At 32.9% G+C, this 203,102-nt stretch overlaps 2 protein-coding genes and 1 long non-coding RNA gene across 3 annotated transcripts; all 3 read left to right on the top strand.

Moving 5' to 3' along the window:
* The first annotated feature begins 21 nt into the window (after positions 1-21).
* On the top strand, positions 22-2,084 carry LOC139484636 (uncharacterized). Its single transcript, XR_011655127.1, has 2 exons — positions 22-170; positions 670-2,084. It is a non-coding gene; the product is annotated as an uncharacterized lncRNA (long non-coding RNA).
* A 3,073-nt stretch (positions 2,085-5,157) lies between these two features.
* LOC139513459 (golgin subfamily A member 6-like protein 22) lies at positions 5,158-16,791 on the top strand. The gene is made up of 7 exons (XM_071301973.1): positions 5,158-5,175; positions 6,687-6,758; positions 7,262-7,408; positions 8,428-8,538; positions 9,876-9,959; positions 13,861-14,932; positions 15,661-16,791. The coding sequence occupies exons 1-7, from the start codon at positions 5,160-5,162 to the stop codon at positions 15,701-15,703; spliced, it is 1,545 nt and encodes a 514-aa protein (XP_071158074.1). The 5' UTR covers positions 5,158-5,159; the 3' UTR covers positions 15,704-16,791.
* A 55,105-nt stretch (positions 16,792-71,896) lies between these two features.
* Positions 71,897-197,560, top strand: LOC139521033 (putative inhibitor of apoptosis). Its single transcript, XM_071314252.1, has 8 exons — positions 71,897-72,278; positions 72,926-73,092; positions 100,190-100,316; positions 101,258-101,421; positions 103,965-104,016; positions 154,755-154,828; positions 155,889-156,021; positions 197,391-197,560. Exons 1-8 carry the CDS (start codon positions 71,897-71,899, stop codon positions 197,558-197,560), a joined length of 1,269 nt encoding a protein of 422 aa, XP_071170353.1.
* Positions 197,561-203,102: the final 5,542 nt, after the last annotated feature.

Below are 203,102 nucleotides of genomic sequence, written 5' to 3'. Positions count from 1 at the left end.
TATCTTTGCTGTTTTGACATGTTTGATATTATTGCACTAAGAAAATTCCCCCTTTTTTTTCTTCAAACCTTTAGATTTTGAGTGTTGCAGATGCTGTTCAGTTTGCAGAGGTATTTGAAATGGAAAAAAAGAGATATATGAACATACATTGACTGCTTTGAACTTAAGGTGTAAGTACATTGTATATATATGATATAATTATTAGATGATCAGCTTATCAGTGAATGTAAAAACATTTATTAGAGTTCAATATTTCAGTTAAAGTCACATTTTTTTTTAAATTTGTGTATAAAGCAAGGCAAATGTAAAAGATAGTTTGTTGATAGTCATGATAGTACATTACTCATCTTACAATATCATACTTCTAGAAAATCACAATTTTATTGGACTGTTTTCCCCTGTTGAATATACAATTGATATTAAAATTAATCATCAGTAACACAAGAAAATTGTATCTTTAGAGGCAGATTTAGGGGGCAGTGGGCTGAACCTCCCCCCTTTTTTGTGCGAAAAATTTGGTTGATTACATAGGGAATCACTGAAGCATGACTAGAGTGGGCTCCCTCTGATGACTATTTATGTATATGCTTATGATCTTTATATAATAACATACTGTTACACATTTTGTTTTATTCTTGATTTATACTATCCTATTCTTCTCTTTTGTAGGTAAAAATGAGTTACATGTGCCAAAAAATATGTTGAAAATTTGAAAACTGTTAACAAGAGCATCAACAAATAGAAAAAAGAATAATACCAGTCTAGACTTTTGTGGCTGCATGCAATTATTTCTAAAATACCAGGAAAAAAGATGTAGCTGCACAGCAGACACCCCAGATCATAAAATTGCATGTAAAAAAGGAAAGCATTCCTTTTCATAGAATCAAAGAATATTTTTAAACAAGTCAAGGTGTTATTAGACATGTTATTATATATATACTATATATTAGTATTTACAAATATAAGAAGTATGTGTGACTATGTCATGTGACATGTATGCTGAGAATATTTTTAATGTCACAAAGTTATGAAATGGATAAATGAAATATTGTCAACCATTTAAATAAAACAGACAAGCTCACATAAAAATCAACAGCCTATGTGAAAGTTCAACTTCAAGTTTAATAAAATTGTTTAGATTTAACATACCATATATCCAAAAGTACAGAATTGCCTTTGTCAGAAATTTTTTATGTTTAATAGAATGATAGTTGTAGCTTTTATTTTCTTGGAACTGTTTCAATATAAAATAGGGAGATGTGGTATGATTGCCAATGAGAAAAATTTCCACCAGAGACCAAAGTAAATGTTAGAAAATTCAAGTCACAGTTATGTTTGACATTGTGTAGCAATATATGAAAGACACAAAGATTACAGAGTGTACAATAATTCAAACAAGATAACCAACTATCAATGATTCCTCTTAAACCAGCCAACTCACTGAAACTAAACATAAAAGCCAATTAAAGTCATATTCACAATAGGTACTATTTTGGGTCAACAGGGAATTCAAAATACCATCAAAGGCAATGAAAGTCAACATGAAAACTCAATAGCTATAGTAATTAATTTTCATCTACACTGCTACTTTTGCATGGGTACAAATCAAGTACTGTAAAATACAGATACATGTACCTAAATATTACAATAATTTAAAGTAACACAATAGTACTGAAAATTAAAAGTAGAACTACAGATTTTTTGTACAAGAATAGTCCCTATGCAAAAGTAGCTGTGTAGGTTTAATACACATGGTTTCAGTTTTAAAGAATATATGAAATGGAATCAAATCTTACAGGAATATTCAGGCTGCCCAACACTTGAAAATTTGTTTTCTGCTTTGCAACATTGCAAAGATTTAACCTGATGATAAAAATTTGGAAATTGAGCTACAAAATGCATATCATACATAAAGTATTATTTGTGACTTCATATTTGAAATAGTTCATCAAAATGATAGCAATAATTAACGGAACTAAATTACTGCTACCTTATTGAATTTGTTATCCTTGATTTTGTGTATTTGTATGCAATATGCTATGCCCCAGCAGAGACATATATTCCATTAAAAAGTAGTTAGCTGGTTTGTATTCTGTAATTATTGGAACACAAAAATATAAAAGAATGAGTCGACAGGAAATAAAGCAAAGTGGGGAATACAGTTTAACAAACTATGTTGATAGTGCTCCTATTAAACATGCATCTGCCTGCTGAGATAACACAATTGAAATCCATGCCAAGAAAACCAACAAATAATTCGACTGCCTATTTCCTCAAATAAAAAAAATAGACACAATGAACCAGTGAAATCATTAGCAGATCCAGGAGTTTTCCTGGGCCCGGAATTCCTTTTCAAAATGACTGGACCCTCGCCTGGAATATATCACAGGTTGTGGTCAAAAGATAATGCTATCTTGTTTATTAAATATTTTAAACATGCAAGAATAGATGGTACAGTCTGTGTTTTAGTTAGATGTATTTCTATTTGTATCCATCTGATGATTTGAGTCTTTTCAAACTGATTTTAATGGTTTGTTCTTATATTGGAATATTCTACCATAGCCAAGGTTAGGGGAAGGTAGGCGCCTATGTTTCATATTTGTTTTTCGTTCATTATTTTGTACATTTTAGTGGCGGATCCAGGATTTTTCATAAGTGGGGGCCCACTGACTGACCTAAGAGGGAACCACTCCAGTCACGCTTCAGTGATTCCCTTTATAAGCAACCCATAGGTGGATCCAGGGGGGGGGCGGGGCCCCCTTTCGTGGGAAAAATTTGGTTGATTATATAGGGAATCATTAAAGCATAACTGGAGCGGGCCCCCTCTTAGGTCAGTCAGCGCCCCCCCCCCCCCCCCCCCCACCCCCCCCCCCCCTTAGGAAAAGTTCTGGATCCGCCACTGCAACCAGGAATTTTTTTTTCCCAAAAAGGGGGGGGGGGCACTTAAATCCGCCTCTGCATATGTACAACGTTAGTTTTCTCCTTTTAATAGTTAGATTTGTCCTTTTTGGGGCCTTTTATTGTTGATAATATTGTTATTGCTCTGTTCATTGGTGAAGGCCATCAGACGTTGCATGACCTATATATACATTCGCCAATCCTCGGTAGAATCTGCTACTCTCTCAGAGGGTACGGAATCGGCCGAGTTGAGACGAATGGACCTATATATAGTTGTTAATTTCTTTTTCATATTGGTATCTTGTGGAGAGTTGTCTCATTGACAACCATTCCACTTGACTTTGTGTTTGTCAAGCCTACCTTTTGTATCAAAAGCGAGAAAGCGATCCTACATTTCGTCGTCGGCGGTGCTATGTCCACAAATGTTCACTCTTTGGTTAAAGTTTGTGGAATTTTAATAACTTTCTGAAACTGTTTTCGATTTCTACCAAACTTTGAAGGAAGCTTGTTTATGATGTAAAGAAAGTAACCATCCAGAATTAAATTTTGAAAAAAAGGGTAATCCGTATTTTACTTATAATTAAATGGACTTAGTTTTTCTGCCAGTTATCATTTCATTCACTCTGGATTTTTATGCCCTACCTACTATAGTAGAGGGGCATTATGTTTTCTGATATATGCGTCCGTCCATCCGTCCGTCTGTTCCGCTTCAGGTTAAAGTTTTTGGTCAAGGTAGTTTTTTTTATGAAGTTGAAGTCCTATCAATTTGAAACTTAGTATACATGTCCCATATAATATGATCTTTCTAATTTTAATGCCAAATTATAGTTTTTACCCCAAATTTCACAGTCCATTGGACATAGAAAATGATAGTGCGGATGGGGCATCCGTGTACTGGGGACACATTCTTGTTTTTTTAATTTTTTAATAACACTCAACTTACTATCCTGGATTTGTACATAACTAGGATAGAATCTAGATTATGGCCAAATGCTAGTATCTAGAAGGATATTTTATGATAATTTATTTCCTGTTTTTCCGTATATTAATTACTTTTAAATGGACTTTTTTTCACATGACATACAGTGTGCATTAAAAGTTTTTTTTCTTAGATTCATCAAGGATTTGTATAGTAACTATACAAATCCTTGGATTCATATTCCTATATGGATTTTGACCACACATAGACAGAATCAAAATATATTATACAGTATATATAAAAGGCTGCGATTTTTTTAAAATCTTTTTTCCTTATATTTTGTAGAGCCTACTACATTTGAAAATACCTGTACCAAGTCAGGAATATGTTTTGTTAATTGATTTTGCCATATGGACTTTCCGAATTGATTTTCTTCTAAGTTCAGTATTTTTGTGATTTTACTTTCTACTACATTTTGTGCTTACACTCTTTTACAACAAAAGTAGGCGAGACACTGGGTTCCGCGTAACCCTTACGATTTTTCTATAAACTCTTTAATAAAAGATCATAATATATTTTAATGATAAGATGAAAAGAAAATGATTTCACATTTCACATTGACAAAATACAGAGTTGTCCAAAAAAGTATAGAAAAATCAGAAAACTGGAATAAAATATACGTCTAGTTGTCTATGGCACTGTCATACGCACATTACTAACAAGCCGCTTTTGTTATAAATAGCTAAATTTGCATTCATATTTTAGAACAAGAAAAGTCTATAAAAGATGAAAATGACACAAATTAAATAATCATCACTGACTCAAGAGTAACAAAGTTAAGAACCATCGAACACTTCAAATAATACAACGGCCTGGCCATGTGCACGCGTAAAGGTGCATTGCAGGTAGAATGCAAATTACCTGTCACTAGATTCGAATCGTTATTGAGAATCGTTTATAATCTTCAAAAACGTGTGCACAACAGAACAAATAAATTGAAGGTTGCCATTTTATAATCATATATATATATATATATATATATCATGAGTCGGACAAGCGCATGGATGTAATTAATACGCGTTAGTTTGTTATCAAACTGTGTATTGACCTTTTAATTTTAGAATAATAGAGTTCAAATATATCAATATTCATGTTGTAAGTTATTGTCATTTTGACGTAAACGTTTTTAAACCAATGGCACGATACGATTTATTTTTCGATTATCTCTGATATTTACTCATTTCATATGGTAAAGTCCCAACAGGTTCGAATAAGATCTTCCCAGCATATTAGCATTGGTTTCCCTCCCCCTTACTTATATTCCCCTGGTTTAGCTCTCAAAATGGATACCCCTTTTGGTAAACATACATTTTCTTTAATATCTCTGCAAATATAGAATGAACAGTCTTAAAAACACCTTGGATGCTTTGTTTAATACATGGATGAAATGATGCAAACATACTCAGTTTTGCCAGTTAATGATTTTCAGTCAAAAATATCGTCCAAAGATTTCCCGGAGTTTTTCCACATTGTTTACAAAATGTATTTCGCTATGTTTAAATTTGCCGTATGCATTTGTAATGTTATGATGTACACTCAATCTAATCTAAAATGAATCTTTAAACAAAACGACACAGCTAAAAAAAATACTTAGTGGGAACTTGGTAGCAAAACAAAGTTGAACACAGAAATACTTTCTTGTTGGAAAGCTATAGATGAAGTTTACAACAGCATGATACATTCTAATGCAACAACGTTTGTAATGTTCATTTTGATTGGATAACGTCACTTATTTACATGGCATCAATTGACAATTGATGCTATGTGACGTACGCACAAGCGCAGACGGCATATGACATATTTTGAATACAGGTTTTAACGTTGTTTTCTGTCAGTTTCATTAGAATGGAGATAACAATATTGTATTTTAAGCTCCGATAGCATCAATTTGGGATTTGATGGTCGCAAATACCCGTTTACTGTCTCCGCTAACGCGTCGCCAGTAAACTTAGTTTGCGACCATCAAATCCCCAATTGATGCCATTGGAGCTTAAAATACAATAGTTATATCCTAATTGTACATGTTTGCTCATATAATACATGTTAACATTATGTTTGTTAAATAACACTTGCTTGGTTATATGTTATGAAAAGGTAGCAAACTTTGATTTAACAATATGATTCTAGTAAACGTGCTTTAACGGAATCAATCTGATTTTATTGTAATTACAGAAAATATATCCTTAGGGGCCTAGATATGTAATGTCACCTTCAGAGTCCCTCAGAGTTTAAACATTTCTTTAAGAATCAAACTGATATTTGATCTTATACATGTTATCATGGTTATATGAAAGAAGAAACATAATAATTAAAATCCAGAAATGAGAAAAAATTACAAGAGAAGGAAAACGTTTGTACATAAACATGTTAAATAAGTTTGCATACTAATGAGAGAGCTGTATGATTGATATTTTAATAGATTTATATGGGTCATCAACATTTTGCTAATCTCTTGAAAATGATTATGACACGGCTTTTCATACTATTAAATTTAGAACACAAATACATACATGTGCAAGAGTCAAGAGGTTTACATCACTGTTTATACATAAAATAACATGCAAATTTTGAGGGCAAACACTCATCAGATATGCTGGTATGTTTTTAAAGGCATGTTGCTTGATATTCAATGGACATATGATGGAAGTAAATGAAGTTCTAGGTACATGCATATGTAAACAGTATGTTAAACAGGTCCAAACAATTTCAGAACTTGACGAAATGCCTTTTTACTCTTAAGCCATGTGTCACACATTTTAATTTTTCTGGTTTATTACTTTTGATATGCTTTATATTCTCTTTTTTGTAGTTGCACAAGTTACAGAAGACTTAAACACAAGAAAAATATTACAGACAAGGGAGACAATTATGACTTTCACAGGTAGTTATGAAATTTTTATTATACATGTATATTTTTCTTCGAATAAAACTTATAAGTCTCAAAATTTCGGATGTTTCATTCATTCTCAATATTTTAAAATCAAAAGGTTGTTAACTAAAATGACATAATGTTTTTAACCAATGACAATGTTTTACAGTGAATTACCCATACACCAGCATTCACTTTTGAAATTCCTCAACAAAGAGTGGTTATTTTAACTGAATCACCATGTGGAGTTTACAAACTTATATGACAGTTGTTTTCCATTTGTTAGAAGTGTTTGGGCTTTTGATTTTGTCATTATATTAAGGACTTTTGTGTAGAATTTCCCCTACAGTTAATTTTTTTAATTCTTTTTTTTTTTATATAAAACAATCTGTGTAATGTATATTTGCCAAATCAAAATGTTTATGAACAATGTACAATATATAATCAATAGGATTTTTCAATGAATCAATGCTGCAAGATATTTTGTGAATTTAAATTTCATTTCATTAAAACAGGCAGGCCACCTAAGGATGCAAGTCATATAGAAGAAGTGAAGCATATGATTGAAACCTTTCCTCATCCAAACTTGGATGGTGTAGTTCACCAACGGGATACAGGTGGAACAGTTCCTGTAGATAGTGATATTTGGGGAAAACTTTCAGGTATTACAGTATTATAATTGGTAAAACATTGCAATTAGGACTGAGGGAGGGGATTAACAGATATAGGGGGAGGGGGTATTTATCGTGAAACAAAAACACAACATAAAAGAAAAAAGAGTCTACAAAAATAAACAGTGTTAAATTAATAAAATTAAATGTACAATGTTCTCGGAAATAATGGCATGCATTTATTATTGTGATTTTTGAAGAACGGACAAAAATGTACAATGAATGTGAGATTAATTATTGCGATTTCAGAAAAGCTGCATTTAGCAATATTACAAATATAAAACAATTCAAATGAGAAAACTAACGTTATAATTTATGTACCAAAAAATGAAAGAAAAGCAAGTATATAATACAGCAACAAACGACAACTACTGAATTACAGGCTTCTGACTTGGGACAGGCACATACATACAGAATGTGGGGGAGTTAAACATGAAGGCTATATCCCAACCCTCCACCTTACCTGGAACAGTGCTGTCCCAGCAAAACAGAAAAAAAGAACTATAAATATAAGTTGAAAAAGGCTTAACTCATCGGATGGATACAAATAGAAATACATCTAACAAAAACAAATGTGGCCAGGTACTTGTCTTGTTCTGATCAGTAGTAATGAGGTAACACATGCATGAGTATCGAAAATTGGATCAAAATCGTTTCTTATTATTCTTTGAAACATTAGCGCAAAAATTTACATCAGTAAATAATTACAATAGATCTTCATGCATACAAAATTAAAACTGCATTTTTTAAAGATTATATGTTGATTTTGAAATTTAAAAATATATTTTACATGTTAATTTTGCATGTTGATAAATACACATTTATATTTGAAATATCTTTAAAAAAAATGGTACACAATAATAAAAAAAAGTTTCTGCGCACTTAAAGAACTGATTTTACTGGTATCCATATAATGAAAAATACAGAGTAGATTTTAATGGCATCCAATTAAAAATTTGTTGATTGTTAATGAAAATTTTTCTCCATATTGAATCTGTTTTTTTTTTCAGATTGGGGATTGCTCACACAGGAACAACAAAATGAAAATAAAGAGTTTTTATTAACAAGATTTAGTGTAGAAGATTTACAGTTAGCTTGGGACCAGTATTTTGTACAGAAGGGTAAATAAAATGAAACTTCAAATATGTAATAAACTGCAAGGTTTCTAAGGAGATAAATCCAATTTCCAACCATTTACTTAGTACATTTTGACCATTTTTATGACAGAGGTTGACTAACACTTTATTAGTATACCATCCTTATTTTGGACAGTAAAATTTACTGTAAATTAAAGTTGATTCACTAAAAAATCACTTTGGAGATGGTTTCATTAGATGAAAACGAAAAACCAAGTAATTTGAATTGATTTCCCTGACCCTATCACATTTTTTTTACCTGCCTTGCTTTCTGTGAAAGCATTACTAAACTAAACTTAACTATGGACGGAAATGATTTTATAATTGGTCTGTAGTTCGAAAACTTTGAGTTGGAGAGAGTTAGCAATTATAATCACCAGTAATTATAGAGTGACTTAAAACTGGAGTGCCCATGGTCCATTATATCTATTTTGAAATCTTACTAACAGAAGAAATTCATAAGTAAATGTTTGCAAACAATTCATCCCAGTATTACAAAATCACTTTGTTGTCCAAATTTTTACAAAACAGCCTTACTTCTGTATTTACCTGTTAGGTATCTATTTGATCAGATTGAAACTATCACCAGTTTGAGAACCAGTTTTAAGTTCACATTAATTTGTGACCTTAATAGTAAAGTATGTAAAATTGAGAATGGAAATGGGGAATGTGCCAAAGAGACAACAACCCGACCATAGAAAAAAACAACAGCAGAAGGTCACCAACAGGTCTTCAATGTAGCGAGAAATTCCCTCATCCGGAGGCGTCCTTCAACTGGCCCCTAAACAAATATATACTAGTTAAGTGATAATGAACGCCATACTAATTTCCAAATTGTACACAAGAAACTAAAATTAAAATAATACAAGACTAACAAAGGCCAGAGACTCCTGACTTGGGACAGGCGCAAAAATGCGGCGGGGTTAAACATGTTTGTGAGATATCAACCCTCCCCCTATACCTCTAGCCAATGTAGAAAAGTAGACGCATAACAATATGTGTCTGTTTGGTTTGTTGTTTACCTCATTTCACGTCAATAGAGGGAGAAGGGAGGATGGTTCATGTATATCCCCATGTAGGAATTCCCCCTGTCCATTGGCCCGTCTGTTCATTTACCATGTAATCACAATTCCTTCAAAACAGCTAAACTTACAGTTCTTCTTCTGAGGTTTGGAGAGACAAAGAATTTTTTTTTATCTGAAAGTCAATATTGCTTCACAGGAGAATTAAGAGATGAAAAATAAGGAATCAAGGATGCCTATATTTATTTATAAAATAACCTCTTTTTAAATTTTGATTTTGATTTTATTTTCTATTTCAAGGAAGACTACCAAACTGTTCACAGTATAGGATTTTCATAAACAACTGGAGAGGTAATAAAACTAAAAGAAGGACTCAGTCACTAGGTATAGTAAATGTTTGGATTTTTCAACCAAACTCTGCTAGTACATTGAAATCAAACATTTCATAGTCATGAAATATCTTCTTGTTTTAAAAATAGAAACTTTGTTGTTAAGAATCCTTAAATATATGTTAAATGATATAATTGGTTGAAATTTCAAATAATTTTACTATGCTGTACATGTATTCTTATATTTCAAATGCTTTGATTTCATTGTAATGTACAGAGTTTTATATATCTTTCAAGCTTAAAATATTGAAACCAGATACAAGTAGCTTCATCAGTTTGTGTGAAAAAATTACAACACAAATATCTCATAATACCTAGTAAGATTTTCTTTGGAGAAGGTATTCTTTTGAGCTTTGGACAGAATATTTGAGTTGCTAGTTCATATGCATAGGTCAAAACTTCCTAGTCATAGGTTTGTTCAATTGGTGGTTTTAGGTTCCGTATATATTATGTCAATGGAAAATCTGTATTTTATAAGATTCTTCACAAAGGGTAGAACCTTTCAAAAGATAATGGCTGTAAACAAATTACTGTGTTTGGCGTGAGCCAAGGCTCTGTGTTGAAGACCATTCTTTGACGTAAAATGGTTTACCTTTAAAAATTGTGACTTGGATGGAAGGTTGTCTCATTGACACTCATACCACATCTTCTTATACATGTATCTAATCAAATCAAATTGTTAAATCTAATTTGCATGGAGTTTTTCTAAGTTCTTCAACAGGTCGAGAACTCTAGATTTTCTGACGTCAGAATATATTTGCATAGTAATTTCCAAAACACAAGGCCAATATGGCCTTGAAAAACTGACCAATCGACTCAATGAACTACAATGCATTGTGGGCTACTACGAGTAAACTACTACTTAAGACACGTGGAATTAGTGGGAAAACAGTCAATTAATATATTGTCTGGGACTCTCATTACCAAAGTTTTTATTCTGCAAATATATTTAATGTAAAATATATAACGTAATCTTCAATTTGCATGCTCAGATTAAAAAAATATTGTTTATTGGCTTCACGATTCGACTTTCTTTTTCGCTTTGCAAAAGTAGTTGAACCGGTTTTGTGCATTGTTATGAATTGAACCTGCATTAATTTCACGACATGACATAGTGAAATATCCAATGAAGTGACCACTGTCCAGTAAGAAAATCATTTGAGCTCTTTTAAACCTGTATAATGGCATTGCAAAATCATTTCTGCCTAGAAAAACACGAAACTTTAATTGAAACACTTCTTTCTGTACTGAATATGTATTTTTTTTTATCAGGACCTGAACTAATAGTAAGAACATCATAATATTCAGTATGCTAAAAAGAAGTGTTATGAAAGCGGCAGGGGCGGGTCCAGCCATTTTAAATAGGGGGGTCCTAACCCTGGACAAAAGGGGAGGGGGTTCCAACTACATCTCCCCCATTCAAATGCACTGATCGTCCAAAAAAGGAGGTCCATCCCCCGGAACCCCCGCCCCCCTGGATCCGCCACTGAGCGGGTACGGTATATAGCTCAATACATTTTTTATAGTTTCATCCATCGATAATATCCGTTTGTTTCTATTTTTATCACAAAATATACCTCAGAGGGTTTTTTTATCGTTCGGCTGCTGTCCTGTTGACATATGTAAAATATCTCCAATATTAAAAGTCTCTGGATCATAGTGGGTGCCATATTACCTATTATTTTTTTTCTAAAACGTATTTTGTATATAGAAATAAGAAGATGAGGAATGAATGCCAAATTAGACATCTTTCCAACAAAGACATACTTTAGTAAAGTAAGCAGTCATAGGTCCAATGCTGAAAAGTAAGCTATTAATGACCCAAAAATGACTTGTGTAAAACAATCCAAACAAAAAAAAAACAAAAAAAAACCCGGCCCAATTAAATATATAAAATGACAAGAAATCTATCCCATAAAAAAAATATATTGTATAGGAGCCTGACAGTGTATTTCAGTGGTTGTCGTTTGTTTATGTGTTACATATTTGTTTTTCGTTGTTTTTTTGTTTTTTTTATATAATTAAGGAGGCTCGAGGGTATAAAAATTTCAGAAAAAATTAAACATTTGTTTTTCACTACAAATTTTATTTATTACCTTTTGTAGTTGTTACTTTATAATATGGTACAAAAATCATTCAAAACAATCAATTCGTGTTGGCCCCAGATGACATTTAAAATGTATACATCATTGAAAAAGTTTCAAATTATCTCCCTTTGGTGGAAAAATGCCTTTTTTGGCTTTAAAATTGAAATATCTTTTTTAACTCATCGGTGACATATATTTTTTAATATAATTTCCATATAAGCTGTACTTAAACTAAATTATTGTAAAATTTGAGCGATTTCTGTAATAAATTTCTTTTTTTATTTCGATATTACCTATATTTCTCCTATTACTTCAACCACCTTTACAAAAATGTATGCTTCTTTCGAAGGCAGATTGTGAGAGAAAATGAACGGTGACCCCACTTTTTTATTTAATTTTTCTATTAACTATAAGATAAAGTTCATTTATAGAAAAATATAGAGAAATCCTATATAAATGATTTAGACCCGCGAACCTCCTTAAGGCCGTTAGTTTTCTCGTTTGAATTGTTTTACATTGTCTGCCTATGCGGTATGGGCTTTGCTCATTCTTGAAGGCCGTACGGTGATCTATAAATGTTAATTTCTGTGTCATTTTGGTCTCTTGTGGACAGCTGTCTCATTGGCAATCATACCACATCTTCTTTTTTATTATAGATCCAACGCTGCAATTTTCACAAAACATATCAAATTTTCCACCTTGTCGCACATACATATGGATAAAATCATTACAGCTTATTTCCTAATGCATGTGGAGCAAAACTTTGGTTAGCTTGCTTGCTTTGTTTGTATATTGTACAAAATATAAAATATACAAGTTAAACTATGCCTATATATATATTGTTTAAAGATGTCAATCTTATTTTCAAAGCTTGTATAAACAACTATACAAACAAAGCAAGCAAGCAAACCAAAGTTTTACTTTGCAGGTTTAAGAAATCAGCTGTAATGATTTTATTCAGTTTGGCAAATGTCCGAGACCGTTAAAAAACGAACAAACTGAAACTACAGTTGCTGACTTCACTACCTTAAAAAAAAGGGAATAGTTTGGAAGTCCCATATACTGAAATGTGACCAACAAAAATACTTATAGATTTTGTTAACACTGCCATGTATGTAAATATTTCTTCGCCTTTTTTACGAACACAAAATTCAAGGATTTGCCTTTAATTATCTATACGAACATTGCTGTACTCTTGAATATCAGCACCGGCTGTTATCGACGGCTTACTTTATACCAGTAAGTTTGTCTCATGGGTAATTGTGTTTTTTCGTTGTTGTTTCGTTGCTTCTGGTGGACAAATACATGAAATCTCTGTGCCATCATCAAACATGTTAATGGCTATATATCAGGTAATTCAAACCCTTTTTCTTCGCATAGAAACAACTCTTCGTTAATCTGAGCATGGAAGTAATACTTTATATCACGAACTATAAATGAGGATACACAAAATAAAAAACTAAGCGAAATTGTGAATCCCGCATTGCACGAAAAAATGTGTTGTATTTCAGTAAATAACACGTGTTGTTAGTTGATTGTAAACACGTAGTAGTCCATCATGCATTGTGACTCATTTAGTGGATTGGTCAAAAACCTAGGTAAAAATAAATTGCGTCACATGTAAATAAACAATTACATGTGCGAGAACATAAGTATGCTAATTTATGCATTTCCATATATGGTAGTGGTCCCGACCTGTTCAATTTAATGAATAAACTGGTGTTATTAAAAATAGAGTTATCCCCCATTTTTAGATTAATGAAAATTTTCTTAAAGTTTGAAATCATACTTTTAAATTCTATTTTGCAGCTGAAATGATGAGAGCTTTAGAGAAGAAAGATGATGAAATTTATCATGAAAGAGATGAGCAGCAATTATTACATTCTCAACTGGAACTGGTCAATCATATTTACAACGGTCAGCTGAGGCGAGTTCAGGATCTAGAACAAGATAATAATTTCTTGAGAGATAATATTCACCAGCTAGAAAACGAAGTAGAACAAAAGTCAGAAGATATTAATCGTATAAGGGACATTACTGAAGTACAAGGTAGACATGTGTACCAGTTAAGAAGGACAATAACACAGAAAGATAGACAGATATGTGATCAGTGTAGTCAGTTAAGGGATCTAGGGGATACAAAGGGAGAGTATGGGTCGGTTATTAAGAGACAGAAGTTAATGATTAAAGAAAAGAAAGAGGAAGTGAAGGCACAGAGTGCTACAATTAATGAACAGAGTGCTACAATTAATGAACAGAGTGCTACAATTAATGAAATAAATGTGAAAAATGAAGAACAGAGTGCTACAATTAATGAAATAAATGTGAAAAATGAAGAACAGAGTGCTACAATTAATGAACAGAGTGCTACAATTAATGAAATAAATGTGAAAAATGAAGAACAGAGTGCTACAATTAATGAAATAAATGTGAAAAATGAAGAACAGAGTGCTACAATTAATGAAATAAATGTGAAAAATGAAGAACAGAGTGCTACAATTAATGAACAGAGTGCTATAATTAATGAACAGAGTGCTACAATTAATGAACTCATTGAGCAAAATCATGAAAAATCTAAATATATTAATGAACTTTCTGAACAAAATGGCAGCCAAACAAAAGAAATAGACAATCTGAAAAGTAAAATAGAAATGGAAGTTCATGTTGCTCAGACCAAAGAACAGATAATTGCAGAACAGAATGCAAAACTTGAAGAACAGAATGCAAAACTTGAAGAACAGAAGTCAATAATTGAGGAACAGAAGGAAAGTTTAATGAAGTATAAGAAGGATGATGAAGATTTAAGAAGACAGATGGTAGAACAAGACAGAATTAACCAGGATCTGTATGATCAGTTGAAGGATGTTAAAATGTTGTGCAAGTAAGTACATTGCTGTGCCTTCTTATGCATTATTTACAACATTATTTATAGATAGAATGTTAACATATCAAGTGTAGTCATTGTTCAAAATCCACTCATAATATAGAACACAAATTAAATCTCTAAGTCTAAATTAAAGTCATAAGTATACATGAAAATAGTCTGGAGTGATACTTGTTAAAGTAAATATTATTTACTAATACTTGTAACTTATTTTGGAGGTAGAGTTATCTCCCCTAGTCATCTATGTTGTTCCACTCATATAAGTAGGAAAGTCATATTTTCATTTTTATTTTTCTCTCATGACTACACATTCATTAATATTGCTCTTAGAGAGTGTTTAATTTTCTGTATTTCATTTTCTTTTTTATATTATAACTATTCTTAAAAGTACAACTTTATAGACAACTAAAATTTCATTTTCAAATTAAACCAAAATTCATGCATATGTTCACTGTTTGACAAATGTAATATACCATCAAAGGCATTACCCGATATTGCTTACAAGCCGATTATTGTGTCTTAGCCTTTCTTTACTGTACTTTAATATCATTGATCTTAAAAGATATTTAATAACAACAAAAAAACACATCACAAATTGTCAAATTAATTTCTAGAAATTATTATATAAAGATTCTAACATCAGTACTAGTGACTAAAGGAACCATATTTGATATTAGTGTGTGCTTGTTGCAAAATGTACAGTTATGAATGATTTCTATTTTCAGTAAACTGATGATGAAGATACAAGCCAAATCACAGAATCAGTAAAAGTTGTTAGATTCAGCAAATTCTTGGTGCAGCTAATTTATTATTGACAGTGTAAATTTTTACTTTGTACAAATGTTTATATGTATATATTGTGAATGAATGAAATGGCTATTTTAATAGACTTTTGAATAACAGACTAGTGTCATATAGACTCAGGAAATTTGATTCATACCAGATTTGTTTATTTTGTTCACTTGTTAGAAAATTTAATGACACAGTAGACTTTAAACTACATTGTATATTGATTTTATGTGCATTTTGACTAATACAGAGTCCTGCATTTAATGACGTTATTACCCACATATTCTGACTATTGCATTTAAAAATGTGTGAGATATATAGTTGATACATGTATATGTTTTGTATCAAAACTAAGCTCTCAGTTGCATTGTGTTTAACGCAGAGCTACATGTACCTAATGCAAAAATCAAACAACAATTATAAACTTGTTGTTCAGGGTCATTCATTTTAATTGAAAAGCAATATTGCACTTGACTTGATTTCATAAAGTTCACACAATCATAAAGGGCATCCATATTTTCAAATATTCATACATGTATATATGTGTTTGCTTTGTATATAAACAGTTTCATGTAGATGCTATTCTGTATACTGATTATTTGACATAAGGCTGAATCCCAAATAGTTTTTTGTTAAAATTTGTAAAGTAATATATTCAAATTTCAGTTATTTAAAAAAAAGAATTCAGTTTGATCTGTAGGCCAGTTCATACTTGTATGATAAGAAATGCAGTGTAGATCTCCCTGAATTGACAGAGTTTAAGATTACAGCTTTATTGAAGAGTTATTATTGTTATTACTGTAATCCTTAAGCTTTGTCCATTCCAGTGAATATATTAACAGCATTTGAATATTTATGCAAAAAAATCTTCTGTAATGGGAGATAACTCAAAAGTATATTTTGGTTTGTGTAGAACAGACTTGCTGTGCAACAATGTTAGACCTAGGATTATCTGTTCTGTTGTAAAGTAACTGGATTAAGTTTTATTGAAGTATTGAAAATGTTAATGGTTTGTTGTAGATAATTTGTATACAAGAATTTTAAATATTATTTCACATTGATGAGGTTTTATACAGAAATTGCATGTTAGTCATTGTTATTTTTGTATCAATTTATAACAGCTTATACATGTTATAATTTAGTAGTGCTATATCGCTGCATGTTGTTGTAATCATATGTTTTGTTCTAGCACTGTATAGTGCTAGTTAGTTTGTTATATTAAGTTTATCAACATGGTTTAAATATGTTTTTGTATGTCTCTTGATGTGCTGTTTCAGTTTGTATTATTTTATAGATAATTTTATTATTATTATTATGATCCCAGTGAAAAAGTTTAGTTTTAAATTCAAAAACTGAGTAAAAGTTAAACCACAATATTAAAAATGTAAAATTCACATAAAGGTGTATACACATAGATTTTTTTTGAAGAGGGAGTTTTCATAAAACATTTGGTTAAAATAATTTGAAAACAAAATCATGAAGTAAGCTTAAAATATAGTCAAACTCACTGCCACATTTGAGGTACTGTAAGTTCAGAAATTGTTGCTAGATGTTTATTGATGCGAATAATGCAACTACTGAAGTATCACAATAATAAGAAATCGCATTCTGATATCAAATACATATATCTGTATGTAGCTTTTCCAAAATAGCAATAACTAAACACACATTTTCATTGATTTATAAAAACTTGCAATAATAATCTGAATTTACAGTATCCTGTATTACAACCATACAATCAGACATTTACACAACTTTTGTCTCAATACCAGTTGATGTGTTCAATTTAAATAAGCAGCAGATTTGTTTGTTTTTCTTAAATATGAAAGACCATTTACCAACAAATTGTATAATTTTATATCCATATATTATTTGTAAATAAGAACAAATATGCAGTGTATTATTTTACATCGTTTTTTATATTTCTATAAAACATCCATGCAATATGCTGCTAGAGATTTAGAACCATCTTTCATTATTTTTTAGCCTGTCAGTATGACTTCAACAGTTACAACTGTAAAGAATTATTTTGGCAGTTTTTGCTCCACAAAAAAAACTTCAAATAGTTGTGCAAAGGTTACAGATAAAATGACTTACACACAATAAATAAAACCAATTGTAAGCATATCAAAGGTGGCCTTAATGCTACTAAAATACTTGATGTATAAAACTAACCCTCACAAAATACTAAGTCAAAATTCTATTGTGTTTTCAAATCTATCAACTTTCATAATAGTTTCTACCTTCAACCTTAATTTCTATTACTTTTCTTTTATCTGTCATGTCTTTCTAAATGTTTTATAATGTATGAATACTATTTTATTCACATGAAATTATTAAAGGTATAATTTTAGAAATATTTTTAAACTGAGAAATTTTTTAGATAGATGAATTTATGCAGTTTTATCTGCACAAAAGTATTTTATGTAAAAATCTATTTATAGAATTATTTATTTATTATGTGCAGTGTCCAATTTCAACTTCTTTCTTGTCTTTTATGTTTGAAGTTTTACAAAAAAAATGTATAACATTTAAAGTATGGATTACTTTGTTTTCTATATTGAATATTCATGTATACATGTATCTGCAGTTTACTTGTTTTACTTTACTTCAGAATGCATTTATTAGTTAATGTGTCTTGCTAGTTTTCTTATTAATTTCTTATATTTTATTCATACTGTAGCTGTGATTTTAGTTTATGTCGGTTCAATTTTTGTGAGTGGAGGAATTTGTTTTTTAGAACCCTAAATGAAATAAATAAAAATTCTGTAAAATTTGGTTTTTTTGTGAAGGAAAAATTATCACCACGGTGGGGACACCACCCTCCATTTTGAATTTTTTCTCCGCAAACAATAATTTCTAGAACAGTGCTAAGCTAGCAGTTGTCAAATTTGCATGAGGTAGTGTTCAGAGAAATAATGTAATTGTCTTAAGCTGCCAGCTGGATACAGAAAACTTACATTTTATTTCATTAACTTCAGTAAAATATTCAGAAATATATATAACCTAAGTTTTCAAAAGTTTCCATAGACATGAACTTGTACAGACGAGTATATTGGTATCACGTTGGCGTCGTTGTCCTCGAGGTCCGAATACATTTGGTTTTCGCACCCTAACTTTTGTAAAAGTAAATAGAAATCTATGAAATATAAACACAAGGTTTATGACCATAAAAAGAAGATTGGGATTGATTTTGGGTGTTTTGGTCCCAACAGTTTAGGAATTGGGGGCCAAAAAGGGCCCAAATAAGCATTTTTCTTGGTTTTTCACACAATAACTTTAGTATAAGTGAACAGAAATCTATGAAATTTTAACATAAGGTCTATGACCACAAAAGGAAGGTTGGAATTGATTTTGGGAGTTTTAAGTCCCAACAGTTTAGGAATTTGGGGGCCAAAAACAGGTCCCAAATAAGCATTTTTCTTGGTTTTTGCACAATAACTTTAGTATAAGTTAAAAGAAATCTTTGAAATTTAACACAAGGTTTATGACCACAAATTAAGGTTTGGATTGAATTTTGGAGTTTTGGTCCCAATGAATTAGGGGCCAAAAGGGTCCAAAATTAAACTTTGTTTGATTTCCTCAAAAAATGAATTATTGGGGTTCTTTGATATGCAAAATCTAACCATGTATTCAGATTCTTAATTTTTGGTCCTGTTTTCAAATTGGTCTACATTAAGGTCCAAAGGGTCCAAAATTAAACTTGATTTTAACAAAAATTGAATTCTTGGGGTTCTTTGATATGCTGAATCTAAACATGTACTTAGATTTTTGATTCAAGTTGGTCCAAATCGGGGTCCAAATTTATTATATTAAGTATTGTGCAATAGCAAGAAAATTTCAATTGCACAGTATTGTGCAATAGCAAGAAATCTTCAATTGCACAGTATTGTGCAATAGCAAGAAATTTTCAATTGCACAGTATTGCGCAATAGCAAGAAATCTTCAATTGCACAGTATTGTGCAATAGCAAGAAATCTTCAATTGCACAGTATTGCACAATAGCAAGAAATATCTAATTGCACAATATTGCGCAATAGCAAGAAATTTTCAATTGCACAGTATTGTCCCGTTTCAAATTGGTCTACATTAAGGTCAAAAGGGTCAAAAATTAAACTTTATTTGATTTCAACAAAAATTGAATATATATATGGGGTTCTTCAATATGCTGAATCTAACCATGTATTGAGATTTTTAATATTTGGGCCCTGTTATCAAATTGGTCCACATTGAGGTCTAAAGGGTCTAAAATTGAACATTATTTGATTTCATCAAAAATTGAATTCTTGGGGTTCTATGATATGTTGAATCTAACCATGTATTTAGATTTTGGATATTGGACCATAATAGGTAAATGTCCAATTTAAAAATTTTAAGTTTTTAAGTTTAAGTTCTTAGACCACATTCATTCTGTGTCAGAAACCTATGTTGTGTCAACTATTTAATCACAATCCAAATTCAGAGCTGTATCAAGCTTAAATGTTGTGTCCATACTTGCCCCAACTGTTCAGGGTGGAGCATCTGGTTTTTTGTATGAAGAATTGACAACTTTGTCAGTAGAAAAAAACTAACAGTACAATATAACATTCACACTCAAAATCAACCATAAAAAATATTGGTACTTGTAACAACTAAAACCTATGAGACACACAGCAACATAAAATTTCTGCTTAACTGCATTTTATTGTCCTTGATGATATGTTTTGAGAATTTGCAAACCATCTATGGTCATATATGTGTATCACAAGAGCTACCTTTCCATACTTATATAAAATATTGAAGTATTGTACAAAAATTTATTGAGCAAATTTTTTTTGGTATTGCATTTTTGAAGGGACAAATCCATACAGTGTTATTATATTGGTCAATTTGGATAGTTCTGATTTCTTTATGATATATGATCCATGTAATTTGTGGTGATTTTAATCTTGTATAAATTCTTAGTATAGGCTACTGGCGGTGTTTTGCAACTACAAACATACTAATACATTGTAGCTTTGAAATGTCGAACCGAACGAAAGCACACCAAATTGCCTTGAATAATTACAAATGAAGAAGTTAAAGGGAAAAATTATGAGAACACATGGACAGTGAATAAAGGAAGAAGAGATATCAACATATTATTTATCAATTAAGGGAATATCAGGAGTAAAAAAGAAAAGATGATACCTATATTGTGTATTCTGAAATTTCTTATACTATTTTTCTTTATTCAGTAAAAATAATATGCTTACTCTATAAGATTATTGTGTTCAGTCCTACAAATGCAAATTTCCCATTATCATTATTTTTACACGAAGTACATCTCATTTATTTCAACCTCCAGGAGATTGGAATTGTGCCTTAAATAGAAATAACCTTCAACTAGAAGGCACTTTGAAAATGTTATAAATGGGAATATGATTTCTGAAAGTATAGAAAACAAAATTAGAAGATTTTAAGCTAAAAATTACATATTTTCCAAACAAAGGGTATTAGGGGGCCGGACTTTATGTGATGCTCTATACAAAGGGTTTACAATAAGGGAAAACATAATAAGAATGAAACAAAAATAAGAGCGACATCAAAACTATATTTCACAAAGATAAGAAATAGACGTAGAGAAAAACACCTGTTGTTGGAAAAAAAGTGTTGGCAATATGTTAAATCATAGAAAAAAGACTCCTGTGGAATATATTAGCACCACTTAGTTCAAAGCATCGTCTGAGATAAACCATCTAGAGATAACAATAGAAGGTGTAAGAAAGCTACTAAGTAATTTCAACCCGAAAAAGGCAAATGGACCAGATAACATTCAAAACAGAGTCCTAAAGGAATGTGCTACAAGTATCTCGCCTTACATAACGACAATATTTAAGAAAACATATGATGAAGGGTCTTTCCCAAACGATTGGATTATAGCTATCATCACAGCACTTTTTAAAAAGAGAGACAAATGCTTGCCAGTAAATTATAGACCTGTTTCATTGACGTCAGTAACATGCAATTCATGGAGCACTTATTTTCAAACACATTATGCAGCATCTTGAAAAATATGAAATACTAGTCGATTACCAACAAGGCTTCAGACAGAGAAGATCATGCGAATCTCAATCAGTATCAACAATTGAAGATATAGCAAAACATATATATCTAGAAAGAAAAAAAAGAGCAAGTTGATATGCTAATATAAGATTTCAGTAAAGCATTTGGTGTAGTGCTTCACATACGGCTTCTGTGGAAATTAGAGTAATATGGAATAAATTGCAAAATAATAGAGTGAGTAAAGACCAGACTCATACAACGACAACAGTGTGTAGCAGATGAAGGTGAAACATCTACAATAACCTTTGTAAAATCGGGAGTACCCCAAGGTACAGTTAAGGCCTATTGATGTTTCTTTTATATAGCAATGGTATTGGGGGTGTTGTGTCTTTCGGCAGATGATAGCCTTTAATACCTGGCAATAGATTAATTACACTGCATGATAACTGAAAAAATTACAAAAAAATTTGGATAAATTGGTAGACTTGACATCTAAATGGCAGATGAAATTTAATGGGTCAAAATGTAATGTTCTAAGAATAACCTACAATAAAAATCGTATAAGACACAACTAGTACATGCATGGCAATATTTTAGAAAATGTAGACCAATTTGAAAACCCATATTTAGGAGTTCAGTTAACCGACAACCTGAAATGGGATACACACAACAACATCACGGGAAAAGCAAATAGATCATTAGGCTTTCTGAGGAGAAACATCCACCATTTCCCAGAAGAAGTTAAGAAAAGAGCATATCAATCCCTTGTTAGACCAAACGTTGAATAGGCAAGCAATGTCTGAGATCCATATCAGGAAAACTTCATCAGACAGGTATAAATAGTGCAAAGAAGATCAGAACGTTTCAGAAAACATCAATACAGCAGAGAACCTGGGTTAGTTACTAGCATAAAAAATGAGCTAAAATCATCATCATCATTAGAGACCAGACGGGAAATAAAAATGCTTTGCTTATTCCACAAAGCTTAAAATAAAAATTAGCCATAAATATTCCAGATTATGTAGAATAAAACAAGACAACACAACAATATCACCAAAGTAATTTTAGGAACCTTCAAATTTCAACCAACACCTACAACAAATACATGTAACATTTTTACGCGTACCATCAAAGACTGGAATACCTTACCAATAAGACTGTTAAATATAGAAGATGCAGAGGTATACAATAACAGCCCCACATCTTCTCTAGCAGAGTAGTCACGCAACAAACACTAAATTTTAATTCCACATATAAATAATATGTGTTAAGGAGAACCATATTGAATGAATCATGAATACACAAAAGTCACTATTTATTCATTTTGATTAATATCTGATTAAGACCAAACATGGAAAAAAAAACTTAATTATTTCTTTATAACAATTTGGATTTCTAGGATAATAGAATCACAATAAGCACCGAATAGATGAAATTACATTAATATATTTGGTCATATTAGGTTTATGATATGACCATAATATGACTTCAAGTTAAGTGGACATAAAAATTAATCCACGCTAAGGACGTTGGGTGTGCTAATCTTCTATGGCCATAATATTACTTTTTAGTGGACATCAGAATTAATCCACGCTCAGGACGTTGGATGTGCCGATCTTCTATGACCATAATATGACTTTTGATTGGACATCAACATTAATCCACGCTCAGGACGTTGGCTGTGCCAATCTTATATATGGTCATAATGCGACTTTTCAATTAACTCTCTATGAATATATTATTAGTTTTGAAAGGAGATTGGAATAACTTTATCCGTTCATGACGTTAGATGTGTCAGTCTTCTTTTACAATTATATGGCTTTTAAGTGGACATCGGAATAAACTCACGCTATGAACGCTTGATGTGCCACATCATTACTTTTCAATTGACTTTAAAAAAAAAAACGCTCACGGGACGTTGGATATGCATACCTGTTATGACCATTATATGACTTTTTAATTACATAACAATAAATCTAGGCTCAATACGTGGAATTCGCCTATCTTCTACCATAATCTTTATTCTCATAAACCATAAGGTACAACGGTACAGAGATATACATACATATAGCAATGAAAACAAACTTATTTATAATAACAACTTATACACAAACATACATACACACAGGCATACACTAACTATCGTTAAATACACGCATACACATATATCAGTATGTACAGAATATACAAAATGGGGGTTATGTTATTGCCTAGAGAACAAATGATTTATTTATTTGGCGTATAAATCTACATAGTTTTTCTAATTTAAACTTGTTAGTACAACTCATTATTTCTTTGAATTTCAAAATATTTGGCCTTTGCCACAAATTTTTATCAATTAGTTTTTTTCTGTTATTTTCAAATAATTTACATTCCAGAATATAATGATATTCGTCACCAATACAGTTATTATTACATTTCAAACATTTTCTATTTTCCCTTTCTATACCATTCCACCGTCCTGTTTCTATAGGAAGTCTATGATTTGTGGTTCTAAACCTGCACAACGTATAGATATCTTTATCTTCCAATATATTTAAAAAACATTCAAACTGAAATGTCTCCTTAAATAATCTATAATTTATAGATTTTGGTGAATTTAACATAAGTGAATGCCATTCCTGTCTAAATTGATCATGTAGGCGCATCTTTATCGAAGGGATAAGCCAATCTGAGCTAGGAAAAAGCTGAGTTGTCCAAATATAGGAAAAGCCAGTATCATCAAACACGTTTCTTAAAAACTTTAACCATGGCGATTCAAAATGATTGTCGACCGACAATTTGTATAATAATTGATAAGATAAATAAGACAGTTTTGAATCCTTTCCAGATAAAAGTCGTGTCCAAAATGCAATCATTTTTAGTTTGATATCTAGTTGAACAGGAAAAATGCCAAGTTCACCATAAATCATATAGTTTGGGGTGGATGATTTTAACTTAAGTAACAATTTACAAAATCGTAATTGTACCCTTTCAATACATTGAATATTTTTACAAAATCCCCATACTTCTGAGCCATACAAAAGAATGGGCTTTACCATTTTATTAAAAAGTTCTAGTTGACATTCAATTGCTAAATTATGAATGCGACCTCTTTTTAAAACCTCATACATTGCTTTTGTTGCCTTCTCTGCTTGCTTTTTTATTGCCTTACTAAAATTGCCGGTCCTGCTAAATAGTATACCAAGATAGTTAAATTCATGAACTATATCTATATCTGCCCCATTTAAGGAAAAATTTAAATCTGCACAAGGCCTTCCCCTGGAAAATACCATGACTTTGGTTTTGTTAACATTTACCTTCAGTTTCCATATATTACAGTACTCTCCAAATTTGTTTAATATTTTTTGTAAGTCTTCTTTTGATTCAGACATTAGGGCCGTATCGTCTGCATATAGCAGAACAAAAAGTTTCAGGTAAATGTTTAACTTATCTTCTAGTAAATCTGAAATCACGTTAAGACCCTGAAGATTTTCCGTTTCTAAAAAATCTTGCAAATCGTTCAAAAATAAGGCAAACAAAAAAGGCGACAAATTCTCACCTTGCCGTACACCAATATCACATGAGAAATAGTCTGATTTCTGTTTATTATATGTAATACAGGATTTAATATCTTTATACATATTTAAAATAACATTATATATTTTCCCTTTAATACCATTTAAAAGAAGTTTATACCAGAGAGCCTCTCTCCAAACCGTGTCAAACGCCTTTTCAAAATCGACGAATGCACAAAACAGCTTTTTATTTCTATATTTCAAAATTTCAAAAAATGAGTATAGAGCAAACAAACTATCAGTTGTCGAGTATGATTTTCGAAATCCAAATTGATTTTCATTTAGCAAGAGTGTTTCTTCAGAGAAAAGACATAATCTTTCATTAAGTATAGCTGTAAATAATTTACCAAGGCAACTCAAAATTGTTATCGGACGGAAGTTTTTTGGATCAAACTGGTTGCCTTTACCTTTATATATAGGTTTTATATTTCCAATTAGCCAAATATCGGGCAAAACGCCGGAGTCAAATATGAGATTAAATAGCTTCTCATAGATCGGAAGAAATAAATCTGTAGTAGATTTCATGTATTCATTTACTACATAATCTTCACCGCAGGCTTTGTTATTCTTCAGATTTTTAATGCATTTAGCTATTTCTTCTCTAGAAATGTAGGCATTAATTTGATCGTTTAAATTATCAATATCAACATTATCAAATATATCTGTATTAGACATTTCTCGATTAGGGGGTTCTTCAACCGTTTGGTTCAGCTTTTAAAAAAAATCGAATAAGTCCTCGAGCGGAAGATTTGGTTGCTTTTTCTGTTTACCCCTATTCAAAAGATTCCAATACTCTTTCGGGTCGGAAGTTTTCATATATTTAAGTTTACTACGCATTTGCTTTCTATACTTTTTACTATTCGCATCGAGTGTATTTTTATATCGTTTCTCTGCTTCTGAAACCTCTCGTTTAAGTGTATCTGTTTTTCTAAACTTAAGCTTTCTTTTAAGTTTACGATAGTTTTGTCTTTCGAATCTACATTCTTCGTTAAACCAAGGTTTATCTCCCTTAGGCTTCTTATTTGTAGATTTTCGTTTTTGGGTATCTTTTCGGGAACCAAAAGTATTCTTTGCACTTTCAATAAAAAGATTGCTCAATTTGCTAACAAAAGAATTAACTTTATCCTTATCTAAATTGTCACTCAAAGTTTCTTCCAAATCAGTATACAAAACTTGAAGTTTTTCTTTATCTATATTATCAACATATGAAGTTTTTTTTGACACGTCCCACTTTTTAACTCTACAGCTGACTGAACTATCGCATGTATTGTCAATTTGGTCATTGACAACGGTAAATTCATTCATGTGTAAAGTAGTGGTAATTGGAGAGTGAACATCTGAGTATAAACGTGAAAAATCTTTAACTTTAAAGTTTGATACAAATTTAAGAAAAAAATATGTACAAATACAGTAATCAATAACGCTGGTATTTTTACATGTTAATTTACCAGATTCATGTTTATCATCACCAATACGACCATTAACAATAAACAGGTCGTTACCTTTACATAATTCTAATAATTTCTGACCAGAACGGTTTTTTACAGTATCCATACTCTTTCTTTTTCTGTCAATATTAAGAGTCTCTAAGCAATTTAAATTATCTTGCATAAATTCAGAAAAATCTTGCTCGTGTTCATGTGTTTCGATCTCAAAATAATCTGGTTCATCTGCAGTTCTGCCATTAAAATCGCCCAATAAACAAATATACTTAAAATTTTGAGAAAAGCTACGTATTTCATTTTCAACTTGATCGAAAGTATCTGGCTGGTGATATACGGAATTTTCTGGCGGGATGTATACTATACCAAAGACAACATCCTCATCTATTTTTGAAAAAACCGAAGAGAGTTTGAACCAGAATGTATACTTTGAATCTGTTTCTAATAGTTCTAAATAATTATTAAGTTTTTCTTTATATGCTAGAATAATACCACCAGATTTTTTCCCATATTTTTGTCTGTTTTTCATATGAAAAATAAAACCAGGAAGATTTATTGTATCTAAATCATCAGTCTTCGTTTCTTGCAGACAAATTATATCATGATCATATAAAAGTTCACAAAATTCAGGGTACTGAAGACGCTTATTTATACCACAACAGTTCAGACTTAAAATATCTAATTTACATTTGTTTTCAATAATACAGTTTGTGTCACTATTTTCTATAACAGGATTATTCAATACAATTTTTTCACTCGGTTTGGCTTTTGAAACATGTAAATTATTTGTATTTATAGAGTCAACTGTACATGAATTTACTTTTACATTACATTCATTTTCATCAACCAATAGAGATTTACTGTTAATGTTTGCAATATCACCAATACATTTATCTATGTTACAACAATTAGATAACAGACTTGAGTTAGAGTCTCGTGAGTTATGTTGTTCTCCAAGGCATCCCTAGTATCCCCTGGGAGTGGACGAGCTTACGCGTTGGCATTTTGGTGGTTGTCTAGAGCCACCATTGGTCGGTGTTGTCCAAACATCATCAAGCGGTTGTTCAGTATCGTTCATCATTTGGCTTTCGTCGGCTTCACTGTACGGATATATAGTTGATTGTCTATATAAAGGCGATCTCGGACAAGCACTACCTTTTTCCCTTGACGTTTAGCTTCCTTTTGGTTAGGATACAATAGTTTTCTGTTGTCCTCAATCTCTTTGGGGAATTGCTGTCGAATGCCATACTGAGAGTTTCGTAGTTTATATGCATTTTTTAAAACATACTGCAAGTCACTGAAGTACAGAAATATAGCTACTATTGGGCGCTTTCCTCTTGGATAATTGCTAAACCTGTGAACATTACCAAACTCAATCTGATAGTCAATACCGATTTCTCTGTGAAGAAAAGTTCTTAAGAGCGCTTCCGTGTTCTCTTCACGTACTTCACACAGACCAGAAAAAATTAGATTGTTTTTCATGGATCGGCATTTCAGGTCGAGAACTGATTTTTTTAGGTTTTGCACTTCTTCCGAACAAACACACGGATTGCTTTCTCCATTAGTTACCTTTTCTAAGTTTTCAGAAACTTTCTTTAGATCTGCTTTGTTTTTGTTACATGCAATCTTGACTACTTCATATTGGTCCTGGACTTTCGCAACTGTAGATTTATTTGTGTCACAAAGTGATTTAAGGTTATCAAACAAGTTTCCAACACCCTGTAAGTTATTTTCAACCTCGCTAATTTTCTTGATGCAATCATTTACATCTTTTTCAACTGTTACCACTCGGCTTGTTACTGAGGTAATAATATTCTTAAGCTCATCGAATTTTCCTACACTTTTTTCCACCCCTTGTAGTCTAGTATCGATGCTTGAAACAAGTTTCAGAATCATATTTAAGATGAGATTTACACTCGTACTTTCATCTGCCTCGTCGACTATTTTTCTGCTTTGCTGAAGTAACTTTCTGGTTTCGCTTAGTGACATATTTGTGTATATTTGTCAGATCGTTAATAAGTTCAATTGAATAGCAATAGTGATCCAAGTTTATAGTTAAAAGTTCAAAGGTCAACTTTGCCACAGGCTATAATGTCTTCACTAAGTATTAAACGTATTCGGACTTAGTGAGTTGTGGTCAATGGTATTATGTATGTCTATTTTAGGTGCTGTATATAGAATATATATTCAGTTTAGTGCAAAATTTAGATAAAATTCAGACTGACGAACCTATTAAATTTTCCGGCTGGATCCTATTTCCTTAATAGTTTCCCACTTTATGGTTACTTTCCATGTTCTGTAACTATGCTGTATTCTATAATTTGTCTTTTTCTCGGGACCGCAAAAAAGACGTCCATACTGTCCAGGGGTGGATAACTCTCCTCTAAGACCATACTATTACTTTCAAATTTTATGACTTTATTACTTTTCAAAGCACGGTGGGTATGGTTGTCCTGCGAGAGAACGTTCTGTGCTGGTGATTCGGTCCTGACGGGTGCTGGTGATCAATGAAAAAATGTAAACAAAGACGAAAATGATGATTTTTGACGTTTTCACTCATAAAAAATGGAAGAAAACAGTTGAGATTTTTCAATTTTGTTTCTTATGGGTTAATATGTAAACCATTAAAAACTTGACCCTCTAAACTGTTTCAGTAAGCGTAACACAAAAATGCTCATTTTCAGAAAATCTAGAACTGAAAAAATCAAACAAAAATGCTCATAGAGTCCGCTTTCTATACCGCAATCCACACGACAAAACTATTTTGTGAAAAAACATTGCAATTTATTAAAATTTAGCATTTTCTCAATTTCGTCATGTCCTGATACTGTGCTGGTGGGTCCTGTCATTGTGCTGGTGGGTCCTGATACGGTGCTGGTGATTTTGGATAAGAAGTTGGTCATATTTGAAACAAATGTTACAAAATCAATAAAATTGGGCAGATAATTGTTGTCAATAGGATCTATGACTCCTATTTTAGCTCTTGTGCATCCATTTGGCTGTTTAATATGTTTTCAAATGATCGTTACTTGTATTACATAATTACATACAAGGGCAACATCTCTCGTCCAATATCAGATAACAATATATAGTATCTAAAATAAGAATAGTTTTATTAAGATATTTAATGCCCCTTACATTGATGCTTCAACAATGATCAAAGCCCATGCCGCATAGACATGTTTGTTAGCGCTCCGCATACCCCTCCCCACTGCCACCCAACCAACTCTCCTCATTTCCTCCTTCATTGTTACAGTGGTGTACCAACAAAAAAAATTATCACATCTATACTATTAAACGAGAAGACCTCATTTTTGGTGTCGCTTCTCTTCTTTCCACAATAAATTAATCAACACGCCTCTGTGTCCTATATGTACAGTGCATAGTCGCATTTGTCATCCATTCATGTGATTATTCAGATTGAGTTATTTTAGGAGAAAAACGAGAAAAAAGGCATCCGGGTATTGTCCCGTCATTGTACAAAATTTTGAGTCAGATTAGACTTCCGGTTTGCGTTTTTCTGTATACTTTGAACATACATATACTACGAATAAAGTGTATTTTCAGAATTTTATCTGCTATCATTTTCAAGTTTACTATCCACGGCAGTCACAGATTTTATTAAATAGAGAGGGTCTGTATACTATATCAATGATCGCCATGGATCGATTAGTAAACTTAGAATTGAAAGTAAATACGCTTTATGTATATAGTAATGAATGCTCATAATATACAGATAAGCGCTAAAATTATTCATGTGAACTTTTGATACTTTTTCAGAAATTCTCCAGTCATTAAATCTTTTACAAAATTCATTGATTACAAAAAAAAAGAAGATGTGGTATGATTGCCATGTTGAGACAACTCTCCACAAGAGACCAAAATGACAAAGAAATTAACAATTATAGGTTACCGTACGGCCTTCAACAAAGAGCAAAGCCCATACCGCATACTCAGCTTCAAAAGGCCCCGAAATGACAATGTAAAACAATGCAAACGAGAAAACTAGCGGCCTTATGTATGTACAAAAAATGAACGAAAAACAAATATGTAACACATAAACAAACGACAACCACTGAATTACAGACTCCTTACTTAAATAAATGTTCATAACATACTAAATGTATGTTCATATTGAAATTGATAGAAAACCAAAAATTGGGAACTTTGGAAATAAAGGTGGAGGGTAAAAAAAAACATTTTCCTGTCCCCAATAACCTATGACTTATGATACTTTTGCTGAAATTCTCCAGTCATTCTGTATTTAACAAAATTCTTCCAACAACACTTTACATACTGATACTTTAAACTACGCTCTGAATGCCCGCGATTTCGCGGGTGTGTTCTAGTAAAATAATAACACAAAGACACACATTATTGAACAACGAATGCTCGCAGGTACTGAAAGCTAGTTCAAAGCCGCATTTTCAACTAATAGATAAAACATGTTCTCATATATATACAAAAATTCCAATCGTGTCGATTAAAAAAGTCTCAAAACTTAAGTTCACATTTTAATGTTTGATGAAGCAGAACGTTAAAAGTGTGCAGTGAATCTTGTGCTCACAACAGTTATTGTCATAATTATGTTTACATAAGACTCATAAAGGAATTAAGTAGGTACCAATAAATATTTTACAGTTCAATTTAATGATCATGAATGGAAGGAAATGGTACGGAAGTTTACATAGGACAAAAAGAAATTGATAGTTTGTTTTGGCGAAAGACTTAAACGCTTCTTTGCATTATATAGTACAGCTCTTCTATAAAAGCATGCAAAAAAAAACTTTGATTGACTTGCTTGCTATGTTTGCTTGGATGTTTTTAAACAATAGGTAGGCGGAGTTTCAATACATACTGGGATTTGATTGGACAAATACAAACTGACAGGAATTGAAGTTAATGTTTATTGTCCAAACAAATTCTAGTATATAGCTATAGTAAACAGACTACTTACCTGTCGTTTACAAACATCCAAACAATCATAGCAAGCAATTTGATCAATGGTTTGCTTTGCATATATTTATAGAAGAGCTGTAAATTTAAAAAAAAAAATTCTTGTTGTCCTAGATGGTTAAATCCTCAACAAAATCTCAATAACTTTGTTGGAACGAATAAAGGTTTTAAATCAAATTTTCGTGGACTTTTTAGCTTCCACCCTGACGAGACATGTTAGCTCTTCGTATGCTGTTGCACCTGACGCACGGAAACTTTCACATTTCCATCTTCTTTTCTGAAATATTTTTCCCAGCTCATACTTGACAGGATTGTTATCCTTGTGAAAGGTGTAAACAATGAATTGAACACAAGTTAAAAATTCCACAATACTATATAATTCATTTTATATGTCAATTTGTTTGAAAAAAGTCGAAAAGAAGAGAGTTTTTTTAATGTCATGATTATCTGTCGCTTTCTAGATCTATGCTTAGCATTTATTTCAGATGACATGGACTCCTCACCCTGGTGACCCTGCTGCCTTTCATAACTTTATCCGTATACATATATTTATAGATAAACAAAAGGCTGCAACTGGTATTTTTGTATTTAAAATGATTCGTTGTAACGAGAATATTTGTGGTGAATGGAAACTGTGAGGGTCAAAATCTTAAATTGCTTATAAATGTTGCTGGACCCAGTTTCGTTATCTGATCTGAATTTTCTGAAATGTGCAAGGTAGATAGACATTGGCCTTTTGATTTTTTTTACTCGGTAAGTTTTGCCCTAATTGCTTGAACTTTTGCAATATTAAAGCCGATTTCAATGAGTGTTTAGACAAAGGGAATATCTTTGGTTGTCTTGCTTGCTGAACAGAAAAGTCATTGTTAGGTTATGTAAACTACCCTACTTTAAGAGTAGACTAGTCCGACAAATGACACATCTTTCTGTCAGTAGGACCAGGCTACTTCGAAAGGAGGGTAGTATACCTTACCTAACAATGATTTCACGGTTTAACTAACAAGCAAGCTAACCAAAGATATTACCTTTGTCTACATACTCAATGGAATCGGCTGTAACTAAAAACTCGAATACATTTTAACATACAGTGGTCATGTTTGTTGATGAATATTGTTTTTCCTAGATTCACTCTTGAAAAATCATTTGGTAACATTTGGTCAAGTAATTTCAGAAAAGATCTTTTTGTAATTGCGGACGCCAAGACAATACATGAACCTCACACGACCCCTCGACACAGGTGAGCTTATATATGATCTTATAGCGATTCGGGTTGATAACCAGTTGAAATTAAGCCAGTTTTTTTGTGTGTGTAGATTTGTATTGTTTTGAACTGTTATGACCTTTTAAAGTTAAATGTAGGTGTTTAATCTAAGAATTTCTTTTTCAAACTTATATACTTGTTTTATTCTCAATTGGTAGTATGAAGCTACGAGATATTTTAATTTTTGAAATTGAAGGCACTGTGACAGTTAACAAAGCAAACGGTAGTTTCAAATACTTGTAAATAGATCTTTAAAGATAATGTACCCTTGTGTTGATCCCATGCTAAACATAACAAAAATCTCTGTACAAAGGTTATCTCGTCTTCATTCTCTGACATATTCTTGTCTGCCCTTTCATAAAATAGTGATTTTTTTTAGTGGCCTATCGAACTTTCGAAAAGAAAAAAAATACCTGATAACCATTCAGACAAAAAAATTATGTTGAAAAAATCTTACAGATACAGCAAGTGATTCTTAATAGCTATAAGATACATTTTTCTTTTAAAATACAACTTTTAAATTTTACGAGAAACTATTCCAAGCTTAAAACTTTCACTGTAACCTCGCTCTAACTAATCCCCCCCCCCCCCCCAAAAAAAAAAAACCAAACCAAACAAACAAAACCGCAATACTATTGTCATTCTTATAGTCAGCACTAAATTGTTCACACACAAATGTGTTTCAAACGCTCAGAAATTCCATTGTTCTATATTTTTGCTCTCCATTTTGATGCAAAACCTTTTACATTTTTATTTTATGGGTTATTGTTGAAGGTCGTACGATGACGTATGGTTGTTAACACATACTTCCTTTGGTTTCTTATGGAAATTTGTCCATTGACAACAAACATACCACATCATCTACTTTATATATAACCAAAGATTTTAACATGTATATAAGAATGAGTGTTTAATTGGCAGGCCATGGTGCATTATATAATTTAGTTTATACTGAAACTTAAAATTTTCAAAAAAGATGTTTGAATAAAAAAATAATTGCTGGTGAAGTGCGGGACATGGAAATTAGACTTTTTCAGATATTGTCTCATATAAGTATTGTATAAATTACAACGTATTTTGGTGATCTTGCAAAATGATCGTAATCCCGAAAATCGTAAAAATATTTTCTTATCTTAAAAGGCGGCAAGAAGGGTTCCATTAACAGGCCAATAGATAAGATTACAGTTAATTTAAAAAAAAGAAGAAAAAAAAATAGGGATATTTTTTCTCTCATAATAACAGTAAACAGATTCACAACAATGTCAATTTCAAGAAAGCAGACAACAGTTAATTAGTCAATAACAGTACAGCATCAATGATCTTGAATATATGCCACTTTTAACGAAAATATAAAGGCACAGAACCAGGACATAGGAGCACAGAACCAGGACCGTTTTTCTTATCACCAGCACAGCGTCAGGACAATTCCGTTTAACGAACTTTCACGACTTTTGCAATATAATATTGTTGTAATATACTTTGCATGGTACTTATGACACATCAGAGAACAATTAAGCAACAAAACAGTCGTTTTATTGCCGTTCTGATACAATGTAAACAAACCCACCAGCACAGAATCAGGACCCACCAGCACCTGACAGGACCAAATCACCAGCACAGAACGTTCTCTCGCAGGACAACCATACCCACCGTGCAAAGGTCATCAGAATAAATCATAGGACCGAACGTTGGATGTGCCTTAATTCCTTCTATGACCATAGTATGACTATTAATTGACATAAGAAATAAATCCACGCCCACAACGTTGGGTGTGTATAAGCTAAACCTTCTATTATTATTTATATATGACCTTTTGATGAAATCAGAAAAAAATCCACGCTCAGGACGTTTGATTTACATACCTTCTATGAGCATATGACTTTTCAATCGATAACAAAATAAATCCACGCGAATGGACATTGGATGTGTATATCATATGACCATGTAATGACTTACCAGTGGATAGTAGAATCTTAGAAGAAATGTTAAAGAGAGAGTTAGTTAAAAAAAAAAACCGTCTTTTTCGATTACATTTTGGTTGCTGTCTTATGAAAACTTTATTTAGGGCCGAGACTACTACAGCACAGTATATAATGTTATATTCATTTCCGTGAGTTTTCAGTAGAGCGAGAGTTATTTAAAAACGTTATTGTAACGGACCACATCAATCAGGCAATAAATCAAGTATGCGGTTTAATCTACATATTAATAAGTATCTTTATTCATCAAAACTTTCACAGTATTTATCAACAGATGAAGTATTTACTGAAAAAGCAAAATGTACTGAAACGTCGCCATGCGACGTCATCAAAACGTCATCTTTTTAAAATGAGCAAATACAATATGTAACAAGTATCCATTTAAAACAAAAAATAATGAAGAGTAAGCATGGACTAATATCCAATTGTTCAAAATATTTGAAGAAATTAAACAAAAGCTCTGTTATTAGACTTTTGACGATGTGAATTTAAGCATGGATGCAATTTGGGTGCTCCTCATTTCAGAATAATTGATGGTTTGGAGGTCAGTTTAGACCAATTTTTCTATCATTCCATATGGAATAAAAATCAAATTGGTGTACCTTTATAATAAAGAAGGATACGGCTCCAAAATAAACACAGTATGGACATTTTTGTCTTTATCATAAAAAAACGTAGATGAAAAAACTGTCAAAATAGGTGCAATTTGGGTACCGTCACGTTAAAGGTATAATACTAATCAATCAATATGATTCCCTTTCTTTCACGCTTCATAACATGCATAAGTAACTTGTTAAATGAAAAGGTTAATTAGAACAAATATAAATTTATAAATACTTTTTCAATTCTTGATATTTCTTCTTTAAATAAATATTGTTCTTAAAAATGTACAATAATTATCTCTTACCGATTATGATCTCTCTATAAAATAATGATGTGTCTCCGAATATCAAATAACTTGCAATGCATAAAAACTAGACAACGTTACGTACGTCAAAAGCAAAACGTCATAAAACTTTAAAAAGGGGAAATATTACAATGTTCATGAGCACAACGTTACATATGCGCAAATACTCAAAAATAGTATCTACAAGTATTATAAATAAAATAAATAAATTCAGTAATGATAAATAGAAGAAACCCAACAATTTGGAATTACATTTCAAATCTAACAGTTATTAAACTTCATGTTATTTCAAACATGTTAAAATCTTTGGTTATATGCAATGAACTTGAACGGCTTATCTACAGCGAGATAACTATATCACTTAATATAAAATACAGACACAGTTATCTCTCCTTAACGTCCTCTCCGTGGACTAACGTACTCAGCATTGACGTCCTCAGCGATGATTAGCTGTTGGCCCCTTATCTATCAGACTATGAATGGTCCTTTTAGTGCTTGTGACGTGACGGGAACTTTCATTCTGTCGTTGTTTCCATGTATTTTTCGGGCACGCTCCTTGGCCAATATACAATTGTCTTTCGTTTGTTTCCATTCTGTTGTCTACAGGCGGGATGAATTCGATACCGTCAATAAACAGTTTGTCTTTTTTGAAACTAGCTTTACTCCTAGTGTTGTTAATTATATAATTAGTCATTTCGAGTTTTATTATATAAGGACCTTTTATTTAAATTTAAAAACTACTTTAAGTTATAGATATTTCATATCTTTTGGACAGTTTTGTGGTGTTTCGTAAATTATACCATAGCTTTTGTTGAAACCCCCGGCATTAACCTCACGAGACGAAGTCGAGTGAGGTTGCCGAGGGGTTTCAACAAAAACTATGGTATAATTTACGAAACACCACAAAACTTTCCAAAAAATATGAAATATCTGTTTTAACCTATTGTATCTTTCGCTGTAAAAAAAATGTGTATTTCATATATTTTTGTTTGTTTACATCGAAATCATTTAAATAAGAATCTGTAAAATAACCCTTTTCGGACCTTACACTTAAGGCTCCGCCTACTTTTTAAAACAAGCGCGGGCTTCAGAAGCAGCGGGTATTCAGTTTGAAAATATTTTTTGACCGCGATGGATGCATCTTTACAGTGGTAGCGAAAAAACTGTTAAAGATGTTCTGGATAAGGACACCAGAACTTTCTAGTACAGATTTCTGATATTTTGGAAGATCGCTGCAATCCCAAACTTACGTACAATTGAACTGCAAAGGGTAGGTTTTTTTAATTTTATTATTTGTTTTAAAAATGTTCTAAATGTTTTATTTTTTTAAATTAATGATTTTGAGGAAATTAACTTCACAAGAATCTGTCTGAGAGTTTGTATGAATTATGCCATTTTTAACATTAAACCAGAAGTCAATGAGGGAGGGTGGAGAAGTCCTGATCCCGCATTCCCGAGCTTTAAAACACGAAATCCCGAAATGCCAGGCTTAAAAACACGAAATCCCGAGGTTCCGAAATTCGAAAAAAAAGAATTCCTGGACCCCGAAAGGGTCAATTCCGAAATCCCGGGTTTAAAAACACCCGATCCCGGAGTGCCGATAATAGTCCAGCTGATTCGTGCATATTTTCAAAAGAATTGTGGGTTTGATGATAAAAGCATGAAACTTTGCACAAGGGTAAACATGTATATTGTGGTCAATTTAGGCTATGGACCCACTCTGAAAAATTCAAAATGGCGGAAATTTTCAAGATGGCGGACAGATGCTATAAATTTCACAAATTTACCAAAAAAAAGCAAAGAGGTTTGAAACTAAATCTTTTTAGAGTAAATACAACATAAGGAATCATTTAAGATAAGTTCTATTACGATTTCGAACTACTCAATAATTTTCAAAATGGTGGACATTTTAAAAATGGCCGCCAAAACAAGTGAAATGCACAAAACCAAAACTACTAAAAACTTCAAACATTTTTCTCTATCAAATTGTATTTCAAAAACATTTCTACACGAAAGTAATTACACTTCTTCAGTTGTCAAATTATATCACAAATTGATTGGTCATCTAGTCTCTGTCACATTCCCCACCACATTTACAAAGTGCTGTGCATAACAGCATGGCCTTCACGCATTTGCATCGTCCTCGACATCCATTTTCAATTTTACAGCCACACTTTATCAGCTCATTACAACAGGCTGAAGCTTGTTGCAAGGATGTCCAATAGGGTATCCACATCTGGGTTTTGTCTTTCTGCCACCCCCATTCACTCGGTGAACCTACTTGGGGAGAAGGTTCTAGACATTTCCCCCAACAAAGGCTTGCCATGTAAACAGCTCGTTTTGTATGTTCTAGTAAAGCAGATTCTGATGGAGGAATGTTATCTATTGCCCTTCCTTTCCTAGTGAATAGATCTTTCCGTGCGTCGTCACCTTCGTACATTGGCTTGTTTTATCATACATCAGTATAACATATCGCTCTATCTGAAGCATGAAATTGGAAATAACATTAGGTGATGCTGTTCTACTTAATGTTTCAAACACAGGTGTAATCTCTTCAAAAGAGCTCCATGTATCCCATGCAGTTTTCTTTCCTTTGTAAGCAAACGACGATACTTGATCACAACCTGTAAAGGAGTGAAAGAACAAAAGTCCCCGTGAACTTGAAGGTCCAAGACTTTTGGCGATGTCATGAACAGCTAAATATCTGAAATTTTTGCCAACTCCAAAAGCAATCCAAAACTCATTCACCTCAATTTCATGGACAATAGAAATTGCAATAACTACGACATCTGTATCAACAGTCCTCAATATAACCCGTTTTAATCCTTCTTCTACAGCATCATACACATGGAGCATCATCCGTGTATCTGCTTCTTCGTTTGTGCACGGTGATAATTTACTTATATCTTTTGGTAGGCTGCATAGAACATCAGTTCCTTTCGTAGTAATCACCCGTTTCTGTTCATCATACCCTCTTGCTGAAGCTACTAATTGTTCAGCTAAATATATGAACAGCTCCGTTTTATTGTCATTAACCCTAAGAAATGCCTCCCAGTTTCCTGGTACTCTTGAATCTGGCAGGACACGTCTTCTCACACCTTTGCCTCTTTTACATCTTGTTGAGGCTTTCAAACTATTCGAGATGTACTCATCCCAAACTACATCAAGTCGACTTACAAAACGCAACTGATCATGTATGTAAGGCATGAAAATGTCGTTGAAATAGTCTTCAAATGTCTTACTTCCCCGGGGTTTCAACATATTAATGATGGCTGCGCCATCTATGACCAAAACGTCTGCATTTGGTGCCTCCTCGTGCAGCTCTGTCAATCTTTCCAATGGAACTAACAGGTCAGATTTTGATCCCAGACGCATTTCTCCAAACTGTGAAAGAGCTGGAGGATATGATTGGTTTTCATGCCGAAAGAATTCCTCTAAGTCACCATTTCTTACTTGGCATGAAACATATAATTGTGAAAACAAAGAACAGTTTTGCTTCATAGATGTTATCTGCTATTTGTCTTTTGTTTCGGTCTTCGGTTGTTGTCGACTGAACAGCAATAGCTTGTTTTGTTTTATTGGAACATAAAGCGACTTTGATTTATTTTCGAGTCTTTCAGTTACAAACTGATGGTATTGTTCTTTTCCAAGATTTTCTACATTTCTTATAGTCTCACAGACACGTGGATCAACAATGTCTGGTGTATCTAGAATCAACAAATCTGTACTTTGCTCCTGAAAAGGATTTCCCATTTCCTCAAAAACGGCACACAAAGCTTTAACTTGATTTGAAAAAGCTGTTTGTTTACTCTTTGTTTGTTCATGATGTCGAACATCAGGTCCCTTACTCTGATCTCTTTTGATCCATTCTTGTGACGTTTGGAATTCGTTGATTACTCTGGCCATTTCCGGTCCAGACACCATCCAACGCTGAAGTTGTGCCATATTTTCAGTCAAGCCTATCGCTCCACCTTCTCCTCTGACAAGTTTATTGTTTTGTTCGTGTGCTTGATCTATAGCAATTGACGAAAATTTACTATGCGATTTATGCAACACAAACTTCCCATTTCCAAATTCTGTTGCAACACTTGGGGCTGTATTGTTCAATGTCATCATATCCCGTACATGTACTGGAAGCCACCTTGCATAGTTTGGATGGTCTAAAGCAAAGAACCCTGGAATAATCTGTGTCATAGAATCTTTGTATAATTTGAAGTTACCTTCTCTTAATGATCTTACAAACAGCAGAATGTACAATTCAAACCTCAATGTTAACGACCAGAAGTGAAAAAGTGGACTTTCAATTTCTCTCAGCTCACGCCATTCCTCAAAAGTAACATCAGTATCTTCAGGGCTGGGTTCTTCCATACACACCCTGTATGCTCGTTGCATAGAATATACAGTGCACTTGCAGTTACTTCATGGGCGTGTCGTGTTCTGGAGACATGAGACGCTCTCAAAAACGAATCTGCTGTTCCTGATGATGCTATATTCGCTTGACTCAAGGCACTTGTCCAACCACTATTGTCTAACCAATCGCCTATGGTTCTCAGCGCTGCTATTTCTATGTGAAGACCTCCAAACAGGACTACAATTTGTTCTTCCGAAAATCTGTTTGGCCAATTCCACTGAACCGATTTCGCAAGTGCATAGAGAGGCTGATCACAGGTGATCACTGGTATCTGTCCAGGATTTAAAAATTGAACACATTGTTTTGCTATATTCATGGAATGTCTAATCATTGCGATAGATTTAGCTTCTTCCTGAAGCATGGGTAACAGTGAACTGATCTAAAGGTGCATTGATATCTGCTGTGGTTTCACTAGCGTGGAAAGCTGCCCAGGAATATTCCATGTCTTCAATGTCATCTGCTTCAATTTTGGTATTCACATGATTAAGCCACCTGTAACATTAGGTTTTACTTTATATTGAGTTAGTAATAAATGGTAAAGTGTTTTAATATATATGTGCATACAGACAGACGAACAAGCAATTAACATAGCAAATGTGCAAATAATGAGTGTTAATATCATATGAGAGGCGAGCAGTTGAAGCATGGCTATAAATGTACAAAGCGTATGGTAAGTATATGTGTATAGTTTTCTATAAAGATAAGTATTATTGACATAGGAATATAGTTTTCTAAAGGTAAGAATTAGTTTTATATATGTATATAGTGCTAGAATTAAAAAGGTGAGTATTGGTATAGTTTAGGCAACAATTCTACAAGTTGTGCTAATGTATACTGTAATGGAAAGAGCAGAATATTCATCATTTGTTCAAACATCAAACATTTTAAACACAACAGACAACAGCTAACCTACCAAACTCAATCAAATAAAAGCTACAATAATAGTTGTTTGTTGCAACTTTTCAAAGCTGGTATCAGATTGCGGTTCTCAACCAGACTTTTGTCTTTCAGCATACGTCTGAAAATAAGAACATACCTGTACTCTAAATTTATTGCACTTGCTATCTCTGTACCATCGCTAATCATCGGACCATGAACCGTTGGTATTTCTGCAGGTTCTTTTGGAAGAACAACAGGAGGGACGATGGTATAAGCTTTTGGTAACGGTTTCAGGTTTTCCTTCTTTGATACTGTAGAATCAATTGGTATGGTTAATCTCTCGACACCCACATTGCCTGGAACTGGATGCTGAAAAAGTGATATGGCAGTTCCATGCAACGATCCTTGAGCAGTTGTCGAACTCGGGTTATGGTCGATATTATCAACGGCTGCAGTTGTGAACACACCACACCGAAGTTTTGCTGGACACACCACATTTTAAATATTGAAAGCCTCACAGATGGAGTTGCCAAGAGCAGTAGATAAATTCATAATTCTGTCATAGGATAATGATAAACCTAAAGAGTACATTTTATCAATTAACCCTCGTTTCCTCGTTTCAGCATGTAGCAGAAGGCCTAAATATATTGGGAGAGGTGGCTCTCGTTCGGTTGAATGGAAGACTGTGGATGAATCCTTTCGTCTGCGTATGGAGGAATTAAACTGAAGCAGCTGTGAAATAGTTAGTGTAGTCTGTGCTTCAATAGAATTGCTTGACTGCATTTTAATATTTGGTCCTCCAAGAATCATTCCGACTAATGTTTTCAATGATTGTGGAACAGAGTTTTGTTGACAGCCTGTCTCAAACGTTCCATTAAATATATATTGCATTGCCATCATGTCCTTTCGCACTATCTGTGCAGCCTTAGACAGTAAAATTGCCTCATCATCATAATTTGTTCTTGTTGCCTGTTTTATTGCAGCACCAACATCATCGTTATATAATAATAGCACGTCTCTTCCTTGTTTATGGGCCTGCAAGTCTGGGATTGCTGCAAGAATTCGGTTTTTTAGATCTGTTGAATGCACCCTTGCAGATGTTTCTAACCCAAACTGTTCCATTCGAGAGGTATACATCCGCGTTAAGTCTGCTAATTTGAATATTGGAATCACATTCGAGTCTATGCGTGTACACTACCAGCTCCGCAAGAACGATCCCGTGGATACGATTGTCTGAACTTTCATCACTAATCTTTAGTGGTCTTGCTCTATTATATAAATGTGTCAGGCACTTAACATGATAAATGGCTTCTTGGGAAATCATGTCACCTGCGCTTAGTTTTGCCAAAAGTACTGTATCTTGCAGGTCGAGTGCACATTTACGTACATGTTTGTCTATTTCAAACGTAGATGCTTTGTGTAGATCTACTGAAGACTCACCACAGAAGAAACAATCTTCAGTCATTGTCATTGTTGCAGAGCCAACACTTTGTCGTGTTATTTTACTTTTAGTCCCAACCTGCTCACCACTCTCTCCTTTTCTCTTCTGCTTTTCGTGCCTGTCAATCGTTAACTCTGAAAACTTATTTCTACATGTTTTGTGCCATTTTGCATTGTGCAGCTGCAAGTTTAAGGCCAAACCGTTTTCGTCAATGAAATGTTCTAATCTAATCGGAATCGGGAACCATTCAATTAGCTGACATCGTTCCAAACTGTTTCAAGTGTTTTGTATCCTGTTCCGACATCTAGGTCAGATCGCTTGCTATTAGCGGGACACTGTAAATTTTCTTTAGTCTGTTCTTGGCAAAAAATACATTCTTTCCAATCAAAGTCGGCAGATATAGAAGATGTTGATGGTAATTCAGGATCTACAATTTTGCACTGTTTTGACATTGCTAAAACTACTAGTTTATATCTCAAAATATACAGCTACAAGACTACCAATACCTAAAATGACAGAATAAATCTTATTTTTTCATAATGCAATCATGTTTTCATACTTTTAAACTCTTTTGCACCCCCAAAAAAATCATATGGTAACCTAGTATTAGTCAAATTTGTTAATTTTGATATATGACGGTGGCCATCTTGAAAAAAGCCGCCATTTTGAAATTTCAAGGTGGGTCCATAGCTAATATTGTTTAGAATACCCATCTCTACTACCATGCCAAATTTGATGCTTTTATCATCAAACCCACAATTATTTCACCAATCAGCCGGACTATAAAGGTCATATCCACCCTTGCTTTGGCGTACATTAATTAAATGGGATTTCAAAATATTCTCGATTAAATTCATTGACATGCGACGATATAATTAAAAAAAAAAAAGAAATCGCTTCAGTATATCTAATATATATATAACTCGTCTAAACATCAACCCAACAATGTTAGATATATATTCCTGTTTAGAGTAAACAGACGCTGTCTAATTTTAACGGTCAAACATAGAGTATAGCCTCATGAAAAGTCTAAATGTCAGCAGTGTTTAATAAACCGGGTGTGGATCAAACACTTTTAAAGTGGGTGTGGGGTAAAGCATGCCATCATTTGAAAATATTGTTAAATAGATTATCCGTTTACCATATTTAATGTTCTTTAGGAGGCGCGTGCTTCCTCCCCCCCCCCCCATCCCCCCAAAAAATCACCTAAAAACTAAACCGCCTTGCCAAACAAACGGTTAGATGTGATTCATGTAAATGTAGCTGTACAGTTGAGCCTATAGAAAGTTAACCATTTAATTTCCGAAAATCAACATATTTTTTAACCTTTTTTTGTTAGTTCTAGGAGCGAATCTTGGTTCATTTAAAATATAGGACAACAGAGTTGGTGTATGTGGGTTCGATTCCCACCCTAAGCAATCATTTATTTCAGCTGGTGCAAAGCGGGCAGTTTAGCTTAGTGGCCCCACACTAACTTTGTTGCTTCTATCAAAAAATTCAAGCGGCCGCGTCCAGGTCCTGACATTTTTTTCTTTTGAATTCCTTATACAACAAAACCATGGTATAATTGTGAAAATTATACCATGGATAGCTATGGTATAATTTTCGGTTATTGGGATTTATACTCGAGTTGCACTCCCATAGGTTACATTGTACAGCTATAGGTTAAATTGTAGAAATCATGATTCGAAAGTAGCTCTCGCCTTTTGCGGCGAACACTAATCAAACAATTGCATATGGCTTCACTTGCCTAATATTATATGTTGTAAAAGTTCATTTTCTGTTTTGAGTAGACGTAATAGGACTTAGACAAGATCTATGAAGACAAATTGAACGGTCATGTGTGGTTTGGCAATTTTACATGTCCACTGATTTTTAGATTTTGTTCGAAAATGTTTTGAAAAGGCACGATGCTACCGGACATAGAAAATTTTGTCCTTTTTTCGTGGAAAAGTAAACTGTAACAGTATATTATAGAACAAAAAACTGGCTCTCTTTCCTGTAAATAAAAATAAAAGCTGACATGGGTTAAATTAAAGCTAGAAATCCCAATCTCCCGGCTTCAAATCATTAAAAAAACAACAATTTAAATGACCTTTGCTGAATATTGAAGAGCTAAACTTGCACTGAGCCGTATTCTGACCCTAAGTAGAACATGAAGAGATGTGAAGTAAATGTGCATGCATGCATGGGGCAAAATTGCCCGCAATACATATAAAAAATTATCAATGAAAATGGCTTTTACATAAATGTATTCCTGTTCTTCATCTTGAGAGTAGCTGGAGGGTCTTCAACGAAGAAACGAACCATTCATACCCTAAACACAACAGCAACACACTTGACTATGTGGATTAAAATTTGTTGCCTCATCCTACATGAGGTCCTACATATGTCTTTTGATGTTGTCCCTGAACACTAAAGTCCTTACACTGAATCTATATATTTTTCTCCGAGCCCACAATATTGTCCAAAAAGATAAATGAAAAAAATGTGTTTTTGATTAAGAAAGGGTCAGAAAGAAAGAATCAATATGCACGATTTTGTGTCGTTTTTCCAGATTATGTTGGGGGGGGGCTTGATCCCTAGACCTCTCGACAAAAATATATGATGCTACACTTGTAATAGAGGCTAGTTTACGGCCCTGTCTTATCATCTTAGATCAACCTTTGTAATTAAACATAAAAGCGAAGATCAAACACCGTTATTGTTCAGATTGATATGTACAGACTTTCAATCTCCCATACCGACAAGATTGAGGAGGAAAGAACGACAACATTACTGTGTGTGTATGGGAGATTGACAGACGTTTGCATCCGTCTTCGATTTAAATACTATTGATCTAGATGTGGTAAGATATATATTACTGCTGTGCATGTATACTTTAAACGACCGGGCTAGGAAGTTTCTTAGCAGTTTTAAAAGTAGTAGCATCGCTTGTTAATGTGATGTTATAGCCAGAAAAAAAAACCTCCTTTGGATAAAGCTAAAACTCAGTTTCATAGATAAGAGTCCTCCTGAAAATTAAGTGTGGTAAATTTACACTTGGAGTAAAAGAAAAGTGCTAGTAATATTGCCTCTAGATCTGAATTAGGAAGACCCCCTTGATTATTTCATTGCCACCGTACGCAATCATTTTGTATGAAGACAGACTTTTGAGTGAAAACTCATCTGATTTACTCAAAGAGTGTTACTCTCTTTCAAAGTCACTTCATAATCAAGGAATATACTCATTGTACTCATATGGTCAGACAAGAATATTAGCAAACCCAAAGCTGAACTAAAAACAAAACCAGATACTGTAAGAATTTCAGTAAAAATACTATTAAAATGAATTTCAACAATTGAAAGATATAAAGAAATATATGACAATAAGATAGCATCTCTCGACTAAAGTAGCAAACTTCTTTTATTTAAGCATAGAAAAACTGATTATTAAGGAATTTTTTTATTTGAAATACCCTTATATTGATACAAGAAAACGTGTAGGCAAATTTAGAATTAGTGACCCTTCCCTGGCTATTGTAACTGTGGAAGATGTAAAAATATTTCACGCCCTCAAAGATTTTGTAATAATTGCAAATTTAGATCTGGATGATGAATCCCATTTCTGTTTTTGTTTTGTAAAATAAATGATGATTTAAGACATGTCCTCTTTCACGATTAAATTTAAAAACTCAATACAAAGATTTTTCTGATAATAAAATGAAATATATCCAAAATTCAACAACTAGTCAGCAAGTGAAATCTTTAGGCTCCTTTATTAAACCGTCTATATGGAACTGAGGACAAGGCGCACTTGAGGTCATTTGTTGTGTAATGTGTCTGGTTTGCAAACTTTTGTATCTGGGCGTCACTAGTAAGACTTGTTTGGACGAAACGCACTTCTGGCGTATTAAATTTTAGACTTTGTGCCTTTTGTTAGATATTATTCGTGTGTTTCTTTGTCAAATATGTTCTCCTATTTATTTGTATTGTATTCCTGTAATGTTATGTTGTCATTTTCATGATATATTTAGCATGACCATTAAAGCGGGAGGTTTGGCATGCCATTAAACTGTTGACTCTGTTGATATAGATAGACTAAAAACCTGTAATAATTTAAAAGAATTAAAAAATATTAAAAGCTATATTAAACCCCAAATAAACTCATATTACAACAACCTGTTGATGGATAAGTTGAAATCTATTGATGATAAAAGTAAATTAAATTTTTATAAAGGACTTGAGCCAAATCTATTGATCAAACCTTACCTCTCTAACCCAAACTTTGAATTTAGAAAATTAATTACAAAACTTAGAATCAGTGACCATTCATTATTAATTGAAAAAGGAAAGCATTTTAAAATTCCTCGCGAAGAGAGACTTTGCAAAAAATGCAAAGTACTAGATGATGAGAAACATTTCTTAATAAATTGTTCTCATAATTCAAATATTAGATTAACATATTTTAATTGCATTAACAGAGAAAGTAATTCATTTGCTAATCTCACTGACAATGACAAAGTTAAATATATACTTAACCCATCAACACCAACACAAGTGAATAAACTAGGATCCTTTATAAAAAAGTCAATGGAACTGAGGACAGGGGACCCTTTAATATTTACCTGAATTTGTGTATATATATTGAGTTACTTAGTTATTGTCTTTATTTGTTTTTGTTGTTGTTATATGTGTTACATTTTAACGTTGTGTTTCTTTCGTGTCGTTTGCTTACTCTTATATTTGAGTGTGAATTTTCATTATTATAAGACGTGTAACGGTACTTTTCTATCTCAAATTCATGTATTTATTTTTTATGTTATATTGATTATTCTCATCGGATTTTGCCTAATGCTTAGTTCGTTTAGATCTTTGAGTGTTACATTTTAACGTTGTGTCGTCATTCTCCTCTTGTAAGTAAGTAAGTAAGTAAGTAAGTAAGTAAGTAAGTAAGTAAGTAAGTAAGTAAGTAAGTAAGTAAGTAAGTAAGTAAGTAAGTAAGTAAGTAAGTAAGTAAGTAAGTAAGTAAGTAAGTAAGTAAGTAAGTAAGTAAGTAAGTAAGTAAGTAAGTAAGTAAGTAAGTAAGTAAGTAAGTAAGTAAGTAAGTAAGTAAGTAAGTAAGTAAGTAAGTAAGTAAGTAAGTAAGTAAGTAAGTAAGTAAGTAAGTAAGTAAGTAAGTAAGTAAGTAAGTAAGTAAGTAAGTAAGTAAGTAAGTAAGTAAGTAAGTAAGTAAGTAAGTAAGTAAGTAAGTAAGTAAGTAAGTAAGTAAGTAAGTAAGTAAGTAAGTAAGTAAGTAAGTCAGTCAGTAAGTAAGTAAGTAAGTCAGTCAGTAAGTCAGTAAGTAAGTAAGTAAGTAAGTCAGTAAGTCAGTAAGTAAGTAAGTCAGTAAGTCAGTAAGTAAGTCAGTCAGTAAGTCAGTAAGTAAGTCAGTAAGTCAGTCAGTAAGTAAGTCAGTAAGTCAGTCAGTAAGTCAGTCAGTAAGTCAGTAAGTAAGTAAGTCAGTCAGTAAGTAAGTCAGTAAGTCAGTCAGTCAGTAAGTCAGTCAGTCAGTCAGTCAGTCAGTAAGTCAGTAAGTAAGTCAGTCAGTCAGTCAGTCAGTCAGTCAGTCAGTCAGTCAGTCAGTCAGTCAGTCAGTCAGTCAGTCAGTCAGTCAGTCAGTCAGTCAGTCAGTCAGTCAGTCAGTCAGTCAGTCAGTCAGTCAGTCAGTCAGTCAGTCAGTCAGTCAGTCAGTCAGTCAGTCAGTCAGTCAGTCAGTCAGTCAGTCAGTCAGTCAGTCAGTCAGTCAGTCAGTCAGTCAGTCAGTCAGTCAGTCAGTCAGTCAGTCAGTCAGTCAGTCAGTCAGTCAGTCAGTCAGTCAGTCAGTCAGTCAGTCAGTCAGTCAGTCAGTCAGTCAGTCAGTCAGTCAGTCAGTCAGTCAGTCAGTCAGTCAGTCAGTCAGTGCATCCACCAGATATTTAGCAGTTTTTCGTGGAAATAAAATTTAAAAAGGAAATGGGGAATGTGTCAAAGCGACGCGACAACAACCCGACCATAGAGCAGACACGTACAACAGCCGAGTTGATTAAGATATGATAAAGTTTTTGGTCATTGGTCATTTGCAAGTAGTTGACATCTGATATAATGTCTTTGAAATATTCATTTCTAAATTCGGTGTAAAGCGAACAGTCAAGAGCAAAATGTGATTCGTCTTCAATGCTGTTTTCGAAACAAAAATTACAAATGCGTTCCTCCCCGTTTTTCACCAATGTACATTCCAGTCTCTATTCTTAGCGGTAGAATTCCACACCGTAATTGTGCTACGCACGATCGTTGCGATTTGCTGAGATTCAACTTAACGTATGATTCTTGTTCAACAATTGTTTTCAGTTTAGCGTTCGTTCTAAGCTTGGGAACGTTAATAATGTCCCTTTTCCACATAAATAGGTAGAAGTCCAATAACGACATATCGATGATTTCCTTACGTTCAAAATGGCTGACTAAATCTAGTTTAATAAGGATGTCTTTAAAATCAAAGCACCAATTGTTTCGGCATCGCTCATAATTAAATTCGAAAGCAAGTTTTGTAATCCGCTGATCGTCGAACGATATAAGTCTATTTCAAAGACGGGCCATGTTAATGTAATGTCGGTAGTGACAAGGTAGCCATCCGACATAGCCATAAATCGCCAACAAGGGTACAAAGCGATGTACTCCTAAGAAATAACGTATCGCTCTATTTTGAATATTCTCCAAAGCTTGGAACTTACGGCATCCCAAAATTCCTGAGCCATAGTCTAATATAGGCACTACACAGGCATAAAACAGTTTTTCGTATGTTTTAACTCCAAACTCTTTAAACTGATGAATACTTGATATTATTTTCCCCAATGCTCGTCCTGATCCCTTTGATAATGTTTCAGTGTGCGTTGAGAAGTGTCCATTATAAATAAACACGACTCCTAAATACTTGCACTCATTAACAGTTTCAAGTTTATTTCGCCCAACGCTGAATTCAAATTGTAGGTTTAGCTCTAGATTTTCTAAAATGGACGCATTTCGCTTTACTTGTGTTTATCTCCATCGTTTGCACCAGTCCTGAAGTTTGTCTAACATTTGTTGCAAGTCCTTTTCATTTTTTGCCAAAAGTGCAATATCGTCAGCATAAAGCAATATAGAGATATTGCTGTCTTTTAATCCAATTCCAAGATTCATATCGTTTAACTCCATCACCAGGTCATTCACAAATATCGAAAACAATGTCGGCGATAAATTGTCCCCTTGTTTTACACCCGTTTCGCAACAGAACCAGTCGGTAAGTTTATCGTTTAATCTCACACATGATTCAGAACTCTGGTAAAAGTTTTAATAGAGTTATACACTTTAATGTTATATCGTAGTAGTTTGTACAACACCATCTCCCTGTCAAGGAAATCACATTTGTTCAAGTCGATAAAAGCAACGAATAAGTTCTCATTATTTCGGATTGCACTATTAAGGGTGAAAATATATGGTCTTCACATGAACGATTCCGTCTAAATCCGTTTTGTTCTTCCGCTAACAAATCATTTTCTTCTAAATAATTCGTGACTCTTCTATTAATAAGTGCACTGTAAAATATACTAATACAGGGCAACAAGCTTATCCCTCTGCAGTTCAATCTGCCAGAATTGGACAAATAATAGATTTCCTCCATATAGATGGAATAATACTTGTGTCGAATATGAACTGAAACAGATGTTGTAGAGTTTCTATAATCAAAGGGAATTTCAAGATAATGTTAGGAATTTGGTCATATCCACATGCGGAACGGTTTCGTGAGTGCATTACAATCTCTGTTATTTCCTCTATAGTTATGTTGTTATTTATCTGATCATTTTGTGAGTATGATGGGTCTTCCATGTTTTGTTCAAGTAACTGTTTGTGTATTATAGCCTGATCATAATGCTCTTTGTTGAATTCGTCACTATTGTTAAATGTCACTGAAACAATTCGCTTACTCAGTTCAAAAAGTAATTTATTGTTTCGGGAAAGGAAGTACGGCACCTATGGTCAATCCTGTCTGATTAACATAATTGGCATTTCTGTAACATTAGTACAGATTCTGAAGAAACTCACGCTTAAAGAGAAACACTGAGGATATTCCACATGTGAAATCTTTGGAAATGTAAAGCACACAGGAAGCTTTTCCTAATAAAACAATTGAAGATAAGGACACATTGATAGATAGATATTTTTGCATTTTCTTGTGATCAGAATTTGAAATAAACAATAAATATTTTATTGGTTTATTTGAAATAACCAGTGTTCGACGCTTGATACCTAGTGAAGAAAAACAATAATCTCTATTGTTTTTTTTTTATTTATAATGTAGTTTGGAATTTATATTTTCGATTAAATTGGTTTGTATTGAAGTACGTGTTACTCTTAACATGATTACAGAAGTAACAGAGCCAATGAAAATCAGTTTAGGTAATCACAACACGCCTCCTAACATTTCGTTCTGTTGATATTGCATTGATAATAGTCTTTCAGATACTAGTCTCTGTGATCACAGATATGGCTAGACATTATAAGAAATATGTTAAAAGAAATAAACATAAACGAAGGCTGAAAAACAAAGCTGCAATGCAGCAAAGTAAGCTAGAATTTATGTTATCACAAGGTAGAAAACAGGTTGTTAATCTTCCGCACTGTATTTCTATATGGTACAAAAACAACACACGCATATAAAGGATACGTCTGATCTTATATATAAGTTGGAAAGAATTAAACCTAATGCAGATTGCTGGCTGTGTAGTTTTGATGCAGTATCAATGTACACTAATTGCCCGATTGATGAATTATTATCGGCAGTTAGAATTTCGTATGATCAGTTTGATAAATCAGATTACAAAATCAAATGCCCACCGACGGATGTTTTAATCTATCCCCTCAGATCAATCTTAGAGAACAACATTTTTGATTTTAATGGACAGCTATATAAGCAAACAATAGGAGCCGCAATAGGAGCCGTGCCTAGCCCGGAAATCTGTGATAAATACTCATAAATACAATTATGAAAGAAATTCTTTCTAAGTATGAACATAAAAAAAAAAATTCTATGGAAGGTATCGTGATGATATTATATTAATATATCACGGCGATTCGAAGGAAATAAAGGATTTGCTAGAGTTAGCAAATAATCATCATCCGTTCCTGAAATTCACACTAGAATTCTCATCTAAAGAAATAATATTTCTTGATGTTAATATTTTCAAAGGAACTAGATTTTCTAATGAAAATATTTTGGATGTGAAAACATACTTTAAACCGACAAATGCCTTCCTTTATCTAGATCGTAAAAACTGTCACAGTAGACCATGTGTTTGCAGGGTTTATCAAGGGCGAAGAAATCAGATACATTAGAACAACAAATAATGATGTTGATTTACAATATATTTTGTTACAGTTCAGATTGAACTTAATAAAGAGAGGATATAAGGAGATTGAAATCGAAAAGTACATAACTGAGGCATTATCATGTAATAGATCTGATTTAATCAGAAAAAAGGCCAACGAAATTTAATCCATGCATTCATAAATTAAAACAATGCATTAGTAAACATTGGGATCTACTAAAACAGGATGCAGTTTGCAACGACATATTTTCAAGCAAACCAATAATAGCTTATAAAAAGCATAAAAATATTGCAGATCTATTGACAACGACAAAATTAAAATAAATTGATATAGGTAAATCCCTGATGATGGCGGCCTAAAATGCTTAAAGCCTTTCATAAATCTTATACATTTATCATTAGCATATAATGCAAAAACCGCCAAAACACTATATTAGTGTCGGATTGATGTAAAGCAATTGCAAGTCTAGTAATACTAGCATCATGTGATAAATATTTTGTAATATAATTACAATAAAGTACTTATAGTATGTATACGGAGTCTTCCGAATAAGATTGTTTGCTATCGAAATTCGGATTGATGTTGGAATACGTGGATATTAGGTGTCACTTTTATTCAAAGTTTCCTCTATAGTTATGTTGTTATTTATCTGATCATTTTGTGAGTATAATGGGTCTTCCATGTTTTGTTCAAGTAACTGTTTGTGTATGATAGCCTGATAGCTCTTTGTTGAATTCGTCACTATTGCTTCCATTGTAGAGATTCTGAAAATCTAAATGCCATTTTTTAAGGACATCCATTTCCGTTCTAATTGGATATCCGTTTTCGTTGATTATTTCCATCGGTATTGTGGTATCTTTTGTCGGACTTAGTTTTTTTTTATTTTCTCCCAGAACTCACTTGGAATCTTTTGGTTGACATTGTTTCTATATCCACAGCTATTACGCGTCTGTATTCGCGTTCTGTTTTTCTCAAAGTTTTGTCGAATTTATCTCTTGCTTGTATATATTCTTGTCGAATAGCCGTTTTTCTGTGTCGATTCCATGTACACGCAAGAAAATTCTTTTCATGCATGCGCATAACATTCCATAAGTCTTTAAGAGTGTCATTCCAGTAGTGTTTCGTATGCTTATAGCGTCTGTTGGATTTATTAGAATTTGTTTTAGGAATTTTGTCATCCATCTCTGCGATAATTAGGTTGCATAAATTGTCATATATTTTGCCAACGTTTTCTTGAGTTTCTCTACTATGCTCAATTTGACCGATAAGATTCAGTGAAGTTTTTTTGTCGCATTAAATCAATTGACATAAAGTCTAACGGAATCCTGTCTAGTCTGTGTTTGGAGCGAGTATTTGATTGATTTGATGTTTCAGTATTGTTGACAAGATTACAATGCATTAAATACGCAGGTGATTACTGAATGGTCCGGAAGCTATGATTTATGGCCAATTAACCCTTGTAAGTTGTTATTGTCAACAATGTCTTGAGTTGTAAGCATTTTGAAATTTCGGAAGTCATTGAAAGAATCTTGTTGTACACATATGTAGTCTACAACGGCTTTTCCTTTGCGTGATATCGAAGTGAAATTGTCGTTCAATGCAAATCGTCCATTCAAAATACAGGAACTTTGCTTCATTTAAAAAGTCAAGGAATTCATGTCCATGCTGGTTGATACTTTTATCCAAAATATCATAATCTCGTTTCGGTACATTTCCTGTTAAGAATAATGTTTCTGATAAAGAACCAACTCTCGAGTAGTAAGATATTATCACAGTCAGAGTATGTGTAAATTTTTGTTAACAGGTGAGCAAAAAAACTTAGTGCATCTCTTCCTCGAGATGAGTTTTCGGGAGATAGATAACAAACAAAAATTATAAATACGGTTTCAGAAGAGAGGTTTGTACATTTAATTCCAAAAGCTCCATCAAATGACTTGTCTATTTCCGAAACCTTGAAGTATTTGAAAATCCAGTTCTTAATCAAATTCCAACTCCACCAGAAGCTTTAGGTGCGTTTCGATGAATGTTCGTTCTGTTGTGACCTAACCATGTGTATCCTGATACAGATATTTCGTCCTGTCCTGCTAAATAAGTTTCACTTATACAAATCAAATCGCATTTAGTAGAATTTAAAATGTTTGTTCTTAATTCACAGTTTTGTAGTGTCCATCCAGTTATATTTAAGTGACCAACTTTGATTTACTCGATGGGCCGGGTTTCCTCCTATGCGTGTACTCCTGGTAGATTATCGTTCGGTTCGTCTACTTGTTGTTAATTATTCCGTGATTTTATACGACCTGAAGCGTCAACTCGCAAAGCGCGGTCGCCTGGGATATTTCGTAAAACGGCTCTTGCGTTAAGGATATTCGCTACTCTATTAAAAAATAACAAGCTTTTTAAAAGACTATTATGAATTGATAGTATATTAATAAAGAAACTCAAAAAGTAGAAAAAAATGGAGGGTCCGTGTGCTCATTTTCGAGATATAAGCCATTGAAAATTTGGCGGGAAATAATTCTCTCTAGACTTTTCATATATTTAACATTGGCACCTTGTTTGTTTTGAAAAACCATGAAAAAATAACAAGAATTTTATAAAATTTTGAAATATGGCTTTTTAAACTTTATGTAATAAAATTATGAAAAGAAAAGTAGGGGTTAGTGGGCAAATTTTTTTAATGACAATACATGGATAAAACCAGAAGATTCCGAAAATCTGGCAAAAAATCAAAAAATGGAGGAGCAAACATTCTTAACCTCTATCAATCGCTCGATTCTTGATTTGCTGCTTTTAATTTAGACATTTTTATACGTGTCTGTTTGTTTTAATTTCATTTTATTTCTCAGCACCTTTACTTTTTCGTCTTAATTCCTGAAACTTATCTTGATAATAGCTGGTCTATCACTAAACCTCGACGGAAGGCGAGCTGCTACTGTAACCTTTACATTATTTGAAACGTCTTCACCTAAGGCACGTATCAAATTATTGGCTTTCTCTACTATATTTTCATCATCTGGAAACGGCAAACCGCTTGCTGTAATTGTGATTTCGGGATTGTCTAAAGGGTTTTGTGTTTGGTAAAGCGAGTGGGATAATTAATAAAGGTACACTGTTTTTTGATGATGTGTCTTGCTCGAGGCTATCTAGTCGAGTTTGTATAGACTAAACTGTGGTTAATAACTGATATGTTCTATTGATTTCACGATTTATATCCATCAATGTCCGTCAATGTCCGTCTCTCAATGCTCTGACTTTGTTATCAACATTTGCCATTTAATCCGTTCTTAATTAATCTAATTTTGATTCGAACATACGTTTCATACTGTCTTGGCTTGTTTTTAATTCCTTTATAGAGTTTATAATAGAATCAAGTTTATTTGATACATCAGGATCTGGATTTTTTTTAGTACTTTTAGATGCCATGTCTTTCTTTTTTTATCAGCCTTTTTATCAGTGTCTTGCTTAGAATCAACGAAAACAGAACTATCTAGCTCGTCTGAATATATAGCACAGAGTTTGTTTGGTTTAAAATTTCACTCACCGATTACGATCGTCTGTTTTGAAGTGTTTAGCTTTGTTTACAGAATCTTTAGAGGGGTTATCTTAGGATTCACTGCCACTGCGGCTTTCCTTTTTACGCATGGATTTTGTCGTTAAGACATTATTCATCACAATTCTTTGAAATTTCTTTATATCAAGTTTGTTAAATCCACAAGAAACTCATATTTCGAGGAAAGTTGAGAGCGAAAAAATATACGTCCATGTTTTACAAATCACGTGACTTATATTTAATGCGTTTCCCTCGGTTTTGGTAGGTGACCCGAATTTGGTTTTTTCTATCGATTTATGAGTTTTGAACATCGGTATACTGTTGTTTCTATTTAATGTTTAGTTTTGTTTTTTTATGGAAATATAATTGTCATAATTAAATTGTTGTTGTTACATGCATGCAATTGCCTTTGACCATCTTATATGGGTGTAAAGTGTACTAATAAAGATTTATGTAATCAATCACTCTATTTGTATCATCTTTATATAATATTATTAATATTGCACAATTTAAATTTGAGATTTGTTTAATGCTTAAATATAATATTTTTTTTTATTACAAATATAAACAAGAAAATTTGTTTCATATATCACCGTAGTTCAATTCAGAAATGAGGCGGTCTATTTTGTCTACATTATGTTGAAAGAACACCGGGATGTTGACATCAGCGTGACTTTTTACCCCGATATATACCCAAATATACCCCAATATACCCTAACATACCCCAATATATCTCAAAAAGCAGTTTAAACATAATTTGGTTGAATAACAATGGTACACTAGACATTTAAATGTTATATTAACCACACTTACACTTTATTTTATGAATATATTTAATTTTAAATCACTTACCGTAACTTGTTCTGTTCATGTCAGCCGCTTACGATCATAAAATGACTTTTTATCTCAATATACCCAAATATACAAATTAACAGTTTAAATACAATTTCTATTATAAGGAATGCTATTACATGCAGATTTATTAAAATTAAACACAACTGGCTACATGTTTGTGCATTTAGAGGCTTTGAAAACAGTTCTTTATTCATGTATTGACGAAGGTTACACTAAAAACCAGAACGAACGAACCGAAATATAAACCGGTAAATTGTTGCAATTTCTTTTTTCTATATACTGGATGGATTTAATTTAGATTGTTTTACGTTAGCAGTTCTCATTGATTTCGAAAATGGTTACAACAGTGTTTGGAGAGAAGGTCTACTGGTAAAATTGCACCAATATGGAATTAAAGAAAAAATATTGAAATGGATACAGACATTTCTAGATGAAATGTTCTCCAGATGTATGGTTAATAAACACGAAGGACAATGGTGTAGAACTGAAACTGGTCTCCCTCAATGGTCAGTTATTTCACCGATTCTTTTTGATATCATTGTAATTAACATTTTTGAAAAAGTGAAGACTGGAAAATGCAAATTTGCTGATGACAGTACATTTTGATATACTGGTAATGATTTAGAGGAAATTAGATTAAAAACCAAAGATGAATTAAATACAATCATGAATTGGAGCAAAACATGGAGAATAAATATCAAGAAATAAAAAGCATCTAGGAATAAAACACCTTGTGTCAGAAAACCAAACCGTTAAATACAATCCTAATCCCAAATTATTAGGTGTTACACTGGATGAAAAACTTACCTTCAGTGAACATATCAACTTCAGAGAAAAGAAAGCTGAAAAATCACTTGGTATTTTCAGAGAAATAAAAGGAATTGGTTAATAAAAAAAAATAAAAATTTGTTATTCAAGTCTAAAATAATATTATAGGTTCAATTTTTCTCTACGCAAGCTGTATTTGGCGAACAGGAAAAGAAGAATACTTAAAAAAAAATTACCATCCAAAGAAAGGGTTTATCTATTTGTCTTAGAGTTTCTTCAACATCCAGTTTGAAAGTATTACAAGTTATGGCAAGAGTATTGCCATTAGATCTTAGAAGAGAAGAAATGACAATTAAAGATATTGCAAGAATCAATTCATATTCAACCAAAATCCCTATCAGAAACAAAATAGAGGAATGAAGAAACAAAGAAACAGTGGACAAGCTCATATCACCTTTTGGCTTAATGTTACAACAAGCAAAAAACACGAAAGAGGAAACTGTTACAGTATTGATGGCATAGAGCCAGAATACCAATTTCATAGTCTACAAGCATCAAAACTCCACCGGAATATTGGCGTACTCTTGGTTCCTAAAAAAAAGGGACAAAAGAACAAGATATCACAGGAAAGAAAAATAATATTAACACAGTATCGTCTTAAACAGTTGTTGCAGTTACATATGGTTCTTATCAATCCACTTCAGGACCTTGTGGAGCAGTTGCAATTGAAATATTCAACAACACAGAAACAGAACTAAAACAACCAGTTTCAAAAAGGGGTTCGATTCTTTTAGTAGAACTTGTAGAAATAAAACAAGTTTTAGATTATGTTAGCAGAGTTGCAAATAAAACCATAGTAGAAGAGGTATTATTATTTTTAAAATAGGAAAAAAAAAATTAAAATTGAAAAAATATTTCAAAATGTGTGTAAAATATTTCGGATTTTATCTACATATATGAAAAACATTTCAAAGTTTATACCGAAAATAGAAATGTTATTCAATCAATCTTAAAGTTGTAGAAGTGATATATTTTAAGGTCCATTCTGGTCTTTAGTGTTATCATCAGTATTCAAGTTAACTATAGTTGTAAAAGCTTCTTAATACACATAATTTTGCATAGGTTTGGTTTTTGAAATAAATATGGGTAAAAAGATCATTCCAGAACATGATTTTTGCGCTGAAACGTTTTATTTGAGGATAATGGGATAAAAAAAAAACTCATTTTGTGATCGTAAGCGGTTGACAAGAACGGAACAAGTTTAAATGAAAAAGTGATTTAAAATTTAATATATATATAATATAGTATTTTCAGTGTTATAATATATAATATTAAATATATTTGTAAAATAAAGTATTTTTAGTGTTAAAATAACTTGGATTTTACTAAAATGACACTGTTATTCAATTATATTATGTTGAAACTGTTTTGAGGTATATTGAGGTATGTTGGGGTATATTGGGATAAAAAGTCTCACCCTGTCTACAGTGTCAATATTTACTATCAATCAATGACTGTGAAACAAGAAAGGTAAAAGGTAAAACGAGAAATAATTATGGTTAAATGCAAACCTCTTCCTTATTGAATTAAGAAAACAAAAAACGGAACACTTTTGATTTTCATCTTGGTTTTAGAGAAATCAAAAACAAAAAACGAAAACAACTTTCGTTTTTCGTTTTGGTTTCAGAGAAATTTGAGACTTCCGTGTTAAAGTAGTGTTAGGAGAAATAAAAAAAAAACGAATACGAAAAACACTTTTGTATTTCATTTTGTTTTTTTGAGAAATAAGTTAATAGAAATCTATGAAATTTAAATTCAAGGTTAACGACCAAAAATAGGAAGGTTGGGATTGATTTTGGGTGTTATGGACCCAACAGTTCAGGAATTTAGGGACCAAAAAAGGCTCAAATAAGCATGTTTCTAGTTGTCAGACAATAACTTGTGGAATGGTGTATGGATCTCTCTGAAATTATACCACAAGTTTACATATTACAAAAGAATGGTACAAATTGTCTTTGGGGGTCATGGCCCAAACCGTTTAGGACTAAGGGGCAAAAAAGGGGAAAACAAGGGTTTCCTGAACGATTTATATTTGAAAAAGAGAAAATCTTTTTTTTCTCTTTTTTCCACTTTACTTGAATGAAATGTGTATAGATTTGATATTGGCAAGCTTGTATATTTGGGGCACAAGCCCCAAAATGATAAAATAACATATTTTTGAAAAGCAGCATTCAATGACGAAGCAAGCTATCGCCATCATTTTCAGTTTGGGGCACAGTCCCCAAAATAAAATTACAACATATGATTGTGTCGGTATTATATGATTATGTAGCTGATTCAAACGAGATATAGTTTTGTAAGCGTACAATGAAAATCTTGTAGAATTGGGGCACATGTCCCAAAATATTTTTTAAAGAAAAGATTAAAGTTTATCATACTTTCCGATAAGTGCAAGAACAAAGAAAATATCAGTTTGCTTGAATAACAAGACAAAAGCAACTATCGTAAAATATATGTTTTCTATTATCTGTAATTAGTTCAGTCACAATGCCGTTTTGTCATACATCAAACAGTTGTTTTTTCTCGTTTGTATCGATTCACAATTTTTTTTTATGTCTTGACCTTATAACGCTGACTATGCGGTATGGATTTTGCTCATTATTGAAATCTGTATATTTATCTAACATGTAAATGATTAAATCCGATTCATATGAACTATGTAAGATACTAGTAGTTGTCTTATTAGCAATCATACTTTATATCCTTATGCACTTTCTTTCACACATTGTTCTAATCAGTTAATCAGTCTAAACATAGCATGCATGACTATGATGCATGTAACATTAGGCCAAAATGTGTCAGTTACTGCTTTGTAATGGCTTTAAGTAACATTTGGCAAATAACACAGCTTGCCTGAAATTATTCAATATTTTTTTCGGATACTTGTTACCTTCAAGTTGTGGTTAAAACTTGCCAGCAGGTACAAGTACATATCTGTATAAAAGTGTTTCATAATATATTTTAATGGTATTCCAAACAATATTGTATGCTGCACTTCTTTTTACATAAAGGCCTCTGTGGTCCCATATTCGGCTCGAGTTCAGGAGGTTGTTGTTTCGTTGTCTGGCAGAGTCAAACCACAAGACTTGAAAATGAGTGACATCAAAAGTAATCTGGGTAAACTTTTTTTTCTATGTTTATTAAATTTAAGGGGTAGGTTTTCACTATAAAATTATATTTATGAATATCAAACGAGCAGTTTGAGCCCTCCCTAAACATACCGAATAACGATTCTCATAACGAACAGGTCGTTTACTTCACATTCATAGGTTAATTGTAAATGAAATAATTATCTTTACTTCATGTAACTGTCCTGGTAAATGGTTCCTATTAGATAAACACCAAGTTAACAGGATTTTTTTCATAATTCAGCACATTTATTTATTAGAGCTCAGGAGGAATGTATGATGAGTGACATATACACATAATAAGTTAACACCTAAATGGTAAATGCATGTACAACCATCATTTTACAAGTTAGCAAATTTGACAAATGACTAGTTTTATTTCATTTATATTTCCAACATACCGTTGTAAATTCTTTACAAATTTAAAAACAAAAAAGATTTAATTTTAATTGTAAATTTTCTTAAAAGAGTTCTATGAAAATGTGACTCTCTTTTAATGGTTAGGCATGCCATTAATTTTACTCGGGATTTTGTCATTCTAGAACTGTCAGATGTAATTAAGACAAGTAACGATGCCTTGGTTTGTAGGGTAATAAAATCAGTTATGCCTATTTGTTTTGTCAAGAGAAAAAATAATTAAACTTTTTGATAAAGGTCAGTTGGTCAAGATACTGGCAGATTGTGTATCAGCTATGATAATCATACTGTAAGGAAGTGATTTTCCTTAAAGTCTTGAATAAGAATTTCCCAGCCTAACACAAAAGTAACAATTTATGTTATATCAGTGAAGTAATGTAATATAATATCCCAATAGCCGACAGTACACTGGAATTTGGTTAATAGGTTTAAGGTCATTCACTCCCATCTCAGTAGAATTAACTGAGCATTTCAACGATCGAGTGTTTATACAACAATGACATCTGGAGTTTTACAAAATGCTTAACTGTCCAGAAATGAAAAGCAGAAATAACTCTTTATTTATACTATGTATTAAAACAATTAGAAACTAATCTTATCAAACATACATGACTTTTTGTATTTAAATATGCTGGATACTTTTCTTGGCTATAACACATTTTTCTCCCCCTTTTATTTGTTTGAACTTATTACAGTGTTTTTAATTTTTTTTATTTTATGTCAGATCAGTTATATATATTTATTCCATTTGAGCAAATTATTTACGTAATCAATGAATTAGAATAAGAGATGATATGATTACTAAATTAATTAACTAACTATGGCTTGGTCAATAATTATAACATAATAACGACAAAGATAATTGTTAGTCCAGTTCCTTTTTTAAGTCCTTGTAATAGGGACAAACATTCAAAATTTGTGAATTAATTTTAAATGATAGATCTTTGCCGTAGTGGGGTTTCGAAAAGTTGTCCGTGTTATTAAATATACTTTTGTCAGAGGGAAATCTAAGATCAATACACCCCTTGGACATTGTCCCGTTCCGACATTTAAAGCCTTTCTTCAATTTGGCATCCGTTTTGCTGTGCGGGACTGTGTATAAATACGCAGTCACGTCCGGTCGGAATGATGACTTCAATAACTATTGCAGCAACTCTGTTCAGCAATGTTCAGGGGTCTGTAAGTGGCAGGTCCCTTTGAAATATCTTATTTCCTGTGAGATATTCCGATCTTTATACCCGGACGAACCCCATTAGAGGACAAAACTATTCATATATTCATTCTTAATTTGTTTCACCTGAACATGCCTGAAAAATTTGCAACTGGATGTAAAGCAAACAACAATTGATCAAGCAATCATCTTGATTATTTTAATCAAAGCTGGATTAATATCAGAATGCACTCCAGTATAATAAAGGTATCTTGTATACATGTATATGATTTAATAAATAAACTGCACGTACTATATAATAAAAAAAGTAAAATATTTACCTGCAATTTTCCAAGGCTACCATCTTTTTAAAATATCTTAAGATTTTTTTATCCATTTTTCTCTATCTGAATCTTTAAATGTTGATTTTCTTCAATAAATACATGCTATGTATCCGTGTCATTCAAGTACATGATAACAGATTTTGATATGTGTAGGTCAACACAATGATTTATTTAAAATGTACTACTTGTGTTTGTCAGAGTAGTAACCTCGAGGTAGTAACTTTCTCTGCTGAATTAAACGCCCACACATTTAGTTTTTCGTTGATGCCACTTTCAACGTACAGCATGATAAATGCTGAAATTGTCTTCTGTTTAAAACTTCGTGTTGCAAAGAAGGTCACCACTTGAATACATTTAAAGGAAGATGAGAAAGAAGAAAATACAAAGACAATGAATAAAGAGGTATGGATACATTCAGTGTTTATCCAAACCGATGTACGTGTGCTGTTGCATGAAATATTTGCCACTGGACATTAATCAATCAACTAACAATGATTGATTTTTACTGTCAAGTTTTCACATTAAGCTTTAATTTTATAAACTTTGAGGGGAGTGTACACCTTTAGTCATTTATAACCTGAACTGATAATGTGCCCTTGTTTCATACATGTCAATTGTAATTTGGTCAGTTGAATGTGATAATATCTGAAAATAATTGTTTAAGAATATAGCTCAAAATTACAATTACCGAAAGTATAATTTCCAAGAATGATTGAACAGTTACTTGCTAAATCTGATTTTTACATGGTTGTGAAAATCAGAACACTTTTTTTTCCAAAAGGCGTTTTTTTTTAAACGAAATTTTAACCAACTTATTTCATGATAGATATTTGAATACTATATTAGAAGTCTATAAGGAAATGGTGCATTATCCTTAGACAACAATCAGAATCATTCTTTTTTCTAAATGCATGATATTGTAAACTTGTTTAACGTTTTTACTACTTAAGTATAGTATTTTGGAATTTATTTTATATTCCTTTGGGTTTCTTATTCTAAGACAAATTAAAATATCAGTTTTCAGTTTCGATGTAGGAACTATTCACGATGATCCGTGTAACAATTGATTATTAGAACATGTAGTAAGCAACTCTGAACAATATAAACAATATAAACACTACAGTCTGTGACATTGGTGTATTGCTAAAACATGGATCATAAATTCTGGTTTATCTGTTTTATCAAGTTAATACTCTGACCTCCCATAAAGTAATATAACCTGACATGACCGTAATATTGTCGAAATTTCTAGCTCAAACTATTCCTTACAAACAGGTTTAACTTGTTACGCTATCAATTTCAAATTATTTCGAAGGTTATTTACATAGTCAGACTTATCATAAAAGAATCAATAAAAAGTTAGCATTTGTGTTCAACGATACACGCATATCTGGTATACACATTTTTTAATACGACCGCAAAATATTTTTTTTGTGGTCCGTATATTGGTATCACGTCGTCGTCGTCAGGGTCGTTGTCGTCGTCCGAAGACATTTGGACTGGGTTGCACAAACGTCTATTAAAGTTAATAGTCTATTAAAAGTACACTTAAATTTAATAGTCTATTACTTGCGTTGCACAAAATTTAATTAACGTTAATAGTCTATTAACTCACTATTAAATTTAATTGAACGAAGGAGCGCTATTAAGTTCTTAATTGTACATTTAAAATGGATGCCATGCAAGTGCTTGGATTACTTGTACCTCAAAATCAGCCGAAAAATACCGTGACAGGCTTCTCAACTCGATGACTTGACGGACTGAGAGCCTTGCACAGCCGCTGATATCCCACATTGTATGATTTCGTCACAAAAAGAATTGTTTTTGTTATTATTAAAATAATAATAGAAAGAAAAGATAAAAATGGATAAGTTTTTGAAGCATAAATGAAGATATAATTGTATTTTTAATGATTAACCATTTTCATTATGAATCTATTAGGGAAACAATGGTTTTATTTTCAATTATACGACAAGTGTCATTAAACTGAAGAAAAAAAACTTTTGCCCACATCCTTCGAAGTATGCTTTGTTCAAACTGAAATATATTTCTTAGTATAAAATGCATTCTCCAAAATTAACAATTTTTAGAAGGCATGCATGGACGAAAGCATTGGACATTTGAAAACCTTTTATAACAGGGGTGAAGAATGCAATCTCCGTTGACGTTTTGATAAAGAGTGCTTTCTTTCACGTCCGCATTTCTATTAAGTATGGCATGCCGAGTTAACATTTTAATGATTACTACAGATTTGAGAAATGAATAACAGAACAGTGCACAATAACGTACAATATACATTGTTATTCGTAGGAGATAAGAGAAACTACGTGATAATTTTGGTCCTTTTTTTATTATTTAAGATGGCATGGTGTATAGTGTCCATAAACAAACTAAACTAATGTTCTTCTCAAAATAATTCTGCAATGCGCGTATACACCGGACTGCATCGAACAATAACAATATTGGGTCAATGGAAGGCGTCCCAGAAAAAAAAATAAAATAGCCTTGCCAGACGTCATAATTATTTGGACTAGGTCAATATTATAATATTGTCAATGATTTAACCAGTCTTTGCTATGTAATGACAAATATGGCAGTTTTAAATTACAGCCCTAGTTTTTCTTCGTAAAATTCTACATCCAGCAGATCGATATTGGTGTCATATTGAAAATCAATACACATTTTCCCTGAAATATGATGTATATATAAACGAAGAATGTGTAAATGTAATCTAGCTCCATTGACGTGTTGATAAAGAGTGATTTCTTTCACGTCCGCATTTCTATCAAGTATGGCATGCCAAGTTAACATTTTAATGATTACTACAGATAAGAAACACCAATAACAGAACAGTGCACAATACCATACATTGTTATTCGTAGGACATAAAGAGATACTACGTGATAATTTTGATATATTACACAGTGAATTAATTTAGTTTTTTATGCCCCACCTACGATAGTAGAGGGGCATTATGTTTTCTGGTCTGTGGCTCCGTTCGTCCGTCTGTCTGTGGTTCCGTTCGTCCGTCCAGGTTAAAGTTTTTGGTCAAGGTAGTTTTTGATGAAGCTGAAGTCCAATCAACTTGAAACTTAGTACACTTGTTGCTTATGAGATGATCTTTCTAATTTTTAAGCCAAATTAGACTTTTGACCCCAATTTCACGGTCCACTGAACATAGAAAATGAAAGTGGGAGTTTCAGGTTAAATTTTTTGGTCAAGGTAGTTTTTGATGAAGCTGAAGTCCAATCAACTTGAAACTTAGTACACTTGTTGCTTATGATATGATCTTTCTAATTTTAATGCCAAATTAGATAATTATCCAATTTCACGGTCCATGGAACATGGAAAAGGATAGTGTGAGTGGGGCATCCGTGTACTTTGGACACATTCTTGTTTTAAATAAAGATGGCATAGTGTAAATTGTCCATAATATTTATAACCAATAATACATATCTAACATTTTTTTTTGCAACTGAAAACTGTAATATAGATGAAACGAAACTATCCGACACTTTTGTATATCACAAAAAAAAAAATTCTGATCCCCAATTTGATGGAAAAAAATATTTCTGGTCAAGCAGATGAAAAAAAATATTTTGAATGCAGATTCCCCCATACCTTATATAGGGTTAAACAACACATGCAAACATGCGACACGAAAATTACTCTAGCAACCAACACCACCTCTTTTGACACTCACAACGAAAGGTGCATTAGTTTTCACTATTCCGATTTACGAGCATTTTTTGCTGTTGTAAACTTATCATAACAGATTCCTCACAGAGAACGCGGCAAACTTTACAAAGTTCTATTTGGTTTACCACTGTCTTTATAGTTCAACGTACCGCGTATTAACTTTAAATAATTCACTCTTCAATTAAGTAGTGTATAAACATTGTTGTATATATAGACTAACTAAACTAATGTTCATTTCAAAATAATTCTGTACACTAAACTAAGCATCTCGCATACAATCGTCTAAGCAGTAAAGCCTAACTGGAGCCTTAACTTTCTAATTTCTCTGCTTTGGGAGAGATACATTGTTGTGTATCGTCATGTTAGTTATTCGATAAAGCTTCTCAAAGCTTATTTAGTTTGACAAAATGTTCGCTACACCGCGTCTCATTCTTTCTTTATTTTTAGGGGTGAATATACCCGACTACTTTCACTAATACATATCTACCAACTGACCGTGATAATTGCCTGAGCCTGCTACAAGGAAAATTCGCGGCGGTTCCTATTCAATACTAGTATGTACTTTCATTGTATAGTGGCAGTTCAAGTGTCATTGACCTTTTTTCATGCCGGATGGCAACTATTACAGGGCCTATCTATTTTTTTTAATGTCAAGTGATTGTTCTCGGCCTGAACATACATGTCAGTAACATTTGCCACTGGACATCACGCAAAATTGTAAGTACTTTATGATATGCTACTTGTATTATTATTTTTAGGACTATCAGGAGGAATAGGTTTAACTGATGGGATTATTCTCTTGAAATCAAAATTATTTATTTAAAAAAGTTGTTGAATTATTCCATGTCAGACTATTTTGGGTATCGGACTATCATGGGGTGTCGGACTAATGGGGCGTTGGACTGGACTAATGGGACATCTGAATAACGGGGCTGCCCCTATTTATGATACTTAATTTCTCCCCTCGTGTATTTTTCCGATAATTTTTAATTCCTTTCAATGACAACACAAGTAATTTCTTGTATCTTGTTTGAAATAAATTAGCGGCTAAATTTCTCTCATGGGAGATTAATAATTTCTGATTTTACCACGATTGTGCCAAATACTATAGTAATTTATTCGAGTTAAAAAACGAAGTGAAAAATCGACTTAGATTGAGTCAGTCTCTCGAAATGGAAGATATAAATATAGCAGGCTGCAGTTGTCAATTTTCTTTTGTAGACGTCGACAATAAACTTTATATTTAAATTAGTAACATAATGGAATGTAAGACTAATACTTTTTTATTCCCATATTCCCCTTGTTTTTCGATACTTTCTATCTTTTTCAATACAGCATATGCAATTTCTTGTATTTTAGAATTGGACATGTTTTGGTGTCAATTGAAAGTAGACCCAGGGTTGCGTTCAATATATTAGCGGCTACGTAGATGTATGACTATTAAACGTGTAGCTAGCCTATAATTATAGAAGCTACGTAGATATTGATAGAAGCTAGGCTAGCTACACGTTCAATAGTCATAAATCTACGTAGCACTACATAGCATTATTTAGCTGCTTCGATGTTGAACACAACCCCGTTGAAAAATGATGAAATCGCTGAATGATCGTGTTGACTTTATGAAAAATTGATGAAAATCGCTGAAATCGTGTTGACGTCATGAAAAATTGATGAAAATCGTGAAAATCATGATGACGTCGTGAAAATGGTGAAAATCGAGAAAACCGTAATGACGTTGTGAAAAAATGATAAAAAAAAATCATAGAATTAAATTAAAGCTTAATTGACTATTGAAATGTTAATAGTCACTTAATTGCCTATTAGTTAATAGTATCCTTAAAAGTGATTCGTGCAACGTTATTAAATCACTCTATTAACTAATTGTCAATTAGATATTTAATAGTCTATTAGAAGTTAATAGTCTATTAACTTAATAGACGTTTGTGCAACCCAGTCTTGGTTTTCACACTATAACTTTAGTATGAATAAATAGATATCTATGAAATTTCAACACAAGGTTTATGACCATAAAAGGAAGGTTGGGATTGATTTTGGGAGTTTTGTCCCAACAGTTTAGGAATTAGGGGCCAAAAAGGGTCCAAAATTATACTTTGTTTGATTTCATTAAAAATTTAATTATTGGGGTTCTTTGATATGCCTAGTCTAACAGTGTATTTAGATTCTCGATTTTTGGTCCCGTTTTTAAATTGGTCTACATTAAGGTCCAAAGGGTCCAAATCTAAACTTTATTTGATTTCATCATATTAATAAATTGAATTCTTCGGGTTCTTTGATATGCTGAATCTAACCATGTATTTAGATTTTGGATATTGGACCATAATAGGTAATGTCCAATTTATAAAATTTTTGAGTTTTTAAGTCTAAGTTCTCAGACCACATTTATTCTGTGTCAGAAACCTATGTTGTGTCAACTTTTTAATCACAATCCAAATGCAGAGCTGTAACAGTATCAAGCTTGAATGGTATGTCCATACTTGTGCAACTGTTCAGGGTTCGACCTCTGCGGTCGTATAAACTGCGCCCTACTGAGCATCTGGTTGAAATGTTAATTACAGAATTAAATTTAATTAGAATCTATCAAGATACAGAGTTAATTTTTTATAACGTTCAATTTCGGTATTAAGAATTTCTTTCATTCAAAATTCGTTATAAAACAAAGTTTTGAAAGAATTTCAAAGTATTGAGTCAATTGTTATTATTCGAAAATATGGTTATATTAAATCAACAATCACTAGAAAAAACGAACTTAAGTCTGTAAGAACTAATTCCAACTCGTCATTTGTACTCCCGTTTACGGATGTATTATGGTAAATCTTTGTCTGTCCGTCTGTCAAGAACACATCCGAAATGCTTTTAACAATTTTCATGAAACTTTGGTGAACTGTTTTAAATATCTAATGACGTAAGCTCCCTACCATTTGCTATATATTTTAGATTTCAAGTTTCCGAGTTATCGGATTTTATTGATGAATGAAAAGGGGATTTTGTAGTATAAACTTTTCAGACTAATCATACTCAAAAATACTTTGCTCAATTTTCCTGAAAATGAGACAACTACTAGTATCTAACATATAGTCCATATGAATCAGATTTAATCATTTACACGTTAGGTAAATGTACAGCCTTCAATAATGAGCAAAATCCATACTGCATAGTCAGCTTTACAAGGCCAAGACATAAAAAAAATGTGAATCAATACAATCGAAAAAAAAACACTGTTTGATGTATGACAAAACGGCATTGTGACTGAAGGAAGAATGTTGTAACTAATTAAAGACAATAGAAAACATATATTTAACGATAGTTGCCTTTGTCTTGTTATTCAAGCAAACTGATATTTGCTTTGTTCTTGCACTTATCGGAAGTATGATAAACTTTAATCTTTTCTTTAAAAAAAAATTTTAGGGCATGTGCCCCAATTCAACAAGATTTTCATTGTACGCTTAAAAAGCTATATCTCGTTTGAATCAGCTACATAATCATATAATACCGACAAAATTATATGTTGTTATTTCATTTTGGGGACTGTGCCCCAAACTGAAAATGATGGAGATAGCTTGATTCGTCATTGGATGTTTATGTTATTTTATCATTTGGGGCTTGTGCCCCAAAATATACAAGCTTGCCAGTATCAAATCTATACACATTTCATTCAAGTAAAGTGGAAAAAAGAGAATGAAATAGATTTTCTCTTTTTCAAATAGAAATCGTTCCTGGTAAATGTCAATAATGGACAATTACTTAAGTACAAAACATAATTTTAAAGCAGTTTAACTAAGGGAAGTAATTCAAACACAACATTTTGAGTTACCTCCCTTATGATAATCTAAATTCAGAACTTTAAAGATTCATCCCTTATTTTTATTAACTCTGTATTTACATTGTATCACAGATCAAATTTCTTCGTTCATTGTCTATTAATTTGTGTTACTACGTGTTTTGATTGCCATTTTGGTATTTTATAGTGTGTATTTCTATGTTTTGATATTTTACTACAGTTTCAGAAAATGAAGAAGGTTTGGTACCATTAAAATGTGTTATCCTGCTGTAATTGTTTGCACCTGTCCTAAGTCAGGAATAGGATGTTAAGTTGTTGTCGTCTGTTTATGCAGTTCATAAGTGTTTCTCGTTTCTTGTTTTTTATATTGATTATACCGTGGGTTTCCCTGTTTAAATGGTTTTACACTAGTAATTTTTAGGGCCCTTAATAGCTAGCTTGCTGTCAGATGTTTAATTACAATCCAAATTCAGAACTTTAAAAATTCATCCCTTATTTTTATTAACTCTGTATTTACATTGTATGACTATCACAGATAAAATTTCTTCGTTCATTGTCTATTAATTTGTGTTACTTCGTGTTTTGCTTGAGTTAAGTCATTTCAATTGCTATTTTATAGTGTGTATTTCTATGTTTTGATATTTTACTACAGTTTCAGAAAACAAAACAAGGTTTGGTACAATTAAAATGTGTTATCCTGCTGTAATTGTTTGCACCTGTCCTAAGTCAGGAATATGATGTTTAGTTGTTGTCGTCTGTTTATGCGGTTCATAAGTGTTTCTCGTTTCTCATTTTTTATATTGATTATACCGTTGGTTTTCCCGTTTGAATGGTTATACACTAGTAATCTTTAGGGCCCTTAATAGCTTGCTGCTCGGTGTGAGCCTAGGCTCTGTGTTGAAAACCGTATCTAGACCTATAATGGTTTACTTTAATAAATTTTGACTTAGATGGAGAGTTGTCTCATTGGCACTCATAACACGTCTTCTTATATCTGTATAAAGTGTGAATATTGTGTCCATTTTTGCCCTAACTGTTCAGTGTTGGACTTCTGCCGTCATATCCAGCTGTGCTTGACAAAGCAATTTATTGTTTTATGTTTTTGATATTTCAAAATGAAAAAACGTATGGACGCAAATATAAACGGACCTAACAGATATAATTTTAAAAGAAGTCAATTTTGAAAGCACAAATTTAGAAAAATAATTCTGAAATTTTGATAACTATTTACACCACTGGGTCGATGCCACTGCTGGTGGACGTTTCGTCCCCGAGGGTATCACCAGCCCAGTAGTCAACATTTCGGTGTTGACATGAATATCAATAATGTGGTCAGATTACCTTAGCCGAATTTGGCACCACTTTTTGGAATTTTGGATCCTCATTGCTCTTCAACTTTGTCCTTGTTTGGCTTTATAAATATTTTGACATGAGCGTCACTGATGAGTCTTATGTAGACAAAACGCGCGTCTGGCTTACTAAATTATAATCCTGGTACCTTTGATAACTAATTAGATTAAGATTTTGTTATAATTTCAGATCAGTTATTGAATAGTGAAGAAATAACAGACTTAAAGAATTCAACTCAAGAGATCTCAAAATCTTTGAGCAGTGAGGATACACAGATAATCCAATATATGTATCTCAGACGCTCTGACGATAATAATTAGAATCTTGAATCTGAGCAGATCAATTCAAGGGGGTTACAAGAAAATAAACATTCAAGAATTTGTGAGGGATATCAAAGCAAAGAGTGTGATAAAACTTGGACTGCTCATAATTCAAAAAATTTGGAGAAGGCAATTACGTTTAAATGAATTGCATAATTGTACTTTAGAAAAGTGATCATTAAGACGTCTTCACAAATATATATCATCATCCTTTGTATAACTTACTATATTTCCTAAGCAACTTTACTAATTGCTTCTTCTTTTGTCTTATATTTGAATTAATACTTTTGTAATATATTTAGAATATGGTTGAAGGTACATTGAAACTTTGCAATAGTCTTTTTGAGAATGAATCGTCGCGTCAATTATCTTTTTCCACTCATAATTGGCCGAAAACTGCAAATGACTGGCCGATTTTATTGTCTCGAGCAGGATTCTATTATCAGGGTAAAGATCTTGATGTAACATGTTTTTGTTGTGGGTTAACAACATCGGTAAAAGATTGGACAAGGAATATGCATCCACAACAAATGCACCTTAAACTTAGTCCAGACTGTCAGTTCACACAGTTTTTACTCAAACCTAAAGATGGATCGCAAACCAGTCAGGATATTAGTTTTGCAACAAACAGAACAGAGTCATCTATATTAAGTGACTCACGACCTCCAGGATCTATGTCTTCAGAATGCCTTTTGATAATTGGAAGAACACCATTTGTCCCTGCTTCAATGCAATCATATTTTGCAAGTTATAACGCCATAGCAAGACCAGAAAATGTCAACTATAAACACCCAGAAATGGAAACAGTAACAGATAGAATAGACACATTTGTAACATGGCCACACAAAGATATCCAGGAACCAACAAATGTAGCAACAGCAGGGTTCTATTATACGTGTGAGTGCCTTTTACTGACTTTTACCAGTAGCTGAAAAATACAAATATAAATTTGGTTCTCATTAATAGAAAAAAAATCTCTTAATCTACACAAAATCAATGAAATTAGCAGGTTATTTTTACATATTTATTTAGCACAGTGCTGCACTATTTAAAAATGTTTAATGTAATTCAACAGTTATTGTAATCAAACTAATATTTAAAGTGATTTATTTTCATGACTGTCTCAATAGACAGATAACAATGCAAGAAGCATAAATCATCATACATATGTCTTACCTAGATCATCTTTTATAATTAGATCAACAAAGCTAAAAAAAGAAAAAAACACAAAAAAAGAACACAAAAATCAATTGATGCTGAGAGTTAATATCATGGTTATCTTGACATTCTAGAAGGAAATAAACTTGAGAGAGAAAAAACTGTATGAACAAAGTTCTTGTAAAATATAAGTTTGTTTCTAGAAAATGAAAAATGCAAAATTAAAATGATTATCACTCATGGTTAACTGATTATTCTGTGCAAGATCATGTATTGACCACCAATATTTACAAAATACTCACAAATAAAGGTGTTAAATTATTTTTCTATTTCTACATGAACCAGTTCTCATAACTGGCAATAATTGTTCTTTTCATTTTTTTCAGTGAATCATGACCTTGTTCGATGTTTTTGCTGCAATTTGGGTTTGTCTGAATGGGATGAATGTGATAATCCTTGGACTGAGCATGCCAGACATAGTCCAGCCTGCTGGTACCTGAAAAGGGTCAAAGGTCAACAGTTTATTGATGATATTCAGAAGGAATGGAGAAAGGTAATTTTGATTCAATCAATGATATCTATTGCCTAACTTTAACATGTACAAATGTATTTGCAAGTATATGACTTAGAAGATTTTTATATCCCAGGTAATGTGATGTGTTTTATTCGTCTATTCGTCATTTGTCCGTCAGTCCTGTTCTTATGATTGCACTTCTGTAGATGTAGATGTGCATCTCAACAAGAATAAGGATTCAATTTTTATGTCTGCAAAAAATATTTTGGGATCGTATAATGGTATGATGTCATCGCCTGCATCGTCCTCCGAAGACACATTTGGTTTCCGGACAATAACTTAAGGCTCTTAAACAGTCATAATTAAATTGATGTTATTACATGTAACTTTAATTGCCTTTGACCCTCTTATGGTTGCAATGTGTGCTAATAAAGATGTGTGTAATCAATCTATCTTTTCTATCATCTTTATATCAATCATATAATATTTATAGATTATCGTTGATCATCTCAACGATGGGACAATGATAATATTTATCGGTATTTTATTTATGACGACGTTGTCAATTTCCTGTCAATTTCATTAGCAACGCCATGTGTTATTTTCGCGACGTCAAACAGTGACTTATCAAGAGAAGATGCAGTTTTCTGCTGATTTTTATCATTCAAACTGATTTCACTTGAAAAAGAGTCATGGACCACTCTTTTTATACAACCGCAAAATTTGTTTATGACTCATGATGAACATATTCAAATCAGGGTTCGACCTCTACGGTCGTATAAAGCTGCACCCTGCAGAGCACCTGGTTAAAATTTTCATTACTTTGATAATTAAAAAAATATTTTCCTCTGTAAATAAAGGGCCAAGTTTATTATAGATAGAGAAAATTGTAAGTAGCAGGAATGTTCAGTAAAGTAAGATCTACAAACACATCACCATCACCAAAACACAATTTTGTCATGAATCCATATGTGTCCTTTGTTTAATATGCACATATACCAAGGTGAGCGACACAGGCTTTTAAGAGCCTCTAGTCTTTTTGTTTATACCATGACACGTTATAGAACAAGCAGGGGCTTATCTATAATGAAACCATGTGCAAGCAACTACCGCCTTTACATACTCCAATAGTAGTTTATATGTATTTAACTTTCTAGAAAAGATATTTTGAAAATATTTACTTTGCCATGGTATATTAAACCAAATTGGGTCAGTCTTTTGCTAGACTTAATGTTCTGATAGGCATAGCTAAAAAGCAAGGAAAGTTTTCATAATTTAATCAACAATATCAATTTAGATGAATGATGATAACAAGTAGTCAGTAAATAATGCCAAATAATAATAATCGAATTAAAGTACAAAGAATCAAATCTGAATATCAAAACCAAAGTAAAACTATTCCTCTTTACAATGTAAAATATAAAATATATGCCAAAACTACTTATTCTTAAAATGAACTTAATTTCAAAATCTAAATGTAAAGTCCCTCAATAAAAGATTCTCAAAAGTATTTTCAAATGTTAAATATGAGTCAGAGATAAATTGCATCTCATAGGTCATAGGTTCAGTATAATGTCATGAGTAGAAAGAGGTTACACTTCAGAAACACTGACTGCTATTCCAAAATTTCACAACGCTGTCTCGACATGTCAATAATACTCTTTTTAGGAAAAATAGACTTATCAACAAAGCCTAATCCTGCAATAATTTGATAACATTGATAATATACTTGCAGAATAATGAATTTTATAAAATTGGCAAGCATTATATATATTCATAAACTTAAAACATTTCCAAACTCTAAAATAATGCACATGTAGTTACTAATTCATTTATTAGACTGTATTGTGTTGCATTTGGAAATTGACATATTTAATTCACGAAAATATTTTGTGGTAAAAGGAAGGTAATATGAGTTGCTTTCCCTTATTTACCAAAGTTGAAAAAACATAAATTATAAAAAAAAAATGTTCTGTATTTTTTAAACAAGTTCTAGTAATACAATACAATGCATACTTATCTCAATTCAAAAGAATAATTTTACAAATGCTTCACTTTCCTGTCCTAAAATTTGTATATTTAAATAAAGATATAGACCGAGATTGTGTTCTGATATTTTAAAATTCAAAGATCTAATTCTCCATAATAGTTATATGTAACCTATAACAGAAGACTATTCTGAATTTGATTAACCAACATACTCACAATCTTACTAGGTTCAAGAAAGAAATCTTCCCCTGTGTTAAAATTAATTATAGTTGGGGGAGGTGTTCTCGAAACACATGTGTATGGCCATTAAAAATTAAAAAAAATTTGCAAGACTTAATTTTTGAAATTTAAAGTCTTTTTTTTTTTTTTTTTTTCCATTTTCTTCTTGAACAAACATAATAAGATATAAAATCGAACAATGTTTTTCAGAAAAAAAAGAATGATGAGTGTAAAATGATTGTATGTTAAATATTTGTTCACAAACAAAAATTCTAGGCTCCTGAAGCAAATTACTACTCCTGTAAATAGCGATGATCTAAGTACTTAAACACCATATAAATAAAGCTTTGGCTGTACCACTAAACCCACAAGGGCGCAAGTTCCATACCAGGAAAGTCGCCTCCCAAAACATCAATATAATCATGATAATATATAGTAATAACACTGAACCAACTTTTCGCTGGTTTCTAATCGAATGTGTACTGACTTATATTTTAGTCGGTGCCAAGAGTATTTATTCATCAACTGTAATTAGCTTGAAACTAGCTATTAGAACTCAGTGTCATTTTGGTTTAGTATATACTCTGTGCTGGCCTTTTTGAGTTGAACCCTTTCCAACTGAGTTTTACAATTTGCACTTACGTTGTTTGCTATTTCAAAACTGTTCCTCTTTATGGGAGGGCTAAGTGCATGCAAACATTGTTAACCTTTCACACTATGATTATGATTATCAAAAGTAAGTGGCCCTTTAATACATGATGGTTATTGTTTGCTGTCTGTCATATTTATTTTTCCATTCATTGTCTTGACAGTTTTATATTTTAACGATAGTTGTTAACATCCACACCCTCATCATTGTTATCTCTTGTGGACATTTTTGCCATTGTCAATCATACAACATCTTCTTATGTTTTTAGAGTGGGGAGATTTTACAATAAATCATGGTTTCAAACATACTACCAAGAGATCTCTGATAAGGTTTAGTGGACCTTAAAAGCTAAACATTTATAGTTTGCTTATTCTTTAGTTTTCTATATTGTGTCATGTGTTCTATTGTTTGTCTGTTTGTCTTCTTTCATTTTTAGCCAGGCGTTGTCAGTTTGTTTTTGATTTATGAGTTTGACTGTCCCTCTAATATCATTCGTCCCTTTTTAGCTCACCTGGCCCAAAGGGCCAAGTGAGCTTTTCCCATCACTTTGCGTCCGGCGTCCGTCGTCGTCGTCGTCCGTCGTCGTCCGTCGTCGTTAACTTTTACAAAAATCTTCTCCTCTGAAACTACTGGGCCAAATTGAACCAAACTTGGCCACAATCATCATTGGGGTATCTAGTTTAAAAAATGTGTGGCGTGACCCGGTCAACCAACCAAGATGGCCGCCACGGCTAAAAATAGAACATAGGGGTAAAATGCAGTTTTTGGCTTATAACTCAAAAACCAAAGCATTTAGAGGAAATCTGACATGGACTAAATATGTTTATCAGGTCAAGATCTATCTGCCCTGAAATTTTCAGATGAATCGGTCAACCCGTTGTTGGGTTGCTGCCCCTGAATTGGTCATTTTGAGGAAATTTTGCTGTTTTTGGTTATTATCTTGAATATTATTATAGATAGAGATAAACTGTAGACAGCAATAATGTTCGGCAAAGTTAGATTTACAAATAAGTCAACATGACCGAAATGGTCAGTTGACCCCTTTAGGAGTTATTGCCCTTTATAGTCAATTTTTAACCATTTTTCATAAATATAAGTAATCTTTTACAAAAATCTTCTCCTCTGAAACCAATGGGCCAAATTAATTCAAACTTGGCCACAATCATCTTTGGGGTATCTAGTTTAAAAAATGTGTGGCGTGACCCAGTCAACCAACCAAGATGGCTGCCACGGCTAAAAATAGAACATAGGGGTAAAATGCAGTTTTTGGCTTATAACTCAAAAACCAAAGCATTTAGAGGAAATCTGATGGAGGTAAAAATGTTTATCAGGTCAAGATCTATCTGCCCTGGAATTTTCAGATGAATCGGTCAACCTGTTGTTGGGTTGCTGCCCCTGAATTGGTAATTTTGAGGAAATTTTTGCCGTTTTTGGTTATTATCTTGAATATTATTATAGATAGAGATAAACTGTAGACAGGAATAATGTTCAGCAAAGATAGATTTACAAATAAGTCAACATGACCGAAATGGTCAGTTGACCCCCTTAAGGAGTTATTGCCCTTTATAGTCAATTTTTAACCATTTTTCGTAAATCTAAGTAATCTTTTACAAAAATCTTCTCCTCTGAAACTAATGGGCCAAATTAATCCAAAGTTGGCCACAATCATCTTTGGGGTATCTAGTTTAAAAAATGTGTGGCGTGACCCGGTCAACCAACCAAGATGGCCGCCACGGCTAAAAATAGAACATAGGGGTAAAATGCAGTTTTTGGCTGATAACTCAAAAACCAAAACATTTAGAGGAAATCTGACATGAAGTAAAAATGTTTATCAGGTCAAGATCTATCTGCCCTGAAATTTTCAGATGAATCGGTCAACCTGTTGTTGGGTTGCTGCCCCTGAATTGGTAATTTTGAGGAAATTTTGCTGTTTTTGGTTATTATCTTGAATATTATTATAGATAGAGATAAACTGTAAACAGCAATAATGTTCATCAAAGTAAGATTTACAAATAAGTCAACATGACCGAAATGGTCAGTTGACCCCTTTAGGAGTTATTGCCCTTTATAGTCAATTTTTAACCATTTTTCGTAAATCTTAGTTATCTTTTACAAAAATCTTCTCCTCTGAAACTACTGGGCCAAATTAATTCAAACTTGGCCACAATCATCTTTGAGGTACCTTGTTTGAAAAATGTGTCCGATGACCTGGCCATCCAACCAAGATGGCCACCACGGCTAAAAATAGAACAGGGGTAAAATTTAGTTTTTTGCTTATAACTCTGAAACCCAAATCATTTAGAGGAAATCTGACAAGGAGTTAAATTGTTAATCAAGTCAATATATATCTGCCCTGAAATATTCAAATGAATTGGACATCCGGTTGTTGGGTTGCTGCCCTCCAATTGGTAATTTTTAAAGAAATTTTGCTGTTTTTGGTTATTATCTTGAATACTATTATAGATAGCAATAAACTGTAAACAGCGATAATGTTCATCAGAGTAAGATCTACAAATAAGTCCACATGACCTTAATGGTCAATTGACCCCTTAAGGAGTTATTGCCCTTTATAGTCAATTTTTAACAATTTTCATTAATTTGGTAAATTTATGTAAATTTTTACCAAATATTTTTCTCTGTTACTAATGGGCAAAGTTCATTATAGATATAATTGTAAGAAGCAAGAATGTTCAGTAAAGTAAGAACTTCAAACACATCACCATCACCAAAATACAATTTTGTCATGAATCCATTTGTGTCCTTTGTTTAATATGCACATAGACCAAGGTGAGCGACACAGGCTCTTTAGAGCCTCTAGTTTATATTCTTTAGGCATAAGGTGTATTTTATTTAAATATTTGTTTAGTTTCGTTCTTATGAGTAATTATGTAGTATAATTATGAATAATGAGAGATTTGAGGTTTTTAAAGTCAATTAGAAAGCAACCTAAACAACTAACAAAAAAATCAGATTAGACAGGACTACTTTGGCCATAAGTCGCCCACTTTTTTACAGTTGTTAAGCTAAAGCTGATTTCCTTTTATTAAATTAATTCAATGAGATTTCTTAAAGAAGGAACTTGGTAATGCTTTTCTTTATATACAAATATATCTTTGACCATAATATTTCATACAGCAGACAACCAAAGTTTGTTCTCTGTCATTATCCTTTGATTAATGTTTCAGACCACCACATAAAGGTTTACAGGGTACACACAAAAGGTGCTGTTACTATTAACCCTTCCTCCAGAAAGTGATCCCATCAATTCATTCAACAGCGGGCTTATCTCATTTTCATCATCCAAAATTGGACAACTTTTGTACATTTACTATTTAAATTCAAGCTCTTGAGTAAAAATTGTAATCATACTGACAAAGCTTTCCTTGAAATTGCCTTAAACAATATCTACATTTCATGCTAATTCATTGCACTAGTGCATGTTCCAAAATAATAAAAAGCTGACATATCTGAAATTAAACCTGGATATTGATAGAGCTTGCTAAGTAATATTGGTCTGTGTTTAACTGTGACTTTATGCAATTCAAATGTTGAAAAAGTAGCTAATGAAAAAATTCACAAAAAAAGGACTACAATCAATGACGATGCAATGACACTAGAAAAAAATAACTCTTCCAGCAATTAACATGACAAAATCAAAGGTAGTTTGTTTATTATACCTACATATTTAACTACTATAAATAAATACATAACAGTTACTTAAGAAAACAATTTCAAACTTCCACAAAATGCACTTCTTAAAAACTGAGTTTTATTGTGTGTTTATTTATTATACATTGTCTAGAGAAACTATTGGAGGGTTGAGTTCTCACACTACATGTTTTTTTTCTCCTAGCCACATTATTGCACTTATCCTAAGTCAGGAACCTCTAGCCTTAGTTTGTCTTGCGTTTATGGTTTTTGTTGTTGATAATTTTGGTTCATGTGTATATATTGGAGTTTCAAGGGTGGTTTCCATATTGCTGAATTAGTGTACACAATAATTAAGGGGGTCAGCTGAAGCCCATCTTCGTGTGCTTGATTTACTTGTTATGTTGAAGACCGATTATAGGGGCCTTGCTATGTTGAAGACCGATTATAGGGGCCTCATATCTTGATTTGCATCTAGAAATTGACAATGAGGGTCGGTTGTATACAAAACTTTACGACAAAAGAGATGATTTCAGCTTTCCAATTGTGAACATTCCATTTCTAAGTAGCAACATTTCAGCAGCACCTGCATACAGGATACATGTCTCCCAATTGATACGATATTCCCGTGCTTGCATTTCCTATCATGATTTTCTTGATAGAGGGTTGTTGCTCACAAGGAAGCTATTAAACCAAGAGTTCCAAATGGTGAAGTTGAAATCATCCCTTCGTAAATTTTACGGACGCCATCACGAGTTGGTTGACCGTTCTGGAATAACCGTTTCACAAATGATATCGGATATGTTCCTTAAGTCGTTTCTACATCCCCTTCCATTTCATGAATGTGACCTACCGAATTAGACTATTTACCGGATTTGTTATCACATAAGCAACACGATGGGTGCCACATGTGGAGCAAGATCTGTTTACCCTTCCGGAGCACCTGAGATCACCCCTAGTTTTTGATGGAGTTTTGTTGTTTATTCTTTAGTTTTCTATGTTGTGTCATGTGTTCTTTAGTTTTCTATGTTGTGTCATGTGTACTATTGTTTGTCTGTTTGTCTTTTTCATTTTTAGCCATGGCGTTGTCAGTTTATTTTCGATTTATGAGTTTGACTGTCCCTTTGGTATCTTTCGTCCCTCTTTTGAAGACCGATTATAGGGGCCTTGTTTTCTTTTTGACACATTTCCTGTTTCAATTCTCAATTTTACGTTTTTAAATAATCAAGCTGGAAGTAACCAAGCTTTTGAAATTTTCATTTGTTATGCCCCTTACTTTAGGGTATTGTGTTTTTCTGTCTGTGGGTCCCTTCATTTGTTCGTCCGTCGGTCCTGCTTCTATTAAAGATTTTGGTCATTGTAGTGTTTGATGAAGTTGAAGTCCAATTAATATGAAACTTACAGGTGCACATGCTCCCTGTGATATGATATTTTTAATTTTAATGCCAAATTACAGCTATGACCTCAATTTAATGGTCGGTGGGGCATCCATGTACTGGGGACACATTCTTATTTTGTAATTAGTTCGTAAAACAAAATATTTCACTCAACAAATTGGTTATTATTGATATAAATAACAAGAGGATTACATATGCATATAAACATAATACAATAAAGCAGGGATGGGGTAATTAAGTCTCCCAAACAAAGTTTGGAGACTTATTGTTTTTGGTCAGTTCTTATTATTTTGATTATTCTTCCGCTTCTTCCTCTTCTTCCGCCACTTTAAAAATGAACTTGTCCGCAGCGGTTCTCCTAAACGGCTTGTCAGATTTACTTAGGATTTTACAATATGTTAGACTAACATGTCTAGGTGAGCCATCAATGTTTCGTTTGTGCATTGGGGTCTATTAAGGGGTATTTTGGGGGGTAGAAAGGAGGGAGGGGTTTACTATAGAACCCTATGGGATTTTATTTTTTAAAATTTTCAAATGAATATAACTTGAAAACTGTAAGTGATAGATACATGCAGTCTTCAGAAATGATTATAGGACAATAAAACAAATCACATGAAATATAGGGGGAGTCCCTGGGGGGTCATCCCCACCCCCTTCAATTTGAGAATATGCTTTTATCTTGTAAACGGTCCAGATCCCCACCCCTAAACCATATATATTCTTGAATGGGACGATAAAAAAATCAAATGAAATTAAAAGGAAGTCCCCGGGGGTCATCCCCACCCCGTTCAATTTGAGAATGTGCTATTATCTTGTAAACAGTCCAGATCCCAACCCCTAAACCATATATATTCTTGTAGGGGACAATAAAACAAATGAAATGAAATAAAAGTGATGTCCCTAGGGGCTCACCCCACCCCCTCTTGTTTGAAAACTTGTAAACGGTCAACATCCCCACCCCTAAACCATATCTATTCTTGTATGGGACAATAAAACTAATCAAATGAAATTAAATGGAAGTTCCTGGGGGTCACCCCCACCCCGTTCAATTTGAGAATGTACTATTATCTTGTAAACGGTCCAGATCCCCACCCCTAAACCATATATATTCTTGTAGGTGAAAACTTGTAAACGGTCAACATCCCCACCCCTAAACCATATCTATTCTTGTATGGGACAATAAAACTAATCAAATGAAATTAAATGGAAGTTCCTGGGGGTCACCCCCACCCCGTTCAATTTGAGAATGTACTATTAGCTTGTAAACGGTCCAGATCCCCACCCCTAAACCATATATATTCTTGTAGGGGACAATAAAACAAATGAAATGAAATAAAAGAAAAGTCCCGAGGTGGTCACCCCACCCTGTCTTGTTTGTAAACTTGTAAACGGTCAACATCCCCACCACTAAACCATATATATTCTTGTAAGGGACAATAAAACAAATAAAATGAAATAAAAGGGAAGTCCGTAGGGGGTTACCCCACCCCCTCTTGTTTGAAAATTTGTAAAGGGTCAACATCCCCACCCCTAAACCATATATATTCTTGTATGGGACAATAAGGCTAATCAAATGAAATTAAAGGGAAGTTCCTGGGGATCGCCCCCACCCTGTTCAATTTGAGAATGTGCTATTATCTTGTAAACGGTCCAGATCCCCACCCCTAAACCATATATATTCTTGTAGGGGACAATAAAACAAATGAAATGATATAGAAGGGAAGTCCCGAGGGGGTCACCCCACCCCCTCTTGTTTGAAAACTTGTAAACGATCAATGTCCCCACCCCTAAACCATATATATTCTTGTATGGGACAAAAACTCAAATCAAATGAACATGGGACCATATGAATGGCGAGTTATGGGAGCTTTGTTTGGGAGACTTCGTAACAGCATCCTGTTACAATTACTTCTTGTTAAAAATGTAATGGTAATTAAGTGTAATGCATTACAATTTTCCATGTAATTGAATGTAATGTGTAATTGAGCATTTTTTTAATTACATGTAATGGTAATTTAATTAATTACATTGAAAAAAGCATGTAATGCTCAATTACTTTTGAATTACATTTCAATTACATGTACTTCTATGGTGTTACAGTTTAGGATTTGTGTTTTATAATATAAATTGTAAAATTATATATATTTTTCAAATATAAATATCAATGCTTTTTTAATAATGAAGTCTGTAATTTTTTCTTAAGTTTTTATATATTTTATTTGACCTACAGATCTTTAACTAAATAGATTGATAAGTAATAAACACCTTGTTAAACAAAAACAATAAAATGTGTCCCTGTGAAACATCTTTCTGAGACAGTTCATTTAGAATTTAAAATCACTGCATACAATCATTTTGTCAAATTAGTATACACAAAAGGATTATAGAAATAAAAATTAACAGCTATAAAAACAAACAGCAATTAATCAGATTAAAATGTCCAGGGGCAATGCCACTATTACAGATATTTTATCTAATTAGCAAAATATTGCTAATATTGAGACATTATATACATTGTTTGTACTAAAAATTATTTCAATATTGTGACAAGCACTTTTTTTATATTTTTAAAGTAAAATAAAAAAAAATATTTTAAATTCATTTATAATTTCCTTATTCATATTATGTTTAATTCAAACGAGTTCATTTCTGAGATGTCAAAATACCCCTTGATGTATTGGCAAGTTAAAAGGAACAAATTCCCTCTCCTATCAATATAATGATCTTCTAATAAAAAAACTTCCATGTCCTGATCAAACAATATCTTGTACCATATTAGCTCCTGTCGAAAGACTATAAATTCAAATTCACAAATTCTTTATTAACTTTGAGCCTTACCGCTCATCAGTATAATCATATACATGTACAGTGTATACATATGGCATATTACAAACAGTATAAACAATATGTATAATAAACAATAGGTGACGTCAGAAGTTTCATCAATACAAAATATCTTTTATTACAATAAACTGTTTCTTAATTTAAAAGAGAAATGTAAAAACTTTCCCAAGTTACAAAGCTGTTTTGTGTTTTCACCTGACAATAATTCTATTAATTTAAAAGTTGATGGCCTAGACCAGTAATATTTTTTTATATATTTTTTTCGCAAATCAGTATATCTACTACATTGAAGGATAAAATGAAATTCATCCTCTATTACTCCTAAATCACAAAAAATACAATTTCTTTCATTTCTATTAGTACCAACATAACGTCCAGTTTCAATACAAAGGTTATGTGAAGACAAACGAATCCTTGTTATACATTTACGAAAAAGTACAGGAATGCATTTCTGTAAATAAAATTGCAAAACTACATTTGTTACAACATACTTATATAATCTACACTTTGAAGAAGAATCTAATAAAAATTGTAACTCTTGGTTAGCTTGATCAAACAAACGCTGTCTTATCAAAGGTAAATATGAGCTGTCTACATTTAACAACCACTGATTATCCCACAAATTATTCATACCAAGACTATATATCAATCTTTTAACATATGTTGCCCAATTCATACATTTTGAACAATTTAACACAAGTTCTTTATAACAAGACCTTAATATACAATTGTCACTAATTAAAATTTTGAACCAAAATTTAAGTATTCTATAATTACGCTCATACTGCAGTGGAAATCTACCTAATTCAAAATAGACCATCACATTTGGGGTCGTTCTTTTGACACTTAATAACATTTTGCAGTAGTCCAAATGGACCTTTTCTATCATAGGAGATTTGTGTACTCCCCATATTTCACACCCATACATTAATATGCTACTAACATAAGTATCAAAAAGACTAAGCATTGTAAATACATTTAAACATAATGATGATGTAGTTCTTCTCATACTGAACATAGCTTTTCTACCTTGTTCTGCACAATGTTTCTGTGTTTTAAGAAATTTACAATTATACGGTATTAATACACCTAAATAACAAAATTGTTCCACAATATCCATTGTTTGACCGTTATAGACCCATGTCTCATTAGGCCGTACAATTCCACCCTTCCTGAAAACAACAATTTTTGTTTTTTTGTATTAACAGACAAGCCCCATTTTTCTGTGTAAATTGACAAAGTATTTAACATTTCCTGTAAACCTTCTACTGTTTCAGACATCAAAATCATGTCATCAGCATACATTAACAAAAATAATGTTATATCTTGACTATTTACAATTGCTGTTTTCAGACATGAGAGATTCAGAATAATTGACAAAACATTAAAATAACAAATAACTATATTAAATGATTATCAAATGCAACGCTTAAACTCTGCTTACATGAAAATTTTACACATGCATTATATAAACATGTAAATTATTGTTAAAAAATATCATGATGAAATGTAATGTGTAATTTAATTAATTACTTTAGTAAAGTAATTGTAATTTAATTAATTACATTTCAAAAACTGTGTAATGTGTAATTAGTGTAATTGACCATTTTTGCAATGTAATGTGTAATTTAATGAATTACATTCCAATGTAATTGACCCCAAGTCTGCAATAAAGTCTGTCTATAAAGATCCTATGTTAAAAGTTTTAACCATGAATAACCGAGCTTTTTATTTCCATTTTCACAATTTTTCTGTACACATCATATTTTACACAAGAATTACATTTTTTTAATACTAATTCCTATAGGACTTCTTAAGATAAACATCAGATAGTATTTTTTTTTTTTTTTTTTAACATTCATAAATTCTTTATTGCACTCTTTGCTGTTTTAACAAATTACTTAATGTATAGCATTCCATCAAGTATCCCTGTCTCATACAATTATAACTGATATCCAGGGAGAATATACAGTAAAACTTATCTTATTTTACACATAGCCATTTAATGCATTTCTATTTTCTATCATTACTTTATAAATAAACATAATATCATATAAAATCTTATCGAAGTACTTAAAGATGTTACAGACAATGTGTTGTGAAATTTACGGAGAAAAATCCGTTATCGGTTCTTTTAATAGAATTTTGAAACATATGAAAATATGAATGAGATACAGCGTGGTCACTGTTTCTGTTAACTTTTGTTAATTCGTACCTTTGGATTTATACAATTCTTTGGAAGTGTTTGTTAATACTAAAGAATGGTAAGTAAAGTATTCTTTTTGTTTGTTTCTTATAAGCTTTTGTCATGATTTTTGTCGAGCCTGCAACTTTTGTTGCAGAAAGCTCGACATAGGGATAGTGATCAGGCGGCGGCGGTGTTAGCTCACTTCTTAAAAGCTTTATATTTTAGAAGGTGGAAGACCTGGATGCTTCATACTTTGTATATAGATGCTTCATGTTACAAAGTTTCCGTCAGTCACATGTCCAATAACCTTGACCTCATTTTCATGGTTCAGTGACTACTTGAAAAAAAAGTTCAAATTTTTTGTAATGTTGAATTCTCTCTTATTATAAGTAATAGGATAACTATATTTGATATGTGCGTACCTTGCAAGGTCCTCATGTCTGTCAGACAGTTTTCACTTGACCTCGACCTCATTTCATGGATCAGTGAACAAGGTTAAGTTATTGTGGTCAAGTCCAATTCTCAGATACTATAAGCTATAGGGCTAGCATATTCAGTCTATGGAAGGACTGTAAGGTGTACATGTCCAACTGGCAGGTGTCATCTGACCTTGACCTCATTTTCATGGTTCAGTGGTTTAATATAGTTAAATTTTTGTGTTTTGGTCTGTTTTTCTCATACTATATGCAATAGGTCTACTATATTTGTTGTATGGAATGATTGTAAGCTATACATGTCTAGCGGGCAGATGTCATGTGACCTTGACCTCATTTTCATGGTTCAGTGGTCAAAGTTAAGTTTTTGAGTTTTGGTCTTTTTATCTAATACCATATGCCATAGGTCAACTATATTTGTTGTATGAAAATATTTTATGATCTTTATGTCAGTCGCGCAGGTTTTATTTGACCGTGACCTCATTTTCACGGTTCATTGCACAGTGTTAAGTATTTGTGTTTTGGTCTATTTTTCTTAAACTATCAGTAATGGGTCAACTATATATGTTGTATAGAAGCATTGTTAGCTGTACTTGTCTGCCTGGCATGGTTCATCTGACCTTGACCTCATTTTCAAGGTTCATTGGTCTTTGTTTAGTTATCTTGGTTAATGTTAAGTTTATGTGACAGTTGTAATAAAGCTTAGCTTTATACTTAGGACTATCAACATAACATCAATGATTAGTATAGAAGGCGAGACATTTCAGGGTGTGCACTCTTGTTGATTTTACAAATTTGACCCAAATTTTATTACCTGTGAACAGTCTGTGACCTTTATATTGTAAACATTAGAATTATCCTTATTATTCTTGTATATAATATGTTCATATAGTTTCACATAAAAAAAGAAAAACATCATTAAACATATGAAAATGTACCTAATCTTTGTTGTACAGATATAATAGGATACATGAATATTGTCTAAAAACTTTTTTTTTTTTTACCTTTATCCCCCCTTTTCTTTCCAAATTAATTTTATACTTCACTTTCATGCATACTAGCTTACATACCTACATACATGCATTCACACTTACATATATATTCATTCACACATATGCTCTAGTTACATACATACATCATTTGTACATGTTCACACATATAACATGTATAAAGACCTTTACAAAAAGATGCATTCACATACATTGTACATGTATCTTCATGTGTTTTCATACATTTTTTGTACATATATATATATATAGACACCTATACTTATATTATAGTAGCATATTTTTTTACTGGTCCACTGGTGAAATATTGAAAACAAGTACACAATATTAACATTCTAGAACATACACTCTGTTTTTTTCCAAAAGTTAATTTTGTTTATTTCAAGATCTGCAACACTTTTTTTAACATTTTGTTTATTTCCATATTGGCCGTATAATACAAATCAACTGTACTCGAGATTTCATATTTAAAAATTTTCACTATGTCTATTTTTTTTGCCTTAATTATTGGATTTATAATTTGATTTATAGACTGAAAAAAACATTAAGCTCAGCAAGTGATTGAGTCCAAAATAAGCATCATCATGAATCTTGTATCCTATTACTAGAGAGTGTAGGCTTATAACATGACGTTTGTCAATACCTAGTTTGTTAAATATATCTCTCATTGATCTCCAGAAGTTTGTGTTATATGCGCATGTGATAAAAAAATGTTTGTAGTTGTCTTGTTCATTACAATATGAACAAGACTGTTTTCAGAAATTTTCCATTGAAATAATAGCTCTTTATTTGCCAAGATGAAGTGCATTAATTTCCACCTGAACATCTTAATTTTATTATCTTTTAAGTATTCAAAAGTGAATTTTATCGTGTCTTTGAGTTCACGTACTATTTATATTTCCTGTATGTAATATCTTTTCCCATTTCAAAAAACCAATGGGTGTTTCTGTTTTTATTCTACTTTGCACTATCTTATAAATATCTTTATTATTAATGCCCAGTATATCCTCATGGTCTCTTAATCTAATTTTTTTTCTGTTAATATTTACTTTAGTTTTGAATGATCTCTCAGTTTTAAGCTTCTCCTAGCTCCCAGTGATTTGGTATGGCTTTTTTAAGTTTTGAAAATTCAGCAATCCAATTACTTTTGTTTTTATACGACCGCAAAAATTTTAATTTTTCGTCGTATATTGCTATCACGTTGTCGTCGTCGTCGTCGTCCGAATACTTTTAGTTTTCGCACTCTAACTTTAGTAAAAGAAAATAAAAATCTATGAAATTTTAACACAAGGTTTATAACCACAAAAAGGAGGTTTGGATTGATTTTGGGAGTTTTGGTCCCAAAATTTTAGGAATTAGGGGCCAAAAAGGGCCCAAATAAGCATTTTCTTGGTTTTCGCACTATAACTTTAGTTTAAGTGAATAGAAATCTATGAAATTTTGACACAAGGTTTATGACCACAAAAGGAAGGTTTGGATTGATTTTGGGAGTTTTAGTTCAAACAGTTTAGAAATTAGGGGCCAAAAAAGGGCCCAAATAAGCATTATTCTTGGTTTTCGTACAATAACTTTAGTATAAGTAAATAGAAATCAATGAAATTTAAACACAAGGTTTATGACCACAAAAGGAAGGTTGGGATTGATTTTGGGAGTTGAGGTCTGAACAGTTTAGGAATTAGGGGCCAAAAAGGGGCCCAAGTAAGCATTATTCTTGGTTTTGGCACCATAACTTTAGTATAAGTAAATAGAAATCTTTGAAATTTAAACACAAGGTTTATGACCATAAAAGGGAGGTTGGGTTTGATTTTGGGAGTTTTGGTCCCAACAGGTTTTTAGGAATAAGGGGCCCAAAGGGGTTTAAAATTGAACTTTGTTTGATTTCATCAAAAATTGAATAATTGGGGTTCTTTGATATGCCGGATCTAACTGTGTATGTAGATTCTTAATTTTTGGTCCCGTTTTCCAATTGGTCTACATTAAGGTCCAAAGGGTCCAAAATTAAACTAAGTTTGATTTTAACAAAAATGGAATCCTTGGGGCTCTTTGATAAGCTGAATCTAAAAATGTACTTAGATTTTTGATTATTGGCCCAGTTTTCAAGTTGGTCCAAATCGGGGTCCAAAATTAAACTTTGTTTGATTTCATCAAAAATTGAATAATTGGGGTTCTTTGATATGCCAAATCTAACTGTGTATGTAGATTCTTAATTTTTAGTCCCGTTTTCAAATTGGTCTACATAAAATACCAAAGGGTCCAAAATTAAACTAAGTTTGATTTTAATAAAAATTGAATTCTTTGGCTTTTTTGATATGCTGAATTTAATCATGTACTTAGATTTTTGATTATGAGCCCAGTTTTCAAGTTGGTTCAAATCAGGATCCAAAATTATTATATTAAGTATTGTGCAATAGCAAGAAATTTTCAATTGCACAGTATTCAGCAATAGCAAGAAATCTTCAATTGCACAGTATTGTGCAATAGCAAAAAATGTTCAATTGCACAGTATTGTGCAATAGCAAGAAATCTTCAATTGCACAGTATTGTGCAATAGCAAATATTTTCAATTGCACAGTATTGCGCAATAGCAAGAAATATCTAATTGCACAATATTGTGCAATAGCAAGAAATTTTCAATTGATTGGAGTTATCTTTCTTTGTCCAGAATAGTAGTTGAATCAACTTAAATCATTGTTTTATACAATGCACAATGTATATTCACTTTTACTTCCAACTGATAAATTAAAACACTCTTTACCATTCAGTGATAACAAGCACTTTTTGTTACATTTTAATATTTTATGATGTATTTAAATGAGTAGTTATTGTTGCAAACTCCATTAGAAATTTGAATTGAGATCAGTTTTGAAAAAAGGGAAAGGGGGATGTGAAAAAAATGGTGGGGGGGGGGGGGGTTTAATTTTTCTCATTTCAGATTTCATAAATAAAAAGAAAATTTCTTCAAACATTTTTTTGAGAGGATTAATATTCAACAGCATAGTGATTGCTCAAAGACAAACAAATTATTTTAAGTTCATTAGACCACATTCATTCTGTGTCCAAAACCTATGCTGTGTCAACTTTTTAATCACAATCCAAATTTAGAGCTGAATCCAGCTTGAATGTTGTGTCCATACTTGCCCCAACCGTTCAGGGTTCAACCTATGCGGTCGTATAAAGCTGCGCCTTGCAGAGCATCTGGTTTAGTTTTAAATTGATTACTTTTTCTGATATTTGTCCTCTATTGTCAATTATGTCATTTATAAATAGAATATCACTTTCAATCCATTTATCAAAAAACAGACATTGTCCTTTAAATTTTATCAAGTTATTGCCCCATATTATTTGCTTTTTGATCTCTAAAAAGTTCCATATTTTATTATTTTTAGCTTCATTCAGATTTACATGAATCCATGATTTTATCAGTTCTTGATAGAATAATGGTGTATTGTTCCATATTTTTTTATCAATTAATTTTATATTTCTTATATTTATCTTGAAAATTAGCAAATTTTTGCCAAACTTATTCAGGTATAGTTTAGGCAACACTGACCAGTTAGCATTTTCTGATTGTATTATTTTTTTAATCATTTTATATGTATTGACATTATATAAGACTCCAGATCAATCATTTTTAAGCCCCCTTCAGCATAATTTTTTGTTAATATTGACCTCTTTATTTGATCTTTTCTGCCATTCCAAACAAACCTATAAATTATATTGTTGATGATTTGCAACTTATCTTTAGTAATAATACCATTAGTTGCAAAATAAGTTAAATTTGGTAGCAGAAGAGCTTTTACAATTAAAATTTTTCAAAGCAATGTTAAATTTCTTTTTGACCATCTGTCTACAAGTTTTGTAATTTTATCCAAGATTTTTTCTATGTTCAATGTTTGACATTCCTTATTTAATATCATATCCAAAATAAATACCTAGACTTTTGACTGGTTTATTTGTCCAGTTTATATTTTCATATTTATCTTTACTACTTTTTAATCTCCCTAACCATATTCCTTCTGTTTTATTCCTATTAAGTTTCAGCCCTGATAGACTTCCAAATGTCTCTATTATACTGAGAGCTAGACTTATATCTTTACGAGACTGAAGAAATAATGTTATGTCGTCTGCTAATTGACAGATTTTTAAATTACAAGATTGTCCGTCTAATTTTATTGTTATTCCCTTAAGTTCTTTATTTTTTCTTAATCTTATGGCCATTAATTCAACAGTTGTAACAAACAGTAACGCAGAAATCGGACACCGTTGTCGAATACCGCGGTATATTTTAAATGGACCTGAGACAGATAGTATTTTCTATTTATATCCCAATTCAACTATATCCGGAAGGCTTTGCACTTAAAACTGGATTCTTTAACACCACACGTAATGTGCAATTATCTTGCCTTTTAATATTGTATTTTGTTATCCTTAAAAGGAGGGTGGGAAAGGGTTATTTTCGTGCAACGTGTTTTGCCATTTTTATTTCACGTGCAGCCGTGAAAAAGGTTCGTTATTCACCGTGTTTCGTGAAATCGATAAAAAGATCAACGTGCAAGAAATTTTTAATTGTTCGTTCATCGTGAAATGGCAATTATTTTTCTTTTTGCAGATCCCCCCCCCCCTTTACCCACCAATAACCAAGACTTTTTATTTCCAGTTATTGGGTTTTCTGTCTCAAAACATATATTCAACTAAATTACCCAAAAATTAACATGATTAATATTGATAACTAAATGACTTCACAAAATAAACATAAAATAGTATGTTCTTTTTTCTATATAGATCAAACTTCAAAAATATTAGCCATTAACAACAGAGATTTTCTACATTTCCAGTTTTCCATGTTTTTTTCACTAAAAATCACTCATTTCTCCTCAAAATTGCCTCAATATGAATGATAATAGCTAAAGGACTACATAATAGTCTATTAAGATAAGGTTTCCTGTCTTCCACAAGCTTTAGGTCTAAAAAAACCAACAATAAATAATATTTTTCTTCTTTTCCAGTTTTCAGCATTTTTTCTCTAAAAACCACATATTTCACCTAAAAAAAACTTTTCCGCAAATTATATCAATGTATATAGTTTTAGTATGTTGTTAGTACAAGTTTATATTATGATTTGCACTAAAAAAAAAGCTTGTGTTGCAATTAGTTGGAGGTTGAGTGATTTTAGAGCTAAATTGATTAGGCTACAATGGCTCTACACTTATACACATCGGACAGAGAAATTACCTTAATTGTCCTAATCAGAATCAAAATAATTGATGCAAGCTATACTTAATTGTAGTTGTAACATCGATAGGCATTATATGCATGTTATTTTAGCCCTCACTATAGCTCGGTCAAAAATAATCACGAATATGATGCCTACCCATGTTACTACTATAAAGTATAGCTTGCATCAATTATTTCTTAATTAAGATTTCAAAACAAATTTTTTTGATCAAACTGTGACATATCATAAGGTAAAAATTTATTTAACAATTTAATTAAAAATTTACAAAATCCAAACATAAAAGATGAAACATATTTTTATACAAAATCCTTCTATCAAAAATATAAGCCAAATAACACTCCATGACAATTATATCACATATAATGTTAAAGTCCTATGTAAAACCATATTTCTGTTCAAAGGGAAATAACTCAAACTTATAATGACAACATCAAAATTTCTTTATAACTATTTTTTAAAGTCTTGTTTGTTATGAAGGTAGATGTCACAGTTGTTATGTGGTAGAAGGTCCAAGTGAGCTTTTCTCATCACATCTCAACGATACAAATTGGCTTCGTGAGGGCCAAGTGAGCTATTCTCATTTCATCGCAACGATGCAAATTGGCTTCTGTCGTATGTCGTCATTGTAGTTAACTTTTAACATTTTGAACTTCTTATATAGAACCACTGAATGGAATGGAACCAAACATGGCATGAATGTTCCTCCTGCTTTCTTTTACATAAGTTTGACAAGAAAAATTGCCGATCCTGATTAAAAGTTTACAGTTTGAATGATTTTCCCTGCCTTTGATTCATCATGTGCTAAAATTCTTCTCCTTTATTCCCGTAGATTTTTTGTGCTGTTCTGATTGTTCATTAACAAGACTCAAAGGACAGAATCTAACTTAAAATTTGAAGATCCCGTTTGAAAAATACATTTTTTATCTTGGGTTGACACTGCAAATTTCATATGTTATACAATTCAATAACTTTTTCAATTCAAAATATTTTATTGTTCAAACATCAAATGTACATTTAAACAAAGGGATTGGACAAAGGCAGTGCCTATACAAATCCAATAATTCAATAACATTGGGATTAACTAGATAATTTAACCATTAGCGATCTTTTTCCCAGGATTTTTTTATATTTATGTTTCCTTAAATCGTTGATATCAAAATATTCATTTCGATCTTCTTTTTGTGTGTCACATATTTTAATTTTTTTGTCCGGCGGTTTAACTCCTTCCAAATATTTCTACATTCTGTGTTGTTGTAAAGGAGGCTCACCCACGATATTAATTAACTTGATCAATTGTAATACTTAGTACCGCCCAGTACTGTGTAATTGATTTCACAGGTCATTAATTTTTTTTGTAAACAAAACAAGATTGCCATGCAATCAGTGATTTGTTTGACAAATTTCTACTGGTCCAAAGGAGCAGCAGCTGACTAAATTTACTGGTCCAATGCAAATTCTTCTGGTCTTGGACCAGCGCTAATTTCGACTCCTGATCATCTGTATCCCATCGACATATTCCCCATTTAGTTGAATTGTTGAAGTGAAAGAAACTCACAATGCTATATTAGCTATAAACTAAATCTATTCTACCACAGATTGTACTTAAAGTAACAAATGCATTATACTAAATTTCTGTAGTGTTATTAAACTAAAAAATTATAATTTTCGTCTCTGGAAAACTAAATTTAACAGGTGACAGTATGTCAAAATAGGAATTTCAAATGACACAAATACTTTGATCATTATTGATTAGAAGTCCTCAGTACTGTCTTAGCTGTACTACATAGCAGATATATCTTATTTTTTTCTTCTTTAAGATCAACAAGGCTTCAATATTGAAAAATACACGTTGTTGTGCATGCGTGATTGACAAAACTTTATACAAAATTCATAAAAATAAATTATAACAATTAGAGTGTTTGTATATACAGATTGTGATTAAAAATATATGTGCATGTTATGTTTGAATTTGTTTATTTGAAGCTAGAGAGAACAGCTGGTGTTAGTCGATCTCAAAAGCTGTCAACAGTGGTGGTTTCAATTACAGTTTGTGGTAGTAAATTCCATTGAATAATTGTTCACGGGAAGTATGACCATTTGTATGTGTCCTTGGAAGTTTGGATTATTCTGTATGTCTGAGTATGATCTTGTCTTGTTCTGCTGTATGTTTGTTCAAGAATATGCGATGGAATGGCTACACGACAATGTATCACTTTATAAAATAAAATAAGTCTGTTTTTAAGCGTCTCTCAGCTAGTGGTGGCCATTTCAACTGATTTAACATGTTTGTGACACTGCTCGTGTAATCGTAGTTGTTGTGTACATAACGAGCAGCTCATCTCTGTACTTTTTCTAATTTCATCTGTTTTTTCTTTCATATCGGGGTCCCAGACACTACAACTATATTCCAGTTTGGGTCTTACTAGTGCCTGATATGCTCTTGATTTTGTTTCTGTGTTTGTAACTTTTAAATTTCTTTTTAAAAAACCAAGTGATCTGTTCCCATTTGATACTATGTTGTCTATATGTTTGTTCCACTTCAGATTTAATTGTAAGGTAATGCCTAGATATTTTGCGGATGTAACTGATTCGCGGATTTGATTGTGGAGGATGTAATTATGCGGTAGTTATTTTTCTTTTGAGAGGTAGAAAGGTTGGTACATTTATCAGGGTGAAATGCCATAAGCCAATCTGACTCCAATCGAGCTGCTGAGTCTAGGTCAAGTTGTAGCTTATGACAATCATCTTGTGATTTTATTTCCCTGTAAATTATGCTGTCATCAGCAAAGAGTCTGAGCTTTCTGTGTTGTAGTTGTAGTTGTTCCGGTAAGTCATTTAAATAGATGAGAAACAGTATTGGGCCCAATACTGTTCCTTGTGGTACACTAGATGTTACGGGTACTGAGGTGGAGGAAATGCCATAAACGACTACTGTTTGTGTTCTGTCCTGTAAAAATGCCTGAATCCAATTTAGTGTGTTATTTTCAATATCATAGAATTTGAGTTTGTAAAGGAGGTGACGATGTGAAACTTTGTCGAACGCTTTAGCGAAGTCCATTATGATTTAGTCAATTTCTGTGTTTCTATTATTTGATTTTTCTAGTTCTTGAATGAAGTCTATTAATTGTGTTTCACACGAGCTTGATTTTCTGAAGCTGTGCTGAAGATCGTATAATATATGATGTTTTTCAAGATGAGACATGATGCTACTTGTAATGATGTGCTCCATGACCTTGCAACATATGCAGGTTAAAGATATTGGCCTGTAGTTTACGGGTTTGTATTTCCCCCCTTTTTGAAAGCTGGGGCTACATGTTTTCATTCCTTATGTGTTTCTCCAGTTTCAAGTGACTTTTTAAATATCAATAAAATTGAGAATGGAAATGGGGAATGTGTCAAAGAGACAACAACCCGACCAAATAAAAAACAACAGCAGAGGGTCACCAACAGGTCTTCAATGTAGCGAGAAATTCCCGCACCCAGAGGCGTCCTTCAGCTGGCCCCTAAACAAATATATACTAGTCCAGTGATAATGAACGCCATACTAATTTCCAAATTGTACACAAGAAACTAAAATTAAAATAATACAAGACTAACAAAGGCCAGAGTAAGAATTGGTGAGATTTTTTCCTTTAGTTCTTTAAGGACTCTGCCATTGATATTGTCCGGGCCGCAAGCTTTATGTGGATTTATGTTTGACAGTTATTTAGTAATACCTGCTTCAGTGATTGTAATTTTTGGCATTTTCGGGTGGGGACTTGTACCTTTGTCTGGGATGTTATCATCTGTTTCATCTGTAAATACTGTTGATTTAAAATGTTCGCTTTTTCCTCAGTGCCTGTGACTAGTTTGCCGTCTTTTTTCAAAGGTGCAACACCAGTGTTATCTGACGTGTGCTTTTGATATAGCTGAACAGATTTTTTGGTTTTGATTTTGATGTTTCATATTGACCAGGGTCGTCTATTGGTATGTCACAGATAATTTTTTCAATATATTTCCAATATTCTGTTCGTAATTCTTTTTGTACTATTTGTACTTTTTTTATTTTTCTGGATCTTTCTTCTTTTTTGATAAGCTTTGTTTTTCTTATTGATAAGCCTACGCAGTTTGTCTGTTACCCAAGGTAATCTATGTTTGTAAGTTATCAATTTGTGTTGTACATTTATTTATTTAGATTTTATGAGGTCTATCTTAAAATTTTCCCACAATTCATTTACATTACTGTGTTTGTATTTTTATACGACCGCAAAATTTTTTAATTTTTCGTCGTATATTGCTATCACGTTGGCGTCGTCGTCCGAATACTTTTAGTTTTCGCACTCTAACTTTAGTAAAAGTGAATACAAATCTATGAAATTTTAACACAAGGTTTATAACCACAAAAGGAAGGTTGGGATTGATTTTGGGAGTTTTGGTCCCAAAATTTTAGGAATTAGGGGCCAAAAAGGGCCCAAATAAGCATTTTCTTGGTTTTCGCACTATAACTTTAGTTTAAGTAAATAGAAATCTATGAAATTTTGACACAAGGTTTATGACCACAAAAGGAAGGTTGGGATTGATTTTGGGAGTTTTAGTTCAAACAGTTTAGGAATTAGGGGCCAAAAAAGGGCCCAAATAAGCATTATTCTTGGTTTTCGCACAATAACTTTAGTATAAGTGAATAGAAATCAATGAAATTTAAACACAAGGTTTATGACCACAAAAGGAAGGTTGGGATTGATTTTGGGAGTTAAGGTCTGAACAGTTTAGGAATTAGGGACCAAAAAGGGGCCCAAGTAAGCATTATTCTTGGTTTTCGCACCATAACTTTAGTATAAGTAAATAGAAATCTTTGAAATTTAAACACAAGGTTTATGACCATAAAAAGAAGGTTGGGTTTGATTTTGGGAGTTTTGGTCCCAACAGGTTTTTAGGAATAAAGGGCCCAAAGGGTCCAAAATTGAACTTTGTTTGATTTCATCAAAAATTGAGTAATTGGGGTTCTTTGATATGCCGGATCTAACTGTGTATGTAGATTATTAATTTTTGGTCCCGTTTTCCAATTGGTCTACATTAAGGTCCAAAGGGTCCAAAATTAAACTTAGTTTGATTTTAACAAAAATTGAATCCTTGGGGTTCTTTGATATGCTGAATCTAAAAATGTACTTAGATTTTTGATTATTGGCCCTGTTCAAGTTGGTCCAAATCGGGGTCCAAAATTAAACTTTGTTTGATTTCATCAAAAATTGAATAATTGGGGTTCTTTGATATGCCAAATCTAACTGTGTGTGTAGATTCTTAATTTTTAGTCCCTTTTTCAAATTGGTCTACATTAAATACCAAAGGGTCCAAAATTAAACTAAGTTTGATTTTAATAAAAATTGAATTCTTTGGCTTTTTTGATATGCTGAATTTAATCATGTACTTAGATTTTTGATTATGGGCCCAGTTTTCAAGTTGGTTCAAATCAGGATCCGAAATTATTATATTAAGTATTGTGCAATAGCAAGAAATTTTCAATTGCACAGTATTCAGCAATAGCAAGAAATCTTCAATTGCACAGTATTGTGCAATAGCAAGAAATTTTCAATTGCACAGTATTACGCAATAGCAAGAAATCTTCAATTGCACAGTATTGTGCAATAGCAAATATTTTCAATTGCACAGTATTGCGCAATAGCAAGAAATATCTAATTGCACAATATTGTGCAATAGCAAGAAATTTTCAATTGATTGGAGTTATCTTTCTTTGTCCAGAATAGTAGTTGAATCAACTTAAATCATTGTTTTATACAATACACAATGTATATTCACTTTTACTACCAACTGATAAATTAAAACAATCTTTACTATTCAGTGATAACAAAGGGAAAGGGGGATGTGAGAAAAAAAATGGGGGGGGGGGTAAACTTTTCTCATTTCAGATTTCATAAATAAAAAGAAAATTTCTTCAAACATTTTTTTGAGAGGATTGATATTCAACAGCATAGTGAATTGCTCAAAGGAAAAAAAAAGTATTTTAAGTTCATTAGACCACATTCATTCTGTGTCAGAAACCTATGCTGTGTCAACTATTTAATCACAATCCAAATTTAGAGCTGAATCCAGCTTGAATGTTGTGTCCATACTTGCCCCAACCGTTCAGGGTTCAACCGTTCAGGGTTCAACCTCTGCGGTCGTATAAAGCTGCGCCCTGCGGAGCATCTGGTTCTTGTATTGATGTTAACAATACAGTAAGATCAGCTTTTATGTTCTCCCAATTTGCCTTATTAAATTTCATGATTTTTCTAGGTAGTTCCCGTACCCTTTTCAGCCATGTGTCAATTTCAAGGTACACTATATCATGGTCTGCCTTTCCAATTGGTGGTAAAGTTGTCATTTTATTTACACTAGATGGATTATTAGTGAAGAACAGATCTAGGGTTCTGTCTTTGCGTGTTTCTGTGTCTACCATTTATTGTAAATTATGGTCAAAAGCTATGTCTAGGAGTTGTTGGTGTAATTTTTGTTCTGGTTTTCCAGCAATCATAGATGGAACTGACCAATCAATATGGCCTAAGTTAAAGTCTCCTCCAAGCCATATGTTAAAATTTGAGATGTTTTTGATTTTTGTTAAAGAACTATTTAATTTTTCAAGAGATGTTCCGTCATCTGATGGGGGTCGGTAATAACATCCGACAATGATCGTTTTGGTGTCTGAGATGTTTATTTCCGCCCATACATTTTCACAATCTGTTTGGAATTCATCTAATTTGGAGCTTATAAACTCTTTGGTGATAGCAATTAACATGATTAATACTCTGCAATAACTTTTTCCTTTGTAGTTTTGTGTTCGATCTTCTCGGTACACATTGTAAAGGTTTGGTGGAAAGAGTTCATTTGATGGTATATTTGGATTTAATCAAGTTTCAGTACCTATGATTATATCAGGTTTTGCAGAGTTAATAATTTCTTCAAGTTCTGTTTTTTTTTTATTACAGATAGACTGAAAGTTAATGTTTACCACTCTAATTTGTCTTTTAAATTTAGACGAGGTTGGTTTAGATGGAATGTTTTGATTTTTGTCATTCAATTTTGGTGATGAAGTGGCTACTGGGACATCAGGGCTACTGACCAGAGAGGTTGTGGTTAAGTTTGAGAACTGATTTTCTGTTTCAATGTTATAGGTGGAGTTAAATAAAGCAGTTGAAAATTTTGGCATCCACAATTGATACATTCCAAGGACACATTACTAGCATTCATGAATCTGAATACACCTGTGTGGATATGTTGGTATTGTTTGTGGTACCATTTATCGCAATTATCACAACATACTGCCCTGGTCTTCCAAGTCACAGCCTTACCACAAATGTAGCATATATTGTAACTTTTTATGACAGAGTTTATTAAAAAATCAAAAAAATGAATTTAGTATGTATATTTATGAAAATGGCATTATACATGTTATAGGAAATATGAAGTAAAAGCATTTGTAAAAACAATTTTGTCAAAATAAAATTTTTAATACATTGCATTTTATCTTTTTATAAACGTTTTTTTGTTTCAGAGTTACAATCCTAAGTTCCCTAATCTAAAAGACGAAGGAGACAGACTAAAAACATTCAGCAATTGGCCTAACAATATTGTTAGACCTACATCAATAGATATAGCTAAAGCTGGCTTCTTTTACACTGGTAAGGGTTTTTATGAAGTCAACCAATATTAAAACAAAGAGATGTGGTATGTTTTCCAATGAGACCACTGTTAACCAGAGACAAAATGACATGGATGTATGCACATTTTTTTTTGCACTGAAATTTAAACTTGGTTGAATAGAAAGAATATCTCATAACCTATCTTTGTATAAACCTTTTGTTTACCCATAGTTTAGTTTAGAAAGGTTTAACATGATCAAGGAATTGATGGCAATAATTTACGACAGAAGCAATATGACATTATACAAACGTGAACACCATGCTAATATATTATTACCAAAAAAGACAGATCAAGTTTGAATTTAGGATGACGTCACTTTCACAGTTCTTGAGTTATGTCTCTTTATAAATGGAAAAAAAATGGTAATTTAGGAGATAACTGTATTGTATCTTAAGTTTGGCCTTCGTTAACTGATATTTGCGACAGTAAAATCAAGTTTTACAAATGCCAAGCTTAAAATACAATACAATAATCTCCATTCTTATGCCAAACATTAAAAAAAAATTCCATTTTATAAAAATTTTGGCTAAAAAATGTCATTAATTAATAAATCTGCGAAACTGTTGCATCGTCTTTAGCATCTCAACTATGTGATGTCATGTGAATACTCAAACAAAAAATACAAGACCTATTTATACTTTTCGTAGGCTTCATAATGGTTTCAATAATAACAAAAAGAAGATTTTTGATGCTCAAAATGTGACTTTCCTGCTTATCTTTTGAAAATTCACATACCCAAAAAAAATCTGAATTCAAAATGGTGGCTTCCTTAGTTACGGTCTGGTAGAACGTGGAATCTAACCCTTAAAAGTATTTGTCAGCGTCCAATGAAAATAATCCAATCATAGATCAAGTTGAAATTTGGTTGTCATTTTGTTGTCCAATGGACACATTCTTCATTTATTTATTTATGTTTCAGGGCGTGGTGATGAATGTAGATGCTTTTACTGTGATGGGGGTCTACAACACTGGGAAATTGGAGACAATCCATGGGAACAACATGCCTATTATTTTCCATCTTGTAAATTTGTTTTAAAAACGAAAGAAAAGGTAGTCACAAGTGATATCCGAGAAAGATTTGTAGTAAGTGACATGAGTAATTAGATGTTTTGATGAGCATTGAATGACAAATAAAAAATTTGAATTGAGAGAATTAAGTAATGATATCAAAGCATGAGGATATGAACATATTGAACTCAATTGTTCATCAACTGATTTAAAAAAGTTGCTAAATCATTTTATTTCTATATAATATACAAAAAGTGTAAACTATATACATTAATATAATGATGAATGATGTCTGGACATTAACATCAGTATTGTGAAATAATCTTTTTATCCATACTATCTTTAACAAAATAGTTTTTGTCTAGCCTTTATGGAGTCAAAAAGCAAGACATAGGTATTCTGTTTCCAGTGTAGGCTTCATCTACTGAATGTATTAGTTTGTGATTAGGATAAGTTTATGGTGAACCACATGTGGTAGGTCAATCACATTTGGTATGCAGTTGTATAAGAATTAGCTTATTTCCTCCATGGAGAATATTTGGCCCTTCCCCCTCATTTATGGTGTATTGACTGTGAAAGATTTGCTTATTTTACATGTATTAGTTTGTGTTTAGGTCAGTTTATGGGGAAGCACTAGTGGAAGGGTCAATGATATTTAGTATGCAGTTGTTTAAGCATTAATTTTCATATCTCATTTCCATGGAGATTATTTGTCTCAGCCACCTTAGTCATGGTCTATTAACTTTGAAAATTTTGTTTAGTGAACATGTATGAGTTTGTGATTAGGTAAGTTCAAGGGGAACCATTAGTGGTGGCTAATGTTAATTGGTACTCAGTTGAACAAGCATTAGAACATCTTATTCCATGGAGAATCTTTGGCCCCGCCCCCTTAATCATAGTCTATCGACTTTAAAATTTATGCTTAGATTACATGTATTCAGTCAGGAGTCTACTTCGTCAAAATTATCTCCCCATTACGCCAGTTCATTTTCACAATCGTAGAAATGGAAGCCATTGTAGGGATGACGCGCTACCAATATTGCTCTTGGAAACCGATAAATTTATCCACATTGCACCATTACGATCCTTATATGTCAGTTGTATTTTAAAAGACAAATGTATCAACTAGCTAATGAGCATCAGTTAATAATCTTGTCTGCATTGATTCAACTTAAAACTATTGTCTGATCGGTTGTCAGGTGGAATTTTCGAAAATTCATAAACATTTTAAAAAATTCTAATTAATTATTTCGTGGAAGGGCAGACTAGATTTGTTTAGTGTATGAAGACTATAAACCCTAGTAATCACACACAAAAAATTAGAATTTTTCGAAGATATGCATTTTCATCATCCAACTTGAAAGACTGTCGGCAAGTACTTTCAGTAAAAAAATAGCTATTCGAACACACCTTCTCTGTTTTTGTGACTCATTAGATAGGTATTTCACTTGACCCATATATTTCATCTTTTAGTACTGTGATTTTTTTGTGTTATAAAGTCAACCTGTAGCTTTAATATATAAAAATGATAGAATCTGAAGCGAGACGATGTATGAAATATTCTTATTTTGTACGATATCAAGACAAAATACTCAACTCAAACACGCCCTAACATAAAAAGGTGCACTCGATTTTCTCTTTTCGATTCAATTGTTACCCATTTTTTGGAATTTTTTCTTCAGTCACATAATGGAAGGGCAGACACGAAAATTACTGAACTAATAGATTGATATGTTTTCCGTCCGTGGTATTTTTTTCATAAAAATCGGAGGTTATGCATTTTCTTCATCCAACTTGAAAGATACCCATGTCGTCGACTTGATATCTAATTGTTCTGCTTAACTATGTACTAGATAAATTGAAAACTTATGCAAATGATGTTTTTAAAATAAAACACTTCGTAATTGAGAAGAAAATTGCAATTTTGTTTGTTTCTATTAACTTTTTAAAATTTTGTCACTATAGTAAACAATACAGTAAACATTTATCGCCTTCTCTAACAAAGAGCTTCGATTCTTTTGTTCTATTTCAACCTGGTTTCCGACTGTATTAGTTTGTGATTAAATCAGTTTAAGATGAACTTCTAATATTATGTCAATGATATTTGGTATGCATATTTATTGGTATTTGCAAGTATAATTTCAATGAAGATAATATAGCCACCCTCTCTTGATAATTCATATATGATATCTTTTGAACCATATTTCTATCCTTTACAAAACATATTTGGAAAAGGCCTCAAAACTGATATTGATTTTTGGGTCAGCAGGTATACATACACTGTATGTAACATGTTGATCCATGGGGAATTTGCAATATTTTGTCATTTCAATTTTAGATGTAAAAAACAAGTTTCATTGCTTACTTCAAGCCACTATTAGTTTAAAAGAATTCCAAGAGTAGTTTATTTGATAGCTATTTCATATTTATCATCCTGGAAATTCTTTTTAAACTTTAAGAGAAACAATCAGACCAATGAGCTATGTAACTTAAAATTGTTTTGCAACATACAATCATCATAAAATGTTTTGTTAAGGAGTCCATAATCAAATATGTTATAGAATTACATTTATTTTTTTCTGATTGCAAATATAAGTTATGATATTATTACATTTTAGGCAAGTGCACCAAATGTAGATGCACTCATGAGGGAATCAGAAGAAGCAGAAGGTTAGTTCTTTAAAATATTTTTTTATTTTATCAAAAGTTCATTCTATGTATGTCTTAGATTGATTTTACGGTAAGGTGACATTTTAGTACATTACCTTATCCATATTTGCAAAAGACCTTTTTGGCAGTATGTTACTAGGCTGAGTAAATACTTGTGTGTCATCTTCTTATGGGCTTTCCATAACAACCAATGGAAAGCTAATACAAAAAAGTCTGGTATACTGCTGGAAGAGTACTAGCAGAAAACACAATTCTGTTCCTGGTGTCACTTGTATGCAATCAAATCTTCAACAAAGAGCAACAATCACTGGTGTTAAACTGATCATTGTATCTGCAGCTACGGTGATCCCAACATACGGTGGAGTCCAAAGCAGGTAAAATCGTCTTTTTGTAATTTCTGCGAGTACACTTGTTGTTTTAAAGAATTACACAGCCGCTAGGTTGATATATACGGTATTGTTGTATGTGTGTTTTCTTAATATTATATGTGACTTTGTTACTGAAACAATAACCAAAATTTACGGAAGATCATTGTAACTCCAAAAGAAGAAGTCGTAACTAGTGGACGAATAACTTGAATGATAATCATAAATGTAAAAAATATGTCTATGGTCATATTACAAATGTAACTGATATTGTCAGAACCCACTGCTAACGGAATATTTAATTAACAAAAGTTGTGTAAAGATAACAAAAAACGCGTAAACAACATTTGTCACAATGCTTGTGATCAAATTAATTTTTATAACCCCGCAAAATTTGAAAAAATTTTCCTCGTATATTGCTATCACGTTGGCGTCGTCGTCTGCGTCGTCGTCTGCGTCGTCGTCGTCTTCCGAATACTTTTAGTTTTCGCACTCTAACTTTAGTAAAAGTGAATGGAAATCTATGAAATTTTAACACAAGGTTTATGACCACAAAAGGAAGGTTGGTATTGATTTTGGGAGTTTTGGTCCCAACATTTTAGGAATTAGGGGCCAAAAAGGGCCCAAATAAGCATTTTCTTGGTTTTCGCACTATAACTTTAGTTTAAGTTAATAGAAATCTATGAAATTTTAACACAAGGTTTATGACCACAAAAGAACGGTTGGGATTGATTTTGGGAGTTTTGGTTACAACAGTTTAGGAATTAGGGGCCAAAAAAGGGCCCAAATAAGCATTTTCTTGGTTTTCGCACTATAACTTTAGTTTAAGTTAATAGAAATCTATGAAATTTTAACACAAGGTTTATGACCACAAAAGAACGGTTGGGATTGATTTTGGGAGTTTTGGTTACAACAGTTTAGGAATAAGGGGCCAAAAAAGGGCCCAAATAAGCATTATTCTTGGTTTTCGCACAATAACTTTAGTTTAAGTATATAGAAATCAATGAAATTTAAACACAATGTTAATGACTACAAAAGGAAGGTTGGTATTGATTTTGGGAGTTTAGGTCCCAACAGTTTAGGAATTAGGGGCCAAAAAGGGACCCAAATAAGCATTTTTCTTGATTTTCGCACCATAACGTTAGTATAAGTAAATAGAAATCTATGAAATTTTAACACAAGGTTTATGACCATAAAAGGAAGGTTGGTATTGATTTTGGGAGTTTTGGTCCCAACATAATAAGGGGCCCAAAGGGTCCAAAATTAAACTTTGTTTGATTTCATCAAAATTGAATAATTGGGGTTCTTTGATATGCCGAATCTAACTGTCATGACTGTGTATGTAGATTCTTAACTTTTGGTCCCGTTTTCAAATTGGTCTACATTAAGGTCCAAAGGGTCCAAAATTAAACTTAGTTTGATTTTGACAAAAAATGAATCAGTTAGGTTCTTTGATATGGTGAATCTAAAAATGTACTTAGATTCTTGATTATTGGCCCAGTTTTCAAGTTGGTCCAAATCGGGGTCCAAAATTAAACTTTGTTTGATTTCATCAAAAATTGAATAAATGGGGTTCTTTGATATACCAAATCTAACTGTGTATGTAGATTCTTCATTTTTGGTCCTGTTTTCAAATTGGTCTACACTAAAGTCCAAAGGGTCCAAAATTAAACTAAGTCTGATTTTAACAAAAATTGAAATCTTGGGGTTCTTTGATATGCTGAATCCAAAAATGTACTTAGATTTTTTATTATGGGCCCAGTTTTCAAGTTGGTCCAAATCAGGATCTAAAATTATTATATTAAGTATTGTGCAATAGCAAGTCTTTTCAATTGCACAGTATTGCGCAATGGCAAGAAATATCTAATTGCACAATATTGTGAAATAGCAATTTTTTTTTTTATTAGAGTTATCTTTCTTTGTCCAGAATAGTAAGCAAGAAATATCTAATTGCAAAATATTGTGCAATAGCAAGATTTTTTTTTAATTGGAGTTATCTTTATTTGTCCAGAATCAACTTAAATCTTTGTTATATACAATATACAATGTATATTCACTTTTTACTACCAACTGATAAATTAAAATAATCTTTACCATTCAGTGATAACAAGCAGTTTTTTTACATCTTAATATTTTATGATGTATTTAAATGAGTAGTTATTGTTGCAAACTCCATTAGAAATTTTAATTGAGATTAGTTTTGGAATAAGGGAAAGGGGGATGTGATTAAAAAAATTGGGTTCAATTTTTCTCATTTGAAATTTCATAAATAAAAAAGAAAATTTCTTCAAACATTTTTTTGAGAGGATTAATATTCAACAGCATAGTGAATTGCTCTAAGAGAAAACAAAAATTTTAAGTTCATTAGAACACATTCATTCTGTGTCAGAAACCTATGCTGTGTCAACTATTTAATCACAATCCAAATTTAGAGCTGAATCCAGCTTGAATGTTGTGTCCATACTTGCCCCAACCGTTCAGGGTTCAACCTCTGCGGTCGTATAAAGCTACGCCCTGCGGAGCATCTGGTTTCAATATATTAAGGTTAACTTTCAATTTTTCATGATCATTTATACAAATATTGGTATACTATTGGGAACAACCAGTGACATGTCAACAACATTAAGAATATAATGCCTCTTTTATATTAAATATACAAGGCAAAAAAAAAACCGTTACATTGGTTTTTAATTTGAAAATATCACATAAGTTTAATGATTAAAACTAGTAACCTGAATGATTTATCTATCAAAAGTAATCATTTATGAAAATATCGGAAATGACGTGACATTATTTTCTGATTTCAAACAAATAACCATTTTTTCAAAAATTTACCTGTATAGAGTTGGGATCAAGTTGTCCTCTTCGTCATTTATAGTGTCGAACAAGATTGTTAACAAAAGGTCGGTTTAAAAAATTGAAAAAGTTACACGTTAAACAATGCCCGTCTGAGAGAACAAGCTATTGGGATGTTGGCAGCAGGAATTACTCAAGTGCAGGCTGCAAATCATTTTAATGTCTCTAGAATGACTATTGAAAGGCTTAAGACTCGTCTTAGAGATACTGGCACAACAAATGTTGCCCCCGTAGTGGCAGGCCACGTGAAACTACGTTACGTCAAGACAGACACATCCGCATTATTCATCTCCGGAATCGATTTGTAAACGCATCACAAACTGCACGACAAACCCACGGAAGACATAACAACAGAATATCTACTCAAACAGTTTGTAACCGATTGCGTCAAGTTGGTCTTAGAGCTCGTCGTCCATTGATGGGACCTATCCTTACGCAGCGTCACAGGATGGCACGACTTCAATGGACAAGGTACGGATTCGATGGAATAGGAAAAGATGGAGACAGGTTCTTTTTACTGATGAATCTAAATTCAACTTGAAATTTAGGGACGGCAGAGCCAGGGTCTACCGGAGACGCAATGCGTGCGTGCAGGAAACAGATTGGTTTGGTGGTGGCGGAATCATGGTGTGGGGCAGAATTACTTACCAGGAATGCACCGAGCTCAAAATCATCGTTGGTTACCTAAATGCAACAAGGTAACCTTTAAACAGACACATTAAGAAGGGATATAGTTACGATACTGTTGTCAGGTCATTAAAGATTGCATATTTTGGCTTTAATATTGATTCACTTATAGGGTCTTTGCATCGGAACTAAACACATTTATTTTTTTTAAAAACAGTTATTGGCATGACATGGGTTATGTTCTTCTCATATATTTTATGATAGTATGATACAAAACCCCTAACGGAAGGGATTGTGCCTGATATTCATATGATGAAGACATAATCTTTCAATCAGTTTAATTGAGGTCTGGAGCTGGCATGACAGTTAACTGCTAGTAGTCTGATGTTTTTTATGTATTATTGTCATTTTATTTATTTTCTTTTGTTACAACTTTTGACATCGGACTCGGACTTCTCTTGAACTGAATTTTAATGTGCGTATTGTTATGCGTTTACTTTTCTACATTGGCTAGAGGTATAGGGGAGGGTTGAGATCTCATAAACATGTTTAACCCTGCCGCAATTCTGCGCCTGTCCCAAGTCAGGAGCTTCTGGCATTTGTTAGTCTTGTATGATTTTTAACCGTATTTTTGTGACAAAAATGTCGGTTATTGATTTGGGGATGTTCGGCGGGCGGGCAGCCGGGCGGTCGGTCGGGCGGGCGGCAATCAAATGTTGTCCGTGCATTAACTCATGAACCGTTCAACCAAAGCTTTTAAAATTTTAATATGTTGTTACTGACAACTAAATGAAGGTCAAGTTCAATAATGGCGATTTTGACTTATACCGATCAGGAGTTATGGTTCTTGAAAGATTGAAAAATGGTGTTTCCAGTCGTGTCCGTGCATTTACACATGAACTGTTCTACCAAAGCTTCCCAAATTTTAATATGTTGTTACTGATGACAAAATGGAGGTCAAGGTCAATAATGACGATTTTGACTTCTACCATTCAGGAGTTATGGTTCTTGGAAGATTGAAAAATGGTGTTTCCAGTCGTGTCCGTGCATTTACACATGAACTGTTCTACCAAAGCTTCCCAATTTTTAATATGTTGTTACTGATGACAAAATGGAGGTCAAGTTCAATAATGACGATTTTGACTTTTACCGTTCAGGAGTTATGGTTCTTGAAAGATTGAAAAATGGTGTTTCCAGTCGTGTCCGTGCATTTACACATGATCTGATGACAAAATGGAGGTCAAGTTCTATAATGACGATTTTGACTTTTACTGTTCAGGAGTTATGGTTCTTGAAAGATTGAAAAATGGTGTTTCTAGTCGTGTCCGTGCATTTTCTCATGAACCATTCAACCAAAGTTTTTGAAATTTTTATATGTTGTTACTGATGACAAAATGGAGGTCAAGTTCAATAATGACGATTTTGACTTTTACTGTTCAGGAGTTATGGTTCTTGAAAGATCGTAAAATGGTGTTTCCATTCACGTTGTTGCATTTACTCATGAACCATTCAATCTAAGCTTTTCAAATTTTAATATGTTGATACTGATGACAAAATGGAGGTCAAATTTGATATTGACGATTTTCACTTTCACCATTCATCAGTAATGGTTCTTGTGATATTGCCAGGACACAAATAAATGTTAATAAATCCGGTTGGCTGTCGTTGTGACAGCCTCTTGTTAATTTTAGTTTCTTGTGTATAATTCGGAGTTTAGTATGACGTCCATTATCACTGTACTAGTATACATATTTTAGGGGCCAGCTGAAGGACACCTACGGATGCTGGAATTCTCGCTACATTGAAGACCCATTGGTGGCCTTCGGCTGTTGTCTGCTCTATGGTCGGGTTGTTGTCGCTTTGACACATTCCCCATTTCCATTCTCAATTTTAATGGGACGAAATTCTGGTTCCAGTTGTTCTCCTGTTTTCCGAAGACATCGTTTTAACCACGTTTTTCAGCAGGACAACGCCTGTTGTCACGAGGCACACATTTTGATGACCTATTTGGAGAATAACCATACTTGTGTGATGCCTTGGCCAGCAATGTCTCCAGATTTATCACCAATTGAACATCTTTGGGACGAACTTGGACGACTTATCAGAAATAGCCAAAATCCACCGGAAACGCTAGCCCAGCTCCGAACAGCACTTTTCAGGGAATTGAACAACATCTCTCAAGATTTTATTCGACATCTTATTGATTCCATGCGACGGAGGTGTCAGGTGGTCATAAATGCAAGAGGTTGTCATACAAGGTATCTGTACTCGCCCTGTTAAAATTGTCCAAAAATGTGCAATATTGTTTTCAATAAAAAAACTTGTTGTTGTTCTCTTCAAAATCATGTTAGCTTACTATTCCATTAAATTATTGTTATCAATTTTTGTTATAAAAAATTTAAATGATCTTATAAGCAATTAACGTTTCTTTTTTTGCCTAGTATATGTTAAAACTATACTTAATAATAGTTTCTAATTTATATCTTCACTTTCTTCAGTTATACATCTTATCTAATTACATTGAATGAAATGCATAGTCATGGCAATTCATTGAAATGAACGGGGCAGCCCCATTATTCTGACACCCCATTAGTCTGACACCCCAATAGTCCGACAGTGACTAATACTCTAAATAGATAATCTTTTTTTTCAAGAGGTTAATCCCATTAGTTAAAACTAATCCTTCTGAGAGTTCTCTTAACAATGAGAACATTTAAAGTACTTGCAATAATATAATTTTGCTTAATGTCCAGTGGCAAATATTACAAGCATGTTCAGGATGTGAACTATTCAACAATATTTACAATAAGTAGGATCTGTAATTGTTGCAATCCCGGATGAAGAAAAGGTCAATGAAACTTGGTCTGACAATGAAAGTATATCGAAAAGGGACAGACATTTGCCCTGCTACAGATTCAAACAAAAGGCCATTGATGGCCCCTCAAAGAGTCGTTTAAATGGTTCTGAACCTGCAGAAGAGAGCATGACACTCTCTACATGAGGCATCGGATATAACGTCAGTACTCTGACATTTGTTAAAAATTATACACCATGCACAATCAAAAGGAAGTCCAACTTTTGCAACTTTGGTATCTATGGTTTACTGCCAGTCGGAAGAATTCTTTTCCTACTTGCATTTTAAATATGTAGAATCTATTAAAAATCACTTGACCTAATTCATTGAATGACTAGGAACAGGTAATGCAATTTATCAAGGTTGGTTGGTAAATATGTATTAGCGAAAATAGTTGGATGTTTTTACTCAAACAAAATAAAGAATGGTTAAGCCGCAGAGTAGGGAACATTTTGTCAAACTAAATGTACTTTGTGAAGTTTTGTGGAATAACTAAATAAGTGAAATAAGAAAGTGAAGGCTCCAATTAAGCCTTACTGCTTAAATGATTGTATGTGAGGTGATTGGTTAAGTGTACAGAGATGTTTTGATCTATTTTTGGAAGAACATTAGTTCAGTTTTTCTTTATGCAACAATGTATGTACATAATTCAAATAGTTAATTATTTAAAGCTAATACATTTTGAGACAGTGGTAAACCAAACAAAACAAATTCCTGTGACAAAGTTTGATTGTGTTTTTGAAGATGCAACAAAGAATACAAATAAAAATAAAAATAAACAGAAAAAAAACATTTTGTTTTATAAATATGCAATTACATCTATTATCGCTTAATTATATAGCAGTACATACATTGGCTATTTTCACCTGCATGTTAGTGATTTAATTGTCTGATGTCCAGAGGAAAATGTTTCATGACTGTTCAATTGAAGTTTATTCATTTAAATCAAAGTTTCAACCATAATAAAGTCTTTTTTTTGTAGAGAAAAATTTTCACCGATCGGACAATTTAACTATTGATGTTATAAACTGAAACTCACCAATTTTTGAGTGTATTAGAATCATTTTCATAACAGCGTGGACAAGAACATTTTGACGTGGTAAGGTTATCAATTGACTGGGTCAGATTTGAGGTGTTTGTTTTTAATGCCCAGTTGTCATATCTTACGTGTTAAGGACATTTAAACTGTGGGGTCGCAAACAGTTCTTAACGCCTAATAAAATAATACGAATAACTAGCAGAGGACTGAACCTTGTATATTGATTTAAATATTGAATACTTAAACTTTCTTTTTTTCGTCTCGTTCACCTTCATGTACTTATTTAACTCTTATTTATTCTATCTAAATCCCCACTGGAAGGCCTCTAGGAGACTAAATGAGCTTAAGCTCACTGTTATCTATAGCCAAAGACAAACAAGTTAAACTTTAAGGTAAATGATTCAGTATTATAAACAACAGAAGTATTATGGTTGTCCAAAACGTTGTGAAAATGATTCTATCAATTTACATTTTGATAGTTCTCAGTCTTTGTCTCGCCTTGACGGAGTCAAAAAGCAAGACATAGGTATGCTGTTTCCCGCGTCGGCGGCGTCAACAATGTTTAGTTTGTGATTAGGTCAGTTTAAGGGGATCCATTAGTGGCAGGTCAATAATATTTGGTATGCAGTTGTATAAGCATTGGCATATCGCATTTCCACGGATATAATTTGGCTCTGCCCTCTTAGTCATTGTCTATTGACTTTGAAATTTTTCTAAGTTATCAAGTATTAGTTTGTGGTACTGTAAGACAAGGGGAACCATTAGTGGTAGGCCAATGTTAATTGTATTCAGTTGTATAAGCAATGGAACATCTCATTCCATGGAGAATATTTGGCCTCGCCCCTCAGTCACAGTCTAATGACTTTGAAACTAATCTTTATCTTAGTTTATATATATTAGTTTGTGATAAGATCAGTGTAAGATGAACTGTTAATGTTAATTCAATGATATTTGGTATGCAAATTTATTGGCATTTGCATGTATTGTTTCCATGGAGATTATATAGCCCCATCCCCTCTGCATAGTTCATTACTTTGAAACTTTTACATAGTTTGCAAGTTAATGTTTGTATTTAGGTTTGGGAACGACTTATAATAATTCAATGGTATTTGGTATGCAGTTGTATTAGCATTGGCACATCTCATTTACATGGATATTGTAACTCAGTCATGGTTCATTGACTTTGAATATTTGCATAACTTGTGTAAGATGTTAAAGTATTGCTATTTTGATTTCAACATTTGCATAATCAAAATAGCAAAAAAGCGAGACATATATATCTTTGTGGTAACAGTTTTTTTGTGTAAATCAGTTTTGGATCTTTAGGTTCGCGTACAGTATAGGTGGATGGAATTAATAATGTTTGGAAATAATAGTCCCTCTTTATGGTAAAAGTACACTTTTTACAGTTTTGATTGTGTCAGAGACCATAGTTTTTGGGGAAAGACCGCTTCAAGCCGTCAATCCCCTATAGGGTTGACCAGAGTGACATTCCCTCACATCATTCATTTTGTTTTTATAGTGTGGAAAACCCCCCAACAAATCTTACTGAAATTGATGAGAGGGAGACACACAAATGAATAGTTTGACTTTAAACACTTTTTTCACGCATTTCCCTTCTATTTCTCGCGAAATTATAGTATCTTGAGCTCTCCTTTACACTATTTACGTTTCTTTTACAATCCGGAAAAATCAGTATGACGAGATATTCTAAATATATCCAACCCACCGTGTATTTTATAGTGACGTAATTGTTGGAATGCCACACTACGCAGAAGCAGGTATATCCTTCTCTGGTTATTTAAATCATTCTTAGAGATCGTGCACTAATTAAATTTAAACATAGTAATGTTTGCTGTAGATGATTCAAACATCAACATGCAATACTTTAATTTGTAGGTGAACAACTTTCAAAGTAAACAAAGATCGTGGGGATACATGAGATAGGGGAGAGAAACGATTTTTAAAATTTTTTTCTGTAAAATTCTGTTTTGAGAATCTTCCTCCAATTCAGGAGCACCTCAATTGATTAGTAATTATCCACTAAAATAAAATTTAATGTATCTGGACACTTAAAATGTGACATTTCATTTGATATATGATTAGTAGTCTTCCATTTAAACTAAATTTTTGTGTACCTACATAATCATTGTAATGGTACAAATAAATTGAATTAAATTAAAAATGTTGCATTTTGTTGTGTGTACCTATTTATTCATGAAATTTAGAAATATTTCAAAATGTAGGATTTGGAAACAAGCTTCACACAGTTTACATCAATCATATTGTTTTTTTATTAGTACCTGTATCCCTGTGATGAGAGTTGTAACTGGGAACTTTATCAATGGAAATTTTAAACTGAATAGATTTTTCAGTCCAAACTATCTTATGAAAAAACTTTAAAATCTTAGAGTACTGTCACAAAAAATGGAAAATAGCCCTAGCCTGCAGTTCAGTGGAACACAATTTAGATTTCCAAAAATATTGTAGTTGTTGTTAAATGACAGAATTCAGTTGAATTTTAAATAATAAACTATCAACTTTAATCAAATGTTTAGATTTAGAAGATCTCTTCCATTGGTCCAAATTGAATCCTAAACTAAGGAAAGGAAATTACATTAAACAACAATTGATTTCAATATTGTCAACCTTTCTGTTCTAGCTGTTATTTTTTTCATTCTTTATATGAAGACTATCAAAAGATACCCCCCCCCCCCCCCCCCCCAAAAAAAAAAATTGAAAAGAAACATTAGGGCCGTCTTTCCCCTCAGAGCTATTTAGCTCTTTGATTACGTGAACGTTATTGGGAGGGTGTTCACAAGAAAACTAATAAACCAAGAGTTCCAAATTGTGAAGTTGAAATCATCCCTTCGTAAATTTAATGGATGCCATTACGAGTTTTTTGGAAAGATTAGAACTTGTTCTAAATCTTTACTTAGGCACCGGCCTCCCTAACAACAGAACAGGTTAGCTACTGTTACTAAATGTATTCACACTGAAATATAGTTCCCTATGGTTCTCATGTATGTGCACATACTACACATATAAACTGAAAAAAACTGGGTATATTATTGGAGCAGTTAATTCAAAAATGTATGTCATTACAAAAATGTATGTCATTAAGGTGTGTTGATTTTGACATTTTGATTAGGTAACTGGGTATTGATTCAACTAGTATGATTGACAACTGTCATTATCAGTAAACAATCAGAGACAAGGTGGACCTTAAATTACAATGCCCCACCTCCTAAACTGCCAATCAAATTGACCACATTACCCATCAACCTCAGTCTTACATAATTATACAGAACACTCAACATACATATAATTCTTAATACACAAGTATTTGACCTCATAATTGAATACACAAATGTGTATATTAGATGTTTGGTATTTATAAGGATGATAGATTTATTCATTGCCAATTACTTTTGATCTACATTACATAAAGTGATTCTGTAAATTATATCTGAAAGATAAATGATTAATGGATTAACAAGATCTTAAAAAGAAAATGAAATATGAATATAAATATGAGTAAATGAAAGGTATTTAAGTAAGGCCTATAATTTACTTGATAAATTTCCAATAATATTCACCTGTAATTAATCAACAATTAAATTAGTACAATTTTTTTTATCAGGAATTGGCTTGAAACAGTTTAAAAATTTTAAAACTTTTAATTATAACAAACCATTGTTTATTACCGTAGTTTATTTTCCATCAATCATTAAGTCTATTTTAGAAGTGAATATATATTTTTGCAATCAAGAAAGAATCCACATTTCAATAAGATAAGTTTTTCAATGCCCTGTGTTGAAAAATACTTTAAAAATTGATCAATAGGCACTCTAAAACTTTTAATTTTTAATGCCATATAACCTCTGTTTCAACTTACAAAATACCCCAAAACAACATTTTTCAAGTTTTTTTTGTTGACACTTTAAAGTTTTAAGCTGTTGGTCCAGATTTATGTCTTACAAGGATAGTTGGTAACATTTACTAGAAGAATTTTTGCACTTTTTGTTTTTTGAAACATGTTCAGAACTGGCAACATAATTTCGATAAGATATAAACTGCAGTTTAAATAAAATAGTGCAAAATTAAGAGACCCATAGTATTTAATTGAGCTCATTTCATCCTCATACTGGAAAAGCAAGTTTCCTTCTAAAGACCTGCTGTAAATGCAATTTTCAGCAATAGTGCTTTATAAATGTTCATTTTTCTCCACCATACCTTAATATGAAATAATTCAAACTACTCTTCTAATCTTTCCATGAGTGATTTCCATCACTTTGATTTTACCTGTTTCTCAGATGATATTGAATATGTTCCTTATGTTGTAACTACAGTCCAATTCCATTTCACAAATGTAACCTATCTAATTTGACTTACTACCGGGTTTGTACTAACATGAGCAACACAAAGTGTGCTACATGTGGATTTCTTTATCAAATCCTTGAGATTACTCCCAGTTTTGTGTGGGGTTCGTGTTACTTAGTCTTTATTTTTCAATGTTGTCTTTCGTACTATTGTTTGTCTGGTTGTTTTTTTCATATTTAGCCATGGCGTTGTCAGTTTATTTTCTGTGTACGAGTTTGAATGTCTCTATGTTATCTTTATTCCCTCTTTTGTTCTGTATGATGAGAGATTGCACTGCTGATGACATTTTTTTGCAGTAAAATGTGTTCCCATATTATGAGAACACATCTTGTATTAGTTAACAAAAACTTGCAAGGTTCTCGATTTCTTTATATCGGTCATTATCCAAAAAACATGCAAAACTATGTTATTGGGTCTTTTTAAGTCACAGACATGAAAATATATCAAAATAACACTTGTATATGTTAGATATGAATATTTTGTGATACACAATATACAGTTTACAGTATTACATGAAATGTTATAAAAACATCCTTTAGTTAATGTTTTCTTAAATCCATGGAGATAGCCAGAATTATAACTGTTATTTTTACTATAAATCCTTTCAGACTTGAAATAGGACTATTATTCATATCATTTGTTATGATTTATCATATACTTAGACTAAATAACATATAGATTTTACCGTATGATAATAGCATTAAATTGACGTAAATTCCACATTTTTCGAGTTGGTGCTTAGCGGGCTGATATGAAAAGTTTATCACATGCTTCGATTGTTATCATATGCCTTTCCGTAACGTTATCACATGGCATTCCAGTAATACTCGGTTCATTCCGGAAAATACACCTCAATGCTACGATTTCAGTGAAAAACATTACAAAGTAGTGTACAAAACAATTATTTGAATACTGGAAAGTATATTGTTTAAAATAATAAAAAAACAAAAAATAAAAAAAAACAAAAAAACAATTATTTGATAAATGCATTTTTTAAGTTTTTCTGAAACATAATTTAGAAAGTTTCTTTAAAAAGTTGACTTTTCCAAACAATGATCATTATGTATATTGTTGAATTATTTTGTTGTTTATTCGTCCATATTAAAAAAAAAAAGTTCTCTCTCTGTTGAGGCATATGATAGAAAAATTTCATATTGAATGTATCAAATTTTTGTCCCGACGGCCGTGAACTTTTTTACTCTTTAAACTTCTGGAACCACGTAAAAGGATCAATATATGAATTTGTTATTGTTCTCTTCTGTTGAAGCATATGATAAAAAGATCTTAACATGTCGTTTTTCATATCGCATGTATTATCAGCCCTCGGTCAATATCAGCCCTTGAGCCATGCTGCTCTTGGGCTGATATTGAACCTAGGGCTGATAATACATGCGATATGAAAAATGCCATGTAATAATCTGATATTATCACTTTTTATTGCATTTTGATACATACAAACATTTTTTAATGATTTAGGAGGTGTAAGTTGGTTTAATAATAAATATTTTCACCAAAAGGAAATGCTACATTTTTTCAGTCAATGGTTTAACCAAAGGACAAATTAGTAGGATAAGAGTTATCTTTCGCAAGATTTGGGCATTTACAACAGTTTCTCCCTTAGCAATGTTACCTGTAAGCATGTTATGCAATGAAAACAAACAATTATGTTGAAAATTAAAGTGAAAAAATCTTAAAGTAAGTAAAAGCTATATCATAAATGAAAATAGTGTCCATGCATGGTGTACCCTTGTAAAAATCATTTTTTTAAAACATTTCCTTAACTTTGAATTATGAAATATATTGATTATAGAAACATGCACCAGTAACAACATATATAATAGGGGAATGGAACACTTATTTCGTAACTGAATCTTAAATACACCTTAAATCATTGGTGTTACAGTCAATGGTGAGACAACTTTGATAAAATAACACCATTGACCAGTTTAGTAACACTACTGAAAATATCATGACAATCAGCATTGTTTTGTATTTTTTTCACGTTTAACAAGCGAAAAATTATATTATTTATGAAAAACAATACTTTTTATTTTATTTTTTATTGATCTTTTTGGTGTTCAAACTACAGTGCATACATACATTTTTACAAGACACTGTGAATGACATGACATATATGGCATTGGTATACTATTGACATTATGCAAATAAGACATAGTAAAAATTTACAAGTTAGTGGTGTGAATACTCTGCATATGATACGTCTTAAGAATACTTTGGAATACATTATACTATAACCATATTAAAAAATGAATTTAATTAAATAGCTTTCATAAATCCCCCCCCCCCCCCTTGCATGCAATTTATTCTCAACAGACTTATATTTAAATTCCTTGCTATCCTACAGAAGAACAGAAAGATATTATGTGAAATGGAACAGGTACAATATACAATTATGGCCCGTTGAAGAGGTGAATATCCAAAATGGTCAACACGAGAAGGTTATTTCATTGAGGGCGCAGCCCGAAGTGAAATAACTTTTGAGGGTTGACAATTTTGGATATTCATCGATTCTAAGGGGCCACAATTGTTTTATTATACCGAACTAACAGTGGAAGTGCATTTCGAACACTTACTAGTCTATATTTTTAACATAACACACAGACTGACGTTTGGAAATACATTTGTGTTCGATTTTCTCGAATATACAACAACAGTAGAATCTTTTTGTAAAATATTGATGGCCCTGAAAAGGAACGTTTATAAGAGACATCATCGGCTGCTGCCACTCTCAGCTCTATTTATGTCCAATGCCGTATTTCCTCGTCTCTCGATGGGCTTCCAGTGTAACGTGAACGCTGCCATTTTTGTCGAGCCTGAAACTTTTGTTGCAGAAAGCTCGACATAGGGATAGTGATCCGGCGGCGGCGGCGGTGTTAGCTCACTTCTTAAAAGCTTTATATTTTAGAAGGTGGAAGACCTGGATGCTTCATACTTTGTATATAGATGCTTCATGTTACGAAGTTTCCGTCAGTCACATGTCCAATGTCCTTGACCTCATTTTCATGGTTCAGTGACCACTTGAAAAAAAAGTTCAAATTTTTTGTAATGTTGAATTCTCTCTTATTATAAGTAATAGGATAATTATATTTAATATGTGCGTACCTTGCAAGGTCCTCATGTCTGTCAGACAGTTTTCACTTGACCTCAACCTCATTTCATGGATCAGTGAACAAGGTTAAGTTTTGGTGGTCAAGTCCATATCTCAGATACTATAAGCAATAGGGCTAGTATATTCTGTGTATAGAAGGACTGTAAGGTGTACATGTCCAACTGGCAGGTGTCATCTGACCTTGACCTCATTTTCATGGTTCAGTGGTTATAGTTAAATTTTTGTGTTTTGGTCTATTTTTCTCATACTATATGCAATAGGTCTACTATATTTGTTGTATGGAATGATTGTAAGGTGTACATGTCTAGCGGGCAGATGTCATGTGACCTTGACCTTATTTCATGGTTCAGTGGTCAAAGTTAAGTTTTTGAGTTTTGGTCTTTTTATCTAATACTGTATGCCATAGGTCAACTTTATTTGGTGTATGGAAATATTTTATGACCTTTATGTCAGTTGCGCAGGTTTTATTTGACCGTGACCTCATTTTCACGGTTCATTGCACAGTGTTAAGTTTTTGTGTTTTGGTCTATTTTTCTTAAACTATAAGTAATGGGTCAACTATATATGTTGTATAGAAGCATTGTTAGCTGTACATGTCTGCCTGGCTTGGTTCATCTGACCTTGACCTCATTTTCAAGGTTCATTGGTCTTTGTTTAGTTATTTTGGTTAATGTTAAGTTTATGTGACAGTTGTAATAAAGCTTAGCTTTATACTTAGGACTATCAACATAATATCAATGATTAGTATAGAAGGCGAGACATTTCAGTGTGTGCACTCTTGTGTTTATTTACGTTTGTGACGTCATTTTTATGGGAGGTAACTCAAGTACAAATAAACAAACTCAAAAGGTTATTCACCAGTGAATAATAGGGTTATTCACCGCTGGTGTAAATTCTTTAGGGTTATTTGTTCTTCCTTGCAATTGAATGAAAATTAACTGAATTATTCCATGTCACGTGATTACGTTTCACCCAATAGAATTGTTTGAAATATACGTAAGGTATAATAATAGACATTGTAAAGTGCTTTTGATACAAATTTAGTGAGGTCTTTATTATGGACTTCAAATTTTATGTACCAAGCTCCCCACTTTTTACTTCATCCAAACAGGGAGTTAGACAAGGGTCATTTATACAACACATTTTGCACATATTGTCTGAGATAATCTTCTTTTCTGTAGATTCAGAGTTCATAAATAAGTAAAAGAACTAGATAAAGGCATAGAAACACAAATATTGACACACGAAAACCTGTCAGATAGAAAGTCAGGATGCCATTTATGCATCAATATTGAAAAAGCTATAAATGCCTATTTTGACCATAAAATGCCAAAATTGGTCATTTTTGCAGAAATTCTATAAAATTAAAGTTTAAATCCTTTAGTTTCAGGCTATTTGACAAATTGACACCATCAAAACATTTAGGGAAGTTGCCAAAGTACAGATTCTATATTTACAGATTTCACCTCTTAGGTCCGAGAACACAATTATTTCGTAGTGCATTTCTTTTAGAACATAAATGAAAATAAAAAAAATCCCACCTGCGCTTTCTCAAAGAAACTTTTACAGTGTGTTGTACTACTTTTGGGACAAATTATATCAAAATTATAGAAAACTTCATCGGCTCTAACTCAAAATATGGACAATTTTATGTTAAGAGCGTCTTGAAATCTTTTGACAGCTTCCGAAGTGCTAATTTTCAACCTTTTTCAGCTGGACCAAATCACTACTTTCCTTTAAAATTCTGGACCCAAATTTTTTTACAGTGTAATTTCACCCCCCTACTTGCAATTTGAGGCATTATAAACATGGAGAAATAAATTTGGAAGGGGTATAAAAATTAATGGCAAGTAACCCACTGTCAACACTAGGGACTATATTCGTGAACAACGAAAATCAAGGGACGACAATTGTGGTCTTGGACCTAATATATTATCAGCAATGAGTAAATGTATCTACCAGCTACATATCCTGTTTGGTCCAGATCTATAAGCTTTGGAAGAAATAATTTCATTCTTTCCGCAATAACTTTGGCTAATAATTTATAATCAAAATTTAAGATAGAAAGGGGACGCCAGTTCGACAAGAGTGTTCTATCTTTATCTTTCTTTGGAATAAGAGTAAGAATACCCCGTCTTTGGTCTATTGAGAGGGTTCCGGTTTCGAAGGAATATTCATAGCTTTCTAACATATATCTTTTTATATCAATCCAGAAAAATTTGTAAAACTCAGCAGTAAACCCGTCTGTACCAGGGCTTTTATTATTATACCCCACGCGACTAAGTTGCTGAGGGTATAATGTTTTTGACCCGTCCGTCCGTCCGTCCGTCCGTCCGTCAGTCCGTCCGTCCGTCCGTTAGTCCGTCCGTCAGTCCTGTTTCTTGTCATTGCAACTCCTTTCAAACCACACAACAGAATTTCACGAAACCTTTTCAGATAATAAGGACATACTATGTAGTTGTGCATATCGACGGGAAATTGCGATTCAATTTTTTTTCTAGGAGTTACGCCCCTTTGAACTTATTTACTTTAATGTACTACTGCAACAGTTTGTCATCGCAACTCCTCTCAAACCACACAACAGAATTTCACGAAACCTTTTCAGATAATAAGGACATACTATGTAGTTGTGCATATCGACGGGAAATTGAGATTCAATTTTTTTTCTAGGAGTTACGCCCCTTTGAACTTATTTACTTTAATGTACTACTGCAACAGTTTGTTACCGCAACTCCTCTCAAACCACACAACAGAATTTCACGAAACCTTTTCAGATAATAAGGACATACTATGTAGTTGTGCATATCGACGGGAAATTACGATTCAATTTTTTTTCTAGGAGTTACTCCCCATTGAACTTATTTACTTTAATGTACTACTGCAACAGTTGGTCATCACAACTCCTCTCAAACCACACAACACAATTTCACGAAACCTTTTCAGATAATAAGGACATACTATGTAGTTGTGCATATCGACGGGAAATTGCGATTCAATTTTTTTTCTAGGAGTTACGCCCTTTTGAACTTATTTACTTTAATGTACTACTGCAACAGTTTGTCATCGCAACTCCTCTCAAACCACACAACAGAATTTCACGAAACCCAGTGCATTCATTAAGACCCGGTACCCGGTACTTTTACCCGTCTACGGAATCGTCTGGTACCGGCAGAAAAAATAAAAATACCAAGAAAAAATATGTGTAAAATTTTCTTTCTTTCCTAAAGTGATAATCTCCGGTTACGCCGTTCATGTGTATGTTTATAGGTGTCTTCGTCGAGGTCCGTGTTAAAGTATAGATCTATCTTCTGCCAATTTAGGCACACCTCCAAAGTAAGGAGAAGTGATACTTATAAACCACGTGTCTGTATCTGTATCATAAGAGCGCTTTAAAATGCGACGATTTTGCACTATATTTTCAAGCGGCAAATTGTTGATGAATTTAAACGAAAACATAACTATGCCTAAGAAAAGGAAAGCAGCTTGTATCACAGATTATTTTATGAATAAAAGGTTTAATAAAGGTGAACATTCTTTGAAATTCAGAAAATCTTTAGTTGTATCAAATCAGTTTCCCGTTGAACCGTACGTTGTCCCTGATCACCGTTTTCTCGATATGTGTTCTATGTTGTGATTTAAATGACTGCTGTCTGCAGGAAATTTTAAGTGTAAGACTTCGTGAAACAATCTGAAGTAAAATATATAACTGTTACGTTTACAAAATATAATATCTGACGAGATTTTAGACTTCTAAAATAAAAAAAAAGAAAGCTCTGAAGAAGTGAAAAAACACAGTTTTACAGTTACTTAATTACTATAGTTAAGAAGCCTATAATTAATTTGCCCCCCCCCCCCCCCCCCCCCCCCTTATGATTATAACAAAAGGTTGAAAGCAATAAAAAAAGCTATAAGTTTTATTATCATTTTTTTTTTAATAATATACTGCATTGTATGTAACTTATGAAATTTCATTCACAAGTTGACAATATTGAACAAATGCAAAACATTTAATAAAAGTATAAAAACAAACAAAACATTTAAACAACATTTCACATGAATATAAACCCCTGCATTATAGGTCATACATATTTTATAACTGATTACAAAATAATTATAAGCAATGTATTTTCAGATAATTACTCTAGAAAAAAAAAAAACCAATTCAATGTTAATTTACCCAAAATTGAAGCAAATATTACAGACTTTTCCCTATTTTTTAAAGTAAAAAATTAAGGCTGAAATCTCTAAAATCCAGGAGCTTCCGGGGGGCTTTGCCCCCTGGCCCCCTACCAGGGCTAGCCCTGGACCCAATGGGGGCCTTGGGCGGCCCCCAGACCCCTCGCCCTTTGGGTTTGGTTCCCCCTAAAATCTGAAAGGTACCACCAGTCTAAAAAAATAATGAAACTCCTGAAACCTTTTCAGATAATAAGGACATACTACGTAGATTTGCATATCAACAGGAAATTACGATTCAATTTTTTTTCTAGGAGTTATGCCCCTTTGGACTTATTTGCTTCAATGTACTTCTGCAACAGTTTGTCATCTCAACTCCTCTGAAAACGCACAACAGAATTTCATGAAATTTTGTAGATAATAAGGACATACTATGTAGCTGTGCCCCTCTACTTGCCGACTTGTTTCTTTATTATTATGAGGCTGACTTCATGCAGGAACTTCTTAGGAAGAAAGATAAGAAGTTAGCAATATCCTTTAACTCTACTTTCCGCTATATAGATGACGTTCTTTCACTAAACAATTCAAAATTTGGTGACTATGTAGAACGCATCTATCCCATCGAATTGGAGATAAAGGATACTACAGATACAGTTAAGTTGGCTTCATATCTTGACTTACATCTAGAAATTGACAATGAGGGTCGGTTGAAAACAAAACTTTACGACAAAAGAGATGATTTCAGCTTTCCAATTGTGAACTTTCCATTTCTAAGTAGCAACATTCCAGCAGCACCTGCATACGGGGTATATATCTCCCAATTGATACGATATTCCCGTGCTTGCATTTCCTATCATGAATTTCTTGATAGAGGGTTACTGCTCACAAGGAAGCTATTAAACCAAGAGTTCCAAATGGTGAAGTTGAAATCATCTCTTCGTAAATTTTACGGACGCCATCACGAGTTGGTTGACCGTTATGGAATAACCGTTTCACAAATGATATCGGATATGTTCCTTACGTCGTAACTACAATCCCCTTCCCTTTCATGAATGTGACCTACCGAATTAGACTATTTACCAGATTTGTAATCACATAAGCAACACGACGGGTGCCACATGTGGAGCAGGATCTGCTTACCCTTCCAGAGCACCTGAGATCACCCCTAGTTTTTGGTGGGGTTCATGTTGTTTATTCTTTAGTTTTCTATGTTGTGTCATGTGTACTATTGTTTTTCTGTTTGTCTTTTTCATTTATAGCCATGGCGTTGTCAGTTTGTTTTAGATTTATGAGTTTGACTGTGCCTTTGGTATCTTTCGTCCCTCTTTTATGTAGAGTGTATATTGACAGGAAATTATTATTCAGTATTTTTTCTTATACAATTTTTTTTTCTTATACTTATTTAATTTCTCCAATGACAATGTGGGGACGTGGGGTATGTGAGCATGCTCACTAAGGTTCTTTAATTTTTAAATATTTTTAAAACTTTAACGCACTCAGATTCTGAAATATCTGCATCGCATTATTCGCATATATCCTTTTCCAGATCTGTAAGCTTAGGAATAAAATTTAAGTCAAAAAAATTAGAATCACCTGAATATTTATCAGGGTCTTCTTTAGATGCGTTCAAATTTTCATAGAAATGTCTCTCTTCGTTTAGAATTTCATCTTGTGACACAATTTCAATGTCGTTTACAAAGTTCTAATTTGTTTATAAATTTATTTTTAGCTCACCTGGCCCGAAGGCGTTCGTCGTCCGTCGTCGTCGTCCGTCGTCGTTAACTTTTACAAAAATCTTCTCCTCTGAAACTACTGGGCCAAATTAAACCAAACTTAGCCACAATCATCATTGGGGTATCTAGTTTAAAAAATGTGTGGTGTGACCCGGCCAACCAACCAAGATGGCTGCCATGGCTAAAAATAGAACATAGGGGTAAAATGCAGTTTTTGGCTTATAACTAAAAAACCAAAGCATTTAGAGCAAATCTGACACGGGTAAAATTGTTTATCAGATCAAGATCTATCTGCCCCTGAAATTTTCAGATGAATCGGACAACCCGTTGTTGGGTTGCTGCCCCTGAATTGGTATAATTTTAAGGACATTTTGCTGTTTTTGGTTATTATCTTGAATATTATTATAGATAGAGATACCGTAAACTGTAAACAGCAATAATGTTCAGCAAAGTAAGATTTACAAATAAGCCACCATGACCGAAATGGTCAGTTGACCCCTTTAGGAGTTATTGCCCTTTATAGTCAATTTTTAACCATTTTTCGTAAATCTTAGTAATCTATTACAAAAATCTTCTCCTCTGAAACTACTGGGCCAAATTAATCCAAACTTGGCCACAACCATCTTTGGGGTATCTAGTTTAAAAAATGTGTGGCGTGACCAACCAAGATGGCTGCCATGGCTAAAAATAGAACATAGGGGTGAAATGTAGATTTTGACAAATATCTCTGAAACCAAAGCATTTAGAGCAAATCTGACATGGTGTAAAATCGTTCATCAAGTGAAAATCTATCTGCCCTGAAACTTTCAAATGAATCAGACAACAGGTTGTTGGGTTGCTGCCCCGAAATCAGTAATTTGAAGGAAATTTTGCAGATTTTGGTTATTATCTTGAATATTATTATATAATAAGAGGTAAAATGTAATCAGCAATAATGTTCAGCAAAGTAAGATCTACAAATAAGTTAATATGACTAAAATGGTCAGTTGACCCCTTAAGGAGTTATTGCCCTTTATAGTCAATTTTGACCAATTTTTCGTAAGTTTTTGTAATCTTTTACAAAAATCTTCTCTTCTGAAACTACTGGGCCAAATTAAACCAAACTTAGCCACAATCATCATTGGGGTATCTAGTTTAAAAAATGTGTGGCGTGACCCGGCCAACCAACCAAGATGGCTGCCATGGCTAAAAATAGAACATAGGGGTAAAATGCAGTTTTTGGCTTATAACTCAAAAACCAAAGCATTTAATAGAGCAATCTGACATGGGATAAAATTAATTATCAGATCAAGATCTATCTGCCCCTGAAATTTTCAGATGAATCGGACAACCCGTTGTTGGGTTGCTGCCCCTGAATTGGTATAATTTTAAGGACATTTTGCTGTTTTTGGTTATTATCTTGAATATTATTATAGATAGAGATACCGTAAACTGTAAACAGCAATAATGTTTAGCAAAGTAAGATTTACAAATAAGCCACCATGACCGAAATGGTCAGTTGACCCCTTTAGGAGTTATTGCCCTTTATAGTCAATTTTTAACCATTTTTCGTAAATCTTAGTAATCTATTACAAAAATCTTCTCCTCTGAAACTACTGGGCCAAATTAATCCAAACTTGGCCACAACCATCTTTGGGGTATCTAGTTTAAAAAATGTGTGGCGTGACCAACCAAGATGGCTGCCATGGCTAAAAATAGAACATAGGGGTGAAATGTAGATTTTGACAAATATCTCTGAAACCAAAGCATTTAGAGCAAATCTGACATGGTGTAAAATCGTTCATCAAGTGAAAATCTATCTGCCCTGAAACTTTCAAATGAATCGGACAACAGGTTGTTGGGTTGCTGCCCCGAAATCAGTAATTTGAAGGAAATTTTGCAGATTTTGGTTATTATCTTGAATATTATTATATAATAAGAGGTAAAATGTAATCAACAATAATGTTCAGCAAAGTAAGATCTACAAATAAGTTAATATGACTAAAATGGTCAGTTGACCCCTTAAGGAGTTATTGCCCTTTATAGTCAATTTTGACCAATTTTTCGTAAATTTTTGTAATCTTTTACAAAAATCTTCTCTTCTGAAACTACTGGGCAAAATTAAACCAAACTTGGCCACAATCATCATTGGGGTATATTGTTAAAAAATTATGTTGCGTGACCCCGCCATCCAACCAAGATGGCTGCCATGGCTAAAAATAGAACATAGGGGTAAAATGCAGTTTTTGGCTTATAACTCAAAAACCAAAGCATTTAATAGAGCAATCTGACATGGGATAAAATTAATTATCAGGTCAAGATCTATCTGCCCTGAAATTTTCAGACAAATCGGACAACCTGTTGTTGGGTTGCTGCCCCTGAATTAGTAATTTTAAGGAAATTTTGCAGATTTTGGTTATTATCTTGAATATTATTATAGATAAAGATAAACTGTAAACAGCAATAATGTTCAGCAAAATAAGATCTACAAATAAGTCAACAAGACCAAAATTGTCAATTGACCCCTTAAGGAGTTATTGCTCTTTATAGTCAATTGTTGACAAACGATAAAATAAATCTGGAATCCCGGCTGGAATTTTGATGGGATTCCAAGTGGGATCCCACCTAATTCCACCAGGATAAAATTTAGGGAATCCCGCCCAAAATCCGGGAATTCCGATGTAAATCCCGGTTGAAATACACTGGGATATTGTGGGATTTCAATTGGGATCCCACTGGGATAAAATTTCGGGATCCCGCAAAAGAAGTGGGATCCCGATGTAAATGAACTGGGATCAAATTTCGGGATTCCCATAAAAGAATCGGGATCCTGATGTAAATCCCAGTGGAAATATACTGGGATTTTGATTGGAATATACTGGGATTCCCGGAAAAAAAAGTGGGATCCCAAAAATAAATCCCAGTAGGATATACATGCACCAATTCAAATTGCACTGCCACTGGGATTCCTGGGTTATTTATGTAAAAGGATACATGTTCTCCTTTCTGTTAATTAATTTGCTGTCTCGATCTGTACTTCCAACTAGTATTGCCGAGTAAATTATGGTTACTGGAATATCTGCATGCAATCTGTTCCGTTGGCAGCTCCATTTGAAAATATCATTAAATCCCCTAAAAGTATCAAAAAAATCCACAAAGAATCATTTGTTCAATACGTTTTGAAGCAACAAATTCAATAGAAATATTATTGCATGTTTATACAGTAGATTGGAAGCTAGTCCAAATAATTATGACGTCCTGAAAGGCTATTTTAAATTTTTTGGCAAATTAATTACCCTCCCCCTTTTTTATCCCCTGAAGATAAATAACTAGCGACTTATTATTTTCACCAAATAAACATACACACAACTGAATTAAATGTTTACATACCTACCAGTTATGCCTGTTATGTGACAACAAGTGAAGTTTATTCATTGTATATGTTAAAAATAAATATATTTTCAGCCGTATGCTTTTAGACTTTCTGATGTTGATTTGCTCAAATAAAACCATAAAAATCATAGTTCCTCAATTAATTATTTTTATAATCATTATATACACATATACACATGTTAAATTAAATTATTAATGCACTTATCTGAAAAAATCTGCATCGGATCTTGGTCCTGTCCTCCATAAATCAGCGTAATCAGATTTTGATGACGTTTTTACCAGTACACTGACGTCGAAGTGACAATCTCGCCCCAAATTATATCGGCCAAAAGTTGATCTGTCTCCGTAACGGTATTATAAATAAATTAAGGGTATCGCATAAAAGAAATTAATTACTGGCCAGTTTTTATAAATATAAGAAAACAATACTTTATTAATCGGCACAGGGTGCATGCTTATATTAAAGTTAGTGGCCGTATTATTTAGGACAGTATTTTCTAGGGTCGAACTGTTCAGTGCAAAGCACGCGGCCATGATTTTTTTTTACATTTTACATAAGTTGAGAAACTAACATTTTACGATGTCGATCATTATCTTATCATTGATGCCGGACGACAACTAATAGAAACGCACTTGTGTGAACTTGGGGAACATCAGAAACGCCCAAGCTTGTCTGGCAAAACACCCGTTGACATTTTTCGGACGCCCTGCCATTTGAGCTCGCCATTTTCATCGCGAAAATCTCGGCATTTTTCTGACTTATAAATATCTGTCAAACTGAATATTAAGTGACACTTAAAAGTGATTAGCTTCACCTGACAGCTTTGGTGTCAAAGTACACATTGGTAATTAACACCAATAACCTGTACTTGATGTCATCAGAGACATATGTATACACAAACCAAACACTGACATATTTATGGTTCATACAATTTCCCGTTTTAACTAGGCTGGTATCCCAGGTTCAGACAGTTATCCCGATTGGGATCCCGGCTTTAAACAGTTCCGATTGGGATCCCAGCTTCAAACAGTTACCCCGATCGGGATCCCAGTGTCCGATATTTATCCCGTTTCATCTAGACTGGAATCCCGGCTTCACACAGTTATCCCGAATGGGATCCCAGTTTCAGATATTTATCCCGAATGGGATCCCGACTCCACATATCCAGAAATCAACGCCACTTTGCTTATTTGAATATTATACTAAAGAAATCGGATACTGGTCACGGAAATTACATTAAAATGATAGGGAATTTTGAAAAAAATGTCTGTTTTAATTTTAATTTAAGTGATAGACAGGTTGCCGGGGCAGAAAATGAATACACCATTTAAACGAAACATAATGACTGTTGTTGCAAAAATACAGGTTCCTGAGCTATTTTAAAAATCGAAGCGAGAGGCTTTTAACATTGCAGTGTAAAATACAAGCTAAAATGGCTGAAACGTCAATTTTGCAAACTTCGTGTTGAAAATTGGCTTACAAGGTCATTACAAAAACAGGTTGCCGGGGTGAAATATGAAACTTGAATTTCCAAAGAATAAGCAAGTCCAAACCTTGTATGTGTAGTCATTGAACTTTAGGTTCCCACGTAAAATTAAAATGTCACTATTTCAAGAAGAATAAACTCACGAAAGCACGAAAAATTCACTAAATTCGCGTTCATTGTTTTGATTTTGACCGCCTGACAACTTTACGGAAATATCAAAGTGATTGTAAATAAGGACTCTCTGACGGGCAACTTATAATATCCGTGTTTTAAAGATTTTAATGATATCAAGCCTATCAAGCCAGTCCAGTTCAAAGTACTATCACGTGGTACAATTCTCATTTACATATTATGAATATTAATTAGCAAAACCACTACTAATTTCTGGCTATGAGATGCTAATCCCGGCTAATCCCGACAATTTCACCGGGATTGCATTGGGATCCCGATGGATCCCGTTTTCGTTTTCTCTTTAATAATTTTCATAAATTTTTGTTAATTTTTGTAAATTTTTAGGAAATATTTTCCACTGTAATTACTAGGCCAAGTTCATTATAGATAGAGATAATTGTAGCAACAAGAATATTCAGTAAAGAAAGATCTACAAACACATCACCATCACCAAAACTCAATTTTGTCATGAATTTATCTGTGTTTATGTTTAATATGCACATAGACCAAGGTGAGCGACACAGGCTCTTGAGAGCCTCTAGTTTGTTATTATCTTGAATATTATTATAGATAGAGATAAACTGTAAAAAGCAATAAATGTCGGCAAAGTAAGATCTACAAATAAGTCAACATGACCGAAATGGTCAGTTGACCCCTTTAGGAGTTATTGCCCTTTATAGTCAATTTTTAACCATTTTTTCGTAAATCTTAGTTATCTTTTACAAAAATCTTCTCCTCTGAAACTACTGTGCCAAGTTCATTATAGATAGAGATAATTGTAAGCAGCAATAATGTTCAGTAAAGTAAGATGTACAAACACATCACCATCACCAAAACACAATTTTGTCATGAATCCATCTGCGTCCTTTGTTTAATATTCACATAGACCAAGGTGAGCGACACAGGCTCTTTAGAGCCTCTAGTTATAATTGCGTTTTTCTAATGATAAGAAATATTTTGAATTTCTTTCATTGCCTTCACAGTGCTCGGCATGTGATCGTATAATAGCCTCCATTATTGATTATTTACTATTTGCTCTAAATCTTCTTTAACAGTGTCTAATTCAATCAAAAGATTATTTATATCTTTATCTAAATATGTACAAGAAAGAGTTTTCTGAATTTTGTCTTGTCGTTTTTAGGTCACCTGGCCCAAAGGGCCAAGTGAGCTTTTCCCATCACTTTGCGTCCGTCGTCCGTCATCATCCATCATCGTTAACTTTTACAAAAATCTTCTCCTCTGAAACTACTGGGCCTAATTAAACCAACCTCGCCAAACTCATCACTTGGGTATCTAGTTTAAAAAATTGTGTCCAGTGACCCGGCCAACCAACCAAGATGGCCGCCATGGCTAAAAATAGAACATAGGGGTAAAATGCAGTTTTTGGCTTATAACTCAAAAACCAAAGCATTTAGAGCAAATCTGAAATGGGGTAAATTTGTTTATCAGGTCTAGATCTATCTGCCCTGAAATTTTCAGATGAATTGGACAACCCATTGTTGGGTTGCTGCCCCTGAATTGATAATTTTAAGGAAATTTTGCTGTTTTTATACGACCGCAAATTTTGAAAAAATTTTCGTCGTATATTGCTATCACGTTGGCGTCTGCGTCGTCGTCGTCGTCGTCGTCGTCCGGCGTCCGAATACTTTTAGTTTTCGCACTCTAACTTTAGTAAAAGTGAATGGAAATCTATGAAATTTTAATAAAAGGTTTATGACCACAAAAGGAAGGTTGGTATTGATTTTGGGAGTTTTGGTCCCAACATTTTAGGAATTAGGGGCCAAAAAGGGCCCAAATAAGCATTTTCTTGGTTTTCGCACTATAACTTTAGTTTAAGTTAATAGAAATCTATGAAATTTTGACACAAGGTTTATGACCACAAAAGAACGGTTGGGATTGATTTTGGGAGTTTTGGTCTCAACAGTTTAGGAATTAGGGGCCAAAAAAGGGCCCAAATAAGCATTATTCTTGGTTTTCGCACAATAACATTAGTTTAAGTAAATAGAAATCAATGAAATTTAAACACAATATTAATGACTACAAAAGGAAGGTTGGTATTGATTTTGGGAGTTTAGGTCCCAACAGTTTAGGAATTAGGGGCCAAAAAGGGACCCAAATAAGCATTTTTCTTGGTTTTCGCACCATAACGTTAGTATAAGTAAATAGAAATCTATGAAATTTAAACACAAGGTTTATGACCATAAAAGAAAGGTTGGGTTTGATTTTGGGAGTTTTGGTCCCAACATAATAAGGGGCCCAAAGGGTCCAAAATTAAACTTTTGTTTGATTTCATCAAAATTGAATAATTGGGGTTCTTTGATATGCTGAATCTAACTGTCATGACTGTGTATGTAGATTCTTAACTTTTGGTCCCGTTTTCAAATTGGTCTACATTAAGGTCCAAAGGGTCCAAAATTAAACTTAGTTTGATTTTGACAAAAAATGAATCAGTTAGGTTCTTTGATATGCTGAATCTAAAAATGTACTTAGATTCTTGATTATTGGCCCAGTTTTCAAGTTGGTCCAAATCGGGGTCCAAAATTAAACTTTGTTTGATTTCATCAAAAATTGAATAAATGGGGTTCATTGATATTCCAAATCTAACTGTGTATGTAGATTCTTCATTTTTGGTCCTGTTTTCAAATTGGTCTACACTAAAGTCCAAAGGGTACAAAATTAAACTTAGTCTGATTTTAACAAAAATTGAAATCTTGAAGTTCTTTGATATGCTGAATCCAAAAATGTACTTAGATTTTTTATTATGGGCCCAGTTTTCAAGTTGGTCCAAATCAGGATCTAAAATTATTATATTAAGTATTGTGTAATAGCAAGTCTTTTCAATTGCACAGTATTGCGCAATGGCAAGAAATATCTAATTGCACAATATTGTGAAATATCAAATTTTTTTTTAATTAGAGTTATCTTTCTTTGTCCAGAATAGTAAGCAAGAAATATCTAATTGCAAAATATTGTGCAATAGCAAGATTTTTTTTTAATTGGAGTTATCTTTCTTTGTCCAGAATCAACTTAAATCTTTGTTATATACAATATACAATGTATATTCACTTTTTACTACCAACTGATAAATTAAAATAATCTTTACCATTCAGTGATAACAAGCAGTTTTTTTACATCTTAATATTTTATGATGTATTTAAATGAGTAGTTATTGTTGCAAACTCCATTAGAAATTTTAATTGAGATTAGTTTTGGAATAAGGGAAAGGGGGATGTGATTAAAAAAATTGGGTTCAATTTTTCTCATTTGAAATTTCATAAACAAAAAAGAAAATTTCTTCAAACATTTTTTTGAGAGGATTAATATTCAACAGCATAGTGAATTGCTCTAAGAGAAAACAAAAATTTTAAGTTCATTAGAACACATTCATTCTGTGTCAGAAACCTATGCTGTGTCAACTATTTAATCACAATCCAAATTTAGAGCTGAATCCAGCTTGAATGTTGTGTCCATACTTGCCCTAACCGTTCAGGGTTCAACCTCTGCGGTCGTATAAAGCTACGCCCTGCGGAGCATCTGGTTGGTTATAATCTTGAATATTATTATAGATAGAGATAAACTATAAACAGCAATAATGTTCAGAAAAGTAAAGATTTACAAATAAGTCAACGTGACTGAAATGGGCAGTTGACCCCTTTAGGAGTTATTGCCCTTTATAAAATTGAGAATGGAAATGGGGAATGTGTCAAAGAGACAACAACCCGACCAAATAAAAAACAATAGCAGAGGGTCACCAACAGGTCTTCAATGTAGCGAGAAATTCCCGCACAGGGAGGCAAAATGGTCAATTGACCTCCTAAGGAGTTATTGTCCTTTATAGTCAATTTTTAACAATTTTCATAAAATTTGTAAATTTTTATTAACATTTTCCACTGAAACTACTGGCCCAAGTTCATTATAGATAGAGATAATTGTAAGCAGCAAGACTGTTTAGTAAAGTAAGATGTACAAACACATTACCATCACCAAAACACAATTTTGTCATGAATCCATCTGCTTCCTTTGTTTAATATTCACATTGACCAAGGTGAGCGACACAGGCTCTTTAGAGCCTTAAGTTTTAGATTGGACTCTCTTTCCCGTAATTTCATGTTTTTATACTTCAAATATTTGACGGTTTCGCCTCTTATTTCACTTTTTATGGTATCCCATTTCAAATTTTTATTTTCTAAATTGTGATATTTATTATTACATTCTGATAAAGTATTTTTTTTCTATATCCACATAACTTTTATCTGTCAGTAAACCTGAGTTGAATTTCCAGAAACCGGGACCTCTCTAACTAAAGTTCTCGCCAGACAGTGTATAATTTGATAAGACTAGCTATGATCAGTTTTTATAGACGGGACAATGGATGTTTTGGTAACACTGCTAGACAAAAAATTTGATATCAACCAAAAATCTAAGCGACATTGTATAAGAGGGGTTCTTTGACGCCAAGTATATAATCTAGAATCAACATTTTGTGTCCTCCAAATATCACATAACTCAAATTCTTCTATAAAATCTGCTAATTTACTGGAATATTTGGCAGGTGTGTTATATTTTGAACCACCCATTTTGTCTTAAAATGGATTAAGTATTGTATTAAAATCTCCATCCAAAACGAGATTTTGATCTAACCTTTCGTTTAATAAAATCTTGATTTTTTCAATATAAATATCAGAAAAACAATACTTATTTAACAATGTTTTAACAATATCATGTATTACATATACAAATTTTTCATAAACTGATGTATGCTGGTAATACCAATGACACTATTTAGTAACTCTATTCACATTTTTAGCTCACCTGGCCCGAAGGGCCAAGTGAGCTTTTCTCATCACTTGGCGTCCGTCGTCCGTCGTCGTCCGTCGTCGTCCGTCGTCGTTAACTTTTACAAAAATCTTCTCCTCTGAAACTACTGGGCCAAATCAAACCAAACTTGGCCACAATCATCATTGGGGTATCTAGTTTAAAAAATGTGTGGCTTGACCCGGTCAACCAACCAAGATGGCCGCCACGGCTAAAAATAGAACATAGGGGTAAAATGCAGTTTTTGGCTTATAACTCAAAAACCAAAGCATTTAGAGCAAATCTGACATGGGAAAAAATGTTTATCAGGTCAAGATCTATCTGCCCTGAAATTTTCAGATGAATCGGTCAATCGGTTGTTGGGTTGCTGCCCCTGAATTGGTAATTTTGAAGAAATTTTGCTGTTTTTGGTTATTATCTTGAATATTATTATAGTTAGAGATAAACTGTAAACAGCAATAATGTTCAGCAAAGTAAGATCTACAAATAAGTCAACATGACCAAAATGGTCAGTTGATCCGTTTAGGAGTTATTGTCCTTTATAGTCAATTTTTAACCATTTTTCGTTAATTAAAGTAATCTTTTACAAAAATCTTCTCCTCTGAAACTACTTGGCCAAATTAATCCAAACTTGGCCACAATCATCTTTGGGGTATCTAGTTTAAAAAATGTGTGGCGTGACCTGGTCAACCAACCAAGATGGCCGCCACGGCTAAAAATAGAACAAAGGGGTAAAATGCAGTTTTTGGCTTATAACTCAAAAACCAAAGCATTTTGAGGAAATCTGACATGGGATAAAAATGTTTATCAGGTCAAGATCTATCTGCTCTAAAATTTTCAGATGAATCGGTCAATCGGTTGTTGGGTTGCTGCACCTGAATTGGTAATTTTGAGGAAATTTTGCTGTTTTTGGTTATTATCTTGAATATTATTATAGATAGAGATAAACTGTAAACAGCAATAATGTTCAGCAAAGTAAGATCTACAAATAAGTCAACATGACCAAAATGGTCAGTTGACCCGTTTAGGAGTTATTGCCCTTTATAGTCAATTTTTAACCATTTTTCGTAAATTAAAGTAATCTTTTACAAAAATCTTCTCCTCTGAAACTACTTGGCCAAATTAATCCAAACTTGGCCACAGTCATCTTTGGGGTATCTAGTTTAAAAAATGTGTGGCGTGACCTGGTCAACCAACCAAGATGGCCGCCACCGCTAAAAATAGAACATAGGGGTAAAATGCAGTTTTTGGCTTATAACTCAAAAACCAAAGCATTTTGAGGAAATCTGACAGGGGATAAAAATGTTTATCAGGTCAAGAACTATCTGCCCTGAAATTTTCAGATGAATCGGTCAATCGGTTGTTGGGTTGCTGCCCCTGAATTGGTAATTTTGAAGAAATTTTGCTGTTTTTGGTTATCTTGAATATTATTATAGTTAGAGATAAACTGTAAACAGCAATAATGTTCAGCAAAGTAAGATCTACAAATAAGTCAACATGACCTAAATGGTCAATTGACCCCTTAAGGAGTTATTGCCCTTTATAGTCAATTTTTAACAATTTTCATTAATTTGGTAAATTTATGTAAATTTTTACCAAATATAGTTCTCTGTTACTAATGGGCAAAGTTCATGATAGATATAATTGTAAGAAGCAAAATCGTTCAGTAAAGTAAGAACTTCAAACACATCACCATCACCAAAATACAATTTTGTCATGAATCCATTTGTGTCCTTTGTTTAATATGCACATAGACCAAGGTGAGCGACACAGGCTCTTTAGAGCCTCTAGTTAGTAATAGATGTTATGTTATATAATTTGAGATTTAATAGCCTAAGAAGTTTTTTTTATCTTTTTTCTTTTGCTCTGTGTTCTTGACTTTGTGTTCAGTACTTAATAAATGTAATATTTGAAATATGATGTCAATGGTGATACTTTTGTGTCATTGGAGTTACTGAAGGGTCAGTGTTGTTACTATATAAAAATGCGACATTTTTTTATTTTTATTCATAGATGAAAGTGTTTTTAGGTCGTATACGAAAGATTGGGTATATTATTATCATTAAATCTTATAAATTTTACATATATTCAGTTTAAGTGTATTTTTTAGTATTTACAATGGCCATAATTAGGACAGCCAACTTTTTTACGACAATGTATTCTGAAATTTATGTTTGAATAGAATGCACAGCTATATGAATAATGTCAATAAGTCGTAATTTAAACCTAAACAAAAAATTGGAACAGTTGTTTGATGTTTAACAATAATATTCAGTTCCTAAATGTATGTTTTAAATTGGTAACACCATTGACACAATTCTATCAATTCAAGGATGACCTAAAATTGTTAAAATTGAAGGAAGTCTTCATTTTCCCCATTGCATATTTCTGAATATTGTTGCTACCATACTATAGAATAGAAGGCCACATTCAAATGTTTTAAACAATGACATCATTTTTCAAAATACTACCTTGTCAAAATTTGCACTTTTTTGATAATGACCCATATGCATATGGTCATGGTACTACTTTAATAGTAATACTAGATAGGTGGCATGTTATTATCTGTTTCTGCGATATATTCACAAGAAAGAGTAGTTCAAATACCATTTCAACAACCATTCTACTAAAGATCTCGAGTGTCTATAATAGGGGGAGGGGGTCGTTCATTTCTGTATTCTTTAATTTTTCTGCCATTTTCTCTTTGCTTTATACTGTATACCCATTATCAGAGACATATAATACAATATGTCTCTGCCATTCTTCTCTTGTCTTTATATTTTAGCACCTCATTATTATCTATTGTTTATTTTTTGTCCTTTTTTATATGACTGCAAACAAAAATTTTTTGATTATATAATGGTATGTCATGTTGTCGTCTGTGACGTTGTCTGAAGACACATTTGGTTTCTAGACAAAAACTTAAGTGAAAGTGAATGGATCTCTTTAATTTAATACGTAGGTTCAATACCACAAAAAGAAGGTTGGGATTGATTTTTGGGTTGATGGTCCCAACCGTTTAGGAATAAGGGGCCCAAAACAAGTGTTTTCTATTTTCCGGATATAACTTGTGTATAAGTATTTCAATTGCTCTGAAATTGTACCACAATGTTTAATACCACAAGTAGAAGGTTTGGCTTAATTTTGGGGGTTATGGTGCCAACAGTTTAGGAATTAAGGGCTAATAAGTGGTCAAAAACAACAAATTTTGTAGTTTCTGGACAATAACTTGTGTGTAAGTGTATGTATGTCTCTGACATTGTACCACACATTTCCATATCACAAAGGGAAGGCTGGGAATGAGTGGGGGTTATTGTCCCATTCATGCAGGAATAAGGAACCATTAACAAGCATATTCTTCCCTTAATTGACTACATACATGTGATGGACTGTGAAACTCAGATCAGGAGATTTGGAAATTTTGGTCAGGAGATTAGGACTCAGATCAGGAGGTTTTTTATCGACATAAATTTTGTCGTAAATGTAACCGTATGATGTAGAAATTGTTTTTTCTTCAAATAGTTAGACTACTGCTTTTTTATTTGGGGTGAATGTAAAATGAAGGGAAAATTAAGTAACAAGAATTTTAAAACTCCAAAAAAGGGCAGCAAGATTAATTCTAGATGCAGATCCTTTATCCCCCCTCAGCCCCCTTATTTGAAAAACTTGGTCTGATGACAGTTGACAATAGAATAAAATACCACAAATATTTACTTCTATATATAAATGCATAAAGCTCAAAACACTTTTACTTTTAATCAAAGTATCAAGAAGTACCTTACACAATCCTGATAAGAAATGTTTGCTACAATGTATTCAATGTATATTTTTTATTTTTTATTTTTATTTGATTTTTTTACTACATGAACATCTTAAACAGCATTATATCTTATGTTGATAAAAATACATTGAACTACATGACTGTAAATTAACTATGTGTAAATATCTGTTTTGATTGTATTGTAATTTGTATGTGAGGGCCTCATGGAAGATTAGTTTATTGTAACTAACTTGAGTTTACCCTCTTTAAATAAAGAATTTATTATTTTTATCATTACTATTGTTACTGAAATAATAGCCATTGAAAATTTACAGAAGATCATTGTAACTCCAATTTTTTGTTTGTTATGATAGTAGTTACTTGATTATAGATAGTCGTTACTTGATTATTGATAGTCGTTACTTGTACATAGTAACTTGTTAGTGCATGATGATCGCAACTTTCTCTATATTTTTATGGGCGACTATATATAAATTGTGTTTGAATGTTTGATAATGTGGTTAGAACTTGTGAATAATTTATTAATTTACTTTTTGCTTAAAGTGTAGATATAGTCTTTATATTCTATAAGACATTATTTACAGTAAATGTTCATCATATAATGTTTAAATTACATTTTTTTTCAAGTAAAGATATGCTTTAAGTCATGGTATCTTATTTTCTTGTGAATTTCATTCCCTTTTGTACATGGTTCACTTCATGATCGCCCCTATCTTCCAACAACCCATTAGTTAGACACCAAATTGGTCTGACACCCCATTAGTCCGACATTCCACTGGTCAAACACCCCAATACTAGTCCGACAAAAGTTGATAACTGCCATAATACATTTGAAAATCTACATCATGAGGGTGTGGATGGAGGTTAACAAAACAGAGAATAATTGGTAAATTAACAAGAATAAATAATAAAACGCTTCGCTGAGCACAGCCTGATACGACTGCAGAGGTTGAACCCTGAACAGGTGGGGCAAATTTGGACACAATACTGTGCAATTAAAGATTTCTTCTTAAAACTTTTCAAAAATTTGAAATTTGAAAAATTTTGAAAAAATAAAATGAACCCCTTTAAAAATTTAGAAAACCCCAAAACTTTTTGAATTACCACCTCAATCTCTCCCAGCCTTACCTTTGTAGTATTGAAGCTTGTAGTACAATTTCAGAGAGATCCATACACTTCAACACAAGTTATTGTCTGGAAACTAGAAAAAATGACCCATTGTAATAATGTGTTCCTTGCATTTATATCTAAAACTTTTTTTATTTTAGAAAGAAGGTATATTCTGGATGATATATTAGCACAAACTTGGTCTATTTGACTTTTCCAGTTAAGTGTGCTGTCAATTTTAACACTGAATAATTTTTCACATAAAGAATTTAGTAAAACTTTTGAATTTATTATCAAGTTTGGTTTATAAGTCTGAATTGATAGTTTCTGTTTTGTTCCAGTAACCAAACATTTTGTTTTATTTGCATTAATGAACTTGTTATTCATTTTACACTACTCCTCAACCCTGTATAAATCTTCTTGAACATCATCATGTATATTTTGTATTTTTTCCCAGATTTATAAAAAGTGGTGTCATCAGCATATAGGTCTGTTTCACAATTTTCAATGCACAAGGGAAGGTCGTTTATAAATAGCACAACTAGAGGGTAACAAGGTCACATATAAAATTAAGAACACACACATGCATTTATACCGAACATATCAGCCTAAGGGCTGAGTAATTCTTTAGAACAACGATGATCAGTTTAACACCAATGAAAATGTGAGGTTGATATATATGTTGAATTGGTGAAATTATTAAACTTTTATTATTGAACAAAAATACTGATATAAACATGTTTCTCTGTGTGAAACAGCATCTTAACACCACAACCCTTTACATAACTTGGTTCTCATTACCTGACATTGTAAGTAATAATCAACAAACAAGTTGCTTTCTTTAAAAAAAGAAATGCAATCGTAAACCCAAATGCTTGTTTGGCATTATATATATATTAAAGATGTATTGTCTTATATTACCTTTGTTGTGCATAAGAATTAGAAACTGACATTGCCTGTTTACTTAATGTAATACCGGCTTCACACATCAACGTATAGATGTGGTAAAAAGAATCATGCACGCTACCAATACGCTAGTAATTTTGATGCATTCAACCTGTCAATCATATCTGTATCGTGTGCACAACGAGCTTAAAGCGTGTATTGGGTGTGCATAAAGCGTACCTAAACGTTTCTCCTAGTCTTTCTACATTCCCATGTTGCAACTGCAGGTCTGTCTATATGTGAATGTTTATCAATAAGTCTGTCACATTTGCCCGTCTGTTTACCAGTCCGTCTATGTCCACTGGTTCGTCTACATATTCAATAGCTTTGCAATAGCATTCGGTAAGTGCGATTATTTCAGTGATTTGTGTCTATTGTTTTTATGTAAGTGATCATTGTGCACCGTACCCATACTTTTAGGGACGTGAATTGCAACTGATATTTTACAGTTTTTTCTTGCGATGTGTTGTCCTTAAGGTTTGGTTCATTTGGGAGGGTTGGGTTTATGGCCACCACATTGTTTATGTGCCAATGTCCATTCTAAAGCCAGGAACATGTAGTACAGTAGTTGTTGTTCATAATTCATGTCGGTCAAGTTTTTTTCGTAAATTATTTTGTTATCAATAAGGCTGTTTAGTTTTGTTTGATATTTGTTTTTAAATCTTAATGGTCAGGGCATTTAATAGCCGACTAAATAGTGTTTTTTTTTTCATTTTTGGAGGCCGCTCGGTGGCCTTTAAAGACTTACTACCACGTCATTGTAACTCTGGTTGGTACTTGTATCATTAGTGCTGGACCATGGTCGATCCTATGCACCTTTGAGGCAGGCGGGATATTTTTGTAGATCTTGTACAGCTCAAACTAATGGGAGTAGTTCCTGTACTTCTATGTCTAGTCCCATGTTGCATGGTTGGAGAGGGTGTAATATCTTCTGTATGTTTGATGAAGTTTCACCTGTATCGGACTTCTTCTCCTGAATGAAAGCTTTAAGGCGACGAGTATTGTTGTATGCAATGTGCCCTTAACGTGTCTCAAACTTTATACATAGCGTTTTTAACGCTCGTGTAGCGTGTATATTATATTTACGTGCAGTTTACAGGTATACGCTTGACAAACGCTTGAGCTGAATGAAATTTTTTATGTTCCATTAAAATTTTCCTGGAGTAAAAGCGTTCACCAAGCGTATGCTTTTGCATTTCGAACGACGTACTTCAAACTCATGGAACGCGGGTTTAAATGCTTGCGCCGTAGCGTTCCTCTGGTGAGCAACTAAGTTACGCATACGATGATACGGACTTTGTTAATTTTCTTTTTTGACTGATTGTTTTACATTGTCATTTCGGGGCCTTTTATAGCCGACTATGCGGTACATGCTTTGCCTGATGTTGAAGGCCGTACGGTGACCCATAGTTTGTATTTCTGTGTTATTTTGGTTTCTTGTAGATAGTTGTCTCATTGACACCAAACCATATCTTCTTTTTTATATTTGATATCTTATCGCCGACCTGGTTAAGTCTGCTAAAAATGCATGCATGATTCATTTTTAGGTTATCAGTCGAAATTAAAGTGGCACATTTAATTCGTTGTACATTGCTTGAAGTATCATTTCTTACATCTGCATGGTCAAATGTGTATTTTTTTAAAATAAATTTTAGATTTAGATTTCAGTCACGGTTATTTTTTCCCCCTTCACATTGAATATCTATATATACTTATCAGTCGCATTTTAATGACGAAAAGGATTCAGAGGTTATTATGTGACCTCCTTGTTTTTTTTTAAAAAAGTAAATGATGTTGCAATATTTAAACAAAGAAAATAACTTTAAATTTACAATATTAATGAAAATAAATACGGACATAACTTTCATAATTAATTTTAACGTTATTTTCAATAAACGATTTTTTTTTTGAAAAATCCTCGTTTTAACATGCACCTATTTGAGGCACGAATTTATGATTATATTTCCATGTCCTTGGTCTATCCTAGACGTAAAATTTCAAAAAGTGCTAATACTTTTTTTAAAGATTTTATTTTTAATTGTTCTTGTTCAAAATATTTTATTTTTTCATATTCAATATCTATTTAATTTTATTTTTAATAACCATTTTTTTTTTTTTTTATTAAAGTTGCAATATTTAACCAAAAAAAATAACTGTAATTTAATCATATGCAAGAAAGGCTTCCCTTTAATTTCAGTATAAAAATAAATAGCTTGCTTTTTACAACATGTACATCTTCACTAAACTTAAAATCTAAAATAAAATGCTACTATAAAACTCTTTCTAAAGATTTTATTTTTAATTATTCTCGTTCAGAATATAAAGCGCATTGTTTACATGAAATCCTATCTCATATCTAAACACATCTGGTTACATCGTTTGACTAATTAAAATACTACGCATGTAGGTTAATATTAGCAGCTTGTAATCGTGTGCAAGAAAATATTATATCATAATAAATTTCAGATCATACGTAAAAGATTTAACTTAAGATGCTAATGCATATTCAACAGATTAGTACGCTAATGCTCATGCATTTGAAAGGTGGTCATAGCTATTGCGCATGTATTAAATTTGAAAGGTGGTCATAGAAAGAACAGAAGTGTTCCGAATAACATCCGGTGTTCCGAAAGACTACATCACTCGTCCAATATATACTGCGTAAACCCCTGAGGACTGCTATCCCTGCAATGAACTTAGGGATAGCAGTCCTATTTTTGAAAAATTTGCCACTGTCAATTTGGGATTTGATGGTTGCAAATGCAATTGGACTAACAATGCAAAATCCAAAATTATAATAATGTCAACTCTTCAAATACAGTACTGTTATACATAATTTTATGCAATGCTCTTCAAAATCAAAACCATTGCACAAGGTTGTTGCCAATGATTTCGACAGTCAACCGTGGAATTGACTGCAGATGTCATCCAATCAAAATTAACGTTAAATGCAAATAGCATAGTAATAGTTCAAATATTTTAGCATTTGTTCATCAACTATAATTAAAATCCTGTACAAGTTGAAGGTAGTAAAAATTGAATGCTAGTTGTTTATTGCATTTGCAATGCACTATTTTTATGCCCCTGCCATAGCAGAGGGGTCATTAAGTTTTACCCTTGTTCATCTGTACGTACTCTAATTTGCCTCAACCAAATGTTATGAAACTAATATACGCAATGTATATAACCACAAAACACAGATCAAGTTTGAATTTTTGGGGCGTCACTTTAACTTTTTTTTAGAGTTTTGCCCTTTACAAATGGAAAAATAGCTGAATTTTTCGTTTCCATTCTCTAACTTTAGTTTTATTCAACTTAATGTTATGAAACTTATGCACAATGCTTATTACCACAAAATACAGATCATGTAAACATTTGTGTAGCGTCACTTTTACCTGTCTTCAGTAATGTCCCTTTATAACTCTATATGATTTGCCAGCAGGAGCATCATCTGTGTCCAATGGATACATTCCCCATTTGTTTTAAAGTTTTTTACATGCCCTTCCATTGTTTTCTTAGTGTCTTAAACATGTAACTTATGTTATTAGGTAGAGATTTAAAAAAAAAATTAAGCTAACAACATAAGTAAAAAGAAGGTGATACATTAAATTACAAAACATATTAGTCTTAATCATTTTCAATCCAAAAAGCTTTCTTCAATTGTCTAAGGATTAGGCTACCCTTAACAAGTTCTTTTTTTGATGTTGCCTACCCATGCATTGTAGGGTTGGGTAGAAAGGTAGGGATTTTTGTTGAGCCTTCGACTTTAGTCGAAAAAGCGAGACTAAGCGATCCTACATTCCGTCGGCGGCGGCGGCGTCCACAAATATTCACTCTGTGGTTAAAGTTTTTGAAATTTTAATAACTTTCTTAAACCAAACTGGATTTCTAACAAACTTGGACAGAAGCTTGTTTATGATCATAAGATAGTATCCAGAAGTAAATTTTGTGAAAATAAAATTCCATTTTTTCGGTATTTTACTTATAAATGGACTTAGTTTTTTATGCGGAAAAACATTACATGCACTCTATCTGTGGTTAAAGTTTTTAAAATTTAAATAACTTTCTTAAACTATCCTGGATTTCTACCAAACTTGTACAGAAGTTTATTTATGATCATAAGATAGTATCCAGAAGTAAATTTTGTGAAAATAAAATTCCATTTTTTCCGTATTTTACTTATAAATGCACTTAGTTTTTCTGCGGGAAAACATTACATCACTCTGTGGTTGACACTGGTTGTAGTTTTTAAAATTTTAATAACTTTCTTAAACTATCCTTGGTTTGTACCAAACTTGGACAGAAGCTTGTTTATAATCATAAGATAGTATCCAGAAGTAAATTTTTTAAAATGACAAATCCACTTTTTCCATATTTTACTTTAAATGGACTTTTTTTCTGCCAGGAAACAACACATTCACTCTGTGGTTAAATTTTTAAAAATTTTGATAACTTAATTTCTTATACTATTTTTTATTTGTACCAAACTAAGACAGAAGCTTGTTTATGATCAAAAGCTAGTATCTAGAAGGAAATTTTGTTAATATTTTGTACCTGTGTATCCGTATTTTACTTATAAACGGACTTAGTTTTTCTTCCAGTTAACATTACATCCAGTTTGCAGTTAAAGTTTTTAAAACATTTATTAGATTCATAAACTATATATCCAGGATTTTTTACCAAACTTGGACAGATTACTTAGCTTCCTACAATCCAAACATGATATCAAGCGGAATATTTTTATTGATTTTTTCCCTCATTTTTGTTGATCCTGCAATTTACAGCAAAAGTAGGCGAGAGACTGGGTTCCGCGGAACCCTTACAAATTTTTTATTTTGTTTAGCTATCCAACCAACCCTACAATGCATGGGTAGGCAACGTCAAAAAAGAATTTGTTAAAGGTAGCCTAATCCTTTGACAATTGCAGAAAGCTTTTTGGATTGAAAATGATTAAGACTTAAATATATAATAATCTAATTTATCACCTTCTTTTTGTAACATCAAAACAAGTTTGTTGCCAGCTTGAACTGTTAGTGATATATCTATTTAGTTTTTGTGAAAGGATCATTCAAAGTGTTTATAAGTTGGACCTCTCGTCTTTTATTTCAAAAGTCTATCCTTTAGTTTTCTTTCGAACATATAATTGTGTTTTTTTATGAAATTAAATACTAACAAAATTTGAGAACTTGCACATTGTATAGCTAGAAAAAAAGCTTGGTGATATATACCTTTATTATAAAAAATTGGAAATAGCATGATTTGAACTACATTATGGCAAGGTGAAAAAATAATTTGTCTTGAATATCTTCTAGTTTATTCTTGCACATATCTTGATCGGACAGTATTTGCCATTGTAGAACAGCAGTATTTTGACATAAAATATCTACATTTTGTACTCGTTATCAATAATAATAAATTAAAATCAGAAACTTTTACAATTGCAGAGCTTGTGGACAAATTGTCACAGTTGGGTAAGTAAAGTAATGAACTAATAGTAGATTTACATTTTGGTATTAAAGAGTGACACTTGTTGTCAATCTTGAGTGATTTTTTTTTATATGACCCCAAAACATTTTTGGGAATCGTATAATGGTATGATGTCGTCGTCTGTGTCGTCCGAAGACACATTGGTTTCTGGGTAATAACTTTAGTTTAAGTGAATAGATCTCTATGAATTTAAAAAAAAAGGTTCAATACCACAAAAGGAAGATTGTGATTGATTTAGGGGATGATGGTCACAACCTGTTTAGGAATTAGGTGCCCAAAATGGTCCAAAAACAAGCATTTTTCTAGTTTCAGGATAATAACTTGTGTTCTAGTATTTCTATTGCTCCGAAACTGTACCACAAGTAGAAGGTTAGGATTCATTCAAGGGGTTATTGGGCCAACAGTTTATGAACTGAGGGCCAAAAAGGGGCCAAAACAAGCATTTTTCTAGTTTCCAGACAATAACTTGTGTGTAAGTGTGTAGATCTTTCTGACATTGTACCACAAGGTTCCATATAACATAGGGAAGGCTGGGGTTGAGTTTGGGGTTAATTGCCCAAAACATGTAGGAAAAAAATGGAAAACAACATGTTTTAAAATTTATTGCGTCCGAAGCGCTTTTCTGGATTTACCTTCATCAGGAACGCTCAAAGCCAAACATTTGAAATCTGAAGATGTATAAGTAATAAGTTTCCAAAAAAGGGCCATAAACAATTATTTTTCTAGTTTCGAGTCAACAACTTGTGTTCAAATGTATGGATTTCTTTGAAAACGTACTTTAAGATTTCATACTACAAAGGAAAGGCTGGGATTGAGTATTGGGTTTATTGCTCCAAGGGGGGTTTAAAACAATTAAGGGGGGGATTTTTATAGGACCGCAAAAATGAAAAAAAAATTTGGTCGTATATTGGTATCACATCGTTGTCGTCGTAAGCCTCGTCCAAAGACAGATGGTTTCCAGATGATAATTTTAGTATAAAGTAAATAGAAATAAATAAAATTTTAACATAAGGTTTGCCACTATAGGAAGGTTTGGATTGATTTGGAGGTTTTGGTCCCAACAGTTTAGAAACGAGGGTCCTAAAAGAGGTCAAAATAAGTATTTTTCTAGTTTCGAGACAATATCTTGTGTGTAAGTGTATGGCTCTTTCTGAAATTATACCACAAGGTTCCATTTAAAAATAAGAAGTTGTGATTGAATTTGGGGGTTATGGCCCAAACTGGAAAGGGGCAAAAAGGGGCCAAAAACAATACTTTTCTAATACTTTGTATAAATTGCTGATTTCTTGACCAATTTCAATGGGGTTTTATTCTTGAATTCTTGGGGTTCTTTAAATATGCTGAATCTAACCGTGTATTAAGTTTTTGGAATTAGGTCCCCTTTTTTATATTGGTCCAAAGGGTTAAAAATTAATCTTTTGTTTGATGATTTCATCAAAAATTAAATTAATCAGGTTCTTTGATATGCCAAATCTAACCGTGTATTTAGATTTTTAATTTTGGGTCTTGTTTTCAAATTGGTCTACATTATTGTCCAAATGATCCAAAATAAAAGATAACTTAGTTTGATTTTAACAAAAATTGAATTCTTGGGGTTCATTGATATATTGAATCTAAACATGTATTTAGATTTTTAATTATGGGCCCAGATTTTAAATTGGGGTCCAAAATTTAAATTTGTTTGATTTCAACAAAAATTGATGTATGGGGTTCTTTTTCTTTGGTAAGCTTAATCTAAATAGGTAATTTTAATTTTTCATAAGTTCATAATTAGACCACATTCATTCTGTATCAGAAACCTTTGTTGTGTCAACTATTTAATCACAATCCAAATGCAGAGCTGTATCAAGCTTGAAAGTTGTGTCCATACTTGCCCCAACTGTTCAGGGTTCGACCTCTGTGGTCGTATAAAGCTGCGCCCTGCGGAGCATCTGGTTTAGGTATGAAATAAAAACTAATTTCTATAATTGGTGAATAATTTTTAAAACCAAGAATACAGTGGGTTAATTATGTCATCATACTAAGCCATAACAACAACTGGCGGAGGAAATTTTAGCGCATTGGAAGGACATTTGAGCGAAAAAATAGGACGTTTTAGTGCTGAAGTAGAACCCATTTTTGCGCCTGATTTTTAACCCCTTTTAGCGAAAATTTAAATTGCCATTTTAGCGAAATATTCTTAACCCTTTATAATATTTAATAAATGAAAAACTTTAATGGACTCAAGACAGCACACTATTAAGGATATGATATCCATTCAAATACAGCACTAAATGTCTAAAAGATTTAATTTTATGTTAAAAGTTAGTTCCAGTCTGAAATTTATATCCTAGAGAACCTACGTAATGGACTCTGGATAAACCTCCTGACAATACTGAATTGCATTATGAACTGTTTTTTCTCTTTGTTTAGTCTGGATTTTTGGTGCATATTCGTCTAGACTTCGTATTTTTTATATATGTTAACGTTGTTGTCTGCAATTTCATAATAGTATCAAGAAAAACGCAAATAGCTGGCGACAACTATAAAATTGCTCATTATAAAGTGCACATGTAAACGATCTGGACCATTATTTGTTTGCTGTAAATCACCCTGATCTTCTGCCAAAAGCTTAGTGAGTATTGTACAACCCCGTAAGTTTTCGCTAAAATGGGCTATCAAAAATACAGATGAACGGATTATTCCGGCGCTAAAATTGGTTCTTATGTTGGCGCTCAAATGTCCCCTAGTAGTTTTAAATTTTTCTCTAAATTGACCTGCGCCCACAACAACAGAGAGGATTGTGAACATGCTATTATGTGTGAATGTCTTAATAAGAATTTAAAGACATTTATACTATAACTAGTTGTGTTTATTTCCTAAATATATAGGTATATTTTGTATAATGTCAATTTCATCATGGAAAACTTTCTCCACAATCAGGGGTCCATTAAGGGATGAAAATAAGTTTGACATTTGTGTTACGATTTAAAAAGCTATCAATGTATTAATTTAAGTTTTAATTTAAAAACAATATTATCCTCGTGTGATATGTGTTCGTACTTTAACAATTTTCACTGCTTACGGTTTGAACCGTTGAGTTTTTATTTTCGTGTGTACTCAAATTTAAAAAAAAGCTCATTCTGTCGAATGATTTTAGGTATCATTTTATACTGCAACCAGTTGTGTTTATTTTCTAAATATATATTTATATTTTGTATAAGGTCAATTTCATCATGGAACACTTTCTCCACAATCAGGGGTCCATTAAGGGATGAAAAAGCTATCAATGTATTAATTTAAGTTGCAGTATACAAACAATATTAGATCAACTCTTCAAATACAGTACTGTTATACCTAATCTTATGCAATGCTCTTCAAGATCAAAACCATTACACAAGGTTGTTGCCAATGATTTCGACATTCAACCATGGAATTGACTCGAGATATCATCCAATCAAACTTAACGTTAAATGCAAATAGCATAGTAATAGTTCAAATATTTTAGCATTTGTTCATCAACTATAATTAAAATCCTGTACAAGTTGAAGGTAGTAAAAATTGAATGCTAGTTGTTTATTGCATTTGCAATGCACGATTTTTATGCCCCTGCCATAGCAGAGGGGGCATTAAGTTTTACCCTTGGTCTTCTGTACATACGTACACAAGTCTGTCTGTACGTCCAAAAGTTGGTTTCCGTTCTCTAACTTTAGTTTCTCTCAACCAAATGTTATGAAACTTATACACAATGCTTATAACACAAAACACAGATCAAGTAAAAATTTAGGGTAGCGTCACTTCACCTCTCTTCAGTTAAGTTCCTTAATTACTTTATATAAAATGCAAGCTGGGGCATCATATATGTCCCATGGACACATTCCCCATTTATTTTTTTAGTTTTTTACATGCCCTTACATTGTTTTCTTGTCTTAAGCATGTAACTATGTTGTAAGCTAAAAAAAACATCTCTACCTTTCTACCCAACCCTACAATGCATGGGTAGGCAACATCAAAAAAAGAATTCGTTAAGGGTAGCCTTATCTTTTGACAATTGCAGAAAGCTTTTTGGATTGAAAATGATTAAGACTTATATATTTAGTAATTTAATTTATCACCTTCTTTTTACTTATGTTGTAACATCAAAACAAGTTTGTTGCCAGCTTGAACTGTTAAAAATATCTATTTAGTTTTTGTGAAAGGCCCATTCAAAGTGTTAAGTTGGAGTTCTTGTCTCATATTTTATTTCAAAAGTCTATCCTTTAGTTTTCTTTCTAAAATAATTGTGTTTTTTAGTGAAATTAAATACTAACAAAATTTGAGGACTTGCACATTGTATAGCTAGAAAAAAAGCTTGGTGATATACCTTCTTAATAAAAACTTGGAAATGGCATGATTTGAACTGGGGACATTTTGGCAAAGTGAAAAAATAATTTGTCTTGCATATCTTCTAGTTTATTCTTGCACATATCTTGATCGGACAGTAGTATTTTGACGTAAAATATCTACATTTTGTACTAATAATAATAAATTAAAATCAGAAACTTCTACAATTGCAGAGCTTGTGGACAAGTTGTCACAGTTGGGTAAGTAAAGTAATAAAATAATAGTACATTTACATTTTAGTATCAAAAAAGGACACTTGTAGTCATTATTGAGGGATGTTTTTTTAATCAAATGGAAGGAAATATTAGAACTGTATACATTATGTAGTTCTTGTGAAACCTATGTTCTCTTTTATTTTTGAACAAAATGGTTAGACCAATAGATTGCGCATTAACAGAACAAAGATTGTTTCGAGGAACCATTAATTCTAATAAAGTATAAAATATATATTTTTATTGGATAACTTAGTTTTATCATAATGTGTCAGTATTAGTTATATTCTTGCAATGCAAGACAATTATTAAAATTATCAGTATTCACTTGTTATGCCCCATTTATGGGCATTATGTTTTCTGGTCTGTGCATCCTTCCATCCTTCTGTTTGTTCATTCGTTCATTCATTCTTTTTGTTTAAGCCCAATCAACTTGAAACTAAGTACACATGTTCCCTGTGATATGATCTTTCTAATTTTAATGCCAAATTAGAGTTTTTACCCCATTTTCACAGTTTACTGAACATAGAAAATGATAGTGCGGATGAGGAATCCGTGTACTTGGGACACATTCTTGTTTACGTATAAAAAAAAACCTAATTTCTTTAATTAGTGAATAATTTTTGAAACCAAGAAAACAGTGGGTTGATTATGTCAACATACTAAGCCATTACAACAACAGAGAGGATTGTGAACATTCTATTGTGTGTGAATGTCTTAATAGGAATTTAGCCTGCAATTGGGTGTTCTACTAAACAGATACAGCCCTACAGATATCGCTATGCTATATCTGTATACTATACACATATCTCTTAAAACCCCGCGCACTGCTGGACTGAGTATTGTATGAACCTGCATGACTTCAGAATGTGTATTGGAGTCGCATTCCAATGATGTATCAATTGCGAATTAACGATTACTTTTATACGTTCTGTTTGTTTTCTAACATAATTTCTTTAGAGTAATAAGAATCACACCAATTTTCCGATAACATACACACATGAACAGCCGTCTTTTTTACGATGACAACTATTGATTTCAAAACTTGAATGTGTATGATTGTGTAACAAAAACAACCATGTCTATTTCAGCATGCATGTTTAGTGAATGTCGAGTCTGAAGCGTAGGACAACTCGTACACTTCTTTTACAAATTGTACAATGTTTTGTTATTTGTTTTTACTGTTGACATTAGTTGTTATGTTAAAATAGATAATTACTCACCTTGAGCGATGTATTATTGTTGACCATTCGAGATTCTTTTCTTTGCAAACCCGTCTTCAGCTGAATGTGTGATTACTGTATCGTATTACTACACGGGCCTCAAGGGATTTCAAATCGAAAATAAATGCAAAATATGCGTTTTAGTGTCTTTCAAAACACAAATAATATATAGAATTAATTGCAGGATAAAGACAATAACTGTTTAGTGTCTTTAAATATCAGCTGTATTTGTACTCGGCTCGAAACAGGTGTAATAGCTCGCTAAAAGCTCGCATACACCTTGTTTCCTAGCCTCGTACAAATTCAGCTGATATTTAAAGACACTAAACAGTTATTGTCTATGTAAAGATTTTTTATACTGCAACTATTTGTGTTTATTCCCTAAATATATAGTTATATTTTGTATAATGTCAATTTCATCATGGAACTTTCTCCACAATCAGGGGTCCATTAAGGGATGAAAATAAGTTTGACATTTGTGTTACGATTTAAAAAGCTATCAATGTATCAATTTAAAGTTGCAATTTAAAAACAATATTATCCTCGTGTGATGTGTTTTCGTACTAACAACTATTTTCACTGAGCGTCATTGATGAGTCTTGTGTAGACGAAACGCGCGTCTGGCGTACTAAATTATAATCCTGGTAATTTTGATAACTATTTACACCACTGGGTCGATGCCACTGCTGGTGGACGTTTCGTCCCCGAGGGTATCACCAGCCCAGTAGTCAGCACTTTGGTGTTGACATGAATATCAATTATGTGGTAATTTTTATAAATTTCCTGTTTACAAAACTTTGAATTTTTCAAAAAACTAAGGATTTTCTTGTCCCAGGAATAGATTACCTTAGCCGTATTTGGCACAACTTTTTGAAATTTTGGATCCTAAATGCTCTTCAACTTTGTACTTGTTTGGCTTTATAACTATTTTGATATGAGCGTCACTGATGAGTCTTATGTAGACGAAACGCACGTCTGGCGTACTTATTTTATAATCCTGGTAATTTTGATAACTACTTACGGTTTGAACCGTTGAGTTTTTATTTTTGTGTGTACTCACTCGTTCTGTCGAATGATTTTAGGTATCAAGATTTTTTTTGTCGAGGCTTACAACAATTTTTTACTGTTTCCAATTTTTTTGCGATTTTCGTATGTCAAAAAACAGTGTCATATGTTTTCGTATGAAGTAAAAACTGGGTCAGTACGCGGACAGGAAATGACTATAAAATCTGGAAATGAATATTTTCTTAAGTCGTGGTTTTGGTTATTGCTGAATCATAAAAAAAAAAGTTATTTAATTCCTTTCAGTACTAAATCTAACTAATTATTAGATTTTGGTTGATGTTTCATGTGTTGAAATTGTAACAATGTGATTTTTTTCTAAGATTGGCACTTGGTTTCTACAAAAGACATTTTTTTTTAATTTATAATGCCCTTTCAAACTTTGTGATTAATTGCAAAAAGCAAACAATGTTTTCATCTTATGTATTAAAGATATATAAAACAAATTGTCAATAGAATATTAAATGAATGGAATTTGAACAACCATTTTATATAAGAACCCTGTTAATTTTAACTCGCTGGTTTGTAATAAAAACGACCAAGTTGCATGTCTTAAAGACACGCCGTGTGATAGGCAAACGACATAGCTGTTCTTCATTTAACCCTTCAGAGTTTTTATGCCCCACCTACGATAGTAGAGGGGCATTATGTTTTCTGGTCTGTGCGTCTGTCCGTCCGTTCGTTCGTTCGTCCGTTCGTCCGTCTGTCCCGCTTCAGGTTAAAGTTTTTGGTCGAGGTAGTTTTTGATGAAGTTGAAGTCCAATCGACTTCAAACTTGGTACACATGTTCCCTATGATATGATCTTTCTAATTTTAATGCCAAATTAGAGATTTTACCCCAATTTCACGGTCCACTGAACATAGAAAATGATAGTGCGAGTGGGGCATTCGTGTACTGAGGACACATTCTTGTTCTCAACTATTCTAGTGATGCATATTTTTGACATAAGATAAAATGGCTAAACAGGTCATTTTTTTTTAATTTGTTCTAACGTCTTAATACGACTTTGCATATGTTTTGAAATTGTCAAGTTGTAGTGTTGTTGGTGTTCCAAATATAGAAACGGAAAAACACGTCACAATATACGCTTGTGCAAACTAAACCAAAGAAATATGGATGATATGAAAACATATGACACAACGATAGGTTTATATTCGTAATCGGCAAAAAACTGGGAAAGTGCTCGGTTAAGAACCTCGCCCTGTCCCAGTTTCTCAGCCTCATCTACAAAAGTTTATATATTCCTGACACTGACCTAATATTGTATATGTACATGTCTTTTGCATATATTCGTTTCATAAATCAAATAGAAATGGTTTTTTTTTGTTTCCCTAAATAATCAATATGGATGAAACATAAATTTTGGAAACTTCTTTTTCTGCAAAATCAATCTGTAACAACAGAACATTGTTATAACATGTGTACAATACAATACTTAATTATTATATTGAATAACGATGTGATGATGTGATTTGTTGTTCATAGTAAATGCACCTTATGATGTTTCACACAGAAACTGATTAAATGTATGTACATGTCAATTCTTTACACAGAAAACAAATACCAAGATTCATTAGAGAAATTGGCAGAGCTTGAAGATACACTAGAAGAAAGCCTCACATCACAGGTAAATATGCTGATTGCAAAAAAACTTAGAGAAATACTTGAACTTAAAACCCATATTTTTGTTCTGTTTTACCTTGATTTTAAAATGTTTTTATTTTTTTAAGTTTCTTTCATTTTTTCTACAAAGTAAAATGTTTTCTCAATATAGCATTCAATGTTGACAACTTTATTCTAAGTTATCATAATAACTTTTGTGTTTATTTTTTGTGTTGCACAGAAGTAACACAAATATTAGGGACTTTTTGTCTCGCTTTTTAACGGCAGTATGCATGACATAGGTATTACTATCCTGCGGCAGCAGCATAAACCATTTGTATAAAGCTTTATAATTCGGAAGGTAGAAAACCTGGATGCTTCATATCTTGTATGCAGATACCTTATGTGACGAGGTTTCCGTCTGTCATATGTCCATCAATGTCCTTTACCTCATTTTCGTGGTAAGTGACTGCTTGAAATGCTTTGTAATGTGAATTTCTCAATTATTATGAGTAATAGGATAACTATATTTGGCATATGGGTTCCTTGCAATGGATTCACTTGAACTCGACCTCATTTCATGGATCAGTAATCAGAGTTAAAGTAGGTTTGTTGCTCAAATACTATACCAGCAGTAGGATAATTAAATGTGGAGTATGGAATGACTGTTATGGGTACATGTCAGTCTGGATGGTTTCATTTGACCTTGATCCAATTTTCATGGTTCATTGGTCAATGATACATTTTCATAATTTTGTCAGTTTATGAGATTCTACATGTATAAGCAACAGGTCAATTATATTATGTGTATTGAATGATTGTAAGGTGAACATGTCTGTCTTGTCTGGTTCATCTGACCATGACCTCATTACCATATAACATTAATAATGTTAAGTTTATGAGATACTTGTTTTGTAGACTTTTAGCATATAAATTTAAAGATAAATAAAACAGGCAAGACATTTCAGCATGTGCAATCTTGTTTTAATTTATAAGCTTTTTTTGGAAAAAGTGATGGCATATATATATAAACAACCAAATTTCTTGACATATAGATAAAATAGAGGTTTTTTTTTTTAAATTAGTTACAACTGACAAGATCCATAAAAAAACTTGAAGCGGAAAAAAGAAATCTCACTGTATTATTGGAGAAAAAGAATAAAGAAGATCTTAATGTGTTATTGGAGAAAAAGAATAAAAAGATAGACCAGTTAAAGGGTATATTAATTTACATTTTTCAACATAGCTATACAATGTATATAAATAAATGTGGTATGATTGCAATAACAACTGTCCACCAACAGTGTTGGCAAAGTAATACCTGGGCAGAAAACCCAGGTTGGAAATCTCGAGCTGGGCAATACTCCCAGAAACTGTTAATACTGGGCAATATGATTTTTTCAGCTTATTCTTATACAAAATTTCTATTTTTTTAGTGTAGTGTTTTAGTGAATTGTAAATTTATAAATTGTTATGCAATCATATTGCTAAAGAAACACCCTTAAGGGACATGTCAAGAACATATATAAGTGAGAAGGCTGATTATTCTTATTTATCATATACCTTTCCGTTGTGGCGTCAGATCTTTTTTATTGTGACGTCAATATTTTACGGGAACTTTTGGGATGTCCAGTAATGGCGGACAAATAGCGATAATGTGTATTGGATCTAGTAGTAAATTAATTTGTACAGAACTAGCTTTTATTATGTACTTGCTGAAATGGATATGCAACAATAAAGAGTCAGTTTTATATTGCTTTAATAATAAATGGCTATTTTTTTCACACCTCTCGTTTTAAATCCCATGTGTATTTTTTACTGTCAACTATATGGCCTCAACGTACACTTTAGTATAAGTAAATAGAAATGAATACAATTTTAACATAATGTTTATAACCACAAAAGGAAGATTGGGGTTGATTTTGGGGGTTATGGTCCCTAAGGTTTAGGAATTAGCATTTATCTAGTTTCAGGACAATAAGTTGTGTTTTTCAATTGATCTGAAATTGTACCACAATGTTTAATATTATAAGTAGAAGATTGGGATTTATTTTAAGGGTTATATGGGTCAATTAGTCAAGGAATAAAGGGTAAAAAAACAAGCATTTTTGTAGTTTCAAGACAATAACTTGTGTTAAAGTGAATGAATCTTTCTGAAATTGTACCACAAGATTACATACTACTAAGGGAGGGTTCAGATTGACTTTGGAGGGTTATGGCTCAAACCATTTATGAATTAGGGGCAAAAAAGGAGAAAAACAAGGGTTTTTTTCTGGTTAAAGGACAGTTAAGACAATTTAAAAGCAGTGTAAGGGAGGTAATTTAAAAGTTATATTTGAACTATTTGAAATTTGCCAATATATATAACTTCGGTATTAATAAATTCCATTGGAAATTGGCCAATAACTTCAGTATAATAAACTTCATTGGAAATTTGCCAATAACTGAAGTATAATTTGAAATTTGCCAAAAATATAAATCTTAGAAATTTAAACCACAAAAAGGAAGGTTTGGATTGATTTTTGGGGTTATGGTCCCTTTGGTTTAGGAATAAGGGGTATAAAAGGGGCCCTAATAATCATTTTTCTAGTGTCCAGACAATAACTTGTGGAACAGTGTATAGACGTTTCCGCACCACAAAAGGATGGTTAGGATTGGAGTTGTGGAGTAATGACTCAATCTGTTATAAATCAGGGCCAAACAAAGGGGAAAACAAGGGTTTCCTGGTTAATGGACAATTACATCTAGAAATTGACAATGAGGGTTGGTTGAAAACAAAACTTTACGACAAAAGAGATGATTTCAGCTTTCCAAGTAGCAACAGTCCAGCAGCACCTGCATACGGGGTATATATCTCCCAATTGATACGATATTCCCGTGCTTGCATTTCCTATCATGATTTTCTTGATAGAGGGTTACTGCTCACAAGGAAGCTATTAAACCAAGAGTTCCAAATGGTGAAGTTGAAATCATCGCTTCGTAAATTTTACGGACGCCATTACGAGTCGGTTGATCGTTATGGAATAACCGTTTCACAAATGATATTTGATATGTTCCTTACGTCGTAACTACAATCCCCTTCCCTTTCATGAATGTGACCTACCGAATAAGACTATTTACCGGATTTGTAATCACATAAGCAACACGACGGGTGCCACATGTGGAGCAGGATCTGCTTACCCTTCCGGAGCACCTGAGATCACCCCTAGTTTTTGGTGGGGTTCATGTTGTTTATTCTTTAGTTTTCTATGTTGTGTCATGTGTACTATTGTTTTTCTGTTCGTCTTTTTCATTTTTAGCCATGGCGTTGTCAGTTTGTTTTAGATTTATGAGTTTGCCTGTCCCTTTGGTATCTTTCGTCCCTTTTTTACTTTAGCTTGCATATTTCTTTATGTTGGTACTCTTTGCTATTTTTTTGCTAGTTCTAGTATGAAATTTTTAAAGCTGTTTCTAGAAACATCAAATACTGTGATTTAATACATATAATAATTAAGTAATTATTATTATTAAGAAATTATTATTGTCTTGAGATCATTAGCTGTAAATTTATTTTTAGAAAATACAATTAATTAATATTAATTTTAACCATGACTGTATGTCATTTTATATTTTAATATTTTATGATGAATTTAAATGAGTAGTTATTGTTTAAACTCCATTAGAAATTTGAATTGAGATTATTTTTGAAATAATGGAAAGAGGTAGGTGAAAAAAAAATAAGGGGGGGGGGGGGGGGGGGTTAAGTTTATTAGACCACATTCATTCTGTGTCAGAAACCTATGCTGTGTCAACTATTTAATCACAATCCAAATTCACAGAGCTATATCAAGCTTGAATGTAGTGTCCATACTTACCCTCAACTGTTCAGGGTTCGACGTCTGCGGTCGTATAAAGCTGCGCCCTGCAGATCATCTGATTCTTATGCCCCTACCGTAGCAGAGGGAGCATGAAGTTTTACCCTTGTCTGCATGTATGTATGTACATCCGTACGTACGTCCCAAAGTTAGTTTCCGTTATCTAACTTTAGTGTTCTTTAACCAAATGTTATGAAACTCAAACACAATGCTAATATTACCGCAATCTAGTATCAGTTCTAAAAATATCAATAATGTTATTGTTAAAATTAATTTTAAAATTTTTTGCTTTCTTTAAAAAAAAATGCAATCGTAAACCCAAATGCTTGTTTGGCATTAAATATTAGATAATTGTTTAATAAAGATGTTTTGTTTCATATCATTTTTGTTGTTACAGTATAATTAGAAACTGACATTGATTGTTTACTTAAAGTAACTACTGTTCAATGTGGGGTGAAATATTCTTAAATTGTTAATGGAATCATTGTTAAAGGATTTTTTTTCTCTCTCCTCACTCCTGAAAGACAACATGTTAAGTCCCCCACTGGTATTCCATTCTAAAGTGCTGTTGTTTTTTTTTTATAGATAAGAGTTAGTATTTTAGCTAAAGTTCAAATGCAAATGTGACGAAATTTAATCAAATAACACTAGCGGATTTATGAGGGTTTGGAGAGGTTCTCACTATTGATTGGTTAGGACAATCCAAACCTAGTAAATGTCTTTCAATCCCGTAGAGTATCGGATTTGTCCTCTCTATTTTAGCAATTAGATTTTGCCTGGTCATTAGGGTGCAATCAACAGTTTTTTTCTATGACGTCACATTTTGAGGGACCATGCATAAGTGACCCTTAGTGGTGGACTGATTTATAAAGATACTTGTATAAAACTAGATATCACTGGAATCAGAATGTTCTCTAGTTTATAATGAAATAAAAATAAAGTGTACTTTTAATATATTAAAAATATTCCATCCAATAAACATGGGGGGGAAAAGGTCTAATTTGAACATAAAAAACATGAAACCAGGTCATGTGCACACCCAAGAAGACATGATCCATGCACATTTTACATAATCAAAACTGTATGAAATTTGTAGGTTTTTACCTGGCCTTTCAAAAAAATCTTGTTTCAGGGTACGGTTTCCTGCTCCGAAAAGAGCTACAGTGGCTGCAAATAAGTTTTCAATTTTCACTGCCAAAAAAATAGGATGTTTACAGTGTTGTCTCCCCTCAAAACATGTAAAGTTAATATAATTTTAAAAATTATTTCAATCATTCAACCTGTTTTAATTGAAAGCTAATTAACTAATTTTTACAATCAAATACAAAAAACATGATACTTTTTCACCAATTGAGTAAATAAACAGGGGTTTCCCTCCATGGTTATTTTTAGTCGGGGGAATAACCCCTAGTTTTTTATACGAAACTGTTTATAGCACCCTTAATCATGCATATTCATGATATTGGTACACAGGTAACTTTTATCTATAAATAGTCGAATCTTCTGGAGTTTCGTAAACAACAACGTCAAACGATATATACTACTACATAACCTGTGACCTCACGTGTGTGGTAAAATTTGTTGATTGATGCATGTGGATATTTTAGTAAATGAATTAATCTACAAAGCGAGAGCACTTTCCATTTTCATCAGCTAAGAGTCGACTAGCCCTTTTTGAAAGGCTAACGCTTGTGTTATCTTTACTATAGATTGAATATCCAGCACTGAATATAGGATGACACATCGCTGCACTCCTTTAAATATACACATGTCATAATCACATTGGCCTGAGGATGACTTGATAATTAGAGGATCAAAGGATTTAATTAAGACAATCAAAAGCAGCTATCCCTATGTTTATTACTTTGTTGGTTTTATGATTAAGGTAGCACAATACAAAGATTTTATAACTCCAACTCCTAAGTTTTAAAATGCTGTAACTTTCTTAATAATTCTTGAAAATGTATAACAGTGGTAGTTATGGATAGCTAACAGATTACTCTTTCAAATTAATTCAATGTTAGTATTATGCAACAATTATGTAAACAATTATAATGTTAACTGTGTCTAAACTATTTTTCACCAAATTTCCTCTTTGAAATTAGCTTCTGCATAGGTATTCCTAGAGGGCTGATTTTATTATATGTTGTTCCTATGGCCATTATCTACAAAAGGGTGTCTCAGATTTAAGATAGAATGTATAGAACAAATTTTACACCTAATTAAACATTATCTTCTTTCATGTCATTATGATGTTTACACTAATTAGAGATTTATGAGAGAATGGAATACCATAGGGACAATTTGAGACGCCCTTTTGAAGCCCATGATGTGTTGATTAAGATTTCATTAAATTTTATAGTATAGTTACTGTATAGTTAAAGAAATGATGGAGCTAAATTCATTCAAGTGAACTGACCAAGATTTTGCCACTAATTACATAATAATTGATTACATCATAATTGCATAATAAAAATATTGCATTCATTTAAATGATTAATCTTTTATCTATCTATATATACCTCTTTTATTATTTTGTATGCAATCATAAGAAAGTTACAGCATTTTAAAGGTTAGTAATTGGAAGTAAAAAAATCTTTCTATTGTGCTACCTTAAAACGACATTTGTTGTAATCTGGATTTGAAGAAATTACTTTTTCACCCTATCATATACATAAGATTTTTTTTTAGAAAATGACACCTGCTGAATAAGCAAACTTTATTTCCACATCTGTACCTAGTGCTCAGATGTATAGCATTATAAATGTAAACTGGAATCCACCTAGTTCTTTTCCTTTTCATAAACGTGAAATGTACGGGTTAAAAAGATGCTTCTAATATGCATGGCTGCACTATTTCCCATGCATTGTCTATTCAACTACACAGGACGAAATTTATTGCAAATTTTGCGTTTTGTTCGCTACTGGCGACAATCACGGACAGTTTGTTAAAAAACACGTTCAGAATTGGGTAAAGCAAATGGTGAATGTTAATCTCAAAAACAAACAAAAAAATACCACCAAACAGTTTTTTGGACAATAACTGCATTTCGATGGGGACATATGGTTGGACCCCCCTTTTTGAAATGACTGAATCTGCCCCTGAAGGGGTCATACAGCAATTGCAAAACGGGTAGATAGTATCTGTAATATAATAACTAAACTAATCTAAAAAGTTTATTCAGAGTAACCATATACCGGATGAACAAAAAGTGTGCCAATTATTGAAAAACATGGTTTGGGATAACAAGAAAACTTCTCAAAGCTATGGATCTGCGCCTGATTAATGATTCTTTGTGTTTTAGAAATGCAATACATGAACCTGTAAAAAAGCTGTTTTTATTGGAATTTGAAATATGTTCATGGTTATTTAAACAATGGCTTGATATTGATCATTATTAAGATCCTTACACCTGCTCAGGAAGGTTTTTGTGATGCTTAGGGTAGTAAGCATTTGCAATTTAAAGTTGTGTGCTTAAAATTTGTGCTCTTAAAATTTTTAGATGATTTTGTTAAAAACAAACACTTTTTAAAACCTTTAACTCGCTTTGAAGATATTTTCTGAATGTCCCTTTTTAGCTCACCTGGCCTTAAAGACCAAGTGAGCTTTTCTCATCACTTGGCGTCCGTCGTTCGTCGTCATTAACTATTACAAAAATCTTCTCCTCTGAAACTACTGGGACAAATTTAACCAAACTTGGCCACAATCATCATTGGGGTATCTAGTTTAAAAAATGTGTCTGATGACCCGGCCAACTAACCAAGATGGCCACCATGGCTAAAAATAGAACATGGGGTAAAATGTAGATTTTGGCTTATAACTTTGAAACCGAAGCATTTAGAGCAAATCTGACATGGGGTTCTTATTTCTAAAGTCAAGTTTTAAGGAAATTTTGCCGGTTTTGGTTATTATCTCGAATATCATTATAGATAAAGATAAACTGTAAACAGCATTAATGTTCAGCAAAGTAAGGTTTACAAATAAGTCAACATGACTAAAATGGTCAGATGACCCCTTAAGGAGTTATTGCCCTTTATAGTCATTTTTTACCAATTTTTCGTAAATTTTTGTAATCTTTTACAAAAATCTTCTCGTCTGAAACTACTGGGCCAAATTTAATCATACTTGGCCGCAATCATCAATGGTGTATCTAGTTTTAAAAATGTGTGTGATGAACCAGCCAACCAATCAAGATGGCCGCCATGGCTAAAAATAGAACATAGGGGTAAAATGTAGATTTTGGCTTATAACTCTGAAACCAAAGCATTTAGAGCAAATCTGACATGGGATGATATTGTTTTTTAAGCCAAGATTTATCTGCCCTGAAATTTTCAGATGAATGGGACAACCAGTTGTTGGGTTGCTGCCCCTTAATTGGTAATTTTAAGGAAATTTTTCTGTTTCTGGTTATTAAGTCTCCCAAACAAAGTTTGGAGACTTATTGTTTTTGCTCAGTTCTTATTATTTTTATTATTCTTCTCTTTCTTTTTCATTTCTTTTTCTTTTTCTTTTTATGGAACCCTCAACAGAGTTGGGGTGACATCTTGTTATTGTTCGTTTCTTTTTTTCTTATTATTATGGTCTTTCCTTTTTCTTCTGTTTATTATTATTATTCTTCCGCCAAACTTTGAAGAAGTTAGCAGCCTTAACCGTAAGACGTGTCACTTTCATGTTCACACTTTGTATCAGTGTCATGAATACCTATCCGGAACTCACCCTGTATCGAAATATTTTGTCGGTTCGGAGTAATCCCTCCGAAACCCAAAAACCTTGTTATCGTGCCAACACCGTAACCGTAATACAGTCGACTCTCGTTATGTCGAAGTCAGCCGGACCAGAGAAATATTTCGAGATACACGTAGTTCGACTCAAACGAACACCGGAAGTTCGACAATCTAAGGGACACAACTCTTGCTTAGCTTGGTAAAGCTAAAATAAATCCGGGTGAATATGGCAAGGGGATCGATATTCTAGTATCAGATCGATGTATTTGTATGTCACAGTCTTTTATTATTATAATGACATTATTTTTACTTATTCAGTTGTTTCAATTAAAAAAAAATCCTATGGGTTTTCCAAGAGTGTAAATTCCAATCGATAGTTTCGTTATTCAGGTCGGTTATAGCTGACAAAATTGTTTATTCTCGGATACAAAAGATTTAAGAAAATTTTGATTTCTATTCATTTTGTTTTATCTCACTCTTTCTTTTCAAAAGAAAATATAACAAGATCAAAGACGCCGTTTGAGTAGTTTTTAGGTGATCATCAACGGAAGCCATAATCCTCACTTTATACACACCCAAGCTCATTAGTGTAAATCACAAATTAATTGTTTTGTAAACATTTTAAATACTTTTTCATGAACATTAAGAATGTATCACTAATTATTTATCAAAATTCTATAAAAGATAATCTTAGGTAAACACTCGTCATAAATCAATACAGTGGTCAATGACCGGAAATTTAATTACACGTGTATTGTCAGATTAACTCTTCAATCCATTTAAATCCCGGAGGTCATGTTTTGACATATGTGTATTATAGTTCGAGATAAAAAATGAATTTTGAATGCTTTTGTTAACCTTGGGACCGTAGATTTAGTTCGACTCAACCGAAATTTCGACTCATCCAATTTCGACTCATCAGGAGTCGAATTACATACTTTTGTATGGAATAAAGTTCGGGACCACGTGAATACTTCGACTCATCCGAAATTTCGGTCAACCGAGTTCGAGACAAACGAGAGTTAACTGTAGGTAGAAAAAAAACAAAGGGTGAAATTTGTTCAGGACCAGACCCTGGTTCTTCATTACATTTGGATCGAAAAGATTCAACGACTCATTGGTAGGGTTATGCCCCTATTAAAATTAACCGGTGTCGGTTGGCCACTAAAACTCAGAAACCGTAAGTCGTAGACACCTAGGATCTTCACCATTCATCATCAATTCATGTGACTTTGAAAAATACCTCACGGTAAAATGTGTTTGTTGACCTTGACCTTTGACCTAACACCTTGTTATGGGATAATCTCAGCAACCTTAATACTTTCAGAAGTGTTGTATAGTGGAAAATGTTTGGGTCATTAATGCGCAACTTTGTTACATTTTGACCGAAGAGATTTGACCTTTCTGTAAGGGGCATTACTCTTTTTTAGGTTTCTGAAAAGGCAAAATCAGCTTTTACTATCTGACCAAAGATCCTAGAGACCTAGACCCATGGGGTCTTCAGACCCATGGGGTCTTCAACAATGACATTGGGGACTAAGTACCTTGACAAAGGTCAAGGGTCAAGGTCATGTCCCATATAGCGAATAATGTGTTTTTGACCTTATTTAAAGGATTTTCAGTGTGTTTTAAAGCTTTTTAGCTCACCTGGCCCGAAGGGCCAAGTGAGCTTTTCCCATCACTTTGCGTCCGGCGTCCGTCGTCCTGCGTCCGTCGTCGTCCTGCGTCCGTCGTCGTCCGTCGTCGTTAACTTTTACAAAAATCTTCTCCTCTGAAACTACTGGGCCAAATCAAACCAAACTTGGCCACAATCATCATTGGGGTATCTAGTTTAAAAAATGTGTGGCGTGACCCGGTCAACCAACCAAGATGGCCGCCACGGCTAAAAATAGAACATAGGGGTAAAATGCAGTTTTTGGCTTATAACTCAAAAACCAAAGCATTTAGAGCAAATCTGACATGGGGTAAAAATGTTTATCAGGTCAAGATCTATCTGCCCTGAAATTTTCAGATGAATCGGTCAATCGGTTGTTGGGTTGCTGCCCCTGAATTGGTAATTTTGAGGAAATTTTGCTGTTTTTGGTTATTATCTTGAATATTATTATAGATAGAGATAAACTGTAAACAGCAATAATGTTCAGCAAAGTAAGATCTACAAATAAGTCAACATGACCAAAATGGTCAGTTGACCCGTTTAGGAGTTATTGCCCTTTATAGTCAATTTTAACCATTTTTCATAAATTAAATTAATCTTTTACAAAAATCTTCTCCTCTGAAACTACTGGGCCAAATTAATCCAAACTTGGCCACAATCATCTTTGGGGTATCTAGTTTAAAAAATGTGTGGCGTGACCTGGTCAACCAACCAAGATGGCCGCCACCGCTAAAAATAGAACATAGGGGTAAAATGCAGTTTTTGGCTTATAACTCAAAAACCAAAGCATTTTGAGGAAATCTGACAAGGGATAAAAATGTTTATCAGGTCAAGATCTATCTGCCCTGAAATTTTCAGATGAATCGGTCAATCGGTTGTTGGGTTGCTGCCCCTGAATTGGTAATTTTGAGGAAATTTTGCTGTTTTTGGTTATTATCTTGAATATTATTATAGATAGAGATAAATTGTAAACAGCAATAATGTTAAGCAAAGTAAGATCTACAAATAAGTCAACATGACCAAAATGGTCAGTTGACCCCTTTAGGAGTTATTGCCCTTTATAGTCAATCTTTAACCATTTTTCATAAATCTAAGTAATCTTTTACAAAATCTCCACTGAAACTACTAGGCCACAATCATCTTTGGGGTATCTAGTTTGAAAAATGTGTCCGATGACCTGGTCATTCAACCAAGATGGCCGCCACGGCTAAAAATAGAACATAGGGGTAAAATGCAGTTTTTGGCTTATAACTATGAATTCAAAGCATCTAGAGCAAATCTGACAAGAAGTTAAATTGTTAATCAAGTCAATATCTATCTGCCCTGAATTTTTCAGATGATTTGGACAACTGGTTGTTGGGTTGCTGCCCTCCAATTGGTAATTTTTAAAGAAATTTTGCCGTTTTTGGTTATCTTGAATACTATTATAGATAGCGATAAACTGTAAACAGCAATAATGTTCAGCAAAGTAAGATCTACAAATAAGTCAACATTACCTAAATGGTCAATTGACCCCTTAAGGAGTTATTGCCCTTTATAGTCAATTTTTAACAATTTTCATTAATTTGGTAAATATATGTAAATTTTTACCAAATATAGTTCTCTGTTACTAATGGGCAAAGTTCATTATAGATATAATTGTAAGAAGCAAAATCTTTCAGTAAAGTAAGAACTTCAAACACATCACCATTACCAAAATACAATTTTGTCATGAATCCATTTGTGTCCTTTGTTTAATATGCACATAGACCAAGGTGAGCGACACAGGCTCTTTAGAGCCTCTAGTTAAGGTTGACCTTGACCATTGACCTTATAATTTTTTAGTCAATATCTCAAAAACGATTGTACTTACAGAAATAATAAATAGTGAAAAACGTTGAGGTGGATGAGGCGCAACTTTTTTACATTTGACCGAAGAGATTTGACTTTTCTGTAAGGGGCATAACCCCTGTTTTAGGTTTCTGAACTTTTCAATACATTCTACGTCTATTGGAATATGTATTTTACTTTATAAAAGGAAAGACCTCTCAATTGTTCAAGAACAATTGACATTTTAATTATGGCACCCTCAACGGAGTTGGGGTGACATATTGTTATTGTTCGTTTCTTTTTTTTCTTATTATTATGTCACCCGATCGACAATGTCGGGTGACATATTGCTTTTCTTATGTTTCTTTGTTATTATGTCACCCGATCGACAATCCCAAGAGAAAATAAATCTGGAATTCCACTGGAATCCCGGCTGGAATTTTGATGGGATTCCAAGTGGGATCCCACCTAATTCCACCAGGATAAAATTTCGGGAATCCCGCCCAAAATCCGGGAATTCCGATGTGAATCCCAGTTGAAATATACTGGGATCCCACTGGGATATTGTGGGATTTCAATTGGGATCCCACTGGGATAAAATTTCCAATGAAAATGTACTGGGATAACATTTCGGGATTCACGTAAAAGAAGCGGGATCCCGATGTAAATCCCAGTGGAAATATACTGGGATTTTGATTGGAATATACTGGGATTCCCGGAAAAAAAAGCGGGATCCCAAAAATAAATCCCAGCAGGATATACATGCACCAATTCAAATTGCACTGCCACTGGGATTATTATTGTGCATTTAGAGTTTTTATTTTTAGGCCCTGTTTTCCATATATTTTGAAGGGTTTGAAATTAACCTTTGTTTGAATTCAATTAAAAATTATTATTTATTTTTTTATATGCTGAATCTAACCATATTGTATTGGAATTTAGATATCAGATTATTCTAGGTAGATTAAATTTCCCATTTCAAAATTTTAAATATCTTGGACCACATTATTTTTGTGTCAAAAATCTATATTATGTCAAAAATTTGATCAACAATTTGCATGAAATTGTGACTTGTTTATATCTATTGATGTGAGGTCCCTCTCATTTTTTAGCTCACCTGACCTGAAAGGTCAAGTGAGCTTTTCTCATCACTTGGCGTCCGTCGTCTGTAAACTTTTACAAAAATCTTCTCCTCTGAAACTACTGGGCCAAATTTAACCAAACTTGCATGGCCACAATCATCCTTGGGGTATCTAGTTTAAAAAATGTGTCTGATGACCTGGCCATCCAATCAAGATGGCCGTCATGGCTACAAATAGAACGCAGGGGTAAAATGTATATTTTGGCTTATATCTTTGAAACCAAAGCATTTAGAGCAAATCTGACATGGGGTAAAATTGTTGATGAGGTCAAGATCTATCTGCCCTGAAATTTTCATACGAATCGGACAACCTGTTGTTGGGTTGCTACACCTGAATTGGTTATTTTAAGGAAATTTTGCAGTTTTTGGTTATTATTTTGAATACTATTATAGATAGAGATAAACTGTAAACAGCAATAATGTTCAGCAAAGTAAGACCTACAAATAAGTCAACATGACCAAAATTGTCAGTCAACCCCTTAAGGAGTTATTGCCCTTTATAGTTAATTTTTAACAACTTTTCGTCATTTTTTGTAACTTGTACAAAAATCTTCTTCTCTGAAACTACTGGGCCAAATTTAACCAAACTTGGCCACAATTATCATTTTGGTATATAGTTTAAAAAATGTGTCCGATGACCCCGCCTACCAAACAAAATGGCCGACATGGCTAAAATTAGAACATAGTGGTAAAATGCAGTTTTTGCTTTATATTTTGAAACTAAGACATTTAGGGCAAATCTTTCAAGATTTAAATGTCCATCAGAATAAGATCTATCCCCTCTCAAAATTTCAGATGAATCTGACAACCCGTTGTTGGGTTGCTGCCCTAAAACTGGTAATTTAAGGAAATTTTGCAGTTTTTGGTTATTATCTTGAATACTATTATAGATAGAGATAAACTGTAAACAGCAATAATGTTCAGCAAAGTAAAATCTACAAATAAGTCAACATTATCAAAATTATTAGAGGACCCCTTAAGGAGTTATTGCCCTTTATAGTCATTTTTGTAACTTGTACAAAAATCTTCTTTTCTATAACTATGGGCCAAATTTAACCAAACTTGGCCACAATCATTACTAGGGTATCTATTTAAAAAAGTGTCTAATGACCCCGCCTACCACCCAAGATGGCCGACATCAGTAAATACAGTAACAGGTGAGCGACACAGGCTCTTTTAAACTAGATACCCAAATGATGATTGTGGCTAAGTTTGGTTTAATGTGGCCCAGTAGTTTCAGAGGAGAAGATTTTTGTAAAAGATTACTAAGATTTACGTAAAATGGTTAAAAATGGACTATAAAGGGCAATAACTCCTAAAGGGGGTCAACTGACCATTTCGGTCATGTTGACTTATTTGTAAATCTTACTTTGCTGAACATAATTGCTGTTTACAGTTTATCTCTATCTATAATAATATTCAAGATAACCAAAAACAGTAAAATTTCCTTAAAATTACCAATTTAGGGACAGCAACCCAACAACGGGTTGTCCGATTCATCTGAAAATTTCAGGGCAGATAGATCTTGACATGATAAACAATTATACCCCATATCAGATTTTCTCTAAATGCTTTGGTTTTTGAGTTATAAGCCAAAAACTGCATTTTACCCCTATGTTCTATTTTTAGCTGTGGCGGCCATCTTGGTTGGTTGGCGGGGTCACAGGACACATTTTTTAAACTAGATATCCAAATGATGATTGTGGCCAAGTTTGGTTTAATTTGGCCCAGTAGTTTCAGAGGAGAAGATTTTTGTAAAAGATTACTAAGATTTACGTAAAATGGTTAAAAATGGACTATAAAGGGCAATAATTCCTTATGGGGTCAATTGACCATTTGGGTAATGTTGACTTATTTTAAGGTCTTACTTTGCTGTAAATTATTGCTGTTTACAGTTTATCTCTATCTATAATAATATTCAAGATAATAACCAAAAACAGTAAAATTTCCTTAAAATTACCAATTTAGGGACAGCAACCCAACAACGGGTTGTCCGGTTCATCTGAAAATTTCAGGGCAGATAGATCTTGACATGATAAACAATTATACCCCCATATCAGATTTTCTCTAAATGCTTTGGTTTTTGAGTTATAAGCCAAAAACTGCATTTTACCCCTATGTTCTATTTTTAGCTGTGACGGCCATCTTGGTTGGTTGGCCGGGTCACCTGACACATTTTTTAAACTAGATACCCAAATGATGATTGTGGCTAAGTTTGGTTTAATGTGGCCCAGTAGTTTCAGAGGAGAAGATTTTTGTAAAAGATTACTAAGATTTACGTAAAATGGTTAAAAATGGACTATAAAGGGCAATAACTCCTAAAGGGGGTCAACTGACCATTTCGGTCATGTTGACTTATTTGTAAATCTTACTTTGCTGAACATTATTGCTGTTTACAGTTTATCTCTATCTATAATAATATTCAAGATAACCAAAAACAGTAAAATTTCCTTAAAATTACCAATTTAGGGACAGCAACCCAACAACGGGTTGTCCGATTCATCTGAAAATTTCAGGGCAGATAGATCTTGACATGATAAACAATTATACCCCATATCAGATTTTCTCTAAATGCTTTGGTTTTTGAGTTATAAGCCAAAAACTGCATTTTACCCCTATGTTCTATTTTTAGCTGTGGCGGCCATCTTGGTTGGTTGGCGGGGTAACCGGACACATTTTTTAAACTAGATACCCAAATGATGATTGTGGCCAAGTTTGGTTTAATTTGGCCCAGTAGTTTCAGAGGAGAAGATTTTTGTAAAAGATTACTAAGATTTACGTAAAATGGTTAAAAATGGACTATAAAGGGCAATAATTCCTTATGGGGTCAATTGACCATTTGGGTAATGTTGACTTATTTTAAGGTCTTACTTTGCTGTAAATTATTGCTGTTTACAGTTTATCTCTATCTATAATAATATTCAAGATAATAACCAAAAACAGTAAAATTTCCTTAAAATTACCAATTTAGGGACAGCAACCCAACAACGGGTTGTCCGGTTCATCTGAAAATTTCAGGGCAGATAGATCTTGACATGATAAACAATTATACCCCCATATCAGATTTTCTCTAAATGCTTTGGTTTTTGAGTTATAAGCCAAAAACTGCATTTTACCCCTATGTTCTATTTTTAGCTGTGACGGCCATCTTGGTTGGTTGGCGGGGTCACCGGACACATTTTTTAAACTAGATACCCAAATGATGATTGTGGCCAAGTTTGGTTTAATTTGGCCCAGTAGTTTCAGAGGAGAAGATTTTTGTAAAAGATTACTAAGATTTACGTAAAATTGTTAAAAATGGACTATAAAGGGCAATAACTCCTAAAGGGGTCAACTGACCATTTCGGTCATGTTGACTTATAAGTAAATCTTACTTTGCTGAACATTATTACTGTTTACAGTTTATCTCTATCTATAATAATATTCAAGATAATAACCAAAAACAGTAAAATTTCCTTAAAATTACCAATTTAGGGACAGCAACCCAACAACAGGTTGTCCGATTCATCTGAAAATTTCAGGGCAGATAGATCTTGACATGATAAACAATTATACCCCCATATCAGATTTTCTCTAAATGCTTTGGTTTTTGAGTTATAAGCCAAAAACTGCATTTTACCCCTATGTTCTATTTTTAGCTGTGACGGCCATCTTGGTTGGTTGGCGGGGTCACCGGACACATTTTTTAAACTAGATACCCAAATGATGATTGTGGCCAAGTTTGGTTTAATTTGGCCCAGAAGTTTCAGAGGAGAAGATTTTTGTAAAAGATTACTAAGATTTACGTAAAATGGTTAAAAATGGACTATAAAGGGCAATAATTCCTTATGGGGTCAATTGACCATTTGGGTAATGTTGACTTATTTTAAGGTCTTACTTTGCTGTAAATTATTGCTGTTTACAGTTTATCTCTATCTATAATAATATTCAAGATAATAACCAAAAACAGTAAAATTTCCTTAAAATTACCAATTTAGGGACAGCAACCCAACAACGGGTTGTCCGGTTCATCTGAAAATTTCAGGGCAGATAGATCTTGACATGATAAACAATTATACCCCCATATCAGATTTTCTCTAAATGCTTTGGTTTTTGAGTTATAAGCCAAAAACTGCATTTTACCCCTATGTTCTATTTTTAGCTGTGACGGCCATCTTGGTTGGTTGGCCGGGTCACCGGACACATTTTTTAAACTAGATACCCAAATGATGATTGTGGCCAAGTTTGGTTTAATTTGGCCCAGTAGTTTCAGAGGAGAAGATTTTTGTAAAAGATTACTAAGATTTACGTAAAATTGTTAAAAATGGACTATAAAGGGCAATAACTCCTAAAGGGGTCAACTGACCATTTCGGTCATGTTGACTTATAAGTAAATCTTACTTTGCTGAACATTATTACTGTTTACAGTTTATCTCTATCTATAATAATATTCAAGATAATAACCAAAAACAGTAAAATTTCCTTAAAATTACCAATTTAGGGACAGCAACCCAACAACAGGTTGTCCGATTCATCTGAAAATTTCAGGGCAGATAGATCTTGACCTGATCAACAAATTTACCCCCATGTCAGATTTTCTCTAAATGCTTTGGTTTTTGAGTTATAAGCCAAAAACTGCATTTTACCCCTATGTTCTATTTTTAGCCATGGCGGCCATCTTGGTTGGTTAGCGGGGTCACCGGACACATTTTTTAAACTAGATACCCCAATGATTGTGGCCAAGTTTGGATTAATTTGGCCCAGTAGTTTTAGAGGAGAAGATTTTTGTAAAAGCTAACGTCGGACGACGACGGACGACAAGTGATGAGAAAAGCTCACTTGGTCCTTTGGGCCAGGTGAGCTAAAAAGGGGTGATTTTCCAGTTTTCAGACAATGCTTTTAGCATCATGAAACTTTAGTGACTTGCTTATATCTATTAAGATAACCTCCCCTTCAGTTGTTCATGAATTTCTGAGTTGACATTGAGAAGTCATTGAACTTTATTCTTTAAAAAAGCAAAGGGCGTATCATGCACTCATGGGGCAGCTTTTTATTAAGTTAACGACCCTACGTTACTCAACGTTCACAACAGGTGTCATAATTTGATGTTACATGTAATCTGCTTATCTGATGGAGCCTTAAACAATCCTCAAAATTAATTAGTATGTGAACAGAATTGGTCAGTCGGCACAATTTGCAATAGTTTCCGTAGTTTTATGACAAAATCGTAATTAACTGAAAACAAAAACTGTAATAAACTCATTATAAAACAGCATTTATCTTGAAATCCATTTCTTTTTTTAAAATCAAATGTGTTTCTGTCTAGTTCCGATTTAAAATGGACGCTATTTTGTATTTACTTCTACTGTGTATAAGCCTCCACTGGTATTAGTGCAACTATGAACACATACTCAAATTTTATCAATTTTCTCATTAAAACTGATAGACCAACTCAAAATCTATCTTTATCCTTCTAACTTTAGTACATTTAGGTTTAGGTCTTTTGAGTCATAGTGCAAATATAAGAAGGTCTTTGAGTGCAAATCATGCCAATATAAGAAATCAAGGCTTATTAGATCATCATCATCAGTCTACCAAAAGAAAAAAAGAGATATGAGACTATTTCAAAATTGTTACCCTTAAAAATCTGGTTGCCCACTGGATTCCCCCTTTGAGATTTAAAAATTTGGCAGGTCTGGTGTGCCACATGCTAAAATCAGTCACCCTCATCATCATCGTTGTCATCGTCAGCGTCGTCTGGAGACACTTGGTTCCCGGACAACAACTTTAGTATAAGTGAATAGAATTTTTTTTATGAAATTTGAACACAAGATTTATAACCACAAAAGGAAGGTTAGGATTGATATTGGGGTTTAAGGTCCAAACAGTTTAAGAATTAGGGTCCAAAATGGGGCCCAAATAAGCATTTTTCTAGTTTCCAGTCAATATTTTATGGAACAGTGGTGTATGGATCTTTCTGAAATTATTCCACAAGGTTCAATACCAGAAAGGGATGGTTATGATTGGCTTTGGGAGGTTATAGCTCAACCTGTTTAAGAATTAGGGGCCAAAAAGGGTAAAATCAAGGGTGTTCTGGTTAATGGACAATTACTTTTAAGTAAATTTGAATTACCACCCTTACACTGCTTTTAAATTATTAGATGGGTAATTATGGTTTCAAAGTCCATTGTTAATTTGAATTGAAATTTTGACCACATCTTGAGGGAAAGAATTGTTTTTTGGATGTTGGGGTATCTAGTTTAAAAAATGTGTCTGATGACCAGACAACCAACCAAGATGACTGCCATGGCTAAAAATAGAACATAGGAGTAAAATGTAGATTTTTGCTTATAACTCTGAAACCAAAGCATATATAGCAAATCTGACGTGGGGTAAAATTGTTGATCAGGTCAAGATCTATCTGCCCTGACATTTTCAAATGAATCTGACAATTGTTTGTTGGGGTGCTAGACCGTGCTACCCCTGATTGGTAATTTTAAGGAAATTTTGCCGTTTTTGGTTATTATCTTGGATATTATTATAAATAGAGATAAACTGTAAACAGCAAAAATGTTCAGCAAAGTAAGATCTACAAAAAAGTCGAACAAACTGGTCAATTGACCCCTTAAGGAGTAATTGCCCTTTATAGTCAATTTTAACAATTTTTTGTAAATTTTTTAATCTTTTACATAAATCTTCTCCTCTGAAACTACAAAGACAAATTTAACCAAACTTGTCCACAATCATCATTAGGGTATCTAGTTTAAAAAATGTGTCCGGTGACCCCACCCGTGAATCAAGATGGCTGCCATGGCTAAAAATAGTACATAGGGTAAAATGCAGTTTTTGGCTCATATCTCTGAAACCAAGCATTTAGATAAATTAACTGGGTATAAAATTGTTCATTAGGTCAAGATCTATCTGCCCTGAAATTTTCAGATGAATCGGACATTCCGTTGTTGGGTTGCTGCCCCTGAAATGGTAATTTTAAGGAAATTTTGCTGTTTTTGGTTATTATCTTGAATATTATTATAGATAGAGATAAACTATTATAGCAATAATATACAGGGAAGTAAGAGCTACAAATAAGTCAACTTGAACAAAGTGGTCAATTGACCCCTTAAGGAGTTATTGTCCTTTATAGTCAATTTTTAACAATTTTCATAAATTTGGTAAATTTTGGCAAACTTTTACAAAATATTTTCCATTGTCACTTCTGGGCCAATTTCATTATATATAAAGACAATTGTAAGCAGCAAGATTGTTCAATAAAGTCAGATCTACAAACACATCACGAACACCAAAACACAATTTTGTCATGAATCTTGAATATGCACATAGACCAAGGTGAGCGACACAGTCTCTTTAGAGCCTCTAGTTGGTTATTATCTTGAATATTATTATAGATAGAGATAAACTGTAAAGAGCAATAATGTTCAGCAAAGTGAGATCTACAAATAAGTCAACATGATCAAAATTGTTAGTTGACGCCTGAAGGAGTTATTGCCCTTTATAGTCATTTTTTACTAATTTTTAGCTCACCTGGCCGAAAGGCCAAGTGAGCTTTTCTCATCACTTGGCGTCCGTCGTCGTCGTCGTCCGTCGTCGTCCTACGTTAACTTTTACAAAAATCTTCTCCTCTAAAACTACTGGGCCAAATTTAACCAAACTTGGCCACAATCATCATTGGGGTATCTAAATTAAAAAATGTGTCCGGTGACCCGGCCAACCAACCAAGATGGCCGTCATGGCTAAAAATAAAACATAGGGGTAAAATGCAGTTTTTGGCTTATAACTCAAAAACCAAAGCATTTAGAGCAAATCTGACATGGGGTTATATTGTTCATCAGGTCAAGATCTATCTGCCCTGAAATTTTCAGATGAATCGGACATTCCGTTGTTGGGTTGCTGCCCCTGAAATGGTAATTTTAAGGAAATTTTGCTGTTTTTGGTTATTATCTTGAATATTATTATAGATAGAGATAAACTGTAAACAGCAATAATGTTCAGCAAAGTAAGATCTACAAATAAGTCAACATGACCAAAATGGTCAGTTGACCACTTTAGGAGTTATTGCCCTTTATAGTCAATTTTTAACCATTTTTCGTAAATCTTAGTAATCTTTTAGAAAAATCTTCTCCTCTGAAACTACTGGGCCAAATTTAACCAAACTTGGCCATAATCATCATTTGGGTATCTAGTTTAAAAAATGTGTCCGGTGCGTCGCCCAACCAACCAAGATGGCCGCCATGGCTAAAAATAAAACATAGGGTTAAAATGCAGTTTTTGGCTTATCACTCAAAAACCAAAGCATTTAGAGCAAATCTGACATGTGGTAAAATTGTTTATCAGGTCAAGATCTATCTGCCCTCAAATTTGGAGATGAATCGGACAACCCGTTGATAGGTTGCTGCCCCTGAATTGGTAATTTTAAGGAAATTTTGCTGTTTTTGGTTATTATCTTGAATATTATTATAGATAGAGATTAACTGTAAACAGCAAAATAAGTCAACATGACCAAAATGGTCTGTTCACCCCTTTAGGAGTTATTGCCCTTTATAGTCAATTTTTAACCATTTTTCGTAAATCTTAGTAATCTTTTACAAAAATCTTCTCCTCTGAAACTAATGGGCCAAATTAAACCAAACTTGGCCATAATCATCATTGGGGTATCTAGTTTAAAAAATGTGTCCGGTGTGCCGCCCAACCAACCAAGATGGCTGCCATGGCTAAAAATAAAACATAGGGTTAAAATGCAGGTTTTGGCTTATCACTCAAAAACCAAAGCATTTAGAGCAAATCTGACATGTTAAAATTGTTTATCATGTCAAGATCTATCTGCCCTGAAATTTTGAGATGAATCGGACAACCCGTTGATAGGTTGCTGCCCCTGAATTGGTAATTTTAAGGAAATTTTGCTGTTTTTGGTTATTATCTTGAATATTATTATAGATAGAGATAAACTGTAAACAGCAAAATAAGTCAACATGACCAAAATGGTCTGTTCACCCCTTTAGGAGTTATTGCCCTTTATAGTCAATTTTTAACCATTTTTCGTAAATCTGAGTTATCTTTTACAAAAATCTTTTCCTCTGAAACTAATGGGCCAAATTAAACCAAACTTGGCCACAATCATCATTCGGGTATCTAGTTTAAAAATTGTGTCCGGTGACCTGGCCAACCAACCAAGATGGCCGCCATGGCTAAAAATAGAACATAGGGGTAAAAAGCAGTTTTTGGCTTATCACTCAAAGACCAATTGCATTTAGAGCAAATCTGACATGTGGTAAAATTGTTTATAAGGTCAAGATCTATCTGCAACAACAAAAGAGAGTTTTTAACGACCTCAGCTGGCTATACAACCCTTGCACAATCAACTGAATTTTGCAGAAATCATTAATAGGATAGATTGCTCTTATATGATAATTTTTTATTACCTTTTTGGTTTTTTTGGCAAAGGGGGAGCGGGGGGGTTGCGCAACAACAAAACAACTTCACAACTTTCTCATTACTTTGCATTTCTCGTTAGATAAATTTTACAAAATTCTCCCCTGAAACAAATGTCAAATTTAAACAAACTTGGTTTAAATCACCACTAGGATATCCAGGAACCACTGTGTATGATGACCCTGCCTGCCCACATGGCTGAAATAAAACATAGGTTTCAAACGCACTTTTTAGTATTATATCTCTGAAACTAAACGACAGTACAACAGTTGCATTTATCATGCATCAATTGTAAATAAAAATATCTGGTGAGCGACACAGGGTCCTTGGACCCTCTAGTTTATAAATTTTTGTAAGTTTTTACAATCATCTTCTCCTCTGAAACTACTTGGCCAAATTTAGCAAAACTTAGCCACAATCATTATTAGTGTATCTTGTTTAAAAAATGTGTGCGGTGACTCAGCCAACCAACCAAGATGGCCACCATGGCTAAAAATAGAACAAAGGGGGAAAATGTAGATTTTGGCTTATAACATTGAAACCAAAGCATTAAGAGCAAATCTGTCATGGGGTTAAATTGTAAATCAAGTCAATATCTATCTGCTGTGAAATTTTCAGATGAATTGGACAACTGGTTGTTGGGTTGCTGCCCCCGATTGGTAATTTTTAAAGAATTTTTGCTGTTTTTAGCTCACCTGGCCCATAGGGTCAAGTGAGGTTTTCTCATCACTTGGCGTCCGTCATCCGTCGTCCAGCATCCTGTGTCCTGCATCTGTAAACCTTTACAAGAAATCTTCTCCTCTGAAACTACTTGGCCAAATTAAACCAAATTTGGCCACAAGCATCATTGGGGTATCTAGTTTAAAATTGTGTCTGATGACGCGGCCAACCAACCAAGATGGCCCCCATGGCTAAAAATAGAACATAGGGGTAAAATGTAGATTTTGGCTTATATCTTAGAGCAAATCTGACAGAGTAAATTTGTTTATCAGGTCAAGATCTATCTGCCCTGAAATTTTCAGACATATCGGACAACCCATAGTTGGGTTGCTGACCCCGAATTAGTAATTTTAAGGAAATTTTGCAGCTTTTGGTTATTATCTTGAATATTATAAAAGATAGAGATAAACTGTAACCAGCAATAATGTGTAGCAAAGTAAGATCTACAAATAAGTCAACATGACCAAAATGGTCAGTTGACCCCTGAAGGAGTTATTGCCCTTTTATGGTCAATTTTAAGAATTTTTCGTAAATTTTTATCTTTTACAAGAACCTTCTCCTCTGAAACTACTAAGATGAATTTAACCAAAGTTGTAAACAATCATTAGGGTATGTTGTTTAAAAAATTGATGACCCCGCATGGATGATGTTCGAACAAGAAGGTCGACATGGCTAATAATAGTACATAGGGTAAAATGCATTTTTTGGCTCATATATCTAAACCTAAAGCATTTCTAGCAAATCTTTCTGACACAAAATTGTTCATTAGGTCAAGATCTATCTGCCCCTAAATTTCAGACCATTCAGGCAACCCATTGTTTGGTTGCTGCCCCTGAATTGATAATTTTAAGAAAATGTTTCAGCTTTTGGTTATTATTTTGAATATAATTATATATAGAGATAAACTGTAAATACAAATAATGACAGCAATTGCCATTTATAATCAATTTTTAACAATTTTCATAAAGGAGTAGGTCCAGTAAGACAAGACCCCTTTTCACCCCAAAATATAGCAGTTTTACAAAATTGTTAAAATGTAAACTTTTAGTTTTTTATTGGACATTAGAATGCTTCTGCTACATAAATATGGGCTCTTTTTGACGATACAATGCATATATATCGGGTACTAGCACCATTAAGTCATGCTAAATTACTGAAATCTTCACAATTCTGGCATTTTAGTTAAATTTTAGACGGTTTTCGTGTAAAACGAAAGTGGCCGCATTCGTGTTCATCCTTAATATTGAAATATAAGTTGTATTTGATGATAATACATAACATATATAAAGGTTGAGGATGAACACAGATGCGGCCACTTTCATTTTTGACAAACACCATCTGAAAAGTGACATTTTTCGGCATATTTGGTAGATTTTTCATATTTGAGCTTGAATCAGATTGTTTTTAATGACTAAATCAGTGAAAATCTTTCACATAACCAAATTGATTCAAATGAAATAGACACTTAAGTGTTAAAAAAGTAGTCAAAATCTTTCGTCAGATGAACCTGAAATTTGAGGCCAAAATCGGTCCTTACTGGACCTACTCCTTTTGTAAATTTTTACAAAATAATTTCTACTGAAACTGACCATGACTACTGGGCCAACTACATTATAGATAGAGTTAATTGTAAGCATTAAGAATGTTCAGTAAAGAAAGATCTACAAACACATCACCATCACCAAAACACGATTTTGTCATAAATCCATCTGCGTGTCCTTTGTTTAATATGCACATAGACCAAGGTGAGCGACACAGGCTCTTTAAAGCCTCTAGTTATTACAATAGATTAATATGCTAAATGAATCTCTTTGAAATTATACCACAATTTTCCATACCATTAAGGGATGGTTAGTTATGACTTTGGGGGGTTATGGCTCAAAATGTTTTTGAATTAGGGGCAAAAAAAGGGGAAATTAGGGGCAATAAAAGGGGAAAAACTAGATTTTCCAGACAATAACTTTAGATATAGTGAATGGATCACTATAAATTTTTACCAGAAGGTTCAATGCTACTAAAGGAAGGTTGGGATTGATTTTGGGGGGTATGGTCCGAATAGTTTAGGAAATAGGGGCCCAGAAGAGGGCCCAAAATAAGCATTATTCTTGGTTTTCGCACAATCACTTTAGTATAAGTAAATAGAAATCCATGAAATTTAAACACAAGGTTTATGACCACAAAAGGAAGGTTGGGATTTGATTTTTGGAGTTGAGGTCACAAGAGTTTATGAATTAGGGTCCAAAAAGGGGCCCAAATAAGCATTATTTTTGGTTTTTGCACCATAACTTTAGTATAAGTAAATAGAAATCTATGAAATTTAAACACAAGGTTTATGACCATAAAAGGAAGGTTGGGTTTGATTTTGGGAGTTTTGGTCCCAACAGTTAAGGAATAAGGGGCCCAAAGGGTCCAAAATTGAACTTTGTGTGATTTCATCAAAAATTGAATAATTGGGGTTCTTTGATATGCCGAATCTAACTATGTATGTAGATTCTTAATTTTTGGTCCCGTTTTCAAATTGGTCTACATTAAGGTCCAAAGGGTCCAAAATTAAACTTAGTTTGATTTTAACAAAAATTGAATCCTTGGGGTTCTTTGATATGCTGAATTTAAAAATGTACTTAGATTTTTAATTATTGGCCTAGTTTTCAAGTTGGTCCAAATGGGGGTCCAAAATTAAACTTTGTTTGATTTCATCAAAAATTGAATAAATGGGTTCTTTGATATGCCAAATCTAACTGTGTATGTAGATTAAATTAATTAAAATTAAACTAAGTTTGATTTTAACAAAAAATAAATTCTTGGGCTTATTTGATATGCTTTATCTAAACATGTACTTTGATTTTTTATTATGGGCCCAGTTTTCAAGTTGGTGCAAATCAAGATTCCATATCAAGTATTGTGCAATAGCAATTAATTTTTAATTGCACAGTATTGCACAATAGCAAGAAATATCTAATTGCACAATATTGTGCAATAGCAATTAATATTCAATTGGAGTTATCTTTCTTTGTATAGAATAGTAGTTGATGATATATGTTGGAAATTTGCCAGACATGACTATGATGTCATTTTCAAATTTTATTTGCCAATAACTTTATGTAAATAACTTCATTGGAAATTTGCCAATATAAAATGTTGCTGATGAAGCTTTATTTCCTTATCTTATCTAAAATGATTTTAGATAATATATGTTGGACATTGGCCAGACATGACTATGATGTCATTTTCTATTTTTATTTGCCAATAACTTTATGTAAATAACTTCATTGGAAATTTGCCAATATAAAATGTTGCTGATGAAGTTTTTTTTATTGTTTTATACAATAAACAATGCATATTCACTTTTACTACCAACCAATCTTTACCATTCAGTGATAACAAGCACTTTATTTTACATTTTAATATTTTATGATGTATTTAAAAGAGTAGTTATTGTTGCAAACTCCATTAGAATTTTGAATTGATATTAGTTTTGGAAAAAGGGAAACGGGGATGTGAAAAAAAAATGGGGGGGGGGGGGGGGGGTAAATTTTTCTCATTTCAGATTTCATAAATAAAAAGAAAATTTCTTCAAACATTTTTTTGAGAGGATTAATATTCAACAGCATAGTGAATTGCTCAAAGGCAAAAAAAAAATTTTAAGTTCATTAGACCACATTCATTCTGTGTCAGAAACCTATGCTGTGTCAACTATTTAATTTTAGATTTAAATAAGTTTGAAGAAGAAATCTTTAATTGATTTGTAAAATCTTGACATTTGTTTTGTGTAAAAAAAACCATGCAATGTCAAAAATTTGATCACAATCCAAATTCAGAGCTGTATCACGCTTGAATGTTTTGTCCATACTTGCCCCAACTGTTCAGGGTTCGACCTCTGCGGTCGTATAAAGCTGCGCCCTGCGGAGCACCTGGTTGTAGTTTTCAAACAATAACTTGTGTTCAAGTTAACAAATTTCTCTGAAATTATACCACAAGTTTCCATACCATTAAGGGATGGTTATTTATTACTTTTGGGGGTTATTGCTCTTTTTTTTTTTTTGGAATTAGGGGCAAAAAAAGGGGGGAAACAAGGTTTTTCTGGTCAATGGACAATTAAGACAATTTAAAAGCAGTGTAAGGGAGGTAATTAAAAAATAGTTTACATACAATGTTTGGTATGTTCGGATTTACCTTCCTTTCACTACTTGTAAATCATGGATAAAGATATGTCAGGTTTTGGACTTATTGCAAAAAAAGGGGGGTATAAGTAGTTTTTTTCAAATTTCCAAGTTTCTCAAAATTCCAATTTTTTAAATTTTTTTTTAGAAGAAATCTTTAATTGCACAATATTGCATAATAGATTTGTAGGATCTTGACATTTGTTTTGTGTCATAAGCTCATATTATGTCAAGAATTTTATCACAATCCAAATTCAGAGCTGTATCAAGCTTGAATGTTGTATCCATACTTGCCCCAACTGTTCAGGGTTCGACCTCTGCGGTTGTATAAAGTTGCGCCCTGCAGAGCACTTGGTTACATTTTGAACTTCTTCTAGAGAACCACTGAATGGAATGAAACTATACATGGCCATGAATGTTCCTGATGAGGTGCTAACCAAATGTTGTTACTTTGTAGCCGATCCATCATCCAAGATGGCCGCCAGCAGGTGACTTATTTTATCATAGGATCCTATGGGAAATGCATACAAATGACTTGTTTTAGATAACCATTGAATGGAATGAAACTAAACATGACATGAATGTTCCTTATGAGCTGCTGGCCAAGTGCTGTTACTTTGTAGCCAATCCATCATCCAAGATGGCCGCCAGCAGGGGACTTTAGGTTTAACAAAGGACTCTATGAGAAATGCATACAAATGAATTCTTTTAGAAAACCACTGAATGGAATAAAACTAAACATGACATGAATGTTCCTTATGAAGTGCTGACCAAGTGTTGTTACTTTGTAGCTTATCCATCATTCAAAATGGCCGCCAGCGGGGGACTTAGTTTAACATAGGACCATACGGGAAATACATACAAATGACTTCTTTTAGAAAACCACTGAATGGAATGTAATCAAACATAGCATGAATGTTCCTTATGAGATGCTGACCTAGTGTTGTTACTGTGTTGCCAATCCAATATCCAAGATGGCCCCACCGGGGGGACTTAGTTTAACATAGGACCCGATGGGAAATGCATACAAATGACTTCTTTTAGAGAACCACTGAAAAGAATAAAACCAAACATAGCATGAATGTTTCTTATGAGGCCCTGACCAAGTGCTGTTACTTTGTAGCCTATCCATCATCCAAGATGGCCGCCAGCCGGGGACTTGGTTTAACATAGGACCCTTTGAAGGGACATACATACAAATGTCTTCTTTTAATGAACCACTGAATGAATGAAAACAAATATAGCATGAATGTTCCTAATGAGATGCTGACCATGTGTTGTTATTTTGTTGCCGATCCAACATCCAAGATGGCCGCCAATGGGGGGACTTAGTTTAACATAGGACCCTACGGGAAATACATACAAATTTCTTCTTTTAGAGAACAACTTAATGGAATGAAACCAAATATAGCATAAATGTCGTTTATGAGATGATGCCCAAGTGATGTTACTTTGTAATTTCATGTAACAGTGAACAAGGTTAAGTTTTGGTGGTCAAGTCCATATCTCAGATACTATAAGCAATAGGGCTAGTATATTCAGTGTATGGAAGGACTGGAAGGTGTACAACTGGCAGGTGTCATCTAACCTTGACCTCATTTTCATGTTTCAGTGGTTATAGTTAAGCTTTTATACAACCGCAAAATTTTTGCGGTCGTAAATTGGTATGACATTGGCGTCGTCATCGTCATCCGAAGACATTTGGTTTTCGCACTATAACGTTAGTATAAGTTAATAGAAATCTATGAAATTTAAACACAAGTTTTATAACCACAAAAGGAAGGTTGAGATTGATTTTGGGAGTTTTAGTACCAACAGTTTAGGAATTAGGGGCCAAAAGGGTCCAAAATTAAACTTTGCTTGATTTTATTAAAAATTGAACTACGGGGGTTCTTTGATATGTCAAATCTAACCGTGTATTTAGATTCTTAATTTTTGGTCCCGTTTACAAATTGGTCAAAATTGTGGTCCAAAATTAAAGTTTGTTTGATTTGATTTCAACAAAAAATTGAATATATGGTGTTCTTCAATATGCTGAATCTTACCATGTATTTAGATTTTTAATATTTGACCATAATAGGTAAATGTCCAATTTAAATTTTTTTTAAGTTTTTAAGTTTAAGTTCTTAGACCACATTCATTCTGTGTCAGAAACCTATGTTGTGTCAACTATTTAATCACAATCCAAATTCAAAGCTGTATCAAGCTTGAATGTTGTGTCCATACTTGCCCCCAACTCTTCAGGGTTCGACCTCTGCGGTAGTATAAAGCTACGCCCTGCATCTGGTTAATTTTATAATCTTTGTATACAAATCCTGCACATCAGTGTTGTATCAGTTTCAATTTGTTTACGTTGTCCTTAATTGTAGGATCCTAGATGGTACTAGAATGTTCCATCAGTGGTCTTACAAGCGTTTGATAATGTAATACTTCAGTTTAACTAGGACAGGTTTTTATTCGGCTGCAAAAATCAAAATAATTTTAATTGTATATTGGTATCATGTTAGCGTGGTCGTCGTCAGCGTCATGCAAAGATGATTGGTTTCCGGATAATAACTTTAGTATGAGCTTATAGAAATCAATTAAATTTTAACACAATGTTTATAACCACAAAAGGAAGATTAGGATTGATTTTGGGGGTTATGGTCCAAACGGTTTAAGGATTAGGGGCCCAAACAAGCATTTATCTAGTTTCAGGACAATAAGTTGTGTATAAGTATTTCAATTGCTCTGAAATTGTACCACAATGTTTAATTCCATAAAGTGGAAGGTTGGGGTTTATTTTAAAGGTTATGGGGCAAACAGTCTAGGAATTAAGGGCCAAAAAGGTTCCAAAAACAAGTATTTTTGTAGTTTCGGGACAATTACTTATTTTTTACTGTATATATGGATCACTCTAACATTGTACCACAAGGTTCCATATAACAAAAGGAAGGCTTGGGTTCAGTTTGGGGTTTATATCCCTGAATAATAAGAAATAAGGGACCAACAAAGAGCCAGAAAGAACCATTGTTTCTAGTTTACAGACAATAACTTGTGTTTAAGTGTATGGATCTCTCTGATATTTTACTACACGGTTTCTTACTAGAAAAGAAAGGCTGGATTTGAGTTTGGGGTTCTTGCTCAAAGGGTGTTTCAATAATTGAGGGGCCAACAAAGGGGCCCTCATAAGCATTTTTGTAGTTTTCAGTCAATAACTTGTGTTTAAGTGTATAAATCTCTCTGAAATTATACCACAAGTTTCCATACTTCATAGGGATGGTAATGGGGGTAATGGCTCAAATCATTAAGCATTGAGGGGCAAAAAAGATGGGAAAACAAGGGTTTTTCTTGTTAAAGGACAATTAAGGCAATTTAAAAGCAGTGAAGGGGAGGTAATCCAATTAACATTTAAAGAACACTTATACATATATATGTTTGCATACTTGATTACCTCCCTTACACTGATTGAAAATTATGTATTAGGAAATGAGGATTGTCTTGAGATGGGTAGCTAATATGGTTTTTTTAGGGAATTAATATTCAACAGTATAGTGTATTGCTCAAAAGCAACAAAAAAAAATATTTTTAAGTTCATTAGACCACATTCATTCTGTGTCAGAAACCTTTGGTGTGTCAACTATTTAATCAAAATCCAAATTCAGAGCTGTATCAAGCTTGAATGTTGTGTGCATACTTAACCCAACTGTTCAGAGTTCAACCTCTGCGGTGGTATAAAGCTGCGCCCTGCTGAGCATCTGGTAAATGTTGTTTTGAGGAAACCAGGGCAGTTTTTTAATGTTTCTTTGTAGAAAAGCTCATTTGGAGTAGGCTTTCTTTGGAATGCTTGTTTCAAAATAATGTATTGTCTCTTTATAATGTTAGTTGCAATCTGTGTCTCATGGACACATTCCCCATTTAGTTTTAATAAACTTTCAACTCTGCAATGAAATGCTGACTGTTTTGCACTCCATTGTGATCCGGTTTAGATTAACAACTAAACAAACTGTTACTAGGATCAAGAGTATTTTAGTACAGATTCAACTTTAATTATTAAATAACATTGGTCATTGTAATACAGATAGTGCTTTTATAACTAATATATTTTAAAGTGTGTGGAACACAGCAGTAAGTTACCTTTACAATTCATTTACCCTTTTCTATTCATTTAGAATTGCTGACTTGCCAGATAATGTTCCTTATACACAGATACAGGCATGTATACCCATCTCTGTCAAGAAATTATATTATTTAAGTCTTGACTCTTTTGCCATCTAGGCATAATTCTAAGCACTCTTAACTTTGAACTTTCAAATAAAGTAAAATTTCTGAAGACATGCACAAGCCTTGTATATAATTTAACTGATATTTTGTAATTTTGTTTAATCCACCAATATTACAACAACACTGTAATTGGGCTTGAATATTGAATTTGGTATTTATATATTCCTAAGGAAATCTATATACATCGTAAAATCCATAGCAATACAAATATAGGTCTTTTCATAATCCAGCTGTACTTTGAGTCACTATATCTGCAGTAACTATACATCCTTTTGACAATCATAATAATAATTGGTGACCTGGTATGGCATATTTAAAATTATTAATTTTTTGCACTTAGTAATTTTTTGAATAAAAATGATTTTCTTGGAAAGAGATTCATTATATTACTCAATTTTTGTTTGACCGCAAAAATTGAAAATGTTTTGGTCGTATATTGGTATGACGTTGGCGTCATCGTCGTCGTCCAAAGACATTCGGTTTTAGCACTATAACTAACTTTAGTATAAGTAAATAGAAATCTATGAAATTTAAACACAAGGTTTATGACCATAAAAGGAAGGTTGGGATTGATTTTGGAAGTTTTGATCCCAACAGTTTAGGAATTAGGGGCCAAAAAGGGCCCAAATAAGCATTTTTCTTGGTTTTCGCACAATAACTTCAGTAAAGGTAAACAGAAATCTATGAAATTTTAACATAAGGTTTATGACCACAAAAGGAAGGTTGGGAATGATTTTGGGAGTTATGGTCCCAACAGTTCAAGAATTAGGGGCCAAAAAAAGGTCCCAAATAAGCATTTTTCTTGGTTTTTGCACAATAACTTTAGTATAAGTAAATAGAAATCTATGAAATTTTAACACAAGGTTTATGACCACAAAAGGAAGGTTGGGATTGATTTTGGGAGTTTTGGTCCCAACAGTTTAGGAATTAGGGGCCAAAAGGGTCCAAAATTGAACTTGTTTGATTTCATCAAAAAATGAATTATTGGGGTTCTTTGATATTCCAAATCAAACCGTGTATTTAGATTCTTAATTTTTATACGACCGCAAATTTTGAAAAAATTTTCGTCGTATATTGCTATCACGTTGGCGTCGGCGTCGTCGTCGTCGTCGTCGTCCGGCGTCCGAATACTTTTAGTTTTCGCACTCTAACTTTAGTAAAAGTGAATGGAAATCTATGAAATTTTAACACAAGGTTTATGACCACAAAAGGAAGGTTGGTATTGATTTTGGGAGTTTTGGTCCCAACATTTTAGGAATAAGGGGCCAAAAAGGGCCCAAATAAGCATTTTCTTGGTTTTCGCACTATAACTTTAGTTTAAGTTAATAGAAATCTATGAAATTTTGACACAAGGTTTATGACCACAAAAGAACGGTTGGGATTGATTTTGGGAGTTTTGGTCTCAACAGTTTAGGAATTAGGGGCCAAAAAAGGGCCCAAATAAGCATTATTCTTGGTTTTCGCACAATAACATTAGTTTAAGTAAATAGAAATCAATGAAATTTAAACACAATGTTAATGACTACAAAAGGAAGGTTGGTATTGATTGTGGGAGTTTAGGTCCCAACAGTTTAGGAATTAGGGGCCAAAAAGGGACCCAAATAAGCATTTTTCTTGGTTTTCGCACCATAACGTTAGTATAAGTAAATAGAAATCTATGAAATTTAAACACAAGGTTTATGACCATAAAAGAAAGGTTGGGTTTGATTTTGGGAGTTTTGGTCCCAACATAATAAGGGGCCCAAAGGGTCCAAAATTAAACTTTTGTTTGATTTCATATAAATTGAATAATTGGGGTTCTTTGATATGCTGAATCTAACTGTCATGACTGTGTATGTAGATTCTTAACTTTTGGTCCCGTTTTCAAATTGGTCTACATTAAGGTCCAAAGGGTCCAAAATTAAACTTAGTTTGATTTTGACAAAAAATGAATCAGTTAGGTTCTTTGATATGCTGAATCTAAAAATGTACTTAGATTCTTGATTATTGGCCCAGTTTTCAAGTTGGTCCAAATCGGGGTCCAAAATTAAACTTTGTTTGATTTCATCAAAAATTGAATAAATGGGGTTCTTTGATATTCCAAATCTAACTGTGTATGTAGATTCTTCATTTTTGGTCCTGTTTTCAAATTGGTCTACACTAAAGTCCAAAGGGTCCAAAATTAAACTTAGTCTGATTTTAACAAAAATTGAAATCTTGAAGTTCTTTGATATGCTGAATCCAAAAATGTACTTAGATTTTTTATTATGGGCCCAGTTTTCAAGTTGGTCCAAATCAGGATCTAAAATTATTATATTAAGTATTGTGTAATAGCAAGTCTTTTCAATTGCACAGTATTGCGCAATGGCAAGAAATATCTAATTGCACAATATTGTGAAATATCAAATTTTTTTTTAATTAGAGTTATCTTTCTTTGTCCAGAATAGTAAGCAAGAAATATCTAATTGCAAAATATTGTGCAATAGCAAGATTTTTTTTAATTGGAGTTATCTTTCTTTGTCCAGAATCAACTTAAATCTTTGTTATATACAATATACAATGTATATTCACTTTTTACTACCAACTGATAAATTAAAATAATCTTTACCATTCAGTGATAACAAGCAGTTTTTTTACATCTTAATATTTTATGATGTATTTAAATGAGTAGTTATTGTTGCAAACTCCATTAGAAATTTTAATTGAGATTAGTTTTGGAATAAGGGAAAGGGGGATGTGATTAAAAAAATTGGGTTCAATTTTTCTCATTTGAAATTTCATAAATAAAAAAGAAAATTTCTTCAAACATTTTTTTGAGAGGATTAATATTCAACAGCAGAGTGAATTGCTCTAAGAGAAACAAAAATTTTAAGTTCATTAGAACACATTCATTCTGTGTCAGAAACCTATGCTGTGTCAACTATTTAATCACAATCCAAATTTAGAGCTGAATCCAGCTTGAATGTTGTGTCCATACTTGCCCTAACCGTTCAGGGTTCAACCTCTGCGGTCGTATAAAGCTACGCCCTGCGGAGCATCTGGTTGGTCCTGTTTTTAAATTGGTCTACATTAAGGTCCAAAGGGTCCAAAATTAAACTTAGTTTGATTTTAACAAAAATTGAATTCTTGGGCCCAGTTTTCAAGTTGGTCTAAATCGGGGTCCAAAATTAAACTTTGCTTGATTTCAACAAAAATTGAATATTTGGGGTTCTTCAATATGCTGAATCTAACCATTTATTTAGATTTTTAATATTTGGGCCAGGTTATCAAATTGGTCCACATTGTGGTCTAAAGGGTCTAGAATTGAACATTATTTGATTTCATCAAAAATTGAATTCTTGGGGTTCTATGATATGCTGAATCTAATCATGTATTTAGATTTTGGATATTGGACCATAATAGGTAAATGTCCAATTTAAAATTTTAAAGTTTTTCAGTGTAAGTTCTTAGACCACATTCATTCTGTGTCAGAAACCTATGTTGTGTCAACTATTCAATCACAATCCAAATTCAGAGCTGTATCAAGCTTAAATATTGTGTCCATACTTGCCCCAACTGTTCGGTGTTCGACCTCGGCGGTCGTATAAAGCTGCGCCCTGCTGAGCATCTGGTTAGGAGATAAATTGGCACCAAGCTATCATGATGATTTGGAATGTTTATTTTTTTATACCCGCGCCTCTAGGCGTCAGGGGCATAGAGTGTTTGTCCCATTCATAAGTCCCAAAAACTCTGTTCATGCAGTTTGACGCAAACAAATGTTTTAAAACTTATACACGATGCTAAGTACCTCAAAACGCAGATCAAATTAGAAATTGGGTGGTGTCACTTTTACTGTTCATCAGTTATGCCCTTTATAAACATAAAATTTCTAAATTTTTCAACAGAAAAATTGCTAAATTTATGTTTCTGTTCTCTTAACTTAAATTTGGCTCCATCAAATGTTTTGAAACTTATACACAATTAATGCTTATTACCATAAAACACTGATCAGGTTTGAAATTGAGGGCCGTCACTTTATTGTTCTTGAGTTATGCCCCTTTTATAAATGGAAAAATTGCAATATCTGTTATTTCTGTTCTGCAACTTTAAATTGCCTCAACCAAATGTTATTTAAACTTGAGACCTGTGAAATGTGAATTAAACCACGGATAGTGAAAACCAATATTGACCCTAAATAGACAATGGGACTTTAGTATAAATAAAAAAACTATGTATTACTGTTTTGTTTCTGAAAAAGGTCAATTCTAAGTTGCTCTATAGCTGGTAAAAAAAATTATTTAAAAGATATAAGTGCATTTTTATACTCATGCAATAGTATGTTCTTTGGAAATGCAATAAACTAAAAAAAATTGTTACCATTCCCATGCCATATAAATAGTAAAGTGTCTAAATATCTTATAGTGTTAGCCTTTCGTGCAAACTAATATGTTTGATTACAATCAATCTGGAGTATTAACATCACAAAACCTGGCGGTGAATACAATTACAGCGCATTCACTCTTTGAATCTGAATCCTAGACAATAACTTGAATATAAGTGTATGGATTTGTATGAAATTGTACCATAAAGTTCCATACCACAAACGGAATAAGAATGAATTTTTAGGGTTATGGCTGTATCTTTTTTTAGGGGGGGGAGTCGATTTGGAACAGCATAGTGTATTGCACTAAAATAAAACAAAAATAAATATAAATTCAAATCACATAATCAATTCAAGTTCTTTGACTACAGTTATTCTGTGTCAGAAACCTATTATGTGTCAATATTTAACTAATCAAAATTCAGACCTGTATTATAAAGTGTGAATATTGTGTTCATTTTTGCCCCAACTGTTCTGGGTTTGACCTGCAGTTGTAAACAGCTGCGCTCTGTGAAGCAATCTATTATATATTTATTAGCATTAACTTAGATATAATTTTATTTTGCATTTCATTTCCACTACATCATAAAAACAAGTTGCTTTCTTCAAAAAAAAAAAGCAATACATGAACCCAGGACTGCTGACTGCGGTCAACAACATTTGTTGATTTTATTGTCAAGTCTGCGACTTTTGATGAAATTACAGTAACACTATAAAAAAGTTTTATTAAAACGTGTAATATCTTTAATTAATATTCTTTAATATTGTTAAAAGTAGTATAACACTATAAAAAGTAGCATAACACCATAACTAATCTTTTTCTCGGGATATATCAGTTTGTTCTTGGGATATAATTTTTTTTTCGTATTTCGGATATACAATTATTGAAATGTTAATCAGATTTTTTGTGATATTTTTATTAAGTAATTAAAAATTAAAATCTTATGTTAAAAGTAAACTTATTACCAATAGAAATAAAACGAATATCCGTCTCATTGCAGTCAATGTTAATATCAACAGTCATAATAGAAAGTCACTTTTACATTGTTCCAATGGTTGTTCCCGATAAATTTCTCTATGTTTCAATTGCAAATATTCCTTCAGGTCGTTACCGGTCACCGTAACTAAAGTACTTTGCATATTCGTATATTTTCTATGATTATTACCTGCCAATTCTCATAAGCAGAAATTGACAGGTGCACGAAGCGAAAATCTTTGTTTAAAGCAATGTAGTGTTGAATAAAAATCGCTCACTATCTTTCCTTTAAACCCTCATAACTTTGTCATTCCTTTATCTTTTATCACCGTAGACATGCAGACGGTTGATTTTGAAATTGAGCATCAAATCTTTTTCCAAATCATAAACAACTATGCACTGCACTGTAACTAAAAATACACCCGAACTTGAATGACCCAGGCACATTAACAATCACGTGACATATGCGATTTATCTAATAGCCCAAACTACTCGCGGTAACAGCCCGGTACATCAGAGGGCCATGTCAAGTGGGTGATAAACATGTCGGTTTTTGTCGAGCCTGCAACTTTTGTTGCAGAAAGCTCGACATAGGGATAGTGATCCGACGGCGGCGTTAGCTAACTTCTTAAAAGGTTTATATTTTAGAAGGTGAAAGACCTGGATACTTCATACTTTGTATATAGATGCCTCATGTTACGAAGTTTCCGTCAGTCACATGTCCAATGTCCTTGACGTCATTTTCATGGTTCAGTGACCACTTGAAAAAAAAGTTCAGAATTTTTGTAATGTTGAATTCTCTCTTATTATAAGTAATAGGATAACTATATTTGGTATGTTCGTACCTTGCAAGGTCCTCATGCCCGTCAGACAGTTTTCACTTGACCTCGACCTCATTTCATGGATCAGTGAACAAGGTTAAGTTTTGGTGGTCAAGTCCATATCTCAGATACTATAAGCAATAAGGCTGGTACATTTGGTGTATGGAAGGACTGGAAGGTGTACATGTCCAACTGGTCAGTGTCATCTGACCTTGACCTCATTTTCATGGTTTAGTGGTTATAGTTAAGTTTTTGTGTTTTGGTCTGTTTTTCTCATACTTTATGCAATAGGTCTACTATATTTGTTGTATGGAATGATTGTAAGGTGTACATGTCTAGCAGGCAGATGTCATCTGACCTTGACCTCATTTTCATGGTTCTGTGGTCAAAGTTAAGTTTTTAAGTTTTGGTCTTTTTATCTAATATTATATGCCAACGGTCAACTATATTTGGTGTATGGAAATATATTATGATCTATATGTTAGTCCCGCAGGTTTTATTTGACCATGACCTCAATTGCACGGTTCATTGCACAGTTTAAGTTTTTGTGTTTTGGTCTATTTTTCTTAAACTATAAGTAATAGATCAACTATATTTGTTGTATGGAAGCTTTGTTAGCTGTACATGTCTGCCTGGCATGGTTCATCTGACCTTGACCTCATTTTCATGGTTCATTGGTCTTTGTTTAGCTATCTTGGTTAATGTTAAGTTTATGTGACAGTTGTAATAAAGCTTTATACTTAGGACTATCAACATAATATCAATGATTAGTAAAGAAGGCGAGACATTTCAGTGTGTGCACTCTTGTTAACAATTTTCATAATTTTGTAAATTTTTGTAAATTTTTACAAAATATTTTCTACTGTAATTACTGGGCCAAGTTCATTATAGATAGAGATCATTGTAGCAACAAGAATGTTCAGTAAAGTAAGATCTACAAACACTTCACCATCACCAAAACACAATTTTGTCATGAATTTATCTGTGTCCATTGTTTAATATGCACATAGACCAAGGTGATCGACACAGGCTCTTGAGAGCCTCTAGTTTGGGGTAAAATCAATCAAAGTAGATTGTATGGTTTAGTCTTTGGCTATCATGGCATATTGACTTCAATCTATTTATATCTTAGACAACCAGACATTTGGAGTGACAGTGTTTGAAACTTTATACATTTGTACTAAGCAAAAATAAAATGAAGTTGTTGTTTTAATTGTTGCTTTTATACGGTTGTGAATATGAATAGGCATGGAAATAAGAATTTTATTAGTCTAAAATCCAAACAATAGGATTGTTACTACATAAAAAACAACAACATATAAATAAACTCATCATAGATACCAGGACTAAATTTTGTATATACGCCATATAATAAAACGATAGACAGAAGCCAATACCAACATTAAGCTGTACTTTTTTTTTTAAATCATCTTAATATTTATTTTCAATTCTATTTTTTACAACATGCCTCCTCTATAAAGTAATCATAGCAAATATCTTGATTATATATACCATCATGAATCATTAACAGTTCATATATTGACATTATAGTTGTTTTTCTCATTATACATTTGACTTATAATGTTAACAATGATATTAATATATCACATTCTTCGCAAGAAAATATAAAATCTTATTTGTTTCCATTGCTAATTGAATTGAACAGGGGACTTATATTAGAAATTTCATTAAACATTTTGATCCTTAGTAGGTTTATTAAGTTCTGTACATTCATCTTTCACCTCTTTGTGTGACAGGCAGAAGGAAACAGGAATAAAGGGGGCAATGCAGCATAGTTCACGTTTTGCTAGCAATTATTGCGAATCCAATAAAGGTTTACCACAAATTCACCTGATAATTACCTGTCCATTTAAAGTTTTGGCGGTTCATTTGTCCCATTGAACAAAAACAATAGCTATTCGGTTACTCTCTGTGTGGTTTATTCACTGAGACCTTTCAATTTCATCTAAGAGAAATCTCTATCACTCATTGATTAATCTACCTGAGTAAAAAAAATATCTACTAAATAGATGGAAATAACATGTTTAACATTAAAAATGCATGCGATTTTGTTTCTTCAATTGCTGTGAATTTATACCACCATGTTCAAAACCACAAGTCAAAGGTTTGGATTCATTTTCGGGGTTAGGGTGCCAACAGTTTTGGAATTAAGGGCCAAAAGAGGCCAAAAATTTGCCCTTAATATACTACTCCAACAGTTTGTTATTGCAACTCCTCTGAAATCATGCAACAGAATTACATGAAACTTTGTAGATTATAAGAACATGCTATATATTTTGGTCTTTTGGAAAAAAAATTTTGTGCTGTTTTTAGACCCTTCTTCAACGGAATTTGTTTTACATGCACACGTATAAAAATTGCGGTTTTTATCCAACGCAATCATAGGTTTGAACGTAGTTTTCAATTTAGACTTGTATATATATATATATATATAAGTACGTCTGAGTCAGTGACAACCCTACAACAGATGTATCCATCGGATCGCCATCAATGATGGTGATACATGGCTGTGTACATAATGTATATACAACTCGTCTAAACATCAACCCAACAATGTTAAATCTGTAAATTTGCTTTCGCAAATTTTTGGTTCTTCCCTCGCCGGGATTCGAACCCATGCTACTGTGATATCGTGACACCAAATCGCCTGCACTGCAGCCGTCCCGCTAGACCACACGACCACCTGGGCTCTTAAAATAGAGCTTTCGCTGGCCGTGTGTTACCTTTCCACGACAGTTTTAATCTAGCGGCGTACTGCAGTACATGATATATAAGGCATGAAGATGTTATTGTTACAGATCAGCTAAATTATCTATAGTAAAGGATCCTACAAATTAATGTAAGATACAGTCACAGAAAATAATTATATTTATAAGTACGTCTGAGTTAGTGACAACCCTACAACAGATGTATCCATCGGATCGCCATCAATGATGGTGATACATGGCTGTGTACATAATGTATATATGAAGATGTTATTGTCACTGATTCGAACAATGAACACATGCAGTCAATGCGGACTCTAATGGAAGAAAATAAAACCTTGAGAGATATAGTTTATCAACGGAAAAAGGAGTCACAATGCTGATCTGTAACAATAACATCTTCATGTCTTATATATCATGTACTGCAGTACGCCGCTAGATTAAAACTGACGTGGAAAGGTAACACACGGCCAGCGAAAGCTCTATTTTAAGAGCCCAGGTGGTCGTGTGGTCTAGCGGGACGGCTGCAGTGCAGGCGATTTGGTGTCACGATATCACAGTAGCATGGGTTCGAATCCCGGTGAGGGAAGAACCAAAAATTTGCGAAAGCAAATTTACAGATCTAACATTGTTGGGTTGATTTGTTGGGTTGATGTTTAGACGAGTTGTATATATATATATATATATATACAACTCGTCTAAACATCAAATCAACAATGTTAGATCTGTAAATTTGCTTTCGCAAATTTTTGGTTCTTCCCTCGCCGGGATTCGAACCCATGCTACTGTGATATTGTGACACCAAATCGCCTGCACTGCAGCCGTCCCGCTAGACCACACGACCACCTGGGCTCTCAAAAAATGAGCTTTCGCTGGCCATGTGTTACCTTTCCACGTCAGTTTTAATCTAGCGGTGTACTACAGTACATGATATATAAGGCATGAAGATGTTATTGTTACAGATCAGCTAAATTATCTATAGTAAAGGATCCTACAAATTAATGTAAGATACAGTCACAGAAAATAATTATATTCATAAGTACGTCTGAGTCAGTGACAACCCTACAACAGATGTATCCATCGGATCGCCATCAATGATGGTGATACATGGCTGTGTACATAATGTATATACAACTCGTCTAAACATCAACCCAACAATGTTAGATCTCGCTGCAGTGCAGGCGATTTGGTGTCACGATATCACAGTAGCATGGGTTCGAATCCCGGCAAGGGAAGAACCAAAAATTTGCGAAAGCAAATTTACAGATCTAACATTGTTGGGTTGATGTTTAGACGAGTTGTATATACATTATGTACACAGCCATGTATCACCATCATTGATGGCGATCCGATGGATACATCTGTTGTAGGGTTGTCACTGACTCAGACGTACTTATATATATATAATTATTTTCTGTGACTGTATCTTACATTAATTTGTAGGATCCTTTACTATAGATAATTTAGCTGATCTGTAACAATAACATCTTCATGCCTTATATATCATGTACTGTAGTACGCCGCTAGATTAAAACTGACGTGGAAAGGTAACATATGGCCACCGAAAGCTCTTTTTTTTTAGAGCCCAGGTGGTCGTGTGGTCTAGCGGGACGGCTGCAGTGCAGGCGATTTGGTGTCACGATATCACAGTAGCATGGGTTCGAATCCCGGCGAGGGAAGAACCAAAAATTTGCGAAAGCAAATTTACAGATCTAACATTGTTGGGTTGATGTTTAGACGAGTTGTATATATATATATATATATATATATATATACATATATGAAGATGTGCATATCAACAAGAAATTCTTGTCAGTTGACTTTTAGAGGGTTTATGAGTTGTTGACTAAGGAATCTGGTGAGATTATGTTTGCCAAATGACAAATTTTTTTTTGGGGGAAAGGGGGGGGGTATGTGAGTGTGCTGACAAAGATTCTTTAATTTTGAATAATATTTTTTAATTCTATTTCACAGATCATATGCAAGCATTGAATGCAAAAGTAGAAGGTTTACTCTTAAAACTGAGTTTTGTCACTGATTCGAACAATGAACACATGCAGTCAATGCGGACTCTAATGGAAGAAAATAAAACCTTGAGAGATAAAGTTTATCAACGGAAAAAGGAGTCACAATTAACAGACTAAGAGATTATTAAAAGGTGTACGTGTTTCTGTAAGTAAATTATTTTATTACATTGGTTGCAATGAACTACTATGATTATCCAGTGAAATAAAAATCAATGATTTATTTCCCATGTGAAATAAATCCGATAAATTCACTCCTCTGAATTTATCATACAAAAATGGGGGTTGTCAATACATTGGCAATGACTTTGCATCAAAAGGAATTGGGAATGTCTAGAAAATATATAGATCCTTATGTTTTTATACACGTAACATTTCTGTGTTTGGATGATGTTATTGGGCTGTCAGTGTCATCCGAAGACATTTGGTTTCCAGGCAATAACTTGAGACTAAGTGTAGTGATCTATATGGAATTGTAGCACATGTTAAAAAGAGGCAAAAAACAACACTTTTGTAATACTTTGGATAAGTTCCTTATTTCTGGACTAATTTCAATTTGGAATTCATGGGGTTCTTTAATAGGTGTTGCATCTAACCATGTATCAAGATTTTGGGCCCCATTATTAAATTGGTCTACATTGAGGTTCAAAAGGTTCAAAATTAAAATTTGTTTGATTTCAACAAAAACAAATTCTTGGGAAAAATTCACGAGTTTTTAATATAGTTTAAATATATTCATTATGACTTTTAAAAGGAAGTTTGCTGCTCAGTTTCAAAATTAATAGCTTTTTTTAACACTAGTATATATTGAAAGGGGATTAATTGAGGAATCAAAAAAGCAAAAAAATATATAGGGGTCAATGTGCTTGTTTTCGAGATATTAGGCATTAGAATTTTGGCGGGCTAAAGTTCACTCTTGATTTTTCATAGCTTTATCATTGACCAGTTAAAGTTCTCAAAAACAATTTAAAAAATAAATAGGATTTTATAAGACTTTTACAAATGGCTTATAATTATATGGGGACAAAGTTCCCAATTACGGTAGAAAAATCAATAAAATAAATTTCCTAAATTTTTCATTCTACTAATGAACTCAAAATCGTTAACTTTTTTTTCAGATCTACTTCCGTTTCTGGTCTTCTTCCGTTTCCGGTCTTGTTTGCATGAGACTTTGAATAAAATGTGTATTTAATTATCAACATATAAAATATAGGAAGGAATTCAACACCTAATCATTTTTGTCGAGCCTGCGGCGGCGTTAGCTAACATCTTAAAAGGTTTATATTTTAGAAGGTGAAAGACCTGGATGCTTCATACTTTGTATATAGATGCCTCATGTTACGAAGTTTCCGTCAGTCACATGTCTAATGTCCTTGACCTCATTTTATGGTTCAGTGACCACTTGAAAAAAAAGTTTCGGAATTTTTGTAATGTTGAATTCTCTCTTATTATAAGTAATAGGATAACTATATTTGGTATGTGCGTACCTTGCAAGGTCCTCATGCCCGTCAGACAGTTTTCACTTGACCTCGACCTCATTTCATGGATCAGTGAACAAGGTTAAGTTTTGGTGGTCAAGTCCATATCTCAGATACTATAAGCAATAAGGCTAGTATATTTGGTGTATGGAAGGACTGGAAGGTGTACATGTCCAACTGGTCAGTGTCATCTGACCTTGACATCATTTTCATTGTTCAGTGATTATAGTTATGTTTTTGTGTTTTGGTCTGTTTTTCTCATACTTTATGCAATAGGTCTACTATATTTGTTGTATGGAATGATTGTAAGGCTTACATGTCTAGCGGGCAGATGTCATCTGACCTTAACCTCATTTTCATGGTTCAGTGGTCAAAGTTAAGTTTTTAAGTTTTGGTCTTTTTATCTAATATTATATGACAAAGGTCAACTATATTTGGTGTATGGAAATATATTATGATCTATATGTCAGTCCCGCAGGTTTATTTGACCATGACCTCAATTGCACGGTTCATTGCACAGTGTTAAGTTTTTATACGACCGCAAAATTTGAAAAATTTTTCGTCGTATATTGCTATCACGTTGGCGTCTGCGTCGTCGTCGTCGTCGTCGTCGTCGTCCGGCGTCCGAATACTTTTAGTTTTCGCACTCTAACTTTAGTAAAAGTGAATGGAAATCTATGAAATTTTAACACAAGGTTTATGACCACAAAAGGAAGGTTGGTATTGATTTTGGGAGTTTTGGTCCCAACATTTTAGGAATTAGGGGCCAAAAAGGGCCCAAATAAGCATTTTCTTGGTTTTCGCACTATAACTTTAGTTTAAGTTAATAGAAATCTATGAAATTTTGACACAAGGTTTATGACCACAAAAGGAAGGTTGGGATTGATTTTGGGGGTTTTGGTTCCAACAGTTTAGGAATTAAGGGCCAAAAAAGGGCCCAAATAAGCATTATTCTTGGTTTTCGCACAATAACTTTAGTATAAGTAAATAGAAATCAATGAAATTTTAGCACAAGGTTTATGACCACAAAAGGAAGGTTGGGATTGATTTTTGGAGTTGAGGTCACAACAGTTTATGAATTAGGGGCCAAAAAGGGGCCCAAATAAGCATTATTTTTGGTTTTTGCACCATAACTTTAGTATAAGTAAATAGAAATCTATGAAATTTAAACACAAGGTTTATGACCATAAAAGGAAGGTTGGGTTTGATTTTGGGAGTTTTGGTCCTAACAGTTTAGGAATAAGGGGCCCAAAGGGTCCAAAATTGAACTTTGTGTGATTTCATCAAAAATTGAATAATTGGGGTTCTTTGATATGCCGAATCTAACTATGTATGTAGATTCTTAATTTTTGGTCCCGTTTTCAAATTGGTCTACATTAAGGTCCAAAGGGTCCAAAATTAAACTTAGTTTGATTTTAACAAAAATTGAATCCTTGGGGTTCTTTGATATGCTGAATTTAAAAATGTACTTAGATTTTTAATTATTGGCCAAGTTTTCAAGTTGGTCCAAATGGGGGTCCAAAATTAAACTTTGTTTGATTTCATCAAAAATTGAATAAATGGGTTCTTTGATATGCCAAATCTAACTGTGTATGTAGATTCTTAATTTTTGGTCCAGTTTTCAAATTGGTCTACATTAAGGTCCAAAGGGTCCAAAATTAAACTAAGTTTGATTTTAACAAAAATTAAATTCTTGGGCTTATTTGATATGCTTTATCTAAATATGTACTTTGATTTTTGATTATGGGCCCAGTTTTCAAGTTGATCCAAATCAGGATTCCATATCAAGTATTGTGCAATAGCAAGAAATTTTCAATTGCACAGTATTGCACAATAGCAAGAAATATCTAATTGCACAATATTGTGCAATAGCAATTAATTTTCAATTGGAGTTATCTTTCTTTGTATAGAATAGTAGTTGATAATATATGTTGGAAATTTGCCAGACATGACTATGATGTCATTTTCTATTTTTATTTGCCAATAACTTTATGTAAATAACTTCATTGGAAATTTGCCAATATAAAATGTTGCTGATGAAGCTTTTTTTCCTTATCTTATCTAAAATGTTTTAGATAATGTATGTTGGAAATTTGCCAGACATGACTATGATGTCATTTTCTATTTTTATTTGCCAATATAAAATGTTGCTGATGAAGTTTTTTTTATTGTTTTATACAATAAACAATGTATATTCACTTTTACTACCAACCAATCTTTACCATTCAGTGATAACAAGCACTTTATTTTACATTTTAATATTTTATGATGTATTTAAAAGAGTAGTTATTGTTGCAAACTCCATTAGAAATTTGAATTGATATCAGTTTTGGAAAAAGGGAAACGGGGATGTGAAAAAAGGGGGGGGGGGGGTTTAAATTTTTCTCATTTCAGATTTCATAAATAAAAAGAAAATTTCTTCAAACATTTTTTTGAGAGGATTAATATTCAACAGCATAGTGAATTGCTCAAAGGCAAAAAAAAACTTTTAAGTTCATTAGACCACATTCATTATGTGTCAGAAACCTATGCTGTGTCAACTATTTAATTTTAGATTTAAATAAGAAGAAATCTTTAATTGATTTGTAAAATCTTGACATTTGTTTTGTGTAAAAAAAACCATGTAATGTCAAAAATTTGATCACAATCCAAATTCAGAGCTGTATCACGCTTGAATGTTTTGTCCATACTTGCCCCAACTGTTCAGGGTTCGACCTCTGCGGTCGTATAAAGCTGCGCCCTGCGGAGCACCTGGTTGTGTTTTGGTCTATTTTTTTTAAACTATAAGTAATAGGTCGACTATATTTGTTGTATGGAAGCTTTGTTAGCTGTACATGTCTGCCTGGCATGGTTCATCTGACCTTGACCTCATTTTCATGGTTCATTGGTCTTTGTTTAGCTATATCTTGGTTAATGTTAAGTTTATGTGACAGTTGTAGTAAAGCTTTATACTTAGGACTATCAACATAATATCAATGATTAGTAAAGAAGGCGAGACATTTCAGTGTGTGCACTCTTGTTATTAATTGTTTGATAAAAAAAAAACGTTACCTGATAACAGCATTTTATTTGTTTACATTGAATATGACGCCATAACCTAAATAACGTCACAACTAAATCCCTAACAACAGAACCAATATCGGAAACGTTACAGTATTTCCGTTTCTTTTATCAACATGTTTGTGAATTTAAAAAAATGAATACAGACTTCGTCCCCATTCACAGGTTATGCCTGCCTCATATTACATGTAAAAGATTTATATTTGGACAAAGTCCCCAATAACAGTAGAAAAATCAATAAAAAAATTTTTTTTTAAAATCCCCAAATTTTCATTGCACTTATGAACTCAAAATCATTCAATTATTTTGATGTCTGATGTTTTGAATTCCCGCATCTGCACAGAAATCTTTAATGTACTTCCTTTTTCCGGTCTCGTTTGTATGAGATTTTGAGTAACATATATATTTATCAGTCTGGTATAAAATAGGAAGGAACGGTACGCTATACCAATTTCATTTTTAATGATTCCTTGATATGAAAAAACGTTACCTAATGATAGCGTTTCTTTGTTTACATTGCATATGACGTCATAACTTAAATAACGTCACAACTAAAATCCCTAACAAAACCAAAATCGAAAACGTTACCGTATTTCCGTTTCTTTTTTTTAACAAATATTTAAGTTAAAAAAAAATAATTCATACAGACTTCGTCCCCATTTACAGGTAATGCCTGCCTCATATTAAAAAGAAAAATGGAGATCCATGGGCAAATTTTTTAAGGCATTCAAATGGATAAACCAGAGGATTCTGAAAATATGAAATAAAATTTAGTACATATTCACAAAGTTTTATGGCTATATGTGCAGTAATAAAGGAAAAAAAATATCAAGAAAATGGCTACTTCCTGTAGATCGTGACGTTTTCTTTTGGTATTGCATGATTGGATTTAGAATTCAATCACTTCAAGTCTTTGTCTTTAAGGAGGTTCGAGGGTATAAAAATTTCAGAAAAAAATTAAACATTTTTTTTCATTACAAATTTTATTTTTTACTTTATTAGTTGTTTCTTTAATTATCATATATGGTACAAAAATCATTGGAAACAATCAATTCGTTTTGGCCCCAGGTGACTTTTAAAATGTATATATCATTAAAAAGCTCCAAATTATCTCCCTTTGGTGC

Source organism: Mytilus edulis, chromosome 1 (assembly GCF_963676685.1).
Source record: "Mytilus edulis chromosome 1, xbMytEdul2.2, whole genome shotgun sequence".
NCBI classification, from domain to species: Eukaryota; Metazoa; Mollusca; class Bivalvia; order Mytilida; family Mytilidae; genus Mytilus; species Mytilus edulis.
Note: the sequence above shows the minus strand (reverse complement) of the source record. Positions and strands in the feature narration are given on the sequence as shown.

Coding starts and splice junctions, on each gene's coding strand:
- LOC139521033 (XM_071314252.1), top strand. CDS start 71,897: ATGCATCCACAACAAATGCACCTTAAACTTAGTCCAGACTGTCAGTTC. Junction 73,093..100,189: donor TTCAGAAGGAATGGAGAAAG/GTAATTTTGATT, acceptor TTTTTGTTTCAG/AGTTACAATCCTAAGTTCCC. Junction 156,022..197,390: donor AAAGATAGACCAGTTAAAGG/GTATATTAATTT, acceptor TCTATTTCACAG/ATCATATGCAAGCATTGAAT.
- LOC139513459 (XM_071301973.1), top strand. Junction 7,409..8,427: donor TATTTGGGGAAAACTTTCAG/GTATTACAGTAT, acceptor TTTTTTTTTCAG/ATTGGGGATTGCTCACACAG. Junction 14,933..15,660: donor GATGTTAAAATGTTGTGCAA/GTAAGTACATTG, acceptor TTCTATTTTCAG/TAAACTGATGATGAAGATAC.